This window comes from Lepidochelys kempii, chromosome 7, assembly GCF_965140285.1.
Source record: "Lepidochelys kempii isolate rLepKem1 chromosome 7, rLepKem1.hap1, whole genome shotgun sequence".
Lineage (NCBI taxonomy): Eukaryota > Metazoa > Chordata > Testudines > Cheloniidae > Lepidochelys > Lepidochelys kempii.
In genome coordinates, this window is record NC_136386.1 from 123,186,799 (window position 1) to 123,461,398 (window position 274,600).

The 274,600-nt window shown below is 48.4% G+C and overlaps 3 protein-coding genes, 1 long non-coding RNA gene and 1 pseudogene across 23 annotated transcripts; 3 read left to right on the forward strand and 2 right to left on the reverse strand.

Moving 5' to 3' along the window:
- The first annotated feature begins 8,476 nt into the window (after positions 1-8,476).
- BTRC (beta-transducin repeat containing E3 ubiquitin protein ligase) lies at positions 8,477-184,948 on the forward strand. 17 transcript variants are annotated; one of them, XM_073354542.2, is made up of 17 exons: positions 8,477-8,641; positions 22,433-22,486; positions 39,450-39,518; positions 63,402-63,509; positions 87,443-87,520; positions 99,267-99,356; positions 143,274-143,505; positions 154,732-154,918; positions 158,341-158,437; positions 159,270-159,407; positions 160,403-160,521; positions 166,757-167,006; positions 167,428-167,546; positions 170,246-170,356; positions 172,211-172,289; positions 177,330-177,521; positions 178,556-184,948. In XM_073354542.2, the coding sequence occupies exons 1-16, from the start codon at positions 8,594-8,596 to the stop codon at positions 177,489-177,491; spliced, it is 1,941 nt and encodes a 646-aa protein (XP_073210643.1). In that variant the 5' UTR covers positions 8,477-8,593; the 3' UTR covers positions 177,492-177,521; positions 178,556-184,948. The 17 variants fall into 17 exon arrangements, with proteins under 17 accessions (XP_073210643.1, XP_073210647.1, XP_073210648.1 ...); XM_073354546.2 differs by lacking the exon at positions 87,443-87,520; XM_073354547.2 differs by lacking the exon at positions 63,402-63,509.
- Positions 45,344-50,021, forward strand: LOC140915091 (uncharacterized). The gene is made up of 2 exons (XR_012160094.2): positions 45,344-46,436; positions 49,509-50,021. It is a non-coding gene; the product is annotated as an uncharacterized LOC140915091 (long non-coding RNA).
- Positions 70,686-71,282, reverse strand: LOC140915090 (small ribosomal subunit protein uS7 pseudogene; annotated as a pseudogene).
- Positions 184,949-203,009: 18,061 nt separating the features above from the next.
- LOC140915397 (solute carrier family 2, facilitated glucose transporter member 9) lies at positions 203,010-222,477 on the forward strand. 2 transcript variants are annotated; one of them, XM_073354984.2, is made up of 12 exons: positions 203,010-203,294; positions 207,941-208,039; positions 209,124-209,284; positions 209,706-209,830; positions 210,333-210,478; positions 211,963-212,095; positions 212,696-212,883; positions 213,371-213,481; positions 214,803-214,904; positions 215,464-215,539; positions 218,811-218,938; positions 221,391-222,477. In XM_073354984.2, the coding sequence occupies exons 1-12, from the start codon at positions 203,250-203,252 to the stop codon at positions 221,628-221,630; spliced, it is 1,554 nt and encodes a 517-aa protein (XP_073211085.1). In that variant the 5' UTR covers positions 203,010-203,249; the 3' UTR covers positions 221,631-222,477. The 2 variants fall into 2 exon arrangements, with proteins under 2 accessions (XP_073211085.1, XP_073211086.1); XM_073354985.1 differs by lacking the exon at positions 221,391-222,477 and having other exon boundaries at positions 218,668-218,824.
- Positions 222,478-258,652: 36,175 nt separating this feature from the next.
- On the reverse strand, positions 258,653-271,125 carry LOC140915092 (uncharacterized). 3 transcript variants are annotated; one of them, XM_073354560.2, is made up of 8 exons: positions 270,794-271,125; positions 269,860-269,951; positions 267,419-268,779; positions 264,349-264,501; positions 262,512-262,653; positions 261,756-261,892; positions 260,420-260,521; positions 258,653-260,176 (listed from the first exon to the last, which is right to left on the reverse strand). In XM_073354560.2, the coding sequence occupies exons 3-8, from the start codon at positions 268,709-268,711 to the stop codon at positions 260,060-260,062; spliced, it is 1,944 nt and encodes a 647-aa protein (XP_073210661.1). In that variant the 5' UTR covers positions 268,712-268,779; positions 269,860-269,951; positions 270,794-271,125; the 3' UTR covers positions 258,653-260,059. The 3 variants fall into 3 exon arrangements, with proteins under 3 accessions (XP_073210661.1, XP_073210663.1, XP_073210664.1); XM_073354562.2 differs by lacking the exon at positions 269,860-269,951; XM_073354563.1 differs by lacking the exons at positions 258,653-260,176; positions 261,756-261,892 and having other exon boundaries at positions 260,426-260,521.
- Positions 271,126-274,600: the final 3,475 nt, after the last annotated feature.

The following is a 274,600-nucleotide window of genomic DNA, read 5'->3' on the forward strand; positions in this document are numbered from 1 at the left end:
GTAAAGCAGCCATTAGTCATAGCTCCGTTCCCTCACACTGCCTGATGTACAATCACATTTTGCAGTGGATGAATCTTTCCACACAGCTGCTCTGCTATGAATAATCCGTCGCTGGGTCCATAAATCAGAAAAAAATCATGCCCCTTCTTCGCCTGATCCTTACACAAAGTCATATATTTTACATGAGGACAAGCTAAATATTTATGAGGCTTTACAAGGCCTTTCTGACTCCTAGGTACTGGTTGTTAGGGTTGTTTTGTTCTGTTGGGTTTTGGGGGGGTTCTTTCTCCTTTGCACTCATCTAAACTAGGGATGGTAACCCTGTGCCCTGCCCTTGTGACTTTCATTGAAGGATCTTGGATAATGCTTGAGCTAACCAGGGAAGTGGTGAAACTGACTCAGGGCTGAGGTATGTCAGCAGAACCACATGTGAAGGTGGCCTGGGACTGGAAAAGCGAAAGGTGCCGTAGATTGGGATGGAGGGGGCGTTTACAGAGCTGCGTTTGGGAGACTCAAGCCTGGAAGACCAGGAAGGTCCTCGAGTCAGGATTGAGGTGCATCAGCAAACCTGTGTGTGTGTTTGTGGCACCTAGGATCTGACTAGCAGAGGGCTGTGGGTCAGTACCGCAGCCCATTGGCCATGCTATGTGTGGGAAGCTTATAGCGCACCCAGCTCTCGCCAGCACTATGACCCGCGCCCTTTCAGGGGCATTAAATTCATTCTCAAATGTTAAAAATTACAGACAGTGCCAAGGAGAGGGAATTTTACACCCCTGTGGGATGGTCAAATTAATTCAGCCTGAAACAGTCCTGTGAGGTTGGTATTCTCAGCCTCCCTTTGTAAATGGGGAACGAGGAAGAGACATGCTCAAGGGCACGCAGCAAGGCAGTGGCAGAACTGGGACAAGAACGCAGACATCATCCCCAGAGTCCTGCCTGAATCCTCTGCTCCTTCCGTGGCTCTGCAGTCACATTCCCCAGGCTTTTTCCCTATCATTTCACACCCCAAGGAGCTAAATCTCCAAGGGGTTCAAGAGAGAGAGAGATCACAAGTAACTGGGAGACTGTCCGCCTGGCTCTCCCTAAAGATCTCAGCCAGCAAGTCTGCTGGCTGACTGCAAAGTAGGCAAAACCCCAAAGCAACCCTTTGTCACCTTCCTCCCTGCAGCATCCAATACAAATACATGGCTGCTACAGCGCTGTGCTGTGCATGCCAGCTTCCTGCTCGGACCCTGCATCTGCTGGGAGTTAGCAGGCGCAATCAACAGCCCTGACAATAAAATTTGGTGGTGAAGAGGGTTCTTGGGAGCCTCCCACCCGCAATGGAAGCACCACTAACCTTATGAGAAAGCTGATGCCTCTGCCAGCCCAGACAATTGTGCCAATCCTGCAGTCACAAGGCACCTCTAGGACAGGGGGACCGCAGAGCTCAAAGACTGGTGTGCCACGTGCTGATGATTCTGCAGAGGGCAGGATTCGCTGAAAGCTTTCTGCTGCTACCAGCTAAACCCCTGGTGAATCGGGACATTTCCCCTGTTATCACAGCCCTGCCTGAAGCATCTCACAGCTTCCCCCCTCTTTTCTTTAACTGCTACGAGTCTCCTGTAGACACGTGTGTTGTTCCGGACTTTCCCTTAGTGCCTCTCTGAGCCCAGCCCAGTGGGCAGACAGAGCTCTTTGGAGCAGATGTCAGGCGGAGGAGAAGTCTGCCCATGTAACACCCGCTCCTACTCAAGTCCGTGGGAGCTCTTCTGCTGAATGGACGCACACACTGGCCCTGAGTCTTGAAGCTCAGGGTAGGGGATGTGGCTCGACTGAATGGCTTTGCGGGAAGCCCCCCGACATATTTGAATTGCCCCGGGAGATTTCCAGCTCAGTCTCACCAGGCCCAGATCCTCCAAGCTCTGAGAACTGTGCTAGGCACAGAGCTGGAAGGGGGAGGCCAGAAGGGACCCAGGCCCCAGCACTAGAGAGGGCACCCTTCGTCCTTCATCCTGCTCTATCTTCCCCTGGCAGCCAACAGCCCTGTTCTGGCAGCTGGGGATCACTGTGGTGTAGGGATGCTTCGACTAATGCTCTTTTTCTCCTGGCAATGCACCCAGCAGCTGGTGGCAGGGGGCAGAGGGGCTACTATTGCAGGGCAATGACCCTGGAGGTTTCTACTATACAGGCAGCATCCAACTGGGATTACCGGTGCTTTGGGCAGCAGGGGCAGTGGAAAGCACCCATAGGTCCCTGCAGAAGCAGGCTGAAGAGGTTGAGCTGGAAGAGAGGGGACGTTTTGTTCACACTGCCCTTTTCAAGGGAGCGGGGGGCTGGACTTGATGACATCTCGAGGTTCCTTCCAGCCCTACATTTCTATGCTAATCCATTGAGGCTTCCCAGGCCCGGTTGTCCAAGTCTAACCTTGGCCTCTCCTCCACCAAGTGCTAGGGGGCAGAGCTGTATAATATGGAACATTGACAGTCCTTGCCCCAAAGATCTTGCACGCCAAAGGGAATAACAAGGCCTTCTCTTGCCAATTTTCTCCTTCCCTCTCAATTTCCTTTATTTTTATTTTACTATGGGAATAATTAAGGCCAGGGACTGCCAAATAAGTCCAAACACACACAGATGGCAAGCCCACAAATTTAATTTAAAATCATCCTTTATTATTCAAAATATGAAAATTCAGACACTAATGCCCAAAGGAACTGCTCTGATTAAAGCTCCCAATGTCTCATGGCTGGCTCCTGCTGCTTCCTCCGAGGGTCACTGGGACAAGAAATGAAAACCCTCTGGAATGCGGAGAGAGGTAGTGAAATACCTGCGGTAGATCGTTTAACCAAACGTTTATTTACTGACCCAATCATCTTCACTTAAAGCAAAGCACCAGCTGTTCCTTATCCAATTAATGATTGCCGCAGCAAATTAACATGGAGTTACACTGTGGATGTGGTCCACAGAGTCTGCAATGCACAGAGCAATGTGACAGCACAAAAATAATCCCAATGATAACTTTACAGTAAAGCAGCATCTTTCCTCTAGAATGATCCCAAACTCAGCACATGGCCATGTGGCCACCATAAAATGCAGCCACCCCTGCAGCGCTCAGGACAGAATATTTTATCCCCTTGAAAACTGAAGTTGTTAGAGTTTTGGCCAGGACAAACATGCTGTTGTAGAAAAAGCCATGGGCTCATTGATCACAAGTGGCGAGGACCTCACTAACGGTGATCCAAACAGTATGTTATAATGTACTTGTTTAAGATTTGCTGTGCTTTATCTTCTTGTGTAATGAGACAGGGTGAGAAAGGAGGGATGAATCCGTTTTCACTTCCCCTTCATAACTCTGGGTCCCTAAATCAGGTACTGAGATCACTGTCTATCATGTTGCCCAATATTAAGAAAATAAGAATGGCCATATGAGATCAGACCAAAGGTCCATCTAGCCCAGTATCCTGTCTTCTGACAGTGGCCAGTGCCAGGAAATGAACAGAACAGGGCAATTATCAAGTGATCCATCCCCTGTCATCCACTCCCAGCTTCTGGTTGCTAGAGGCTTAGGTCACCCAGAGCATCGGGTTGCATCCCTGATGGTTTTGGCTAATAGCCATTGATGGACCTATCCTCCAGGAACTTATCTAGTTCCTTTTTGAACCCAGGCCTTCACAACATCCTCCGGCAAGGAGTTCCACACGCTGACTGTGCGTTGGGTGAAGAAATACTTCCTTTTGTTTGTGCTGCCTGTTAATGTCATTGGGTGACCCTCTGGTGCTTGGGTTATGTGAAGGGGTAAATAACACGTCCCTGTTCACTGTCTCCACCCCAGCCGTGATTTCACAGACCCCTGTCAGACCCGCCCCGTAGTCATCTCTTTTTTTTTAAGCTGAACAGTCCCAGTCTTTTTAGTCTCTCCTCAGTGGAAGCTGCTCCATCCCCTAATCATAGGTGCCGACCCCATGGGGCTGGAGCACCCCCGGGGAAAAATTAGTGGGTGCTCTGCACCCACCAGCAGCCAAGCTCCGCTCCTCCGCCTCCTCCCCTGAGCATGTCGCATCCCGCTTCTCCACCTGCCTCACAGCAATTCCCGCCTGGCCACCGCCAAACAGCTGTTTGGATGTTCTGGGGGCGGGGAGAGGAGCGGGAACGTGGCACACTTGGGGAGGAGGCGGGGAAGAGGTGGGGCCAGAGCAGGGATTTGGGGAAGGAGTCAGAATAGGGACAGGGAGGGGGTGGGTTGGGGTGGGGACTTTGGGCAATGGGTTGGAATGGGGGTGGGGCAGGGGCGGGGCCTCATGGAAGGGGTGGGGGCGGGGCGGGGTTGGGGCAGAGGAAGGTCAAGCATGCACCGGTGGGAGCAGAAGTCGGCGTCTATGCCCCTAATCATTTTTGTTGCCCTTCTCTGAACTTTTTCCAATTCTAATATACCTTTTTTGAGATCTGCAGGCAGGATTCAAGGTGTGGGCCTACCATGGATTTATACAGTGCATTACGATATTGTCTCATTGTTTCCTTATATTCCCTCCTCTATCTGCATCCAGCTGTTGTCTCTTGTCTTATACTTAGATTGTAAACTCTTTAGGGCAGGGACTGTCTTTTTGTTCTGTGTTTGTACAGGGCCAGGCATAAAGGCATGTTGGGCCATGCTTGGTGCTTCTAGGTGCTACAGTAATACAAGTAATTAATAGTTTTAATAACTCACTTCTGCTGTCCAGGCTAAATGAAGTATCTGAACTCTGACTGTGTCTGGCATAAGCCCCATGTTAGACTCTAACTCTTTCTCCAGGTCTGTGCTTATGATGATCAAAAGAACTTGAGCTAGTGTAAATGACAGTGGCTACAATCCAGATAGATTAACCAGCCTTAAGGGCCTTGGGACAGTGGCATATGCTCCTGCAGTATTGCACTTTCCAATTTTCCTACAATTAGGCTTGCATCAAACAGCATTGTCACATAAACCACATGATCAAAATCATCGAGCCTTTCATGCTGTTGCAGAAAGGTTCTAGTTACAGTGGCCAACTGCATCCAAGTTTGCATCGCGGCTGGAGCACTGACCCAGAGCTTGGGGCACGAGGGCTCTAGGGCCTGATATAGTCGTGACCCCCTTGTATTACACCCTCATTCGTAATGACGATTGTTTGTATAATGCTGTAAGTGTCCACAGTGCTATACAGAGCCAGGAAAATACCCAGCCCCTACTTCAGCTGCTGAGTCTTCACCACTGACAAAGATTCCCAGGAGTGGGTTTAAGCAGTGCTTCATTTGTGTCGGGGCTTGCTGGGGCTGAGCTCCAGCCCCGCCAGGCTTGGTAGTTCATAGCTCTGGCACCTCTGGGCCCCCAGCCAGCAGCCACGGCTCTCTGGCCACCCAGTTCTGAAGGCAGCACCAGCACCAACACAGAAGGGTAGCAATACACCAGACCAGGCCACCCTCACTTCCGCGCTGCTGCTGGCTGCGGCGCTGCCTTCAGAGCTGGGCTCCCGGCCAGCAGCCACCGCTCAAGTGCTAAGCTAGTGCTTAATTTGTGCTGGGGCCTGTCGGGGCTAAGCCCCAGCGTCTCTTTCATTACAAATGAAGCACCGGTTTTGAGAAGGGGTTCAAAGAAGAGGGAAGTGACTGGCACACAGGTTGTTTGAGGCTGTTCAGCTCATAAGGGGAGGCATGAAGGAAAGCATGAAACTAAGAGGGGGAGAAGGAGGCAAAGGGCGTAGTTAGAAAAGATGATCTGGAGAAGTTATAGGATGAAGTGGCAGCAGAGAGCGATGAGGAGCAACCGAGCAGAGCAGTGCAGAGTTTTGAGAGCCAGCCAGCGTTGCACTGTGACGTTCGGGCTGCTTGTGTTCTTAGAGCTGTTGCTTTTAGGTCTTGTTCAGCCGACCAGACGTACCTACGATCAGCTGACAAGATGGTAAACGCCATTTGTCCCTGTCTACACCGACTGCAAAGTCATGTTTAACATCCTGTTACTTCTACTGTAAGTTCTTTGGAGCACAGACTGACTTGTTCTGTATTTGTACCGAGTCGAGCACAGTGGGGTCCTGGGCCATGACTGAGGTTCCCAGGTGCTACCTCAGTACAACTAGTAAGTCGTAGCTACCACAGCTCCTCAAAGTCGTGTTCTAACAGGATGTAGTTTTCCAGTGAAGACAAGTCCTTACACAAGTAGTTAACAACCCCTTCTTCTTCCTTTGTTTTTTTAACTGGGGCCAGGGCAAACTTGATATGCTACTCCAGGAAACTGACCTTCTGCATCCTGAAGTTCTGGAGCTCTACTTCTCCTCCTCCACCGTCTCCATAACAATCTGGTCTCACCATTCAGTGCGTGTTGGCTGCTGCTGCTCTGAGAATTGATCGAACAGGAATACCTGACTGGCATCAAAGCAGGGTTTCTCCTCTGGTGACTTCCTCTGCTTGCGATTGTTCTAGCTGGTGCCTTGGGGCCAGTCCAATATAGCAGAATCTGACCTCATAATGAACAGGAATGGTTATTCCTCTGGGCCTCATCCATACTGGTGGGGAACAGTCTGGAAATGACAGGGGCAACAGTTCAGTCCTAGGATACTGGGAAAGAACAGGGATGATGAGTGTGTGATGTCTGCTCCCCAAATTCCCTTGCAAGTCAGCAGGTATCCCACAATATGCCAAGAAAATTGCCCAAAATCCAGGGAGCCTGGAGGCAGTGCAAGGGACTCTGGGATACCTACCTGCACTGCACCCTGCTTACACTGATGCAGCGTGGCACTGTGTGGACGCAAGTGATGTTGCTTGCATGGATGCAAACACAATGGTGTGAAATACTGAAACGAGGGTTTCATCAGAGGTAAGTCACAGCAGGACAAGCACAGTTTTCCACCAGCGCAGTCTGCCTGCATTAGCTACGTTGACAGAACTGCTCACCTGTGTGTCATAGGCCCTATACTCTTCAGCGACCAATGGAGATTCCCTTTTAGCTCAGATGACAAGGCTCTGGTTCTAGCCATGCTGTTGCAGTGAAGTTCTCGGCAGCTGTGGGGTGCACCATACTGCCATTGAAATCCTCTGCGGCCTGGCACTAGGCTAAAGAACTCATCTGTAGGGCCTTAACCATCCCCCCCACAGGGGCATCATTTCAGAAAAAATCAGGTCAAGGGGGGTTAGCGGGCTGGTCCCATCTCAGAGGGGGGGCAGGGAGGAGGCAGCCTGGTCCTATCCCTGGGAGGTGGGGGGCATTCTGGGGAGTGTCTCACTCATGGCCAGCAAGGGGCAGAGGTCAGGGCTTAACTCACGCTGTGGTCAGCTCTGGCCCATGCTGCTGCTGCAGCTTCCTGCCTGCCCAGGGGGAAATGAGGGTGATGCTGACACAGTGGCACTGCAGCATGGGCTGGTGAGGAGCTATGAAAAAGCAACTGCCTCTCCCCACCCTCTAGCAAACGATGCTCCCAAGCACTCCACCCATTCAGCCATGGAGCAGGGAGGCCCTGGGCATGATGTCGTACCCCAGTGCCATGCTGGGTCACTTGCAGCCACATCCTCCTAGGCAGCGGCAGCTACTTGTTTTAGTTTGCAAGGCCCTTTGTGGTTGATCCCCACCCCACCTGTCAACTCCCACACGCGACTGAGAGATCAACTTCTGCCTCTGCTCTGCCAATGCCTTGAGCCTTCGCCACCCACTCGTTAATGTTTTCAGATGAACACCTTCACGTTGTCTCCTATACCACCTCTTGCAGTCGGGAGGAGCACGTCATAAACCTCTACCAACCTACTCACCGCCCTCCTTTAAAATCCTCTTTTGCTGCAACAACTCGCTACAAATCACAACACCTGCTGCCCTGCGAGACAGCTGCCCAGCACTCCGACCAGCATCGTCTCATTGTTTCCTTCTGCTCCCCCTCAGTCTGTCTGTAGCCACCCGTTGGCTGTCGATTGCAAGCGGTTTGGGGCAGAGACCAGTTCTTTGTTCTATGTCTGTACAGCGCCTAGCGTAACTGGGGGCTGGGCCCTGCCGAAGGTCCTAGGCTTTAGCACAGTGACGACAGTGAGGATAATGGGGAATTGCAAATTTGGGAGCATCAAAAATTCTCGAGTCAGACCTGGTAAAACCCAAAGACAAATGTTGGGCTGGCACATGAGCCACCAAGCTACACCTGGGCCCGCTTCCAACCTCCCTCTGCAACCACCAGAGCTAGAAACTTCCTTTAAAAAAAAAAAAGAAGCCAAGGGCCGCCCTCATCACATGACTCCAGGAGACGAGCCTGTAAGAGAAAGATCAGCAGACTAATGGGACTCCTCGCAGTGATACTGCACAGGCTTGCCCACCTACAGCCCAAATAGACTACAACTCCCATCAGCCACCGCTGCCCGCCGTCCGGCCTGGCATGCGCAGAGCGGCTGCGGGGCGCGGATGGGCGGTCGCCGCGCGGCATGCCGGGAGCTGTAGTGCCTCTATGCCTCCCAGGCACTTGCCTGTGCCGCCGCTGGGGACTACGTTTCCCGTGGGTCTGCGGGCGGCGCGTGCGCCCTGCCAGGGGAAGCGGCGGTTCCTGCTTGCGCTGGCTGCGGCCTGCCTGGCACTGAGGGAGGGGGCGGCCCAGGCCCCGGACCGGCGGCGGCGGAGCAGCGGGGCGGGGCTATGGACCCGGCGGAGGCCGTGCTGCAGGAGAAGGCCCTGAAGTTCATGGTGAGGGGCAAAGGGCCGGGGCCCCTGGCGGGCTGGAGGACGGGTGTGGGGCCGACTAGGGGGAGGGGCAAGTGGGGGGGCGTGCTGAGGTTGGGGGGCAAAGGGCTGGGGGAGGGGGGAGTTGGGGGGGCGGGCTGAGCTTGGGGCGGGGGGGCAAAGGGCGGGGGGAGTTGGGGGGGCGGGCTGAGCTTGGGGCGGGGGGGCAAAGGGCGGGGGGAGTTGGGGGGGCGGGCTGAGCTTGGGGCGGGGGGGCAAGGGGCGGGGGAGGGGTCAGTGTTTGGGGGAGCCAGGCGTTGGGGGGACAGGTGAGCGCTAAGCTGTGGGATTCCCAGAGGGTGGGGGAGGGTAAAGGGCTGGGGAACAGGGCATGGGGGGGTGCTGAGCGGCGGGAGGCAAAGGCCTGGGGAAGGTAGGCTTGGGGGAGGGGAAGGGATGGGTGGGCACCTGAGGGGGTAGGAGCAGGTGGTGATGGTGAAGGCAGTATTGGGAGTCTCAAAGGGTGAACACCAGAGTGTTGAAGCACGGGGGGCACTTGGGGCAGAACTGGGTGGGGAAATATGCCACGGTGCTGAGTCAGGAAGGGGGCAAGTTCTGGAATAAGCGAGGCAGGCACCTTGGAGGAAGAGTGAGTGCTGGTATGGGGGGAAGGCACCTGAACATTTGTAAAGTTGGCCAGTGTTGGCAGTACATAGTGAGACAAGTAGTAGAGCTTGGGGTATCTTTTGGCTGGGTTGGGGGATGCTAGTGATGGGAATGGGGCTTACCTATAGGAGGTGGGGTTAAATGTTGGGCTTTGGGTGCAAGAGCATGTGGACAAGAGACATTGCACTGGGGGACAGGGGTGCAGATGTGGCAGGAGGGCACCTGCAGTATGGTTGCAGTTCTCTGGTGGTCCTAGAGATTCTAAACAAGATTTCTAGCCTGACTTGGTGGTAAGAGGTGACCCATCAAGCACTGGTGCCTGAGAGAGGTGAAGATTTTGTTCTGCATGTAGTTTGTGGGGTGTATTAGTTTCATCTGCACATCTGCTCTCCATAGTGGGGTTTCTTTTTAATTTTTCTCTTATGCCCCTTTTTATCTTGGGTGCGGAATTGTATATAATGATGTTTTAATCGGTTATGTTTTCCTGCTACATATCCTTGTTAATAGAGTGGATGTAAATAGCCATTATACTGTCTTGGTTTATAAATGGGCCTGTGGCACAGAAAATAGCTTTGGGCATCAGTAGCCAAATCAGTTTTCAAATTTGACTGTTTAGATTTAAGATAATATACCAAATGAAGCAGTTATATTCCTTTTTTTACCATTGTTGATATTTCTAGATTTTGGTTGGAAAATAGCATCAAGAAACTGAAGCAAACAGTGATGCCAGCTTAATTAAATGCTAATTTTAGATGCTCTAAACTGTTCTGCTTCTAAGAATACATTTCAAGTGACTGGCAACATTTGCTGAAAGTTTATTTGTTGTGGATTAATGATTCAGTGGCACAGAATTAAATCTTTACTCATAAAGAGTCTAAAATACAGCTAACGTGGAAATATTGAAACACTAGATACAAATCTTGGCTTTCATTTGCACTTCAAAAGGTAGTAGAAAGTCTAAACTCTTAATTAGCTTCTATTTTTTGTCTTGTAGAATTGATATCGGTTTTTAAATCTCTTGTTTCTGTTCAGATCATTGAATTCTTTTGCCAGTTCCTTGTATTTTTGTCAGGTTTATGGAATCTCAGGTTGAAGAGGTGAAAAAGATATTGGATGTCAAAATATCTTTGGCAGCAAAAAATGCCCTCTCCATATGTGATTGACATGAGGAGTATGCCATATCCCGTTGGATATATATCTGGCCATAATAATCCACTCATTTGTGACCTACCTCTAGGCTTGATAATTACAACTTATTGTAACTAGGAGTCATGAAGTCTTGCACCTTGAAAAAATTCCAGCTGTCTACTTAGTAGTACAGAGCACCATGTTGATGCTCCTGATTCCACATCGGCTCCCAATTGAATAAAGAGTCCAGTTCAAGGTCTCTGACCTGATATTTGGAGCCCTCCATGGTATTGACCCTAGGTATCTGATGGAATACCTGACCTTCCATGACCACAGCCAGGCTATGTTCTGCTGGAACAATGAAACGTTAATGAATTGGGAGAGGCGAGTCAGTGTGGGAGAAATAACTTTCACAGGAACAGGCCATAGACTGTTGAACTCACTCTGAGTGTTGAGTGACCAAGGACTTCACTGAATTGAGGAATAAATGACAGAGTGCTTTGCTTTTTAGTTTTCCCTAAAAGAGTTCTTTACACACAGATATGCAAAACACACAAAGAAACAAAAGCAATCAAATAAGAAAAACGATAAACTAAGCATTTTATTTTATAAACTGGAAGGGAAGAGAGAGAGTCTTTTATCTGAAGATTTGTGAGTGCTGTGTAGCCTGTCGCTTAAATCAGCTTCTGTACCAGTTGACTGGAGGATCACTAATGTGATGCTAGTTTTTAAAAAAGGTTCCAGAGGTGTTCCTGGCAATTGTAGGACAGTAAACCTAACTTCAGAAGCAGGCAAATTGGTTGAAACTATAGTAAAGAACAGAATTATTAGCCACATAGATTAACATGATTTGTTTGGGGAAGTCAACACAGCTTTTGCAAATCATGCCTTGCCAATCTATTAGAATTCTTTGAGGGGGTCAACAAACATGTGGACAAGGGTGATCCAGTGGATATAGTGTACTTGGACATTCAGAAAGCCTTTCACAGGGTCCCTCACCAAAGGCTCTTAGGCAAAATAACCTGTCGTGGATAAGATGGAAGGTTCTCTCATGGATCAGTAATTGGTTAAAAGATAGGCAACAAAGGGTAAGAATAAATGGTCCATTTTCAGGGTGGGGAGAGGTAAATAACGGTGTCCCTCGGCGATCTGTACTGGGACCAGTGCTGTTCAACATATTCATAAATGATCTGGAAATAAGGGGTAAACAGGTGGCAAAATTTGCAGATGATACAAAATTACTTAAGATAGTTAAGTCCAAAGCTGACTGCGAAGAGTTGTGAGGGGACCTCACAAAACTGGGTGACAGGGTAACAAAATGGCAGATGAAATTCAATGCTGATAAATGCAAAGTAATGTGCATTGGAATACCTAATTCCAGCTATACATACAAAATGATGGGGTCTAAACTAGCTGTTGCCACTCAAGAAAGTGATCTTGGGGTCATCCTGGATAGTTCTCTGAAAACATCTGCTCAGTGTGCAGCGGTAGTCAAAAAAGCTAACAACGTTATGAACCATTAGGATTGGGATAGATGGTAAGGCAGAAAATATCATAATGCCACTGTATAAATCCATCGTATGCCCATACCTTGAATACTTCCTGCAGTTCTGGTCACCCCATCTCAAAAAAGATATATTAGAATTGAAAAGGTACAGAGAAGGGCAACAAAAAAGTGTATAGAACAACTTTGATATGATGGGATATTTAAAAGACTGGGACTTTTCAGCTTGGAAGAGACAAATAAGAGGGGATACGACAGAAGTCTATAAAATCATGAATGGTGTGGAGAAAGAATAAGGAAGTGTTTTATACCCCTTCCCATAAAAGAAGAATTGGAGGTCACCCAATTAAATTAATAGGCAGCAGGTTTAAAACAAACAAAAGGAAGTACTACTTCACACAACACAGTCAGTCTGTTGCCAGGGGATGTTGTGAAGGCCAAAAGTATACGTGGGTTCAAAAAAGAATGAGATAAGTTCATGGACGATAAGTCCATCAATGGCTATTAGCCAAGATCATCAGGGATGTGATCCTGTGCCCTGGGTGTCCTAAACTTCTAACTACCAAAAGCTGGGAGTGGATGATGGGATGGATCACTTGATAATTGTCCTATTCTGTTCAATCCCTCTGAAGCATCTGGCCCTTGCCACTGTCAGAAGATAGGATACTGTGCTAGATGGGCTGTTGGTCTGACCCAGTATGGCCATTCTTAAGTTCTTATCTTATTTATATCTGTTTTTGGGGGAGAGGGGGAGGATTTATATTGGCACCCTTCACTATAGTTTCTGAGCACTTCCCACTTTAATTAGATTGGCAAAGCAAGGTCCCTAATTGGATTTCTTGGGGTCTTCTGCTCTTCTCACATCCCTGATTATGGGGGCTCTGCATAGAGCAGATTTTTGGAGTAGGTACAAGGGGCAATTGTACATGCCAACCAGGTCATGTTGGAAAACTGGTTTGTTGATTTCTCTCTAAATGCTTGGGAGTTGCTTAGGTATCGTGGTGATGGCAGCCATATAAGTACCTACATAGATCTGGAAAGATGTATTGTAGTTCATCCAGTGGTGGATCATCCACAGTTTACTCTCCCATATGTCCACATGGATGATATGCTTGGTATACCATCACTCTGACTGACTAAGTGGGTCATAGATTGGGCCGAAGTGGGATATGCAATTAATTATTGATTTACATGGCATCTTTCACAAGAGCCAAAGTGTGCCTTTCCATATCAGATATTGAGAAACTCTTCATATCGACCAGACCCATTATCTATCTGGCTTCTGGTATTTTCGTTTTTACTACAGAGTCACATGTAATGACTGTTTGAAAACAGTTCAGTAGGTGGTGGTATCTCTGTCCCTGTCTGTAAGATTGTTTTTCATTTTTAAAATGTTTTGTGACTAATCATCAGTAATGACATTGGATCAATTGCTAAGCCACTAGATGTCAAGAAGAAATGCATGCTAATTTTGTTGTTGGTGTTTTCACACCTAGCCAGTGATGGAAAATGTTATATTGAAACCTCATCCAGTGACTTAATGGATGAAATGAAGCCTTGTGTAAAAACAGGAGCTTATTCTTTTTCTGTGTGTCAGAAATCAGTTTATAGATTTGACATTTTGAAAAACGAAGTGGGCTCATATTGGAGTTGTTTTTTGAGCAGATGAGGATAGCAGAGGAAAGGAAGCCCTTGTCCCTGCTAGTTGGTAGTAGCTTGATTACCTGTCAATGATATATTTATGATGCATCCAACCTGTATCTCTCATCGATTTATTAGATAAGTCTGATCATATGTAATACATATTATCTAATTAATTTTAGGTAATGACATTCTACCTACCCAAATTACTCCTACAGTTTCAAGTAGACATAATATTCACTTACAATCCTAAATTATTGTTGTACTGTTAAGCAGCTCATCCTCAGAGATATTTTAGTGGCGAGTTAAGTGATTCCCTCTGTGTAGTTTATGCATCAACCTTATCTTGTAAGGATTCTCTTGGATCCTTTTGGATGAAAACTACTGTATAAATGTAAGGTATAAGGCAGCATGAATTGTATAGGCCAGTGCTCTGTAGCAAGTGCAGGAGGGATTTTGTAGCACTGCAATCTACCTATGTTCCCATCATCCATTTTGTGGTGTTTCTTAAATACCCTGGATAAAACAGCAGTCATCAAAAGGTTTAAGTTATAAGAGATATGGTGCCCTATTAATGCATAAGCTTAGAGGAGAATTACATATGCTCCTTTAGTATTTGAAAAAACGTCTTGTTTTAAATAAAGCTCTGGGTTTTTTTTGTTTTGTTAAAGAATATGGAATTTTATTGTCATAACCATTTTCAAAAGTACTAAGAATGAGGAGTTCAATAAGTAACTTCCCTATTTGAATAAACTGTTTAAAAATGTAGATACAGTGCTTAAAGAATAAATGTAATAGGCTCAGCTGAGACTTTGATTAAATGTCATATAAACTAAACTATGTACGCCTGCATAGAATAGTAGATATTTTTTTCAAAGTAGCTTCAAATGGTTCTTTTAAGTGTATGAATGTTCTGATGATTATCTTTTTAATTAAAATGAGAAATCTTTGTTTAAAGTGGCATTCTTTTTTTTACAGCCTGTTACAGTCTCCGTAACAATCATTTCTTAAGTCTGAACGTTTTTAATTCCAGGAATCCATTTATATGAAACTATGTTGAGACTTAATTAAGGAATGATTCTTACAAAGCTTGTAAATAGCCAGGAAAAAAGGGACAGAAAATAAAACTGACAGTCACACTTAACAAAATGATTGTTACAAGGTATGTAATATGCTATAAAAATACAATAAAGGCCTTTTTATAAGAGTTCATATTTTTGATCCTCATTCTGAAAGGTATTTAAGAAAAATATCAAGGCTCTGTGAAGCAACATCTGTTTTCCTGAATGGACTAGTGACAACTTCAATTGTATTTAATTAGCAGTGCATGGAGCTGTACCTGATCAATTTAGGATCCTGTTTAAAATGCCTCTGCAGGCAGTATTTTAATATAGATTTAAGTTTTACCTTCTGTTTTTCACTATATGTGAATGAGGCAATCTCTGCCCACCGGCATTCCTGCCGTGGTTCATGGATGGGAAGATGTTGATACTGGCATTCTTCACTGATATAGTCTGTCTTCCACATACAAATTTACATTTCCCTTCCCTGGAATGGAGAGATATAAGGCCTGATCCTGGGAGGTGCTGAATACCCTTTAGTGCCATAAGAATGTCAGGCCATTAGCTTTTTCAACAGCTTCTGCCTTTGTGAATCTTCCAGTACTGTTTAATAAATATACACATTTGTTTCATCCCCCATTGACTGTATTGGCATTGATCCTCCAGGACTCTAAAGACTTTGAGATCTATGGATGAACAATGCTATATAAGAGCTAGGTATATTTGTTGTTGTTAAGGTGCTATGTAAATGCAAAGTGTGTTATATTCCCTTACCCATCGCGTATGGTTTACAGCAACTATGGGAACATGCTATCATTGCATTGCCAGAAAAACCCTGTGTTTCCTTAAATTTCATGATTACTAGATTTGTAGTGACTTTTGACCTCCTCCTAGTAAGCCAGCCAATAAGCTAAGCAGGATCCAACATGATTTGGATCTTAATTAACTCAGGATTCACTTTTCCTTTAACTGTTTTTCTCTGGCTGCTTTAGTAAAGGCATTTGCAGTGGAAACAGACATTCAAATTCTTAGCCTCTGTGGTGGTCCAGTTTGTATTGACTACTTCTAGCTTGGGTGTTGGTAAGAACGAACCTTTAATATCCCAGAACTTAATAATTGTTTTAATAGTTATTTTAGATAAATTGCTTTTTACAGGTAATAGTATGCTTGCATTGCTTTCATTTTGATAGAGAATACCAAGTATCCAAGACAAGGGAAACATAAGGAGACATGAGCTTTCCTGAGCTACAGCTCACTTTAGATAAGCTATTACCAGCAGGACAGTGGGGTGGGAGGGGGTATTGTTTCATATTCTCTGTGTATATATGAAGTTTGCTGCATTTTCCACGGTATGCATCCGATGAAGTGAGCTGTAGCTCACGAAAGCTCATGCTCAAATAAATTGGTTAGTCTCTAAGGTGCCACAAGTACTCCTTTTCTTTTTGCGAATACAGACTAACACGGCTGTTACTCTGAAACCTGTCATAAGGAGACATGTATCTAAGAAATAAAGGAGTTCAGGAGAGCTAGCAGTTTCTCAAAGAGACTGTATTAAAGGCACAACTGCAAACTGTGCTGATGAAAAGAAAAGATAGGAAGAATAGTAAGAGGCCAATATGAGCTCTTTAATGACCTGAAAAACAAAAAGGAATCCTACAGAAAGTGGAAACATGGAGAGATTAATAAGGGGGAATACAAAAAGAATAGCACAATTGCTTGGGGACAAAATCAGAAAGGTGTAACTTATTTTGTGCTTTAGCCTAGCAAGGGACATAGAAGACAATAAGAAGAGATTTTTAAAATACATTAGGACCAAGAGAAAGATGAAGGAAAGGCCTCTACTTAGTGCGGAAGGGGAGCTAATAACAAATGACATCAAGGAGACTGAGATGGTTAATGCCTGTTTTGCTTCAGTCTTCACTAAAAAGGCTTATGCATTGAATATTTGGTCACCAATCAATGTTAACTACAAGGGGGACGCAAACCAAAACTGGAAAATAACACATTAAAGAATATTTAGATAAGTTAGATTTATTCAAGTAGGCCAGGCCTCATGAAATACACCTGTGTTACTTAGGGAATTAACTGAAGCAATCTTGGAGCCATTAGCAGTTACCTTCGAGAACTCATGGAGGACAAGTGAGGTACCAGAAGAATTGGAGAAGGGCAAACATAATACCTATCTTCCAAATGGGGAAAAAAGTGCACCTGGGAATTTATAGACCAGTCAGCCTAACTTTGATACCTGCAAAGATACTGGAACAAATTATTAAACAATTTGTTTGTAAGCACTGGGAGGGTAATAGGGTTCTAAGGAATAGCCAACATGGATTTGTCAAGAAGAAATCTTGCCAAACCGACCTAATTGCCTTCTTTGACAGGGTTACTGGCCTGGTGGATGGGGGAAGCAGTAGACATGATAGATCTTGATTTTAGTAAGGCTTTTGTCACAGTCCCACTGAACATTCTCACCAGCAAACTAGGGAAATGTGGTCTAGATGAAATTACTATAATGTAGGCGCACAACTTGGTACCACATGTCATTTTGATTAAAAAACTAGAACAATATAAAATGAATGTGGAGCACACTAAATGAATTAAAAACTGATCGGTCTTAATATAACTGTAAATGGGGAATGATCACTGAGCAGATCTCTTTCCAAGAGTCTCAGTTCTTGGCCCCGTGCTATCTAACATCTTTATCAATGACCTGGAAGAAAACATAAAATCATCACTGATAAAGTTTGCAGATGACCCCAAAATTGGGGGAGTGGTAAATAATGAAGAAGATGGGTCACTGATTCGGAGCAATCTAGTTTGCTTGTTAAACTGGGCACGAGCAAACTATGTGGTTTAGTACGACTAAATGTAAATGTGTTCATCTGGGAGCAAAGAATATAGGACATACTTACAGGACGGGGGATGCTCCAGGATGGTGTGGATTGCACCCTCAGCAAGTTTGCAGATGACACTAAACTGGGAGCAGAGGTAGATACACTAGAGGGTAGGGATAGGATACAGAGGGACCTAGACAAATTAGAGGATTGGGCAAAAAGAAATCTGATGAGGTTCAACAAAGACAAGTGCAGAGTCCTGCACTTAGGACGGAAGAATCCCATGCATCGCTACAGACTAGGGACCGAATGGCTAGGCAGCAGTTCTGCAGAAAAGGACCTAGGGGTTACAGTGGACGAGAAGCTGAATATGAGTCAACAGTGCGCCCTTGTTGCCAAGAAGGCCAATGGCATTTTGGGCTGTATACGTAGGGGCATTGCCAGCAGATCGAGGGACGTGATTGTTCCACTCTATTCGACACTGGTGAGGCCTCATCTGGAGTCCTGTGTCCAGTTTTGGGCCCCACACTACAAAAAGGATGTGGAAAAATTGGAGAGAGTCCATCGGAGGGCAACAAAAATGATTAGGGGACTGGAACACATGAGTTATGAGGAGAGGCTGAGGGAACTGCGGATGTTTAGTCTGCGGAAGAGAAAAATGAGGGGGGATTTGATAGCTGTTTTCAACTACCTGAAAGGGGGTTCCAAAGAGGATGGCTCTAGACTGTTCTCAGTGGTGGCAGATGACAGAACAAGGAGTAATGGTCTCAAGTTGCAGTGGGGGAGGTTTAGGTTGGATATTAGGAAAATCTTTTCCACTAGGAGGGCAGTGAAACACTGGAATGCATTACCTAGGGAGGTGGTGGAATCTCCTTCCTTCGAAGTTTTTAAGGTCAGGCTTGACAAAGCTCTGGCTGGGATGATTTAATTGGGGATTGGTCCTGCTTTGAGCAGGGGGTTGGACTAGATGACCTCCTGAGGTCCCTTCCAACCCTGATATTCTATGGTTCTATGACACAGGGACTCTGAAAGATTTGGGGTCGTGGTGGAGCATCCCAGTGGGACACTGTAGCCAAAAGAGCTAATGAGATCCTGAGATGCATAAACAGGGGACTCTGGAGTAAGTTATTTTACCTCTGGATTTGGCATTGGTGAGATCACCGATGGAATGCTGTGTCCTGTTCTGGTGTCAACAATTAAATAGAGATGTTGATAAACTGGAGGGGATTCAGAGAATGATTAAAAAATTGGAAAACATGCCTTACAGTGATAGACTCAAGGAGCTCAATTTAGTTAGCGTAATAGAGAGAAGGCTAAGGGGTGGCTTGCTTACAATCTATAAATACCTACTTACAGTAAATCTACATTGCAGTGTAAGCCCGGGGTTAGTGGGACTTGAGTCAGCTGACCTGTGTTAGAGAACCCTGGGCTTGATCATCTACACTGATTCTTAACCCTATGCTAAGATTTTTCAAATCTGGGCTTGAACCTGGGGCTCTGGTGTCCACACTGCAGCTTGTTGACCGGAGTCAAACCAAACATATCCCAGAGCCTCTAGCACCTTCCTGAAATGTACCCACTCTAGCCCTTTGACCATGATGCACTGTGGGAAATCTTTACTGCCCACCCTGCATGTTACAGGAAGTGTGACCAGCCTGCCGAGCAGTCATTTTGGTCTGTGTTCTCCCAGATACTGGAGCCAGCCTTTTGAAGAACTTCTCTTGCTTGCACTTCACTCCTGTGTCAGGAAACAGGCAGAACTTCCATGAGATGCTGGTGGACATTTCCATGGCACTTTCTGACCCACCAAAGGTACCTGATCGATTTCATCATGGAGGAGGAGGCAGAGGAGGAACAGTACCCTGGCATGGCAGATTTGCACTGGCAGATGCTGCTCAGAACAACCAGTGCATCTGGTGCAGCACTACAAGACCTAGGATGACCAGCAGTGGGTCTAGAACTTTCGCGTGAAGAAAGCTACATTTCTGGAGCTTTGTGAGCAGCTTTCCCTGACTCTCTAGTGTAAAGACACACACATGAGGCACTCTTGCCTGTCCATAAGCGGGCTGCTATGACCGCCTGGAAGCTGGCTACCCCAGACTGCTACAAGTCTGATGTCTACCAGTTTGATGTTGGAGAGTTGACTGTGGTTGAAGTGGTTGCCTCAGAAACCTCTGCTATCAGGCATGTGGTGTACCCCAAGGTGGCGGGCGTTCAAGATATTCTGGAGGCAATTGCTGACTTTGAGATAATGGGGTTTCCAAACTGCACTAGGGCCATTGATGGGACTCATGTTCTTAGTTTGCCCTCCTTAAGGCGCATGTGAGGACATAGACCACAAAGGGCACTACATTGTCATGCAGGCCCTCATGGATCACAGAGGCTGATTTATGAATGGCAGTGTGGGCTGCACTGGAAAAGTTCACAGTGTCAGTTATTCGCCATTCGGGAGTCTACATTTATGGACAGGCTGGCATGCTAGTCCCACTAAATGATACTATAAATGGAGTTGCAGTCTCCACTGTTATTCTGGGGGACCGTGCCTACCTCTTTTTGCCTTGTTTTATGAAACTACACCCTGATTTCAGAGGCTCTGGCAAAAGGAGGTTTGTTTACACTCTCAGCAGGTGAAGAGTGGTTGTTGCATGTGCTTTTGGCAGATTAAAATCCTGGTAGAGGTGTCCACAGAGCCATTTGGATGCCAGTGTCATCAACGCTGTCTGCATTACTATGGCTTGCTGTGCTCCTCGCAACCTTTGTGAAGCCAGAGGTGAGTCATTTCCTCCTGAATGGACCTATGACCGTGAGGGGCCGCTGAATCGTTATGCTCAGCCAAACAGTGCATCTGTCTCGAGCTGGCACCCAGGAAGCAGAGGTCGGGGATGTTTTGAGTTCTTACAGTACGGACTTGTACAGCCCAGTGGAAGAGGGGAATAGTACCTGTATGAATGTGCTTGTTGGGGGGAAAGGGGCTAATGGATTTTGGGGAATGTTTGCTTGATTGCTGTGCAATATACTTATGCATGACATGTTGAATAACGAATTGGGGGGTGGCAGTGTAGGTTCATAGAAGGAAGGTATTGAAGGGTGAATTGCTGTACCTAACCGCATAGAGGAATAGTGTTGCTTAGTCATGTATAATTGCCCCGATCATAGAATCATAGAATCATAGAATATCAGGGTTGGAAGGGACCCCAGAAGGTCATCTAGTCCAACCCCCTGCTCAAAGCAGGACCAATTCCCAGTTAAATCATCCCAGCCAGGGCTTTGTCAAGCCTGACCTTAAAAACCTCTAAGGAAGGAGATTCTACCACCTCCCTAGGTAACGCATTCCAGTGTTTCACCACCCTCTTAGTGAAAAAGTTTTTCCTAATATCCAATCTAAACCTCCCCCACTGCAACTTGAGACCATTACTCCTCGTTCTGTCATCTGCTACCATTGAGAACAGTCTAGAGCCATCCTCTTTGGAACCCCCTTTCAGGTAGTTGAAAGCAGCTATCAAATCCCCCCTCATTCTTCTCTTCTGCAGGCTAAACAATCCCAGCTCCCTCAGCCTCTCCTCATAACTCATGTGTTCCAGTCCCCTAATCATTTTTGTTGCCCTTCGCTGGACTCTCTCCAATTTATCCACATCCTTCTTGAAGTGTGGGGCCCAAAACTGGACACAGTACTCCAGATGAGGCCTCACCAATGTCGAATAGAGGGGAACGATCACGTCCCTCGATCTGCTCGCTATGCCCCTACTTATACATCCCAAAATGCCATTGGCCTTCTTGGCAACAAGGGCACACTGCTGACTCATATCCAGCTTCTCGTCCACTGTCACCCCTAGGTCCTTTTCCGCAGAACTGCTGCCTAGCCATTCGGTCCCTAGTCTGTAGCTGTGCATTGGGTTCTTCCGTCCTAAGTGCAGGACCCTGCACTTATCCTTATTGAACCTCATCAGATTCCTTTTGGCCCAATCTTCCAATTGGTCTAGGTCATGTTTTTAGTTTTATCCCAGATCATGTTTTTAGTTTTATCCCAAATCATGATTGTATGAGGTGATGCACTGATAGCAATAAACTTTTAAAAAAGGCTTTATCTGTAGACGAGTTAAACCTGTACGACAGTCGCCTATTGCTACTCAGGCCAGCTGACATTACAACACCCAAAAACAACTACCAGAAGAACCTTTCCAAAACAAAAATATAAAAGAGCAGGAAACAGTGCAAACATGACATAAACCTTCTACCGCTACTTGTCTCTTGGCTCCATGTTCTCCATTCCCTTCTTTCCCCATTTTCTGCGTTCTTGGTGCCAGGCTGGGGGTGGAGGTATCCACAGGAGAGGGGTTCGAAACCCCCAGTAGCCTTCCTTCTTGTTGCTCTGCCCAGCCTTTTTTGGGCTTGAACGCGTGGGCTGCCCCAACATGGAGTTGTCCAAGGTATTTTTAGACTGAGGGTACGTTGCAGGGAGATCAGGTCATGGTGTGGGAAAGGCAGCAGGAGCCGGTGCTCCACCCGCCATGGTGGAGATGAGTCACTCAAACAGTTTTCTGGGCTCTGTCCTTCTCCCTTAGCCACCATTCCTGTTCTAGGAACTGTGTTGCAAGTGACTGCTCCACAGCTGAAACCCTGTCCTCCCCCCGAGCGGCAAGCCTTAGCTTTTCCACCTGCCTCTCAGCATGCTATTGTTCCAGTCTTTCATCTCTCTGCTGCTGGTATTGGACTCTCAAGAACTTTGACTGTAACTTCATCTCAGAAATGCTTCCGTCTGGAACGGTCCACAAAGGTTTATTGGGCCAAGCGTCAAATTCTGGATGTACAGCAACCAATGGAGATTAAGGGGCCTGAAATAGGACAAGAAATAGAGGGTTATTGTCTAAAGTAGCTCAGTGAAGGAGCATAGAGTTAATTCTTGTGGAATCTCAAGGACATAAAATGTTACATTTCAAAACTGAACCAAAATATATTGTGAAAGGGATGCTTCTGTCCACAGAATCTCTCTGGATACAGCCTGGTTAATCACAGTTCCAGAAGTGCAGAGACAATGGTAAGTTAAAATTTATAAGCTTTTTTGGTTTTATAAAAATTTCATAAGTAATTGGATTGTTGGGGGGTGGCAACAAGTGCACTGGCAACAAAGGCTTTTTCTATCATTTCCAGCTTTTCATGTTTTGGAGGACATAACTGTTGTTTGTGGTGCCCTCATCGAAAAAGGAGATGTTATTCCAAGCTATTGGTGGGAAATCTACACTATACGCAGCTGAAGTAGTCAAACGTATAGTCAAACGTCAAACGTCATCAATGAGTGTAGTGAGCTAGTCAGCTACCGAGGTGGCCCTGGAAAATATGCTTTTCCCGGCAATGTAACTACCTAGCTGGAGTTCCTGCTTCAAGAAGACTTTGCAGCTATCAGCAACCAGGCGTGTGTCAGAATCCATGAAGGAATTAACAGGATGCTGCCTTAGCTTACCCGTGGCTTACCCTGTTATGGCTTCATGCAAATACACAGAACTCCACAGCCTTCCTCCTTCCCGCTCATGGCACATTTCTGGACAAAAATTGACACCCCAGTCGTACTTGGAATATTTTGTTACCCACGGGCTGCATGGACAACCTCTAATTGAAATGGACTAGATTTGGAAATATAACAGTTTTACTTACACAAACACACACACACACACACACTTCACTGTTTCTGGGTTGCTCCATAGATCCCTGAGCAGTTACAGTGTGGCAGACTTTAGGACCTGTCAATGTAAGGTTATTAACTGTAAGAACTAGAAATGGCCCTAGCAAAAATTTGAGCTTTTCAATTAAAAATGCTCTTTAAATCTGTCCTTTATCGCAGTGATTCTCAACCTGTGGTCTAAGTCCATGGACTGTCTTAAGGGGTCTGCAAAAGACTTTGGCAATGTTTACACTAGAGAGATTACAGTGGTGCAGCTGTGCTGCTGTAGGATCTCTTGTGTAGCCGCTCTATGCCGATGGGGGAGAGAGCTCTCCCGTTGACATAATCCACCCCCAACGAGCACACTAGTGCTCATGCTGACATAATTTGTCACTCAGGGCGTGTGTGTGTGTGTGTAATATTCACACCCCTGAGTGACATAAGTTTTGCTGACAGGGGAGGGATAGCTCAGTGGTTTGAGCGTTGGCCTGGTTGTGAGTTCAATCCTTGAGGGGGCCATTTAGGGATCTGTCCATCCCCCTCACCCCCCCCCCAAAAAAAGGAATGGTATTTGATCTGGTCCTGCTTTGAGCAGGGGGTTGGACTAGATGACCTCCTGAGGTCCCTTCCATAGAATCATAGAATATCAGGGTTGGAAGGGACCCCAGAAGGTCATCTAGTCCAACCCCCTGCTCAAAGCAGGACCAATTCCCAGTTAAATCATCCCAGCCAGGGCTTTGTCAAGCCTGACCTTAAAAACCTCTAAGGAAGGAGATTCTACCACCTCCCTAGGTAACGCATTCCAGTGTTTCACCACCCTCTTAGTGAAAAAGTTTTTCCTAATATCCAATCTAAACCTCCCCCACTGCAACTTGAGACCATTACTCCTCGTTCTGTCATCTGCTACCATTGAGAACAGTCTAGAGCCATCCTCTTTGGAACCCCCTTTCAGGTAGTTGAAAGCAGCTATCAAATCCCCCCTCATTCTTCTCTTCTGCAGGCTAAACAATCCCAGCTCCCTCAGCCTCTCCTCATAACTCATGTGTTCCAGTCCCCTAATCATTTTTGTTGCCCTTCGCTGGACTCTCTCCAATTTATCCAACCCTGATCTTCTGTGATTCTATGACATAAGTGGTAGTGTAGACATAGCCTTAGCCTGAAAACTGACTGAACAGAATTCAGTTATATGCAGTACGCGCCCTCTCTATAACGAACCCCTTGGTTCGTTAATCTAATCTCAGAACTAATCTGAGACCTTCCTTTTCCTCTCTGTCTCATTCAGGCATCTCCCAGCAATGGAACCAACAGCCATTAGGTCTCACAACCACCCTAGGAGATACAATCTGTAAGAGAGATTTACTTTCCCCTCAATGGGATCCAAGCCATTTGTTTGTTATAGCCAGGGGTTCATCATAGCAAAAGAGACCTGCTGCACCTGCGGCGGGGGCTGACAGTTCCTCCAGTCTCGGGACTGGAGGTGGGATCCAGGGACCAGGTCCATTATATCTAAAGGTTTGTTATTATGAAGGATGTTACAGTGAGGGTGCACTGTACACAGACAACAGGTTTCCAAAGGGGTCCACAAATTAAAAAAAAAAAGGGGGCGAGAACCACTGCTTTACTGTTTGGAATTCCTGGTTGCTGGTTTGAGCTCAACATGGGTCAGGGAGAGGAGACACCAAGGTGCTATGTTACAATCTGCCATTTGCAGATACACACTGGTAGCCAGGGCGTTTCATAACTTTTGCATTAGTTCTTAGAGCTGAAATCCTTTCCATTACTGTAGTAATAAACTTTTCAATTGGAGTCAAACTTACTGGGCTCAGGGGCGGCTTCTGTCTCCTCTGGGTTTGCTCGGCCACGGGGTGGTCCTTGGTGGTTGCGGTGGGGAAGAGCCATCAAACAGCTGTTCCTGTTGATCCTGTCCCACAGCCTGATCTGGGACTGGTTTCAGAAACAGTCATTTCATGCTCCTCACTCGGAGCCTCTTGCTGACTCTCATTTACCAGCCTGGATTCAGGGAACAGCAGGGCACCAGCCTGGCTGACCAGGTTGTCATGCACTATGGTTGGCTCTGTGCTGGGCACAGTTCCCAGCACCAGGTCAAACCCCTCATAAAACGGGCATGTGGTTGGCAAGCTGTCAGGTACTGTTCTAGTCCCTGGTCTGCCCGTACCCGTCTTAAGCAACTTAATCCACTCCCTGCACTAGTCACCAGTCTGGAGAATTTACAGAGCTGCCAGCTTTTTAGCTATTTGCTGGTATGCATAGTCATTCCTGGCACTTCACTAAAGTCCACAGTTTTACTGGCCTCGCACCAGAGATTCACCAAAATCTGGCTGTGCTCCCGTGACCGTGAAGCAGCACGCTTTGCAGAAGGCTTGTTCTGTTCGGTTTCCATTGCAAACACAAAAGGATCTCTGAGGGGTGTTTGCAACTCAGTGATCAGAAGACAAATAGAAGGGTTAATGCTGACTCACTGAGCTGCAGCTGTACATCAGAGGTGGGTAGCTTCTGTTTTCAGCTGAATCAATTGGAGACTGTTGGGATAGATTTCAGAGTAACAGCAGTGTTAGTCTGTATTCGCAAAAAGAAAAGGAGTACTTGTGGCACCTTAGAGACTAACCAATTTATTTGAGCATGAGCTTTCGTGAGCTACAGCTCACTTCATCGAATGCATACTGTGGAAAATACAAAAGATGTTTTTATACACACAGATCAGATTTGTGCTGGAAATGGCCTACCTTGATTATCATACACATTGTAAGGAGAGTGATCACTTTAGATAAGCTATTACCAGCAGGAGAGTGGGGTGGGGGGAGAGAAAACCTTTTGTAGTGGTAAACACCCATTTTTTCATGGTCTCTGTGTATAAAAACATCTTCTGTATTTTCCACAGTATGCATCCGATGAAGTGAGCTGTAGCTCACGAAAGCTTATGCTCAAATTGGTTAGTCTCTAAGGTACCACAAGTCCTCCTTTTCTTGTTGGGATAGAGAGGACTAAGGAAGTTCGCTACTTCTGGCAGACTCCCAGGACACAAGTCTAGTGGTGTTGCACCAACATTGCAAAGCAACAGGGCTTGACCTTGGGTCCCAGCTTGACTCTGGCTCAGACCCTCTACTCACGCAGGGTCGCAGGTCCAAGCTGAGGGTTAGCATGGTTCATCTGTAGGTGTAAGGGGGGTTAGGCTTGAGCCTGAGTCTGAGCCCGAGTGCTTATTGCATTGTAGACATACCTTCAGGGAACAAATATTTAACAATGGGCTCTTCAGTCTAGCAGAGAAATGTCTAATATGATCCAATGGCTGGAAGCTAGACAAATATAGACTAGAAATAAGGCATACATTTAAAACAGCGTAATTAACCATTGGAACAATTTACGAAGGGCCATGGTGAATTCTCCATCACTAACAATTTTTAAATCAAGATTGGGGGTTTTTCTAACTGATCTGCTCTAAGAATTATTTTGGGGGAATTCTGTGGCCTGTGTTAGACAGGCAGTCAGAGCAGATAATCAGTGTCCCTTCTGGCCTTAGAATCTATGAAAGTGGTTGAAAGACTGTACTCGGAGTAGCTATCAATTGTTTGCTGTCAAACTGGGAGGGTGTATCTAGTACCAGATTCAGGACTGACCCCTCTGGGACCCCACTAGTCAGTATTTTTAATGACTTGGATCATGACTTGCACATTTGCGGGTGACACCAAGCGGGGAGGTGTTGCAAGCGCTTTGGAGAACAGTATTAGAATTCAAAATGACCTTGACAAATTGGAGAATTGATCTGAATTCAACAAGAATCAGGCAGCCCCTGGGCCAGCCGCATTGGCTGCTGCTGTGGGAGGGGGCTCAGAGGTAGGGAAGGGGGTTGGGGTGTGGGCTGCGGTTCCCAGCCAATGGGAGCTGCAGAGCTGGAGCTCTTGGTGGGGGCAGCGCATGGAGCCCCCCATGGCCTGCCTTTTCCCGAGGAGCTGCAGGGACACGAGGAGCCGGGTAGGAAGCCTGCCAGCCCTGCCAAGCCTCCCCCTTCCAGCACCAGCAGGATTCCCGGGCCACACACCACTGCCCGCCTTCCCCCACCCTGCTGTCCCTCATCAGGCATCCCGGGCCATGACCCCCAGCACCTGTGGAGCCCCCAGATGGCCGGCCCACCCACCCCCACCCCAGAGCACCCGCAGCCTCCCTGGCCCAAGTTTTAGTCAGGGCCATATAGTACAAGTCATGGACAGGTCACGGGCCGTGAATTTTTGTTTACTGCCCGTGACCTGTCCACGACTGTTACTAAAAATAACCATAACTAAAACATAGCCTTAAATATGAGTCAGCAGTGTGATGCGATTGCAAAAAAGTCTAATATCATTCTGGGGTGTATTAACAGGAGTATCGTATGTAAGACATGGAAGGTAATTGTCTTGCTCTCCTCAGAACTGGTGGGGTCTGACCTGGGGTAATGTGTCCAATTCTGGGTGCCCCACTTTTGGAAAGATGTGGACAAATTGGAGACAGTCAAAAAATGATGAAAGGTTAAGAAAACCTGACCTATGACAAAAGGTTAAAGAAAAACTGGGCATGTTTAATTTGAGAAATAAGACTGGGGGGGGGGGGGCGACTTGATAACTGTCTTCAAATCTGGTAAGGGCTGTTATAAAGAGGACTGTGATCAGTTGTTCTCTGAGTCCACTAAACGTAGGTCAAGAAGTAAGGGAGATTTAGGTTAATCTGCAGTAAGGGAGATTTAGGTTAGATATTAGGAAAATTGTTGTAATTATCAATAGGTTTCGAAGGATTAGATTATTGGTAAATGTCAATAAACGTCCATCCCCCCCCGTACGCACGCAAAAGGTGGAAGGAAATACTTCCATCAGTAATGGAAGTTTACAGGTAGGCAGTAAGAAAAACGGTGCCTGAGAGAGTTTTAGGGTTTGATTTAAGGGTATGTTCGTGGTGTATTTCAAAGCGATGCTGACAGTTTGTGTTTGAATGGTTAGCAGGTTTTAAGGTTTTGAATCTCAATGTCTGTCATTTAAATAATTGTCTGACTCCCTCCCCCGCCCCCCCTAATTTAGTGCAACTGTGAACATTTACTTAAAAATAGAAAATAATCTTAAAACCCATAATTTTGTGCAACTGCAAAAATTACATTGATAACAATCTTTTAAAAATGCCTAAAATAAACACTGATATCCTGCTGGGCCTAACAGAAAGGGTAGTTACATTCTGGTATAGGCTTGCAGGGGAGAATCCTCATCATTGGATGTTTTTAAGAACAGGCTAAGCAAACACCGATCAGAGATGGTCTGGAGTTACTTGGTCCTGCATCAGCCCAGGAAGCTGGACTAGATGATCTCTCCAGGTCCCTTCCAGCCCTACATTTGTATGATTCTGTGATAAGTATAATAGAAGCTGGTTGTTAAATACAGGGTTGCAGGGTTTTTTTGCATTTTAAATGACTACTTAGTGGTTTAAGTTAACTACACCGTAATCACTTTTTCCCTTCAGTTTGTGGGTTTTCTGGAATCAGTATATATGTGAATATAAACCTTGATTTCCTTTCTTCTACTCACACTGTCTGCTTTTGGCTGCAGTTTTTTCTATGGTATAGGCTTTAGGTACTTCACTAACTCACCCCTACACTTCTTTTAATTTTTCATTTTAGCCACTTTGCTCCATTAAATGTATGCAATTATAAAAGCAAATGGAATATTTGTTATTGCATCGCTGAAGTATTTTGTTTCACAGACTTAAAAGCAGAATTTGGTGCTCCATGCCTTCCCCCTTATTATATATACTATAAACATCAGAGAGAATAGACTGACCTTAATATTTGCCTCCCATATTAAATCACCGCCTTGCAGCAGTTATTTCCCACTGAATAAAAAGTTTAATTTCACGCCCTGATTAGTGCTAGAATGTGCAGGTGGATATTTGTTTTATGCAGATAAACTAATCTGCCTTGGCAAATGATTTGCCAGTCAGCAGAGCTATAATTCCTCATGAGTATTTGGTGCTAAATTATAGTTCTCTTTAGTAAGGTAAATCAAAGCATTCTAACCACAAAGCTTTGGTTAGGCCAGGGTGTTATATATAAGAGTGGGGATAAATTGAGTGACAAGGTCACAACATAGGGTCAGACTGGCATGGGATACAGAAGCGGGTAAGGAAGGTTTCTAGGAAGAATAAAAGGAGTGAGTGTTGTGTAGTATCTCTGTGTATATCCCAGTGAGACCATGCAGATAATGTAAACCACTCTTGGGTTGCCTAGTTCAGTAGTTCTCACTGAATAAAACAACTTAACTGTGGTCTGTGGCGGACTTATTAGTGAGCCTCAAAGAGCTGGCTGGTTGCATAGTGCTGACTCCTTGTTTCCAGATGCTATTTCACATTAAAAGAAAATAAAAATACCCTACTCAACTGTCTTATTATTCCTTTTCCATGTAAACAGCTGTCACAGGGATGTTACTTGATTTCAGTAATTGTGAATGGCAAGAGAGGTGTGAGCTGATATTTCTATTAAGATGTGGTCCACATTATCAAAGAGTTTGAAAAGGTGATCAGAAAACACTTCAGGTTGCAAATATCTGTTGGCAGTTGGATGGGTCCCAACAGCAAGCTCTTATTCCAAGATGTTCCCATGTTAGCAGTTTGGTTTATGTCATCATGCTTTTTATTGAAAAAATACCTATTTCTGATCACAGTGGAGCCCATTTATAGTTAACTTGGAAATGATGAAACTTTGGTTACAGTGATGTGAGTGGTGGAGGAATTCCACTTTCTTTTCATCTGACAAGTGGCATTGTTGACTATATTAATTGGTTCGTTAAAAATGTGTGTGTGTGTGTACAGCACATCTGTATTTGCAGTAAAATATCCATTTGGAAGGCCAGCAAAGTGTTCAGCAGCTTGATTTGGTAGTCTTAAAAATTTAATCCCAAATGAGAAGGGGAAAGGGGAGGGGGAAAAAAAAAAAAAAGCTGGAACCAGCTATTGCAATTTCCTTATTCACTTGTAATGGCTGCCATAATCTATGCCTGTGTGTGATGGTGGAATTTTACGTGTAAGGTGTATGTGGATAGCTGTATTCAACCAGTCTGGCTGCAACCCTCCTAGTATTTCCCCAACCCGACCTTTTTCTCTACAATAGTTTTTTCAGAGGCTGCTCAGCCAGGTCACTTATTTATACAGAATTTTAGGTGCTCATACAGACTTGCTGAATGTAGTATTTGTGTGTCTAGGGAAACAGAAGAGTTAAAGGAAAACTATAGAGTTTCTAAGTGCTTCATCTAAATATTAAGTGTTTAAAATATAATTAATAACAGTCAAACATGAAGTCGTTATCTTGACAGCCTCCTGTGGCAGATTAGGACTGAGAAAATTCTGGACCCCATAGAAACCACTGAAAATCAGACCTTTTCAGAGTTCGTGTTAAGATATGTTCTGTATCTTAAACAACAGTACTTTATAGTGCGTCTTTGAGGCTCTCAAAGCACTTTACAGGAGTGGGTATATATTATCTGTGATTTGCAGAAGGGGAAACTGGGTCTCAGAAAGGTGAAGTAATTTTCTTAAAGTCACAAAGTAAATTGATAATGGAGAAGAGTGGAGAATCCAGATCTCCTAACATCCAGTCGTCTGCTTCTAACCATGTTTGGGTTAATTTTACAATTCGCTAACAACCTGTTAAGGTAACACATTTTATCCTTAAATTAATTTTTAAAATGGTTTGAAACTGTCTGTTTCGAATGGGATCTGAATATTCTTAGTCCTAATCTGCCTCATGAAACTTGTCATTCTTCTAGGAAGTAGTGTTACATCATTAAAATATCACCGCCTCCCCCTCCACACACACTGAGACACATCAGTCCCATTCACTAAATGGGGATACTGAAACAATGACAGTACTTCTAAAACATGTATTACAAATTCCTTTATTCTTTCTTCCACAAGACCCACAGATCTGAGAGCCCACTGGTTAACAATCTCTCAGTCACTGATACAGGGGGATGTGGCCAGCTACACTGAAGAGCTTGCCAGTTTTTTGTTCTGCTGCCATAGCTTCAGGATGGTCTACCAGACTGCCTGCTGCAGAGCAAAGAACCATCATTTAAAAAAAGATTGGCTATAAATTTGCTTTCTGTAACTGTTTCTGGTCTTCCCTCTCATTGCAAATTTAAGGGTCTGGTTTCTCTTTACCCCTGAGACACTAGATATGCCCCCTATCACCACTCACTCCTGTGAGCGCAGCAGGGAGAAAGGCAAGAAGAAGGGGAAAGCAGGTATGTGTGTTCATGGAATCACTCTACTTGTGGAGATCCTGGATGCGGATCTCTGCAAATTTGTGGCAGGTGCAGGCAAAGGAATCCATTATCTGCATCTGTTTCACAGCTTTCTGATGCTGATTCTCCAGAGAGGGACAGGTCTAAGAGAATGAAGCACAAATCCAGATCTTGCAGGCCCAGGAGTCCTTAGCGTTCTCCTAGGAGGAGGGATAACTTTTTTAGATTTGGAACAGGAACCGCAGGAGGAGGAAAAGCAGGAAAAACGTTTCCAGTTAGACTTCTTCGAATCCAGGGCAGTTTCCAGTTTAGCTCTACCCCTTGAGAAAAGTCTGTGAAAGATGAAGAAGAGGAACCAGCTCAGAAAAGCAGTGACAAAACTCAAAAGTATTCTCTCAGGATCCAGAACCAAACCTTCTGGCCCTGATAGATGTGATTGAGGAAGAATAGGGATCGCCCGAGAAACCTGCGAGACTAAGCAAGGTGGCTAAGAACTGTCAGTTTTACAATGTTTAAATCAGATTTTGTTTCTGTTTCTAAGATTGGTGCCACCCTGACATACCTACTCAAGGAAACTGCAACACCTGCTGATTGAGAATTAGGATCTAAGGACCCCAAAAACAGGAGTTTGGGCACCACACTCAGGAGAAACACGAAGGCTGCCTTTGTATCCCAGGGAATATAAATCCTATATAGAATTCAAGTAATCCTTTTGAGGCTTCCAAACCATCAAGCTTAGCAGATGAGAGAATCCCAGCTATTTTGGAGAAAGTGATCTAGAACCGGAGTTGGCCAATCCAAGAATGATACATCCACAAGACCATCTGGTCCTTCCTACCAAAACTCATGATTCTCAGTCAAAGCAAACTGGGATGGAGTAGCACATAGTGCATGGTCTATTTCAGTTTGTGGATATTAAGCCTCAGATCATCTCTGGCAAGTGGGTTCTGGAATTTGTCCTAAGAGGTTATGCATTGGATATACTTAACTCCCCTCCTCCCATTCCCAGGAACCCTCAAGAGTGGGGAAATGCAGCCAGCAAACCTTCATTTCCTGCAGATTAGAGCAACAGAATGAGTTGCAGCCCAGAAAATGGACCAACCTTGTACTCCATTCTGTGCCTGGTCAAGAAGAAATCAGGGATCAGCAGGGCAGTGCTTGACCTGAAACACCTCAATAGGTTCTTGAAAAAGTCCAGATTCAAAATGGAAATGTTAGTCCATAACAGTGACAGTCTGTTTAGATGAAATCAATAGATTTGGAAAGATGCAAACCTCCACATCCCCATTCATCTGTCTCACTGCAAACGTATCCATTTTTCACCGTTGGAGTCCAACACTTCCAATATAGTTCATTACCACCTGGCCACACCACAGCACCCGAGGTATTTATGAAGGTATTAGTTGTCTTGGTAGCTGCTCTTATGTTGGAAGAGATTTACCTCTGTCCATTCCTTAATGACCTGTTGATAAGAGCTCCATCCAGAGACAAGTGGTAAAAAGCGCTGAAGGTAGTCCAAGCAGTAATGGGCTTAATCTGCAGCAAGGAAGATTTAAATTAGATATCAGGAAAAACTTTCCAACTGTAAGGGCAGTTAAGCTCTAGATTAGTCTTGCAAGAGAGGTTGTGGAATCCCCATCATTGGAAGTTGGACCAAGAGTGGTCCTGCCTCAGCACAGAGGGCTGGACTAGAGGACCTCTCAAGGTTCTTCCAGCCCTATGTTTCTATGATTCTGTAAAATAATCCTCTCTCTGAGTTACAAGATCCACAGATCCAACTCTCTCGTTTGGAGTATTTCTTTGGCCACTACAATAAGACGACCTGTTTGGGTCATTCAAATGGGGTCGTAATGTTATGCTTTACAGTAGGAGTTCACCTTATTACTGTAGTATATATAAACTCATTAAATCCCAGTCCACAGGGCTTATCGTTCTGTGCTATGGAAGTGGTCTCAGCTGGAGGGCTCTTCAGTGCACTTGGGCATGCCCTTTCCGATCAGTGATGGATCGGTCTAATTCTGCCATGCAGACTGAGAGTCTGTTGGTTAAGGGATATGTGGACCTTGAAATTCTGAGGAAATTTTCAGAAAGTCAGTTTTCCTGTTCACCAGATGAGATGGTACAACAAATTACTGCACAGAAATACTTAAGATACTATTTAAAAGGAATTAAAAGTATAACCAACCCAGCATTTGTTCTGTAGTGTCATGAAGGAGATGTGGGTTCAATTTCCAGCCTTCTTGATTTGAATTGCATGGAGTGAAGATGCTATAGAGGCTGCTGTCTCCTCTTTCTGTTACATGCTTTTAAAATATTATTTAATCAAACCCAGTAACTCATTCTGCGGTGTTAAATAATTAGCACATATAGATTCCATGCTGATACAAGGACGTTCTTTTTTTTCAATGCACTTCCCCTGCTTCTCATGTGATAAGATATACAGGTGTGGCAACAATCAGATTTTGTCTTTCATGTACCATTCATGTACCATTTCATTTTATAATGATCCCACTGTGGTATAGTTATCCTTTTTTTTTTAATCGAAGTGGAGGTGCAGATATTTAAGAACCCTTCTTGCACAAGGATCACTGTACCTGCTGGGTACTTAATTAGCACTTGTTTATGACACGGTGTCTGATTTGATTTTTAAAACAAATTGCACTGTGAAGTGGTGGATATTTAAACTGTGTCGTAACCACAGCTCCAGCTGTGACTCAAATATTGTAAGCCTTCGGGGGTTGTGGTAGGCTTAGAAAATAGGAACTCGGGCCCATAGTTTAATGTCCTCTAAAAACCAGCCTTTTGGAGGGTAAAGAAGCGGCTTCCATATGATTTTAAAGTCTTGACTCATTCTGAGAAGTCAGCCATTCCAGACCTCACAAGGGACTGTTAAATCTATTAGGTTAAACCTGGAAAAGAGGACGAGGTAACTAAAGAAGAATACAGTCAGCTAATGCTTGTAGGGAAAAGACAAGGGCAGCAAAAAACAAAATGAGTTATTCTGGTCCATTGGGTTATGGCGAATAACAAGAGTTTTAATATAGCTGGGGGTTGGGGCAGGAAGAAGTGCTAGAGAGAACGAGGGCCTACTAATAAATACAAGTGGAGATTAAATTTGACTCAGAAAAAGGCTGAGATAGTGTGAACTCCTTTTAAAAATCAGTCTTTGGTGATAATGATAAGCCGCTTTCAAAGCAAGGAAGGCGTTACAGGTAAGGTACTGATACAGGGCAGATAACAGGTTTGTGACACTGCCATTAATGGAGTTAGCAGTTTCTGTGCCACCGGCAGCTGTTTTTTAAAGTACTGTAAGATTAGAGGAAAAGAAAAAGTAGCACCAGTCATCAAAGGAAGAGAGAGAAATTATTTTGGCAGGTACCACCCCGGTAAGACTATCTTCTGTCACATGTACAATAATGGAGCAAATATTAAGATAACTCATTTAGTGGAGAATAATGAAACCATGAGAAATAAGTAGTATATATTTGTAAAAAAAAAAAATAGATCTTGCCAAGCGAATTGATTGCTTTTCTGATAGAATTGCAACGTTATTGAAAAATAATACATCTGAAAGGTTTGAGTGATGATTGGTTTAAAAGGTGATTTTAGTGAGTGGTGCAGCTGTGTCTTGTAGACAAGGCCTCAGCCCATACTTAAGCAACTAAATAAGCTGCTTTTTTCCAGAAGTGCTAACCGCACAGCTCCCACTTGAGTCATTTGGAGCTGTAGTTCTGTTATCGCTCATAGGTCTTTCAGAATTGCTGTTTTCCAGGCCTCTCTACTTAAACTGCTCATTTATGCTGAAAATGCTAAGTTTGGGGCCTCATTCTCATCTGTATTGTGACAACTCAAACACAAAATAGATAAACAAATAGCCCATCCTTTATTTTAGCACCCAACACCCCCTCCCAAATATATTAAATTTCCACAAGTCAGAGCTGAAATGCTTTGACCTAACTATACTCTTCCACCAGAGTTTGGACTTCGAAGTTAACAGGACTTGAGTGTAGACAAGCCCTTAGGAACACGAGTTGCACCAGTTTAGTTGAAGTGGTACAGAGCCCCTAGTGTGGATGCAGTTATACCACTATAAAGGTGTCTTTTACTGGCATAGCTTATTCCCATATAAGGTAGAGGAATAAGCCATATTGGTATGAGGCACCTTGATAAAACTATCCACAATAGGGGTTTTACCAGTATAACTACTCTGGTAGAAGATCACACCCTGCCAAATGAGTTACACTCTTACAAAAGCTGTGTACGCTAGGCCTAAGTCACTTAGATGCTCTTCTGCCAAATATGGGCTAGGAACTGAAGTTTAGGTTCCTATTTTTGTAAATTTAGCCTGTGTCCATAAAAAAGTTTACAGTAACTTTGTTAATCCTCTGGAAGTCTAAATAACTTTCTATTAACACCTGACGTGACTTTGTCACCTCAAAATAAAGATTTTATGCTACTAAGAGATGTTAACAAAAATAAAATTTTAGCTTGGTGCTGCAGACACTTGTGTGCATGCGTAGTTAAGCATGAGTAGTCCCACTGAACTCAGTAAGACTGCTCATGTAAATAAAGTTAAATGCCTGAGTAAGGGCTTGTCTTCATGTACAGTGGCACAGCTGCAGCGCTTTGGAGAAGATTCTCCTGTGTCTCCGGGAGAGCTTCTCCTGTCGGTGTAGTTAATTCGCCTCCGTGAGAGGCGGTACCTGTGTGACTGGGAGAAGCTGTCCCGCTGACATTGTGCTGTCTACAAGGCGCGGGGTTAGGTCAGTGGATTTTTTACATGCCTGAGCAATGTCGTTATACCGCTGTAGGTATGTAGTGTAGACCCAACCAGGCCTCCGTGTTTGCAGGATTAGGCCTTTAATTTTCAGGGGTTTATTTTTTTTTTTTTGCTTATAAGTTTTATAAAATTCCAATAAGACACTCTACCAGTAGCAGCATTTTGAGAACAGCATTTTTAATTTAGTTCATTTATATATTTTAATCAAAAGTTTCAATAGTGTGAATTTTCAAATTAGTTTTTACAAAGAGAGTCTTAGCCCGAGGTTTTTTTTTAATCCAAGTAGTTTAAATAATAAATTTATATTGGTTATTTCAATTGTCCCATCCTGATGTGCTTTATAAACATGAAGCAGCATGCCACTCCTAAGTGGTAGATTAGTATTATCCCCCTTCTACAGATGAGGTGACTGAAGTATAGAGAGAAGTGAAGCCATTTGCCCACGTTCTCACTGGTAGTGGTAAATCTGGACTGGTATCCAGGCCTGACTCCCAGCACTGTGCCTTAGGGCTTGTCTGCACTTACATTCTATAGCGCCCTAACTTGCTGGCTCAGGGGTTTGAAAAATCATCCTGCTGAGCGCAGCAAGTCTGAGCGCCTTGAAATGCTAGTGTAGACCGGTTCCGAGCGCTCTGAGCTAATTCCCTCGCAGAGGTGGATTATCCGGAGCGCTGGGAGACCTCTCTCCCAGCGCTCGTGCGCGACCACACTCGCACTTCAAATCGCTGCCGCAGGAGCTTTCCCACGACAGCACTTTGAAGTTTCCAGTGTATCATAGAATATCAGGGTTGGAAGGGACCTCAGGAGGTCATCTAGTCCAACCCCCTGCTCAAAACAGGACCAATCCCCAATTTTTGCCCCAGATCCCTAAATGGCCCCCTCAAGGATTGAACTCTTAACCCTGGGTTTAGCAGGTCAATGCTCAAACCATTGAGCTATGCCTCCCTCCCCCCCCGCCCCCCCGATGTAGCCATGCCTTTAGTCATAAGATCATTATTTTGGTTTAATTATGAGATTTTTTTGATTCTTTAAAGGAAAAAGTGACTACAGTACTTATATAAAACAAAATGTGGTCCTGTACAGCAGTGGTTCAACCAGGGGTCTGGGTCCCCCGGGGGGCCGCGAGCAGGTGTCAGGGAGTCCGTCAAGCAGGGCCAGCATCAGACTCACTGGGGCACAGGGCAGAAAGCTGAGGTCCCACTGCATGGGGCTGAAGCCTGAGGCCCTGAGCCCCACCACCTGGGGCTGAAGCTGACTCCTGAGTAGCTTAGCTGCATGGGGCTCCCTGTGGCATGGGGCCCCAGGCAGTTGCCTTATTTGCTACCCCCCTAACACCGGCCCTGGCTTTTATATGCAAAAAAATCAGTTGTTGTGACACAGGTGGGCCGTGGAGGTTTTATAGTATGCAGGGGGGGCCTCAGAAAGAAAAAGCTTGAGAACCCCTGCTGTACAGTGCTTTCGTCTTGATACTTAGCACTTACATTGAATAGGTCAATAGCTACGTGTATAGAAACATCAGCTAAATGTAACAGCCCTGTGAGATGGGTTAAATCGGTATTATCTTTGTTTTACAGAGACGAGCAAACCACCTGCCAAGCTGGTGGCAGAGCTAGAGTTAGGACTCAGGAGCACCCTGCTCCAAGCCATGCACTCAGTCCATTAAAGCAGGGAGTTCTCAAGCAGGGGTATGCGTACCCCTGGGAGTACGCAGAGGTCTTCCTGGGGGGACATCAACTCATCTGGATATTTGCCTACTTTTACAACAGGCTACATAAAAAGCACTAGCGAAGTCAATACAACTAAAATTCAGACAGACAATGATTTGTTTATACTGCTCTATATACTATACATTGAAATGTAAGTACAATATTTATATTCCAATTGATTTGGGTAAAAACGAGAAAGTCAGCAATTTGTCAGTAATCGTGTGCTGTGACACTTTTGTATTTTTATGTCTGATTTTGTAAGCAAGTTGTTTTTAAGTAAGGAGAAACTTGGCGTGCGTAAGACAAATCACACTCCTGAAAGGGGTACAATTGTCTGGAAAGGATAAGAGACGCTGCACTAAATCATGTTGTGTTTCTGCTATCCAATTAGTGCATTAAATATTGCTAATGCAGAGACTCAGCTGCCACGTTTGCCAGCGATCTATGCTTGGCAATAGCTCACCAGCACAGTTTCGGTTATTAAAACTTGTGCTTGACAGGGATTGTTGGCCAGGACACTGGGGTTAGTCTCTCTACTGCTTTTGAAAGGTGTTTAATTTCCACCAGAGGTGAGCAAAAGGAACTTAGTATTAATAAATCTCTTTTGAACTGCTAATGTTCAGGCTTCTGTTCAGCGGTAGAACTGGAGCTGAGTATGTCCTACTCCCTAGGGTCTGAAACAAAAACAGGGATAACCACCTCCTCCCCATTTCGTTAAAGGTTTATTGGTCCACTGTGACTTCATTTTCTGCTTCACCCATTCTGTGTATATAATATTCTACACTCAAGGCAGAAACAATTTATGTAAGATACAGTTTTGTCAATTTCTTTACATCTCCCACATTGGGGGGCACTGTTGAGTCCATTAGATGTAACGGTTCCTTTGGGTTGCAAAATAATGTGATGGCAGACTGTTTATAGCTGGCAAAAATACCAAAAAATTGCCATGTCCACCTGTAGTATATTGGGACCAACCTAATGACTTGTGTTTTCCTAGACTCGACAGGGGAGGAAACAATAGTTGTGTATAAAATGTGGTGGAGAGGGACTGTGGTCGTCTTTAACATATAAATGTAACTTGTTTGGTGCTAATATTTACCATCACCACCGCCAGCCAGGCTGAGGCTGTCTCTACACTGGTGTTTTTGAAATGTCTCACCATTGTGCTATGGCTGGAGCAGCTCCACTAGGGGGGTAGCAATGGTGGAAGCACTAGTGTAGATTAGCTGCTGGCATTTTACCACTGCCCAGTGGGAAACGTGCCACCAGCTGGTCTATACTAGTGCGCCTGCCATTAGAGCTGCGGTTGTAGTAATTTGGGGGGGATTTTAAGAGGAGTGCCAGTATGCACAAGGCCGTAATGTAAAATAGTGGAAAATGTTGGTTTTCTTTGCTAATGAGGAAAAGTATCAAGCCCTCAGGGAAGCTGAGGCTAGAATAGTGATTTTTAGCAGGAGCTTATCTGGGGACTGAAACTGCATGTGTGGCTAAAAACATTTACATTGCTTAAGATCATCCAGAAATTAGGTTAGGTTAGCCAGGTCCAAATGTAAAAGGAGGTCTCTCTTATGTTTATTCTCTCCTAGCCCCGAATACATATGCCCAAAGATGGATTCCAATTTACATCTTCTGGATACCAAGCATGGCTAAAGCAGGTTGGATTGTATTCCTGTTTCTCATCTCTTGTGAGGGATTGTGCCAGACACTTGTGCTTGTCTCCGTAGTAAAGTACATGTAAAGACCTTATTAAGTTACAGTGCTGTGTAAGCTAATATCTTGCATAGTCATATATTTGTGGGTTTTGTATATGTGCATGTTATGCATGCATCACCTTTTCTTCACAAATCTTAGGCATTTATACTTCTTATGAAGGAAAGTTCAAAACAGAATTGCCATAAGGGGGAATGGATTGGAGTCTGAAAAGAAATCTGCAGCAACAGCTCAAATTACAGAATTAAAATGAGTCTTCAAATGTAAGGGTGTATGGTGGTGGTAATAATGTGAAGGCCAGTGGGTTAATACACCTGAGACTCACAACATCTAGAGCCTAATTCAGATTTGATTGGGTGAAACAAGTGTGGACATTTGCTCACATCACATAACAATCCTGTAGTTTGACACAATCTGACACTATTGGGAGTCCCTGCTCAGAAGGCCTAATGCTATATTACTTGAGCTATTATTAAAGGCAAAGCTTTTGATGTCTCGGCAGCTGGGCTCTAGCGGTTGCTGTCAGCCTCTCACTTCGATGAGTGTAAAATTCCCTTCAAAAGAATCTTCTAATTTTAAAATTGTGTGTATAAAGCTAATCCTTGCCCATGTATTTTCATGGGAGAATCCAGTGTCCTTGAGAAGACGGAGTTAAAGTTGCTGTTTTTGTAGGAAGCCAGAATGATTGCGTTGTTATGGCAACGAAAACTGGAAAAATGAAAACAGCACAGATAAGCTGCATCCTGTTGTCGTGGCAACTAGAGTTGTGAAAATGATTGAGGGTGGTGTTGAAAGAATCTGTGGTACTGTGAGCCCAATAGAAACAGACAAAGAGACAAGTCACTTGTGGTGGATGGGAGAAAATAAAAACCAGAATAAACTTAATCTCACATGATCAATTTTATAACAGGTTTGAGTGGGGTTATTAATGGTCTTGGGTCTTTCAAGTCGTGTCTCACTATCTTATGAGTAATAACCGAGCACCTGATCCTTCAAAGTACATTGTACTCTTAACTCCTATTGATTTCAGTGGAGTTAAGATTGCTTGAATGCTTAAGAGGCAGTGGAGATTGGGTCCTATATTATTAATCCAAAGCAGTGGTCTTTAATATAACAAATGCATCTTTGTAAATTTCTAATATTCCGAAAGAGTTCTCTGGGGCTTGAACCCTGACTGTCTGAGAAACCATCTCTTTCTCCATAGTCCTTCACACTAGCGAAGGTCAGCTAGGACACTGACGCTAATGTTTTCTTAATTTAAACATAACTGGGGAGGAGGCAGGTTATTTCAGTAGAGGGACCTCAGCTTTGCAGTTAACGTCTGTCTCCCAGCCCAAATTTGTTGTCCTACAGGGCACAACATCCTTTTTGGTCCGAGGTGGTGGCCTGGGAGAGTGTGGTAGGGAAAGGATTGTCTAGATTGTGTCTGAGGTAGATTTTCATAAGTTTTACCAAGTGCTCAGGTACATATGGAAGGGTGCTTTTTATACATGCAAAATATAAATAAATGTATAAAAATTTACCATGTTCAGAAGTGAGCCTTTTATATGGAGTCTTTCACAGTGGAGCAAATTAAAAAAAAAAAAAAAGAATCTTTCAAAAAATCAATGTCTGTGGCTGGTATCTTTCTGATTTCACTGTGCCACTGTTGAGTATTAATAAACATCTTCCTCTGTTTTGCTTCTCCTTCTGCTTGATCCTTCAGTGAAATTACAGACCTATTCTTGTGCCCGCCCCCGTCCCCCCTCCCCTCGATGGAAATAGCTGTCACAAATTCAGTGCTATGATTTCACAGTAGGAATTACAGGAGTAAAGTGGCTCGTGCATGTGTGTGTGTGTGTGTGGTGGTGTTGGGCGGGGGAGAAGCCTTTTTTTAAACACATAGTTCGGGTAAGTAGCAGAGATGGTAAGAGATTGAAGTGAAATGGATTTAGTTTTAGGTGACTTGTTATAATGGCCTTTTTAAAAATAGGATTTGAGTCAAAAAGCTACTTTAAAAATATGCACAAACCTAAATATTTATTCAAATAGAATGGCGCTATGGTTATGCATCAAGTTTATTCCTCTAAGTGTGCTTTTAACAGGATTCCGCGGTAATGGTTCGTTTCCTCAGTGTAGCCGGGTATTGATCTGCTGCCTTGCTTATACAGAATGAGAAGTATTCCAGTAATACAATGTATTAATGTGGGATAAAAGCAGTTTATATTACAAATGAGATGGAGGAAGATGGAGTTCTGCAAGACTGGACACATACTATAAATATCCATAAAACTGACAATTTTATCTAAAAACCGTGCTGGCAACACTTGCATATTTTCAGCCTACTTGAAGTGGAGTTAATAGTTGATCACTACCTGAGCATGGGTCGCCCACACTAATGCCATTACCCTCTGCCCTTTAATAGCAAGTTTTTATATTTAATGTTGCTGTGGTGTAGCAGAGAGCTGTGTTATATACATATGTGGTCTAGAGGAAGTACAATACAGATGACCAGAAATACATTTTGATTTAAAGAACAGACTTTTAAGTAATCTGTAAAGCTCCATTTTCTGTCTGGGTTCCTATAAGTTCATCCTTTGGTAAAAGACAAACACCTGCAGTTCTTTTGTTCAGCCCTGTTCTTGATTTAATCTTCTTTCTTCAAATGGCAGCATTGTGTTTTCCAACAGTGTGGAACATCCCATCCCCTTAAAGCTGAGCCTTTTGAAAACTAACTAAAATTCCCTGTGGAAGCCAAAGGTTTTTTAGGTTTAATGTGTACATAAATAAGATCAATAGAAATATTTTGTTCCCATTCCTGTTTATATATAGAAATCCTATATGTTTTAAATTGAATTGTGAAGTCAGATAAATTAAAGCTGTTAATTAGCTTAAATGTCTTTGATTACATTAACAAGAAAACTAAATATTGTTTAGGTGACTGGTGAGAGCAAGGTAATTCAGAGTTAAAACTGACCCTTGCCCTTCATGTACCATTGTGCCTTAGTATTGTATCACATAAAGAGTTTAATATAATGAGCTCATCTGACCCTCCCTACCACCCACAGTATCCTGGAGTATAATTTTTAGAACCAAGTTATAAACCTGTACAAATATTTTATACTGGAAACTCCGGTGCTTACCTTAGCTAGATTGGCGCCAGGAAAGGCCACTATAATCAGAGAAGGCATTTGAGATACGAATCGGCTATACATCAGTCAAGTCAGCTGGAAAAATGGGTATAAAAATCGTGACCTCAGTGAAATCTGGATCCGTCCTTTTAAGCTGAGCTTTCCTAGAAGAAATGTCCAGAGAGATTGTTTCTGTCCCTGTTTTGTAATACCGTCACTGACATACCTTCCTTACCTTCTGAAAGATATATTCTGTATTTCCAGTGAGTACCTAGAGACTTCAGATAATTTGAATTTAAAAATGCATATACCGGTTTTTTGGGGAGGAAAGTTTAAAATAAGTAGCTCATTAATATGTGGCACTCATAAAGAATTTTGAAAATGTACAGTGCTGTGCACGTATTTAAGTAGTCCTCAAAACACTCCTGTGTGGTAGTTGCATAACATAACAATCTCTCAGCATATGCTCAGTGTGCCCAACTGATTGTATAAAATTATACAAATTGGAAATAGAAAAGACAAATTATCCAGTTCATCTCCCTATCAGTAGAGGTTTGTTCCCTGTAGTACATATTTTTGGAGCTATAGAACTAGGGTAGATAAAAGTCCCAAGTGTGGGGTTCCCCTTAGAGCCTTGATATGTCTTCATAGTAGTTTAGAATCCAATGTGGTTAGGCAGTTGATGTGTCAGGGCTTCTGCTGCTTATTCTAAATGTGATCATTTCACTGTTTTCTTCTTCTTCTTGGCCACTTGCATCTGTCTAGATTAGGTGCTTATCTGGCCCCCAGCACCATGGTATCTGAGCGCCTTACAATCCTGAATATATTTATCCTCAGTACACCCCGTGAAGTAGGGAAGTGCTGTTATCCCCATTTTGCAGAAGGGGGGACCGAGGCACAGAGAGACTTAAGTGACTGCTCAAGACCACAGAGGAAGTCTGACACAGAGCAGGGAATTGCATTTAGTTCTCCTGAGTCCCAGGATGACACCCTAACTGTTAGGCAATCCTTCCTTTCAATTCACTTACTGTCTCTTGTCATGTATTAAGATTTTAAGCTTCTTGAGGCAGGGACTGTTTTTTGTTTTTAAATTACATGTGTGTGTATAGCACCTAATGCAACAGGTCCCGGAGTGGGGCCGATAGGTGCTACTGCGGTACAAATAACAAAATGGAGAGTAGTTGCACAATACTTGATAACGAATGGCTGGTACTTTACACATTCAGTTACCTGTGTAAATATTAATCAACTTCCAAGGTTAGTATCCTGGGCATCAAGGCATGGAAGAAAGTGTAAAGGTGTTGGGGAGAAGTGGACAAATGGAGGCTGGTGGTGAGGAGGAGGCACAAGGAGGGGAGACAGTAAGATTTGAGAGTGCAAAAATAAGCAAGTTGTGAAGGGTCAGCAGTTAAAAACTGGGACTTAGTCATAATCATGTGTTCACTTTTTGAAAAGTTTAATATTTTTAGCCTACTTAATACAGAATGTTGATCTAGGAACTTCAAATACCTCCATGCTTCAGACCTTCGTGAGAAATCGTCCATAGGCCTGCTTTTCATGAGCTGGAGCACAGAAGCTTTTTATTCATGCAAAAGTCATTTTGAACGTCTAGGTCCAGTCTGAAAGTCTCTACTTCTTCCAGTCTCAGGGGGTAGCCATGTTAGTCTGTATCCACAAAAACAACAAAGAGTCCTGTGGCATCTTAAAGACTAACAGATTTATTTGAGCATAAGCTTTTGTGGGTAAAAAACCCACTTCTTCAGATGCATCACAATGTTTCTTCAGTACCTCTAAAGAAGGGTATGGCATCTGCAGTCGTAAGAGCCACAGATGCACTTCATGGTATTTATAAGCTCTGTGGAACAAAAAGCAACAATTCATGGAAACATCAGTATCCACTGGCACAGACAGTAAAGCTTGTAAATTCCAGGAGAGTTATTTACTCAGTTTCCAACAATTAAATTGTAATATTCCTTAAGTAAGGTGTAGTCTCTGCTAGGTGTTTGAAGGAATTTGTAACCATCACTGGAAAATCTTGTGCATGTTTCAGTTAGGACAAGCTAGCTCCTTTGGTTAAGAAACCTCTGCTCACCTTTAATCTCAGAGACTGAGGGCATGTCTACACTAGAAATGTAAGGTGACCTATGTTAGGTCGATTTAAAACCACTGCAAGTAATTACTGTAGTCACTCATGTCCACACTATCCTCCTCCTGTCGGTGGTGCACGTCCTCACCAGGAGCGCTTCCACTGACTTAAGAGGGGCAGTATAGGAGGCTGAGAGACTGGGCTCTCAGCTGCACATGCAGCTTCCTGCCGGGGGCCCGTTTGCTCTCTGGGCTCTTGGCTCCCGGCTCCCAGCTGCCAGGGACCCGGAGATGCCCACCAGGAGCCCTGCGCTGGGGAGCTGAGAGCCGTGGGGAGGGATGCAGCTAAGCTCCGGGCAATAGGGAGTAGGGAGCATCCGGGCGGCACCTGGGCTCCCCTCGGGGAGCAGGGAGCTAGGCAGGCAACAGCCCAGCTGGGAGCGGGAAGCCACCCACTTGTCTTGGTGACAACCCAGCTTTCTTGTCAGTTTCATGGCTGGAGCCGTGAAATTGACAAGAATGACAGCCAACAGCCTATGTAAGTAGTGCAGTGTCTACACAGACACTGCGTCGCCCTAACTACGCTGACATAAACCCAACACCTCTCATGGAGGTGGAGTTATGATGTTGCTGTAGTAAGGCACTTACATCAGCGGGAGGAAGGCTGTAGAGTGTACACTAACATAATTAGGTTGATCTAAACTGCCTTACATCAGCCTAACTGTAGCGTAGACCAAGCCTGAGAAAGTCTCATAATGACTCTGGGTGGGGAGACACTCCTCCGCCCCATCTAAAACTGACATTCTCCTTCTGGATCCCATACAGGTAAAGAAATACTTGTATAATCTAAACATATACAAATCAGTCCATTCAGATTGCTATCAGCTTTGGTTATTAAGAGTATTACCTAATAAACTTGCTATAGCGCTGGAAACTCTTGAAAATGTATGGTAAACTGGGAAGGTATCAGGGCATTAGGCCTCGTCTACACTACACAGTTTTGTCGACAAAACAGTGGAAGTGTCTGCAATGCTCCTCCCGCCGATTTAACTCTCCTGCTACGCAGACATAATAAAACCACCTCGATGACAGCATTGAGCATTTTGTGACAAAGGTAAAGCAACACAGTGTCAGTGTAGACACTGCATTTTCGTATGTCGCCCTAAGTCATCTCCAGGAGGTGTCACACACTGCCTCTCATGACTGCTCTGGTAAGCAGTTTCTACTCTGCTGCCCTGCACTCAGGTAGACAGGCATGTGCCCCTCCCCTTTAAAGCCCTGGGAATTTTTGAAATTCCACTTCCTGTGGAATGGACATGCAGCAGTGCCATGCTCAGATCAAGGAGCTGAGGTAGGCGTACCAGAAGAGAAGGGAGGCCAACTGTCAGTGTGGTGCCAAAAACATGCTGCTTCTACAAGGAGCTGCATGCCATCCTCCACAGCGACTCCACCTCCACTGTTAAGAGCTCCATGGATACGTCATGGCAGCAGTCAGCGGAGTCAACCCTGAGGATGAAGTGATGGACGAGGAGGTCGAGTTCAAGGAGAATGTGGGACAGGCTCCTCTGGCAGCATGGTGAGTCAGGACCCCTTTTTTGACTCCAGAGGGGTCTAGCCAGTCCCAGCAGTCTGGTTCTGGTGTGCCTGAAGCAGGAGAGAGGAGTTCCGGTAAGTACTAATTTTTCTTTCATACTGCAGGGTTATATGAGGAAGAGATGTCCTTATTTTGTTACATGGTGCACATGGGAGAAGGGATGGAGATTAACAACACTAGGTTCTGTTTCCATCTGCTTCTCTTTCCCCTGTGCAGCTACACAGTGGGGGCCCTGCAGAAAAGTTTGTTGATGAACACCAGGGTCTCCTGGGAACCGTCCATTGAGATCTCTAGCGAGCTTTTCTGCAGATACTTTGCAGTCCCTCTGCTGAAGGTTCCTTGGTAGAGCTCCTTTGTTTCTTAGAATCATAGAATCACAGAATATCAGGGTTGGAAGTGACCTCAGAAGGTCATCTAGTCCAACCCCCTGCTCAAAACAGGACCAATCCCCAATTAAATCATCCCAGCCAGAGCTTTGTCAAGCCTGACCTTAAAAACTTCTAAGGAAGGAGATTCTACCACCTCCCTAGGTAACGCATTCCAGTGTTTCACCACCCTCCTAGTGAAAAAGATTTTCCTAATATTCAACCTAAACCTCCCCCACTGCAACTTGAGACCATTACTCCTTGTCCTGTCCTCTTCTACCACTGAGAATAGTCTAGAACCATCCTCTCTGGAACCACCTCTCAGGTAGTTGAAAGCAGCTATCAAATCCCCCCTCATTCTTCTCTTCTGCAGACTAAACAATCCCAGTTCCCTCAGCCTCTCCTCATAACTCATGTGTTCCAGACTCCTAATCATTTTTGTTGCCCTTCGCTGGACTCTCTCCAATTTATCCACATCCTTCTTGTAGTGTGGGGCCCAAAACTGGACACAGTACTCCAGATGAGGCCTCACCAATGTCGAATAGAGGGGGACGATCACGTCCCTCGATCTGCTCACTATGCCCCTTCTTATACATCCCAAAATGCCATTGGCCGCCTTGGCAACAAGGGCACACTGCTGACTCATATCCAGCTTCTCGTCCACTGTCACCCCTAGGTCCTTTTCCACAGAACTGCTGCCTAGCCATTCGGTCCCTCGTCTGTAGCTGTGCATTGGGTTCTTCCGTCCTAAGTGCAGGACCCTGCACTTATCCTTATTGAACCTCATCAGATTTCTTTTGGCCCAATCCTCCAATTTGTCTAGGTCCCTCTGTATCCTATCCCTGCCCTCCAGCGTATCTACCACTCCTCCCAGTTTAGTATCATCCGCAAATTTGCTGAGAGTGCAATCCACACCATCCTCCAGATCATTTATGAAGATATTGAACAAAACCGGCCCCAGGACCGACCCCTGGGGCACTCCACTTGACACCGGCTGCCTACTAGACATGGAGCCATTGATCATTACCCGTTGAGCCCGACAATCTAGCCAACTTTCTACCCACCTTATAGGGCATTCATCCAGCCCATACTTCTTTAACTTGCTGACAAGAATACTGTGGGAGACCGTGTCAAAAGCTTTGCTAAAGTCAAGATACAATACATCCACTGCTTTCCCTTCATCCACAGAACCAGTAATCTCATCACAGAAGGCGATTAGATTAGTCAGGCATGACCTTCCCTTGGTGAATCCATACTGACTGTTCCTGATCACTTTCCTCTCATGTAAGTGCTTCAGGATTGATTCTTTGAGGACCTGCTCCATGATTTGTCTGGGGACTGAGGTGAGGCTGACTGGCCTGTAGTTCCCAGGATCATCCTCCTTCCCTTTTTTAAAGATGGGCACTACATTAGCCTTTTTCCAGTCATCCGGGACTTCCCCCGTTCGCCACGAGTTTTTCAAGATAATGGCCAATGGCTCTGCAATCACAGCCGCCAATTCCTTTAGCACTCTCGGATGCAACTCGTCCGGCCCCATGAACTTGTGCACGTCCAGCTTTTCTAAATAGTCCCTAACCACCTCTTTCTCCACAGAGGGCTGGCCATCTCTTCCCCATGTTGTGATGCCCAGCGCAGCAATCTTGGTGCTGACCTTGTTCGTGAAGACAGAGCCAAAAAAAGCATTGAGTATATTAGCTTTTTCCACATCCTCTGTCACTAGGTTGCCTCCCTCATTCATTAAGGGGCCCACACTTTCCTTGGCTTTCTTGTTGCCAGCATACCTGAAGAAACCCTTCTTGTTACTCTTGACATCTCTCGCTAGCTGCAGCTCCAGGTGCGATTTGGCCCTCCTGATTTCATTCCTACATGCCCGAGCAATATTTTTATACTCTTCCCTGGTCATATGTCCTACCTTCCACTTCTTGTAAGCTGCTTTTTTATGTTTAAGATCCACTAGGATTTCACCGTTAAGCCAAGCTGGTCGCCTGCCATATTTACTATTCTTTCGACACATCGGGATGGTTTGTCCCTGTAACCTCAACAGGGATTCCTTGAAATACAGCCAGCTCTCCTGGACTCCTTTCCCCTTCATGTTAGTCCCCCAGGGGATCCTACCCATCCGTTCCCTGAGGGAGTCGAAGTCTGCTTTCCTGAAGTCCAGGGTCCGTATCCTGCTGCTTACCTTTCTTCCCTGTGTCAGGATCCTGAACTCAACCAACTCATGGTCACTGCCTCCCAGATTCTCATCCACTTTTGCTTCCCCCACTAATTCTTCCCGGTTTGTGAGCAGCAGGTCAAGAAAAGCTCCCCCCCCCCCCCCCCCCAGTTGGCTCCTCTAGCACTTGCACCATAGCACTTTCTTCTCCCATTGTAGGAAACTTTGCTGTGCCAATTGGCAACTGGTTCTGGAGGAACCAAAGCAGCACAAAGATGAGCAACGTACAGACCCAGTCTGAAGCCACACTCATGTAGGAGATGCAGCTTTGCATGTTTGGTTACCCTCAGTAGTGTGATTTTAGCATCGATTGACCCCGCCTGTGGAAAACAGTGCCAGTATTCCGAATAGTGGCCTTAGGCACTTGTACGGATCCCCTTCTGAAACCACCCAGATCCTTTGTCCCATCTTTCACCACCCCCTCCTTGGGCTGATCTCACCACGTTTCGTGCTCTGGCTGTGCTGCGTTTGCCAAGGGAAAGTGAGAAAGAGGTGTATGTAACTTTTACGGTTTGGGACTGTGACAATACTGACTGTTTTTGTTTTGGTTTTTTTTCCTTCTGCAGATGTACTCTTGAGGGGCAGCTCCTACGCATTGGTGGAGCGCCTCCGTCTGATAAGGAGGCAAACAAGGAGGACGTGCTTCACAAAATGCTGCAATCATCAGATCTGGCTGATAGCGAGCACAGAGCATGGAGAGACACAATAAACGAGAAACTCGAAGTGGGTAGCCAGGAGAGGAGACAAGGTCAGGAGTGGCTAATAAAGCTCATGGAGGACCAAACAGAGACGCTAAGGTCCCGATTGCACTGTAGGTGGAATACGTGTGCTCGACTCGCCCTGTAGCCCATACAGAACTTCCTTCCTTGCCCTCCCCAAACTCCCCACACACATTCCTCTCATATTCCCAGTACATTGCAGTACCTGTTGCGCCCCGCCCCAGGGATATTTTCCATAATGACATTTGAACTTACGTGCAACCGAGAGATCCTCACTTCGGAGAGAGTTGCTCACTGTCACTGTCCCTTGTGAGAAATGTTAAGCTGTGTATTGCTGTTTAATAAAAATTCTGTCTTACAGAGACAGTGAGTCTTTATTTGTGACCTACACAGGGTGTTTGCCACTGTGTGTGAATTTCTATTGCAATCAGCCCATTTGCAGACTACAATTAACGCTCAGGCAGGAATCATTATGGGGGTCATTCAAGGTGGCAAGTAAACAACACCTGGCTCAATGCATTACAGAAAGACATGTTACTGGGGCTCATTGTCAAAATGCTGCTTCAAAGCCTCCCTTATTTGAATAGCGCCCCCTGCTTCATTGAACCCCTCAAATAGCCCTGGTGTCTGGCTTGAAATCAGCCACCAGGCGATCCACCTCAGTGCTTCATTCCTGTGGAAACTTTTCTCTCTTGGCTTCACAAATGTTATGCAGAGCACAGCAGACTGCTATGACCATGGGAATATCTTTCTCATTGAAGACTAACCTGTCAAAAAGGCAGTGCCAGTGACCCTTTAATCTGCCAAACGCACATTCTGCAGTCATTCTTCACCTGCCAAGCCTGTTGTTGAAGCATTCCTTGCTGCTGTTAAGGTTTCCGGTGGAAGGCTTCATGAGCCACGGGACTAAGGGGTAGGCTGGGTCTCCCAGGATCAGTTTGGGCATTTCCGCATTCCCTGTTGGAATCTTCTGGCCTGGAAAGAGTCCCTGCATGTAGCTTTTCTATACAGGCCAGTGTTCCTGAAGATGCGTGCGTCATGCACCATCCCTGACAATCCTGCGTTGATGTCAGTGAAATGACACTGGTGATCCACCAGCATCTGCAGTACCACAGAGAAGTATCCCTTTCTGTTGATGTACTCTGTCGCAAGGTGGTCTGGAACCAACATTGGGAAATGTATGCTACCTGTCGCAATTAGGGAATCCCATTGCTGCATAGCCATCCGCTATTTCCCACTCATTGCACAGAGTCACAGTCATTCTTAGCAGGAGGCGATTTATGGCCCTGCATACTTGCATCACTGCTACCCCTAGGGTGTAATTACAGTGGTTTCTGATCGTTCACGTAACTGAAGTTGACTTAACTTTGTAGTGTAGACATGGCCTTAGAGAATATTCAGTATAATACAGGAGAAGGGAGAGTTAAGAGCAACTACAGCAATGAATAGGAGACCGGGGGAAATCACTTTGATGGATTGAGGTTCATAGGTATAGCAGGGAATGTAAAATTTACCAAACACCTACTAGTCAGAGGACTAAACCTACTAGCTATAGGTTGATCTGAAAGATGAATGGGGGGAACCCACCACTGACATCAATGATATCAGGCTGCAGTTTGTCACAGAGGTCACAGATTCTGTGACTTCTGCAGTGCCCGGTGTGTCTGGCTCAGGGACAGCTAAGGCAGCCCCTGTGCCAGGCGCACCGGCTGCTGCTGGGGCAGTCTCGGGCCCCTGTACTGTGCCCCCCATCCCCCAGCAGCAGAGTTTGGGTGTGGGAGGGAGCAGGGGGTTTGGGAACAGGACAGGATGAGACCGGCTCAGGGTGGCGCTTATCTGGGGGGCTCCGCAGAAGCAGCAATATCCCCCTTGCTCAGCTGCTTGGCAGAGGCAAGGCCAGGCAGCTCTGTGCCTCATGCTGCCACCCGCATACCCTCTCCCAGCACCTGCGGTGTCCTGGGCAGCCCTCCCCCCAATTTTATTCACTGGTATTTTTAGTAAAAGTTATGGACAGGTCACAGGCTGTAAATTTTTGTTTACTGCCTGTGACTTTTACTAAAAATGCCCATGACGAAAACGTAGCCTTAATGATCAGTGCTGAGGTTGAGAAGTCCAGTACTCACTCCCAAGTTCTTGGAAGTGGGAAGGTCCTAATGAATGTACTGTTACTGAACGTTGCTAGAGGGCTTCACTCTCTGGTTAATGGGAGCCAATCATTCTGAACCCTTCCAGTCTCCTAGGATCTGGCTCAGTGCTTTCATAAGTGAAATATACTGTTATCCTTTTGGCTTGAAGACTGTTTGTTTTGTGTTTTTTGCCTGGTGAATTGTGTTATTGCTTAAATGCCCTTAATTGTGGTGGCCCAAAGGGTTTCACTATAGTTGGTCAGTGAAGTAGAAGCATGGAACCAACTCTTTTCTAATTCCCATAGATGTTTGTGGGATGGAGCTCGGGTATGGAGGGTTAGAGGGGTTCTGGGTGTATGGGGTGAGGGTTGGCGGGGATGTCTTGGTGTGCAAGGACCAGATGCATAGGAGTTTGGCAAATGGGGTAGCAGCTTCCTCTACAATGACCCCTCCCCCTGCAGCTGAGGAGTGATGGGGACAGGAAGCAGGGGAGGATGCTGAGCTTCCTGCAGCCAGGTGAGGTTTCTGGCCCCAGCCACTTCTTGCAGGGGAAAAGGAAGTTCTGTCCTCTCCTGTCTCCAGCCCAGCTGGGACTAGCAGCTGATTCCGGCTCAGGGCAGGAGCCACCTGCTGGGATGTCCCCAGCCCTGCGGTGATTTACCTCTCTGCCTGCTGCTCTGGGTGCCTGAAATGATGTATCTGCACAGCTACGGAATGGTGCATGACTGCTCTTGCAGCTTCCCTTTGCTTCCCTGTCAGAGAATCATTTTTCTGCAGGGAAGCAAAGAAATCTGCGGGGCACATGAATTCTGTGGACGTGCAGTAGTACAGAATTCCCCCAGGAGTAAAGGGCAGAGAAGTAGTACTATATTATCAGCCAGTGAGTTTGAGTACCTGTACTCGTGCACCACCACCACCCGCCTCTCCCCGGTTCCTGGTGGTGTCTGCCGCAAACAAGCGGGACAGATGGGGTAGTCGAGCATAACCCCCAAAAATAGAGGCTAAGAGATTGGACCTGTTCGGACACCATGTTTATTTAGTGGGTAGCCTCCAGTTACGTATCTCTAACCAGCATGGGTCATGGCTCCAGTGATTGGGCTTATCTCACAAAGTGCAGCAGTCCGTTCAGGACCTCCCCTTCAAGTGTGCATCCATGTTCTCTAAACAAACAGACTCCAAGCTTCATGGCCTCAAAGACTTGAGGGCCACGCTTCGCTCTCTGGGCCTTTACATGCCCCCAGCCTCCAGGAAGCACTTAGGCCCCAGCAGCCTCCCAGATTCCCGGTGCCTCCTTACAAAAGAAAGGAAAAGGACTGTACATGTCTTCAACCCCTACCTTCTGTCTCATCTTCCCAGTTGGGCTCACACAGATGCCCCGGCGGGGCCAGACAGGCCTTTTGAAGGTGTGCCCAAAGATGACATACCAGTCTCGACTCTGGATCCATCCATCCTTTTGTTTTTGGACCGCCTGTCACACTTCCACCCATCATGGTCTTACATAACATTGGACCGTTGGGTGCTCAGCACTATAACAGTCGGTTACACCCTCTAGTTTTCATCCACCCTGCCATCCCTACCCAGTCCCTTTTCAGGGACCCTTCTCACAAGCAGCTTCTTGTCCAGGAAGTGCAGGCCCTCCTAGGTGTGGTGGCTGTAGAGGAGCTTCCTCAAGACTTGAGAGGGAAGAGGTTTTAATTCCAGTGTTTCCTAATCATGAAGGCCAAAGGCGGGGTAGGGGGTCTATGGCCCATCCTGGACCTGCATCACAACAAATATCTAAAAAACCTGAGGTTCTGCATGGTTTCTCTGGCCTCCATCATTCTCTCCCTGGATCTAAGAGACTGGTACGCCACTCTCAATTTCCACATCTCCATCTGCCGCGAACACAGGAGATTCATCAGTTTGTGGTGGGTCAACACCACTTACCAATTCACAGCATTTCCCTTCAGCCTGTCTGCAGACCTATGGGTTTTCACAAAGTGTATGGTGGTGGTTGCAGCCTTCCTCAGATGTTGAGGCATACGAGTCTACCCATACCTGATGACTGGCTGATCAAAGGCTTCTTGCAGGCTCAAGTCCAGCACAGCATTGGCATAGTATGGGCCACCTTTCAGGCTCTGGATCTGTTAATAAATGAGCAAAAGTCAACTTTGGTTCCCTTCAGAGAATAAACTTCATTGAGGTGGTGCTCGATTCCACCCAGGCCAAGGCCTATTTACCGGAGACCAGATTCCGAACTATGCCAGACGTGATCTCCCCCAGGTCGCAGCCCACTCTCTTACAACCTCCTGGGTTTGCCTCAAACTGTTGGGTCACATGGGGGCATGTACCTATGTGGTGCAGTACATGTGGCTACACCTCCGAGCCCTATAGTTGTGGCTGGCATCAGTCTACTCCCCAGGCAGACATCACCTGGACTCAGTACTCACGATTCCATCGTCTGACATAGCTTCACTGACTTGGTGGAGAGACCCAGGTTCCAAATGAGAGGGATACCCTTTGCCGTGCTGTATCAGTTGGTAAGCTTGGTTTAGGACGCCTCAGACCTGGGGTGAGGAGCCCACCCTGACAATCTGCGGACTCGGGGCCTCTGGTCCCAGGAAGAACTCTCCCAGCATATAAATGTCAGGGAACTGAGGGCAGTATACTTGACTTGTCAGGTGTTCCTTCCCCAGATCTCAGGCAAAATGGTGCAGGTCTTGATGGACAACTCAGCCTTAGTGTTTTACATCAACAAGCAGGGAGGAACTCAATCTTCAGCCCTGTGCCAAGAGGCCCTCCAGCTATGGGACTTCTGTGTGAAACATGCCTTTCACCGCGAAGCGTCACATCTCCCAGGAGCCTGGAACACATTGGTGGATCACCTCAGCAGGTCCTTTTCCTCATCATGAGTGGTTTCTCTACCTGGAGGTTGCCAATGTCATCTTCCAGAAGTGGGGCATCCCCACGTGGACCTATTCGCCACCAAACAGAACAGGAAATGCCATCAGTTCTGTTTGCTGCCTGGGCTCAGCAGGGGTTCTGTCTTTGATGCCTTCCGGCTCTCATCGGCAGACCGCCTGCTGAACGCTTTCCCACCAATCCCCTGGGTTCACAAGATCTTGCAAAGATCAAGCAGGGCAAGGCGAGAGTTATTCTGATAACTCTGGCGTGGCCATGCCAGCATTGGTTCGGTACGCTTCTGGACCTCTCAGGGGCCATTCCACTCATGCTCCAATCCTGTCCGGACTTGATTTCACAAGACCATGGGCATTGGCCTTTGGCTTCACCCGTACCTCGTCTCCTTGCACTTGATGGGATGGTTGCTGCGTGGCTGAACCCTGAAGTCAAACCTGTTCCGAACAGGCCTGCTCAAGTCTTACTAGGTAGCAGAAAGCCTTCCACCAGGGCCACTTACTTGGCTAAGTGGAAACATTTCACGTGTTGGGCCTTTAAGCAGAATCTGTATCTATCCCGGTCTTCTCTGCTGTCTATCTTGGACTATTTGCTCCACCTTAAACATTAAGGTCTGACTCTCTCATCTATTAAGGTTCACTTGGCAGCCGTCTCAGCCTTCCACCCTCCAGTGCAGGGCCAAATCAGTGTTATCCCACGAGATGATGCTCCGGTTTCTCAAGGCCCTGGAAAGACACTCTACCCTCAGGTTTGTGACCTGATCCCCCCATGGGATTTAAACCTGGTCCTGTTGACGCTCACTGGGCCTCCCTTCAAGCCAGATGCTAGCATCTTGTTTCGTGCTACTTCTCTCTCAGAAGGTTGCCTTCCTTGTGGCGATCGCCTCAGCCAGAAGGGTCTCTGAGATCAAAGCCCTGACGATAGAACCCCATTATACAGTGTCTTCAAGGACTAGGTCCAGCTGTGCCCCCATCCGGCCTTCCTTCCAAAGGTGGTGTCGCAAGTCTAAAACAACCAGGATACTTTTCTTCTGGCCTTCTTTCCAAAACCTCAAAGACCACCAACAAGCGTTGGCTCCATACATTAGATGTTACGCAGGCCCTAGCCTTCTACACAGAGAGCACTAAGCCCTTCCTAAATCTATGCAACTCTGTGGCAGCAGCGGAAAGGATAAGAGAACTGCTTGTATCCAGGCCTGTTACATGTAGTTGAAGGTTCCACCTCCAGACATCGTGACCGTTCATTCCATGAGAGCTTAGGCTTCATAAGCAGCATTCCTCACACAAGTACCAATCCAGAACATCTGTGGAGCCACACCATGGTTGTCAGTCTGTATCTTCACGTCCCACTGTGCCATCACCCAGCAGGTCCATGATGATGCCAGTTTCGGAAGAGTGGTGTTGCAGTCAGCAGGTCCAAAAACCTTGATCCCACCTCCGAGGGTACTGCTTGAGAGTCACCTAGCATGGAATGGACATGAGCAAGCCATCAAAGAAGAAAAATGGTTACTAAACTTTCGTAACTGTTGTCTTTTGAGATGTGTTGTTGCTCATGTCCATTCCATGACCCTCCATCCTACCCCTCCATCAGAGTTATCAGCAAGAAGGAGCTGAGATGATGTGGAGCCAGCAGCGCCCCTTATACTGGCACATACATGCATGGCTCCAGGGGGTGCTAGAGCCAGTCCTACGGATACCACTAAGGGAAAAATCTCCGACAACTGTGCACAGAGCGTGCACATCTAGCCTGGAACAGACATGAGCAATACATCTCGAAGAAAACAGGTACGAAAGGGTTGAAACCTTGCTTTCTCCATAGTTCTGAGGCAGTATCCTCAGTTGAGAGTTGTCAGCGTGAAAGCCGATTGATATGCTCCTAATCATTACCTTTTGAGGAGGCGATTGTTCTCTTTTCATTTTAGAAGTTTGATCTTAAAATAATAAAAAAAAGCTCCTCAAAAAAGGCATCAGCTAATCAAGTCTGAATTATTTGATTGTTTGTTTGTTTGTTTTAAATAACTTCCAGGCACAGCATCCTGCAATAGCAAGCGAACATCGGCACTAAATGTGAATTTTCTGTGTTTTCCTGTTGGCTTAATTAAGACCTCCAGTTATTTCTTACATTTTTTCTTATTTCCAAACAAAAACAAACAAAAATTAAAATAAACAACTTTCTCTACAAGTTATAAAAGTATTAATTTGCTCTGGGCCCTTTTAGTCTCTCTGGTAAACTCATAATTAGGCAGGTTTTTGGTTTGTTTGTTTTTTTAAGTGTATTCTCATCTCTAGGGTATATATAACTGTTCCACAACTAGTAAATCTATATTTATATATTAAGGTTTTTAAAGGCATATTATTTACACAATTCACCGGAATGGCTCCTGTGGAAGTTGGAGGTGCACTCATGTAATTATGTATTTAGAATGCCTGGTATCCACTGTTTGTGTGTGTATAATATATATTTATATTTATATATTTCAAAATTTAATGGAGAAGAATTTACTGTTCATTAATTGTTTTGCAGATATTTAAAAAGGACTGTGTTGGTTTTCTTTTTCCAGTTGCTTGCCAAATGCAGTTAATTTTTAACAGGGCTATTTTTGGATTGTAACAGAGCAAAATATGCACTGGAAACTCCTTGTTTTTCTGTCTTCGAATGTTCAGATTTTTTTCTTTGATCCAAAGGTGCAGGGATGTGTGTGCTGTTGTATGGGTATGAGAAAGGTTGAGGGGATGAAAACTGTTCTTGGGCTTGGAATTGGTACATCCAGTTTGAGCCAAAGTGAATATCTATGGCTGTTATAAATCCATGGGAATAGCAGTTTATAATGTAAACGCTAGCTGACATGTAACTGATATGTTGCCTAAAATGAGCTAAGTTCCATGGTTACATGAAAGGCGCACATTGGGTGCAAGTGGCAAAGTGATGGAACTTGTACCGTTTTGACATTGTTGTGATGGCAAAAAGGCACAGTTGAGCAGGAGTGAAGGGATATGGATATGTGTGTTCTCATGCTTTTATTGTGTATGATCCATAAAACAATAATTGGCAATGGCAAAAAATGCTTCTCTCTGCTGGTAGATCACAAGCGGGGCCACATGACATGTTTAGTCTATTATGTCGTCACTGGAATCTGTCAACTGATGGCCTTGTGACTGTTAACCTCAATGTGTGTGCTTGATATAACCTTAAGAGACACAAAGTGGGGAAGATAATATCTTTTATTGGATCAGCTTCTGTTGGTGAAAGAGACAAGCTTTTCCAGCTTGCACAGAGCTCTTCAAATCCTGATCTTACATGGGTCAAGACTCCTAAGCCATGTTGCCTTCATTTTATTTTTAAAAAGGATACAAGCAGTAATACTCTAAAAAGAATATTATATTGGAAGAGCTTGCTTCCCTGCTGGCCAAAGGCCACAGTATTCTGTTTACAAAGTGACATCTTCTCATAGAATCAGAAACTGGAGGTGTTTGGTTATATCTAGTCCAATCCCAGCCATTGCATGCATGATTGTTCTCCTGCAGCCAAGTCTCCAGGGTCTTGTTTCCTTAGTTTTAAATGATGGAGCTTTCACCGCTTCCTTTGGGACACAAGTGCAGCATCTACTTTAGATAGAACTCATTGTTAGATTTTTTTTTTTTCCTGGTATTCTGCCTTAATTTCCCTCTGCTCAGTCTTATCTCATTCCCCTTACTTACTTTGCGCACTGGTCCAGTGGGAACAATTCCTTTCCTTAGTTAGCATTTACACTTTCCAGACCTTAGTAGGCTGTGATCATATTCTCTCTCCACACTTCCAGTATGTGTTTTGGGAGGTAGGAGGTAAGATTACACTTTCCCAAGAGAAGCAGAAGCCCTATTGCTTAATCATTTAAAACTGAACTGCACAAAGCACTGGACACTACTACGGGAGAACAATCCTGCTGTGGCTGCAGACGGAACTCGATGTGGAGAAGCAGCTCCTGTCCCAACCTAATATAAGATTATACTGACCAAAAATCAGGACTTGGAATAAGGCGATCTGGGTTCTATTTTTGGCTGTGCCACTGACTTGCTAAGTGATGTTGAACATGTCCTGTAAAATGTAAGGCATTGTAGCTATACTAAAGGGTCACACCTACTATAGCAAGAGATGCTGCACTGTGAACTTGAAGTGTAGATTGTTGCACATTAATTGTTGTCTCTTTTAGGTTGCATCAACCTTCTTCTTTACACAAAGGCCATAATATTTCTTCCCATTGCCTCTCTTAATAGCTTTAATTCCCCAAAACTTGCTTTTTCAAAAATCTAATCTTTGAACTACTATATCCTACGTTTTCTTACTATAGTGGATTCAGATTTCAGTTTTCACACACTTTGGGTGCGCACTATATTTGTAAAACACATTGTGTTTCTGAAAATTATCTGCTTTTTTCTCCAGGTAATAACCATTCGGTTTTGCAGGCAGGGATGCATTTCTGATCTCGAACAGAATTTAATAAAATAATATTTAGTAACCTCTGACATGACACACATGCTGAAAGGACCCAGAAGAGAACAAATCTGATAAAACAGGTAGGATAGCTTTGTCAAGGTAAAGCATTGTTGCCATGGTTTAGAACCTGGCTCAGAGACGACAAAGAGCAGGAATAAATCATCAATTTTCAACATGGCAAAAGTTAACAATGAGATTTGTATTAGAACTGGTTTTGTTTTAATATGTTACATGATTTAGGAAGGTGGAGGGTGAACCGATGACAAAAATCTAGGTCAGTCTTCGACTGAGGATCTTCAGAGGGACCTACCAAAGGTAGGTGAATGGACAACCCACTAGAAAATGAAATGCATTACCTAGTATTTATTCAGAGATAGAAGACCAAAAAAAAAAAGAAAGAAAGAAACCTAATGATTCCCTCTCTGAGGAGAAATTGAAAAGATTGTGACTGTTTCATTTAGACAGAAGATGAATAGGAAGGCACATGAGATGGGAGTATGTAAAATAATGAATGGCCTAGGGAAACTGTGTGCTCTTGTTTAACCTTTCATAGAATACAAGGTCAAGGGGCTGTCCAATGAAATTGAAAGGCAGCCAATTTAAAACAAAGGAAATAGTTTTCTACACAATTTCTAATTAGTCTGTGGCTACCTTTACCACAAAATATAATTGAATCTAAGGTTTAGCAAGATTAAAATAAGAAAAGAATTAGACATTTATATTTAAAGGACATTCAGAATTATAGTAGATGTGATATGTCAGATATAAAAAACCATCCTGCTTCTGCATTTAAGCCAACCACTAAAGGTATGTCTACTGCATTGTAAACCCAGATTTGTGGGACCTGTGCTTGTGGACTCGGTGTTTCCAAACTCTCCCTTCGGTGTCCACACTGCATTGTAACCCTGGTTTTACAGTTGCTTGACCCAGGTCCCACAACTGTGCTAATTCATCCTTACTGCACTCGCAGACCTTCTGACTCAGGCTGTGGCATGAGCTGCGTCCTCACTCCAAAATGACAGGGCTTAGACTGAAGTTTCAGCAGGACTTGGGCTCTGACCTTGACCCACCCTCTTAGGAGGAAGGGTCTAAGGACCCGGTCCTGAGTGTTTGCTGATCTGCGTCATACTGTTTTGTATGTAGACGGAAATGGGGCTTGGGGTCAAACCTTAGTCAGAGCCCGGGCTTAGTGTGCAGTGTAGATATACCCTCAGTGTTGGGAATGAGGAAGAAAATTCCCTTATGGGAAAGTTGGTTTGTAACTGTCCATTTTGGGATGACTTACACCTTCCTCTGAAGCAGTTGGTACTGACTGCTGTGAGAAAGAGGATTGTGCAGTAGATGGACCACTGGTCTGATCTGATACTGCATTTCCTACATTCTGGAGTAGTGGAGCATGTTCCTGTGTTTAAAGCAGAGGACTGGGAATGAGGACTTAATTTCTATTTGTCTGTGTTGCGGATGTGCTTTGTGACCTTCTGCAAGTCTCCTTCCCCCCACCTCAGTTTCCCCTTCTATGAAATTGATATAACTGTCATGTGTTGAGGCTTACTAATTTTTGTAAAGCACTCTTGGGTCCAACAGGTATGCAGAAATCCAAAATATTAGTATAATTAAATGTTAGATGTGCAGAGAAACTACTGTGGGTTAGGACCAGTACCTTGTGGCAATACCAAGGTTCCCATCTGGCTACAGTCAAAATTCAGTGCTGCTTGCGCCTTTTAAAAATAAATAAATATAGATGTAGATTGACATGGATTCAAGAGAGGGTTTTGTCAGTCAGCTTCAAATAGTAAATGCTGAGGCCAGCCCCTTGTTGGTGGAGCTGTCAATACAGAAGTGAGTATTTGACATCCAGCTTGGTTGGTGGCTGGGGATGGAGGATGTTGAGTTTTTCAGAGATCAGGCTGTAAATGAAGTTGTTCTATTGGGTCACTCATCTGATTTACACACAAGCTGTTTCTATTGAAACACCTGAGGCCTTTTGTTCAAGCTTGTGAATAAGCTTTTTTCAGTCCCCAATTGTAATTTAGAGGCTTCGTTTCTTTCAATGGGCAGAAAGCAAGTACAGGAATGACATTTCCCCCCAATATGTGAACCTTTGCTCTTTTAAAGACAAATGCTGATTTAAAAAAAAAAAAAGGAACAGAACTCCAGTGGTAATGTAAATCTTGTTACATACATGAGAAAAATCCTAGCTGACTGGCTCAAAAGTCACAAAAGGAGTTGGTTATTTTCTGTTGTGTACTTCCTCACAGATCAATAATAACTGAGGTCTGGACCAATATTAACGAACTAGTTTGCGTATGTAAATAAGTACATCCTGATTAGCTGCAAGGAGTTCTGTGACACTGATCTCTTAACTTTTCTGGACATAAGAGCTTTATAGATAATAAGAGTAGGTTTTGTTTTGTGTTTTTGTATTGGGATTTAGAATTCTTCCGTATGTTGGAATACTCAAGTATTGTCTGGTAGGTTAAAACAGCAGACTGAGAAATGTGACTTGGGTTTCTATTGTTTGCTGTGATACCTGGTCCATAATTCCTGCTCTCTCTCGACTTAAGTTTGCCTGACAATAAAATAGGTGACACTTTACTATCACACAGGGGGGTTGTGTTTTTAAAGTATACAGATTCTTGAATTCTAGATTCTTTATCAAGTGTAGAATTTATTTATAAAATTGAGGTGAGATTATATTAGGGTAACCAAAACTTTTAAAAAGCACTTTTTCCTAGGTTAAATTCTCCAGTGAATTTGAAAAATATGTGTATATTTGGAGCGGAAGCATAAATTGGAGCAAAATATCCCAAGTGACATGATGTAAACTGGTGATAGGGTTAATTCAAGTGTGGTTTACTATATGGTAACAAATTATGAATTTAGGAGGCTGTCCTCTTTCTGCCCATTTCTGGATTGGTCACATGGCTCCCACATATTAAATTTAGTGCAGGACTTTCCACTCCTCCCAGAGCAGTGAGAAATAGCAGCTCAAAAGGCACCTGCCATTTCACACCGTTACAGCTGTCCCTTCCACTCATATTTTCTCTCATCCCCCTGCTTCTTAAAAAAAAAAAAAAGGCTTAATATGGCATGGGGGTGTGGAGATGAAGAATATAATGGTGTGAGATTTCATGTAACTAATCTGTCATATCCTACTGTGTTTGTAACTAGCTGCCCATTTAAAATGCATTGGTATTATACCACCATGCCAGTGATACAATAAACAGCAAGTTCAGGCTCAAAAGTTCTGTAACTGATCAGAACAAGGTTGCTGTCAAAATGCCAGTAATATTTTTAACCTGCCGTGCTAAAGATTTAAAAACTATGGATATCAGAACAAAATAGTTTTAAATATCAGGTTTCAGAGTAGCAGCCGTGTTGATCTGTATTCGCAAAAAGAAAAGGAGGACTTGTGGACCTTAGAGACTAACAAATTTATTTGAGCATAAGCTTTCATGAGCTACAGCTCACATGCATCCGATGAAGTGAGCTGTAGCTCACGAAAGCTTATGCGCAAATAAATTTGTTAGTCTCTAAGGTGCCACAAGTCCTCCTTTTATTTTTTTAAATATCAGTGACTACTATTTTCCTTTTTTTGATGGGCTAACCCCCTCTTTTTTATTTTTGTTTTTGATCCATTTGGAAAGGTGAATTATCAGTTTGCTATGGTAACTGTAGTTTAGTTAATGAATAGCAGAGCAAGTAGAAACAGAAAACCTTTGCAAACAGTAACTGAGTTATTATTGTCCTTGGGCATAGGATCTTCCCCACCCTTTTCCCACTCACACTGGTGCAAGGGTGGGGTGGGAGTGCATGGAACAAAATCCACAAAATCTTTTCTGTTTCCCTGACACTATCCGATGGAATTTGTCGTTCATTTTTCTGCTTACCTTGTAGAATCTTCCTCTCTGTGGTATATTTGAGAGGTGACTATGCATGGAGGGAGAGAGAACTGATTAATTGGAAAGAAATAACTTTGTTTAGTGCAGTACCACGAAAACTGATGCAAAAAGTTGATTAAATAATTAATTTGTTGGACCATAACCTCTTTTTTTCACTTTTTGCTACTGTGTCGTCTAAGAGTTTCTGAGGAGACAAATCAATCCGTAGTGTTTCTTGAAGCTCTTTCAGTCTTAGAGGCCAGCTGCAACTGTGTTGATGCAATTCAGCTAAGCCGTCAAAGTTCCTGTAATCTGTGCCATCCTGTCTCATACAGTCCCATCTCATAGTTGTCCTTTCTCTGCAGTGCTCTATGCCCAGATCTCTGTGGCTGGGCTGCTCCAGCCTGGCGGACAGCATGCCCTCGCTGCGATGCCTGTATAACCCAGGGACTGGCGCACTCACAGCTTTCCAGGTACTTTCTTTCTCTCTCTCTCTTTCTCTCTCTCTCACTCTGTGTGCATGTCTGTTTCTTGCTTGCTTACATCCATTTATTCTGCTTCAAACTGTGTGCTTCCTTATGCCATTCAAAACTCCTACAGTCATAAACTCATCTCGTGTAGATTCTGAGTGTATCACTCTGAGGCATTTTCATTGCTTTGTTTTTAATATCATTTTGCCTGAAGTGGTCTGGTACCATCAACTTTTTGCCATTGTTTCTCAGGTCTATCAAAAGCATGCAGCTGAAGTTTAACAAGTGTAACTCGCACACAGTATTCATCACACAGTCTCTGATCTGGGCCTATGTATAGCCAATTGCCTTAATTTTGCTATCAACATTTTTCTTAAAACTATTAGAAGAATTTGCAATGGGCTGGTGCAGTGGCACTGATAACTGATGCCCTGTGTTCATATTTATTTTGTTAAATTTAATCATGGCAGCCCACGAGCTTCAGTTACAGAAAATTAGAACATAGAAAAGTTAATCAGATGCCACACAAAGCAAGTGGATTTTGCTTTGTACTCTGAAGTTTGGTAGATTTTGACTCTGAACTCTCAAGGGAAATAATTCCAAGGATGGGAAAGGGTCTACTGCTAGACATGGAGAATTCAAATCTTCAGTTCTGATAGCAAGCCTGTCCCACCCAATCTTAATTGTCAATTTGGAGTATAGAGTGAGAGGCAATTCTTGAATAACCACGTCCCAGACCATTCAGGGCTTCAAAATCATTGCCAACACCTTGAATTACAGCTAGACATGAACATGGAGGCAGTGCAGATTGAGCTACACGGGTGTTGTCTTTGTTCTGGGCACTACTGGAAGTTGATAACTGTTTCTGCACTAGGTGAGGCTTCTGCGGTACTTCAGGGGTAGAGCCTTGCAAATCAAGCCTTGGAGGCTCAATGGCATGAATAAAGAACAGGAGGACTTGTGGCACCTTAGAGACTAACCAATGTATTTGAGCATGAATGGGTTAGTCTCTAAGGTGCCACAAGTCCTCCTTTTCTTTTTGCGAATACAGACTGACACGGCTGTTACTCAGAAATGGCATGAATGATTGCTTCAGGGTGCATACTAGAGAGGAATAGCTGCAGTCTGTTATCCTAGGCAGATGTTGGCCACTGGGGCTTTTCCCCAGCAGCCTCTGGGAATCGAAGAGCAATCACTGATCCAGTATGCCCCTCAAGTTGTGAATCATTTTGACAAAAGTCAGTTACCTGCCTTCAAGAGATGGCGTGCAAGAAACCTGCATTTTCCTTTGGATCTGGTTTCCTGCTCCCAGGATTGGCAGGACGAGGGAGTGCTGTGGAGAGATGCTCTCAGTCCCAGGGGCCGCTTAAGTGTCTTACATCATTCTGCAGCAACCCTTCTAGCTGACCTAGCACTAGCATTGATGGACTCTGGAAGGTGTCTTGTCAGCCCTCCTTGGCTGAAACCAGCTTGTTGCAGAGCTTTCAGTGGGGGAGGGGAAGAGAGCTTTTATATCCTTCTAAGAGGACTCTGGAGACACGGGCAGTATTTAGATTCCTACTTCTAATCCTGATTTGCATAATTTGACTGAATCAGATGGGCCTCTTTTTGGATTTGTGTTGAGGAATAAATATCTGACATGTGTAAGCTCTGCTTTAAGGGCAAGCCCAGATAGTGTGTGCGGTGCAGTTTGCATACAGAAACCGGTACCCCTCTTTCTTCTTGATCTGTTTCCGATAGCACAATATATACTTCTGTTTTTAGAAAAATCATACATTTATATAGTACCTTTTATCTCAGGATACCCCAAAGCACTTTACAAACTACTGATATTCAAGAATCATTTCACCACTAACAAATTGTATCCCCATCTGAAGCTGAACAAATCAACTGTATAACAGGAACACGGCTGCTACTCTGAAAAGGAACACAACAGTTCAGGACTGGAAGTGATGATGAATACCGTATCCATTTGAAAGTACAGTGAGAATTTGGGATTTAGCTATACTCCTGTGAGAAATTTCTGAGGCTATTTAATGACCACAAGCGATGGGGAACTCTGCCTCACGTGCCATCCGAAACACCTCTCCAGCAGCACAGTATCCATGCTGGGGCATTGATTCTGTACTCACTGAGGGGAGAAACTTTGAACATCCAGCACCAGTTTCTGCAGCATTTGCATTTGTCTTTAACCCAATCAGTTTTTGAATAGACTTTGACCTTTATTAGCTTGCAAGGTCTGATGAGGTTTCTTCCTTAGGTTGCTGTCTATTTTGTTGCAGTAATCTGAGTGGGTGTGGGGTTGTAACACGTCAGTGACTAGGATATCGAGAGATATTTCCGCCTTTTTTGGTGCTATAAGAATTTTCAATGTAGCATTTTAAGATCTGTTTTTGTAGCCCAGCAAATTTTCTCATATTAAGCTACTTTTTTTTTCTTTTTTTTCTTTTTTTTTTTGTTTTAGCAAGCTTGAAGTAACTGGAGAAGAATATCAATTTTCTTTGCTTGTGGCAAGAAAGAAGATGCCATCTGGAATGCCACTTAGTCACTGCTGAATTTGTCTAGTTATTTACATGCTTTGCCATGAGATGCTCAGACAGAAATGGCAGAACAGGCACTTTCTGAATAGTTCAGCTAACAACCTGCTGACACCTCATGGGAAGCGTTGGCAAATATTCGAGGTAGAGAACTCTCTTGTTACGTCAGATGACATCCAAGTTTCTCTTCCTGTGTTTGTTTTACTATCAGAAACATTTGTTTGAGAACAGGCTCGTACAGGCCCTCGATTCAATTTGACAACGCTTTGTGACATCACAACAGGGAGCAGCAACGTCAAAACTGGAGTTCTGACTTTGCATGGGGGATTAAGCAGCAGGAGCGATATATTTCTCTAGTGCCTCTTATCTCAGAAGATCCCAATGTGCTCACAAACCATGATTGACCATATAAGTGAAAAGCAACCAGCTCTTGATGGAGAGCAACAGCAAACTGGTACATGACATGCTGCACAGCAGTGTGGGTAGGAGATGAAGACGAAATTTTAGCATAGGATGACAAAATGACTGATCCCCTACTCTTAAGAGCAAAACTACCATCAGGCCTTTAATGTTCATGAAGAACATGCCATTCCAAACTGATGGCAAATTTTAGCCCACTGTGACCCTCCTAAGCAACAGAAATCCTGTTTACATGTAGATGTTCTTCATAATAAAAATAGTCACATGCAGAGTTGTCTCTGAAACTGAATATTTTTAAGTTTCCAGGACACACACCAGAAGGTGTATTTATATTCTAGTGAAATTTTTCACTTTGAATAAAATTGTTTACTTCCCCTATCATAAAATACTTGCCGGAAAAGGAAGGATGCAAATTCAGAAATCAGCATATGTCATATTTAAGAGCCCTACCTGACTGTGAACCATGACTTACAGTTAAACTTGGTGTTAAAACACAAGAGTGCAGTGAAAATGGAATGTGTCTCAAGACATCCAAGGTTGCAAGGTCTGAATGTGTAAAAAGTTAAAGTAGTCTGGGTTTTCTGCCTTATTATTTGGGTAACAGACGTTTGGTGGTAATAGGATTTAGCACACATCTAGTGATGGTCATCTGTAGATCTCCAAGTGCTTCACAAAGGTGGGCAAGTGTGATTATTCCCACTGTACAGGTGAGGAAACTGAGCAGTGAGTTTAAATGACTTACCCAAGCTCACACAATAAGTCCGTGGCAGAAGATTTCCACACAAGTGCCACATCAGATATAGACTGTAAACTCTTTGGGGCAGGGACCATGTCTTTGTTGTAAGGTGCCTGGCAAAATTTTGGGTGCTCAAAAAGAAGACAAAACAAAATAAAGCCAGGAACAGCACTGTCAGTTGTAGGCTGCCAGTTCTGAGATCCAGTAGTATGGTGATGGGTAGCATAGAAAACAGAGAAGGGTTAGATTCCCCATGGTAGAGTCAGAAGCATCCTGTTGGGTGAAGGGGAAGATTGAGACACTGTAGTCTTTCTAGACTGCTTTACAGAGTATTTCATATAAATTCCCACAATCTGCTATAGTTGTGGCAGGTTGAATCGAGTACTTGAGCATGAAGCAGTACACACAGAACGTCACTTCCACAGGCTGTAGCTCCTTATTAAAGATGAAGGTGGTTGTGATCTGTGCAGTTTTGTGCAAATTAGTGTGGCCACCTTATTGATGACAGAGGGTGCTGTCTTTTGATTGGGCAAAGCCCTTAGAATGAAGTATACGCGAGAGTAATTTTAACGTTAGCAGATCGGACAGGGTTAAGTTGCTGATGGCATATGTGCACCTTGTCTTCTGATAGAGGTCATTTTTTGGAGAAGGGTGAGGGATAAAGATACGGGATGATTGAGATGCATGGGCCACAACCCAGTACACACAGGCAGCAAAGAGAAAGGGGCAGCTGTTTTTGTTTTGTTTTTTGTTTTGTTTTTTTGCTTGCTTGCCACTTTTCACCATGGCTGATATTGGTATATATGAAGTGATTTTTCTTAAGAGGGGCATTGTCAGTAATTTATATCCGATGTTCAGCTTTCTTTGTAAATTTCAAAGCAAGTTTCCTTCGGACTATTCACAGGTTTTGTTTAAAAAGTTGAGTTTTTCATTACTGAAAATTACTGTGTATATATAAATATGAGAGGGTATAATGACGATATTATTGATGGCCTTAAGGTAAGTAACCCCTACAAAGCAAGCTGTGCATGCTTTCCAGTCATTGTGTTGGGTGCAGATGTCTCTTACAATTTGTCTAAATGAATTATTCAGCCCTGAAAAGAGCAATTATTAGTATGATAGTTTTTGTGTCTAACTGGAGGTGAAATACACTGCGTGGTCAAGAGATTCCATCGGCACAGAGAAATAGCTGCACTTGACCGACTCCTGCTTTGCATTTCCTGCTCTGGTTCTGTTCCAGTGGCCCTGTGAAATGTGCCTGCAGGCTATTTACAGTGAGATTATACAAGTGAATCATAATTTTGGTGACTGAGATCCAGAGCATGTGGCTCCGGCACCCCCCAGCTGGTGGCAGGCTCACCCCTGTTTATGAATGTAGTTAGGTGGCCCCCAACTGTTTACAAGACAGCAGAGGTGAGATTTTTGATTGACAAGTCAGAAATGCATTAGATCATTCCCTCTGCCAGTCTCTGGTTCATGCTGTTAAAAATGTCAGCCTCTCCAAGTTTGAATGGCAGCCCGAGGGCCTCAGAAGCTTTTTGTTTTCTGAGATGGAAACACAAATTGGATGTGTGCCTGAGCGCTTCATCCTGGGCTGTAATTTCATCTTTTAGCTAAGAACCACAAGGTACATGAGCAAAGCACCCTGTAAACAATAATACTGGGGAAAAAAATAAACAAGGTCGTGTTTCTGGTACGTTGATCCACCGGTGTCCTGACCTCTATCACGTTGAACATCTCCACTCTGATTGCTGTTCCCTTTGGCATTACAATGAGAGGGAGAGAGACTGACAGAGGAGGCAAAGATTTAAAGTTGCAGTGTTGCAGTTCCTTGTATTGGCTATGAAATATTGAACTGCCACAATGTGACGCTTGGATTTTTAAGCAAAGTTTCTTATATGAGATGTTCAGAGTCCACTCCTCCTGCTTCCTTCACCCCGGCTCATTGATAAGCAGGGCCCTACCAAATTCATGGCCATGAAGAATGCTTCACGAACCGTGAAATCTGGTTTTCCCCTGTGAAATCTGGTCTTTTGTGTGCTTTTACTTTATACTATACAGATTTCACAGGGGGAGACCAGTGTTTCTCAAATTTGGGGTCCTGACCCAAAAAGGAGTTTCGGGGCGGGGATTCAGGTTATTTTAGGGGGGTTGGGGTATTGCCACTCTTACTTCTGCACTGCCTTCAGAACTGGGCATCTGGAGAGCGGCGGCTGCTGACCGAGGGCCCAGCTCTACAGGCCGCAGCGCAGAAGTAAGGGTCGCAATACCAGACCAGGTCATCCTTAGTTCTGTGCTGCTGCGAGTGGTGGCTCTGCCTTTAGAGCTGGGCTCCCAGCCAGCAGCCGTAGCTCTCCAGCTGCCTAGCTCTGAAGGCAGCAGCACATAAGTAAGGGTAGCAGTACCACAAACCCCCCTAAAATAACCTTGCGACCCCTGCCCCGACACTTTTTTGGGACAGGACCCTTACAATTACAACACTGTGAAATTTCAGATTTAAATAGCTGAAATCATGAAATTTACGATTTTTAAATCCTATGACCATGAAATTGACCAAAATGGACCCTGAATTTGGTAGGGCCCTGTTGATAAGATTGAAAGCAATAGCAATTAAATGCATGAAAGGGAATAAGAGAAATGACAGAACTGCAACCAAATTACCTGCTTGATATTTAGTGGTGTGACAGAGTTAGAGGTTCAGGAGTCCAAAGTCCAGTGGAGTGAGATGCGTGTGCACCCTAGTCTGTGATTTTTAAATGGAGGGATGCTGCAGAGCTAGTCTAGCTGTGTGTGTCTGTGTGTTGTTGAGCTTTGGTAAACAGATACAGTGCTATAGGGCAGTGCACACAACAAAAAATATGAGAGAACCTACTTATCACCCTGTTGCTTTAGTGACCTTGCCATCTAGCTGGTTCTTTAGATCCTCAGAACCAGTGCTCCATGGTCTCTGTCATTCCATGGCTGGGGAATCTACTACAGAATCCGCTCTCTGCTGCAGAATTGTGCTCTAGGATCTAAGCGTCCATTTAAAAAAAATTGTTTCCGGTCTGTGTGATTGCAAAGGAAGCGTTCCAAACATGGCAGTGGATGAGTAAGTGGTGTGGCTTTTCCTGTTAAAAATGCTATTACGAGAGTGAATTACAATTTAATAACTGGAAAGCTGTTTCTTTTCCACCTAAATGTCTAACGTTTGTAACTGTTGAAAATATAAATACCTGTTTCAGCTCTCCAGCTGAAGGCCTGGTCTCCACTAGGGGCTTGTCCACACTGGCCATTTACAGCACTGCAGCTTTCTCGCTCAGGGATGTGAAAGAACCACCCCCCCACCCCCCAGTGTCGACCAGCCCAAGGAAATCCGATCAGTAGAGCTACATCGCTCAGAGCTGTGAAAAATCCGTACCCATGAGTGATGCAGCTACACTGACCTAACCCCTGGTGTAGACAGTGAGTGGAATCACAGAGTTCACTGGGGCACTTCCCGTGGCTTTAACGGTTTGATTTGGCCACACGCTCCAGCTTGTCCTTGATAACGTAGGAGTTAGAGGAGCCCTTGGCAGCGTTGATGAGTTTGTCGGCCAGGCACTCGGCGACGGTCTTGGTGTTGCAGAAGGCGGCCTCGCAGGCCCCATGGCACAGCAGCCAGACGGCCTGGTTGACACGGCACAGCGGGGACACGTCCACGGCCTGTCTCCGAACAGTGCTGGCGCGGCCGATGCGGGTCAAGTCCATCCTGGGCCCACTGTTGATGATGTCGTTGACCGGGACCTGCAGGGGGTTCTCCCCGGTGAGCAGGTGGATGATCTCAAAGGCATGCTTGATGATGCGCACGGTCATGAGCTTCTTGCCGTTGTTGCGGCCATGCATCATCATGGAGTTGGTGAGGCACTCCACGATGGGGCACTGGGCCTTGCAGAAGCGCTTGGCTGCGTAGCTGTGGGGCAGGTACTTGGCCTACTTCTCCTTCACTGCTATGTAATCCTGAAGGGAGATGTCCTTGATCTGAATGTCATCCGTGCTCCATTTCCCAAAGAGCTTGATGTCAGGGGTCTCCGTCACAGCAGGCACAGTCTCCCATTCGGTCATTATGGCGGCAGCTCCAGTGGCATGCTGCCTCTTGGGGAGGTGGATTACCTATGCCTGTGGGCGAACCCTCCCGTCAGCGTAGGTAGTGTCTTCACTGAAGCGCTGAAGCTGCAGCCATTTATGTGTAGACAAGCCCTAAGTAGCAAAAAGAGTGGTACAACAGAGCCTACACCATTCAACTGTTCGCCCCAGCATACAACAATCAATGTGATCATTAGCATAAAAATGCATTGTCACCACTAAGCTGCCACTGCTTCAACTCTGTGTTAATGATCTCTGTTACTGTGTCAAACCCGGTGCTGTTCCCGGCAAGCAGAGTGGTGAGGTCTAGTGAGGCAGCATTGGTTTGTTGATCAATTTAAAAAAAACCCAAGAACTGTTCTGCCAGCCAAGCCTGGATTTTCTTCCCTCCCCTGTTAGAAGTCAGAAAGGTGTAGAAAGCTGTTTTGGCAAATGGCATACGTAGTGCCACACTGAAGGGATACAGGTATTTTTAAAGCTAGCTCCAGTTCTTGAGGATTGTGAACATCTGCTTAGAGGTAGTGTAGAGCTCCACAATGCACTAATTGAATTACTCTTTTCTGGAGTTGCAGACTGCACTAATTGAATTACAATCAGTGTGTGTGTGTGTGTGTGTGTTGAAATGAGCAGAGTTGAAGCCTTGGGGAGCAGGAAGGTAGTGGGAGACATGACAGATCATATGTACTGTGCTGCTATCTAATGGCTACTTGTGGTACTGCATGGTCTCAAGGGAAGAGACAGTATTTCAGTCCTTTGCATAACCTAAGGCTAAACTCATCCAATTTAATTCTGGTGGTCCCAGGACATTTTTTTAAAGCTTTAAATAATGGCAAGAAGGAAGGAAGTTTCATTCACTAGAATTTCTAGTTAACAATTTGTTTTTTAAAAAGCTTTAAAATAACTTAATTTTAATAGATACATAAGATTGAGGTTCCAAATATTTTTAACATAGGTCTTATTTAATATCAGTCTTTTTGCAGTGCCTCTAATGGCAACTTTAGTGTCCCGTATTGGGGGAAAGAGTGGATTAAGTATGCTGCATCAAAATCCCTCTCTTAAACTTTAATGCCTGCCTGCATCTATATATTCCTGGTGAAGTTAGTACCAGGATAGACTATTGTAAATCACAGGGCTTTACTATAATTTTGTGTTTTGAAGAACTCTATGGGAAGGGCTTAAAATGTAGCCAGTTCCACAAGATCAGGTTCTATAAATCTCTGCTGAACTGGCAAAGAGTTAAATAATATAATTTTACCACAAACCTGGGAAAGTTTTGAAACAGTGAAAAGTGCAATAAACCTTTCTCATCCAGTCTTGTAAGTCTCTGGTCACAATTCAGTGATTCATGTAAAACAAATATCATGCATTCATAATCCCAAGGAAGAGGAACTTTAATGCAAACACATGTCGGAGAACAGAACAAGGGCTGTCCTTTTATAAAGCAGGAATTTAACTAGGCACATACCAGTTTGAAAAAAAGCCCTAAAGAGAAATGTGCTTGCAGAATCCTAAAATACAGAGGTAGAAGGGAGACTTAAGTCACATTTTTGTCAATTTCTCTTCTATTGAAAAGTTGTTCCCCGCAGCATATGAAAACTTCCTGGTTTATGTACAAAAACAATCAAATGTTCTATTCTTCATGCTCTTTACTATTATGAGAACCCAGCAGCTAGATACAATACCTCACTAATAGATACCTGACTAATTTCCACTATTCTGTTTCCGCCTGTTCTCACAAAATAATTTCTCACGAGAGATCTAATAGCAGAGATAGCACTGTAGTGAGGTCTCGTTAGTAAGACTTCATTACTTTTCGAAAGATGCTAATGTAACTTGCTAGAATGCTATTTAGTGTAACTAAAACTAAACGACACTTGTCAGAATAAACAAACACCATATACAGCGATATGTGAGATCCTTTTCTATTGCATTTGTTCACTTACTTGCGATCTCTTAATATCTGGTCACCTAATGTGAATCAGCAGGGTTCCACTGTATGTGCAACTACTGTGATGTCCCCGGTTTCATTGAGATCTGCAAAAAGACAAAAGAATTCTGCAGACTAATATTTTGTATTAAATGCCACTTTTTGAGGAGGTGTTAACCAAATCAGTCTGCAGAATTTATTTTGGTTTATAGTTGCTTCTCTTTAACATGGTATCAGATTGTCTACCTTCTTGGGTTCCTTTTGTGAAATAGTCAAGGAAACTGTTTCCAGGAGACATTGCCAATCAAAAGTTCAAATAATTAATTGCAGTCCTAATGTTCTTGTCCAAATGTTACATTGGGTGGGGGTTATTTTTAAATGATTGTCAGTGTAATTTGGCACCATTGTCAAACGTTCTTTGACTCTGTCTGTGAACACCGCAGTCATCAAGCCAGCCACATACATGCAGCTTTGTAGAATAGAACTTGAGATCTAGGTCTCCTGAAACACAGCTATATATCCAGTAACCAAAAGGAGGATATCTCTTAGTCCAGCCAATGAAAGGAACCAATAAACGTAGGAACATGTCTGGTATCTCACAAGTGTATGCTTTGCACTCCGATAGCACTTTAGAAGTGATGAATTAAGTCTACAGTGACCCCATGAAGTAGGCGATACATGTTTGTCCGTGCCATACTCTCACAATACCTTTCCTTGTCAAGTTTTAGAAAAATAACGCATTGCTGTTTTGGATTGTTCATAATAAAAATCCTTATGCTCAGCGAACCCCTTCTTACAGTGCCTCCTGCTGGGAGAGCCTGGAATTGGAGGCTTTTTTACAGAGTGTGAGTCACCTTCACGTGGCGTAAGAGTGAGCTCAGTGCTGCTTTAGGAAGCTGTAAGTGGGAATGAATCCATTCCATACAGTGTGTAAAGTGCTTTTTTAAAACAATCTATTTCTAGAACCTAAATTGTCCTGGGACCAGCTCTTGATATAAAAATTCATAGAAACCTGTTTTTCAGAGTGTGGTAACTTCTTGCCATAGTGCTGTAGTGTTAGAATTCACATTGGCCAGGTTGTTCTGTAAATTAAACACTGACAGCTCCCCTCAGGGGAACAGCCAATGTATTTATGATGATGTGCTGATTACACAAAATACACTGCAAGCAGAAAACAGCTGCAGAGAACAAACCTCTTAAAAGAATACAATTACAAATAGCACCCTCAGTATTTCTAGTGGTGAGAGTAAAATACAGCATGCTAATGGAGGTTTTCTAGTCTGCTTCAAAAGAAGAAAAGGGCTATATGAAGGAAAGAAGCTACATGCAGTGCCTATATAGAATGGTATATAATCCTGTTCCTGAAAGCGAGGGTCAAGAAAATACCGCAGGGCCTTGTCTACTGTAGACCTCTCTTCTTAAAACGTCTTTCTATTGTAGCTCCACCAGCATTGGCAACAGTGGGAGCACTAGTGTAGGCCAGCTGCCAGCATTTTAACCACCACCACAACCCTGTTCCGAATGGCTCTAAGCAATGTGGTGGTTAAAACGCCCTCAGATGGTCCACACTAGCACTCTGACCATGGCTAACACCAGAAGAGCTGCGACTGTGGGAAACTTCATGGAAAAGAAAGTCTTAGTTCAAAAATAACTGACCCTGATTTTATGGCTAATTGTTTTTTATATGTTTTGGGAGACTCAGTGGGAATGAAAGAGGTGTGTTCTCTTCTGTCTCTACGTTGCAGATTTAAATTGTTCTGTTCTAGATGGCTGGGGAGTTTGTGTTTTATTTTTTCACCACTCAGAGATCTGGTAGGCACCTCCCCTGTAGGCAAGGCCTTTGGGCGGAGAGCTTACCATCCAATTTAGATATGACAGAATCAAGGCTGCAACAAAACCATGTGGGGAGGATGGTAGAGGAAGAACTTGGCATTATTCTGCTTAGAAAGCTGATGGGAGTTAGAAGAGGTTACTCTGAAGCGACTGTGGTGCATCGGCAGAGTTGTGTAGGGGGAACAAAGGATGAAGATAGCGGGGGTGCTGTGTCAGTACCTATGTGCAATAGAGAAGTTGTGGAACGGCTGATGCAGCCAGATTGTGTTAGGGTTTGTCCAAGTTAACAGAACATGGCTGTAGAATATATTTAGGACCTGCATCTATGAAACATGTTTCAAACACCAGGCACATGGTCTTCTGTTTACAGCCCTAGAAAATGTGTTGAACTTTCAGTGTATAAATCTGTTTTTACATCTAGCTAAGGAAACAACATTGGGATTCTGTGATGAGGAGCACTTCAGTTCACTTGCCTAAAACAAAGAATCAGTTCTTCCATCTGCAGATCCCTAGCATGTACTAATCAACTCTTATACATCTGTCCATCTCTTTTAACTCAGTTTTGAGCCTTCCTGCATTGTGCTGCTCTGCTGACATCTATCCCATGTGGCAAAAGGGAGTTTTGTATAATCACCCCACTTTAATCAATAGAATAATTGATAAACCAGATAAGATTTAAACTGATTACCTCCCGAGTAGAACTCCCCAGGGGCCTTGGACTCTCTTAATTTTGACATGTGTGTTGTGTACCCTGCGGATGAAGTGCAGTTTGAATTATCTGTTTTTATTTGCTTAATGATGGGGAGGGTGTTAAAGTCAAATGTTTAATTAACCCAGCAATGGGCTGCCCTGTCACTTACACACACATCCAGCTGATTGAGATATCTCACCAAGAATACTGAATAGGAATGATAATGTGGCACTGAGACGGAAGATTGCTTTTTCAATCCATTTGCTGGGTCACTGCTTTGAATGTCTTATTGGATGAAAGGCATTCAGCCTGGAAAAAAATCAGCATTTAAGTACATTTTGTTTCCTGGCCCCCTCCCCACCAAGAAGTTAACTAAAACAGATATGTTGTAGGTTTAATAAGCCATTCATGTCCTAGCAAAAGGCTGGGAAGAGTGGATCTCAATAGCCAGTGGCTTAGAGCTGTATAATTTCCTTTAAAAACTAGCCCCAAGGTATCTAAATATGAGCTATTATATACACACACCCTTACCCTTCATTCTTTGGTTGCTCGATTACTCACCTCATTTTATAGTTACTGCAGCAGTGGCATCTCTTCGTCCCCAGTCAGCGTATCTTTGAACGCCCCCTCCAGAGAGAGCTGTTTCAATGTTGGATTTTTTTATGGCCTAACCCAGTAGTAGGGTTTTAAATTTAAAAGTGTTCTATAGGGGTGTTTCATTATTTTGTGCATATTTTGTTACATCAAAGCATCAGAATAGCCCATGGGCCTTGCTCCTTGTGTTGCAGCCATTGTTCCAGCACAATAATACGGGCCAGCCAGATTTATACAAACGATCTCTAGTCCCGCACCCTCATTTTCCATTGTTTCATTAGAAGGGGTACTTTAGTTGCTTGCTATTGCTCCGAAGACTGAGGCACATTTAGACACATGCATTCTTACAATGAGTTTGTCCTTGGTAGTGTGTAGAAATGAATACATAATAATGTACTAGAAGTTAGCTGAGTTTGACCTGTAGTCCAAAGTTAGATGGACCTCTTATGTCCATCTTAGCAAATATAACTTGGTTACTCTTGGTTATCACTGGGAAGGAAGTACATTTAGAGTAGAGAACCACTTTTACTTAATCAAATATTTCCAGGAAGGGATGTGGTCTAAGGGAGCAGAGCCAGGGAGTCAGGTGTTCGGGGCTTTGTACCTTTCCCACCACTAGGTTGCATTTCAGCCTTGAGCAAGTCACTTCTCTCTTTCAAGGGACAACATGAATGAAGGTGTGAAGTTGAGCATAGGGGGGGAAAATCAGAGCAGAGACTAAAAAAGGGGTAAGATTATAGAGGGGTGTAAGGTGAGGGTGAGGAGCTTGAAGCTCCTGCTTTTGGATTTAAGGAGCCAGTCAAAGGGTTTGAGGAGAAGAGATGACTAGTAGCATTTTTGGTCTCTATTTTGGGGAGAGCTGGGAGTGGGGAGACTAAAATAAAAATAAAAAAGGCCGGAGACAGTCATGGTGTGACAGGACTTTTAGTATTGGGACAAGTGAGGCTGTATTTTTTCCTTGCTGAGGGCTTTTGCTGTAAGAAATTAGGGCTGGTCTACATTTGAAAAATAGATCAGCCTAGCTACATCGCTCAAGGATGTGAAAAATCCACACCTCTGAGCAACGTCCTTAAGCCGACCTAAGTCCCCATTTAGACAGCACTAGGTGAATGGAAACTCCCGCCCCTCGTGGAGGTGGATTTACTACCGCAATGGGAGAACCCCTCCTATTGCTGTAGTAAGTGTCTACATGAAGCACTGCTGTCGTGTTTTAAGTGTAGAGTCGTTGTAATGTAGAGTTGCTGTCATGTTTTAAGTGTAGACATACCCTTAGAAAGCAGTGCTTCAGCAAAGGACACAGAATCTACCGTGAAACTAGCCAACCTTACAGCCCATTTATCAAAGCACTTGCAGTTCCCATGTAGATGAAGCCATAATAAATATTGAGCGAAGAAAGTTAACCTGTGTCTAGAGAATTTTAATAAATAAAAAGTTCAAAAAAAAAACCCTCTCCCCAGACCTGTTGGCTCCTGCTAACTCTTGTTAGTACTAGAAATATGTTTTTGACACCTCTTTGGGATGTTAGCTTATGTGCACAATCTTTAACGTCTGACTGTGATATTTTTCCCCCCATGTGGGGAAAATCAAGAAAGCAGCTGGTTCAAGAATAGATAAGCACCAGTAAAAGCTTTGATTCATATAAAAAAAAAAAACACCCAACAGAATGAAAGTGACTAATCCTAAAATTTGGTGTTTCACATGCTGAAATTCAGTGTTAAAAATGCATTTTTGTGTTCATCAAATGAAGGAATGCAGTAAAGCAAACCAGTGAGGAACAGGGCCAAATCATTTGATTCCCCCTCCCCTTTTGAAGTGCATCTGTTTCTTGATAAATCTGCCTCCATGAATCGTGCGTGGCAATATTTTCCAATCTTAAAGACAGATTAACTAAAGCTGAAATCGATGGTGGGAGATATTAACAGAAATTTGAAAGATCAGGGAAATCGTTACGGTTGTCTTAGAGAGTGGGGACAAAGCCGATTTGTTGGGGGGTGGGAAGGGGAGGCAAGTGCACATAAGACACTGGAGTGAGACTGACCAAAGCAGAGGGTGACTGCATCGTACAAAAATACTCTCAAGGCCAGTCCTTGATAAGTTCACTTGTGTGGTCTTCAGAAGTTCACCCTATATTATTGCTAGCATGAGTTGAATTGGTGTGCGTGCGTGTGTGTGTATACACACACACATATGCACGTGCACTTTGGAAACATGGGCTTTTGGATCCTAAAAAGATGTAGATTGTCTTGATATACCATAAAAAACTTGAAATATGAAATGCAAACTGTAAATACCACACTTACACCTGCCAAGGTGCTAATTGATTTTATCATTCAGGAAAGAGATTCTAAAGCAGACCCTGGCTGAGCAGGGGGTGTCAACATGAACCCTTAAGGTTTCTTTTGCTCTAACTTTGTTATGAAGAATGGGGAAGTAGCGCTGCCTAATGCAGATGTCTGGGAGTTACAAAAATAACCAGATGTCCTGATTAGCAGAAGCAAATGTTCTTTCCTTAATCCCTTAAAATTATATTCAAAGGCTGTCCGGATGTAATGCTTGTTTAAATAAGGCACCAACAAAAATTGGAATATAAAGGGCCTTTGGCCAACTGGCTTGAAGGCTTGAATATTAAAAACAAATTTACCACTGTTGACTCTCTTAAATTCATACAACAGAAATGTGAAGCTGCTTCCCAGGGAACATGGAAAGAGTGTTCTCATTAGCCATATTTTCACTCTCTGTTTTGAGAAATTTCTGGTTAAGCAGAGCTAGCTATTTAAATTCCCATGAATGGTGTGTTCCCACCACCTGGATCCCTGTTTATGTTAAAACAAACTTAATATTGTTGAAACTATTTCATTGTTTCATAATATCTTTGAATAATATTTGCACCGGCTTTTAAAGATCTATGTGTTACATCAAATTCTCTATTCTGCTGGTAGTGTTAAGACATCCCACAACTTTACCTTCATCTTTCTAATAAATTAATAACTGATTTAATTAAAATAATAACTTGGTCTGAAAATTCTCCTTCATTTCTCGAAGTTTTGATATGTCATGTTGCTGTGGGAAGACATTCATTCCAATCTGGCATTTATTGGGTTGAATACAAAGCAAGGAAAACCATATATAGAGTCCACTTCTGTGTATTTGAAGGGTAGAATTGTATCAAATTTTTCAACAATTTTTTGGGTAATTTTGTATGTGGAATGTATTCTAAGTGCAGGCTGAACTTTGTTTATACTTTCCTACCTTTAATTGCAAAATTGCTCAAACCTTTGATTGAAAAATTGTTTGTATTATGATAGCATCTAAGGGACCCTCCCCAGTCATGGATCAGGGCCCTGTTGTGCAAGGTGCTGTACAAATACACAAACTGTCCCTTCTTCTGAAGAGTTTACAGTCTAAGAAATCAAACACCTCACTCTGAGCCCGCTTGTGTGGGGGGGGGTGGAGGGTGAGAAAACCTGGATTTGTGCTGGAAATGGCCCAACTTGATGATCACTTTAGATAAGCTATTACCTGCAGGACAGTGAGGTGGGAGGAGGTATTGTTTTATGATCTCTGTGTGTATATAAAGTCTGCTGCAGTTTCCACGGTATGCATCCGATGAAGTGAGCTGTAGCTCACGAAAGCTCATGCTCAAATAAATTGGTTAGTCTCTAAGGTGCCACAAGTACTCCTTTTCTTTTTTCTTTTCGCTTAACTTGTGTCTTTCTCTCTGACATTAATGGCTGCAAAAGAGGGGAATGAAAGCATCAATTTGCCCCCACATCCTACTTCTCCTCCCTGTATCTCCTTCCTTCTAATAATTAAACCTAAGCCCCTTTCAAAAATACCACTTAACTTTAAACTTTCAAGAGCAAGGAAACTTAGTTCAGTCATTCCATGCTTAAGTCACCCCCTTGTGCCTACATACTGCAATACTGTGTTTTCAAAGAGGATCTCATAGCAATGAATGTTCAGAGCTGCAAGTGCCAAAGACGGCTGAGGTATAATCCGTACCTCTGCATTTTCATTGTTGTAGATCTCCCTGTGTGTTGCAGTTGTCATTTCTGTTTTATTTACTGACCATGTAGAGGGTATGACTTTCAAACTTGCCCTTTTCATACTTGTTTTCCTCACAGTAACTTAGTTCACTTTAAGGACTTGCTTTATGTTGGGTAGTGACTAGTCAAATAAGTGTGAATCTGAGCATGTGTGCCACTCAGGAACAGCTCAAAATGTGTTAACTGGGTGTTCAGGCTATAATTTTAAAATGAAAATATTGCTTGAAGTCTGAGGATGCCTGTGCCAGGTTTCATCCTAGCACTGTTTGAAATGGCTGAGATGTTTATAAACTGACACACAGCATTTATAAAATCAGGATGCTGACAGTCCCTTCACAATAACCATGCTCTTGAACTCATCTATCACTTACAAAGGTTATTGGAAAGGGAATGTAGGGCCTTTGCTATCACTTATTCCTCTTCCTCCCTCTTTTTAAATCCATATTCTGGCTGGCAGAGGCACAAAATAATTCAGGCCAGTTTTTCCATCTCTTCCATCACTTCACCTATTCCCACAGGCTGATGCAAACTAGGAAAAATCCTATTTTCTGGCATCATGGGACAACCAAAAATCCAGATTGAACAAGTGAAACTTCCTTTCTGCCAGGCGAGCTGCTGGCCTGAATTTGAACAGAAAACAATATGCACTGACTGGCAAATATAACCTGGGGCTGGATGGGAAAATGGGTCGTCATCTTCATTTTCCTTGTAAATTACACCAATCAGCAGACAGAATGCTGATGTATTCACCTTGTTAAAGTGTTCCCTCTTGATTAACCCAAGTGCAGTGTGGGGTGATTGGATAAGAGTACTCATAGCTAAGTATGCACATTCCCCAAAGTGCATTATTGGGCTCAACTACTGTTTGATGACCTTTACAAGGAACCAGAAACAGGTGGTCAGCTTTCACTTTCAGTCTCTGGTCACTCAATTTAACTATGAGTAAGGATATGTTTTAATCATGGGTATTTTCAGTAAAAGTCATGGACAGGTCACGGACAGTAAACAAAAATTCACGGCCCTTGACCTGTCCATGATTTGTACTATATATCCCTGACTAGAACTTGGGCCGGGGGGGGGGGGGTGAGGCCCGGGACCCCCGCAGGTGCTGGGGTGGGAGCCTGGGACCCCCGCGGCTGCTGGGGGTGGGTCGGGGCAGGCAGGCAGGCTCTCTACCCAGCTCCGCATGTCCCTGGAGCTCCTAAGGAGAGGGAAGGCCAGGGGGGCTGCGTGCGCTGCCCCTGCCAGGAGCTCCAGCTCCGCAGCTCCCATTGGCCAGGAACCATAGCCCATGGGAGCCGGGGGGGGGCGGTGCCTGCAAGCAGGGACAACACACAGAGCCCCCAGCCCCGCCTAGGTCAGGAGCTGCAGGGTCATGCTAGCTGCTTCCAGAGAGCTCCGTCCCAAGTGTTCGGGCAGCCCCTGAGCCAGCCGCACCGGCCACTTCAAAAGTCATGGAAAGTCATGGAATCCGTTACTTCCATGACAGACATGCAGCCTTACCTATGACTTCAAAGTGGAGCCTCCTCTGAGGAGCTTGTTCTGGAGGGAGAGAAAATAAAACATCTCACTGCTTAATGTTAAAAATGTATAAAAATGGCTACAAAAATATCTGGACAGCTAAATTTGACATCCAGGTTGTTCTTGAACTGGCAACTAATCTCATCTCAAGTTGGACACAATTCGATTCTTTACTAATGGAACTGATGTGCCCAGGAAGACTCAGGCCTTGTCTACACTACCGCTTCAGTCGACGTAAGTTATGTTACTCAGGAGTGTAAAAAACCATCCCACTGAGCGACGTAACTTACATTGACTTACACGGCGTATAGCTCCCACCTCTCGTTGAGGCGGATTAATTATGTCGATGTGAGAGCGCTCTCCCATCGACTCATCTCGTCTTCACCAGACCCACTAAATTGATGCCGCGGCACCGATCACAATGGCACCAATTTAGCACAGTGGTGAAGACAAGCCCTCACTCCCTTGCAGTGGATATGCTTATGTCACTAACAACCCACGCAGCTTTAGCTTTCCACTTCAACAAATATGTGTACACTCACATTGGCTGGAACAAGTGTTAATTGATTGGAAGGGATCTATTTGTCTGAGAGCTCTATTAAAATATAGACTGGCACATAGCAATGCATTTATAATATTTTTTTGCAAAGCAAGCAAGTGCTTTCTGTATTGGATGCAGATGTTAAAGCAATAGTTTCTTTAAGGGCCAGTGCTGCACAAATTCTGGCCTTTGGGATAATGACAAGTGTTTTGCCTGCATAAACAATACATTTTTTCCCCCCTGAGGTCCACGCACACCTAGTTTCCCTCAAGCACATCATCTCTGTCAGGTTAATCAATAGGCACCGTATGGCAGAGGGTCAGTAATCAGTGTCATCGTGCCTTTAAATCGTGTTGAAAATTTGCTTAAAGCCTGGGCCAATTAACATCGAGATGATGAATGGATGGGTAGATGGGAAGAGCCTGGCGCTCAGGGGCTTGTGAGAAGTAGATGCTCAGCTGTTGAGCAGCAGACACCAGCGAATAAAATCAGCCATTCATGTTAGCTCAGTCCACCCACTCTTAATGATAATGTCAATCTAGCAAAATATATACACATTGGAGTTGTCATGAGTTCATAAATCAAAGGAGTTTGTCAAAGGCATTCAGATTAACGAGGCAGCAGCAATAACAAGTCAAATTTGCATAGAGAATTGCCCGAATCTCAGTAAATTATGATCCTGTTTTTCATTTGATTATTTGCTAATGTCTCAAGAGGGAGAATGATTACATTAGCATGCAAAATCTACTCTAGAAGTAGAAATCTGAGGTATAGCAGACCAGCACACGATGACAATTAATCAGTTTCTGCATACTAGCATAAACGTGCAAGGCCCAGAAATGAACTCCGTTTTTTATTATTATTTCTCCTTGCTACTGATCCAAATGGTTCAGCTTGACAGAGACTTTATATTGCTTTAACAGTGTTCTGAATTGTGCCTGCAGGCAAGACATAGTTATGCAGCTATAACCAACCTATCCATCTGCCAACCAGATTGGAATTCTCCTATCCAAGGCTTCCATTAACCCCCACTGACAGCTCCAAACAGGATTAAGAATTTGAAAGCATAAAAAATAGTTGTACACAGTTCTCCCCCACCTCCTCACACGTGGAAGAAGACTGCATCTGTACTGTTTTATAATTAGTGTTGGGCAACCCATCATCAAAACAACTGCCCAGTTGGCAGGTTTCTGATCTCCACCATGAGGAGTAAGGCCGTGCTAAAGGTAGCCCTGTGCAGTTGGTAGCCTGAGTACATTCATCCATCTGAATCCCAGTATTGCTTTCATGTGTTATATACAGAAAATACTGCATGTCATCACACTTCAGATGCTTTAGCCTACAGACTCTGTGTGCTGTGTAACACAGGGCGTGTTTGAGATAGTGGGGACTTCATGTGGAGAGTCAAATAATGAAACAAGTTTGTGGTGGTTACTGGGATGATAACACGCTATGGAATTCTATCCTGTTAGTTACAGGCTGAAGTTTTAAATCCAAATTGTATTTGGAAAGAGTCTCTTGTAAAAGACAGTTACCATTTTAGGGCAGATAAACTATGAAAGGCAAATGCCCTCCATGTGGGCCTCAGAGGGGAAGGCTAGAGAGGAGGGCTAAAGCAGAGATTTGGGAATCAGGATTCCCAGTTTCCATTCCCAGCATTGCCACTGACGTTCTGTGTGACCTTGTGTAAAACCTGTGATCTCTAGTTTATCAATCTAGGCAAATAGAGGTGATAATCTCAGGGGTGGGGGGATGGGAAACTTAACCACTTAATGCTTTGTGGGGCTTGAATGAAAGATGCAAAAGGCAGGCTAGTCCTAGTTTGTAGAAGATGCTCCGTGCACTCCAGCACAAGCACTCTCTTGCCCTATCTGGTTTTGGTAAGGATGGTGGCCAAGAAAGGCACTGCCACTTAGAGGAAATGGGATTTCAGAATTTGCCCCAATTCAAGAAGTTGTTTGGGATTTCAGCCTTATGGTTGCTGATTCTGTCCCCACCCCTTCGTCCTAGCAGATTCCATCTTGTCTTTGCTACACATCAGTTGCAGTTCCTGCAAACCTTTGACATTTCTAATGCACCATCTTAATATATGAGCATTAAATGCCGCATTCTAGAGCTATGATTGCAAAACACCTTTTTGATAGCCTTTTGTCATCCTCCCTCATGGCTGGAAGCCATGCTGAAGCAAACTTAAAATTCTGCCCTCAAATAGGGGAGCAGACCTCCCTTGCATTGGTTCAGCAATGAGACACACGTACAGATGTTGTTTTCTGGTCACTGTTATAACAGACTAACTTTAACACTGGAAAGCTGAGTGGTGACTAATACTGGGCATTGTTCTATTAAGTGGAATTCACTTTAATGCAGGTCTGACTATTTCTGAACTATTTGGAGGCTTGTACACCTGGAATGGTGATTTTTCCTATTCCTGAGAAATAAGCGGGAGTTGGAAACATCTGGGCTTTGTTTCTTAAGTGTAATGCTTTCCAGTCATTCTGTCTTCACCAAGCGTAACTTACTTGCCAACAAAAGTGCATGAGCAGCGCTCCTGTTTAATAGTCTGCTATTGGAGCTGCTGTGTGGGTACTGTAGAATGGTGAGACACCAAGCTGTGAACCACCATATGCACTTGGCAGTCTTTGTCTGGTCTTTGTTCAGCCAACCTCGTAGCCTTGCCACCTATAAAGATAATGAATGCAAAAAGGTCTTCTGCTCGCTTTTAAAATTAGATCTTTAGTTTAAAGAAAAAGAAACTGGAAAACTTGTGACAGGTTGCGATAACAAGGAATTTCAGAATAAAGGCTGTTTTTTCACCTCAGCACTGAATTTCTTGGCTTTTGACATTGGTGTAACTGCAATGACATTGAAAGGCAGTTTGAGAGGCAAGGGGAAGATGAGATTTCACTTTTAAAAACTGTTTTCTAAAACACACAACTTGAGGAAAAATAGGATTTTTGATCCTATTATGGGAGGGGGGATTGAATATTCAAAATGCATCTTTAAAATAGATAAAAGCAGTTCCTGGAATTACTTTGAAATTCTGTATCTCTAGCAATTAATCTGTTTTCAGAAGTATCAAAATTGAAATCCCTACTTGATTATTAAAGTGTGCAGATGAGTACAGAGCAGTTTGTGCAAAGATGCATCTTAATTTCCTTTTCACACTCATACAGTTTAGCTCTCTCTAAACCAGACTTAGCAAATAACTTTCTCCTAGTTGAGGCCCTGTGTGAAAACTTCTCAAAGATTTGGGTTGTTTTACTGAGTTATCAGGCCTGTTTAGGATTGATTCACATTATAAAACCCTCGCTACAGCTGCTCAGACCTCACTGTGCCTCCTGAGTTCTGTGTCTTGTAAAGCTCACTAGCTGGTCTGCAGATCTTGATTTACTTAGAATCCTCAGGACCAGTTTACCTTGAGGGTTTTTTTCCTTCTCTTCCATCTCTCAGCAAACTTTGCTCATGTCCTTGCCATCTTCCCACTCTCTTCTTTTCCTTCAATGAAACTAGAAGCTGTAACCTACCTAGACCCTTGCTGATCACACAGCACCTGCTGCAGGCACCCAAATACACTGCTCCACTGACGGCTTATTGCAGTCTGCTTCCTCTCTCCAGTCCCCACTCGGCCACGCTGCTTGCAGTGTACCAGCCCTTCCTAGACTGACAGATGCTCCAGCCAGTGACTGAAATTTGGGGTTGGGAGCTAGCTCTAAGGGGGATCTGGATATGTTAGGAGCGCTGATGGGTGAGGAGGATTCTGGGAGGTGATGATCATAAAGGGGATGCAACTTCCACCTTAAAATCCTATCCTGATCCCATCTGCTGTAGCCAGAAACTCTTCCTGTTACTGGCCTAGCACTCCCTAATGCCTCTCCCTTATGCCTTTATAAACTGAGTAGTCTTCCAGGTATTGAATGCATGGGTTTGTGACTTAAAGGCTATTACTACTATGGTGTTCAACACTGACTTTACATGTGTGTACAGAATTCCTCCAAACCTTTTTAAGCAACGCAGTCTATCCTTAGCCTATCAACATGGTTGTTGAAAGTGTGATAGCAACCACCATGTTTTAGTATTGCTTCCCTGGCCAGTGTGGACAGGATTTTTTTTTTTTTCAGATAATTGTTTGCTGAATGTGTCCCAAAGAAAGCCTCTGTCCTTAGATAAACAATCGCACGATTCCCAGACAAGTAATCCGTAGCTTAGGAGGACTGAAGAGGACAGAAGTCTCCTGCCTAGTTTTCTGAGCCTGTCATCAGCTGAGGAGCATTTCTGGAGCAGCCTCTAATGGCTCATCCTTCCTCCTCAACACCCTATATTCCCAATATAAGATGTGGTATTAGTAGTGCAGGATACTAGTCCGCTTTTCTGGGGAGAGAGAGCACACACCAAAACCAGCCAGCCACACAAACAGGCATTGGAAGACACAGCAGGAATGGTGCTGTCACTGATATCACAGAATCTGATGACGTGGTTCACCACAACTTAAAGGTGGGCCAGACAAATCTGAATGTTGGTAGTCCACTAAACTCCTGTGCAATCAGTCAGTAATCCTGTTAATATAAAGATACTGGAATATAGGGGGACAGTTGAATTTTATTAGCTACATTTACTCTTTATAAAATGGAATCTTTTGAAAACAAGTCACTGTAGGGAGTTCAGGGACATAAGCAGTGGTATATTAAATCAGGCTATCAAGTCACCTGCTTGGCATCCTACCTCCAACAGCGTCAGTACTGGCTGTTTTAGAGGAAAGTCCTAAACAAACACAACTTCTCCACTATACCTATTGAATGGTGCATTATTTATTAAGAATGAGAAAAATTCTGTCTTAGTCCTAACAAGCCAGTTGGCTTACACCTGAGGCTAGCTTTTTCATGTATGTATAAAATCTAGCTTGTGTAGCTTGCAAATATTCAGTTTCCTTTCCTCCCACAGAATAACATTGGGGATAAGAACTGAATTAAAGCTTACTTTCTTTCGCAGAATTCCTCAGAGCGAGAAGACTGTAATAATGACGAGCCCCCTAGGAAGATCATTCCAGAGAAGAATTCACTTAGACAGGTATGCAACTAGTCTCTTAAAAATACAATAAAACTTCCTAACAGCTTGAATCTTAAAGCACTTCAGGAAACTAGAGTTAGGTTCCTGACTTTTATCTGGAGCACTTGTCATGCTTGAGCCTGAAAGTTCTTTCTTACTCTCCTTAGTGGGAGAAGACAAGTAGCATTGTACCTGGGAAAATCAGATGAGTTGGGCTTTTGTGAATATGAACAGGGATATCCATTTCTGAGCAAGTATAGCGCCATCAGCTGGGACTTTGTATCTGAGTTTTGTTTACTTGCTAATCATTGGGAACTCTCCAGCCTTGCTCTGTAGTACTCCCTCTGTCTCATTTATGCCTTTCTACAATACCTAGAATCTCAAGGTGCTTTACAAAGAACTACTATACTTAGAAGGCAGGCTTTCTTAGAGCCATTGTCCAGACTGATAACCTAAAAGTAGAGCTACTTTAATTTCCCTCAAAAAGTTTAAGATGGGTCCTTATAGATCTGCTCTGCCCCTGAACCCCGCAAAAGTTTTAACGTCTCTTTGATCCCTTCTCTATATTAAAACAAATTCCTTACCATCTTAATTTAAATTAAGCTCTATGCAGCAGGGAGTAGATCTTCCTGTATGTATTGTACATCACTGAGCACCCTGGTGTTCAACAAATAAATGTGTCAATATCCTTTAAAGAGAGCAGATTTTTCCTCCCGCCACACCACCCCACCCAAAAAAGTTAACTTGCCTAGCACCATCAAAAGGCCCATTTCAGCAGTTCCTCCATCCTGGCTGAGAAAAGAGGACAGAGATTTGTAAACTGGCTATGTGCGCCTGTGGTCAATTTTATAATATGTGTTAGGTACTTCAATACAACAGTAGTAGATACAGCATAGATAACTAGGCATCAATCCCTTCAATAATACTGTCGAAGGAAAAATAAGATTTTATTGAAAAAGTACTTCTTTCCTCCCCCCCCCAACCCCCCCCCCAGTTCAGGGGAAAGGGATGCTTGTCTTATACCTCAAGATCCAGCCATACAGAGTGTTAATGATGTATTCTGTGGTGTACATGATGCACAGTCCTGCTGTGAGAAGCCTGTGATCTAAAAGATAGAGATAATACAAGGTATAGTGGGATCCCCAGAAGGGATGTTAGATTACACTGGTGCATGCCCCCTCCTCCCGCTTTCCTATCTTTCTCGTTCCCTAACCTGCTGTCCTTACATAATGTTAGACTACATATTTTCTATGAGGGAGAGCCACAGATCCTAGCAATTGATCTTCAGCCAGCTTGCAGCTTTGGGATCAGAGCCAGAACTGTCTGTTGTAGACAGAGTTGTGGGGCTTCACCAGAGAGCCTCCTGGTTTAATTCTGCTTCTTCAGCTGAGGATGGGCTTTTCTAGGCCTTCCTACTGCTTCCGCAAGGTGCACAAGCATGCTGAGCAAGCCCAGAAAGAAGAGAGAGGAAAAGATTCACTCATCTGGCAAATGTCCTATCGTTAAATATGTTAACGGGGTCTTCTACATATTTTGTATCCTGCTGACTCATCAGAAAAGGGGAAGAAAACTGCAACCAAGCAATAATGATTGCAAAGCTTCCTACAAAGAATGTCACTCTCCTTGTGGTTCCTTGTCTTCTACATACAGCCGACAAGTCACTGGATACAACAGCAGAACATGGAATAACAGCATGGGGGGGGGATGAATGCAATGATGATTTCTCTGCCTGGGCGTATGCCAAGAAATCGGCATGATTCCAACTCAGACCAATCCAGCATGAAAGCAAGATTAGCTGTAAGCTTCTCCAGTTAGCACAGAACTGTCTTTCCTCCTTAAGACAAATGGGCCCTTGACTTTGTTTAGGAAGAATGGTTGTTAGAACTGATCAAGTGTCTCAAACACACACTGACGGTTCTCCTAACCTCCAGCAACACCAACAGGAGCCAGCATAAGAGCAGCCATCAAATACCTCCTGTAGATAAGGTCAGTAGAATAAGTCCCTCCATCAGAGAGAGGACTGGCTCTGACTCCATTGTTCTAGTTCCCAAAAGGATCAAGAAGGGATAAGGCTATTCGGAATCTAAAATTCCTGAAAAAATGCATCAGCAAACCAAAATTGCAAGTTGAGACATTGATATCTACCAAGAAGTCTGTCTCCAAAGGGGGCTTCTTATTGTCTCTGTCTCAAGGCAGTGTGTCCACATATACTAATATGATTATCCAATTGCAGAGCCCTTCACTTCACTTTTGGAAGCCAGTATTTCCAAACTTCTTCCTTACTTCTTGGCCTGGCGGCAGCTTTTGCACCTGTTAGAAAAGTGCTGTAACGCCCTAGATGTGTGTAGGACTCTGTCATCCTGCAAGTTTGGGGAATTGAAATTCTCTGATCTTTCTCCTCGGTTAGAGAAGGGCAAGAAACTGTCAGAGATTTCCAAATCTAGGTGCAGCATGTCAGAGGCATGCACAGCCATATGTTTTATTCTGTCCTCCAGTATTAGGGCACACTGAATAAGGGCAATGATGGTTTGGTTTTGTGGGTGGAAACATCTTATGCCTTGCACAAGGAGAGAAGCAAGGTGGCCAGTTGGTCTTTCATCCCCCTTCATCTTCGCAAAACACTACAGATTGGGTCTGTAAATTAGCTAAAGCAACAATTAGCAAAAAGTGTGGCATACAGTAGTAGTACCCCAGTGAAAAGAAATTAACTCTGTCATTATTGTTTGTATATAGTTTTATTTTTTCTTTCCCTCCTTGGAGACACTGCTGATAAAATTCCGTTGTTGGGAACTGTGGACCTTCCTACATAGAAGACTAGGAAAAATTATCCAAGCTTGAGAATTTCATGTCTTCTGATAGGAATGTCTGCAAATCTAACCCGCTCAGGATGACTTAGTTTTAGATCATGGCTCAGATTCACTGGTCAGTTTCAGTGGCGGTGTAGTCTTTACATGCCCTGCAGTAAATAAGTTTAAGTGAGTTGCTCCATTGCTTTACACTTGACTGCTCTGATTTTTTTTGTTGTACCGAAGCACAGCCTTTGCTTTGAAAGGTATCTCAGGCTGGCGGGCTCTTTTGGGGCTGGGGGCCTGTGATGGTTAGATTCATAGACTCCAATTCCAAAAGAGACCCTTGTGATCACCTCATCTGACACAGGCCAGAGAACTTCCCCAAAGTAATTCCTAGAGGAGGTCTTCCAGAAAAACATCCAATCTTGATTTGTCAAAATTTGTCACTGATAGGGAATCGACCATGACCCTTGGTAAATTGTTCCAATGCCTAACTACTCTCACTGCTAAAAATTTACCCCTTATTTCCAGTCTGAATTTATCTGGCTTCATCTTCCAGCCACTGGAACGTCTTAGACCTTTCTCTGCTAGATTGGAGAGCCCATTAGTAAATATTTGTTCCCCATCTAGGTACTTATAGACTGTGATCAAGTCACGCCTTTGTTAAAATAAATAGATTAAGCTCTGTGAGTATCTCAGGATAAGGCAGGTTTTCCAATCCTTTAATCATTCTCGTGGCTCTTCTCTGAACCCACTCCAATTGATCAACTTCCTTCTTGAATTGTGGGCACCAGAACTTAGGACACTAATCCAGCATTGGTCTGACCAGGGCCAAATGTAGAGGCAAAAATAACCTCTCTGCTCCTACTCGAGATTCCCTTGTTTATGCAGCCCAGCATCTCATTAGCCCTTTTGGCCACAGCATGGCACTGGGAGCTCATGTTCTCTAACTATCCACCATGACACCCAAATCTTTTTCAGAGTCCTTGCTTCCCAGAATAGTCCCCTGCCCTATAAGCATGGCCTATATTCCTTGTTCCTAGACGTATATATTTACATTTAGCCATATTAAAACAAATATTGTTTGTGCCCAGTTTACTGAGCGATTCAGATCCCTTGGAATCCGGGACCTATCCTCTTCATTATTTAGCACTTCCTGAAATTTTGTGTCATGTACAAACTTTATCAAGGATGATTTTATGTTTTCTTCCAGACCAGACAGAAAAATGTTAAAGATCTTGTTCTGCTTCCAGAGCTGTACGTAGGCTAAAGACCATTTGATTCAGTCCTGTGGACTTTCCTACTAGAAGAAATGACATTTTCCGGTTGACTGAAATGAACTTTGTGAGAAGTTAGGGAGTTGAATGAGTGTAGCTTGGACGCCTAACATATTGGGGCTGGGAGGGCTTTCCACCCATGGTGAGCACCATGGAAGAAGTTGTGGGGTTTGGAACAGAGGAGAAAACAAAGTTGGGGATCGAAGCTATTTTTGTTGGCAAGAACATGACCAAAAAAATGAGAGCTGTGCAGAGCTCTGAAGCAAGGATTTGAAGGTTCTATTCTTGACAGCTGTTTGATATGATCAAATAAAATTTTGAGATGTAAAGTGAAAGTCATGGTAGAAAAACAGCCCTCAGAAAAACAATGACAAGTGGCAAAAGTTTTTGGCAACTTTATTTACGCTAACAAACGAATTTGCACACTGCAAAGTTATAAATTAATTTTAATAGGCTGATCCAGATGGTCCATTTGGAAAATGGATAGCTTGAGCTGTTGAAAATTAAACTAAATTTATCTCTCTCATACTTCAAACTGAAGCAAGCGTGAGAGGAGTGCCCAATAAGTCCAGCACATACAGATGGACCGGCAGGTCACACATGGGACTAATCTGATTCATTTTAAAAATAAATGCATGAGTTATTGAATCAGGTTCCTGTTTCAAGCCGTGTGCGTTTGTATGTGTGCGCGCGTGCAGCCTTTTCAAAAAGACTCACAAATGCTTCAGTGCCTTTTTAACCTGTGTGTTTCAATTTTAATTCAACCTCCTTGCCAAAAAACATAATTAGTTTTCGGGGCCTATCATTTAGTGTTAGACCCAAATGCTAGATTGATTAGGTCAGGCATTTGTTATTTTAAGGGCTACATCTCCATTCTTAATTTATGAAGAACATGAGCTCAATAGTCTTGGGGAGAGAACTGGCCTTTAGAAACTGTGAAGCTCTCTGGGGGCCCCTCAAGCCTTTTAGCTTCTGGGTGTTTTAAACAGAGCCATGAATGCAGATTTGTAAATTTATTGCAGTGCCATCTGGTTTTTTTGCAGGAACCGTATTATTGTTGGCTTGTATCTGTCTATTGTGGTGGTCACTCCCCAGGAGCTTGCCCTCATAGTCCTAAGGAAAGTGATGAATAGTGGGGGTCAACATGAGTAGGTCACAGGGCAGCTGTCCAGGGCTGCCCTGAACTTGATTACCCCACTGTTCTTTAAAAAAGACAGGCACAGTGCAGGTTGTTTAAAAAACCTCCCCTCCCTCTCTTGAATGGAGTAATAATGAAGTGTCTTTTGCTGCCTTGATTCCTTCTGTGGGCGGGCTGCGTGCAGGGAAAGCTGTGTCAAAGGTGCCTTGTGGGGAAGTGCTGATGGCAGCGGGATTGCTGTCATGCTGCAAACCAGACTCCATCATCTTCCAGATGGAAGTCAAAGGAAAAAAAAAACCCTTGCCTGCCAGCCCACTCCCCAAGTCCCTCCGCAGTTTCAAAAACTGCCCCCTTCGGCTTTGCAGCATAGAATATTACTGCAGTTCGGTCTCATGGATTTGAGATGATTTTTTTTTGTAAAGGGGTGAAGCACCCCCTGAAGCATATTGTAGGCACTATTCAGAAGGTAAAACAGGAATGGTCCCTGACCTGAAGAGCTTGAAGTCGAAGTGTAGACAAAGCACAACAAGGGAAGACAAACAAAAGAAGAGCAAGGGAATGGGAAGACAGGGGACAGCAACAATCGGACACCTTTCTTTTTAGTCTGTAGCTTTCCTTTTTGGGACTTCTCGCCAAATGAATCTCTGATGTGCAATTCTTAGTCCCATGTCTCATCTACTTACTGACTGTTATAAAGGGAAGCATACAGGTGCTACTCACGATGCAACTTCCTCTCTTAATCTAGATCAGCTATGCTGTAGTTCAAATTTTCGTTTTTCTAGAGAGTGGATGGGGCAGGGGGAGGAGTGATGTTCATTTTATAGTATCATATTGAACTTCTCTCTCACTATTGCGAATGTTCGCTAGGAAAAGGTCGTGGGGTGAAAAGCTTTGTCAGAGTAATAGAAATACTTCATAGTCTATAAAACTGCTTTTTTTATCCTGTAACTGTTGCAAAACTAAAATGACTTCTTGCCTTTAATTCGGATTAAGCATTATAAAGTGTTAGTGAAGACCATGTTTGTGCTGAAGTCCAAGTTAAAATGAAAAGGTTGCCTTATGGCATCAAAGCCACTTGGTTCTTCCAACATTAGTGCTAATAGGAGCTGTCAGCCTTGCTGCATTTCTGCATTCCTCTGTAATTGAGTAAATTGCAAGTGTTGTCTACTCCCCCTGCCCTTTGTGTTTGTGTCCACTTACCATCTGAAGAACGTGGGCAGTGATAAATAAAGCACTGAACAGGGCTCTCTCAGCTCTTTGAAAGCAGCATGTTGCCAGCCCCCTAGTTGTATTTCTTTAAGTGTTTACGTTTTTCTGTATTCTCTCTCTTGTGTGGCTGGAACCCTGGGGATCCAAAGCCATGAGAGAGGCCAAGGAGCTAACAAAGTAGCTGTCCCCTTGTTAGCTTGTTCCTTTCTTCTTTAAAAAACAAGATGAAAACCATCTGGCTCAGGGCATTACATTTTCCTCCCCCATGCACCTCTATAGATGAAGAGTTTCACCTGCAGCGAGGGTTTACATTGATTAGGGAGGGAACCGTAATTCAAGCCTCCATCCACTTCAGTGATACTTTGCAGTCTTTAAAGGTGCTGACCCATTGAGTTAAACTGTCATGGGAGGATAAAAAAGGAGCTTCGTCCCAGGAGGTAACAGCTGCCAGGTTTTCAACACCTTGCGCGCTGCTGTAGAAATGTCACAAATTGTCAATGGAAAGAAAAATCACTTGGCTGCCATCTTCTCTTAATGATGAGCCTGATAAAATGAAGGATTTAAACCTTTTAAGATCAGCAAGGAGTTGTCAGAATAATCACTATATAAATCCAGAGGGATTTTGAACAATGGCACGGAAAAACCTTACCCCGAGAGGCAGCAAATGAGCTATCTGAGTTAGAATAACCTGATGTGGTTGGGGGTGGGCATGTGGTTATCTTTGCACAGTTGGACAAGAGGGAATGAAAGCAGCAGCGCAGAAGTCCAACATTAGTTTGTCTATATTAAAAAAAAAAAAAAAAGCCTGATTCATAACCCAGTGAGCTGAGAGAAGATGTGCTGTATCTGTGCTCTTTTGAGGACAGTTTGTTTTCAAACAGCTACCAGATGGCTAAATAGCACGACATTTCTTTTTCTTTTTTTTTTCCACAAGACATCCCGTTTTCCTTGCTCTTTTGTTTTGTTTTTGTTTTTTGTTTAAATGCTTTTACTCCGTTGAATAGCCCTGTGGTGCTTGGACATTGTGACGTATCCTTTTCTCCTACTTTGATAGATGAGGAAACCAGTGTAAGATTTAATGAAGATTCTGAGAACAGGCAGGGTGGGGTTTATTTATTTATGTGCTGTTTGTTATGGGTTAGTCATTTTAATTGTAGTGAGTAATTAGGAGGTACATGCAACCACAGGAGCTTTGTTATGGTAATTGCTCAAGAAAACCCTTTCCCTGTCTACCATGTGTTGAGATACTTCTTCCCTCTAGTGGCAATATTAAGGACTCTGGCTTTGCAGTAGGCAAGGTGTAATTGCAATATGACAAACTATGCTTTAGGGACAGTCTTGCAAATGTTCTAGTTTTTTGTTTGGCTATCCTATGTTTTGTCTTATCACTTCCCACAGAGACCCCCTCCCCCAGCACAGTGGGCTTTTGGTAGCAAAAATGTAGTCTTAAATGTGCTTTAAAAAAAACCAAACACCTCCACAATGGATTCTGGGTAATGTTTTGCAGCTTGACTTAATTTTAGTCTTCTGTTTCTTTAATTACCTATTTATAAAAATGCATTTAAATTTGTAGACATTATTTAATACTTTCAGGAGGAGCACCTCATTTGAAATAAATAAATAAATTTGTGTTTATTTTAGATAGTCCATGTGAAAGACCTTAAGGATAATTAATGCAGGTCTCCGAAGACCCTGTAAGTGAGATGAAACTGATCTTTCCAAATCTTCTGGAGTGATTTGTTTACATAACTTCCCACTTCTGCTGAATCCTTCAGAGTCTAATAACCTTTTTTTTAACTGTTTGGCAATTTGTGCTTAGCTACAAAGCCCTTGTTTGAAAAGAAGCAGTTTAATAATCTGCGCTCTGAAAATGATTTGGAGGAAGGCTATGGGTTTTGTCTTTTTGTTGTGTTTTTATTAGTGTTAGCTTTCTCTGATAAATCATGTAATTATTAACTAGTGAAAAAAATCTTATTGAACTTCTGGGTTGTAGTGTCTATTAAAAAGTGGAGTTTCATTCAGAGACTGGGGATTCTCTGGATAAATGGCCAAAGAAATGACTTTTCTACTGGTTGAGATCCTTATGAACACAATTCCACTTTGCGTTCAGTACTTCAGTCTGGCATTCCTTGCTCATCCAAAGCTCCATTGACATCTGCACTCCTTTACACTGGGGTCATGCTCTCTTTTTAAAAAGGCAGAAGTCTATCAGACCCAGTCATATAAGCATTAGAAAAATCTAATCTAAGATACTCATGGAGTGAGATTAGATATGTTTAGTGAACTATGGTCTAGCATCTGTGTGGCATTTTAAGCCCTTGGCTAAGAATGAATGCAGCTTTGTGGTTCCCGTTTTCTGCACCACATTCCTGCTCCTGACATGATTTGATGCTGCCATATATTTGTAGACTTTTTTTTTTTTTATTAGAGCTGTTTTGCTATAGGGCTGCTTAACGTTCTTCTTGAACGGCTTTTGCAAGGTTAAGGGAATGCAGCTTGGTAACAAGTTTGTGTCATTTTAAATATATACCTCCTAGTAAATAAGGAGGAGTCTGGCAATCAATCCCTTTTAGTGTGTTATATGTTTCACCTGACAACTAAACCCTCTATTGATTAGCCATTACTTTGTTAGATAATCCCATGTCAGTGAAGCCACTGTAAAAATTAAACTCTTTAAAATGTTTTACCCTAGCAGCAGTGTGAAAATTGAAAACTTGTTCAGAATTACAGCCGGCTTTCGCAAAGAGGGTAGCTTTCAGCAAACTGGTTTATGTTTGCATGCTTTATATGCAATATAAAAACATATTAAAGCACTCCAACGCAAAGCTATATGCCTCTGGCATAGAACCAGGCTACCGTTTCCAAGTGCTCACTGTGCAAAGAACCCTCTTCTAATGACTCAAAGTGTGGGGAGACTGGAACAGGGTGGGTTCAAACTAGAAAAGATTCTTACTAGGGTCCAATTTTAAAGGTGAACTGAAAAGGTTTTTATCTTTCAAGACCTGGGTTCAGGGTTTTGTTTCTCCTGGAACAGTAGCTGATCGCCAAAGCACCTCAAACAGTGAAGGGAGCTGTAATACTAGAGTCCCTCAAATTCAGATGTCATGGAATCATAGAAGATTAGGGTTGGAAGAGACCTCAGGAGGTCATCTAGTCCAACCCTCTGCTCAAAGCAGGACCAACCCCAACTAAGTCATCCCAGCCAGGGCTTTGGCAAGCCGGGCCTTAAAAATGTCTAATGATGGAGATTCCACCACCTCCCTAGGTAACCCATTCTTAGGTTTACATGTGTTTCAGTTGAAACATAGCGCTCTGAACTTGGGCATGGGTAAATAAGTGAAGGAAGAATGAATGTCATACGGTGTCATAAACTGTCAACATAAGTGCATGCATTGCTAGTGATTTAGTGTCTTAAACTCTTTGTATTGATTTAAAAGAATACATAGATCACTCCTAAAGTTTAGCCTGAGACCTTTTTGAACGTGCTGCTGGCATGTATATACCTTCTCCAGGTTGCAGTATATTTGTTCATTGCACAAGATGAATGCATTTCCACATCCTTAACAAAGAAGTTATATACTCCTTGAAGTTTCATTTTCTTTCTCATCTTTTGTGGAAAGGTGAGGAATTATATGGCTGTTTTATAATTTAGCACTTACATAGTGCTTTATGCTGTCAAAGTGCCATGAAAACGGCCATTTGAGATACGTAGTACTATCCCTATTTTATAGATGAGGAAGCTGAGATTCAGAGAAATTGGATGACTTGTTGTCCAAGGCCACAGGGAGTCATTGGGACTAGAAACTTTTGAGTGTCCCTGTCCCTTGTGTGTGAATAAAAATAACGGGAGTTGTGCAATGCTTTGGAATAAGTGTTCTTCATTTATACACTGCCTTGCTCACTAGTGGTTCTGTGTGGTTATGATAGAGGTCACCCTTCCTACTGAGCCAGTTCTAGTTTTTAGATTCTGCTTCATGGACTCAAAATGGAATGTTGCTGGTTTTGTATTCAAACAATCAGTTCTTTCCCATCCCTATAATTATTAATGTGGTTATTGGGTAGAATATTATTCTAAGGCTGACTTCTGAAAAGTAGGCTCGTTCAGCAGGCTTGTATACTTTGCCTGGAAGAGAGATGATTGGACCAGGACTCAAGAGCAGGGTTCAAATCCTAGTTCTGCTACAGACTTCCTTTGCATCCTCGGCAAATTACTTAATCTCTCTCTTTCTTCTTTCCGATCTGTAAATGGGGAATAATGCTTTTTTTGTTTGTTGTCTGTTTAGATTGGGCCAGGGACTGTCTTTTAATATGTACCTAGCACTTAATCTATGCAGTGCCTAGTAATACATTCTATCATGTATTCCTATACATAATCATGGATTTATAAATTTGGGGGGAAGTCAGAATGGAGGAGATGTAAGTATAAAACGCTGCAAATGCAAGATGCAACAGAAAATAGTGAAAAATCAGGAGGATAAAAAAAATGCTCAATTATGAATGATGAGGAAACAAAGCATCTCTCTTCCTCTCTCAAGTTTTGGATTGAATTTAGTGAATGTTGATGCTTGTAAAATGAGGTTCAGATAACAGTGGCTGGAGCAATACATAGAGCAAGAAGGTGCTGTGCAAATTTCCTCATGACAGTTAGGTCAGTGCATCTGAATCATGATTTATAATGTTTTTATTCATTCTGATCTCTCTCCTGAGTAGGAAGTGCTAAACATGCCAAAGTGGTGGTTTTATGATGTGGGCAAATGTCTGCAAGGAATAGTTTGAGGCCATCAAATGCCTGTTTGCTTGTGACTTTGTCCCAGTTTGAATCTAGACATCCCACTCACTGCTGAAAGACCTAGTGCATTAGTCCACATAGCAGAGAGCCATTTGGAAGGATTTGTGTGTTTTGTTTTGTTTTTCAATTTCTCCTTCTTTTGGATCAAGTATCAGAAATTGCTGAATTCTATCTATATGCTAACCCCAGCCACTCTCAACAGATATTGGTGTTATGACTTGTGAGGAGAGCGGGGTGAACCAGGCCATTCTGTATTCCTTTACTTTAAGCTTCTACTTAAAAATAAAAATATATCCAGGCAGGATGGGGGGGAGGGATGTTTTATGTCACCCCCCCCCCCCCCACACACACACACACATAGTGCATAGATTTATTTTATAGACTAGTTTGAGTGGGTTTCGAAACTTCATTTCACCCTGTTTTCCTCTTTTGTTCAGGAAAGACAAGTGATTCCAAAATGTAGTAGAATGGTTTCACAGAGTTGTTAGAGTATCTTGCACCAAAAATCTGATGCCTTACAGCAAATTGTGTGCCTCCATTCAGAATTTTTTTAATCTTTCCACAGACCTACAACAGCTGTGCCAGACTGTGCTTAAACCAAGAAACAGTATGTCTAGCGAGCACTGCTATGAAGACTGAAAATTGTGTGGCCAAAGTAAGTAATGTTGTAGTTCTGTTATCTTTGTGTCAGTTTTGTGAGCAGTACCTGTTTTTTTCAAAAACTAATTTTTAACATACTTTAAACAGAAAACAAGTAGTTTGCTCAGGCCTTCTGTCTTTCACAATTGTACCATAGGCTGACCTGGCAGTGTGCCGCATTCCTAAGACTGTGATAAATGGGAGTATGGGTCCCCAGCCACCCAGATCAACGGGCTGGATGTCCTGTAGAAGCAGTAACTGTTCCCATTGTGCCGTTGTCTCCAGTACCCTCTGCTGGTCAATACCCAGAGTTACATGAACATATGTGGATGGAGGCTCTTCGCAACATGGGGCCTTTTGTTGGTTGGTGAAGAGGAAATACAGAAAGAACATTGAAGGAAAACCTTGTAATTAAAAGAACAAACATAACACGATATTTGGAGGGAAGGGGAAAAGAGAATTGGAAGAAAAAATGAATATGTTCATTTTCACATCACTATATCAGATAAGATACTTTTGTAGGGCAATATAATAACTGGGTGGGGGAAATGTCAGTAACCACCCAGCTCTCGGTTTGCTTTTCCTAAAACTAAGTGTAACTAGCATAAAATAAGATGTATACATGCGGGATTGTCAGTGAGCAGAAAACATCCTAGCCATGACACTGTATGTATAAAAAGGGCTGCATAAAGGATCTGTTCAGCCTTGCATAAGCTCCATGTTTCCGCTGGAAAGAAGTTCGGTGGGCATGCAAGACAGATCAGAGCATGCAGCCACCTGTTACTGAAACCAGCTGGCATTTTGTTGCTCTTCTGTCACTATCAAGCGACCAGTAGAAATCTTGCTCCCTCTTCTGACTTATTCCTTGGATCTTCCTGAGATTCCCTTTTCTTGGAGTTAATTTTGAATGGCTGTTAAATCTGCCCTGTCTGTTCAGGACTCACATTTCTGCTGGCCTTTGAAGGTGCTCCTGTCGCTCCATCTGTGAACTGTTCCATTGCACAAATGTTGGCTTCATGTTGCACACAAGTGATCCAAAGGGCAGCTTGCAGTGATCCAAAGGGCAGCTTGCAGTCACCCTCTGTTAGAGAGGGGCAGCCTTGTGCAAGCTACAGATCCTTGCTTGCCCCTTGCTGCCCAATGACCCTCTTTGATCAAGAGGTACAGTATTGCATTCTGCCACCTGCAGTCATGCCCGTTGTTATACAACAGGGGTCAGCAACCTTTCAGAAGTGGTGTACCTAGTCTTCATTTATTCACTCCAGTTTAAGATTTCGCGTGCCAGTCATACATTTTAACGTTTTTAGAAGGTCTCTTTCTGTAAGTCTATAGTATATAACTAAACTATTGTCGTATGTAAAGTCAATAAGGTTTTTAAAATGTTTAAGAAGCTTCATTTAAAATTAAATTAAAATGCAGAGCCCCTGGACCGGTGGCCAGGACCTGGGCAGTGTGAGTGCCACTGAAAATCAGCTCGTGTGCCATAGGTTGCCTACCCCTGTTCTACAAAATGGGTGAAACGCTCCTGACAAGATACCAAAGTACACGATTTGTAGCCCTCAGCAAAATGCCCTTGGTATTTAGCATTTTTCATCCTGGGGTCATGATGCCGATCACAAGCATCCTACAAATGAGCCAGTGTCCAACTACTACCAAGATAGTCTAAGGCTTCCATTCAGGGCCCACCTACTATGCGACAGCTCCTTTTGACCTGATCAGCTGGTTTTGAGGAGGGGGTGTGGTAGAATCACAACCATTAACTTCATTTGAGCCCCTCTGAATTGAAATTGCCCCTTCAAAATGGTAGGGACAAAAATGAAATCACTCCTTACAAAAATATGTTTAGCGGGCTACTGACAAGCCACGAAGCGAGAGTGCCAGAGATTGCAAGACTCATTTTATGTTGTAGAGATGGAGCTGAATTCTGGCCCCAGACATGGAAAAGCACATGTTCTTAATACTGCATCTCCAGGATATATGTACCCTGGAGATGGAGTATTTATATATATTTTGCATTGGTTTTGCATCAGCTTAACAGGGGCTTCTTTGAGCACGTTTCCCTACTACGTAGGGATAATTGCTTTCCCTTAGTAGTGGTTTCTGTCACTGACAGATTACTGATGCTGTTGTTTTGTGGTTACAAAACAAAGTGAACTTGGCTTTCTCAGGACCGCTTATGCTCCAGGTGTAGCAAAGGACTTTATAAATTCTCTGTTATAAATTCCCTGACCAAAAAAACCAAAAAACTTCATTAATGCAGAATTAAGGTTGTCTGGTGGTATCTTGCAGCTTTCCAGAATGTCAAGTTCAGTAAAACTCAAAACTATGGAAATTGGGTAATAATACAGAGATAAGGTACACACCAATGCAATCTTAACTCTGCCCTCCTGGAGCTGACAGAGGCCACTGGGAACTATCTGCGTGCACTCTAGCTGCATTTTCTGTGTTAGGTGTAGTTGTACTGAATGGAGGAGGCATTAGTTGGAGCAGATTGGCAGAGCTGTGATTGTGATATGAGGGGATCTGGTCTGAGACCCCATGTGTGATGAAAGGAAGGAGGCACTTGTGTACCTTGAAGGATCCAGTATCCATCATTGCATTGCTGTTGTGTTGGTTGTCAGTAGCAGGACATAGAGGCCTTCTAACCATAGGTATTGTCAGCAGTGAGGTGGGATATGAGAGCTGTGTGTTTGTTGGAATCCTGTGTGTAAAGGCTAAAGGATTGTAAAAGGAGTGAAGAAGTTGTAAAGTTTAACACATGCCGGTTTGTTTCTGGGGAGGAGACTCAGTGTTTGAGTGTAGAACAAGTGTAGGTAGCTCTTGTTCTATGCAGCTCACCTAAAAACAAGTTTTGCTTGGCAAAGAGAAGGTGTTTAACTGTGCTACAGTTCTCATGTGCCCTGTTTCCTGCATGAGATGCACTATCTGCAAAGGCAGAATGGGAGTGTGTGTGCTATGGGTGTACTGTGTCATCACTCGGGGGCAGAGTTAAGGCTGCATTGACCTGTACCTTACCTCTGTATTTCTTTGTTTTCAGAGGTTTAAGTTTTGCTGAACTTGACCCTCTGGAAGGGCACAAAATACCATCAGGCAGCCTTAGCTCTGGGTTAACAAAGGTTTTTCTCAATTAATTTGCTAGTTTTTTTAAGAGAAAGAGAAATGTATGTTAGAGTTAGTGGTCATTTAGGCAATTATAGTTCTCATTTAGAGTTCCATTGGACACATACTGTAGCTAGGTAATAACAGAAAAAGCTAGCATTTACATAGCACTTTTCATCAGTAGATCCCCATTTTAGAGGTGAGAAACTTAGGCACAGAAAGCTGAAGTGACTTGCCCAAGGCCACTCAGGAGGCCAGTGGCAGAGCCAATAATAATCCTGGTGGTTTCTCCATTAGGCCCTATAGTTGCTATGGGATTCCTGAGTGCTCTTCCACACTCCTGTACATTTTGTTCGACTGGAATGGAGATAATGGTCGTGCTTTGAAATATTTGCACTGTGTGGTGGCTAACAGGGCCAGAGAAAGAAATCTCCCACATGGTCTGTGTCACAAAATCTTGACCGTTTTATTACAGGATTGCTACAGTAACTTTAGGCAGGAGAGAGAAGACAAGTGTGTCTCTCTCCTTTTCCGCCCCCTGCCCCACCATCTTCTGCAACATGTAGCGACCCCACCAACATTTGCAGCTCCTGCTCGCTTTCCTGTCCCATTAAGCCATTAGTTAGCACTGTAGAAGCCATGCTGAGCAGTTGTTCCTTGCTGTCTCCTGCCTGGTGCTGCTGCGTACACACATCACAGGCAGCAGCTTACTTGAGGGCTGTGCATTTCCTTGATTATGTCACCGAGTCCATGTTGCACATCAGGCCGGGCCCCTCACCCACACTATGCAACCCCAACTGGGCTTCCTGCCCCTGCTTCAGCCAGGTTTCGTGGGCCATGCCTTAGCTCCACCCAGTTCACCCCCTTCCAAACTGGTCCACTCACACTCTGGCCAGCCACCCCACTGACACACTCCACAAAGAAGTGATATGTACCTTAATGATTCATTTCCTGGTTTTCAGTTGTTTACATTTATATTACCTTTCCCCCCCAGCTCCCATGGAGAGGGGCTCAGACACTTCAAGAGGAGCAGGGTCCCCCAAATCCCAGCACATACAGAAGGGAAGATTCAGGACTGACAGGCTCCCACCTCTAAGCCCCCAACTTCCCCTGCCACCCTTCCCATTGTCCAGTCCCTCCTGTTCCCCCAATCCCCACCCCTTCCCCCTTGCCTGAGGCCCCAACCACTTTTCCTTCCCCTACCACTTTATTGCATTTATCTCCCTCCCCATAATACCCCCAACCCTCAATGCAGACCCTACCCCTATTCTCACCTACTCTTCCACCCCTAATCACCCTGCTCCACCCAGTGAACATTCACGTGTATAACATATTTTCTTTTCAGAATAGGTTGAGCACTTTCTGAATTAGTTATTCTACTCAGGTTACGTTTCTCACAAAAACAAACCTTGACAGAGGCTTGTTTTTCCCAAACATTAACAGTTCATTCTCAGCTTTCTGCTCAGGGTGGGTTTCAGAGGTCAAAGTTGCTAGAATCTGCAAACATTATGAAATGCTGTGGTGTTGTTTTTTTTCCTAGAAGTATCTCGGCAACCTCTTGGTCAGCTGGGTCCAAAGTTGGGTCACTCACCCTACCCTCATTCCCATGAGACACACACAATTTCAAGACAATCCAGGCATGTGGATTTTAGAGCACTTGGAAGAGTCACCCTTTAAACAGAAAAGTCTTCTCAAACTTAGTAGTAGAGCTGGCACTCAATAATATTGTATGAAATTAGTCATCTGCTGTATCCAGATCACCCACACCGGATAATACTGAAAGGATAGGAGGCTCTGCGAGGTGTGATGGTCTCAACCCCATGGAGAAAAATAAAGCCTGAAACAAATCACTCTGAGGTGTGTACTGCTCTGTTCTTGTCCGTGGGTGTTCCCCATCCTCCCTCCCCAGTGCTTGAGAAATCTGTGATGTGCATCAAGCATGCCCGTTCTTAGCTCCTCACTGCAGTCTCAGCAGTGTGTGGTGCATGCTTCCAGCTTGCCTGTTCTTGGCTTCCCCAGATGCTGACTCACATGCAGGGCTCAGGCCCCTTCAGAGGGAAGCAGCAGCCCCCCAGATCCTGGCTCACAAGGAGAAGGGCTTTGACCCCCTTTAGCATGACAGGGCTCCCCAAATCCCCTGATGCGGGGCAGGCAGGGGGCTCAGACACCCCCAGGGGGACAGGGCCCCATAGATCCCAGCTCATATGAAGAAGGGGGGGGGAAGGGGGCATACTACCATATAGGGGCAGGGCCTACTCCCTGATCCCAGCACACACACATGGGAGATCAAGGAAAGAGGCAATGCTCCTGTCTTGTAGTTCATATGTAGAGGCAAGGAGGGACGATCAGACCCTCCTAGAGGGACAGGTGGCCCCCACCAAATGCCAGCACACACCCGAAAGTGGAGAGAGACACTCGAACTCCACAAGAGAGGAAGGCCCCCTCCAGATCCTGGCGCACACAGGAGGGGAGAATGTGGGGCTGACAGGCACCCTGCTCCTATTCTCCCCCAGTGCCCAGGCCATTCACATCCATGTCCACCTTCCCAGTCTCCCAACCCCTCTCCCCTCCCCACCCCATTCTCATTTAACCCCCACTCTTCCACCCCCCAAACTCCCTTCCCTTCCAGCTAGCATTCACATGCCTGTTTCTTCCAAAAATAGTTTAATTACGTTCCCCCAAATTTAAAAAAGAAAAAAAAATAAGGCCGACAGAATGTAGCATTATGCCTTCAGACCTTTTCCAGATTTCTGTCCTAAGTGAGACTTGACGTGCCACTGGCTGAGCTCCTTGAGCTATCCAGCTGCGGCGAGACACTTCTAGATGCAACCTATAGGCTCTATAGGCTCCTCTGTCTGCATGCTCAGTGTAAGCCATTCACTCGTGAGCATTAGCTATGTGCCTACAAGGAGAGCTGAACTCTGGCTAGCGGGTGGCATGCTCTCTTTGCGGGTAACTTTCGAGCAATTGAGACCCTGGTGTGTTGATCCCTGTCTGCGAACAAAAATATTTTGGTAAAATCCAGGGAAACCATTGAGGTATGGGGTGGGGGGGGGACCATGTCTCAGGAACCCCTGGGTCAAATTACCCAGGTACACCAAATTTCAAGACAATATGAGTAACTGCAGATTTCAGAGCACTTTGAGTCAAGCTTGAAACAGAAAGCTGATCTAAGCCTTAACTCTAGTAGACGTGTTGGTCCACTATAATCCAGTTAGCACTATACCAATAGCTTAGTAACTGCATGGCAGTGGTGCGACTGTTAAGTGCACTCAGGGTGAAGGACTTAAGTGGGACTTAAGGAGTTCATAGGCCATGTGCTAGCTCTCAGCACGGGAGTGGATTTCATCCTCCATGATTGATATGTCTCATAGCCTGGGGTGTTACAATGTGTTTTATGGAAAGGGGAATGTTGGCAAGGTTGAGTGGGGTTCCTGCATGTCAGCACTCTGTGCTTAAAGTCCCACAGGATTTTCAACTTCCGTTTAGCCATCCAGTGGTGAAAGACAGAAGGGATTAACATCTGATTCCGAGGACTGCACCTTTAACTGTCTGATTACCCTTTCTAGTACTGCACTGTAATGTCAGCACTGGGTAAGAATCAAGTCCTAGGCTCCACGTCAGCATCATAATTCAGTCTCTCATAAGCTTTGTCATTCATTTTTTATCTTGCTTCTGCGCTATTCAACAGGAAAGTGGTCTGTGCACCACTGCTGCTGAACTTGACCTTGTTTGCTGGGTTTGCACTTGATGTTTATCTGATCTGTGCGGTGGCTGATGTGCAGTTTCATCTAAGATTGCAGGTAGAGTGACTTCCACCTCCCAGAGAAGCTTTTGTTTGCCATTCTCCAGCAAAATCTGTCTCTAACTGGTATCTTCTGTGCAGCCTTTCCGCTGTAATTGACCTAGTCAGTGCTCTTCTTCCTAATTCAGAGAAAAACACAGGAATTTTTTTAAAAAGCTTTAGATCTTCTTTTTTTTTTTTTTTTTTTTTTTGGATGTGAGGCGCTGCGGCATGGGGATACCACCTCCAGGCTCACCCAGTGGGCTGTCTGGATCTATTTTAAGATGTTGGGTACTCAGTGTTCTGTATAGTGCAGAAGGTCTCAAACTTCATTGCACTGTGACCCCCTTCTGACAACAAAAATGACTACACGACCCCAGGAGGTGGAACCGAAGCCCAAGCCCACCCAATCCCTGCCGCCGTGGATGGGGAGTGGGGCAAAATCGAAGCCCAGGTCAGGGGGCTAAAGCTGAAGCCTAGGGGCTTTAGCCCCATGTGGGCGGCATGTAACCTGAGTCCCGCCATCCAGGGCTGAAGCCAAAGTCTGAGCCCCACCACCCAGGGTAGTGGGGCTCTGGCTTCGACTTTGGCCCTGGGCCCCAGCCAGTCTAACACCAGCTCAGGCAATCACATTAAAACGGGGTTGCGACCCACTTAGTGGTCCCCACCCACAGTTTCAGAACTGCTGGTATAGTGCTTTTCTCACTGTCTGTACTCAAATAATCCATAGGCTGATAAGGAGCAACGATTGTTTTTGACAATGAAATGCTCTGAATCTTATCTTGCATATGGGAGTTCATTCTACTCTTCAAACAAACAAGCCCTGGTGATTTTACTGCTGCTGAGATTCTGCTCCTGGCCTCTGTCCTGCTCTTTTGCTATGAATTTGTTTTGAAACTCCACCATGTAGGAATTTGGCCATATTTGGATGCAGTGAATTAAATAAAGAGCAGACGTGGTCTTTTTTTAGACGCATTTGAAATTGAAGCACTACATTTCAAGTTGCAGTGGGGGAGGTTTAGGTGGGATATTAGGAAAAACTTTTTCACTAGGAGGGTGGTGAAACACTGGAATGCGTTACCTAGGGAGGTGGTGGAATCTCCTTCCTTAGAAGTTTTTAAGGTCAGGCTTGACAAAGCCCTGGCTAGGATGATTTAATTGGGGATTGGTCCTGCTTTGAGCAGGGGGTTGGACTAGATGACCTCCTGAGGTCCCTTACAACCCTGATATTCTATGATTCTAGTGGAGTAAATCACAGTTTACTGTAAGGTGTTTTCAGTTTGTAGCTGTTACCTACAGTCCACTATTTGTTACTTTGGTTCTCAGGAGTAACTCCCATTGATCTTTGCCATCTAATCCTCTTCCATTGGGTACATTACACAAAGGTGGTGTTGATTTAGATACGTTTTTTGCAAAGGATATTTGTGTTAAAAATTATATGTGACACTTGCTTAGAGTTTAGTCCCCACACAGACCATAACATGATTGGGAAACAATTCCTCACCCCCAAACCTCTCACGCTGCTGCTACTGGTGTGCAGCTACAAGTGGACAACCTCCCCAGGAGTTGCTGATATATGGTTAAATAAGGTAAAGACCTAGCATGAGCTGCAGCTCCAAAGACAAGGTGTTGATTTATAATGAGGTTTATTGAAAGTTGACCAAATGAGCATCTGTTCCTATTGTTCGTTCCATATTTTGTAAGCCAGCATCTCTGAGCCAGATAGCGATGCTGATGTGCGCTTCACCCTCTACTAGAGTGGTGCATGTTAAAAATTCCCTGGCATCTGGTATGCCACCGTGTTTTCTGTAATGCATTTGGATGTGCAAATAAGGTTTCTCATCGCTGTTCAGCATCCTTTCTCACTTGCTTTCTGCTGCTGACCTTCACCTCTTATTCACTACCTTTGTCCATTTTATTCTCCCTCTGCCCCAGAGGTGATCTGGTTTAGTTTGGCTCTTCAGGCTTTTACCAACTGCTGGCTAACTCGGAAGGGTCCACAATCTCCCTGGCTGCACCTTTACTGTAGATGGCGCATTTCCCTTACTCAACAGGAAGGTCTTGTCTTTCTGCCTTCTCATAAACTGGATTGCACTAGACCCAGCTCTCAACCCCTTCCCTCCCCCGCTCTGGTAGCTTCCCTTCTCATTTGAAGGGTTCTTTTAATAAAGGGTTTGCTTGTAAGTTGATACCACAAGGTCCCAATTCCACCATTAACCCATTTTTCTGTGTTCAGTTGGCAATTCCTGGGCTTTAAATGATCGGCAGCTAGTTCAGCCTCGTACATGTGCTGTACCAAGTGTTCACTCTATTTCATATTCCATGGTACTTCTTCCTTCCTAGCTTTCTAGAACATTCTTTGCTACCCACATGGTATCACTCGTTCTTTTCAAGGTCACTTTTCCAGCCCCATTCTGGCACAAAACAAGCTTGTATTTGCACTCTGGGTTTGGCCTGCTTATGATGGGGAAAACTCCAGTTTAGACAGTGCAGTAGAAGGAATATGCTTTCTTTCCACCTTCCTGATGTCCAGAGTTCTGCTGTACTACATTGATTATGGGTTCTTGATTTCATATACAGCCTATTAGGTTGTAGTCAGTGGTTTTATCCCAAAGCATGTTATCTGTTCTGGGCATTGTCCTTACAGGCTGACGGTCATTACTTTTTTCAGAACCTGAGTGAGTATAGTGGTTGATCAAGGGACTAGGTGTGAGGATTCCTGCATTCTGTGTCCAGCTCTGCCATTGTTTCTCTGAGACCTGGGGCAAATCACTTCACCACAATGTCTCAGTTTATCTCCCTCTAAAATGGGGCTAACTGCCTCATAGGAGTGATATGAGGTTTATTAATAAGATGCTTTTGAGATCCTTGGATGAAGACACCTACCTATGCACAGAGTAGTATTTGCCAGCTCAGCCAGCCCGTTTTCTGCATACGGAGACCTAGTTATCTTTTCTGGCTCTGGAATAATACAAGGCCGCTGGATGTTTTTATATGACAGTTTTCTTTTGGGAAGGCTTAGTTTTAACTAGTTAGTTTCACCTCCTGTGTTCTGAAATGACCCAAGAGGTGAATAAACAAAAGAAGCGAGGAATGGGGATAGACTCGCAAACCGCCATCTTTTTCAGGCTCTGTGTACCACCACCTATTTAGAAACCTTAAGCAAATAAGTGTTCTCCACTGCAATCTCCTAATGGTCAACTCTTAGGCCTGGTCTGCTCTAGAAAATTAGGACATTTAACTATGTCAGTCAGGGGTGTGAAAAATCCACACCTCGAGAAGTTGGAGTAACCACGCCGAAGTCTCCGGGCATTGCTACGCTTCCAGATGTGGAGCGCTTTGAGTTAAACCAGCCTTCGTAGCGCGCAGTAGGGAAAGCGCTGCAGTCTGTCCACACTGACAGCTTCAAGCGCACTGGCGTGGCCACATTTGCGGCACTTGCAGCAGCATTGGGAGGGATGCATTATGGGCAGCTATCCCAGCATGCAGGTGGCTGCAACGCGCTTTTCAAATGGCCGGGGGGGGTGGAGTGTTACAGGGAGTGTGTTGTGTGTATGTGGGGGGAGAGAGAGTGGGCTTTTTGGGGGGCTGAGACCATGTCAGCATGCTGTCTTGTAAGTTCAGACAGCAGCAGACCCTCCTCCTTCCCCCCGACCTCTCTCTCTCTCTCACACAGCATTCCACAATAATGGTTGCTTTGTCTCGGAGGAGCTAAGCAGCTGGCTGTCAGAAATGGAGCTTTCAACGCAGCAGCCGTGTTAGTCTGTATCCGCAAAAAGAACAGGAGTACTTGTGGCACATTAGACTTTGTGTCTCTAAGGTGCCCCAAGTACTCCTGTTCTTTTTGGAGCTTTCAACGGGCGTTTCCACATTCCTACAGCCGATTCCAAACAATGACAAGAGTGGCCACTTGACTTAAGGGGATTATGGGAGGTTTCCGGAGGCTGATCAGAGCGCAGTAAAGCAACGCCTCGTTCATGCTGGTGCCGCAGCAAACGTTATTCCACTCACCGAGGTGGAGTACCAGCAGCGCTGTGGCCACGGAGTCAGAGCGCTCTACGTGCCTTGCCTCTGTGTACGGGTAGTGAGCTAGTGCGCCCGGGGCTCCTTTCCTGCGCTGTAACTCACAAGCGTCGCCAAGCCCTCTGTGTAGACAGCACTAGGTCAACGGAAGAATTCTCCCATCAGCATAGCTACCGTCTCTTGGGAATGGATTATCTACGCCGATGGGAGAACGCCTCCCATCTGCATAAGTAGTGTTTACACTGAAGCACTACAGCAGTGCAACTGTGCCACGGTAATTTTTTAAGTGTAGATAGGCCCTTAGGCCTGACCTACACTACAAGGTTAGGTCAACGTGAGCTGCCTTGTGTCGACCTAGCCGGGGAAGCGTCCTCACTCAAATTTGGCTCCCGCTGATGTAAGTGCCTCTCTACACCGATAGTAACACCTCCTCAAGTGGTACAGAGTCATGGTCAATGTAGTTAGGTTAACACAGTGTCCGTGTGGACACCGAGTTGCTTACGTCAACTGTTACTGGCTTTCAGGAGCCATTCCACAATGCCCCACACTAACAATACAGTCAATATAAGCGCTCCTGGTGAGAGCACGCAGTGCCAACCCAAGGAGCCAAGTGTGCACACGCCCGCGATTTAATCACGGCAGCGGCTGCGTGCCGACATAAGTTAGGTCAGCATCATTTTGTAGCGTAGACAGGGCTTGAGGCACAGACGTTTTTCTTGCATTCCAAGTTGAGCTGCAGGTACTCTTTAAAATGGAACATTTAGGGTTCCATGCTGAATGCCCCAGATAATGGCAGAAGGGCTTGACCTTGTATATGTGAAATTGCCCTTTTGTATTGTTTCTGGTCCCTTTAAGTCACAGATGGATAACTCCTGTTCTTTGAGACTGTCCGAGCATTCATTATACTTGAGACATCACAACAACCACCACAGAATTCTGCTTCGCCGTTCAGGGAGGTCTTCTGTTTTTCTTAAACAATGCAGTTTTGCAGTATTGTTAAATCTTAAAATACGTAAGAATCAGAGTAGAGAAGGTTATTCCTGGATGAATTCAACTTGAATAATTACATTTTTTCCCTAATATTCTCTTAGCAGTTTGAATCAGAAAGTATATTCTTCAGCTTCTTAAATTTCTGTCCTAAACCTCTCTGTAGTGTTGGGTGCTCAGCCCTGACTGTGGCTGTATTTACATGGTGATTAGTATTTCCTGTTTATAGTTTGGATACAATGTGTTTTGGGATGAAAGATGATAAAATCATCACGTGAAAGAATGAGGATAGGGTTAGGAGTTGGGAACTGAGTTAATTCCACCTCTGCCATTGACTTATGTGATCCTGACCAAGTCACTTTGCCTCTCGGTGCTAGACTCCCCATCTGTAATGTGTATCAGAGTGGTAGCCGTGTTAGTCTGTATCAGCAAAAATAACGAGGCGTTCTTCTGGCAACCATGGGGATGACATGTGCTGCCTACTTTACAAGTATGTTGCTGAAGATTGATTAATGTTCAAACAGTGCTTTGAACACATAAAGAGCAACATAAAAATCTCAGTATTTTAGATCTTTGAATAGCAAAGAAATTCAGAGGTGCTTATAAAAGCTCTGATGTGATAGTGATCTTCCTTTCATGACCATGTGTCTGCCTGGGATTTTTACCTTAATTTGGACTTTCCTACCCTTTGTGAGGTCAAGGCAAGTTTTTTCCTTCAGCTTCCCCCCAGTCTAATAATCTCTTTGCAAACGACTGACAGAAATGTGTGATATTCTCCCTCCCACCACATACCCATTCTCCAGTTTTTGATAGACTTGTTTTATTTATTTCCAAAATTATATCCGCAGGAAACAAGCTGTTTAAATTCAGATTATGCTGAAGCAAAATGGTCCTAGTATGAGAAGCGACGTGCTGTTTTATGAGCGCAGAGTCCCTTTTCTCATAACTGATTGATAGTAAATATTTTCCTGAAGAATTATTGCCAGCTATGAACAGTGCAACTGTTTCACTTTTTTTGCCCTGCTACTTGCTGTACCAGCCATTGTCTGTAATTAAGATCTACAATTCACAATGCAGACGTTTGCACTTCCTCTGGGTCTGAGCTATTTATAAGGCATTTCAGCTGTTCAGAGTTTCTTTTGAGTGTTAAACTACATGTTAACAGGCTTCTTTAGTCTCCAGTGATGCAAACACTGTCAGGCAGTTTCCTCTTCCCCCTCTCCCCCCCTCCCCCCGCCATTTTAGGTCAGCAAAGTTATATATCAAATAAGAGTTAGAAGTGCCTTTTTGAATAGTCTTTGAGAAACATTGAAGCAATATACTAATATAATACTTCGCACTCAAAAATCGTCTCTCAGCCAAGGATCTCTGAATGCCTTACAATTATGAATCCTCCTAAACTCTTCTGTGAGGGGGAACTAACTGTATCTTTTGGGGGGAGGTTAATCTTGATATAATGCGTTCAGTCATCTCTTCGGGGATGGCTTACTGGTTTTAGCATCAAGTTTGAAACCTCTAGAACTAGAAGTTCAAATGCATTACCATCAGCTCAACCCATCTTTCCATTGCTCAGATGGAGGAAAAACTGAGTGTTCTGCTATAAACTATTGAGTCTTCCTCTTGAGGTCTTAGAAATTGAGCTTCTGTCTTCTCTGCCTGGGCACCAAAGATGCAATGGCAATTTTGTGAGAATAAGAATTTAACCCTGGTATCCTTGGCCATAATCTCTGTGTGTGCATATGGCTATGCAATATGATGTGCACTGGTGGTTTGAACCACTCCACCCCAGAAGTGACTGCATTAGACATGTAGTCACATTGAACTAGATAGGGCTACTCACCTGAATAAGAGCTGCAATCTTGGGCCTGTAGTTTTAAAGTGCTTTGGGATCCTTCAGGATAGAAATGTAAAATATTATGAGTACATTACCGAGCATTTTAAACCCTAGGTGGCTGTAGAAGCAGACAATACATGTCAGTTCAGGGGACCCGAGAAGCAGTGCCATTTCTGAAGTTCACTACAGGGGCCGTGCCAAGACAGGGATTGCCACCACAGATGGCAGTCAGGGTCTGTGCCAAGATGGCAGCATCGACCAGACTTTTCTTACTATGTTACCCAATTTAAGGCTACAGAGTAAAACGTGTTTGGAAAACATGAGAACTCCTTATGAATGTTTTCAGCATGAACGTGTGACTGACCTGCTCTGATTGTAACCCAGTGCGGGGACACCACTAGATACATTTGAATGAGGTGCTTCAGAAGCTAAAATTACTTCTGATTTTAATCTAAACAAAGGAGCTAATCTATTTGAGCCAGTCTTTGTAGACTGGTCTAGTTTAGTGTGGAGGAGGCTTTAGTGTCGTCTTTGCTGGGAGGGGACAGGGAGGAGAAATAGTCTAAAGCAAATTCATCATCAAGCATGTACTGCAGCATTGCCCACTGATGCATGCCGGATCACCCGCACACCGAGATCACATGGCTCCTCCAAAAGTCAAACGATCAATTCGCCTCGTTTTGGCTCTGTACTTAATGCACAAACAGTGCGATCTGCAGGGCTGTAATTGCATTGTTAGGGCCAAGGAACAAGCCTGTGCCTTTTCAGCAGACAGCTGGCAGGGAAAGAGGCATGTTGTTAGGAAAGAGAGAGGCAAGGCAAATAAAATTACTGCTAACGCTCAGAGATCGGCAGGAGTCCTACTTGCCTAATCTTACCGGTGGGAGCAAGCGGCTGTTGTAATCCAATTATAGCAGCATAAGCAATTTGTTAGACACTCCGCATAATGTAACAATTTCCCAATAAACTCTGACTTGTAATAACGTCGGCAAGAGCCCACATAAATCTGCCCGAATGGTGGGGGCTGGAGTGTTCGGCTGGGGGCTTGTAATTTGTGCCATCAGCACGTTTTGCAGAGAGTAGTATGGTGCAGGCTTTCAGTGCAGGAATTTTAAGGAGAAAAGCATGGCACGCCCCTCAAAGAGAGATCCATTAGAAGGGGGCCAATAAAAAAAAAAAAAAAGCCAAGCAAAGCAGGGACTTAGCTCATAGAAAGGAGGAAAAATTAACCCAACAAGCTAAACTCTGTAGCAATTCTAAAGAGTTTTTAAATATATATTAAAAAACATTAATGAAAATTATCATGTAAATTACAGTAAGAGAAGTGAGGAGAAGCCAGATTTCCATCACTTTTGGAGGGGGAAATAATCCTTTTTTATATAAAATCTGCTTAATGATTGACAGGGGTCTTAGCACTGTGCAAGACACACAGGAGTTCAGTTCCTGACCAGAGCAATTCATAATTGTCAGAGGCAAACAATTAAACCTTACCTGGTAGCCAGTTACCTTTTTGTCCCCTTTCTTGCGATTTCTAGCTCGCCTCATGTATACTGGCACAGCATCTTGGCAATAAGCCTGAGGGATAAAATGTAGGTCTAGAACTAGTCACTTTGAATTTACCCCAGTGGATCTAATTTAGATATTTATTTAAATGTAGAAATCAGTCATGTGAGCTCTGCCCATCACTCCGAGGGCATAGTGAGAGTTGCAGGATAGCAAGCACCAGTTTGGAGGTTATATTTAGCAGGGTTTAAGCTATCATATACTTGTTAATCCCCCATTTAGCATTTCCCTATACTAAGATACAATAAGCAGCAGCCAGAACAATACGAATCCTTTGCAAGCGTGAAGGCACTCTATATATACAATCTAGACGTCAAATGTTCTGAACTTGAGACCCCTCGGTATAAAAATAATGCCTGACTTACCACCACTAAAATACTTCATTTATTCATTTAGCTGTAGAGTCCTTGGAGGCTCAGTGTGAAATAACATTTTCTGCACTGACTGACTCATTCCCAAATTGTAGCAGCACGATACTTTTCTGTAGGAAAAGTAGTTCCTGGCTACTTTTGAGACCATGTCTCTGTAGCATATCATCTGGAAATCCCACTAGCAGACCCTATGTTTTGACTCTGTTGACCTTCAGGGAACTGTTTAGGCTCCTCTGTTTACTGAAAGCCAAATCTTTGACCTTGTGTACTGCCCATATAATCATGGACCCACCAGCCTTGCCTCTGTGCACCCCTTTGAACTGGTAAATAGGATTTAAGTTGTATTTGCGTATGTGTTCATAGTCTTAGTGATGGGCTTGTTTCTGTGTCAATTGTAGAGTAGCAGCTGAGATATTCAGACACCCTTGTGTACAGATACACTGTATGTTCTGCCCTTCCTAATGTGTAACCTAGACTTCCATTGTTTCTTGTCTGCATTGCACACCAAGGTCCCAAGATAACTGCAACAGGACAGCAAGCATCCTATTGCAAAGAGTAGTATTCCAGTACATATTTCCTTTCTACATAAACGTTAAAAAAGCATGGTTAGAAAAGGACGATATTATCTTAGTTTCCAGAAGCTGCATCAATAAACTGCAGTATTCCTAATAAAGCCACTCAGTGTCTAGGTTTAACTAATGGCTGATTTTCATGGCTTTGACAGTGAGCTGTGTGAGTTATTTTCTCCTGATATTGTAAAAATAATGAGAGCAAATTAGAACAATCAGTTTACCCAGATAGCTCCTGATTGGAGGTGATGGGCAATATGGCAGCGGGTAATCCATCTTCGGGCTCCTGTCACATTAACTTCAGCAGTGTGGAAAAGATCAGGCGGAGCAAACCGGAATCCTGCCCAATCAGAACACTGAAATTAATGAGAAGAGCATTGTTCTGTGATCAACCTTTTAATTAGCAAGACTGGCGACGAAGGGAGTGATGAAGCTGGCAGCACAGCTGCACAATGGCAGGCATGTTTTCTGTGAGGGGGGAGGAAAAACATGGGTTTTAAATTATCCCTTCTGTGCTCCCTGTACACCAGCAGTGTGTCTCCATTCAAACCCCTTTACAGATCTTAACAGACAAACAGCCGCATCCAGGGTAATATTGCAAAGCATGGCTGTTACTAATGAGTGGTTCAGTACCAGGTCCTAACTGGGGTCAGTCAGGAAAATGTTGATCACTGTTTTAAAAAAAAAATAATTAAATTCAGTAGGTTACATGAGAGATTTCAAATTTCACTCTGTTTCTAATGAGGAGGGGTAGAGTAGATAAAGCACTAGCAAGGGTCTCCCTATTTTATCCCCTTCCTCTTCAGTTTCCCTTTAAAATTCGATTCCCCAGCCAAGAGTATTACTCTGATTCTGTCCCTTTCGGTAATCAAAAAGAGAGTGGGAATCAGATACTGCATTAATTTCTTAATGCTCTCTTGTTCTCTCTTGCACCTGCATGGTTTTGTTCAGCTGTTTTCACTTTTCAGTGTGAAATTATTATTAAAGGGTTTTGACTTCACTTCATATGTAAGCTGAGAAGATCAATTTGATATTTTATGTAGAGGGAAGAGAGAGAAACTCAAAATGGTTCTGAAGTGCACACTAAAAATCAAAACTAAAATTAATGATTGTTCCAACTGCAGGACCCACCTTTAGGATTGACTTTTCTAAAAAGGGGGAGAGTAGAATCTTGGTGAGAGAGTGAATTCAGAGAGGGGTATATTTCTGAGGAGGAAGATAGCAGGAAAGTATTGGAAAATTGTATTCGCGTTGGCACCAAGGTGTGAAAACTGTGGCATGAAGCTGTAGATCTCGAGTACTGTGCCTGTCTTTCCCTAATATCTGCAAGATGTTTTCAGACACTGTTTTACTCCTTACACCTCACCTCTGAAGAAGGCCGAATGATGGAAAAAGCAATGCTAAAGGTTTGTTTTCAGTGTCTGTGCTAATTCTCTTTTGATTTGCAATCCTTCTGTTATTTTGCCACATTTTAAAGTAACTGAAATTATTTTTAAAGCAAGTGGAAGTTTGGATATTCTGTCACGGTATTGTCCATGATGTCGTTTCCTGTTACATACTATATTATAACTTCACAACACAGCGCAAAAAGAAAATATTAAAGGCACCTGTGGTGTCAGGTTATTTGGGGCAATGATGCTGTATTTGCAATTTAATTATAGAGGGGTTCGGAATGACACCTGTTGTTAAGGTTTCCTGACACTTCCCTTTGTCTTCAGTTGCTTATAATTTTGCCAAATTTTCATATTTGGGCTGAAATGTTCCTTCTCATGCTGATTTTTTTTTTCCAGCCTGAGACAGAGGTAAAATTCAGTGCACAGGATGAAAGATGCTCACTTAATAAGCAGCTATTCAATATTTTGTTTCATCATCATTGTTTAGTATGTGGCCCCATGCTTTATTTACTGCACATTATTTCAAACCCTGCTCTGAAGACAGGATTATTAATTTCCTCATGGGTATTCTGCAAGGTTTATCACTTTAGTATTTGAATGCTTCACAAACATCAATTAAAATTATCTTCACAGCACCACTCTGAGATGAGGGAGTGAATTATCCCCATTTTACAGATGGGAATTGAGGCACAGAGAAATTAAAGTAAAAAGTTTCTACTGATTTTGGGTCCCCAATTTGAGACACCTAGAACCTGAGTTTTCAAATGACTTAGCATTATATGGCATTACATATACTCAAAATACATCTCCCATTGACTTCAGTTACAGCTGTGAGTGCTCAGCACTTCTGCAAATCAGACCCAAGGGTTTTCAATCAGGTACTCAAAGTGGAGCACACCATAGGTGATCATCTGTGAGAAGTTTGATTTAAGTGACTTGCCCAATATCCCTTAGGAACTCTGTTGCAGAGGCAGGGATAGAATTCATTTCTCCAGGGCAGCATTCAAATGCCTTAACTATGAGACTGTCCTTTCTCTTCTTGCAGTTTTCTGCTTTTTCACTACACACCTTCCAACTTCTGCAACAAATGAGGCAAGGGTCCTATCAACAAAATCCTCAATCATTACACAAACCTAAGGCCATCCTATATGCTGAATGAGATGGGGTCCTGTGGATAAAATTGTATGTTATCATGTAATTAAAGACTGAAACATAATACACACAAAGGGACTGAATTAAGGTTGCACAGGCAACCTTAATGCTGGTATTTCCTAACTTTGGAGTACTTGACTTTGCAACCTTAATAATAATCTTTTAACATAGTTTTGTGTGTATGTAATTTATAGATTCTGTGAAATTGAAGTTTAGAGTAAAAAATCATTGGCCCATAGGTTGAAAACTGACCTGTGGTCAGTTACAATTCTTGAAGTTATACAATAATAGGTTCAAAAGATTACCTGTACTGATCAACAAGTAAGTCAAAAGACGTTCATTTACTATTATGATGGACACTACAGACGTTCGTGTAAGTACAGTAATTGTTCCTCCTTTGCATGTAAAAATTCAACGTCCTTAACATAAAAAGGTGTGTTGCCCTACACATATTACAGCTTCAGTTGCTCACAGAATCATGTGACCATGTTGGCCAATTGCAAAACTGCAGTGATAGTGGCCAGCATGTTGGATCCATATTTGGTCATTGTTCTCAAATTTTACATTCCTCTGTCCTTTCATATTCACACTGAAATTTCCTTTACACTAGCTTTGCTGGGTGCACACCATTTACTATTCCAGGAATGTTTAAAAGGCTGTATGTTTTATTTTTGTAGCCTGTTTTCACTTTTTCCCATCAGGACTTTTTATCCTACATGGTGTCTGAGAAGCCTAAAAAACAGCATGAGGGAGAAAGTATGCCCAATTGTTGCATTGAGTGCAGAATAAGTGTAAATATCTTTGTTCTCGATTACTGTCTAGAGCATCTGCTTTAAAACAATCGTGTGACCCTGTGTCGGCCAATTACTGATTGGTTTGGCTTAGATTTGGATGCCAAAAACAGTTGACCAATTTAGGAAGGCAGCAATACAAAACTATTCTGGTGGACATGTCTCTCTCAATTAAAACCCAAGGATGTAATAGCGTATTTCTAATGAGAGGCAGTGTAGTCCATGGGCACTGAACTGCGAATTAGGGGACCAAGGTTCCATCCCCAGCCCTGCCCAGTTTGATGCCTGTTGTGTCCTTGGCTAGTTGTTTCACTTCTCTGCCTCACTCATTTGTAAAATGGGGATAATGATTCTCAACATTTCTTTATAAAGTCTTTGGAGATCTAGGGGAAAAAAAATCTTACATAAGAAATAAGAAGTAATAGTATACTCTAGCATGGTCGTTGGTAGCGCAAACCTAAAGCGGCTTTCCACACACACCCCTTATGGAGAGTTATATGAAAAATGTGTAACTGAGAAACGAGTCCACCTGAAAAGGCTAAAGAATTTTGTTTGTTTCTTAACCTTACATGGCAGGCTAAGTCCAAGAAAAATTAGAATTTTTCAAAGCCTGCCATTTTTTTTAGCTGAAAGCACAAAATGGTGGGGAATTTTTTTTATAAAACACACAGCCTAGTAAATTGGCCCTTTAATTCAATTTAGAGAGTGACAAAGTGATTCAATTGTGGGCTAGAACTAAATGAGAGATTTTCTGCCCAAAAGTAATTTTTATTCAGAGAAGATGCTAACAGGCGGGGAGGAGATATGTCCTAGAATGTACTGGCTCCTGACACCATAAATGTGGAGTCACTACCGTGACTCCAGAATGGAATATGCTGGCATGGGGTATAATAATGTAAATAGCATGAATATATCACATGTGAATTAATAGGCAGCCTAAGGAGTGTTAATATTTACATATATGTGAAACTGCACATTTGCAATTCTTGCTCTTCTTTCTCTTATGGATCAAGTTTTCCTGTCTGACTTCTGTTTAGCTTTAGCATCTGGCTGATCGGTCACTGTTCGATATTTTTGGTGGTTTTTTTGAAACCGGGTTTTCTATAATTTGTCTGAGATTGTGATATGTTTTGCATGTTTAATCTAGTTGGAACACTGGCTGTACTTCCAAGATAACTTTTTTTGGTGCTGTTTTCCCCCCAGGGTTTGAATGTTGCTTTGAGACTTGTATATTTCTGCAGTGTTCCGTCAGGCTGAGGCAGGATGTTTCTCTGTACTGTTTTGTGTTCTTTTCCTGGATAGTTCTGAAGTTTTTCTCTGCTTTACTTTCCCTTTTCTTAACTTCATTAATTTATTTTAAGGTATGTGGAGTTTTATAAACTAATGTCTTTCATCCCAGGATCATGCTTGCTTAACAACATGCTTAACAACAAAACCCTCATGAGGTAGGTATGTAGAATTCCAAGAGGGGAATGGTGACTTGACCAAGGTCACACATAAAAGTCTGTAGCATAATAATAATAACAACAGCCTGTAGGTCTACAGATACCCCAGTCTTTTGCTTTAACACCTTCTTTTCCTTCTGGGTACATGTCAGCTTTCATTAGTACTATGCACCTCAGGTATCTGTAACTATTATCTAACTGATACAAGTCATTTTGCATAATATAAACAGTGTGGATATGGCCAAACTGGCTATTAAGCTACAAAAGGCCTGCCAAGATTTGACAGTGTTCTTGAGATTTTCCTGGTAAGATTGTTTTAGCAGTTGTGCTGGTTCTGGTTGATGCAATTAAGGTTTCAAAGCAGTGTTCATCATAAGCCTTTTCTTCACAAATTTTTAATACCTTTTTGAACAAGTCACTTGGTTAAATTTAATTTTTCCAGCATCTTTTGGAAGATGGAACAAAACACAGTCTAATTTTTTTCAAGATGAGAAAGGGGAAAAAATATAAACCTACAGTTAAACTGTCAGTCAGGAAATTCAAGAGTTACTGCTGAACATGCAAATCTTAACTCTGTCCCAGTACATAAACATTATAATAGTCTTTATACTTAAGCACTGTCTTAGATGATATATGTATTTAAGATTGCCAAAAAAATTAATTTGAGAAATAGCAAGGGATTACATAATTAGCCTATCAAAATGTGTATATTCAACCTTAACTTTCAGATTTTCTGACTTTTGAGGCTTAACTTGTGCAACTGTGATATTGAATAACATAGCTTTTTGCACTTCAAATATGTTGCATGTTATTTGAACATGTGCTTGTTTTGACATTATTTGAATTTCCCCTTCAGTTGAAAGATTGCAACATTATTTTAAAACATAAAAACAAAAGTAAATTTAGAGTATGATTCTAAAAAATGCTCCTTTGACTCTAACATAGAAGACTAGAAGATCACCACAAAAGCTGCTTTTCTCACCAGCCTTATAATGACAGGTTTCAGAGAAAAAAGAAAAGGAGTACTTGTGGCACCTTAGAGACTAACCAATTTATTTGAGCATAAGCTTTCGTGAGCTACAGCTCACTTCATCGGATGCATACTGTGGAAAGCACGGAAGATCTTTTTATACACACAAACCATGAAAAAATGGGTGTTTACCACTACAAAAGGTTATAATGTCATGCATAGATGTTGCAATTGATAAGCTTTTCAAAGGGTTGACAATCACAGTAGTGGGGGAATCTTGTATCTCTTATTCATTTGAGCGTAAGCTTTCGTGAGCTGCAGCTCACTTCATCGGATGCATGAAGTGAGCTGTAGCTCACGAAAGCTTATGCTCAAATAAATTGGTTAGTCTCGAAGGTGCCACAGGTGGTACTCCTTTTCTTTTTGCAAATACAGACTAACACAGCTGTTACTCTGAAACTTTGCAAAAAGAAAAGGAGTACTTGTGGCACCTTAGAGACTAACCAATTTATTTGAGCATGAGCTTTCGTGAGCTACAGCTCACTTCATCGGATGCATACCGTGGAAACTGCAGTAGACATTATATACACACAGAGACCATGAAACAATACCCCCTCCCACCCCACTGTCCTGCTGGTAATAGCTTATCTAAAGTGATCATCAAGTTGGGCCATTTCCAGCACAAATCCAGGTTTTCTCACCCTCCGCCCCCACCCCCACAAACTCACTCTCCTGCTGGTAATAGCCCATCCAAAGTGACCACTCTCTTCACAATGTGTATGATAATCAAGGTGGGCCATTTCCAGCACAAATCCAGGTTTTCTCACCCCCCCCCACCCCCATACACACACAAACTCACTCTCCTGCTGGTAATAGCTTATCTAAAGTGATCATTAAGTTGGGCCATTTCCAGCACAAATCCAGGTTTTCTCTCCCCCCCCCCCCCCCCAAACTCACTCTCCTGCTGGTAATAGCCCATCCATTACCAGCAGGAGAGTGAGTTTGTGTGGGGGGTTATTTGAGCTCATGCTCAAATGAATTGGTTAGTCTCTAAGGTGCCACAAGTACTCCTTTTCTTTTTGCGAATACAGACTAACACGGCTGTTACTCTGAAACCAGCAAGAGAGTGAGTTTGTGTGTGTGGTTTTTGGAGGGGGGTGAGGGAGTGAGAGAACCTGGATTTGTGCTGGAAATGACCCACGTTGATTATCATACACATTGTGAAGAGAGTGGTCACTTTGGATGGGCTATTACCAGCAGGAGAGTGAGTTTGTGTGGGGGGTGGGGGCGGAGGGTGAGAGAACCTGGATTTGTGCTGGAAATGGCCCAACTTGATGATCACTTTAGATAAGCTATAACCAGCAGGACAGTGGGGTGGGAGGGGGTATTGTTTCATGGTCTCTGTGTGTATATAATGTCTGTTGCAGCTTCCACGGTATGCATCCGATGAAGTGAGCTGTAGCTCACGAAAGCTCATGCTCAAATAAATTGGTTAGTCGCTAAGGTGCCACAAGTACTCCTTTTCTTTTTGCAAAGACATACTAACACGGCTGTTACTCTGTACTCTGAAACTTGTGTCTCTTGAGAGCTTCAACACCATAAGATGGGTATAGCAGCTTCATTTCTTAAGTTCTTGCTTGTTGTAGATTTGAGTGAGACCCATAATACATTAATGTTAAGAAGGGAAGAAGCTGTCCAATTTATATTGGTCCTTAAGGATCCCATGATGCCTATCGCAAGAGTTAGGGTTATTAACCCTGATGATGTGGCCAGAATCAATTCCGGTGATTTCAATCAGCCAACCTAAATTACATATTTCACATGTTTCAGCAGGAGAAATTCACCTTCTCCGAACGCCAGTGTAGCTCCCGCTGCAGGTGCACACGTGTGAAACCGGAGCTGTTCTGTGTGGTAATGGCATCGGGGCTGCACGTGCACCCTATGCCACTTCACGTTTCCATGCGAAGGCGAAAAGAGTAGCCACACCATCTGATTTTCTTGTAAAACTATTTCCCCATGTTTATTGCCCCCCCCCCCCCACCCCTGTTCCTCAGAAGTTCTTGTCAACTGCTGGAAGTGGCCCACCTTGATTATCACTACAAAAGGTTCCCCCCCCCCCTTACCTGATCACTCTCTTGTTACAGTGTGTATGGTAATACCCATTGTTTCCTGTTCTCTGTGTATATACATCTCCCCACTGTATTTTCCACTGCATACATCCGATGAAGTGAGCTGTAGCTCACGAAAGCTTCTGCTCAAATAAATTTGTTAGTCTCTAAGGTGCCACAAGTCCTCCTTTTCTTTTTGTGGATACAGACTAACACGGCTGCTACTCTGAAACCTTTGATTACCTTCGTCTTCAACTATTGTGCTCATGTTGATCCATCTTGACCAAGTCTTGATGGCTAGACTCCTCCTATGTAGGCCTCATTAATATGGCAGACTCAAACCTGTAGGCTTCAAGCCCTGTCCATGGACGGATTAGTTCTCTCAAAGAGGGACGCAGTAGGTGCCTCTTTCTGTTTAGGGGAATCTTACACAGCTAGCAGACACTTACAGTGTCAAAGTCTAGCACTGACAGGGACCATTGTAAGCACAGAGGCAGAGACTCCAGGCAAACCTGGGTGTCCTCCCATAAAGACAGGCAGTGCAGAGCCTCCTGAAAGAAATCCATCAGGCCCTGTACAGAGTCAAGCGATGGGGAGAACATGCAGCCTACAGCATTCGACACTCCACCTGGCTGGCTCTGGGACTGCCCCTTTCAGCATCAGTGATGACTATGGAAGACTAGGAGAAAATGGGATCATCCACCAGTGCCAAAATATCTGCTGATACAGACCCTGGAACCAAGAGTGCCAGTCACATCAGCAGCACCTTTACAAGACATCTCCTCATCATCACCACCGGAGCATGGGTTCTCCCCATCTTCAAGCTCTGGAGTCCTCTGCTACCCCTGGTTTCGAATTGCAAGGGACCTGAGGGAGGGTTGTGGCTACTCTGCCCTTTAAGCCCTCATATGGGATCACAAGGAGGCCCAGGGCACATGTGCAGCCCAGATGGATACAGCTAGAGAAGCATGGGATCTAAACAAACTAAATCATCTTGAAGAGCCATTGTTACTGGCATTATGATCTAGTGGGCAGAATACTGGACTGAGGCTCCGGCGGCTTACGTTCTATTCCCAGCCCTGCCACCTGCCTGCTGGGTGACCTTGGGTGAGTCTCTTCACTGCTCTGTGCCTCTGTTTCCCCCCTGTAAAATGGGAATAGTGATACTGCTCCCCTTTGAAAAGCACATTGAGATCTAGTGATGAAAACCACTATCTAAGAACTGGTTGGTATTACTATTATTATTTATTAACCAGTCATTCTTCATCATGCTGTGGTCCGCAGATCAGCTACAGTGGGTACTTCAGCCTGCTTGCAGGTGGGGCAGAACCAGACCTTGCTGCTGCTCCCCCAGCCCTTGCTGCTGCAAAGCTTTTCTGAGGGAAATTCTGCACTAGATTTCCAATTACTGAGCCAAAAAGAAGTGTCTGATTCCCAGCCATACCCCAGGGCTGCCTTTGCCTTTAGGTGGTTATGTCTCCTCTGCTCCTCTTCCCCTTCTGAGGTGTTTGTAGCAGCTGGTGCGCCTAGAGGCTTCAGAGAGGGAGTTAGGCCAAGAAAAGCCAGAGGTAAAAGAATGGATCTGTGTCCCCTGCTCCCCCACATAGAGTGCCTCACTGGGGAGCTTGGATGACTCTGTGAATTGAGCTCAGTTCTCCCTATCCCCCGTCCATATGGGGCCAGCTCAGCCATGCATAATCTCATACAGAATTCATGAGTTCAGAAAGATTCCCCAAATTGTCATAGTGGGCACTGGACACTGGCATTGGCAGCATCCCCGCTGAGAGTACAGTAAGTTGCCTTTAGGCCCAGCTCTCTTTCACCGTTGCTACCTTTATAGCAGACTTCCCGGGGGATTCTGCCAAATGATATAGGGAAATGCAAATCCATCTCTGGTCCTTGTGAATCCCATGCAATAGAAAGGGGTAGAGTGGGGAGTTCCTTCCATGGATAACAGACTTGTTCTGGTTGTGATGGTCAACCTGTCTGTTGGGTTTTCATTTAGGAGAAAATAAAAATGAAAAATACCTCAATTAGCAGCAACGCCACAAAAAGTTAAATTGTTAATTGAGTGGGGCTTGTAATTTCTTAGCAGAGCTGTCTGATAAGCTTTCCTTGTAAGGCTTTGGTTGCAGGTAATAAAACTGTTGTTTAATTAATGCCAGTGTATTTTTCTAAACCTCTGCATTTTGCAAAATTGAGTGGTGGAATGTGTGAACCGAAAAATGGAATCAGATTGCTCTTTTATCATGTTAATTTAGGTCTGTCACTCCCATTCTAGATCATGATTTACTGTCCCAACAGTTATTAAGTGGGTTGCAAGAGAAGCACTTTACTACCATCTGAATTCTGACTTAGGAGAAACCAAACATGATTAGTTTCAGAGTAGCAGCCGTGTTAGTCTGTATCCGCAAAAAGAAAAGGAGGACTTGTGGCACCTTAGAGACTAACAAATTTATTTGAGCATAAGCTTTCGTGAGCTACAGCAAAGCTTATGCTCAGATAAATTTGTTAGTCTCTAAGGTGCCACGAGTACTCCTTTTCTTTTTGCAAACATGATTAGGCTCCACAGTAAGTTAATGTATCATTGTTTGAGATCTGGATTTCAAAATTGGCTTATCATAGAATATCAGGGTTGGAAGGGACCCCTGAAGGTCATCTAGTCCAACCCCCTGCTCGAAGCAGGACCAATTCCCAGTTAAATCATCCCAGCCAGGGCTTTGTCAAGCCTGACCTTAAAAACCTCTAAAGAAGGAGATTCTACCACCTCCCTAGGTAACGCATTCCAGTGTTTCACCACCCTCTTAGTGAAAAAGTTGTTCCTAATATCCAATCTAAACCTCCCCCACTGCAACTTGAGACTATTACTCCTCGTTCTGTCATCTGCTACCACTGAGAACATCCTAGAGCCATCCTCTTTGGAACCCCCTTTCAGGTAGTTGAAAGCAGCTATCAAATCCCCCCTCATTCTTCTCTTCTGCAGGCTAAACAATCCCAGCTCCCTCAGCCTCTCCTCATAAGTCATGTGTTCTAGACCCCTAATCATTTTTGTTGCCCTTCGCTGGACTCTCTCCAATTTATCCACATCCTTCTTGTAGTGTGGGGCCCAAAACTGGACACAGTACTCCAGATGAGGCCTCACCAATGTCGAATAGAGGGGAACGATCACGTCCCTCGATCTGCTCGCTATGCCCCTACTTATACATCCCAAAATGCCATTAGCCTTCTTGGCAACAAGGGCACACTGCTGACTCATATCCAGCTTCTCGTCCACTGTCACCCCTAGGTCCTTTTCTGCAGAACTGCTGCCTAGCCATTCGGTCCCTAGTCTGTAGCAGTGCATTGGATTCTTCCATCCTAAGTGCAGGACCCTGCACTTATTCTTATTGAACCTCATCAGATTTCTTTTGGCCCAATCCTCCAATTTGTCTAGGTCCTTCTGTATCCTATCCCTCCCCTCCAGCGTATCTACCACTCCTCCCAGTTTAGTATCATCCGCAAATTTGCTGAGAGTGCAATCCACACCATCCTCCAGATCATTTATGAAGATATTGAACAAAACCGGCCCCAGGACCGACCCTTGGGGCACTCCACTTGATACCGGCTGCCAACTAGACATGGAGCCATTGATCACTACCCGTTGAGCCCGACAATCTAGCCAGCTTTCTACCCACCTTATAGTGCATTCATCCAGCCCATATTTCCTTAACTTGCTGACAAGAATACTGTGGGAGACCGTGTCAAAAGCTTTGCTAAAGTCAAGAAACAATACATCCGCTGCTTTCCCTTCATCCACAGAACCAGTAATCTCATCATAAAAGGCGATTAGATTAGTCAGGCATGACCTTCCCTTGGTGAATCCATGCTGGCTGTTCCTGATCACTTTCCTCTCATGCAAGTGCTTCAGGATTGATTCTTTGAGGACCTGCTCCATGATTTTTCCAGGGACTGAGGTGAGGCTGACTGGCCTGTAGTTCCCTGGATCCTCCTTCTTCCCTTTTTTAAAGATTGGCACTACATTAGCCTTTTTCCAGTCATCCGGGACTTCCCCCATTCGCCACGAGTTTTCAAAGATAATGGCCAATGGCTCTGCAATCACAGCCGCCAATTCCTTCAGCACTCTCGGATGCAACTCGTCCGGCCCCATGGACTTGTGCACGTCCAGCTTTTCTAAATAGTCCCTAACCACCTCTATCTCCACAGAGGGCTGGCCATCTCTTCCCCATTTTGTGATGCCCAGCGCAGCAGTCTGGGAGCTGACCTTGTTAGTGAAAACAGAGGCAAAAAAAGCATTGAGTACATTAGCTTTTTCCACATCCTCTGTCACTAGGTTGCCTCCCTCATTCAGTAAGGGGCCCACACTTTCCTTGGCTTTCTTCTTGTTGCCAACATACCTGAAGAAACCCTTCTTGTTACTCTTGACATCTCTTGCTAGCTGCAGCTCCAGGTGCGATTTGGCCCTCCTGATATCATTCCTACATGCCCGAGCAATATTTGTATAATCTTCCCTGGTCATATGTCCAACCTTCCACTTCTTGTAAGCTTCTTTTTTATGTTTAAGATCCGCTAGGATTTCACAATTAAGCCAAGCTGGTCGCCTGCCATATTTACTATTCTTTCTTCTCATCAGGATGGTTTGTGCCTGTAACCTCAACAGGGATTCCTTGAAATACAGCCAGCTCTCCTGGACTCCTTTCCCCTTCAAGTTAGTCCCCCAGGGGATCCTGGCCATCTGTTCCCTGAGGGAGTCGAAGTCTGCTTTCCTGAAGTCCAGGGTCCGTATTCTGCTGCTTACCTTTCTTCCCTGCGTCAGGATCCTGAACTCAACCAACTCATGGTCACTGCCTCCCAGATTCCCATCCACTTTTGCTTCCCCCACTAATTCTACCCGGTTTGTGAGCAGCAGGTCAAGAAAAGCGCCCCCCGTAGTTGGCTCCTCTAGCACTTGCGCCAGGAAATTGTCCCCTACGCTTTCCAAAAACTTCCTGGATTGTCTATGCACCGCTGTATTGCTCTCCCAGCAGATATCAGGAAAATTAAAGTCACCCATGAGAATCAGGGCATGCGATCTAGTAGCTTCCGTGAGCTGCCGGAAGAAAGCCTCATCTACCTCATCCCCCTGGTCCGGTGGTCTATAGCAGACTCCCACCACTACATCACTCTTGTTGCACACACTTCTAAACTTAATCCAGAGACACTCAGGTTTTTCTACAGTTTCATACCGGAGCTCTGAGCAGTCATACTGCTCCCTTACATACAGTGCTACTCCCCCACCTTTTCTGCCCTGCCTGTCCTTCCTGAACAGTTTATAACCATCCATGACAGTACTCCAGTCATGTGAGTTATCCCACCAAGTCTCTGTTATTCTGGCTTAGATCACAGATGGAGATGAGTTTGGAGTTTAATGTTTCATAGAAGACATTAGTCACAATACTGAATCCTCACATATAATTCAACACAATTAACAGATCTGAAGACTTGAATAGGAGGGGATGTTATAAGTCAAGACCCATTCATAGAGCTGCCTGGAGGTCCAGGTATGGGTCAGGAGAGGGTGTTTCTGGACAGGCCTGAAGTTCATTAGCAGAACAGGTTTCAGAGCAGCAGCCGTGTTTGTCTGTATTCGCAAAAAGAAAAGGAGTACTTCTGGCACCTTAGAGACTAACCAATTGATAAATTTGTTAGTCTTTAAGGTGCCACAAGTACTCCTTTTCTTTTTATTAGCAGAACAGTTTGGAGTCGAATATAGGAATAGCAGGGCTGCTGCAAGGAAGGGTTGAGATGCATTGGTGGAGCTTTGTTCGGCCCAAATTGGAGTAGCCCAGTATCTTTTTTTCATGTATTATATAACACACCTTTCAAACACAAACCTCCAAATTCACTTATTATGAATAAAATAAAAACATCATCATACAGCTGATAAGCCAGTTTCAGTCAAACAACCTAAATAACTTTTTGCAGCACTGTTGGTCCCAGGATATGAGAGAGACAAGGTAGGAGAGATAATATCTTTCGTTGGACCAACTTCCCTTGGCAGAAGGTACAAGCTAACAGAGTTTTTCAGGTCTGAAGAAAGGCTCTGTGTAGCTCGAAATCTTTGTACCTTCCAACAAAGGAAGTTGATCATAAAAGACATTACCTCCCCTACCTTGTCTCTCTCAACCTAAATAACAGTAAGGAGTCCCCCTTCCCTAAAACTTGGGTAAGCAGATGATCTTTGACCTTCAGGGCATGCTGCAACTAACTTGGGCTCTCTAGGGCCAAGAGAATAGTAAATTCCAGAGTTGAGTCCTTCATTGAGAATGATTTGTCCCTCCCAAACCAAGCACATCTTAGGAACTGTCAGCTCCCAGCTGACCTCAACTGCTAGGGGGAAAAAACACAGACAAACAGGTTTCTATATCACCTGCAGCTTTCAATTAATCTCTCCCTGTGTAGCCCCCAGCAAAGCACATTGCAGTAACTCAGTCCAGAGGCAACAAAAAGTGGGGATAACTGTGTCAAAAGCCACATCCAGAAAGAAAGGCTATAACTTCCTTGCCAGGTATGGATGGGGAAATGCACTGTTGCTGTCCAGATATATAGAAGCAGTCAAGGATCCAACAAGATCCCACGTGAACATGAGTAATGAGAAAGGAATTCAGCCCTCCCAAGATAAAGACTATGCCACATCCTGCAGTTGTGCCTATCAGTATTATAAGTGCAGTGGCAGGACTGTATGAGGGGAGCCTGGATCTCGAATATCGGAGAACTCTCCGTCAGGCCTGAGGGGCACTGATTGACAGGGTAGTGTGAGAAAGTTTTAATGGTTTCTGTGCAGCACCCCATAGCACAGAGGTTCTCAACCTTTTTCTTTTGGAAGCACCTCCCCCCACCCCCCGATGCTATAAAACAAACTCCACGGCCCACCTGTGCCGCAATAACTGGTTTTCTGCATATAAAAGCCAGGGCCTGCATTAGGGCGTAGCAAGCAGGGCAATTGCCTGGGGCCCCATGCCACAGGATCCCCTCTCAAAGCAGTATTGCTCAGGCTTCAGCTTCAGCCCCAGGGCTCAGGGACCTGGGCTTCAGTCCCATGCGGTGGGGCTTTGGCTTTCTGCCCTGGGCTCCAGCGTGTGTAGTGCTGGCCCTGCTTGGAGGCTCCCCTGAAACCTGCTCGAGTCCCGCTACGGGGCCCTGGACCCCTGGTTGAGAACTGCTGGCATAGTATACTTGGCTTTAGTTATTATTTTCAATCAGTCTTTCTCACTCCATCAAATTCTTAGAAAAAAGAAAAGAAAAATGTAATTGTGGTTATCGTAATGCATCCTGTTATATTTATCACCTTTGCTATCTCTCTGAATGGCAGTAATATTAATCACTAACTTCCAAAATTCAGCAAGTCCCCTTGTGGTTAAATATTGAACTTACTATGATAAGTAAGGTGACTTTACTGAAGTGAACCCTCTCGAGGGCACTTCTTTGGATTCAAGGAGAATTTGTTAGCTGGCTTTGTATTTGTATTGATTTTAAGGCGGTTGTCAGGATACAATGTGTCTTTCAGAAAAAGTCAGGAAACTTCAGCAGCAACAGTGTTGGGTTTTTTTACTTTGCGGTTTTGGTCCAAGCTTTAAAGGCTGCTTAAATGGTTGGCATGATTCAGCAGATTGACTGCAAAGTATAGTGGTAATTTAAATAAAATATTCAGATAGTCTAGGCCATGCCACTGGTTAGAGTTTGGAAGCCTTCATAGATGGTTCTTGGCGACAAAAATATCAATGTACCAGTTGGTTTATAGTGCTTGAGGGGAAGATGCACACTTAGGGGTATGTGTGAAATGCTGTTTGGTGATGCATGCCCTTCTGGTGGGAGCACCTTTCACCTGAGTACTACTTATCTGCCTGTGAGATAAATGGTTTTATGTCATGGCTGTTTAACAAACGGACAGCTGAAGCAAGGAGAGGTGAAGTGATTGTCCCAGGCCATGCAGCGAGTCAGTGTAGTATAACTCGGGAGACCTGACTCCCAAGTCCCTGCTCCGGATTGCTACACCATATCATGAGCATGGAGCTTATCCGTGATCAATAAATAATAGCCTCTTACTAGAAAGATCTGCTTTTGTTTGTCGTTAGCTATCTCCGTGTACAGAATTAAACGTAATATGGTTGTACCTTTCTAGTCTCACTTACCCGAGGCTACTTAAAGCTCAGTGTTGAAACAGAAGCACCTAATTTGGAAACCATTCCTGGACTGTAGGTGACCTGCCATCCATCTGTGGAGGACGATTGATAACCCGTGAGAGGAGAGTCGGTGATGACAACAAGTATGCTTTCCCAGTCGTGAAAATTAAAGTTTTTAATTGTCTGATATTTTTTAAAGTAACTAGATCTGCATGACGCACATGGCTGACGTGATCAAAACAGATCGTTGAGCAGCCCCTGAATCATGGGATTTGAAAATGCGCTCCTGTACCTCTAATAGCAAGCTGAGTATTTTTAAGCTCTTTTACTTTTAGAAAGAATTCTCATCTGTCATTGGGTTTGCCTGAACTTCAGAGAAACTAGTGGGGCAGCTTATTAATTATTCATGTGCCAGCAACACTTAAAGCCAATTAAAATTAAAAACAGCAACATTGCAGCTAGCTGTAGGCATCACCAAATTGTCACAGCTGTGGCTGTGACTTTTCTATAGTGAGAGTGCTAGAGGGAGCTCTAACCTTGTTCAGAGGAACAGTATAGGAACCGTGCCTTCTATTTATCTAGCTGGCTCACTGTCAGCAAAAGCTGGATTCTCTTAATGTTTAATTTTGTTTTGTACCAGAAAGTTGTGTGCATCTTTCCCAAGACTGATCATTTAATGCTGGAGCCCTACCAAATTCACGGACCATGAAATCTGGTCTCCCCCCGTGAAATTTGGTCTTTTGTGAGCACAGGAGGCTGGACTAGATGATCTCTCCAGGTCCCTTCCAGCCCTACATTTGTGTGATTGTGTGTGCTTTTTCCCTGTACTATAGAGATTTCATGGGGGAGACCAGCATTTCTCAAATTGGAGGTCCTGACCCAAAAGGGGTCGCAAGGTTATTTTAGGGGGGTCACGGTATTGCCACCCTTACTTCTGCACTGCTGCCTTAAGAGCTGGCTGGCCAGAGAGTAGCGGCTGCTGTCTGAGGCCTCAGCTCTGCAGGCAGCAGTGGAGAAGTAAGGGTGGCAATGCCAGACCAGGCCATCCTTACTTCTGTGATGATGATGCTGGCGGCGGCGCTGCCTTCAGGGCTGGGCTCCTGGCCAGCAGCCACTGCTCTCCGGCTGCCCAGCTCTGAAGTCATCGCCACAACAGAAGTAAGGGTAGCAGTACCGCAACACACACCCCCAACTTCTTTTGGGTCAAGATCCTTACGGTTACAACACTGTGAAGTTTCAGATTTAAATAGCGGAAATCATGAGATTTACGATGTTTAAAATCCTGTGACCATGAAATTGACCAAAATGGACTGTGAATTTGGTAGGGCCATGCATATGCTCTTCCTAGCAAAGGAGAGTCAAACTGTGTGTTCTCCAATATGATGGTGCCAGGCGTAATGCATTAACTGCCACAAGACAGAGAAGAAACAAGGGAAAGATGATAGGATAGAGGAGGTATTTAAATGAATAGTGCAGAGAAGGTAAATTGAATGGTTCTGTTTACTCATTCTCACAATGCAAGAACAAGAGCACACCCAATGAAATTAAAAGGCAACAAATTTCATATTGATAAAAGGAAATGCTACCTTACTCAATACATAATGAATCTTTGGAATACGCTACCTTAAGATGTTTAGCCAAATACCATGATAGATTTTGAAAAAAAAGGATTAATAATTCTTATGAATAACAACAAGTGGAGTTGCACGAGACAGGATAAAAATGCATGAGCGATACCAGCCCTCTTGTTTTAGGGCATAAGGCACCACTTTACTGTCTGGGATGGATGAAACTTCTCATATGGATTTGATGAGCTGCATGACTTAATTTAATCTCATTACTCTTGGTACAAGAGAGTATAGCTAGGAGGAATGGGGTGAAATCAAGAAAAGAAAAGTGTAGGCTGAGTTAGAGACGACAAACTTCCAGACTGGAGACCATTGCACAGTCTAACAGATCTCCTGATCTAGGCTGAACGTAATCCTAGACAATAGAGTATGGTGAATAATCCTGCTCTGACTACCAGGGGAGGGACTGAGTGGGAGCTGAGAGGTCCCTCCCTGTCCAATTTGATTCTGTTACAGGCAGTTGCACTAAAGCTATCTCAGTTTGACTGACTCTCTTGAGGTGGGTATAATTCTGGAAGGGTGACTACCTCCTCTGCTTCGGAGTGTCTTGATTTATTTGCAGTGAAAAGATAGGAGTCAAGGAATATAGGGAAACGTGTGATTCTCTGGGCCAGAGATAGGAGAGATCTGTAAGATTTTCTGGTTGCGAGCAGAGGTTGCTTATTGTTTTAGCTATGTGAGGGGGACCCCAAAGACCCACTGGCTTCATCGCTTAAATTGTAAACTCTCTGAGGTAGGGGCCATCTTTTTGTTCTGTTGTACAGCACTTAGCACAATGGGTTCCTGGTCTGGGACCATGACCCTTAGGCCTACAGCAGTGCAAATAATGAATAAGGATGGTGATGGAGGGAGCCCTCTTTGGTCATGACGTTTGGTTATGTTTTAGGGAAGGAGTACTCTGGAAAGAGATGCTTGCTGATGACTGGAAGCAATTCATCCCCAGCCTTTCTCAACCTCTACGCTTCTTCCTTGCTTACTGTAGAGCTACAGTCTACATGCTCTTCTTGTCTAGTCTTTAATTCTTTTGTGATCTGGCATATCCTGGACCAACGTATTCCTCTCTAAAGATATAGGGGAAATGGGAGAATTTCCTTTTGCCCACCCATTTGGAGGCCAGAACTCAGGCCATCTTCTATCAAGGAAAGGATGTGTCTAGTCCTAGGTAATCCTGAGAAATGAGTGGTAAAGCCAGCAGAATGACTGAACAAGCAAGATACCGTGTATGCTGGTGGATAGCAGGTAGGTGGCCTCATCTGGTGGATGAGCAAAGGCTGAGAGATGAACCCCTGCAGATTTTTGTCCATAGCCCGTTGACCAGCTTTAACCTGAAACAATACAATGGTTTGGTAGATGAGCAACCCAGCTCCATGCTCCCCGTGCAGTTGCCCCAGCACTGTTCACACCATCCCTCCTTTTCATCCCCGTTTCTCAGTTGTTCCTTTGCTTCTTCCCTCCCTGTTTGTCCAGCTCAAACAAGTGCTACATGCTGCTCACGGCAAGGTGGAGACATCACATGATGCCACCTATGACTAAACAAAGTGGAAATAACATGAACAGAGAAGAGGTACTTAAGCTGGCTAAGGTGCAAAGTGAATGTGAGCTGTTCCTGCAGCTAACTGAATTAACTGGCCATTTCAGGAGCAGGGAAGGTGATGAATTTCACTGAGCAACTTGTAGGAGCGTGTTCGCAGTGGGAGGAAGTGTGGATCAGGAGTCGTGCAGTTTTCTCCTAACCCCACTGCTGTTTTTGTTTGTTCTATGAAAGGAGGAAACCCTGGGATTATCTGGTGTTTAAAAGGCCTTGGAGTGTCGTGGCCTCTAATCCGAGATGGGGCACTAACTCTCATTGTGACCTTGGGCAAGTCACTTACATTCTTTTGGCCCCATCATTGCAAAAAGTGTTCAAAAGCAGGAAAGTCAGTGAAAAGTAATGCCACATCTGAGCTGTGCTCTCCTGAGTAAACTATGGGGAGAAATACCCAAGTATCTCAGAGAAGGCTGCAGTCTCTTAATGCTAAAAGTGTATTAAAGCTTTCCATTGACAAGACCAAGATGTTCCATGTATCTTGATCCTTTTATCCGGTGCACCCAGCCATGGACATTAGACCTATTAGGTCACCCCCTCTTTGAATGTGTTGTCTCGTCTCATTTAAAATTATTTATGTTGGCCTGCCCCCCAGTACACTGTTTCCTGGTGGCTTTCTGTCTGGGTTAAGGGAGTACACGAGGGAAAAAGGAAACTCTTCGGTAACACCCATAAAGGGAACTGCCACTCAGTCAGTAGTGTATGTGTTTACAAGTGGCTGTTTTAGAAAACTAGAAACCTGCTGCCTGGAGCATAGCCTACTCCTTGCCATCCCATTAATGAGCCCTTTGCTGCTACTGGTAAAGGCTGACTTCAGTAGATTGTTCTCCAAGTAATAATGTGCATTTTGCTGCTTTCCCTTAACAGTAGTAATGTGTAGTAGTCCCAGCTGTCCAAAGCTGGGTCAGGTAACATATGCGAAAGGGGAAGTGTTTCTGTTTAACTAATTTAAGAGTCACTCTTTACCTGTCTAAGAGTGCCTCTAAAGTATGTGTAGGGTTTGGTTATTTCTAACATACCCCTCACCATGGATTCTCAGTGTTTATAGGGAAGAGAGGAGGGTTATTAATGCTAGTGATTTGTTTTGCTCTCAGTAACTTGGTTTCTTTAACCTGGGGAAAGTGTGGCATATGCCAGCATTGTCCAGGTGCTGCCATCACAAGATGATTCCTCACCAGTCCCAGTTATTTTCAAAGGAATCCTACAGAGACTGATCAAACTTACAGTTAAGGTAGGGGGGAAACTCCCCCTTCGCTTCCATTTCTCCCAGCACAGAAATTTTATTTTGGTGGTTTTACCAACATTTAAAATCCAGATGTGAGACCTATATCAAAGGAAAGGTATACAGTATATACAGATTCCAGACAATTAAACTTTATCAGTCTGTCTGACACATTAAGTATTAGCTTAAAAGAACAGTTTTTCATCTGCTCTCCCTGTTGTGGTTTACTTTTTAGCAGTGTGGGAGAGGAGCTTCTTCTCTATCCAGCATTATTATTGCTGTTCTTTGTGTAGCAGGTGTGCAAGCATGCATGGCTCAGTCTTGCCCTCCCCAGTCCCTGGAGAGATTCAGCACATTACATCGGTGGTGCCTGCAGCTTTCTCTGGTCCCAGAAGAACACAACCTTTTCTCTAAATGTCACTCCTCTGATTTGGAGGTGAAGTCCTTAGCCAGGCACCCCTTAGCCCAACAAAGTATCGTATGTAGTTAGATGGTACCTCTGGGAACTTTTTTCAGAGAAACAGCCGTGTTAGTCTGTATTCGCAAAAAGAAAAGGAGTACTTGTGGCACCTTAGAGACTAACCAATTTATTTGAGCATAAGCTTTCGTGAGCTACAGCTCACTTCATCGGATGCATCCGATGAAGTGAGCTGTAGCTCACGAAAGCTTATGCTCAAATAAATTGGTTAGTCCCTAAGGTGCCACAAGTACTCCTTTTCTTTTTGCCCTCTGGGAACTGTTGCCCACACCGGACCTCAAGAAGCACAGCAGCCTGAGCTTCTCATTCCACTGACTTTCCATCTAAATGTATCTTTTTTTCCTACCGAATTTGCCGCTGTGAAATTAGAAGCCGGATGTGAGCAAGCAGCTAACAACCAAGTACAGGCAAAATTGTTACTACTTTGGATATCCAGGGGGCTGTTCATTTCAGTTGGTGTTTTTTTTAATTTCCTTCTGGAACTAAAATCCTGGCTCCTTTGTGTGGGGCTTTCTTTTGACTCAGATGTGGTTGGTGGCGATCTGCTCCCGGGTTGTGTTGGGTTTTGAAAATGTTCCAGCGAGCTTTGCAGTGGAGAAACTGTAGTCCAGTACATGGCAAGTAAGCCCATGTATGTGCTAAACTAATGGTTAACTTTCCTGGAATCTGTTGTGCGAGATGGAGGCAGACGAAATGGGTAGCTTCTAAACTGAGCTTTTAAAATAAAAGTAAATGGACTGAGGTGTTTAATGACCTAGTGTTGTAGCTTTGAGTTCTATCAAGTCAAATATAGGAAAAACAAGTTCCAGCAAAAGAGGGCATCATGACAAATGGACTGCCCTTCTGGTGTAATTTCAATTCTGTGGCTCATTGGCCCTTGGTTCTTTGTGCTAATCCCTCTTATGTGGGGATGGTCTTACAGTGTGGACGTTCATCCACTGGGAGCTGGACGGAGCCCTGCCTCTTCCAACCCCGCCCTTCAGAAAACCCCATTTTTTGTTTGAAGAAGTAGATTGTTAATTTCTGTCTGAGCCTTACAGGTCCCCATGGGGGGAGAATAGCTCAGTGGTTTGAGCATTGGCCTGCTAAACCCAAGTTGTGAGTTCAGCCCTTGAGGGGGCCATTTGGAATCTGGGGCAAAAATTGAGGATTGAATCATAGAATCATAGAATATCAGGGTTGGAAGGGACCCCTGAAGGTCATCTAGTCCAACCCCCTGCTCGAAGCAGGACCAATTCCCAGTTAAATCATCCCAGCCATGGCTTTGTCAAGCCTGACCTTAAAAACCTCTAAGGAAGGAGATTCTACCACCTCCCTAGGTAGGAGGTCCTGCTTTGAGCAGGGGGTTAGACTAGATGACCTCCTGAGGTCCCTTCCAACCCTGGTATTCTATGATTATATGTTACACCCATGCTCCCAGGTCGATCTTGGGCATCCTCCTTCCAGCTTCTCAAAACAATGTAGTTAAAGAGATTACTGGTAAGTGACTTCAGAACATGTCCATCCTCTGTCCCAGCCCACTAGGGCTAAGCAAGCTACCTCTGCAGCCCTTGGTAATTACAGGCCCAAGGAGGAAGACACAAGCCATGGGACTTGGGCCTCGGTGTCCTGCCGCCTCTGCTGTGTGCTGCTGTTAGGTCACCCAAGCAAACCCTTCCCAACTTGACTTTAAAGTACTAGTTCTTATTAGTTTAGGGGTCACATGAGGGGCATCGGGGCACATTCAGATGCTCCAGTACATCAGCATGCACTGAGTGGTATGTGGTTATGGGCAAATGATTTTGCGGCCACAAGGTGGCTTGAAAACCCAACAGTGCTGGAATTGTTCAGCTGACAGTGACTTCTCCAGATATAGAACTGTGAAGAGAGACACATCTCGCTGCTGTAGCTGCACCATTTAATTCCTCTGCCTTTGCCACCCAGCTTCTAAAGTGCACCAGAATATTTGAGCATGACTTGTACTGCTGTTTAATTCAGTTATTTGTCTGGATTCATTAGATTTTTTGTAATTGCTTAAACATGCACATTGGCCATGACTTTCCTTTCAATGTTGTTTGCTACCCTCTCTCTGTTTCCCCCCATCTGCCCCTCAACCTCCCATGTGGTAACACTGCTTTGACTTTCCCCAGTGTCTTTTATCTTATGAGCAAAGTTTGAGCAGTACGCAGAAAGTTAACTGCCTGGAGTCTTTTAAATATAAGTAACACGCACCCAGTAATAAGCTGTCGGTTGTTTTTTTGCTGCCTGCAAAGAAACATAAACACAGCGCTCGTTTCTGGCAGGTTTTTACTGTCAGAGTTTCTCCTATTATATTTATCTTACAATTTGCCAGGGGGTGAAGTTATTAAGTTTTAGCAGCAGCCATCGATCAAGTTCACAAGTTAACACGATAAAGGCTTTGAGCCGCTCCGATCCAGGAAAATGATGATCCTCACTCGGTAATTAACTAAATGAGAAAGTTAAATCTTACTTGAGAGCTGGGAGAGATGGAAGAGAGGTGTTTGTCAGTTTCTCAGTGGAAATTAGAAGCAGTTTTCTGCAATTCCCTAAGCTGCTGCTCTGTCATATTTTACATAAGCACTGGGAAAACGTCTTGTAATTAGTGCTGTCAAGGAGGATTTTTTTTGCTGAAGGATGTTGGAATAATTCATTAGATTATCAAGAAAGGCTTGTGTCCTGAAATGATTAGCACAGTGAAATTTAAACCATTAACGATAACAAGTTTAGAGCTTGCTGCAGTGCAGAGGCACCCGGGGTATGTCTGTGCCTATTTCAATCATTTCTTATAATTAAACATTATGTCCTTTTTTTCCCACTCCCCTTCAGTAGGACCCATCCAAAAATGCTGTTAAGGTGGATCAGCGAGTTTACCAGCACTGGTGGTGCACATAGTTAGTAGTGAAAAGATGCAACTGCAAATAAGCAAGACAAAGTATTTGAGTTTGAGAACCAAAGAACACATGACCCCTGATGCTCTTTCGTGCCCACGTAAGTGACTAAGACACATTAGCGCTGGAATATCATGGAATGCCTTTCCCTCCCCTTTGGCTGTAGAGAAACTCAAGTGAGAAACTTGCAGCATTGTTTTATTTTCTCTGAACCATTTTAGAGCTTCACAGACATGTAGGTGCATTTCTTGTGGCACTAGCTGGGGTTTTTGAGCATCCATGCTTTGCAAGAGACAGGACAGTTCCTACCACAAGAAGCTTATGGTCAGAGTCAATATGTACACAAAAAGAGCTCTAACATGGTTTTCTACAGTGAGTAGGGGACATCTGTGTTACAACCCTTTTCCCAAAAAATAAATAAATTAAAGATTGCTGGTGTGGCTGAAAAAATGGATTCTTGTAATAGTAGCGGAGAGCTGTGCCGGCATTTGGCTTTTCCCATACTGAAGAAGGACCCATAAGCCCCATCTATACAACAAAACAACCTCTGTTACTAAGTTGGTGGGCCAACCATGTTATACCATGGTTATTTTTGTTTTGTTCACACAAATTTAGACTGATCCAACCTTTGTTTATCCATACTAAAATGTTGCCCCTTCTTGTAGACGTAGGCTATTCTTTAGACTCAGGTCCTTCATTATGTTAGTTCTCTCCTACCTCCTCGTGCATACAAATAGGCTCTGTTAATTGTAGCCACTCAGAAAAATGGCCTTGTAATTGTTGTTTGCAGTGTTACTGTCGCTGTGTTTGTCGCAGAATACGAGAGAGACAAGGTGGGTGCGGTAGTATCTTTTATTGGACCAACTTCTGTTGGTAAAAGAGACAAGCTTTCAAGCTCCACCAAGCTCTTCTTTGGGCTTGACTGTCTGACAGCTTCTTCAGGCCTGAAGAAAAGCTTGTAATTACGGACAGCTTACTAAACCAGTCTGTTCAGTGCCAGGATGTCTGACTAGAATTGATGGAATGCCTTCACTATCTTGGGTATTGTGTTCAGTGCTGGTCACCCCATCTCAAAAATGGTATCACTGAAATAGAATCACAGAATATCAGGGTTGGAAGGGACCTCAGGAGGAAATAGACCTCTGCAAGTATAAAGGTGCCACTCACAGAAGCTACAGGTCCCAGCATGTCACGCTGCTCAGATCAAAATGAAGCACTGAATGGTGGCCCCTATCGTCTGCAGGGTCATGCCTCCACATTCAAACCTGGGAGGGAAGAAGAAAAAGGTGGCGGACTGTGATCTGCTACATTTGGGCGCTTTCCCATGCCGTACACAGATGCATCTTCTTTGGGTAACATGCAGTGATTGTTTGCGGTTCCTGTTGTCTGTGGTTATTTTTGATAGTGAGGCAGGTAATACATCTTCATCCCAACAAACAGTAGAAAGCTCTGGGCTGAAAACCTTTTGGGTGGTACATTTGTATGAATATTTAACTTCATTTTATTATCCATATGTCTGATAGCACTGTCTCTTCTGGAGGGGCTTCTTGATTGCAACAGATAAGAGGGCATTTAATGCTCTAGCAAATAGTGACTGTTCTCACTGAAAGGAGGACACAAAAGGCAGAGGGTACAGGTTTAAAAACCATGCTCTATTGAGATAGCCTGCTGTAAGATTGGCTGTGCAGCAAATGAAATGAGAAATGAAATGAGGTCAGGCTTGTAAAATACACCATTTGTCAACTATCTCCAGCATTTCATGGGTTTTTCTATTTTGCAAACAGCTAAACTGCAGTAAAAACAGCCAGAGTCCCTCAAGGCTGATGTTCAATACAGCCCATCCTTAATCTTTGTATGCCATGCCATTGCCAGGAAAAATCCAACCTTTCACGCCATGGAGTTCATTCCCACAGTTGCCTCAGAGATGTCAGCATTCTCTCTATATAAAGAGAGTGTCCAGAAGAAGAGTGTGTGTTTCTCCTCCCTCCAAATATCCCATTTATGGGACACTATTATCCACATGATGAGAGAATATAAAACCATTGTACAAGGATTTTATACTTTGCTGTTAGTTTGCAACTCTGCCACCAGCTATTAGCTATCTTTGATGATCCTTACTGAATGCTCCCAGAAACATTCCCCAGTGTTTGAGGACTCTCAGCTCCATTTTGAGGGGAATGAGAAAGGAAACAAAACAAGTGTTGCAGACCAGTTTGCTCGTGATGCAAAGTTGAACAATGATACAATCTGTTATCCTTGTACCGTACTATGGTCTCAGAAAGTCAGAGTTAATTCAAACCATAATACAAAGCCAGAATATACTTTTTGTTAAAATGGCTGCCACTTACCAGGGCAGTTTTGTAAGAAAATCTATCCAGCCATCTCTGTTAAATGAAAAATTAAGTAGATTTTAAAGCATTCTGTCACTTTTGGTAATCCAAGGTGTGGGTAACACAGGTAAGGATTTTAGGTGGACAGGGAGGTGTAATCTGGGGTACAAGCCTGGGAGCTAGAAATTCCTGAGTTCTTGTCCCTGCTTTGGCAGGCACTTTCTATAGCCTTTTAACAAATCACTTAACATCTTTCCATTGATCCTTCCTCCCAGTAAATAGATTCTATGTATATTCCTCTTAGGTACAAATTACATGTAGAGCGTGTACAGTCTGGTTATTTTCTTTTAGATTGACTAAAATATCATTAATTTTGTTAATACACATTGTGGTATAGCAAGTCAGTGAAACTGAAATACTACATCACAAAATATAACTTATATTTATCATGATAGGTGCAATTTGGTTTTAATTGATAATTCATAATGCAGTAGCAAATGTAGACTAGAGTGTTTTTGTAAAAGAAATGATCTAATAATGTGAACTGTCATTACAGTGCCGTCTGTTATTAAAGCTTTGCTGTGACGTAGGGCTAGACACCACCTTTTAGTAAGACTTACCAGGTTTGCAGATTACTAAAATGAGACTTATCAAGGTTCCATGGTACATGGATATATCTTGACAATGTCCCTTTAAAACTTGTCTTGGTTAAATGTAAGACCATTGTACTTGGTTTTATTTTTTATTTTTTATTTTTTTTAAGTTGGGGCAGTAGAATCCTAAAAATAAACAGACATTCCCTTAGTTTAGTATTTAATAAAAGCTATTTAGTAACCAGCATGGGAAAACATAATTTCCCAGTTGACAGCTAATTTGGCTTGGGATGTGCTCATGGTACAATACGTGTGCTTTTCTTTCAGTTAAATCATTAAAAACAAAACTTCCGTGCATCTTGCTTTTAGGCGATAGAGTGAAGAGTCTGTTTTCTCCTGTCCCTGAGATCCCTTCTTCAAAATCAGACTATGTTGAGACCTTCTGGCAAAATATTAACAGTGACTATAAAGTTTAGTATTTGATTCTTTGCATGAAGTACAGATGAGCACCAGATGTTGGGGTGTTGATTTAACAGATTTTACTGTATACTATGTGTGTTATTAAAATGATCGTTGTGCAGTTTCTTATCCATCTCATGTATTTTCTATTAATTTTAGCAGCAGTCCATTGTAGCCCTGAAGCAAATACTTTAGAAGAGAAACAAAATACAAATGCAGTCTTCTGTGGTGCACTGAAGTAGCTGATAATGGCAAATTAGGAATCTGTCAGCATTTTACTGTGTGTAAAATGTAACTAAAATGTGTTTGTATTAAGCTGCCACTCTTGTTCTCCATCTAACCACAGTCCTTTGTGTACAGCTCCAGCATGAACTGTACTGTCCTCCAAGGTTACCAGTTTCTGGGGCCACTTGCGGACTGACAGCAGCAAGATATGGGATATGCAGACTCAGAATGTTAGCATCCCAAGCTTTATTTCATGTTTTCTTCTTTCCTTTCAAGACAAAACTTGCCAATGGCACTTCCAGCATGATTGTGCCCAAACAAAGGAAGCTGTCTGCAAGCTATGAGAAAGAGAAGGAGCTGTGCGTCAAGTATTTTGAACAGTGGTCCGAGTCCGACCAAGTGGAGTTTGTGGAACATCTCATCTCCCAGATGTGTCATTACCAGCACGGACATATAAACTCGTACCTCAAACCCATGTTACAGAGGGACTTCATCACTGCACTGCCAGGTATTTCCACCCGGTTGGGGGAAGGATCTTCCAGGTTGTCCTTGAAAGAGCTATGGTATTTGGCTTCCTCTGACAGTGGGCGTTCCCTGTGGGAGAGTGTTCTTCAGGGAGAAGTTTTGCGAAGTAGGTAGCAGCAGATTGTGAATGAAAGGCTTTATAGAAGTGCACAGTAGTAGTAACATTTCACTCAATATCACTACCCTTTTGATTGAAATAAATGGATGATTTTACCAAATGTCTAGGGCATGTGACACAGAAAACAGAGCATCTGATTGTCATTAAGACAGTAACAGTGTCTGAATAACAGAATTTTAAAAAATTGTAACTACCTTTTATCGTCTCTGGTTTTCCCTTGGGATTTTTTCATTCAGAATTTTGACCCCTTTTTATTAATAAAATATTTTCCTGTAGCCACGGATTTGAATATTAATTACCTACAGTGAACAACATGTCAGGATAAAGAGTGGACGTGATAACATATTCATATTTTGTACTTCTATAGTGCTTTTCATCTGAGGACATTGGCCCCAGGTAAATGTTTGGCTATTGTGATGAATGGGGGTCACAGAACTACCTAAGTAGAGGAAAGCACTGAGCAAACAATTCTGTCAGTACCCCTGTGAGGGAGGTACCATTATTTTCCCTGTTTTACAGATGGGGAAACTGAGGCACGGGATAGTAAGTGACTTGCCCAAGGTTGTGCAGCAAGACAGTATCAGAACCAGCTTTAGAATTCTGGCTCTCAGTCCCATTCTCAAACCATTTGATCATACCTCCATAGACGATATTATAATTCAGATGGCTTGGTTCCTGAGTCTCTGATGGAATTAAGTAAAATGTGTTGCCATCTTTGCTGAAGACTCTGAACACTTAGTTGAAGAGAAAATTGCTTGGAAGAATTTCTCACACATATTGTTTATCCTGTGCAGACCTTTGAAGAGCTGCTCAATTCCTACGTGCTCCTTCTTTCCAAACATTTGACTTCTAATGGGATTGTTCCACATGATACTTAAATTCTAGGGCTGAAGAAGGAGAAAACATGTTTGTTTTTTAATTGTGGATCTTATAAAGAATAACACCATCATGGGAGTGTTGCTAGGAAATTAAATACACAGATTCCTGGGATTTTATAAATTATAACTGCCTCATAATCAAATGGCGCTGGTAGACCTTGAAAAAAATCTTTGTTGTGCTAAGTGTGTTATTGTGGTAGTTTTTAGAGGTCTAATGGCAATAATCTCATGTACCAGAGCAGCATTATAACGTGTGGAACTCTTCTGTTACACAGACATAGGGAGCAATTTGAAGAGGCATTTGCCTTTCCATAGTTAAGACTGGTTTCAGAGGAACAGCCGTGTTAGTCTGTATTCGCAAAAAGAAAAGGAGTACTTGTGGCACCTTAGAGACTAACCAATTTATTTGAGCATGAGCTTTCGTGAGCTACAGCTCACTGAAGCACGCTCACTTTCTGTTATAAACCCAATTTTTTTCAGTCCTTTTTCTGCCCAACTTCATCAAAGACAAACGAATCCACCTCATATTTCACCCCTTAATTTCACCCTTGGGGCCTTTTTCTGGAAAGTTTCGGCAAGTAGCAGAAGTCGTTTCAGAAGGGATTTAAAAAATTTTCTTTGGGTGGTTGCAGACATATTTTCCATTCAGGTGTGCGTGTGGCTGCTGCACCCAAGCCAGAGAACTTTGCCTAGTAGTGCCCTGAGGGGCAGCACCCATGCCCTGTGTCTCTTAGCCCCTCCCCAGGCTATTTAAAGGTAGTGTTCCTCCGAACCCCCTCAGTTCCTTCTTGCCACTCCTGAGTAGACTCAGAGCACTTGATGTGGTATTTTCTTCACACTGTTCCATCTCGGTCTCTCTTGGATTTTGTTGTCCATATAGTAAGTTAGTTTAACAGTATTTATGTTTTTAGTTTATAGGAGTTAGAATAAATATTCACTCACCAGGGTTTAACTGTTGTCCATTGTTTGGGGTGGCTGTTCCCAGCAGTGACCCCCCATATATGGTACTTGTTGCTCCTGGGAGAAGGACACATTAAGGAAAGGAGCTTCATCTGCAAATCATTCAAGAACAGAGGTGGTGAGGGACTTGCACCTCAAGCAGCACCTTGTGGAGCTGGCCATGAGGCCCGCTTGGCACTGGAGACCTGTGTGGATCGTTCATCCTCTCAGACAACTTTCAGAGTATCAGCTGTGTTAGTCTGTATTCGCAAAAAGAAAAGGAGGACTTGTGGCACCTTAGAGACTAACGGTGCCACAAGTCTTCCTTTTCTTTTTTCAGACAACTTTGGAACTAGAGCGAGCCAGTGTTCTGTGACCAGACTCTCATGCCTCCCCCAGGAGGTAGAGAGATCATTCTCCTTCTTCAGGTCCTCCGGACTGCAGAACCACTCCAGAGGTTGGGGAGATTCCACCTTCTCTTCCAGGTGGAGCGAAGACAATCACCATGATTCTTCTGATATGTGGGATGGAGCTGGGCCATCCACTCGCTCTCCGGTACCGAGGCGGCATCCGTTGAGCACTTTACCATTCATGCGATGCCCATTGAGTACATTACCAACAACATTGGCACCAGCTATTTCCATGCCATTGGTATACCAGGCAGCATCAGACTTGCTTTGCCCCTCTGTTCTTGCTCCCCAGTTATTCAGGAGCATTCTGCTGCCAGGAGTACTTCTGTGTGGTCCTCTGTGCCACCTGAATTGACTGCAGACTTGTCTCAGTCAACAGCACTGTCTTCAGTACTGCCAAGACTCAGAGTAGGCACTCGAGGTCAACCTCCTTATGGGTACCGTGAGGCGTGTTACCACAGCTGCTATCTTCGGCACTGATGATGATTGCAGTGCAGACCACATCTATGGCATCGATACCAACCCTGACTGCAGCGCCATCTTGTTTTGCTGCCAAGTGGGAGTACAGTGCCCTTGCCTGTCCTTCAAGGCATCAGCTTCTCTCTCTGCTTTGGTAACGATGCAGCCAGCATATTGGGCTTCGGACAATGCTGGATGTTTGCTTGCTGCACCTGGGGTGGATCCCCCATTGTCTTCAGATGACTTGGGGGTGGGGGGTCATCGAGAGCAAGTTCGGAGGCACCATCTCCCTCATTACCAAGACCTCATTCTCAAAGATTGTTGAGACCTCCTATGGATCACAATCAGTACCAAGATCAGCACTGCTCCTGCAATAGGGACCGCGGGTCTTGGCCCAGTGCCTACTGCCCACCTATGCCATATCCCTATATTCAGTGTCTGCCTTGGAATCTCTGGACTGTTTCTCAGTCTGTGAAGTCCCAATCGTCAGCCCACTCCAGGGCAAGGTCTCCTGGCCATCCCCGGTATTCTCTCTTCAGTCACCTACATTGCTGACTCAGAGGTGGCTTCCTCAACCCAGGTTCAGCCTGAGACACTCATACAGGCTGCCACAGAAGGTTCCACAGGCTCCACTTCCTTCATCTTTATCACCAGCTGGTTCTGCAATACTAGACTCTTCCTCTCCAATGGCTGAGGATTTTAAATCACATCAGGATCTCTTGCAATGAATGGCTTCAGCCTTGGGTATTCAGGCTGAGTTTGTGCAGGAAAATATACACAAGTTGGTGGAAATTCTTCAGTCCTCGGACCCAAGGAGAGTGGCTCTCCCTATAACTTGAAGCGTTGTTAGAACCTGATAAGACTTTGTGGTGTACCCCAGCTTCCTTGCCTCCTATGGCAAAGTGTACTGACAAACGATATTGCATTCCTATGCAGGATTTTGAGTGCTTCTATCCTCATATGGTCCCTAGCTCTCTTGTAACAGCAGCTCATGAGAGATGATGTCAAGGGCGGTACAAGTCCATGCCCAAGGACACAGAGTACTAAGAGATTGGCTCTCTGAATTTATTCGACCTCATCCTTATAAGTGGGCATTGCAAATCGGCAGGCACTGTTATTGAAATATGATTTTGGGAATTGGGAGTCTATAGCCAAACTCACAGACAAGTTGCCCGAACCCTCCACGGAAGAGTTCAGAATGTTTATTGCATAAGGTTGTCTGGCTGCCAAGACATCTTTGCAGTCGGCACCAGACATAACAGATGCAGCTTCCAGAGTTATGGCTTCAGCAATCACGCTGAGAAGGGCCTCATGCGTGCAGCACTCTGGCATAGCTTTGGAGGTCCAGCTGGAGTTGCCAACACTCCAGGATTGTCCTGGAGTCTCCAGGAATTAAAAGATTAACCATTAATTAAAGATTATATCATGTGATGAAACTTCCAGGAATATGTCCTGCCAAAATTAGCAACCCTAGGTCCAGCAGAGAACAGAAGACCTAGTTTTCAATGATTGATTTTTTTCTTCTCTGACAAAATGGATGAGACTTTACATTCATTTAAGAACTCAGGAGCAACTCTGCATTCATTGGGGGGCTTTACCCCAGCCATAGAAAGGTGCCAATTTCTGGGTCAGCCATGGCAGCCACAGTACTGTCCGCAGTGGTCCTTCCAGCAGACATCTTACCTATCAAGGCAGCAGGACTACTCCAGGAAGGGGCACAAGTCGCACAGAGGAAGACCTCCTGGGTCTAACTTTAATGAGCCAGCCTGTCCTCCCCCAGCTTTGGGCAAGCAGCCATTTTGACTCGTTGATCGACACCAGTTGTGAACTTCCCACCATTCGGGGACAGGCTTCCTCACTTTCACAGTGCTTGGGAAGTGATAATCTCAGACAAATGGTCCTAAGCATGTGGGATCAAGTTATGCCATCCAATTTCCACTCCCCCACACTCTGTCCGTTTTCAAGGACCCCCCTCACGAGTCACTGCTCCTACAGCAGGTCCAGACTAAGTGAGCTTTGGGGGCATTAGAGGAAGACCCCCTGCAGCATTGGTGGGCTGGGGTGGGAGGAGAAGGATTCCACTCACAGTATTTCCTGATTCCCAAGTCCAAGGGGGACATGAGACCTGTTCTCAAACTCCAGGGTCTCAACAGGCACATCAAGCACATGAGATTCTGCATAGTTACCTTAGCTGCCATCCTCCCAGATTTGAATCACAACCACCGGTTTGCTGCCCTTGTTCTTCAAAACTCCTATTTCCATGTGGCAATTTTTCCCAAGCCATGTCTTTCCTTACCTGGATGATTGGTTAGTGAGGGGAAAGTCACCAGATCAATTCCTCAACCATGTCCGGTTCAGACTGGGTCTCCTCGATGGGCTGGGTCTGATAGAAAACAAAGCAAAATCAACTTGAGTACCACCGCAAAAAAATCGAGAGTATTGGGGTTCTACCAGATTCTGTGAATTTGAGGGCATTTCTGCTGAACTGTGATTTCAGACAGTTCATTGTCTGGGACTATCCCTCCAGTCACTCACTTCCATTTGGATTCATGTGTGTCCGAAGTCGCTAAGTCATATGACCGCACGTACTTGCGTAGTTCAGCATGTGAGGTTGCACCTTTGTCTCTTCAAACCTGGCTCAAGTTGGTATATTGCTCAGATGGTCAGTTGTTGGAGAGCCTAGTGCGAGTGCTGCCCCCTGCCCTGTGGTGAATAGATTGAATCAGTTTTTGTAAAGGTATTCCCTTCACCCGTCCTCTGCTTTTCATAACAGTTATGACGGATGCCTCCACAAATGGGTTGGGGAAGCACATCTGGGGACTTTGAAAATTCGGGGACTGCGAACAGATCAGGAAGCCTCTCTTCGTGTGAAGGTCATAGAGCTTTGAGCCATTTACAGTGTGTACTGGAGATTTCTGGTGCACATCAAAGGCATAGTGGTTCGTATACTCACCAGCACAGTGTATTATGTGAACAAACAGGGTGCAGCCCACTCCAACCAGCTTTGTCACAAGGCAGTAAAAAGTTTTGGCAATTTGGCTAAGCTATTTCACATCCCCAGTAGGTGAATGGCCATGTGAATGATGTTCTCCCGATGCAAATCACCTCAGCAGGGGTGTCTTTCAGCATCATGAATGGTCCCTGAAGAATAGGTTGTTGAGGCCCATCTTGAAAAATGGGGCATTTCAGCTGTCGACGTGCTTGCAACGAAAGACAAGAAGTGTAGTCAATTTTGTTCCTGAATGGGCCTCAGTCCAGGCTCCTTCCACCTGAGTGAGGATTGGTGTTCTCGTAGGCCTTCCACCTGATCCCACTCATCCCGCAGGTCATTCTCAAACTGAAGTTGGATCTTGCCAGACTGATTTTCATTGCACTAGTGTGGTCAAGACAGTGTTGGTTTTCCAGTCTCCTCAATCTGTCGGTTTGACTGCCCATCTCTCTCCCTCTTCATCGTGACTTACTGAACCAGCCCCACAGTCAGATTTGGCATCCGGCGCTGAACAACCTGCACCTCACAGCATGGATTCTTCATGGCAAAATTAAGAGGAGGACTGGCGTTCAGAAGCTGTTTGACAAGTGTTACGTCATGGGAAACCCTCTGCTACAGCTTCTTATTTGACAAGTGGCAGCGCTTTTCAGTTTGGTGGCTAGCATGGGGAATTCAGCTCGTGCTGGCCTGCATTCAGGACATCTTGTAGTGCCTGTTATAACTTCAGTCTTCTGGTCTGTCGCTCAGTTCATTGAAGGTTCTCTTATGGCGATCTCAGAGTTTCATCTGCTCATCCAAGGGAGGTCAAGTTTCTCAAACTCCATGGTGGTGAGATTTCTAAGAGGAGTCATTTGTCTCTACCCACCTGTTAAAGAGCCAGTTCCCTTGTGGGACCTCATTATTGTCGAACCCCTGGCAACCTGTTCTCTGTCCCTCCTGTGCCAAAAGACAGCCTTCCTTGTAGCTATAACATCTGCAAGGAGAGTAAGCAAGCTGCAATCCTTAATGGCAGAGCCCCCACACACTCAGTTTGTCAGAGACTAAGTGACCCTATGGCCACATCAAAATTTTTTGTCTAAAGTGGTTTCACTGTTTGCCCTTAACCTCATGATTTACTTACTGGTGTTCTCTCCTAACAATGCACACTCCAACGTGGATGAGCAGAGACCTCACACATTGGATGTGAGACAGTGCTTGGCATTTTACCTAGAGAGAACTTAGCTTTTTGGGCCCTTTTTGGGTCATCTTTTCATCTCCTATGCGGATCCAATGAAGGGTCAGGCGGTCTCTGTGCAGACGATTTCCAGGTGGATAACTTCCTGCATTACAAATGCATGTGAAGTAGCTCAGATGGTGCCTCTTCTGAGATTACAGGGTCATACAACGACGATAGCATTCCCCAGAGATGTTTCAATATTGGACACCTGCAGGGCCAATGCCTGGTCTTCTGTACGTACTTTTACAAAGCACTGCGCAATTACCACTGTGTCTAGGTCAGATGCAACCTCGGGGAAGGCAGTCCCGCAGTCGTTTTAGTAGACTCCAAGCTCCATCTCATGTAAGTACTGCTTGTGAGTCACCTGATTGGAATACACATCTGCAACCACTCGAAGAAAAAGCAGTTACTTACCTGTACTGTAGATGTGAGTGCAGATTTATATTTCGTGACCCATCCTCCATCCGCTCTGCATCGGAGTCTGTACTCTTGGTGTGAAGGATCTAAGGGGGTTGGGATGGCACTGATTTTGAGTAGCCAGAGGAGGGGAAGGGCCACAGGGCGTGAGCACCACTCCTATAAGTTGGTGAGCTGGACACACGCACACCTGAGTGGAATGCTTGTCTGCGCTCACATCTCAAAGAACAACAGTTACAGTACAGGTAAATAACTGTTTCTACCTTGTCATTCACTGCTTGTATCCATGAAATAGAGCTACCTTCAAACTTCACTTTTTGTGTGGTACTGAACGGATGGGAGGGGCCTTTCTCTAGTTTGCCGCATGTAGACAGCAGTTATTCCGTGATTTAAATAAGCGCACAGTGGTAAGTGGCATGTGTGTGCATCAATTTGCATGTTTCCAAAGTGTGTATATCCCAACACATGTGGCCTTAATGACAAGGAATCTCAGAGGGGCATGTAGTTGCAGGCTGTACAGTGCACATGCAGAAATGTCACATGCAGGGCAAGGATTCCAGTAAGGAGAATAGGAGGTGAGAAGCCATATGAGTAGGCAGAAGGTTGTCTGGAATGGAATTGTGTTAATCTGTGGGCAGCTTGCAAGGACTGCGGTGACTCCTGATCAGACAATTGTTAAACATTTTTTAAAGCCTAAGGAAATTTTCAGAAAAAAATGTGACTCACCTGGAATTATGAATATGTCACCTCAACTAAAAAGAACCCACAGGAGAGCTTTGTAGCTTTCTCACAAAAGCACATGTTAAAAAGCCTGGAAGTTAAGTTCAAGCTCTACTTTATCGCTCTCATCCCCTTGCCCCCACCACACACACACAAAATACACCCTAAAACCCTGAAAGTTGGCAAATTCTCATTCTGGTTCTCCAGACCACCTACTCTGCCCACATAGTACTGCCTCTTATCCATCAATCAGGCACATTTATTAAACTTGGAGTAAAATTGTTTGATTTTTATCCTGGTGCTGTGGAGGTCAGAGTTAAGGTTGTTTGAGTAACTTTAACTGTGTATTTATTTGTGTACTTTGTTCAGATTTTGAAAAGCGAAGCCTCAACTTTGAACTTCCAGACTGTTTAGAATATGTGTGTGTGGTGTTTTGGGGAGGGAAAATGCATTTTTTGCATCAGATTTTTGTGTGTGAAGTAAGTGAAAGATTCTTTCAACTTCAGGAAGACAAAGCTTTTCTGCCTAGGACTATGTTGTAAAACCAGTACTGTCCTGAAAGATAATTTGATATGGAAGAATAGACAGCTAATCACATTTCAAGTTAATTTACCATAATTTTTGGTGAAGGAAAATGTCCATTTTAAAGTGGCTTCTCTAAATAAGAAATTCCTTAAAATTTATACTATAAATTAATTGTACCGTTTCTTGGGAACAAATGATAACATTGGATTGTAACCATGCCACTTGTTAAAATAGGTTCTGCCTCTTCTCCTCCTCCCCAGCGCCCCCCCCCCCCATTAGTACTAGAGGCAAGGCAGGGGGGTTGTATGATGGTAGTTTTCTCTGACAATGGTCCGTTATCTCTCTATAAAAATGGTCTAAGATCAGTGATCTGAGTCAACTACTGTGATTGAAATACACCTATCACAGCAATGAAAATAAAAACTAACTAAAGATGGCTCCATTTGGAGACTGAGAGTCAGGGGGAGGTGGACAACTAGAGGGATGATCGGTGAGGATTGATTAGGAATCGGCAAGCAGAACTTCTACAGTGTGGGCCCATTTCTTGCCATCCTTTCTCCTTCCTTCCTCTTTTCCTCATACAGAATTCCTATGGAGCTCAGTATATTCACCTGAAACTACTGGTATCAACTCTAGGGGTGGGCGCACAGTGTCTAAGGTGTCAGTGAAAGCTTCAGGCCGTGGGAAAGCAAACTGACATCACCTTTCCCCACTAGATGAAGTTTGTGACACATAAATAAGGGGTGGCTAGAGGAAACACTCCCCATCCTGCACCTGCTCAACTGATAAACAGAGGACTTCAGCCTTCAGAACTATCAATCCAGCTTCTTTCACAGAGTTCGTAAAGCTATATGTGTAATATCTATGTGTATAAACTGAAACTGTACAATTGGGAACCCTGGTGGGTTAATACTGCAATATAGCACCCAAACTCTGCATCGGTGTAGACACGTTTGGGTCTCTTTCTCCACCACCTGGTACCTTGTGTCGTCATCTGCATGCTCTTTTTTGCACAGTTGTAAATGATACAAGGCGTTGGGCGGTGGAGGATTGGGCCCAAAGCATCATAAAATTGTTTCTCTGCATGTGGCTACGTTTTAAACTGTTGCATTAGGAATAAGGGAAGGAATCAGGAGCCATGCTGTGTTATATCATTTTCATGCATGAGGAGCCAATTTTGAGATCTCTTTTAATTTATCAGTCTGACACAAAAGCTAGAACAGATAGTGTCCTGTGAACTCTGATAAGAATCAGCTGATACATGCTTCACTTTCCATCTGCTTAAGTATGGACATGTGACTCAACCAGTCACAATTCATTTACTGCTTCCTACTTCTGTGCTGCTGACAAATGGGGCTCAGTCTTTGAGGCTGTTGTAATAAGAGTAAGAAAAGAGGTATTTAATCCCACTCCGGATGTTTAGTGGGTTTCGTTAGGGAGAGGAGGGAAGTTGCATGTAATACCAATCTGGCATGCTTGCTCTTTGTTGGGCAGAACTTTGTGCTTGGGGGAGGGCAGACTCCTCCTAACTACAGCTTCTGTGAAGCCTCTGAAATGTGATCTGTGAAGAGCAATAACCCCCTCACTATTGCTGTCTCACTTGTGAATTAGAACAGCAGCCAAGAGAAGCTTTATTAGTGCAACCATGTTATTTTATAGGCATCTTATTCCTCTGAGGCCTCTGTGCAGATTAGGTTTGAGGGGGTGGTAGAGAATTGTAATGGATAAACCCATTCACTTTAAACAACACAGGGTGAACCCCCCACTGTAGTCCAACATTTTATCCTATTATATATCCACTGGGGTGTTAACCAGGCTATTGGTCGAGTGCCCTTTTATTTTTTTGAGTCAATTGTCTTCCATTTGACTGCAGCACTATTGAAACACAAAGCAACCCTTCTGGTATTCACACTGGAAAATGTTTGCAAATGACAGTGTCAGCATACGCTTTCTTCCACCTACTGAAATAAATGATACCAGCAAACCTGCTTCACTCTCTCCTTAGACTGTCTCTCCTCCATGCATCTGCATATACTTCCCCCCTCCCATGTCTAAAGGTACCACTACCCTTCAGGGTACACACTGGGAATATATATTTTTTTCTTCATTACGTTCAAAAGCTACTACTTTAGCAAAAACAGCTTTTGAGACGTTGGAACATGAGAACAGCTGTAGCAGCAAGATGAGAAATGGTCCTAATATAGAGATATTTTGGGGGCTGCATCGCTGCGTTGGAAATGCCATCCATAGACTATCCCCCTAGTGCTAAAACCCATAGAAATAGATTGGAATGACTTCCTGGATTCTTTATTATTTTTAATGCCTTGTTGTGTTTGATCCAAAACAAGTTGGGAAAACACTGTTTGTTCCTGAACTTAGCAGCAAATACTCTTCTGTGAACTTGGTCCAGCTCTGCATACAGGGGAATGGATGAGCAGTGATAGGAAAGAGACTGCATCTCCATAATAGACAAGGGGAGTTGTTTAAACTGTCTTACGATCTCCCCAATGACTAATGCTCTTTTTTTTTTTTTCCCAGCTCGGGGTTTGGATCACATTGCCGAGAACATACTGTCGTACCTGGATGCCAAATCATTATGTGCTGCTGAGCTGGTGTGTAAGGAATGGTACCGGGTGACATCTGATGGCATGCTGTGGAAGAAACTTATTGAGAGAATGGTCAGGACAGACTCGTTGTGGAGAGGGTTGGCAGAGAGGAGAGGATGGTGAGGGAATTGCAAATTCAGCTTTCTTAGCCATCTAGGCCAGTGGATGGTGTGTGTGTAATGCTACATTTGTAGTCAGCCCCTGTTGTTTCTAGTTTGACATTTGTTTACAGCAAAATTCAGGGATTGGGGAGGTTGGTCGTTTTTGGTTCTACCGCCAATTTTTCGCGTGTTTTTCCCTGCCCCTCTCACAGGTGCTCCAGTATCTCAGTAATGAGTGAGAGATAAAACGGCAGAATCTGTTCAGCCTCTCATTCAGTTTCATAGTAAGAAGCTGCATATGCCTAAGAAGGGCAATAAGCTCACCAGCAGTTCAGAGCAGAAAAACATTTTTAGGATTAGGAGCTGGGGCGTGTGGTATGAATTAGTGTTTCCTCAGCAAACTTTCACTCTACGCTGTATCTGTGCACTCCTCAAACTGGAATCCGAGGGTAGGTACCGTGGAGAGTAGGGGACTCTAGAAATGCAGATAGATTAGTTAATAATCAGCTGGAATAGCCTTCCGAGGGTCTCCCTTGAGTTTGAAGCTGCTCTGTTAACACTTCATTAGAACTTTCCCTCTCTAGGGTAAGCCCTTTAATACATAATTTTCTTTTCCAAGGGTGTCCCCAGGATGTTAGCGGCAAAAAAGCTGGGTATGAATATTTCATAAACAAGATAAAAGTGACAGCTTAGGCATTTTAGTTGCTATTAAAAAGAAAAAAAAGATACAAAGTTGCAAACAAAAATTCTGTTGTGTGTTGAAGTTCATTTTGTTACACTGTTTGTCACAGATTACAAAGACAAGTAAATCATGATTATGAACTGTCCTTAATACTATGCAAATCTGCTTCCAGGAGCATAGTGATTATCAGAAGTGTTCAGTACTCCTTTCCATGACAGTATTAGCTGCGGACACAAGGGGAAATGTTAGAGAAGCCCCATGATTATCTTTCAGAGTAGCAGCCGTGTTAGTCCGATGAAGTGAGCTGTAGCTCACGAAAGCTTATGCTCAAATAAATTTGTTAGTCTCTAAGGTGCCACAAGTACTCCTTTTCTTTTTCCCATGATTATCTGTATTTCATTCTATATTTAGAGAAATCCCAGTCCTGTATTTCATTCTATATTCAGAATTTTACATTGATGCCCATTGCTGATCGTATGGGTATTTGAAGGTCAGCAGTATACTCCTCCACCCCCATCATTATGCTGCTCCCTCAGGATTGCACTGTGTCCTGTTTAAGTTGGTTGCAGGATGGAATTCCCCAAGCATGTATTCCCAGGGAGAATATCCTCTGATAGGGAGGAGGGGGTTAACCCTAGGAACAGTTGGGTGGGGAAAAGAGGCAGGCAATATCTAATTTAACTTGGGGACCTGCCATATAGCATTTTGTAGCTTGGAATCAGTGCTTTGGATGGCACAGGGAAGTGAATAGATGGACAGTTCAGAATGATAGATGACTGGTGTCATTCGCTTAAAGCTCTTCACTTAGCTCGGTGCATGGACCACTTGATTTCATCACTTGCTTCCTGGTACCTTACAACAGGAGAGCCCAAACTCTGCAGCACAAAGGACCACACTGACAACTTGCCAGGAATGAGTGGGGTCATATGGATTGGCACAAGTATTTATAGAAAATTTACTATAAAAAAACAAACATACCTGGGCACTGTTTGTGTCTGTCTCGATAGTGACCAAAAGACATTCGGTTTTCTAGACATCAAAACCTGCAGCTGATTGAGTTCCTTTTACCCTACAGTCATATATATATAGAGAGAGAAAGTACATGGGTACATGTCCCTCAGGCTCTGTCCTTGGGGCACCCCTGCAGTGTCCGATTGTCCTCAGCTGGGGAGGGGACATGAAATAGTTACTTCTATATCATTCCAAGCACTTCTTTAGCTAAAACGCAACTGGTTCTATTTGAAGACCAACCCAGATGTAACCTAAATGTTCCAGGGTCTGGGTCAAGCATTGTCCACACCTCCAAAGCATGTGCAGTTTCCAAGAGCCTCCAGGACTCCCCAGGAAGTCTTCAGAACATTGCCCCTGTGATTAACCTTCACTCTTCTAAAAGCACTCCACATGTGCAAATACTGTATCAACTTCTCTCTGCAATGATTAGGACCTGGACCACAATTGCCTGCTTGCATGCATGTGCCTATCTGGTCATGTGCACACATCCTGGAGAGTGAGACCGGAAACACAAACCTTTATTCCAGTGCTGTTAATGGCTGATACTTCTTGTAGTCTGAAAATCTGCAGGCTTCTAAGTATGGAGCTGAAAACTGCTCTGCCCCAAAACATGTGTTTAAACTAATTTCTTAGGGAATTTAAATATATGCCGTTCCCCTTGTGTGTCTTTCAGATGCTTGTTCAGCACTCTATTTTGTTGTCCTTATAAACTAAAAACTTCAGATCATTTTTGTAGCTTCTCTGATGCAGGTTTCATGCTATGTATAGCTGAGGCCTGAGCTGTCAAGGTGTACTGTAGTTTCAAGGTGTACTGTGAGGAAGGGACAGACAAGAAAGGCACATGGGGATCTGGAACAATTAATCATGCTGTAATGGAGTAGTGGAGGGGAGGAGCAGAGAGCTGGCCCAGTGTAAACGCCATGCCTCTGATGCCAGGATTACACTCCGAGGCATTTGTGCCTATCTCCACTTCGCAAGGCATGTTGCCAGGCAAAACAGCAGTTAGTACGCCCATGGTAGGGTTTACTAGCTTCCACACCGTGTTTGGTGACTTCTTAACTTCAGGATGAGGAATTAAAGTTCTTTACACAGCAGGAAGTGATTGCCGTTTACTGAATTTTTTTTGAAGCAAAAATCTAGCTTGGGATATGAGTATTCCAAATCTGTGTTGAAATGAGGAAGGAGCCACTAATGAAATGTTGCTTACCAGAATCTAGCAGCAGCCGTAAAATGTCCATGTGCCAAAGCAGATGTCACTCCTGCTAATGCAGCTTTCAAGCCTTGGGCACGTAACATTTTTGGGGGGCCTGCCTTCCTTAGTTTTCTCCCATTGCTGGCCTTCCCTGCAGACCCTCCCCCACTTCACTGGCAGTTATGAAGGTTTGATCCCCTTCTTTTAAAAGTGACACACATAGTAGCTACAGAAGCCAGGGGACGTATGAACCACTATTTCTCACATACTGGGCAATAGTGGCTCATGACCTATATGCATTACACATTTGAAATTCCCTAGGTGTCTGCTAATACCTGTTTTGAATTTGTCACATATCCGAATTTGTCACGTATCCAAATACAACCCAGTCACAGAGCAGATCAAACAGTGCTTACTGAGCCCACCATGCCTGAATGCTAATCAGTCCCCTGCCCCTACGGTCAGCAATGCATCTAGTAAAGTGCCTTAGAAACCTTTGCCCAACACTGCTGAAAAGTGGACTGTGTTGAATGGGAAATGTTTCTTGTGTTCCAGGGGACAGTATCTATTTAAAAATAAGCCACCTGATGGGACTGCCCCACCCAACTCCTTCTATAGAGCACTTTATCCAAAAATTATACAGGACATAGAGGTAAGAAACAAACGTTTCATTTTGTATGGTTTTTAACTTTCTGATTTGTTAAAATGTCAGCAAAACCCTCACACTGGTTTTGATAAATGTTGCTCATGGCATACATATGTTTTGCCCCAAATTCACGTGTTTTGGAGTTGTCAAATAAAGATCATAGGGCTTAGCAACTCCCTTCCCTGAATGTAATTGCATGAGCTGTCAGATGTATTTAAAGTAGCAGATTCTGGTGAATCTGCACAGCATACACGGTGTCATAGCAGCAGCTGGACAGCATTCAGGCATCTCATGGCTCTTTCTATGAAAAAATAGTGAGGCCTAGTGAGAGGTTGTGGTGAGGTGCCAGAGCTGAGCCAGGGAGACCTGTGCATTGCCGGAGAGGACAGTCCGTGAAATTCAAAGAGAAGGGCATCAAACATGTGGCACCAGTTCTGTGCAAGGTACCAACTCTTGTCTATGCTTGAACTCTTAATTGCAGGAGAGGTGCTCAGCTGCTCTGATCACTGAGGCCATATAACCACCGGCTAGATCTAGATCTTTTTGCTTTTCTTTAGTCACTGAGCGTCCTCTTGTTGAACGCTCCACAGAGTCACAGAAGTTAGAGATGGAAAAAACCTTTTAGGTCAGCTTGTGGATCCCCAACATGGCCCATGCAACAACATTCACCATGCTATACTCTCCAGCACTTTGTCATTATAAATCACTCTAGCCTTAGTTCCCCCACCACCACTTCCCTTGGGAGCACGCTGTATCATCTAATGGGCTGCCTTGTTGGGAAATGTAACAGGACTTTCTCTAATTTGCTTCTCTTTCTTCTCTGCTCCCCGTCCCCAAGACAATAGAATCAAACTGGCGGTGTGGAAGGCACAGTTTACAGAGAATCCACTGCCGGAGTGAAACTAGCAAAGGGGTTTATTGTTTACAGTATGACGATCAGAAGATAGTAAGTGGCCTGCGAGACAACACTATCAAGGTGAGAACTCCCCAAGGTGGCCAAGCTAGGGTGTGTAAAGCAGGCTTCATGAGCAATATTAGATGGGGTGGGATCTGAGTTATCCAGGAAAGAATTTTCTGTAGTATCTGTCTGGTGAATCTTGCCCATATGTTCAGGGTTTAGCTGATCGCCATATTTGGGGTCGGGAAGGAATTTTCCTCCAGGGCAGATTGGAAGAGGTCCTGGAGGTTTTTCGCCTTCCTCTGTAGCATGGGGCACAGGTCACTTGCTGGAGGATTCTCTGCTCCTTGAAGTCTTTAAACCACGATTTGAGGACTTCAATAGCTCAGACATAGGTGAGAGGTTTATTGCAGGAGTGGGTGGGTGAGATTCTGTGGCCTGCATTGTGCAGGAGGTCGGACTGAATGATCATAATGGTCTCTTCTGATCTAAATATCTATGAATCTATGAATATTGTGTCCTAATTTCAGTGTGGGAGGAAGCAGTTGGTAAGAAACTTTTTAGAAGGTGCCCTAGCCCAGCAGTTCTAAACAACGGGTCCGTGGACCAGCGCCAGTCCCTGCAATCTCCCTGACACCGTTCAGGAAGGCAGCAAGCTGGTCCCTGGTGTCACAAAGGTTGAGAAACACTGGACTAGCCCAGGCGAGTTTTTCTTTGGCGCACACAAGGTAGCCTTCCCCCGGAAACGTCTGTAAATCTGTCTCACCTGGCAAGAAATGCTCCGCTTCCTTATAGAACGGACTTTGCTAGCAGTGTTGTTGGTCCTCCCGTCATGACAGGCGACCCTGTTCCCTGATGAGAAGCGTAGAGCCTGTATTTATATTAAAACCAGAGATATTAAGAATGTTTGATATTGCACCAAAGCTCCCGTGGAATAACAAAGTGCATTCTGTGCTACTAAGGAAGCTCGATCCGCAAACAGTATGTAATAAACACCGAAACAGCCAGCCCAGCAACAGACACCGTTTATACAGTGATGAACGTCTTACTTACCAGGCTGTTTGCCACCCTAGATCTGGGATAAGAATACATTGGAATGCAAGCGAATTCTGACTGGACACACAGGTTCCGTCTTATGCCTGCAGTATGACGAGCGGGTGATCACTACTGGATCTTCTGATTCAACCGTCAGGTATGTACTTCTGAAACTGAGCTTTGTGCCCTCAGACGGTACGGCAAAGATTTTTTTTTAATTGTTCTCTGTTCAGCCTTTTCCACGGAGTCGTCCCAGTGAGCTCCTTTCTAGCAAGAAGCCCTACTTGTTTAAAAATCAATTTGCCACTCAAGTGTTGCTGCCTATTACAGGGAAATGGAAAATAAGCAAAGACTGGAGATTTCCAAGCTGGGTTAAGGAGACTTTTGTGAATTTTTACTAAGAATTTACTAAGAATCTGCCCTGGGGTAGAGATTTTTAAAGACCTTGGTTAGGTTTTCAAAGCCATGCAGGGGTTTTAGCCACACCTCTTCCATTAGATTTAACACAAGATGCCTGGCTAGATTCCCTGTGTGTCTTTATTAAATTTCAACTAAATGGTTTTTTACCACTCTATGACCTTGTTCTCTTCGCTCATCGCCAAACCCATGCTGCAAGGCTGGACAGTTCAAGTTAGAATCTACTCTCCAGATGGGAAGGTCACGGGGCCTGGTTCAGGAGACTAGAGTGGGCAAAATTGTAATGAGATCACTTCACGAAATGAAAATATCTGGAAATACATGTTCAATTGTTGAACTAGAGACTCACCAGCTCACTATTGTGTATAGCAGGAAGGGGGGAGGGACATTTCTCCCTTGGCTGGGGAAGAAGGATAGAGCTTGGCCAGAAGAATAGGTCTCCCTGTGCCAGTGTGAGTAGGAGGTCCCCTCTTTCTGCTTGAGTATGAACTATGCAGCTCCAAGCAGCACTGTTGAAAGCAGGCCAAAAGTTATGTCAGTTGCCTTTTCTGCAGCATTTGCACTCATGCTCCTGTTCCCGTGGCTGCCGGCTCCTCCTCTCTGTTGTTGCCGAAACTCATTTTGAAGCCACCAGTCATAAGCAGGTGACCCTAAAATTCAACCCCTGCGTATTGCACACACAAGCTTGTGGCGCTGGGAGTTCTGTTGGTTCCTACTATTTGCATAAATCCAGAATTCATGCCACATCTCTTACTGGGACATTTAACCAGCGCTGAGATCGGATGGGGCAGCATTATGTTTAACTCTGAGTACAAAAGAAAAGGCTGACCGATGTGAAAGACTCTCTTGTTTCCCAGTCCATGGTGGGAAGGTCAAACTGCAGACTGGGTACTGCCTAGAATACTTCATTTCCCGCTGTATCTATAAATATGTGCACTGACCCCAGAGGCTGAACGATGGAACACTTTTAGCCCTTGAGAAGGAGGGCTTCATCCAGTTGGCTGTACAGATGGACTTTAACATTTCTCCAATACAAAATCTCAGGGACCCACCTGACCAGGTAAGTCATTAGATCACTAGCTCCTGCTCAGTTTGACAGCCCTTTCTCTATACTGCTGATTTTCTAATGGCACATTTCTGTAGTCCACAGCCTTCGTTCCTTCACATACTGGAGGCAGCCGTCTTTGTGCTTTCCACCATAAACGGGTGTCTGTCTACACAGCCTGGGGCTCCATGGTTTTCACTGAATTGGTTACTCAGAACTACTTACCAATCTCTCTGTCTGTGCAGGGCTTTGGGATAGTGATTCTTGACCACCAGATGATATGCTAGTAGGTGAACTTCAGGCTGAGTTCTTCAGATTCACCTGAGCCCTAGTGCGTAGCTGCGACCCCCTACCATTCAGCTGTGTGCCTCCTGCCGTGCAATAAAGTGTGGGCTGTTTGTGGATGGATATAAAGGTGTACATATGCACACACATGCACAGTGCAGTATGCCTGGCTCCCCACGAGTGCAAGAGAGAGGCCTCCCCTGAAGAATATACTTACTGCCTAGCTCTTCCTGGCATTTTTTGGATGTCTGCTGGATGGAGTGAGATTCTTATGTTGTTCTGCAATGTGAGGGTGTGATTTTCCCAGGAGGGTTTTGTAATGCCAATGCCTGGTGCTCAGATAACTCAGCGATGAGCACTGTAGACATGCCTTTAAATAAATGCAGTGGGAAGGCGTGTGGTTTCCGTAACTTTGTGCGGAGATGGGAATGTTGTAAGTTGTGCTTTCAGACTGAAAAGAGTGGGCACAATGAATGTGAGACTCCAGCTGTGATGTGCGTTTTCACCAAATCGCATTTCCTTTGAGGTGCAGTGACTCAAAAGAAGGTGGGAGTGAGTTCATCCCCTCTTTCTTTCTTACTGTTAAATTTTCCAAGCCAGCAATAACTCTTATCCTGGGCTCATGCAGAGCAAATTTTGCCTTTGGTAGGCACCAAAGGTATTCTGCCACAGCAGCTAGTATACTTCATGGCATGGCCACAGCGGTACAGTCAGCGCTTCAAACTACAAATATGTACCCTGGGAGTTGGGGGAGTTTGTACTCAGGTGGCTAGCCCAAGCTGCTGCCGAGGCCATTGTGGCCTCCCTCCTATTTTCAGTGTGCGACCTCAAGGAGAGCTCGCGTGTCTGCCTGCCTACACTAGGAAGCACCCTCCCAGAGCTGTGTGGACATATCCCAAATGACAGGTGTAACGCTGCCTGAAGTGGCTCAAGAGCATGGGTACCAACCTCCGGGTACCCTGTCAGGAAGCAGGGCACAAGCCCCAAATTGGCTGTGCGTCCTATACTTAGAATTCACCAACTAAATATCAGAGAGAAACTCTTCAGGTGCTATAACAGCCTAAACATGGAGTCACAGACAGTCCTCTTGGGTGCTCTGATCCAGCTCCCCACCCAATTGAGCCTGCCTTTGTTTTACACAACGGATCACAGCAATATTCAGATTACTCCATCCCAAAGGACCAGTCACTTACCCGAGGTCAGTCGCACCTTAGATCTCACTGACTATGCTAGTAGCCAATCCTACAATAAACTACCTACACATTTATTAAGTAGGAAAAGGAAACGAGTTATTTACATGGTTAAAGCAGGTAAATATAGATGCATAAATGTGTTACAAGCTTAAGTGTCAAAAAGTAATAGAAGCTTCTATAGTCAACAAGCTCTGTATGACCATTAGGGCTAACCCAGGCTGGGCACTGGGGACCTCTTGCTTATGCCTAAAAACCTTGCCACCAGAGTCCAAGTAGCACAGAGATCCAGTTCCTTCTTGTTGGGGGAGGGAATAATAAACCCCTACCGTGTGTTCTGAGCTGCAAGCTCAGCTGATGGGAGGAGTCCACTTGCATGGCTCATCTTCATGTAGGGTGGGGGGGATGGGATGGACAACAAACATCTTTTGTACTCTTTATAATCCCACAGAAGTCTGTCAGGTGTTGATGGACCTCCTAACACCTTCCTTGGAGATCAGCACTTCACACTAGTTAATGTCTCTCTCCTGTCTGGGATTTACAGAGTGTCAGAGCCTCACAATACAACCACTCAAATATTACCTTACAATAAGGGATACAGATGCTATAAGTAAGATTAATTTCACTCACAAGCATTCAGTAAAGTCTAAATACATTCTTACAATTCTAATGCCTATTTGAAAAATACTAACACACAGGTGAGCCAGACTGATTCCAGGTATATGTTTCAGAGTAACAGCCGTGTTAGTCTGTATCCGCAAAAAGAACAGGAGGACTTGTGGCACCTTAGAGACTAACCAATTTATTTGAGCATAAGTTTCGTGCGCTAAAGCCCACTTCATTGGATGCACGCAGTGGAAAATACAGTAGGAAGATTTTATATACACAGAGAATATGAAACAATGGGTATTACCATACACACTACAACGAGAGTGATCAGTTAAGGTGAGCTATTACCAGCAGAGGAGAGGGGGAAAAAAAAAAAAACCTTTTGTAGTGATAATCAAGATGGGCCATTTCCAGCAGTTGACAAGAACGTGTGAGGAACAGTGGGGGGGGGGGGAATAAACATGGGGAAATAATTTACTTTAAGTAATGACAGATCCACTCCCAGTCTATTCAAGCCTAATGTAATGGTGTCCAGTTTGCAAATTAATTCCAATTCAGCAGTCTCTCGTTGGAGTCTGTTTTTGAAGTTTTTTTGTTGTAATATTGCGACTTTTAGGTCTGTAATGGTGTTTATTCGTTCACCTGCACATCTACCAAACACCATCATAGGGCCTAATCACATCAGCCACACTATCAGAGGCTTGTTCACCTGCACATCCACCAATGTGATCTATGCCATCATGTGCCAGCAATGCCCCTCTGCCATGTACATTGACCAAACCGGACAGTCTCTACGTAAAAGAATAAATGGACACAAATCAGACGTCAGGAATTATAGCATTCAAAAACCATTCGGAGAACACTTCAATCTCTCTGGTCACTCGATTACAGACCTAAAAGTTGCAATTCTTCAACAAAAAAAACTTCAAAAACAGACTCCAATGAGAGACTGCTGAATTGGAATTAATTTGCAAACTGGACGCCATTACGTTAGGCTTGAATAAAGACTGGGAGTGGATGTGTCATTACACAAAGTAAAACAATTTCCCCATGTTTGTTTTCCCCCCTTACTGTTCCTCACACGTTCTTGTCAACTGCTGGAAATGGCCTATCTTGATTATCATTACAAAAGGTTTTTTGTTTTGTTTTTCTCTCCTCTGCTGGTAATAGCTCACCTTAACTGATCACTCTTGCTGTAGTGTGTATGGTAACACCCATTGTTTCATGTTCTCTGTGTATATAAAATCTTCCTACTGCATTTTCCACTGCATGCATCCGATGAAGTGAGCTGTAGCTCACGAAAGCTTATGCTCTAATAAATTTGTTAGTCTCTAAGGTGCCACAAGTCCTCCTGTTTTTTTAGGTATATGTTTGTCAGTGTTCAGTTCACACATGGGGACCTTCACGTGAGCTGGCACCTGCTCTCCCAGCATCACAGTACGTATCACTTTGCATTTTCAAATAAGCTTGCCCTGTGACAGGAGGGAGGCATCCAGAGCCTACTCGAAAAGCTGTCTCTTTGAGAGGGGTTAATGGGAGGTGGCATGCACTCTTCAGAAACCCCTGGTTTTTAGGACTGAGAGTTGCTGCAGCCCAAGTTTCATGATGGGTTAGAGCACACACAACAGGATTCAGAGTAGCAGCCGTGTTAGTCTGTATCCACAAAAAGAACAGGAGGACTTGTGGCGCCTTAGAGACTCACAAATTTATTTGAGCATAAGCTTTCGTGAGCTACAGCTCACTTCATCGGATTCATAGAATGGAACGTGGGCATTGTTACTGTAGCATATGGAATCAACCATTTGTATTTCATAACCATGAGTGACATTTTTCCTCTCCTTCACATCCCTGCCGTGTTTAATTGCAAGCTTCGTTAAGGGAGGAGGGATTCAATTTCCACAGCCTTTTGCTATTTGATAATACAGCCATTATGCTGCTGGAGTTTAGTGTAGCTGGGGTTCAGGGGATGATAGGGCTGCAGGAAGCTGCTGAACGGAATTTTGCCTTGAGGTAAAGACCTTCACAAACAATGCACCAAAAGGAACTGTGTCGCTTTTTAAACTTTAATATCCCCGACGCCTGTCCTAGAAGCTCTTTAAATTGAGCACGTTCCTGATTCTTTTAACCACAAGTTATCCTTTGTGTGTAATAGACTATACCTATTAATGGTCAATTGACATAAAAACTCTGTATTAATTTCTGCCTTGTCAACAAATTCCTGAAACGTAGTAGTGTTCCTTTGTGTGTGTTCAGGATAAATAATTTGCTGCTGTTAGAACCCCATCTAACCCAATAGTGTAATTTTTTTAATGATTCTTTTAGATTTGCTAACAAAGAAAAAGCACACTCTGGTCTTCTGCTACTACAGAAAATTGTCCCCTTTGTTGGCAGTCCCAGCAGCAAGGGTGAAGTTTGAATGGACCATTGGGGGTGAACTTGCCTCTAGCACTGGGTCTCCCCAGGTCAGGGTAGATAGGCATAACTTTGGGGGTGGAGAGAGCAGCCGGCAGAGCTAACAGGGGACTTCAATCTCCAGGGCTGTCAGTTTGGTACCTTTCATCAGCACTACACAGTCACTTCATTACAAAACGCTTTGCTGTGTTGTTGTTATGGGGCTAATTGCATTGCAGGTTTTTTGGTTGCTGGACTCCTTTAATATTTTCGTAATCAGCTCGTTTATGTGATATATCTTGTCGTGAACTATTCAGCAGATTCTAGGTTTAGTATGTGATGTTTGCTTGTAATAAAACCAACGACTTGATTTTTCTTTTCCTGCAGAAAAATCAAACGTAATTTTTTTCACCCTCTTTCCCTTCCATTGGTTTGAAATATTGTGTGGATTTCAGGGTGTGGGATGTAAATACCGGCGAGATGCTAAACACGCTGATTCACCACTGCGAAGCAGTGCTTCACCTGCGCTTTAACAATGGCATGATGGTGACTTGTTCCAAAGACCGTTCCATTGCCGTCTGGGACATGGCTTCCCCGACAGACATTACCCTGCGGAGGGTCCTGGTAGGACACAGAGCTGCTGTCAACGTAGTGGACTTTGATGACAAGTACATTGTGTCAGCATCAGGTGACAGGACTATAAAGGTAAGAAATTTCAGAGGTTGCTTACTTACAGCACTTGTCATTGTTAACCAGAAAGAATGACCAGATTCCTGAGAACATAAGAGTTGGCGATGTTAAAACTCAGAAAAAAGCCAATTCATACATAAACTATTAATCGGTTTTGAAAGTGCTATGGTTTAGTTTGGGAACAAGTCCTAATATAATACAATAAAAGCTCTGTGTATGAAGAGTCAGTCTGTTAACTATAGAAGTCTGTAGCCATGTGTCACTGGTAAGGTAGTGTTCCCTACGTCAGCAACAATGTCTTGAATTTGACTTGTGACCTCGAGGTTGTGATGACTTTTTGAACATTCCGGACACACCTGTTTCTCCCACAGGTCCCTCCCCTCCGTTAGTTACCTCTTAATAATTAGGCCCCGTGTGTTTTCTCTCCCCATCTCAGGTCTGGAACACTAGTACCTGCGAGTTTGTGCGCACCTTAAATGGCCACAAACGAGGCATCGCATGTCTGCAGTACAGAGATCGGCTAGTAGTGAGTGGCTCTTCAGATAACACTATCAGGTGAGAGGCAAGTTCCCATCAGGGAGTTTTGCGCACGGTGTTCTCGTTTCCTGCAAGGCCGTTGTCTCCGGTTCACTTGGGACATGCCGAAGTTAGATAACCGAAATGATCTGTGCCCATTTTCCCTGGAACTGGGCAGCCTTTGCTGTAGAATGCTGTGAACTACTGAAGGGGGGTATAGAAAGCCATTTTTCTGCATTGCTTTGTAGCCTCCCTATCTCACAAGTGCCATACTAATCAGCAAGTCAGGCTGGTTAGACAGTTTTGGTGAGTGAAATAGCTGGCAAGCTGGGTCAGACATGCAATACGAAGCATTTAATCCTCTGCAGAAATCTCCTGGGCTCACACCAAACTCCTCTTGTAGTGCTTGGCATCTGGTATAGTTTGGAATAGCTGGTTGAGAGCATGAAGTTCAGTTTTCTCCCTCTTGCACTTTCCTGGCTGCCCTAATGGCAGCCTGAGATGTAACCCATTTCATGCCGGGAGTCAGGATTTCTTGGTACATCATGCAGCTGCAACTAGAGGGATGTACCATTATCTCCTTAACTAGCGTTGTTCAGTAAACTTGAATCGACGTGAAACTGACTGTGGTAAGTGCCTGGATCATACAAATGAGTGGTTGGGTTGCCTCCCTTTTACCTGTCACCTGCTGGTTTAGAGGAGAACTTTTCCCTGCAGCTGAAACTTGGGAATGGACTGTCTCCTTTCTTGTTTTACCAGTCCTCTGTTGTCAGTGGTGAATACAGAGGCTCTTGTTTGCTGGGCGCCCTTCCCCACAAGCAGCCACCTTTTCCTCCTCTGAATTCCACAGGAAGCTGACACTCCTGTCTGTGACACCACAAGGTGATTGAACCAATTGTGCTGTGCCAAATTTTGCATGCTGTCTGCTTGATGACATGACCTAGTAAAAGGACCAGCCAGATTGAGAGAGCACTGACTCCTGCTTCCTTTTACACAGTGAAATGGGGGGTGATTACATTGTGCTGTTTTTCTAAAACACCCTTAAGTGTGGCAAGAAGATTGTGCACTTGAATTTGAATAAATCCTTTTTTGTACTGTACTTTGAAACTCAGAGCCAAAAGAAATGGGAGTAGAAAATAGTTAAATATCACAGCATTTAGAAAATCAGCAAAATACCACTTGTAATAACCAACAAAAATTTCAGTACAGTAATCAACCTAAAGAGGAATACAGTTACTCTTATTCTTACACTGAATAAAATTCCTAGTTGATAGATAAATTGTGCTATAATTTCATGAAAGTTGGCAGTGAATCTTAGCTGAACCCAAGTCCAGTGGCCCTCAAGTCATGGTGAAAGGTTTACCTGCTCACTTACTCTGCCAGCCTTCCACAAGCATTGGTTGAGCGTGGGTATCTGTGGGAAGGTGATAAGAGTGCAGCTTACTAAGTAATCTATGTGGATGTCTTGATGTATGTTTGATTTTAATTTACATGAGATACAAGATGTTGGCCTTCAATTGGGTGAAGTATGATGTGAAATCTGAAGTTTGTAACTTCTGAAATTTGATGTCCTAGAGGCTGAAAACCTTTAGACTCCCTAAGAATTTTTTTTCAGAAGGGAGTGTTTTAAAAGATTTTCCAATTCTGTAAATATAGAGTGTACAAAAGAGTAGGAAATTAAAGTTTGTCTTCCTTAGAGATATAGTCTATCTGAAAATTATTTGGGTGGGATTTCAGGTCAGTTCTTCAACTGATGCAAGTCAAATTTTCCAGCTGAGGAATGGGCCCATCATGTTTCAAGGCATTTAAACCCAAAAACTCGATACAGGGAGCCATTGAGGCCAGGATGTTTCATTGTTCCAAATATAAACTATCAGTAGAGAAAAGAGAAGAAAGATCAAGTGGTGACTTGATCATGGTGTAGGAGTCCCTTCATAGGGAGAAAATAATGGATATTAAAGGACTCTTTCTTTAGTACTGAAAGGCATAACCAGAACCAATTGCTGGAAGTTCAAGCCTGAAAAATTCCAATTAAAAATAAGACACCAGTGTTTAACCATGATTAACCATTGGGACAAGCTTCCAAAGGAAGCTGTGGATTCTCCATCTCTTGATGGCTTCAAATGCAGACTTGGATGCCTTTTTGGAACTTGCTTTAGTCAAAAACAAGTTATTATCCTCAATACAGGGTAACTGGGTGAAATTCTCTGGCCTGTGTTATACAGGAGTTCAGGCTTGATGATCTGTTGGCCTCTCTGGCCTTAAAACGTGAATCATTCCCCCAGCGCCCCTATGCACTAAGGCTACACCTCTGCCTCTGTGTAAAACATCCCACCAAGCTGAGCCCTTCTCAGGCGGCAGCTGCTTCCGGGGCAGGGAGGCGCTTTGCAGCAGTGCTGCTGTACGTCCTCCACCAGAACTGCAATGAGATTGCACAGGTTAGGAGCCAGGGCCGACTATTCAGAGTCACTGGTTTGCCATGTGTCAAGTCACTTGACCTCGTACCCACTAGAACCTGAATGTAACGTAACAGGGTTTTCTTTGAAAAATATGCTCCAGCTGAGCTGCAGGAAAAAAGTGGTGAGGTTGTGGGTGATGAATTCAATACCTTCCACATTTGCGCCATCAGGATCTTTATTTCCAGAGAACCCGTTGACCAATTATAATCTGAAACCAAATATTTCATTGCAGTAATGGATTTTCAGACTTTCTCTCCTCTTCTTCCTAATCTCTTCCAGGTTGTGGGATATCGAGTGTGGAGCGTGTTTACGAGTACTGGAAGGCCATGAGGAGTTGGTGAGATGCATACGCTTCGATAACAAGAGGATAGTCAGTGGGGCGTATGATGGGTGAGATGGTTAACGAGGTTCAGACACCTAGTATCCCTCTTCCTCCCCCTCCCCCTCAAAAAAATTAGACCTGTTGTCAGTTGTGCTATTCTCACATTTATGGCCAATATATGAGAAGTGTGTTACGTTCACCTGGCCTTTCCCTTTTCTGGATCGGGTCTTCTGTGGTGTGTGTTCTCCAGCAGTTTCACATGGCAGATCCATGCAGAACTCCTCATGCTTAAATCACTGACAACCAGATCAGCTAGTTCTCTGCCCAGGAATGTAGTAGATCAGAGCACTGAGTCCATAAGGTCAGTGTCTCTTGTCTAGCAGTGGCCAGACCTGAAGCTGCTTTTCCTACAGCTCCCACAATTCCTGCTGTTAGTTTTGTTCCACATAAGTGTGCGTGCACATCTACCTACTCCCTTCCCCCACATAACTGAGTAGTATAGAGAAGTGAACGAGCAGACACACAGCCAGTCAGAGAAGGCAACAAAGTACAACAGGCGGACTGAAAAGCACACAGTGAGTGTCTTGGTCTGGAAACTCCTGTCGATAATCTAGGGCAATGTGCTTAACCAAGCATTGCTGCTTGCACTGTGAAAGGGACTCCAAAGAGCAGGGTCCTTTTCCAGCACTCTCCACTGCAGCTAGCCAGATTTCCGTGGCACGAGGAAGAGGCTTACTTCACTCCGGAGGTTGTATATGCTATGGTGGGCTAGCTTCCTGGTACATTGCTGGTGTCCAGGCTCCCTTGGGGAAGAGCTGACTTTCCTTTTCCAGGCTTGAATAACTCTGAGCTACACTGGGGTCTTGTGTAACTAATTTGGATAGCATGTCCCCTGTGCTACCAAGTCAGCTTCTTGCTCCTGGGCAGGGAGTCCCTCTACTAGTGTATAGAATCCCACTCTCTTCCAGCCTTACACCTGCAGACTGATTTAAATGAGGGTGCATGGGTTCCCACACTTCATTCTCCCCCATCCTGTTGTTAGCACCCTTCATACTACAAGATAGTCACTACATTATACAAGGGAGGAGGGCATGTGACTGAACTCTAGGGGTGACCGTATGGCTTAAGGGTGAGGGAAATCTCCAGCCCAGCCCTGTTTGATTTTCTGTAATAAATCTGACATTACGATCTGGTGCAGTCTAATGCTAAGACATGGGTGTCATCACCCCAGCTTTATAGCTAAACTCCAAACCTCTAGCAAGCTGGATACCAGTGCAGTGGCATGCCTGGGCTGTGGAGCAATGGAGATGCACCTTTTCCTCCCCACTGAATGTGTCCTGTTTTCTGAAATGCTTGAGCTCTCGTGGTTCTTGTGGAACCTGCCTGTGGCTGCCCATAGCAGTAGTTTGCCCTGGTAGAGCAATCCTAGCCTGCCTGCCTGCCTACATTCTAGGAGGAAGGGACGCGCTTGTACCAGTTGAAGGAGGGGATGAATCCACACTGTGGAGACTTAGACACGCTTTTCTTCTTGTCCAGCAAGAGGCTTTATATAATGTGTCACATTATCTGTGTATAAACCCAAATGCATTCTCACAGCTGTGATCACTCCGTTTCATTGCCTTTGGCCTGTTTGCCATTAAGGAGGAAGTGTCTACATTAACCTTCACCCAGGTTTCTACATTAGTTACTGTCACCTGCTTTTTTATGTAATTCATTTGTATGGTAACCATATACTTTCACCTGTAAGATCAGCAGGCTTTACCCAAGAGAGCATGTGAGAGCCAAGTGTCAAGAGCAAAAAGGTTTCTGTATGTTTCCATGAGCCGGATGTATTATCTAAGCTGTTAACTTTAATTGCTGATGAACCATTTAAACTTTTCTCTGTAACAAAGCTTTCGTGCTTGTCCCTCTTTCCTCTCCAGGAAAATTAAAGTGTGGGATCTTGTGGCTGCTCTGGACCCACGTGCTCCAGCTGGGACCCTCTGTCTGCGAACCCTCGTGGTAAGAGCTTTTGGTTGGGGGGGGGGTTTTCAAGGTGGGGGCGGACAGCCTTTGTCAAAGCTGTATTACGCCATGAAAGCTTGAGCTGTTGTAGACAAAGTTCAGATGAAGTAGATGATGATAGGCCCCAAAGGGCAGGCTTGTAGATGTGTCTGAATGTAAGGTATTATGGGATCTTTCACCCAGAAAGACTTTCAAACCAGAGCCTTGCAAAAAGTGCCATGGGACCTTTAACACAGTCAAGGAATCCGTTTTACAGCCTCTTCGGCAGTCCCTAACGATACACCAGGGCATCAGCTCAGTGCCAGTCCCAAGGGAGAATGTTCCGCTCCTGAACACCCCTGTCACCACTTCAAACATTGGAAGTCAGTGGAGCTGTGATACTTTGCACCAGCTGAGGGTCTGACCTCAAGGGCATGATACCCTCCGCTGAGCATACCTATGGAGTCTGCATAATCTATTAGAGACTAACAGATTTATTTGAGCATAAGCTTTGCTGTAGCTCACGAAAGCTTATGCTCAAATAAATTTGTTAGTCTCTAAGGTGCCACAAGTCCTCCTTTTCTTTTTGTGGATACAGACTAACACGGCTGCTAGTCTGAAACCTGCATAATCTATGTGCTGCTGAGTGACCAGGACTTTTCCTGGACCTCTTTCTTCTCTCTGGCAGTTTTTTAATGTTGCCAGACTATTGTTGTTAAAGGGGGTAGTTAAAAGAAGTGCTTTCATCCCTTTTTAAAATTGATGTTAAGTTCATAACTAAAATCTATTTGTGACATTTTCTCTTTAGCACCCACATGCTGGGTTGTGTTTATTGTAGGGTTGCTTGTGAGGCCGAGTTGCTGGCATCGATTATTAGACACAGGACCAAAAACATCACAACTGGCACTAATTGGCTCCCTTCTTGGAAATCTAAGCAGAGGTGCCTCGGATAGAGTGGGCCGCAGACGCTGAACCCGTCAGCCTTCAGCCTTGTCTACACTAGCATTTTTCTTCTCTCCCACTGGTGCTCAGTGTGGGTCTAAATGATGATGGTAAAAGTGCCATTGGCTATTGCTTTCAGCAGAGTCACACTAGTTGTAGAGCAATAGGGGAAGGTTTTCAAGAAAAATGCCAGTGCAGACAAGGTCTTAGGGGTGATCCCTCTAGGTCAGAGTTGAGATATATTAGCAAGAGGCCAGAAGAAGCTTGGCCTACTGCTGTGCTTTTTCTGTGGCATTCAGCATCCAGTTCACTTTGAAAAGTCAGAGAAGAGGACATTAAAGCACTGGCTTTGGGGAGAGAAACACTCAGGCTTCAGTGGCGTTAGTGTATGTCAAACCTGGTCATATTTCTGGGGTTCTATGGCCATTTCCTTGGCTGTAAACCTTCCACGTATTGAAGCTCGCCAGTTCTCGAAGTTAGTGTTCAGAGGAATCTCCCGTGTGTTGCTGAATGGCATGTCTTCAAGCAATACATTGGAAGCCCCACTTGTTAGCACAGCAGAACTGCAAATAGTGCAATGGCTCGTACCCAAAAAACCCCTTTGTCATGTATCAGCTGCAAACCATGGAGCGGCCCTGTGCCTGTGAATATACAGACCCAGAGAGTCTGAGACTTCCATACATTAACAGTAAAAAGAAAAGGAGGACTTGTGGCACCTTAGAGACTAACAAATTTATTTGAGCATAAGCTTTCGTGAGCTGCAGCTCACTTCATAGGATGCATTCAGTGGAAAATACAGTATGCATCCGATGAAGTGAGCTGTAGCTCACAAAAGCTTATGCTCAAATAAAATTGTTAGTCTCTAAGGTGCCACAAGTACTCGTTTTCTTTTTGCGAATACAGACTAACATGGCTGCTACTCTGAAACCATACATTGACAGTGTTGATCCAATCTTAGACCCTGCTTGGGCACTGTGGTTTTTCTGCTAACCTGGGAGGCTTAATTTAACTAGTGCAATTCCATTTGCATTTTCCGGCAGTGAAAAATACAGGTATCCTGAATAATTGCATTATAAATCAGAAATTGTGGGATGAAAACATTGTAGGAATCTGTGAATGGATGCCTAGAAATCCCCGTTTGTAGGAGTGAGCGAGCTAAGGGGAGAAGATAGGGCATGGAGCATTACTTTTAGGGTCTTTCATGCCTGTAACTGCAGAGCATCCTAGTATCTGATTATTCATGCTCTTTTTTCTTCCCTCGTCCTCCAAAATGAAACCTCTCAATAAACGTTGCAAGCCTCCTGCTGTTTGTGTTCAATTTTCAAGCAGTAGGAGAAAAGTCTGCAGATAACAAATGCTCGCTGTGTGCCAGTTCCTTTCATTTTTCCCTCCTTTGGATGGAGCAACAGCCTCATAAGCTTGACAGCAGCTTCCCAAGCTGAGAAATAAGTATGGCGCAGCTTTACATTTCAAGCTAAGGAGGCCAGGTTCTTTTGGCTTTAACTTACAATGGGAAGCGTGCATCACACCAGCTGCCCCTGTGATTTTAAAGGGCAAGTAGAGTGATCAGTGCATAGGATCTTTAGGTAGAGGGATTTCATTTAGTAAACACTGATTGAAAAGTTCATTTTCAAAGCAGTCTTTCAAAGTACCTGTCTCTTTCAGTCTCCTTGTGGCACCTGCTATTGTCGTGACTTTCCCCAGCAGGAGCTCTAGTCTGTTGGGCACACGAAACACCATTCCTATTTGAATACATGCCAAGCCAGACTCCTGGAGTATCTGTCTGTTTAATTAACTAGAATTTTAAAACTAAGGATGCTACTTGTAAGACAAACCTTATTTAAAACAAAACAGAACTTGCCTTACAACTATGAAACGGTCCTTTTTCCTTGCATTCAAAAAGAAGCTGCATTTCAGAGTCCTGCTCTGTCAAAACAGTAGCTTCTTGTTCGGTGGGCAACTGTTCTGTTGATGAGTATATTTGAGAGACCTTTCATTTTTTGTGATTTACCCATCTTAAAACTAGCTGTCGTGGTTAGAATATCTTATCACATTTGGTTTTCTTTACACCATGTCTGGCAGCGTGGAAGGCATAACAAGGAGCCACGTACTGATACTAAAGTCAGGAGGCATTGCGCTGGTTTTGATTGCAATCCCTTTTGACCAGGGAAGCTGCTGCCCACGCCTGCAGCAGGGAGCACCAATAACAGCTAGCCAGCACATGTAGGAAAGTGTAGTGAGTTGTGCTTTACAATGTGCAGGATCTGGCGTAGATTGCCATACTCTTTCCACTCAGCCTCCTAGAAGAATACAAACTGCCTCTAAAGAAGGGCCTTTCCTGCGGCTACGTTTAGAACTGCTTAGGAGGAATTATTACAATGTCATTTTGACTTTATAATGGTCCCCTTTGTCTCTTCCATTTTAAGCTGTTTCCTCCTTCAGCAGTAGCAACAGTGCCAAGCAGGAGACTCAGGATCAATTCATAGATAGAATCATAGAAGATTAGGGTTGGAAGAGACCTCAGGAGGTCATCTAGTCCAACCCCCTGCTCAGAGCAGAACCAGCACCCACTAAACCATCCCAGCCAGGGCTTTGTCAAGCCAGGCCTTAAAAACCTTTAAGGATGGAGATTCCACCACCTCCCTAGGTAACCCATTCCAGTGCTTCACTACCCTCCTAGTGAAATAGTTTTTCCTAATATCCAACCTAGACCTCCCCCTCTGCAACTTGAGACCATTGCTTCTTGTTCTGTCGTCTGCCACCACTGAGAACAGCCTAGATCTATCCTCTTTGGGACCCCCCCTTCAGGTAGTTGAAGGCTGTTATCAAATCCCCCCTCACTCTTCTCTTCTGCAGACTAAATAAGCCCAGTTCCTTCAGCCTCTCCTCATAAGTCATGTGCCCCAGCACCCTAATCATTTTCGTTGCCCTCTGCTGGACTCTTTCCAATTTGTCCACATCCCTTCTGTAGTGGGGGGCCCAAAACTGGACAGAATACTCCCGATGTGACCTCACCAGTGCTGAATAGAGGGGAATAATCACTTCCCTCGATCGGCTGGCAATGCTCCTACTAATGCAGCCCAATATGCTGTTAGCCTTTTTGGCAACAAGGGCACACTGCTGACTCATATCCAGCTTCTCATCCACTGTAATCCCCAGGTCCTTTTCTGCAGAACTGCTGCCTAGCCACTCAGTCCCTAGTCTGTAGCAGTGCATGGGATTCTTCTGTCCTACGTGCAGGACTCTGCGCTTGTCCCTGTTGGACCTCATCAAGTTTCTTTTGGCCCAATCCTCCAATTTGTCTAGGTCACCCCGGAACCTATCCCTACCCTCCAGTGTACCTACCTCTCCCACAGCTTAGTGTCATCCACGAACTTGCTGAGGGTGCAATCCATCCCATCATCCAGATCATTAATGAAGAAGTTGAACAAAACCGTCCCCAGGACTGATCCCTGGGGCACTCTGCTTGATCCTGGCTACCAACTAGACATCGAGCCGTTGATCACTACCCATTGAACCCTGATCTAGCCAGCTTTCTATCCACGTTGTAGTCCATTCATCCAATCCATACTTCAACTTGCTGGCAAGAATACTGTGGGAGACTATATCAAAAGCTTTGCTAAAGTCAAGATATATCACATCTACCGCTTTCCCCATATCCACAGAGCTAGCTATCTCATCATAGAAGGCAATCAGGTTGGTCAATTGCCAAACTGTCCCTGTTCCCCTATAACCCACTGCTGGTGGAAATGCTATGGAGGCAGTGCTGAGCTGCATAGTAGGAGGTATGAGGCTATCGCTCTGTCAGCCACACCTAGCCACTCTGGAGAAGAGCTGTCCTATGAGGAGTGCTCGGTTTAAGGGCATGGGGCTCAGGGAGCAATGTCTCCATGCAGGTGTCTGCTCTGGTGTGTGTTCCCTGCTGAAGGGCCAGGTTCCAAATATGGCAGATGTACTTTTATGCAACTAGCTTGTACCACAGAGATAATGGCACACAGTAGCCATATAGGGTTTACTGACCAAAAACTGAATCAATTATTAATGTTCACCATGCATTCCCAGCAGCCAGGCAGTCTGTAAAGTAATCCCTGCTGTCTCTCTGACCCTCCCGGTTAGGAGCATTCTGGGAGAGTCTTTCGACTCCAGTTCGACGAATTCCAGATCATCAGCAGCTCGCACGATGACACAATCCTCATGTGGGACTTCCTGAATGACCCAGCTGCCCAAGCAGAATCGACCCGCTCCCCATCCAGAACATACACCTACATCTCCAGATAAATAACACTACACTGTACCTCACGCGCACAGGTAAAAACGGGGCACAAGGGCATGTGGGCACTGGGGAGAAGAGGCAAACGTTGAGCTGGAATGATTTGTTTGGGTGGTCAGTATCTCCCATCTTGGCTGGTGGTAGTTATCCCTCCAGGAGGCAGAGAACCTTTTGGTACCTTCGAGCAGGAGTTGTTGAAGGGTTCCTGGCATGTGGCACCTGCAGTCCTTATACCCAGTTCCCCTTTTGGCCCAGCTTCCCCTCAACAATTAAATCAGCAGTTGTTGCCACCCAGCCAGGAAGAGGGGGGCGGGGGGAGGTTCTTCAGAGTGAATGGAGGAGCTGCTGCTTAACATGGGGGTGCAGGTGGTTTGATACTGGGCAGTTGTCACCAAGCTAGAAGGTTCTGCCAAATCATGGCAATTGCACTTCCTCCTAGGTAGTGACGGCTCCGTTCTCCCAAAGTTGGGGAATGCAGGATAATGGATTTGGCCAGTGGAGGAGGTGCAGACGAGCGAGTCCAGCCTGATTAAATGGAAATTTGCTGATGTATAGTATTATCTATTCATAAGGCCCAACGCCCTAGCCGCATGAGTTGTAGGCTGCTAAGATCAAGCTTTGCCTGTGTGCGTGTGTAGTGTTAACCCTCTAGCTTTTATCCCAGCAAGGAGAGTTACCACTTCAAGGCTGTTATGGGGGATCTTAATGGATGACCAGATTAATCATCGAGCTGGATTTGACTTGGAGGTGTGTGGGGTATTATGGAGGGTGCTGCTTAGGATGGGCTTGGGTTGTACCCTGTGGTTAGCGTATCTGCCACCCTTGCCTTTGCGGCCCTGGGTGGCAGTTTAGTTTCACTGGCGGGGGTGAGGCAGGTTCTCTGTCACAGGGCGTGGGAGCAGCACCACCTGCACTGTGCGCCCCCTGTTCAGTGTGTAAATACACCTGGACTCTCCAGAGCTCTCAACCCAGCACCAGCCACCTCCTCAGAATACACGGGAAATGAGAGAGGTGTTCCTTAAAAGGATGAGTTTGGTGCAAAAAAGGGCTCTTCTTGTTCCTTTTTTTTCAGAACTCGTTTAAGCTGCAGTATTTAAATTATCTGCCAATGCCGGGACAAAAGAACTATCCACGTAACCAATCCTTGCGGAAGAGAGAGGCGCTCAGATTCATTTCTAGAACAAAGTTGGCCTGCGGTTGATCTCCGACAGGGTCTGCTCAGCGCAGCCGACTGCTGAAGTGCTGCTATATCAGAAGATGTCTTTGGTCTTTCATGAACGATTAACGTTTTTAAACCAGCCCTCTTCCTTTTCCCCTCTGCCTAGCCACTCCCGTCCTCACTCCCCTGTTTTTCCCTCTTGCCCCAGTCACAGATGTCCTATAAATATATTTAACGTGTTGCCAGAATTTGTTGCTTTGGTGTTAAACAGAAGACTCATTGCCACTGTGCATCCTGCTGAGAGTCACTTCCGAGGGGGGGGAAGGGGCTGCTGCTTAGAATATTAAACAACATCATTGCTGGGCTTTTGTAAGACCATGTAACTGCTGACTCTGAAAAGCAACAAACACCGTGTTGGAGAGGAGGTGAGAGCCCCTGCTGCCTTGGGCGTTCTGTCCGGAAAGTGGGCCGTGTGGAGCTATTCGGCATCTGAAGCTGACAGTTTGGAGCCAAATCCGCCTCTTGCTTTCATCTCTTGCTTGTCCCTCTAACTCTTTAGAGGCTGGATGTGTATTGCAATTTCCCTCCACAGTCATTGGGCTGCCAGTCTGGGCAGTGCCAGTCCACAAAAGGCTAAACTGGCTTCTGCCCAAGTCCCATATTGCCTAGGGGTGGGAATCAGTTCCAGGAGGGCAGGGGGCAGTATTTCACTGTCAAAGACATTCTCTGTACCCAGGGCAGGGGTCTGTTTCTCCTGCTACTGGCCCCAAGGGCCGTGCGGATTTTGTTAATGGTTTACGATTTCTACTTCTGATCAGATAGAAACGTGAGGCTGGGGTGAGGAGAAGACTCTGGCTCCCTCTTTCCTCCTCCCCCAGGAGATGCCACCGCCAGAGGGTGGAAGAGGGAGCCGCAGAGGACCTTGTTAGCCCAGCTTTGGGGGGCTTTTGTGGCTGACCACATCCCTAAATAAGAATATAAGAGCTGCTGTAGTGAGTCAGATGAGTGGCCCAAGTAGCCCAACATCCTGTCTCTGGCAGTGGCCAGCATGGTGCACCGTGACCCAGGAGGGCATGGCTGGGTTGGGTCCTGTGGCTGATGGGGCAGATACAGCCAATTGGCTGGGACAGGCATGCGTGTTTTCTCATTGGTTTAACCAGTGGGATTGTCTATCTTGGCCAGCTGGCTGTACCTCTAGGCCAGCTCTGCAGTAATTCTGGGGGCTGGCGCTGCCAGTCCCCACTGCGGGCGAGGGAGATGAGCCTTGTGACCTTCCTGAGCCCCAGCCTTCTCTGCACTACAGTTTAGGAACAGGACGATAATTAACCCATGTCTGATAATCACCCTGACTCTTCACACGCTAGCTGAGACCTTTGAGAACTACTGTGGCTTAGAATGGAGAGCATCCCGCTGGCAGGCAGAACACGAGGAGCAACTCTCCACGTCTCAGCCAGTCAGCTAGACCAGAAGGGCCAGTGGGGGACCCCGCAGGCGCTGGCTTCCCCACTGCAGCAGGAACAGCCATCCGAAAGGCCTTGCTTTTGGAAGAGGAAGGGTTAAATGAAATAATCTCCAGTCATTCCAACCTCAGTTGAGGGTCTGTCGAAATTTCTGGTACAAACCTTAGGCCCAGTTCTCCCACTGCAGGTCTTGAACGACACCCATTGCCTTCACTGGGAGTTTGTCCTGTCCTGCACTGGGAAACTAGAACCCTTTATCTCCTCAGCTCTAAGGTTGGAACTTGGCAGATGGGAGATTTGACTGGTACATTCTCGCCAGCCTTGTTCTGCCGGGGGTCACGATTGCATCACTCTAACTAGCTTTGCTGTCCTTTTTCCACCAGCGACGTTTTTGCAAGTGACTAGCCCAATATACGAGACTCGCTCTCGGTGACTTGAGGAGCTAGCAGATGGGAAGGCAGTGGAGACGTTGGAAGAGCTGGTAGAGCTCAGAGTACTCAGAACAGCTCCAAAGGAGCGTGAGAATCAGTGCAAAAAGAAACACCCAGCTCTCATATGTCTTCAGGAGGGCCTAGGACCCAGAGCGACTCTAAAGAGCCTCTTAGTCAGAGCTGGTCATTGACATGCCTCTGACTTTCTATTTGTTTAAATTACTATTGTAAAAAGAGCAAAATAAACGAACTCCGTTCAGATAACATTCATGGTCTGACTCAGACGGGCAGAGGCAAAGAAATGCTGAGTCAAGACCAAAAGCTTATCCTTAATACTAGGCTGAACTATTGCCGAGGTCACTGGGTGATCAGACATGCTGGATCCCCAAAGCATGGGCAGAGACAGGTGGATCATTTTTTTCGCTCTGAATTGCTCCGGCTGAAGTGGAGTTCCAAGTCTCATCCTTAATGTTGTTTGAACACAGCTCCTTTTGGTGCAGTTGTTACAAAACAGCAGTGTGGCTGTGTGAGAGTGGACATATATATGGAGCTGGCTGCAGACTCAACAGCTTTTCTTTCCTCCATTTGTCTTGTCGCTTTTCGGCTACAGGCTGTGCTAGACGATCATGACTCTTCGCCTTGGATACTACAGAGGTTCTCACTGTTTTATCACTGTCCTTGGGGGCGGTGCCTGCTAGTGTGGAGTTTGTTTTGCTAGTTATGAGGACTTGGGGAGATGCAGAATGCTTAATGGCCAAACATGGAGACAACACTGTTGCAAATCATCATTGGTTGTCCTAGCCCTGCTGTTCCATGCTGCTATTTTGAAACTTCTAAGCACTGTTGGGTTTTTTTTATTTTTATTTTTTTATTTTTTTTTTTTGTATGGTGTATAGTAGAGTGGTGGTTGACTCTTCAGGAGGGACTGTGTCTGGGTACTTAAATACAGAATAGCTCGATGGAGAATCCTACCCCAATCCCAAGTTCCTTCTGATGTCTAAGAAGGAAACTGATCTAAGAAACTCAAATCTGCCACAGCTCCCAGCCTTGGGGTCATCTGCTGTTCAGCATAGGAGGAATAATGTGGTTATTAGACCTTCATGTCAAGACCAAGGTGGCTTTCTACCTTCTCCACTAAGGATCTGTGTGTGAAGATTTCAATGTGAATTGGCTGCGTAATCCCCAACAGGGCTGGAGTAAATGCAGCATTTAAAAAGAAAAGAAAAATGAAATTAGCCTGCTGAAAGGAGCTAGAAGCAAGGGCTAGAGGTGTCCATGGACTTCATGTGTTGCACATCCATTTGAAATGAGATACATCTGCTGCATCGAGACTGTCACTTCTCCCACGAGAGTCTTGCCTTTTGGACTTGGGGACTGGAAACGAGGTGGGACGTAAGAGCAAGACAATCCATTACAGTGTCACCAACGCCAGTTTGCAACTCCAAGGCAGCTAGAGGCCAGGAGGGAGTCTTGCTGCAAACCCGCGTGTTTCTGATCCCAGGAGGAAAGCTGCTCATGTCAACCTATGCAAACCCCGAGAACCTTTGCAGCTGTTCCTCTGCTCCCTGTTAATTTCCAGGGATGGACACATGCTGTTGGAACTGAGGGTTTCAGGTGGTGAGAGTTGAGGTCTGATCATTGTGAACATCAAAATACTTTAAACTTGTTTCTGAACTGGAAGACGATGTGGCCCGCCGTGCTTCCCCTTCCCATCCACCTGTTCCTGCATTGAAAGGATCCTTCAGTCTGTATTTTAATCCCTGTACACTCAAAAGCTGGAGAGTATGGTGCATATTTTTCCTCTTTCTCCTCCCCGCACTGTCTGAACAGAACATTGGGCCTGATGCTGAGACTCTCATCACCCCGAAGTCCGGTTGGGAGTTGTGGGTGTTCAGCACCTGTCAGGATTGGGCCTGTCACTCAAGTGTCCATCGATTTCCTTCAGCTCCCTTTTAGGTCTGCTTTTGTGACCCGGGATTCCTGAACTGGTCCATGGAGCATTTGGGGGGATGATGCTTAGCTGCCCCTCCTCCTCAGCAGCTGATAATGGAGCAGAGGAGCCAGCTTGGCTGCTGCAGGGATATGGCTCTTTTGCAAATGAGCTCTCCCCTGCAGGAGGGGAGGGGAGGGGAGGGGAAGGGAAGCAGCCCAGGGGATTGGAAAGGGGAGAGGAGAGAGGCCCCTCTGCGAAGGTGGGGACTACACTGAACAGATGTCATGGCCCTGGTCTAGATTGTGCACCGCCCTACAGTGTGCAGCTGGTTTAGAAGGCAGGAGATTCTTCTGTGTAGGAGAGGGTAAAAAAGCCTTGTCAGAAACAACGGCTTCCTAGAATTGCCGGGTTAGTTGACTCCCCTTTTTTTGTACCCTTTCGGGGTCGGGAGGACAATCTGAAATACAGTCCTTGGGAATACCAGCGGCCAAAGAGAACTTTACCAGGGGCCTCTTGCGGCATGCAGGATGCGTTTATCTTGCTGAGCTTTGCCTTGTTGTTACTCCCACCTCACCACAAGCAACAAGATTTGCAGAGAGAGGGTAACTTCAGGTGACCCCAGCTGCACCTTCAGAGGCAGGGCCTGCGTGTGAAATCTCTCCTGTGACTGCCTGCTGGTTTTCGTCCATGTGGTCCACGGTCACCCTACCTTCACTATGGAGGAGTGCTGCTCAGGGAGACTACAGGTCCCAGCATGCAATGCTCCGTCTTGAGCCAAGCCTCCAGCACTTGGGTTGAGATGGAAGATGGCCTGCTGGGACTTGTAAGCTCTGACAGCTGCACCTCTGTGCTGAAGATACTGCCAGCTGCATTCTGAGGCTTTTTTCACGTAAGGTTTGGTCTTTCGGCTGCTGCTGGCAGGTTCCCAACTCAGCCCTCAGTTGGTCCGAGGTTGGGCACCCTGCACCCTGTCATAACGTGTAATACCTAATCTGGCTCAGGAATCTACCCACTTGCTACCTTTTAAATCATCCTCTAGGTGCCCTGCCAAACAGCCTGGTGGCTAGCTCCTCTGTCTGCCTAGGACCAGGAGCACCCTTCCACGCAACTAGATTTCAGTCCCCATTTGCTCGTGCTGTTACAGTTCTGTTCAACGCACGTCCATAACATTAGTGACACTTGGTCTGCCCTACCAGCTTACACTGGTGTAACAACGTCACTCAGGAGTGTGGGAAACCCACCCCCCAAGCGACGACATTATACCCACCTCACTATGTCGGTGGGAGGGCGTCTCCCATTGCCCTAGCTGCTGTCTCTTGGGGGGTGGAGTCCCTACGCTGGTGGGGGCTGCCTAGTAGCTGCACCGCTCCAAGTGTAGACAAGCCCCGTGTGTGTGCACACCCGCTGACCGGTTTAATTCTCAGCTTGAGGGGGACACACGCACTCCAGCCATGCCTGAGCAGACCCCCCTGGGTACGGTCCCGCACAGCTAGCCCGAGCCACCTCCCATGCTGCTGCAGCCAGGCTGCCACTTTTAGGTACAAACTCGAGCAGAGCTAGTGTATCCATCTACCCAAGCTGGGAATTAGAACTCCCAGCGGCTCCGTGGATGTAAGCTTAGGGATGCATTGCTCACCGCAGGCCCCTTACAATACTGCCCCTGGCTACTGGTTACATTTTAGCAATGGGCCACCCTGAGAAGTTTCCAAGTGACTCCTAAATGATTATGGCCAGAAGAGTGACTTGGTAAAATTTGGTCCTCCTTACTCAACATGACTGCTGCCTGCATGTCTTTGAATCCTAGTTGCTGACTTCACTGGTAAAATGTGTTGATCCTGTTAGCAGTGCAGAGCTAATTATTAGTAAAGTTCTACTTGCTGAATCATTACTCCTGGAAGAGGGTGACCCACCTCTGTTGTCAGGTCCCAAGTTGATGTCCGTGCTAGTGAGCTGGCTGGTAAAAAGGATTTGTCCTGCTGTGAAACTAATTGAGACAACCAATGTGGAACTCTATGTTGTCACCTCTGAGTGTAACCCCACTTTCAGCTCCTTTCCTTGGTGTTCCGACATGAGACGCTGGGGTGCTAATTCCATCCATAGTCATGATGCAAAAGTCACTGGTAACCGACAAAAGGTAATTGATCCAGTAACTTGTAATTACTTTTACAGTGTAGCTGTTTAATACCCCTGAGCACCCAATCGTCCAGCCTGTGCTGCATCACTTTTAAACAGCTCAGATGGAGGTGGGTGTGAAAGTGGAAGGGGTAGAAAGAACATGGTCTCTTCAGAGTTTTCTGTTTGTTACTCTGCTATATTTGTTCTCTAGATTCTTAAGTAATGAGTGCTTTGAATTTTGTGATTATGTTACCGTGACGTGTAGGTAATGTACTAATGTTCACTTGAACTAGGATCATGGTAACCGTGTGGGTTTTTTATTATTTTAACTGTTCAGAAAATAAGTTAAATACAAGTGTAATATTAAGCTGTGAATCTGTTGTTTTATTTCTGGTATGGAGGATGTAACCCTAAATACAAAAAGTCTCAATTCTTCTTTGAATCTTTGTCCATGTGAGTCCCTCTTATGTTCTGCTGATGAACAAAACATCTCAAACCACAGTTACTGTAAGGTAAGTAACTGTCCTTTCCCGTGTTGCCCTGCAGTCAGGATAAATGTGGCCTTTATGTAGCACACACAACCTGTGGTTAGCTAGTTACTCAGCAGCCAGTTGTCATTCATTGATGAATGAAGCTTAAAAGTCTGCTCTGCCAGTCAGAAAACTGCATATTTGTAAAACCACAGCATACTTTTTAATTAACAAACTTGCCCATTCATGGGTGATGGCCCCTGGCTGGGCACACCAGTCCATCCTGCAAGTCAGAGAATGAATGCATGAGAGCTGACACCCATCCTATCCATTTAAAAGAGGGAACCAGAGTGGGGGCGAACTATAAAAAATTTGTGCTTTTCTAGATAATCTTGCAAGATCCTGCTTGGAAAAGCACAAATTTCTTTTATAAGCTAATCAGAATCCAGCTGTTCAATAACGAGTGAGTAATTGACACATCGCAGCACCAAGGTAGGACACAGTGGTTAGGATGCTGTTGTCATTATAACTGGCCTAAAATTTGACTTTCACACCCTCCCCCTGAAAATACCTTTCTTTTTTACATGTCCCTTTGATAGTGGCCTTGTATCTCTGTTTTATGTAGCAGCCCCTTTTAAAACAAAGGCTACATGGGTTTTAAGACCCTAGCTCCTAGGGTGGTGAGAAAAGAAAAACACACTGCACTCCTTGATATCCATCTCCCGCCCGCCTCTATTCTTGGGAGCCAGCAGGGGATTTGAAATTGCTAAGACTCCTGCTTTCTGAAGTGCTGGGAGCAGGAATCCTGTCAATTTCAACCCCCTTCTGTCTTTGTGACAGAATTCCCAGTGGTTCTTTTATTTTATTTTATTTATTTTGGGGGGTGGGGAGGGTAGACTTACACCATTTTAACCCTTCATATTTTTTCTGATCTTTCACTTACAATATGAGGTTTGGAAGAGGAAACTACTGTCGCCTGTTTAAACGACTTCCAATCACTCTGCCACTCTGAATGTGGGTTGGCAGTGTACCTGCCACCCTGGCATGCAAAGAATCAATGCTCTCCTAGTTACTACACTACCCCTTCTTTCTTTCAAAGGTTCTATAGGGGTCCAGCACATTTTCCCACTGATTGCCAGCCCTGCATGTTTCACATCTGTGTCAGGTTTCAGAGTAGCAGCCGTGTTAGTCTGTATCCGCAAAAGGAAAAGGAGGACTTGTGGCACCTTAGAGACTAACCAATTTATTTGAGCATAAGCTTTCGTGAGCTACAGCTCACTTCATGAGATGCATTCAGAAGTGGGCTGTAGCTCACAAAAGCTTATGCTCAAATAAATTGGTTAGTCTCTAAGGTGCCACAAGTCCTCCTTTTCTTTTCACATCTGTGTGCATACTATGACCCAGCACCAACCACCAAATATCAAGCCAGGCCAAATTGCAACAAGTTCTCACTCTGGAGCAAACTCCTAGCAATTCCAGAGTTAAGATCCTATATTACAAGCTGTGTTTTCATCCCTTCTTCTCATCTGTATAATTTTAATAAATCTTTTTGGCTTGAAAATGGGTAGACCGGAGTAGTTTTGTTCTGTTTTGGAGGAAAATGATCAAACTGGGGGGTTTTGATTTTTTCTTTTTTCTTTTTCTTTTTTTTTTTTTAAGGCCAGCAGGCACCATTGTTACCATGTGGTCTGACCACCTACATAACACAGGACAGAAAATTTCACCAGAAATTCCTGCATCAAGCCTGGAAACTTGTGCTAGATCAGGTCTTCTAGAAAGAAAATCTCAATTTTAAAGATTTCTAGTGATGTAGAGTCCACCACAACCTGTGGTACGTTCCAGTGGTTAATGACCCTCACTGCTAAAAATGTGTCTTATTTCCAGTTCAAAAGAATAAGAATAAAGTAAAATTTACCCTGGCTTCAAATTAACATAATTTGGTGTCCTTATCACTAAAAATTATTTCAAATTTGCATGTTAATTGTCTCTGAAAACCAGCATGTGGGGTAGTTCTTGGGGAAGGGGAAATTGGGCAGATTCAGACCTGCTATATAAATAAGTGTGACTCCCACAAGAAAGTTTGTTAGAAATAAATTGATCAGTGATGTGAATGGTGCTGTAATTCATGTCAGTTTGAAGTGGGTTGGGGAAACAGCTGTTTGTTGAAAAAGCAGTGTGATGTCTAGGAATCCTAGGTTCTGTTTTCTGCTCTGCTTTGTAACCATGGGCTAGTCCCGCCCCCCCATGCCTCAGTTTCCCCTCTCAACTTTTGGCTGTTTTGTGTATTTAGACTGTAAAGTTCATGCTGTGGTTATGTGCAATGCCCAGAGCAATGGGCCCCCAGTCTTGGTTGGGGCTTCTAACTGCTACCGTGACACAAATAATACATGCAACAATAAACACTTCAGTGGCAAAATGGTGAGACTTGTGTTGACTTGGCTGTCAGGGGTGTGAAATTACAACCCTGGGAAAGGACTTAAGTAGCACAAGGCCTGGAGGTGTGTCCATGGGAGATGTCAGTGGGGTTGGTGTGACCGTGGTGGGGTAATGCCTTCAACTTGCTCTTTGGTTGGAGGAAAGAATCGGCCCAGCAGATAACTACAAGGTCAGGTGAACACAAGTGGCTTCCAGGGATCTTGAGACTAATTCATTTTCTGCCACATAGGGCCAGCCGGATGTGGATCTCTGCAAAGCATCCACAATTCTGCTCCGGCGTCCCCGTGTGGTGCCAAACAAGTGGTTACACTGGGGCAGAGAATGCATGTCTCTCGTCCCCACTGAGGAGGATTCAGCGAGAAAGGCCGAGTGATTCTGGCTGTCCCTGCATGGGCTCTGAGGTGTGACTCTCAGTTCTGTTAGTCCTATCCAAGGGCAAGCCCTGGGTTTTTTCCTCCTGAGCCTGGATTTCTCACCGCAGCCGTAAGGTCAGGGCCTTCAGCCAGCCCCAAATACTCGTCGTCTGACAGCCTGGTCTCTGGGTTGCTCAAAGGTCCCATCTGCTCAGTCAGTAAGGTTTTCATAGCCCTTTTTGCAAAAGATTGCCAGCTTAGGTACCTGCAGCAGAATCCCATTGCCATCTCAGTTGGGTAGAATGTTCCCCGTTTCTTCCCGAACTGGTTGTGCAGTGTTTGGGTCCACTGTTGAACCAGGTTCCTTATTCCACCCTAGAGGTGGCTACACTTCAGTTTTGAATGAAACTATCCCTATGTAGAGAGAACTTAAGTGCTTCAGGGTCCTTCTGGATGGAAGATGCAGACGAGTTTCATGGGAATGCTGCCTTTATGGGTTAATAACTGCAAAAGCATCGCCAGGAGCCGATTCCTGGGGAAGTGTCTTTTTAATAGAAAGACTCAAACAGCATCTCTTGCTTCCAGGATCCGCAAATCTAAGTGTTCCTGGCCCCCTGTCACACCAGCAACACCGCATGCCCTAGGAGAGTCCCTGAGTTGGTGGAGGGGTGAGATGGTTTGAAGAAAATAGCCCTCTGCTTGTGTAACTTCTCTCTGCCCATCAAAGTAACCAGCGAGCAGGCTGCTCTTCTCCCCTCTCTGCTTGGCAAGAGCAGCTGCGGGGCTTTGGAGCAGAGATCCTACACTGAGAGCACCAGCCGCATGTCTGCAATCACGAACCTCCCTGACAAATGAGTGAAGGACAGGCTCCGGGATAGTGTAATCTAATACGCAAGTGGCGTTCCAAGCATGCAAGCAGGGATTGTGTTGAAGCAGATACCGGTGGCAGATGAGTGTTTTTCTGCCCTTACAACACCTGACTCCCTTTAAGGAGAACGGAAACACTTTGACGTCTTAGCAATCCAGAGAATTTAAGGTGGTTATAGGAGAACAGCCAATAAATCTGTGGTGCTTTAAAAGGGCCAGTTGCATAAGGTTGGGAACAATTACCAGCCTTGCTGGGAGGGAGAATGTAATCAGAGAAATGGGAATGATAATTGGGAATTGCTTAAGAACACTTTTGCTAGATGCCCAAAAATCCGTAATCAAGGAGGAAGATTATACTGGTTAAAAAACTTACCTGGTTTTAGAGGGAAGTGAAAGCAGCTGTAAAAAGAAATTATGTATAACAAATGGAAGAAAGGGGAAGTTGATTGTAATGAACATAAAACAGAAGCTAGGAACTGTAGAAAATTGATAAGGGAAGCAAAAGGACACAAGGAGACATATATGGCCAGCAGAGTTAAGGACAATGAGAAGTTTTTAAAGTATATTAGGAACAAAAAGTATCATAATCATGGTACTGGTCCATTACTAGATGAAAATGGTAGAATTATCAATAATGCAGAAAAGGCAGAAGTGTTCAATAAATATTTCTGTTCAGTGTTTGGGCGGGAGGAAACAGAAAATGTAGTCATTGTATGATAACACTTTACATTCTACGGATATCTCAGGATGATGTTAAACAGCAGTATTAAAAACAGACATTTTTAAATCAGTGTGTCCACATAACTTGCATCCAAGGGTTTTAGAAGAGCTGGCTGAGGAGATCTCTAGACCATTAATGTTGATTTTCAATAAGTCTTGGAACACCAGGGAAATTCCAGAAGACTGGAAGAAAGCTAGTGTTATGTGACTATTTAAAAAGAGTTTATTTAAAAAGAGTAAACAGGATGATCTGGGTAATTACAGGTCTGTCAGTCTGACATTGATCCTGGACAAGATAGTGAAGCAATTGATTCAGGACTCTATTAATAAAGGAAAAGTAATAAAATGTTGCCAATCAACATGGGCTTATAGAGACTAGATCCTGTCAAATTAACTTGATTTTTTTTTATGAGATTAGAAATTTGTTTGATAAAGGTGGTCATGTTGATGTAAGACACTTACACTTCTGTAAGGCATTTGACTTGGTACCACATGACATATTGATTAAAAAAATAAAAAGATATAAAATAAACATAGCACACGTTAAATAGATTAAATGCCAATGTAATTGTAAATGGGTATATTTCTAGTAGGGTCCCGCAGGGATCGGTTCTTGGCCCTACGCTTTTTAACATTTTTATTAATGACCTAGAAGAAAACAAATCAATGACAAAATGTGCATATGACACAAAAATTGGGGGAGTGGTAAATAGTGGAGAGGACAGGTCACCGATGCATCAATCTGGATCGCTTAGTAAACTAAGCGCAACCAAGCAAAGTGTGCTTTAATATGGCCAAATGTAAATGTATGCATCTAAGGCCAAAGAATGTAGGCTATACATACAGGATGAGGGACTCTACCATGTGACTCTGAAAAAGATTTGGGCGTCATGGTGGATAATCAGCGGAATATGAGCTCCCCATGCAACACTGTGGCCAAAGAGTACTTGGATACAGAAATGCGGATCTCAAGTAGGAGCAGAGAGGCTATTTTATCTCCACATTTGATGTTGATGCGACTGCTGCTGGAATCCTGGGTTCAGGTCTTATCGTCACAATTCCAGAAGAATGTTGATAAATCGGAGACGGTTCAGAGAAGAGCCATGAAAACGATTCATGCCTCACAGTGAGACTCGAGCTCAATCTGTTTAGCTTGACACAGGGAAGGTTGAGGGGCGACTATCACAGTCTATAAGTACCTACATGGGAACAGACATTTAATAATGTGCTCTTCAGTCCAGCAGAGAAAGGTCTAACATGGTCCAAGGCTGGAAGTTGAAGCCAGACAAATTCAGACTGGAAATAAGGCATGGAATTGGAATACTGAGAGTGGTTCTCCACTGGAACAACTTACCAAGGGTCATGGTGGATTCTCCATCACTGGCTGTTTTTAAATCCAGATGGGATGTTTTTTCTGAAAGCTCTGCTGTTGGGATTATGTGGGGCTGGTCTCTGGCCTGTGTTCTACAGGAGGTCAGACGAGATGATCACAATGGGCCCTTCTGGCCTCGGCATCTCTGAATAGAAGATGGAAATGACATCCCCTTCCCAAGCAGCATGCTCACGGGGTATGTAACACCCCTCAATAGGGTTTGAACCTGAGACCTTTGGAGCCATGCCACAGACCCAGCTACCTCTTGAGCTAAAGCAGTAGCTCCGTTAGCTGGTGGCAGTAGTAGGCTGTGATTCTCTAGTGGACCAGCTAGACACATGCTAGGCTTTGTCAGGCTCTTACAGACGCACAATCAGTATATCACCCACCATTATCTGTTCTGCGGGACCTCAAGCAGACAATGTCCACCTCAGTCCCCCAGCTCCCCTGTGGCTGGGCCATGCAAATACGCTCCATGCTGGTGAGGCAGGAAATGATGTCAGCTCTCCCAGCTGTCAAAGAAGTTGGCTGGCCTCTGGGGGGCTGGGTAAGGGACTCAGAGCAGAGAGGTGCTGAGCAAATAGGTCTGGGGTGAAAAGGACTCCCCTGTGCAGGTAAGTGGCACTCCTCCTCAGGGCCAGGAAGTGGAGCTGGAGGGAGGGCACTGTGGGACAGCCAGTTACTGCTGTTCCAAACCATTGCGTGGCATTGCTGGATACTGTTAACAGCCACCACGTCCCACCCTAGAGGTGGCTGCATTCAGCTGAAGGACAAGTTTCCTGGATAGTTTGCACAGGGGGCTTGGGAGCCTTCTAGCTGCACGGTGCTGTGAGAATGGGGAACAACATCCACCGTGCGTGCAATATTTCTCAGGGAGCACAGCTGAGTTCTCACTGGAGCCCAGCATTTCTGAGGCAAGCCATGGGCCCTAGGTAGTTCATGCAGCTGATGTGGTCCAAGACCCCATGCCATTCTCAGGGCATCCTGCCATGCCTTGCAAAGAAAAATCAAAGGGCTCCTAATTGCATTTAGCACAGTGTGGATGATGCTTGACGATTCGTCACTTTCTGGGCCTCTATTAAAAAAGGCAGCTTTGGCAAACTCCAGGCTGACCTTTTCACGCTGCTCGAACTTGTCCGTCGTCAGCTCTGCTTGAAGATCAGAGGCATCTGACGCTCAGCACGTCCTCCGCTGCTTCACAGCAGAAAGCAGAAGCCCCTTTCTCTTCCAAAGGGGCCTAGGTTTCCTAGGGGAGTGTAGCAAAGTGACAACTCACTGGTGCGGCACCTCCTGCTGATCAACTGGGAATTAGCTCTTGTCCAGGTCCGGAGCGCCTCCTTCTTGCCAGTGTCTTGCCTGCCTTAGGCCCCGGTGCCCTTTACCTCGGGGTTCTGCCCTGCAGTACACCCACGCTCTAGGTCTCCCCTCCCAGGGGAACCCCCAACCCTCTATCCCCACCTCGCCTCAGTGGCTACTGCCAGTCGTCATCTAGCCCCCTCTCACTGGGGCAGACTGCAGTCTGTACTGGCCACTCATCATTGGCAAGGGGGTCAGACCAGCTGCCTCTGCCTATCCCCGGGCTGCCCCTCTGCAGCCCCGGCACCTGCATAGGCCTTTACCACGGCCTCAGCCTGGGGAGTAGCCTGGCTGGAGCTCCCCAGCACTGCTCCACTTCAGGTACCCTGCTCCCAGGCAGCCAGGCCCTTCTCACTCCTCGGCTGGAGTGAGACTCCTCCGTCTCCTGGCCCTACAGCCCTTTTATCCAGGCCAGCTGTGGCCTGATTCAGCCAGCCACACCTGGGGCCCACTACCTCCCCAGCCTCTTAATCCCTTTTGCCTTGGAGTGGGGCAGCCGCCTACTACATGGCGAAAGTGACTGAGTGGGGTCTCCAAGTCACAGCCGACACTGCTCAGTGTATTTGAACCCGCCAGGTTTGCTCTGACCATACACCACCTTTCGGCTAAGGGCCAGGGTAGTAACAGTCTAGCGTGTCCTCCATCGGTGGTTGTGCCCCATCCTAGCAGGGCGATGGACTCTGTCTCTACTGGGTCTCTTCCCCCTAATGCCACTGACCCTTGCAGGAAGCCCTCCTGGTCGCCAGAGCGCCTTCGCTGGCCATTTACATTTCTTGGCAGCTGTTTTAGCTCTTCGCCAAGGGGAGCCCGAGCCTCAGGTTCATAGTCTGGCCATGCTGAGTCTTGGAGGGGCAGCCTGGGCTGGGAGCCAGGACCTGGGTTCTATTCCCAGCTGTGCTACTGATCTGGTCATCGTCCGTGGGCTGCTCGCTCTGCTTCTGCACCTCCCGTTTACTCGTGCCCTGTGTCGGTCTTGCCTATGCAGGCTGAGCTCTTCAGGGCAGGGCTGTCTCTCCTGCTGGCTGGGCAGTGCTCACGCTGCGGGCCCTGAGCTCTGCGGGGGCCCCGACTTGCTCCTATAATACAAACCTATTACGCTGTTGACATAGGTCGGGGAAGCGGGACCGTGGCCGGGTCTAGAACCGGCAGGGTCCCGTGTCCATGCAGCGACCCACTTATTCATGGGGCCCTGTGGCCTGGAAAATGCCACAGCTCAGGCCGTGAAATTGGCAAACTGGGAGGGGAGCGGGATTCTAGCGGAGCAGGCAGGCTGAGGACACTGCCGCCTCCGAGGCAAGGCTGAGAACCTGGAGCCTACCGAGCAGCCCCGCTCTGAGGTCTCTGTGGCTTTGCCCTGCTTTCTTCAGCAGCGCCCCCTACCCGGGCCGCGGCGGGGACTGGCTCAGGTGTGATGTGCTTTTGCCCAGAGCCAGGCTCCGGAGGAGCCGTGACACCTGTAAATTATCCAGATGAGCCCCCGTTCAGCAGGAAATGGCAGGCGTTTGCCACAGGCGCTCGTCAGCCTCCTGCCAGGCACTGGTGTCGGAGGGTCAGGTCGCAGGAGTGTCTCCAATTATCCACATTCCCTTATGGCCCCGAATTGTCACCCCGGGCCTTTCCGTGCTCCGTGTCCCTCACCTGAACATCTGCTCATTACGGCTCCTGCTGGGCACAGACACTGATAACCCAGATTCAGCCTCTCCGCCACCCCTTCTGCGTGCTGGCAGGCGGCTGCCTTGCAAGGCCTGGTGGCCCCCTCCTCTCTGGTGCTGTCTGTGGGGGGGCTGCCTCGCGGGGCTGGTCTGGTTCTGCTTTCTGGCACTCGCCCTCAGCCCCTGCCCCATCAGGGACTCCCCGAGCAGGCTGGCAGGAGTTCAGAGACAAGCGAGGAGCATGGAGGAGCGGGTCTTCAGTGAGGAAGCCACAGGCCCCGCTCTTGGGTCAGGTTCTCCTTCGTGTCCACCTGGCCCGAGGGGAAATACTCCACCCCCCTGCAGGCGCCAAGCAGGGGGACACCTCACGCCGCACACATGCCGCTGTCTTTACACCAGCCCTTCTCCAAGCGTGAGCCAACAGCGAAGGTCGGAGGACGCTCTTCGGGTGGCAAAGACGAGCCCTTCCGGAGTGAGGAAGCCCCAGAGAAGGTCGCCTTTGCCACCTAGATCCGGCCCCCTCGTGCGCGTGCCTTCTCATATGGTCTGCGATGCCCTGAGCGCAGGCGATTTCTCCACAGGCCCCGTGCCCAGGATGGCCGGTGCTCACTCAATGAGCCAGTCCGTGTTTCGGTTTCTCCTCGTTCTTACCAGCGCGGGGCCCCAGGCCTGATTCACGGTGCGCTATTCGCACCCGGCTCTGCAGGCAGTATTCCCTGCCCCAGGCTTTCCTGTGGGGCTCATCCCTACAGTACCTGAGGGGCTATGAACAATGAATATTCATACCCCTCCCCCTGCCCGCGCGTGGGGCTAGAGTCTCCATTGGGCCGATGGGCAACTGAGGCACAGAGAGCATAAGGTCAAAAATTTCCACTAATTTGGGGGGCCCAATTTGAGGCTCCTACATACGCGACATGTGAGTCTTCCATTTGGGGAGGCCGGATGTTCCCTAGAAATGGAGGGGCCACCGGTTCTTGGTCCATGGCCCCACCCCCACTCTGCCTTTTCCCCCAAGACCCTGCCCCCGTTCTGCCTCTTCCTGCCCCTGCCTGCCCCATCCCCTGAGCCCCCCACAGCCCCTCCCACCTTCCCCTCTCCGCCTCCTCCCCCAAGGTCCCCCCCCCACACTCACCCCTCTCCACCTCTTTCCCCGAGGCAGGCCTGCCTCCCGCTCGCTCCTCTCCGTGGTGGGAGGGGGCAGGGCCTCTGGGGTAGAGGCGGAGTGGGGGCGGGGTCAGGGTCCCGGCACCAGTGGCCACTTCCGGCGCTCCAAAGGTGGCAGGCCGGCACACCTCCAAAGGGAGGTAGCCCATGCCACATCCATGGCATTTGCCCCCCCTGCATGGCCAATCCTTGGCATCCTATAGCTCTGTGTATGTTCAAAGCACAGCTCCCGTTGACTTCAGCTGCAGCTGTGAGCGCTCAGCACTTCAGCAAATCCGACCCCAGGGTCTCCAGTCGGGCACTCAGTGTGGAGCACGCTGGGGGCGATCACCTGGGAGAAGCTGGGTTTAAGTGACTTGCCCGGGATCCCATGGGAACTCTGTGGCAGAGGCCAGGACAGAATTCAGTTCCCCAGCACAGCATTCGCCTGCCTTGGCTGTCCTTTCTCTTCCTGCTTCGCTCATTACAAGCCAGCGGCAAACAAAGCTGGAGATCTACAGAGAACAGCCTCCTTCACTGCACCACCTGAATTCATCCCCAGAGCAGGTCCCGCCCATGTGCTGAAGGAGGCAGGAGAAACTCGCATGTGGTCCTGTCATTCCAGACTGCGTCGTAATCCACACACACGATGCACCAGAAGTCTTAATTCTGGCATTTCCTGACTTGAGTGCTTGACTTTGCCTCCTTAATAATGTTCTTTTAACCGATTTTTTGTATGAGATTTCCCTAGGTTTTTAACAAAGCCAACGGAGAAAACAGCAATTCCGCCCTGAGACACTGTATTCCCTGCCCCGGGGTCGGCACACACCGATTGACCTGGGCCACTTGAGCGAACGGAGGGCCTGTCAGCGGTGGGGAGTTGTCACCCTCGGTGCGGAGCAGTGCTCGATGGGGATGGGACGCTTTGCCAGTGGGGTTCGTGGATATTTGCTGCCAGGCGAGGAAGTGTGCGACTCAGGAACTCCGTTCCAGGACTCCTGTCCGTTCCCCACCATGCCCGACTCTTCTGCCCTATTCCCTCCAGCCAGTCCTGGCTCTGCCCCATACCTGGCTCTTTGTCCCATTCTCCTACTCCGTCCCAATCTCCCCTCCTCAGGCTTCTCTCTCCTTGCAGCCAGGCCTAGTCTCCCCCCCCACCCCACAGGGTCTCAGGTCCAGATCTCCCCCTGCTTGCCTCAGGCTCTCTCCCTGCCCCACTCCCAGTTTGTTTCCTCGCCCAGCCACACCCAATTCTCCCCCATAGCCCTCCCCCCACTGCTTCCTAGTCCCAGTCTCCTCCCCTTCCCCGAAGCTGCTCATCTGATCTCAGTGTTTCCTTCCCCCCAATCTCTTTGTCCTCCCAGCCCCACCCGGGTGGCAGATACATTCCGATCGTTCTGCCTCTCTAACTTCCTCCAGCACTTTTAGATGGCACCAATATGTGTCTTAACTTCCTGCGTCGCGCTGTCTAGGGGGGTGCGTGGCACCGGGGGGTGAGCGCTGGGGCACCGCTGCTTCCCTCGGGGAGGCTGTTCCACGGCCGGGCGCATCGCACCGTCGGGCTCCTCCTCCCAGGAGTCAGCCTGTCTAATTTCACCCCATTCCCCCCAACTCGGTCCCCTTCTCTTTGCTAAGAACCCCCCACACACACACACACTTGATAGTCACACCCGTCAGCTATTTGCATTGCCCCTCGCTCGAAGCGTATTGTATTCGATTCATGCCCTCAGGCTTTGCCCCCATCCCCTCCCTCTGGGCCCGGGTCGTGCTCACGGCTCGTCTCTGAACTCCGGTCGGTTTGTCTGTACCTGGGCGTTGCATTCTGGGCCCCTCGCTCCCCTCTTCACAGCAGAGCTGGGCAGAGAGGGGCGGTTTCTGACGCCAGTGCAGAGCCGCTAGCCCGAAGCAGAGGGATCCATGACCTGACCATCCGTGTCCTCCTGCCCAGCGCTCTCTAAGCTGTATGGTGCCCAGGAAGACGGTTGATAGTCGGGTCTTTGCCCTGCTATGCTCGGTAATGAAGCATTACCTAGGGTCCAGCTTCCTGCCTGCATCTCAGCTCTGTGTATTCCTCAACCCTCCCTAAGGCCACAGCCTGAATCCTGCTCTCTCTGGGCCCTGCACCTCCCCTGGTATAATGTGGCCTGTCCAGTAGAGAAAGGGTTAATTAGATTTCGCACCTAGGTTGTCCCCTTCAGCTGAGGATCTCAAAACACTTGACCAGGATTACTGATAGCTGTCAACATGCCTGTCGCAGGAGGAGGGGGTACTGTCCCCATTTAACAGATGAGGAAACTGAGGCATAACATGGTTAACTGGTATTCGTGCACATCAGAGGTGCCCACCTGTCCTCAGAAGGGGCTGCCAGGGTGTATGAGCAGAGTGTAGTGCAGGGCTCGGGATCGGACGGGATTTGGAGCAGCAGGAGGTACTGCAGGGCTGGAGTGAGAAGACAAGAAAAGCAGGGGCTGGGGGCTGCACGGCTGGGAGTGGGACCCAGGAGTCCGTCCGCCCCGTCCGCTGGCTTTAGGCAATAATCCCGTGGCTGGGCTCAGGAAAGGCCCTACCCTGCCCAGCAGCAGGCGGAGACAGGAGGGTCCCAGCCCTGGCTTCGCGTGCAGCACCTTGTTTACACGGGGAATCGGCCACTTTGGAATTGAAAAGGCTCCGAGTTGCAGGGTGGGTGTATCTGTCACAGGAGGTCAGAGGCTGGAACTTATTTGGATGGCTCTGGGGCCTGAACCCTTTTACACCCTTCAATCCCAGCCCCCTTGCCCCCCACTGGTGCCCCTCAATCCCAATGCCTAGCCCCCTGCCTCCCACCCTCTCTCTGCTGGTGCCCCTCAATCCTGACCCGCAGCCCCCTTCTAGCCCTGCCCTACTCCCCACCCCCCAGCTCTGATGATGCCCCTCCAGACTAGACAGAGCCCTGGAGCTGGTGTGTAGGGTATGGGGGGGTCCGTCCCAGGTGGCTGGAAACCCCCATAGGCAGGCATGGAACTGGGACACTGTCTGCCCTGCATGTCCCCCCGTCCCAGCACTCCCCAAACACCCCTCCCAGCATGCACTGGGCTGGCTTCTCTAGGGCCGTGTCCTCCGGCCGGTGACTGCACCCGCCTGGGCTAGAAGGCAGAGGCAGAGAAGAGGGTTGGACCCCGGCTGCCTGGGGCAGGGGACAGGCCTGGGCCCGGCAGGGCTTTCGCCCTCTCACTCCCAGGGAGCGAAGGCGGTGGGCCAGCCCGGCTGGGGCCTGTCCCTTTTAAGCCTGCGGAGCTGCGGCTGACGCTGGCTTGGTGGGGTCCCCGTCCTTTGGAGGGGCTGGTTGGAAATGAAGCGATTTTGATGAGGCTGCTAATTAAAGACACTTCATTAGCAGCAGGGGAGGCGGCTCCTGGCTGCGGCTGCTGCTGCCACCAGGAAATTGGATTCCTCTGAGCCCCACGCGCCTCCTCTCCCCTCCCTGGGCGGCGGGGAGCGTCTGTGCAGTACCCCAGCGGGAGCGGGCCCGGGTCTGGCTCTGCCTGGGGCCCTTCTGAGCTCGATTCCTGGTGGTCCCAGCCCCAGGCCACGTCCTGGGGGCATCTCCTCGGCCTGCCGTCCCCGCTGATCAGGACAAAACGCCCCCAAGGAAGACCCGAGACACAAGGACACAAAATCCTGCCCCCCCCTCCAGGCCTGGCTACCGCCGGTCCCGGCCCCTCTGCCTGCCAGCAGCCCCCTTCATGCTCCCCTGCCAGGCCCAAGCAGGGGACCCAGCTTCTCCTCTGTATTTCCTGTTGTTCGTTGGTTGGCGATGGAGGTGCTGGGGGGCAGGAGATGCCGGAACCGCATTTCCCCCACGTTTCCATCGCATTTCTGAAATGCTTGTAAATTGTTGTCTGCATTAATCCCACTGCTACTATCTTCATCACCTGCTACACGGGAAGAGTCCAGGTTTTGCTTTGTGACTGTAAAAAACAGTTTGCCCTGAAACTGTGAACCCCACCCGGAGGGATCGTCTCCCACCCATCAAGCAGGCCGATCAAAACTCAACAGGCCATGGTGGGACATCACAATATGATGACTTTGTTAATTGCCCCGTTACACCCATGAAGAGGCTACGTGCGAAAGGCCTCGTCCCATCAGCTTGAATTCTGGAGGGAAGGAAGGAAGTGGACAAGAAAATTGTCCATCTACTGCTGTTAGGACTCTCCCGGGGCTGGAGCTATGAAATAGAAGCAGAGATCCCCAGGTCAGCCTGGGTTAGCCCTGAAAGACGTTCGGTGCTGATCGATTGCTACAACTGTCACCTTTTGAAACCATAAACCATAACTCATTTGTGTGTATACGTTGCCTGCTTTAACCTGTAAATAACTCACATTTCTTTTTCCTAGTTAATAAACCCTTAGTTCGTTACTATCGGACTGGCTACAAGCACTGTCTTTGGTGTGAGATCTGAGGCACAAACTGACCTGGGGTAAGTGACTGCTCTCTTGGGACTGGAAGCAACCTGAATCTTTTGTGATCATAGAATCATAGAATATCCGGGTTGGAAGGGACCTTAGGAGGTCATCTAGTCCAACCCCCTGCTCGAAGCAGGACCAATCCCCAATTAAATCATCCCAGCCAAGGCTTTGTCAAGCCTGACCTTAAAAACTTCTAAGGAAGGAGATTCTACCACCTCCCTAAGTAATGCATTCCAGTGTTTCACTTTGATCTTTGGTGTAAGTGACCATGTATCACTTAGTCCAGCTTGCCTGGGTGGCAAGATAGACTGGAGTGCCCAAGGGGACTCCCTGGGACTCCAGGGTGAGTCTCCGAGTGCTTCTGGAGTTCATCTTTGTTACTGGGTTGGTGAAATCTAACTACAGACCATATCACCAGTTTGGGGTCTCAGCCCTGCATCCTGACAGTCTCCCCTGAGGTTGGCACCCCCAGTGGTGAGCCCCTCATGACGGGGTGAAGCTGTGCTTTAACCCACACCTCCTTGTGTGGTTTCAGTGGAAAACCTGCCACACGCCCCACCCGAGCTCTGCAGCGAAAGGCGCGAGCTGTCGGGGGAGAGCATTGAGCAGTGTGTTGCTTGCAGCCCCAAGATGTGAAGCCGAGTTGGGGGGATTCAGGCACTGTGGAACGGGCATTGCTTGGGGCAGAACAGAGAACCGGGGTGTGATGTTATGAGTGTAATATATCTCATTGAAAGGTGACAGGACCAGAAAGAGTTAACGAACTCCCAGACTGGCCTGACCCCCGGCCGAACTTTAAAGCCTGGTTAGGAAGAGATGGAAATGGAGAGAGCTGTGAAATGCAGCCGGCATGGTGAGAGAGAGAAGGGGAGCTGTGTGCTCAGGGCTTGTGATGTCAGCAAACGAGGCTTGGCTATGGCTATGGCTTTGATTCAAAGATCGAAAAAGGAGGATTAACATTTAGGAAGACACTTGAGTGACATAGTATTGTTGTCTATGTGCCTCTTTGAAGGTTGTGGTAACCTGTGTCTGAACGGTTAATGGATAAATGACCCTGTGCTAATTGCCAGGGTGTTTGGGAGAAGGAAAGTAAAGCCGATTGTCTTCTCGGGCCAAGAGGCTGCTGGAAATGTATAAAAACCTTGGGACACGATCCTTCTTCATCTCAGATCTGCTTTGGGTTTCAAGAGGGGGAAACCTTAAGCCATGAGGATTGAGATCCCCAGTCACTGACTGGAGTCACCCTGAATATGGACATTGGACTGTAACCTGTAGACTATTTCTAAAAGGACTTTTGGCAAATACAAGCTCATCTTTGCTCTGTATCTGAACCTCAAGAATTGAATTCAAGTCTGTCTGTATACTGATCTTTCAACCAACTCTCTTTTCCTTTTTAATAAATTTTAGCTTAGATAACAAGAATTGACTATAAGCGTGTATTTTGGGTAAGATCTAAGTTATCATTTGACCTGCGTGTGTGGCTGACCCTTTGGGATTGGAAGAACCTTTTCTTTTATAGGATGAAATAAGATTTTCAGAATTTATTATCGTATGGTTGACAGGTGTGTCTGGACGGAGGCCTGAGGCTGGGCACTTTAAGGGAAGTGCGTTATTTGGACGTCTGAGTAACCAGTGAGGTGCTATAGAAGCTGGTTTGGGCTGGCTGGGTAAATCTAACTATTGGAATATCCACCAGCGTGTGGGGTTTCTCTGCCCCGTTCTATTTGCAGTGCACCCTGATTGAGCGAGCTCAGCCGGCTCCCACGGGCAGCACCGTCACACGGGGCTAGGGCGAGGAGCAGCCCGGACCTGCGAAGAGACGGGCTGAGCAAATGACAAACTTTGCTTCCCCCATGGGAGCGTTAAAGGGCAGGGACAGAGGAAACTGCAGCGGATTACAAATGAGCCACAGCTGGGTAAACACTGGAGCCCAGCTTGGGAAAGGAAGGATGGCTCAGGCCTGAGCCTGGGGTCTGAGAGACCCATGTTCAATTCCTTGCTCTGTCACCAACTCCCCGTGTGACCCAATCCAATTTGGGCTTGTCTCCATGGGAAAACTTAGCAGCAGAATTATACTGCCTTAAATGACAGCGCTGTCGGTACCGCCCCGGGTCCGGCCTCTGGGGCGAGCCTGGCTTTTCCCGGTGTGGCTCAAACAGACCTGAGTGAATCTGGAAATCTCCACTCGTACCTAGATCTGCCCAGGGAGTGACAGCCGCATAACGACTACCCCAGTCTAATTCTGCTGGTAAATTTCCCCATGTAGACCAGCCCTCTGAATCTCTGTGCCTCAGTCCCCCAGCTGTACCGCAGGGATAAGAGCCCTGCTTGGTGGTGGGAGATGAGAAGACGGGAGGTGGGGGCTGCTCGGATCCTGTGGGGATGAGGCCAGAGTAGCACCTGAGAGACATCCGTTAGTAACAAGCACGGGGGCAATTGCAACACAATACCCAGGTGCCCCGCACAGCAGATGGCTCCGCGCCTGCCATTGACCATGTCGCAATCGTGCGGGACTCTTAGTGGAAATGGCAAAGCCACCTGGTAACAAACCACATCCGGGAGCGTACGGCAGATGCCCCCAGCTGCAGTGATGAAGCTGGAGGGGGGGCATTTGCGCGAGTGCCCCGGTTTGCAAGGGGCCGCAGTGGGTTGGTTTGGGAGGCAGGAAGTCAACGGAGCAGCTAGTTCGAGCAGAACCGGTGGGGGGACGTCTACACGAGCTGGGAGGTGTGACTCCCAATGTGACTCTAGTGTAGACGTGCCCTATAAGGACAGCTCCCATTCCATGGATGTCCCGCGTGAGCTTGGCTTGACAAGCAATGTACACATGCAGATGACCCAACAGGTAACTTCTCTCCTGATCCGGATGCTGACGATACTTGTCAACGGTTTGATGCCGCCTTTTGTGGCCTGGTGATACGGATGCCAGCAGCCACGCGCCGCCAGCAGCCACACGCCACCATCCGCCCACCCCCTTGCTAAGCAGTGAAGGAAAAGCTGGCCGTGACCCGATGGCAGGATGGGGTGTTGCTGAGTGCACAGAGCTACCCGCTGAGGGGGTGCCAGGTTTGGATAGCCCCCGCCCAGCGTGGCAGGGGAGGCCATCGGGTTTGGGCTGAGAAAGGCCGCCATGATTTCCTGGTCTGGGTGCAGGCCAGCGGGGCAGGTGGGTCTCGCTCGACACGTGGCACCGCTGAGCCCGAACCCAAGCACCTCCCGCTGTGGAGACACGTGGCTCTGCGGGCTCCTCTGTAATTGAACCGGGCCCCTGGTAGCCTGTGACCCTGCTCCTCCCGCTGCTTGCAGTCCAGGGCACAATCCACAGGCAGCTCCTTCAGCCCGGTGCCTTTGACAGGACCTCAGCCGGGGGCACCAAACGAGCTGCTGAAGAAGCCCGGTGGCGGCCGGCCACGTTCTCCAGGGCAGATCTCCCCAGGGCTGCCCCGGTGCCCGGAGGGTTAAACGTGGAAAGGTCCAGCCCCTCCGACTAATGGGCTGCAACATCTCCCTCCTCCCGAAAGGCAAAGCAAATCACGTTAGCCGCCATGTGATTCCCTTCTGCCCTGCAGGGCTGAACCAAGGGCACCGTGCCACACCTCGCCCCGTTGGGTCGGCTGCCGCCGTGCAAGGCCTCTCGCCTCTTCTGCCCATCAATCAAGCGGAGAGGCCCCAGGGCCCACCTCTCCCTGGCCAGGAATCCTCCAATGGCCTCGCGGGCATCGAGCGATTCCCCCCCTCTCCCTCTGATTTTTCCTCCCTGCTTTAAAAAAAAGTCAAAGTAAGTGCTGAAATGAGCGAGAGGGCTGCAGTCAGGCGGCCCCATCCTCTGCCTCTCTAGGGCCTGCATCGACCCGATGGAGGGGAGACCTGCCCTGCACGCCCACCGACGGATCACCGGGGTGAGTGACCTGGCTGGGGGAAGGGGAGCTCCTGGGCTTACCTCCCTGGCCCCAGCCCGCCCACTGCCTCCCTGCCAGGCTCTCTGCGCCGGCCGGCTGCCCCGGCTGGCGTTCCGGGTGGGATTAGGAGGATTAGACCTGCACGCGACTTGGGCAACCTGGAGCCGGCTGCAGCTCCCAGCTACCGTTCCTGGGGCCGGGCAGCGCAGGGATGTCGGCCACTGGGCTGGCATAACCCCCCTGCTTTGAGGGTTTGGGGGGGATATCTCAATTTGTCAGGACTGTGGGTTCTGTCCCACCTCTGGGAGGGGAGTGGGGTGTAGTGGTTAGGGGGAGGGGCTGGGAGCCAGGACTCCTGGGTTCTATCCCGGCTCTGGGTGGGGTGTAGTGGTTAGAGTGGGGGCACTGGGAGCCAGGACTCCTGGGTTCTCTCCCAGCTCTGGGAGGGGAGTGGGGTCTAGTGGTTAGGGGGAGGGGCTGGGAGCCAGGACTCCTGGGTTCTATCCCGGCTCTGGGAGGGGTGTAGTGGTTACAGTGGGGGTACTGGGAGCCAGGAGTCCTGAGTTCTATCCCAGCTCTGGGAGGGAAGTGGGGTCTAGTGGTTAGGGGGAGGGGCTGGGAGCCAGGACTCCTGGGTTCTATCCCGGCTCTGGGAGGGGTGTAGTGGTTACAGTGGGGGTACTGGGAGCCAGGAGTCCTGAGTTCTATCCCAGCTCTGGGAGGGGAGTGGGGTCTAGTGGTTAGAGCAAGGGGGGGCTCCTGGGTTCTAGTCCCGTCTTTGCTGTGGACTCACTGCACAATGCTGAGGCAGACCCAGCACTCCTCGGTCCTGTGACATCCCTGGCTACGAGCCAGGACCAATACTGGGCTGTGTCCCAGGCGGGTGCGAGGGTTCGCTCGCTCTCAGGAAGCAGTTGCACTAAGGAGAAGCTGCTGCCCCGGGGAGCAATAGGCAGCTTCGTGGGGGAGCCTCCAAGGCAGGCGAGGCCCGTGTCAGGCCCGGCATGGGCTGGGCTGGGGCACTGCAGGCCCATGGCGGGAGGGTCCCCAGAAAAATGAGGTGCAGCCGGTGGGGTCTTTCAGGGACCCCCAGTCTCACCCAACTTGGGAACAAACCCTGTTGTACTGCCCCCCGCTCCCTCGTTCTGCATGGCCTCACTGGGGAGCAGTGAGCAAACCCCCCATTCCTGCGCAGTGACCAGCTGGTTCCAAAGGGACCCCCCCCTTCCTAGAGCCGCCGACTGAAGCGGGGCACTGCCCAGGGTCGGCCCGGTCCCCGTTCACACCCGCTAGCTGCTGGGACTTGGGGATGGGCCTGGCTAGAACTGGGGCGAGGGGATTAAAAGTGACGGCTGAAGGAACTTGCTTCCCCTCCCCCAGCCCCATTGGCATCTCCCACCCCTTTCGCCAGGCCGAGTTAAACAAGGGACCCCCCTCCCCCACTCCCCAACTTTTGGGCTTCTCCAGAAAGGGCCAGAGGGAGGCGCTGCTGAGCCAGGCCCAGTTCTCCCCGCAGGGTGGCTGCAGAGTTAGGGAGTTTTATAACCGAGGCAGAGAGACAAAAACGGGGCAGGAGAAAGCGATGGAGAAACACTAGGGGGGTGGCAGGGGACGAGGGGCCTGGAAAATGCCCAGCGAGAGAGAGACTGGGAGAAAGGAGGCGTTTTCAGGCAGAAAGGCCAGTGGGCGCCGCCCGCTCCCCAACTGTCTAGGTCAGTGGTTCTCAACCTGCGGCCCGTGGGCCGTTTGCGGCCCATATGACATCCTCAGGGCCATACAGCCGGTCCTGGATGCGGCCCACAATGGTAAATAGGTTGAGAGCCGCTGGTCTAGGTGAAAGGTGGAGAAGCTGAGAGATGGGCAGAGGCCGTAGGGCGCACGCTGCGATTATCCAGCCGCGCGTCCCAAACAAAGCCCGTCGGTGCCAGTTTTCCAGGGCGAGTCCGGCCGTGCGCTCGCTGGTGAGATTTGTCTGCAAAGCCGCTCAGAAGGCAAACGGGCGCCTGCAGAAACAGCCCAACTTCGAGGCGCCGGAGGCTCTGAAGCGCCAGGGTTTGGAAGCTGGATTCCAAGGGCTGCCCGGCTCCCACCGCAGAAGAGAACCGACATGTGGGGGGGCGGGACTGAAGCTGCGCTCCCCTGGCAGGGGGGCATGGAAGGGCCAGCATGGGGGGAGCGGTGGGATGGCACTGAGCGGCTGAGGGTCAGGGGAGCGCCGGTGGAGTGAACACGATCCAGTGGCTGGAAGTTGAAGCTGGGGCTGGAAACAAGAAGTCCATTTTGAACAGTGAGCGTGGCTGCGGGGGCAGCCTGGGGTGGTGATGGTGCTGGGCCATTGCAGGGCTATGTAGTGACAGGACGCCTTCCCAGGGGGGTGGGGACCATGCCACCCTGCCCTCTATTGCTTTTTGATCCTGGGCGGGAGAGATACTCAGCTGGCCACCCCCTTTCTCCATTCTGCCCGCTGGGGCGGGTTCCTTTCCTGCCTCACTGCCCTAGCTGCACCAGGCGGGCACAACTGGGCAGGTATGGTTGATGCTGCTGCTCTGAAGCCTCTGCTGGGCCGTGGCCTGTTGCTACGTGACATCTCCTCGTGGGTGTCTGGCATCATCTTCAATCTGGACCAGTCCCTAGGTCCTCAGACCCAGGCTTTGGCTAGGCCTCGCTGATTCTTTCTGCAGAATATCCCCAAGCTATGGCCCTGCCCAGCCGCCCACACAGCGAAACGCTTGGCCGGGTTCTCCTCCTCTCGCAGCTCGACTATTGCCACTGTGCTAGGTGCTGTACATACAACAGTCCCCACCCCCCAGGAGATTATAATCACCGTTGACCAGACAGACAAAAGATAGGTGAACCCCATTTTACAGAAAGCGGAACGAGGCCCAGAGACATTGACTTGCCCCTGGTCACCCCAGGATGTCTTTGCACCTTGCGGGGAGGGACCCCAGTTCTTGTCTGACCTGTAACAGGTTACACAGAGCTGGGCTTAGCGCTCAGATCTGCTGAGTTCCAGCCCGGTACCTGAACCCCCAGCTCAGCCTGTCCGCTCCCTCCTGCCCTTTCTCCAGTGCCTGATGTTCCTTGGCCAGCGGAGCTGAGCCCTGCGGCTTTCAACAAAGTTATCGGCAGGCCCAGCGCCCCCCCACCTCCCCCAAAACTCAGCCCCTGGTGTCTAGGCCTCAGACTCAGCTCTGTCCCCAGGTGTCCGGTGATGCCCCCCCTCCCCGCGAGGGACGGAGGGTCACTGTCTAATGCACATCCCTCACTGGGGAAAGGTTTTGCCGCACACGCTGGTCTTGCCCGCTTGGGCTGGGCTCAGGCCGTCTTCTGCAGCGAGCTCCGTAATCGGTGTCGTCCTCAGCACCTTCCTTCAAGGCCCGTAAACTCTGCTAACAGCTGCCCTGGTTGCTGAATTCTCCAGCCAAAACGCCCTTTCGGGCACCACGGTTCTCTGAGGTACAAAGTGCGCGCCAAACCCCGCCGGAGCCCTTCCACTGTCTTCGGAAAAGGGGAAAGGTTAAAAGACCGGCTCTGCCTGCTCCCCGCAGCGCAGGCTAACGAGTGAACAGGGATGGCTTCGGTTTCCTGCTGGAGTTCAGCTGCAGGGTGATTTCTTGCAGGGTGCAGGTCCAGTCTGCCCACTCGGCCGTGCGGCTCTCTGGGGCCTGGAAGGAGTGGCTCTTTAGGGGGATCCATCTGCCTTCAGGACTCCCCCCCTGCCATTTGCAGCCTTTGCTGCTACTTTCCTTCTCTTTCCGTTCTCCGCCTGCGAGGCGGCCTTTACTTCTGACGCCATGTCATGAGTCCGATATGGGCTGATGACTGGGCTTCCAGCCCAGAGAGAGACCCCAGGTTCCTTCATGCAGTGCAGGGCAAGCTGTTGCATGCTCAGAGAAGCTATGAGAGAGGCAGGGTGCGGGGAAGGAGCATCTTTATCGTACCAACGCCTGTGGGTGAGAGAGACGCGCTTGTCTCTCTAATAGCCTGGGCCCGACACGGCTCTGCCACCACGTACAGCGCACACGGCGCCAGCCCGTGGCCGACCAGTGTAGCACCGCTGAGCACTCGGTTACTAGAGTCCCTGAGAGAGCCCAGCCCACGACAGACCAAGCCCAGAGCCTTGCATGGGACCCGGGAGTGAGCCTATGGGGCAGGGGAGCTTGCTGGGCCTCGGGGGCGCTCCAGCTGGGCTGCCAGGCATTGCTTTGGCTGCAGCCAGGTCAGGCGGCCACAGTGAAAGCTGGGAGAAGCTGGAGCCGCGTTGGGTGCATGGGAGCATCCGGTTTTCACCGCTGGGGCCAGCTGCGTGTCCCACCCGGGTGACCTGTGGCCAGAGACGCTCGACTGGCGGTGGGATTGGAGCTGCAGCCGCTCCTCCTCACTGCCCTTTCCCCTGGGCCCAGCGGGAGCCAGGTGCCCCCCATCCTGCAGGCAGGAGCTCCTGTGCTGGGCGCACAAGGATGGAGAGATGAGACACACTCCCCCCCGCAGCAGCTCATCTCACTTGTGACCTCGCAGAGAGGGGCTGGGTGCGGGGTGGGGGGGAGCAGCTCGCGGCTCTGCCGTCTTCCCCCTCCTGCTGGGGCCGCATCAGACCCCTGGCCATAGCTGCACTGACGCCTGCTCGTGTCTCTCCTCTCTCCTAGCACCTCACCTTTCCACTGCTCGCCACCACCCTGCTGGCTTCCTTCGGCTCCTCCCTGCTTTACGGCTACAACCTGGCAGTGGTGAACTCGCCGGCTGTGGTAAGAACTGGGTCCGTCTGTCTGTCTTTGCGGGGGAAAGTCGCTCCCTCCCCGGACTGGGAAATCCTAAGCCAGGCAGATACCTTGACCCAGTGGGTCTCCAGCAGGCAGATTAATTATACTGACCGCGGTGCGGCCACCTCTGGGGTGTTGAGCAGCAGGCCTAGGAGCAGGAAAAGAGAGGCAGCATCCAGGTGACGCTGCAGGGAGAAATGAGGGGATCAGGATGGGATCACCTGAGCCGGGAGGATGCCCTGCTCATACCCCGACTCTGACGAAACGCCCCATGGGAACTTTACTGACCATGACCGGGCAGGACCAACATTTACCCACCCCCACAGCGCCCCTTAGCACCATGGCTTAGTGCTGACGTGGAAGGAAGAGCCTCCCCTTACTAATTACCTTTGGGAAGTTCTCGCACTGATGCTAACAGGTTGGATCACAAAGCATCGTGGGGTCAGATCAGGGGCTTGGTAACCCAGCCCCCCCGGCACAGGGAGAAGCAGAGCGGGTTGAAGATTTCCCAGTAGAACGGTTTTGCCATTTTGTCGAAATCTAAACTTCCCAGGGAAACATGTCCTTTTTGCCAACGTTTCACCGGGAAAACACTGTGAAGCCACGCATCGGCCCCAGTCGGACTGTTCGCTTTGACCTTGCCAGAATGGCCCGTTTCCGTTGGTCATCTGGAACCAATGGTTTGAAATCCGAGGTGGTTGTGGACAATATCAGATAACTTGGAAGGGAAGCTCACGGCGTTGCTAAAATGGGAGGTTTCGACGGACCCGAAACGATGTATTTCCCGGAATTCCCTGGTGCAGGACATTTTGAAATTGGCTGTTTTCGTTCCTGGTTTGGAATGGAAGTGAAGTTTGAAATGTTGGGATTTCCCGCCCCCCAAATCCTGCATTTCAAGCCGCTCTGGTGCGAGGGGAAGCGGGACCAGCTCTCTGAGGTGCTGAGAGAGGAAGCCCTGAAATGATCAGAAGCTGGGAGTGTTACAGACACATTCAAAGACCCCGTAGGGCCGGCAATCCAAGCGCCGTGGGCACCCCGGTCTGCTAGCCCCCGTCTCTCTGCCTTGCAGCACATAAAGGCCTTCTACAATGCCACCTGGTCCCGGCGCTACGGGCAGAGCCTGAGCCAGGAGCTGCTCACTGTCATGTACTCGCTGACCGTCTCGGTCTTCGCCCTGGGGGGGCTGGTGGGCTCGTTTCCAGTCGGGATGCTCGTCACTCGATACGGGAGGTAAGATGGGTGCAGGAGGGGGGCAGGACAGGGGGCCCATAGGGGGTGCACCCGTAGCCTGGCTAGAGGAAATAGAGGGGAGGATGGTGGCTTGTCTGCCCCGGTGCCAGCCATGGGGTGCCCGCCTCTAGCCCAGATGGAGCAGGGGGATGCCCAGCATGGAGTCAGCAGCATTAAGCTCTGCCAGGGGTAGCGGAGAGGAGAAGCCAGCCTGACACATGCCCCACTCTTATGGGTGCAGGGAGAGCTGCCAGGAATGCCCCCCCCCAAGCTCCCCATGGGACTGGGATGGAGAGGAGCGGGGAACGGCTGTTGGATGGAGGAAGAGAGAGCACGGAGCATCCTGCGGGGGGCGTCATGCCCTGCAGAAGGGGAGCCCATGCCAGGTGGAAGGCTGATGTCCTGCCTGCCCCCCTGCTAGGAAGGGCACCCTTGTGCGGAGCACGCTGCTCGTCTTCCTGGCCGGCTTTCTGATGGGCTTCAGCCGCTACCTGGGGTCGCCCGAGATGGTCATGGCTGGCCGCTTCGTCATGGGGCTGCATTCAGGTAACGCCCTGCGTGGGCTGCCCCACCGCCTCCCAGGGGCTCTGCCTGGCTCCGGCACCCAGCCAGGCCTGCCTCGGCGCTGGCCCTGCTCCGCCCCTTGCTAACCCAGCGCCGGGCGGGTTTGCATCTCCCTCTGCAGCAGGAACGGGACCCGCCGGTGCCAGCCCAGACGCGCACGTGGCCGCGGCTCCGTCCGGCATGGGGTTGGGCTGCTGCATGGGCGGGAGGAGGGGGGCAGGACGGACCCGCTGGGGCTGTGCCCTCCTGGGGGTCAAAGTGGCTCATGACCAAGAGGGGTGTCCCGGGATTGAACAGCCAGGCCCAGGGCATTCTGGGAGGAGAGGAGCTTGGCTGGAGCCTGCCCGGGGAGCTGCCCCTCCGTCCCAGTTGGGGTATTGGGTCTAGGGGGGATCCAGAGGGTGCCCTGCCTGGTGCCCTCCCCCGCCGCCTCCACATCTCACGTGGCTGCTCCTTGCCCTGCCCGTCTCCTTCTCCGCCCCAGGTATCTGTCTCAGCGTGGTGCCCATGTACCTGGGAGAAATCGCCCCCAAGACCCTGCGTGGCTTCCTGGGCCTGGTGCCCAGCATCTTCATCTGCCTGGGGGTCTTCTCCGCTCAAGTCCTGGGCCTGCCGGAGCTGCTGGGGGAGGTCAGTGCTGCTGATATGCCCCTGAACCGCTGCTGCTTCCTCCCAGCCCCCGTGAGCTCCGGCCCCGCGGGAGGGTGGCCAGGGATGGGGGCGTCTCCTGGGGGTCTCCAGGGTCCCGTGTCTGCTGTGCAAAGTGCTACGCTTGGGGAGGAAAAATCACATGCACAGCTGTGCACGGGGCCCGCCTGGATCTGCAGCTGGGCTGCTCTGACAAGGATCTCAGGGTTCCAGGGGCTCTGCCAAAGAGGCTGAGATCAGGCCGGGGAGTATTAACTGGGTGGCCGCACGTCCTACCCGGGAGGTGATCATCTCGCTCGGCTGGAGTCCTGTGTCCAGTTCCGGGTGCCGCACTTTAGGAAAGCGGGGGAGTCCAGCAGAGAGCAGCAGAAAGGATCAAAGGTTTGGAAAGGCTGATCTCTGAGGAAAGGTTAAAACCCTGGGCATGTGTAGTCATAGAATCATAGAATATCAGGGTTGGAAGGGACCAACCTCTAAGGAAGGAGATTTTACCACCTCCCTAGGTAACGCATTCCAGTGTTTCACCACCCTCTTAGTGAAAAAGTTTTTCCTAATATTCAACCTAAACCTCCCCCACTGCAACTTGAGACCATTACTCCTCGTTCTGTCATCTGCTACCACTGAGAACAGTCGAGATCCATCCTCTTTGGAACCCCCTTTCAGGTAGTTGAAAGCAGCTATCAAATCCCCCCTCATTCTTCTCTTCTGCAGACTAAATAAGCCCGGTTCCCTCAGCTTCTCCTTGTAATCATTTTTGTTGCCCTCTGCTGGACTCTCTCCAATTTGTCCACATCCCTTCTGTAGTGGGGGGCCCAAAACTGGACACAACACTCCAGATGTGGCCTCCCCAGAGCTGAATAGAGGGGAATAATCACTTCCCTCGATCGGCTGGCAATGATCCTACTAATGCAGCCCAATATGCCGTTAGCCTTCTTGGCAACAAGGGCACACTGCTGACTCATATCCAGCTTCTTGTCCACTGTCACCCCTAGGTCCTTTTCCGCAGAACTGCTGCTTAGCCAGTCGGTCCCTAGTCTGTAGCGGTATATGGGATTCTTCCTTCCTAGGTGCAGGACTCTGCACTTGTCCTTGTTGAGCCTCATCAGATTTCTTTTGGCCCCATCCTCCAATTTGTCTAGGTCCCTCTGGACCTTATCGCTACCCTCCAGCATATCTACCTCTCCCCCCAGCTTGGTGTCATCCATGAACTTGCTGAGGGTGCAGTCCACCCCATCCTTCAGATCATTAATGAGGAAAGGTTAAAACCCTGGGCACATGTAGTCTGGAGACAGGAGGGAAACGTTTCTAACTCTACAGTGCTTAAGATCTGGAATAGGCGCCCGAGGGAGGTTGTGAAATCCCATCACTGGAGGCCTCCAGGAAGGAGGTTGGACAAACACCCCTCAGGGGTGGTCTGGGTTGATTTGGTCCTGCCTGAGCGCATCTCCCTGCCTGGCTCGTTGCAGGATGGATACTGGCCGCTCTTCCTGTCCCTGGTGGTCATTCCCGCCCTCCTGCAGCTCATGCTGCTGCACTGGTTCCCCGAGAGCCCCCGCTACCTTCTGATTGAGAAGAACAACATCTGGGGGGCCACGGATGGTGAGTGGAGCCCTCCTGGCAGGGGGGGTGGCTGATGTATCCCCTAGGGTCAGGCTGCTCCCAGAACCGGGTGAGGGGGGATTAGGTCTTACTGTGTCCTACCCCGTCCCAAATCCCAAAGAGACACATGATCCTGGAACTGCAGGCCCAAGAGCCCCCGGACCAGATTCTGTGCTGGTGCAAATCAGCTACGGCTCTGCTGACCATCCAGAGCACTGCCTCCCCCTCCCGGCCCAGCCAGCTGCGGGAAGGCTCCTGCCTGCTCACCTCTCCAGGGTCCCGGGTTCAAGCCGCAGTCCGTTGTGCTGCAGAGGTGGCTGCATCCTCCCCCAGCCCTGACCCAGCAGAGGGGCGTCCTCTGTGCTGGGGCTGCTGACAGGGGAAGCCGGGGAGGGCCAGGTGCGGAGGGGCATTTCCCTCTTCGTTGCACCATAAAGTGTCTGGGTGCCTCCAACCCTCCTGACTTCAGCCGCACACCCCGATGGGGCAGGGCAGGGCCTGTACAGATGGGAACTGAGGCACAGGGGCGCACAGCTGGGAATTGAGCCCAGCTCGCCTGCGTCCCAGCCCAGTGCCTTAGCTTTGCACCGCTCTCCCCAGCGCTGCGCTGGTTCCTGGGGAAGGACGACGTGCGGGACATGCTGGAGGAGATGCAAGAGGAGCAGCACTCGCTCTCCTCCGTGGAGACCATCTCCGCCTGGCAGCTCCTGCGGGACGGCTCCGTGCGCTGGCAGACCCTCTCTGTGGCGGTGATCAACATGGGCATGCAGCTCTCTGGGATCGATGCGGTAAGTGCTGCCAGGCCCACGCCCCATGCCCTGGAGGGGAGCTGCCCTCGGCCCCCCACGTCCCCTGCCCCAGAGAGGGGCTCCCCCAGGTCTCCCTGCACCTTCGCCCTGGTTGGGAGCTCACCCCGTGCCCTGGAGGGGCTTCTGTCTCCCAAGAGCCTCCTGGCCCATTGACTCCTTGGCTTAGCAGGGAAATAGTCGTGCTGATCATGCAGCAGGTCCCTGCAATGGGGACCCTGGCCCAGGAGGAGCTAGGCTGAGCCCCCCAAGCTCGTCTCACCCAGAGCCAGCGAGCATCCCTGGGTCGGAACAGCCTCCAGTCCCATCCCAAGGCAGGCTTTGAACCAGCGACCGGGGGGCTCCTGCAGTGCCATGGCCAGAGCCCCCGGAGTGCCCCCACCCCTGCTTGTGGTTCCTGAGTCCCGGGGGGGCCTCTCTCCCCCCAGCCCCACCACTGACCCCCTGCTGTCTCCCCTCCCCTCGGCAGATCTGGTTCTACACCAACACCATCTTCCAGCATGCCGGCATCCCGGGACCCGAGATCCCCTACACCACCGTGGGCACGGGTGCCATCGAGGTGCTGGCCGGCCTGCTCGGCGTAAGTGTCGCCGTGGCACTGGCAACACGGGGGGGGGGGGTGCGTGACCCCCACTGAGCAGTATTAACCGGGGTCGGGGAGGGGTCACAGTGGGGGGCTGGGAGGGGATGCCGGTGGGGGAGAGGGCACCGGGGAGGGGTCACAGTAGGTGAGTTGGGGGACAGGAGGCAGTGCAGGTGGGGGGAGGGGTCACACTGGGGGAGATGGAGGTGGCAGGGGTGCAGGTGGGGGGAGGGGTCACAGTGGGCAAGGTTGGGGGGTGCTGGGGAAAGGGGTCCCAAGGGCTCATTCTGGCTCTACTAACTTCAGTGGAACAGCCCATAATAACCCCTGTGAGCTGAGGCCGTCGCTGGGCGGGGGGGCTGGTTTACGGCTTTCCCCCTCAGTGCCCAGCCGGCTGAGCTAGGAGCCCCCTTGCCCCCGGCTCCACCCCAGCCCGGCTTAGCCGGAGAGTTGGTGCCGCGCTGGGCGGATTTACAGCCCTCGGCCCGTGGGCGCCCAGCCAGCCGCTGGAGCTCAATTCGCAGGGCGGGCGGCCCCCAAGTGGCCTGGCCTGGGTGAGCAGCAACCCTGGGCAGGGACCCCAGCCCCTCAGCCCCCGGCCTCCCAGCAGCAAGCGGCCCCAGCCGGCGGGCAGGAGCTCAGCAGGCTGGCAGCGCCAGTGGGCTGATTGATCCGTGGCACGGACACCAACGGCCCCCGATGGACACGCCAAGATTGGGTCTAAAATTACAAGCATTTGTTCTGCTGCCAATATCCCCCCTGCTGCTGCGGCTGCTCTGGCTCCCCACGCCCGCCCCACGCCCCAAAGCAGCTGCCTGCCTCCACTGGGCACTCGGGGCAGCTCAGGCCTGGCTGGGGCCAGCTTGGCCCCGCTGCTCCGGGTCACTTCTGCCCTGGGCCCTGGGATTCCAGCCCATGAGTGAAGGGGACAGGCGGCTGCTTCTCTGTCCCCTTTCAACATGCAAGGCCCTAGAATGCCGGTGGCCCCTGCTCTAACCACTAGCCTGCCCTCCCTCCAGGGCTGGGAAAAGAACCCAGGAGTCCTGACTCCGACAGTGCCCCCCCCCACTCTAACCACTAGCCTGCCCCCCCTTCCAGGGCTGGGGAAAGAACCCAGGAGTCTGAGAGGTTACCGGGTAAGTGTCCCACCCTCACCCTCAAGCTCCTGAGTCAGCCAATGAGAACTGGGTCTGGTGACGTCATATATTGGTGCTGTGCGTTATTGACTGAGCGTGTTGTCGGTCTGTGCCCTGTGGGGCGGGTGGGTCTCATGCCCTCTCCTGCTAACACGCCCCATGCCGCTGGCCTTTCCCTGCAGTGCTTCACCGTCGAGAAGCTGGGCCGGCGGCCGCTCATCGTCATCGGCTTCTCCTTCATGGGCGTCTGCTGCGCCAGCATCACCTTGGCCCTGTTGCTGCAGGTAGGAGCGTCCCACCGGGAGGCGCCTCGCCCTGGCACCTCCCTCCCAGACCAGCAGGGCCAGCGCGCTAATCCCGGGTACCGCCCCCGCCCCCGCGAGCGCTGCTGGGCTCCTGTAGCCGGCTGTTTCGGGACACGCCGATGAGTTACATTGGAGTGAGGCTGGAGCAACCCACTGGCACCATTGCAGGGCAGCCAGGGGCCGGATCCTGCTCTGGGGCTCGAACCGTGAGAGAAGCTTCCTTAGCCAAAGCCACTTTGTGTCTGGTGCAGGCCGGGAGAGAGCTGGGTGCGAAGGGGGGCTGCGGGTCAGGAGTGAGGGGCACCGGCACAGCTGGGCGGGCAGGACTGGGAAAGCATGGGGCTGTGGGTCGGGACTGAGGGGCACTGGCCGAGCTGTGTGAGGACTTTGCCTGGCATGTTGCAGCTGGTTTTCTCTCCCTCAGCCCTTCGGTTTCCCACAGAGCAGCTCCCCAGATTTGCTTTGCAAGGAGGCGGTAACTGGGCTGTTAGTCCAGCAGCATACAGCCACCCCCAGCTTCTGCACCTTCCCTCCCCAGGCTACGGTGCCCTGGATGCGCTACCTCAGCGTAGCCTGCGTCATCGGGATCATCGCTGGCTTCTGTATGGGACCAGGTGGGTGCCAGGGCCTCCCTTCTCTAAAACAAACAACGGAATGGCTGGGGGCTGCGTGTCGGGGCACCTGGGTGGAAGGAGGGAGCCTTAGACTGGACTAACAAGCTGGGGGGCTGCAGGAATCCAGTGAATTGGCAGAACTGGGTGGAAGGAACTTCCCAGATTCAGCAATGGCCCAAGTACATGAAGGGTCAGGATTTTCCTTCCTCTGAAACATCAGGTGACAGCACTGATGGGGACCGGGCCATTGAACTGACCCACCAGCGCTGGATACAGCGTGGTCGGATGCACCATGCTGGACTTGGTAGCCCAGTGGTTTGATCTGGTAGGGTAGGACTTGGCAGACTTGTCTGGACCAATGGTGGGACCAAGGATGCAAGGTCCTGGGATGAGACCCTCACACACCCAGATCCAGGGAGGGCTGCGATGAGATTGCTCCCCTCCATATCCCCCCCTACATTTAGCAAACTCCTCAAGACCCTTCTGCACATGCTAATAAACTTCTCTTACTTACTTAGTAGGCGAATGGTTTTCCACCTTTAAATAAGCGTGGAAGTGAGAGCTCCCTAAAAATGATGAACGAGGCCTGGAATGGTTTACCCAACTGATGTATGAGTGGGGCTGCCAACAGATCTATAATTCATTCTCAGCCCAGAATTTATTTGCTGTAATTACATCTTTAATTAGGGTTTTAATGGCTCATTGTTCACAAACAATGATGAATCGGACTTAAAAATACATATATATATATATTTATTCCTGGCGAGCTGTGAGTAACGGTCCATCAGGGGCTGCTTTTCCCCATGTGAAATTTTTTTTTGCATTAAGTATCTTCATTAAAGCAAAAAGAAAAGGAGGACTTGTGGCACCTTAGAGACTAACCAATTTATTTGAGCATCAGCTTTCATGAGCTACAGCTCACTTCATCGGGCTCACGAAAGCTGATGCTCAAATAAATTGGTTAGTCTCTAAGGTGCCACAAGTCCTCCTTTTCTTTTTGGAAATACAAACTAACACGGCTGCTACTCTGAAACCTTTATTAAAGCAGTGCATATGATTGCTTTCCTACTCTGGGAGGTTCTGGTCAAACCATCATAGTTAATATCATAACTGTACATATTGCAACAAACTCAAAGTCCCCTAGCTACTCAGGGCTTCAGGGCAACCCTGGGGATAGAACTGGCCTCTCGTGCTCCAAAAGCACAGGCCCCAACGCTTGAGTGAAAGGAGAATCTCCCTCAATTATTATCAGTATAGGGCAGATGAGACACAGTGGAACAGTTATGAGTTCACACACTAGATGGCAGTGGTGCATAAAGCCCCATCTTTTCTCTATGGTATTTTTAAATTCTTTTGAAATACTGTTTGAATTAATATCTTGTGGTATCTGGAGGTCTCAAATTGCTTTCCCCATGGGGTTGGATACAGGGTCAGTAATAGGATGCAGTCTTTCACCTTTAAGTAGCCAGTTCAAATCCAGCCACAGGTAAGCAGTGTCCAGCCGCCCTCACCTGGAATGAACAAGTGGTCTCAGCCCAGTTCTTGGTGGACAAATTGGGCCAATGAAAAATTTCCCATCAAAGCTATTTTTCAACAGCAATTCGTAGAGCTGATCAGAAAATGGTATTTCCATCCCACAGGAAATTCCAACCTCTGATAAAATTTGTTTTTGTTCTGAATTGGGCTAAAAAGTTGGACTGTTTCACCAAATGAACCATTCCAAAATGTTGTATTTGAAAACACCGAAAACACCTTATCAAAATGTTTCACTTGAATAATGTTAGGTTTCAGAGTAGCAGCCATGTTAGTGAGCTGTAGCTCACGAAAGCTTATGCTCAAATAAATTGGTTAGTCTCTAAGGTGCCACAAGTCCTCCTTTTCTTTTTTTTAATAATGTTGTTAATAATTTTATATATATGTAAGTCTAAACAAAAGTTGGAATGAAACAGAGTCGAAAGAACACACTCCTTTGGATTTTGAATAGTTTCTAAACTTTTTCTGCAGTAAATTGGTCCATCAAAAAAAAAATTTCAACCAGATCTAAAAATTGCATTTTCTACAACAAAACTTCATGAAAAGCGTCTGCTTTCTGCAGAAAACTTAGATTTTTCATCAGCAAATGGAATAGCTGAAACCCAAACTATTTCAGCTGTGAAATCCTGCCCCGGTGTCTCATGGGAGTTACAGTTCAGTTGCCCCATGGCCACTTTCTCCTCTGTGGGCTCAACTCCTCAGCTGGACTACATCTCCCATGGTGCACTATGGCCAGGGACTCCCAAGATGCACCACCTGCCCTCCAAAAGGTGAGTCCATGGTGCATTATGGGAGATGGAGTCCGACAAGGGAACCTGGCTTATAGAGGAGAATGGGCGCATGAGAGACCTGTACTTCAACTCCCATAAGGCAACGCGGTGGAATTTCCAAATTGAATTATTTCAGTTTTCGAACTTTGGCCAAAAATCAAAATTTTAAGTGGAAAAGTTTGATTAAAAGGATTTTTCATTTTCGTCAAATTTTTCTGCGGAAGAACAAACCTGTTGTGACCGGCTCTCTGGACCAGCCCCCCCACAGCCCAATCCCCCGCCACATTAGCAGCCTCAGCAGAGAGGCCCAGCCCCGGGGCTGAGCTGGGTGCATTGGTGGGGGATGGGGAAGCTTGCCCTGCAGTAGCCCAGGCTGTACCTGCTGAATCGCTGGAGCCCGTTAGTCTCCAGGGCACCTTCGCCAGGGACCAGCCTGGCGCTTGGGGGCAGCGGCTGTGTGATGCGTGAGCTGTGTCTGGTTCTGGGAGGGGCAGGGCGCTGTGCTGGGGATTGCAGAGTCGCTGGAGAAACCCGTGCTTTCTCACCAAGGGCCGCTCCCCTATGGGCCCCGGAAAGGCACTTGCACAGCAGCTAGAGACTTGACCAGCCAGTTCGGCAGGCTGCTGGACCCCCGGTGGGGCAGGCCCTGGGGGCGGGGAGGGAGAGAGAGGGTCCCGATTCTGAGATCACTCACACACCTTTCAGTCCGGAGTCACTCCTGGTTCACGCCCCAGACCCCGGGTTTCACCTTGGCCTTTTCCTGGGAGGCTCCAGGCTGGCACCTGGCTACTGACGCTCTTTACCCTCTTCCCCCACCGGATGCAGCCCAGAGGCGTCTGTGGGACTCGAGCCCCCTGGCACGTGGTCTCCTCATGGGCACCCGCCGCAGAGACCGCTAACCCTCTCGTTGCTGGATTGCGATCCCATGCCAGCATACAAGGCATTTAACCCACCTCTCACCTGCCCAGCTGGTGTGCCCTTCCTGATGACCGCGGAGCTCTTCAAGCAGTCGCACCGCCCAGCTGCCTACATTGTGGGGGGGTCCCTGAACTGGCTCTCCAACTTCACTGTGGGCTTCGTCTTCCCCTTCCTACAGGTAATGACCAGCCATGGGTGTGGCCTGGGGTAGCATCCAGCAGCCCCAGTCAGGGATCAGGGTGCTAGGTGCTGTCCACGCACACTGGAAGATGGTCCCTGCCTCAGATAGCTAACAGCCCACCCATAGACGAGAGGTGGATACAGACAGATGGAGGAGCATGAGGGAATAATAGGACGAAACCAGAGGGCAGCAAGTTTTTAACAAGCCCAGTGAAACACGGACTCATGCCACATGTTGTTAACCTGAGGAACTCACTGCAGCAGGAGATGAAGTCCAGATAGATCACTTCTGCTGCACCCCACTGCCCCATACACTAGGCCTGTTACCCTTCACAGAAGGAAACTAGGTTGGTTGGGCATGATTTTTCCTTGACTGTAAAGTGCGACATTCCCCAGAGTACAATCGGGATCAAAGAATAGCTGTGTCCCCTCAGTCCTCCAACCTGGGGGGTCCTTTACGCTGCTTTGCTCTCAGAGCTACCACTCCTGGTCTGCTCACATACAGCCTCCAGCATGCAAATCACTCCCAAGTCCCAGGTATACTGTCTGAGTGTTGTAGCCAGCCACTCATGAATTACACTGGAGAGCGGCACCAGCAAATTCCCAGTACCAAACACTCCCCAGAAATGTCTGGCTGGTACTGCCCGGCATCCTCCTGGACAATACAAGCTCATATAAAGTCTGTCATTTATTAATAGAAAATCATACACACCCTTCTTGCTACCTCAAATAGAGTTTCCCAAACACTTCAATTCAAACATGTTGCTTTAGATCAAACAAAACAACAAGTTTATTAACTACAGAAAGCTAGATTCTAAGTGATCACAAGTAATGAGGCATAAAAGTCAGAATTAGTTACAAGAAAATTAAAAGTAAAATGCAACTAATGCCAAACTTAACAAAACTAAATGAATCCAAAGCAAAGGTCACTCTCACTTGTCTCTTCAGTCCTACTGGCTGAACTCTTTTCAGGCAGGATCTCTCCCCCAGTCCAATGCTTCCTTGTTCTTCAGCTGTTGCTGATGCCAGGGGTAGAGAGAAAGGTAGAGGCGATGTAGTACACTTTTACTCCTTTGCTATAGTTCCTTCCCTTCTTTGGGAGTCATCTCCAGCCAAGGTTCAGGAGACTGAAAGTCTGTGTGGGTGGGAACGGCAAGCTGTTCCTTTGTCAAGATGTAGATTTTTTTTCACCCACACCCTCTTTCCTGCCAAAGAATGGCCATTTAACCAGGTGATGGCCCATTTAATCTTGTGGACACCTGGCCAAGGCATCAGCCAGCCTTTTGTCTGTGAGGAACTGGTTTGTGGCTGTTCCCCAGACTTAGAGCATGTCTTAGCAATACCATATGGTAGAATCTTATAACTATACATACAATGTTGCCACACACATTTTACCAGAACAATAATGATCAGCAAATTATGAGTTTTCAGATGATACCTTGCAAGCCATACTTTGTACAAGATTTATCATAGGGGTTCAGACTGTCACAAAGTCCATGCTGGCAATTCCTCATAATCCTACTATCCTCCAGGGGCTTAAAACTGATTGTTTAATAATCTGTTCAGTATCTTTCTAGGTCTTGAAGTTAGGCTGCCTGGGTCCTCTTTATTCCTCTTTTTGAAGATAGGTTCTGGGTTTGCCCTTCTTCAGTCCTCTGGGACTTCCCCCATCCTCCCTCAGTTCTCTCAAAAATAACAGCTAATGGGGCAGAGATTGCTTCAGCTAGCTCCTTAAGTACCCTGAAGTGAACATCATCAGGCCCTGCTGACTTGAATACCTCTAACTTTTACCTCTTTAACCTGTTCCTTCCCAGTTCTGGCTCAAGATCCTTCCCATGTTGTTAATAATAAGCGTGTTAAGCAGCTGGTCACCATTAACCTTCTGCGTGAAGAAAAATATCCTCTGGGGGGGTGTTCTCATGCTACAGGGGTCTCTCCAAGGGGCAGAATTAAACCACTGGCCAGGGACATCATGGGGGAGGCTCCACCTTCCTCTCTATCGGGTTTGCCCTACCTGGCCTCCTCACTTTGGGGCAAGGGCCCCACCCGTGGGAATGGATTTCTCCTGGCAGCCAGTCCCGTCCAGCAGGTCAGTGCCAGCACCCCATTGCGCACATGAGGGATGGAGGCACAGAGCGGCTAAGTGACTAGCCCATGGTCACGCATGGAAACTGTGGCGGAGCAGGGCCTTGAACCCAGGTCTCCTGAATCCTGGCCCAGCATCTTACCCACAAGCCCAGCCTCCCCCTGGAATTGTAAGGCACCAGCCCCTGCTGAAGGGGAGGTGCCCGAGGCTCAGTGGGGCGGTGGAACAGCCCCGTGGGGTGGGAGGCAGAGAACAGGACTAGGGGCACAAGTGGGCTGGGCCCCTCCAAGGTGGGATGCAGTGCTAGGTGGGCCCAGGGCCAGCTGGGAATCCCTTCTGAGGCCGCGTTCTCTCGTTGCTCCAGATGTCAGCTGGCGCCTTCTGCTACCTGGTGTTCTGCGGGGTCTGTGTGCTGGTGGCCCTTTACGTCTACATCGTCATCCCCGAGACCAAGAACAAAACTTTCATGGAGATCAACCAGATCTTCGCCACCCGCCACCCCTTCCTCGCTGCCCCGGCCGGCGCCGTCAAGATGGTCCCGCTCGGCGGTTACGGGGCCCTGGAGAACAGCTCCCTGGAGCTCTCGGGATCCAGCCGGGAGTGACCCACTCTTCTTCCCCCTGTTGTAGCACCCCAGCCCTGGCGGGTCAGGCCAGGAGGAGGGCTGGGCTCAGATGCGGGTGGGGGGTGGTTGCTGAGGCTGCAGATTAATTCCCTTCCTTTAACCTCTTCCTGCCTGGCTCGGTCCCAAAAGCCATGAGCGGTCGGTGGGGTTGGAGGCGTCGGGATTGAGGGGAACTGGCAGTGCTGTGGGGGGCGGGGAAGGAGGCCAGGGCTGCGACAGGAGATGGGCTGCGGGTCGGGTGTGAGGGTCGCTGGGCCCAGGCTCTGTCCCTCCCCATCCCACCAGTTGCCTTCTCCTCCAGGAGTCCCAGGGCAGCTGCTCCAGGTCGCTGCTCTCCAGCCCTGCAGGGCATCGGGCCTGGATCACCCTGCACCTGCCCTGCATGGCGGAGTTGGTGCCAGCCTGGGGCAAAGAGCCAGCAGGCTCAGCGGCTGCCCACTGTCCCCGTGGTCAGGGGAGAACCCCTGCTCCCCCCAGGGCCTCGGCTGTCCCTGGCTGGGAGCCGAGTGGGGGCTCATCCCTGGGCTCCATCCAGCCTGGGCGTTGGAGTCTTTCCTCTCCCCACCATGAGCTCTCTGGGTTTTCCCCTTGGCACGGTGAGCCAGTGCCGTGGGTGAAGCAGCCGCAGCCGGCCCCACCTCTGGAAGCGGTGACATCACCGCGGTGGGCAGGTGTTGATTGGCTGGTGCTGCCGGGGTGTCATTCCTGGAAGGACCACCCTTGAAGAAGCGGGATCTTCTTGGAAGGCCCCGGGGCGGGGGGCAGGCGGATCCTGCCCGGGTCCTGGGTGTGACGCCCAGGGGGAGGGAGGTCCCGGGGAATTGAATAAAGGAAATTGCCTGTTCTCAGGCTGCAGTCGTGTGCGGTGCTGGGGGCGGGTCATTCCCTGGACCTGATTTGGGCTCCACAGTCCCCAGAGCGGTTGTCTCATTAAACACGGAGATACGTCAGCAGACCTATGGAACGGGGCTGCGGGTCGGGAGTGAGGGGCACCGGCAGTGCTGGGGGGGCGGGGAGGAGGCCAGGGCTGCGATAGCAGATGGGCTGCGGGTCGGGAGTGAGGGGCACCGGCAGTGCTGGGGGGCGGGGAAGGAGGCCAGGGCTGCGACAGGAGATGGGCTGCGGGTCGGGAGTGAGGGGCACCGGCAGTGCTGGGGGGGGCGGAGAAGGAGGCCAGGGCTGCGACAGGAGATGGGCTGCGGGTCGGGAGTGAGGGGCACCGGCAGTGCTGGGGGGCGGGGAAGGAGGCCAGGGCTGCGACAGGAGATGGGCTGCGGGTCGGGAGTGAGGGGCACCGGCAGTGCTGGGGGGGCGGAGAAGGAGGCCAGGGCTGCGACAGGAGATGGGCTGCGGGTCGGGAGTGAGGGGCACCGGCAGTGCTGGGGGGCGGGGAAGGAGGCCAGGGCTGCGACAGGAGATGGGCTGCGGGTCAGGAGTGAGGGGCACCGGCAGTGCGGGGGGGGCGAGGAAGGAGGCCAGGGCTGCGACAGCAGATGGGCTGCGGGTCGGGAGTGAGGGGAACCGGCAGTGCTGGGCGGGCGGAGAAGGAGGCCAGGGCTGCGACAGGAGATGGGCTGCGGGTCGGGATTGAGGGGAACCAGCAGTGCTGGGCGGGCGGGGAAGGAAGTCAGGGCTGCGATATCAGGGGGAGTTTGGCAGGACTAAGGAATCGGGGTGGGGGAGGGGGGTTGTGAGGCTGCAAATCAGTTTTGTGGATTCGCCCCTTGCTCAGACCTGATGTGGCGGCCTCTGTCCTGGGCAAGGGGAGGCCGAGGCTTGGTCAGCGGGAGCCGCCTGGCGGTGCCACCCGGGCGAATGACAGATCCCCACTCGCTGAGCCGACTCCTGCAGGGGTTGGATGGGGATGGGAGAGGAGCCCGGCTCAGCCTCCTGGCCGCTCTCTGGGGACAGCCTGCCCGGGCAGTGGGGGGCCGCATGTTGCATTGGCCGGGCCCTCGGTCGGGGGTCCCTGTGCTCCAGGCTAGACACTCTCCCAGAGGGGATGTGCCATGTGGCACTTTGTCTGGTTGCTGGGATGGCACAAGCTCTGCGTCCCGGCGCCTCTTACCTGCCTGGGAGGAGGGAGGAGAATAGCAGCTCCATCTAGCGCAGGAGGAATCTCCAAGAGCCCCAGGCCGTCACTGCAGAGAAGCAGCCACACATTCAGCTCCAGGTCCCAACCTCGCTGGGGATCTCAGCGGACGGAGCGGGATTCCCAGTCCCCATCTCTCCAGGCTCCACTCCCAACCCAAAGCCAGATCTGCAGCCAGGTCCCGCGCAGGCTGGGGCGGGGCAAAGGGAGAGACTCCCAACTCTCTCCCCACTCCGGCGTGCTGATTTGAGCCTGGCCCCCTGTAACGAGGCTGGTTCTGGCGGGACCCTACTGAGAGTGCCAATTCAGGACAAATTGTTTCAAGTATGGCAGTTACAGCCCAAGGCTGGGGTTTCTGTGCACACCGAGGCAAACCAAACCAGCCAAGCAGAGAAGACTTTGGTTTTACCCCACTGGCTAACCACCGGTCACACAAGCAATTCCCTTAGACACCCCAGTTTCCCAGTATCCCCACCAGTGCCACTCGTTATGGAGATGAATGGTTATGAAAACCAATACCCCTGTAAAAGAAAATAGGTTCTCTCCATCCCAAAGGACCAAGCCCCAGACCCAGGTCAATATACAAATCAGATCTTACCCACAAATCACGCTGTTACCAATCCTTTAGAATCTAAAATCTAAAGGTTTATTCATAAAAGGAAAAGCTATAGATGAGAGCTAGGATTGGTTAAATGGAATCAATGACACACAGTGACGGCAAAGTTCTTGGTTCAGGCTTGCAGCAGTGATGGAATAAACTGCAGGTTCAAATCAAGTCTCTGGAGAACATCCCCAGCTGGGGTGGGTCATTCAGTCCTTGGTTCAAAGCTTCAGTGCAGCAAAGTCCCTCCAGAGGTCAGAAGCAGGACTGAAGACAAGATGGAGGAGCTGCAGCAGGTTTTTATAGTCTCTTGCCATGTGGTCTCTGCTTTCTTTGTCCCAAGGACAAGCTGTCCCTCACACGGCCTGGAAACACCTCAGAGTTCTGTCCATAGGCAGGTCCCCACCTTGCTGAGTCCCAAGGCGTGTCTGCCTTCTCTCAGGGGGTCAGTTGTGTAGCTGATGGTCCTTAATGGGCCATCCAGCAGGCGAGGCAGAGCTGACACCAACCTGTCTGGAGTGTTCCCCAGAAGCAGAGCACAGGTTTGAACTACGGACAGTACAGAGCCAATATTCATAACTTCAACTACAAAAATGATACCCACATATAGGCAGCATAATTATAACCAGGAAACCTTAACCTTGTCTTAGACACCTCATTTGACCCCCTTTATAGAAGATCTGGTGCCACTACAGGACCTTGGTTGCAACGATGATCTATACGGTCCCAGCTTATGTCAATAATGTCACAACCCCCTAGAAACCAAAAGGTCAAAGGTTTTTTTCAAACCACACACCAAATTCTGATTGGCGTTCTGGGGCTGGGTCAGGCCCGTTCTTACCCTGCCAGCCCTGTTCTCCCACCTAGTTACACCCTCAGCTTGAGCTGGGCCCTGGAGTTTACAACCTCGGCTGCCTTGTAGTCATTGGTTTTGCAGGCCACAGATACCGGCGATGACCACTAGGTGTCCCCATCCATCAGCGCTAGGGGTAAGTGGACCGCAGGAGGGTAGGGGCTCAGGGCACGTGGTACCCGAGGGGCAGAGCATAAGGGGGAGGGGGCCCCAGCCTGCTTGCTCAGGGTCAGGGTTGGTGCATGGCAGCAGACAGAGCCGAGGGCACCAGATCTCCTGCTGTTTCTCCCCCACATCCTGCCCCTTGGAGGCGCTGTGGGGAGCCCGGAGAGAAGCTGGGCGCCCTGGCAACCCTGGTGCACGGTCTTGTCAGTGCCAGGGATTTGCAAACAGCCCCTCTGCCTGTCCTATGTTCACTGGTACAAGCGTTCATCAGGGGACAGTGCATCAGGACTCCTGGGTTCTATTTCCAGGCCCATCCCTCACTTTCCTGGGAGAAGGGAGAGGTGGTGCATCCCCAGTGAGTGCTGCTATTCCCTGCCTAGGAAATGGGGATGGTGAGTGACCCACCTCCCCGGGGCTTTGTTAGTGCCCGCAAGGCACTTGGAGATCCGCAGCTGGCGGGCGCTTGAGTTGGCTTGCAATATCCTGGCCAGCCTGAGGTGGAAGCGTGCAGCTGGCTGGCTGGCGTGACCCAGCTAATACGGTGACGCGTCAGCTAAGGCGCCAAGACCCTGCAGGCTGCAGCAGGCGGCTGTCCTTATTGACGCACAGACTCACCGCTCCTATCCTGGCTCCGCGTCGCCCTCGCCCCGCTGCGTCTAGCGCTGTTACGCTGGTGCTAGGAAAATGAGATTCAACGGCGAGTCTTTTCTCCCACGATACGGCCTCGATCAAAGTCTGGAGCCGGTGAGTGTAATTCGCGTGAGTCACCACCTGGTCCCTCTCTTCCTGGCTCGGGGCAGCCCAGCCAGACACAGCGGCCTGCCCTTGGCCCATGCCCTCTAGCGCCATTAGACTGTCTTTGCATCAGAAGCATGGGATCTTTGCTAAGGTAGGGGGTTTGCTGCTGGGCACCTGTGATGGGTTGCCCCCCTTCAAGGTGCTACCTGATGTGCTGAGATACCACTGACCTCGCCTGTTCTGGCAGCCTGGACCCCCTTTAACCTGTCTTGCTGAACCAGGCTCTTAAGCTTTCTCTAGCACACACACAGGCAGGGCTACACACAGCTGCAGAAAGACACAGACACTCAGATCAGCTCTGGTAAGACTCAGCTTAAGGGACTTGCCCCAGCACTCAGGTGCCTACCTCCCTTGGAGTACAGACCCAAAGGTATAGTGTCTTGCACTGTATAGAAAAATCTGCACAGCGCAAGCTCATAAAAATTCGCCCTCTCCCTCAATGTGAAGAGAAATGTGCACAGCTTCTTGCCCCCCTCCTCCCACCGCATTAGAAATTGCACAAACTGGGTTTAATAATAAACAAAACAAATGTTAGTTATAAAAGGCAGATTTTAAGTGATTATAAGGGATAGCAAACAGAACAAAGCAGATTACTAAGCAAACAAAACAAAACACACAAACTAAGCTTGATTCACTAAAGAAATTGGCTACAAATAGTAATTTCTCACTGTAAAAGTTGTTTCATGCAGATTACAGAGATTCTTGAAAGCCAGCTGCACTGGCCTTCATCTTGAAACTTCAGGTATTGTTATTCACAGACTAGACACCCTTCTAGCCTGGGCTCAGCTCTTCTTCCCCCAGTTCAGTTCTTGTTTCCAGGTGTGTCCCAGTGTCTTTTTGGGCGGGGAGGCAGAGGAGAACCGCGATGATGTCACTCCCCTGCCTATAGCTTTTGTGTATGGCGGGAACTCTTTGTCTTCCAGGGGAAAAACACTGGCATTCCAAGGTGGGTCCAGTACCAGGTGACTCAGACCCGTGTCTCTGCAGGGTTGTAGCAGCCATTACTTGCAGGCTGTCTGGAGCATCCACAGGCAGACTAAGCTCTTTCACAGTCCACTGTCTTTGTAATGGGCTATCAGCCCCCTCTGGCTTTTCATTGTTATACCTGAAGGGCTAGTTGTGGGTGTCACCCTAAGTAGCACATTTAAAATACAGATACATGGTCAATATTCCTAACTTCAGATACAGAAATGACCCATGCATAAAAATGGGATAATCATGTTCAGTAAATCATAACTGTTCCAATTATATCTCACATGAGCCATCTTGCATAAAGTATATCTCAGTTATGTCATATTCATCTCATAAGCATATTTCCATAAAGAATATGGAGTGTAACATCACAGCACCATATAGAGCCTTTTGCACTGAGGACATCGGTGCAAATCCTGAACAGGGAGGGCCTGGCTGCATTGGGCCACAGATGGGTTGGTTGTCCAGAACAGCCCGGGGTCTATGCCACAAAACCTGAAAGGGGGTTCCAAAGAGGATGGAGCTTGGCTGTTCTCAGTGGTAGCAGATGACAGAACGAGGAGTAATGGTCTCAAGTTGCAGTGGGGGAGGTCTAGGTTGGATATTAGGAAAAACTTTTTCACAAGGAGGGTGGTGAAGCACTGGAATGGGTTACCTAGGGAGGTGGTGGAATCTCCTTCCTTAGAGGTTTTTAAGGCCCAGCTTGACAAAGCCCTGGCTGGGATGATTTCGTTGGGGTTGGTCCTGCTTTGAGCAGGTGATTGGACTAGGTGACTTCCTGAGATCTCTTCCAACCCTGATATTCTATGGTTCTATGAAACCCCTCCGGCACTAACTGGAGAGTCAGATGAGTGAGTGGTTCCGGATCTTTCAGCCATCTCCCGTCTCCCTGGGGCAGGGAGGAGGCGGGGTCAGGGTGCTGCAGCCTCTCTTCCGGCCCCCACACCTCCATGCTCGGCCTCCCGGCCCAGCCACAGCCCACAGCAGCCGGGACACCCGTTAGGTTCACCAGCAGCAGCACAGGTTGTGGCCCCAGCTGGATGAATTAGCTTGGCCTCAGCAGAGAGGCCAAGGACCGAATGGGCTGTCGAGTCTGCTCTCTGCTCCCAGTGGGGTCTTGGACAAGCCGTGGCAGGATAGGGCTAGCGCTGATGCTGCCCTTGTTTTGGGGCACGGAGCGGCCCCTGGGGCCTTGTCTACTAGCACCGAGATCACTTGTATTTAGGGCTGCTGCTTTTTTCCTTTCAAAAGGTATTTCTGGCAACCTCAGGCACCGATGCCCTGGCTGGCTGAGTCACGGGGGGACACGGGGAGTGAGGCTGGCACTCAGTGGCTAGAGGTCACCCCAGCACCTGCCTTGCCCCTGTCGTGCCTTCTGCTGCCCTAGAGAGCGTCACGGCAAAACCCCTCCTGGGTGCTCCAAAGGCATTGCAGTGCACAGCAATGTGACTCCGGCACTCGAGAGCAGATGCTGGCGAAGCTGATTACTGGTGCTGGGTGACGCCCAGAGCAGGGCACATACACCCAGCCCTGGCGAGCTGCGGGCAGGGGACCAGGACATGGATTCAATCCCCCTGTTTCAACAGCGAGGCTGCTGGCAATCAAAGTGGCTACGGAAAAGACCATGCAGTGTCAGGCTGCCCTGTGAGCGGTAGTAGCAGGGAGGGCAGAAGACAACAGCCTGGCACCGGTGGGAGCAGAACCGGATTTTCCAAGGACGGAGGAGCTGCGCGTGCAGGAGGGAATGACGCTTCGAGGCCAGACAGCCGCACGGCGTTCCAGAGCGATGGAAGTGCACAAAATACCTGCCTCACTCCTGGGTATTGACAGCTATCTCAGACGGGTGCAAGAGCGTTTCCTGGCCAGGAACCAATGCGCAGCTCTGCTCCTTGATAGACAGGCTTGACACAGGAGCGGCAAAAGCTCCCGAAAAATGGGGGGGCCACCGGCATCTGAACCGTGGCCCCGCCCCTTCCCCGAAGGCCCTGCCCTTGCACGGCCTCTTGCCCTGAGGCCCCGCCCCCCGCCCCGCCTCTTCCTCCCGAAACCCCATCCCCTGCTCGCTTCTCTCTGCCCCCACCCCCATTGCTGGCCCTTACAGCTCCTAAAAGGGACATAGCCCTCCCACTTTTAAAAGTGATGGCGCCATGGTCCCCTGGTTCCCCCTATTCTGGTGCCCCTGGTTTGATACCCGCCTGCCATGTGATTACCGCCAGAAGAAGGAGACTCTGGTACCACATAAGCTGCCCACCTGATCGTGGGAAAAGGTGGGAGTGGACTCCCTGAGAGCCTTCAAGGAAAACAGGACTTGATTGCTCCGGACCATGCCTCAAACTCTGAGGAGGTCGCTGTGCTGCCTGAGACAAGCAGGCCGATGGCTGGCAGACCCAAGGCCCACGCTGCGAGATACAGCATTACAGACGGTGGATTTGCCCCCGACGGATCCCAGTTTGCCTTGGAAGATTTAAAGGAATTTGTGCGCAAACAGGGGGTTGACCACCACACCTCCACCCAGCAAACCCCCAGAGCAATGGGAAGGCGGAACCAGCTGTGACAACGGCTAAGAGACTGGGACGCAAGGCTGTGCCTTGTGGCTCATTCCTGGCACACAGGGTTCATCCATGGCAGGTCTGCCAAATGATGCAGGACAGGCCCTGAGGGGACGAAGGACCAAAAGCCTGCTACATGTGAGGGGAGACCTGTTGCTGCCAGAAGGATGGAGATCCTGCTGAGAGACAGAGAAAGCAGGCCCTGGAGACAACCGGGCAGCCCAGGATGCCCCGGCTCTGGAGACAGGCCCCGCTGTGAGACTCCAGCTATTAGAGAGTCCCCAGAAGGAGTGGACTAAAAAGGTCGAGCAGGGTGCAGCATCCTGCGAGGCGGCCAGAGGGCCCATGGTCCCTGGAGGGGCTGGTGTTGACGGGACACCAGGAAATCTGGGAACGTGGGGACTTGGGCTGGAAGCAACTCAAACACAGGGGCAGAGCGGTACACAGGGTGGAATAAAGTTCCGCTTGTTCAATTTAACCCGCAGCCAGAGCCGCTCTGTGCTAACAAAACAGGGAGGGTTACGACGTTTGTAGTGAAATTGCAGCGTTTTGCCTGTGATCGTTGGGTGGGGTTTTTTTCCCTGATTGTGAAAAGTGTGAAGGGCAGCACAGCAAATGGTTCACTGCTCTCCTGTGTGTCATAGGCCCTGTACTGGTGAGAGAGAAACCAGCTGAATTGTTTTTTGCAACTAATGTAGCCCTATTTTTAGAGCGTGTTTGTTTAATGATCTGAGAATGGGTTGTAATTTTCAGGCATCAGTTGGGTATTCACAATTTAGCCTCTAGATTATTCATTCATTAGTCACTAGGAATTATTCACTGCTCTCACTATGTGATTGGCTGCCTAACTCTTCTCTATGCTTAAAACAGTGGTCCCCAAACTGTGGGGTGTGTCCCCCTAGAGGGGTGCGGAGGAACGTTCGTGGGGTGCAGTGTGGCCTGGGCCAGCCCTCACGGGGGGCAGGGAGGGAGCCCTACCCCACCCTGTTCTGCCCCGGCCCCTGCCACAGTTCCCAGCTCCGGCTCCTGACCATGGCTCTGGCCCCATACCCAGCTCCCGCTTCCGACTGCAGCTCCCTGGGGGGCGCGGACCAGGTAAGCAGGGGGCACAAGTAAAAAAGTTTGGGGACCGCTGGCTTAAAGCATATACTGGGATAGCTATGTGGGTCAGAGGTATGAAAAACGCAGGGACCGCTTGTGACATCGACACCAGTGTAGAAGCAGCTATGCCAACAGAAGAGCCCTTCCATCAGCCGAGCTGATCTCGTTCGGGGAGGTGATGTTCCTACACCACGAGAAAACCCCCTTCTTCTAGCATTCACTGCGTCACACAAGGACTCACGCCGTCAGAGGCTCTGTAGTATAGACATAGCCTAAAGTTTTAGAAACAGGACGTTGCTCACGAGCTGGGAGCTTTGTAATTGTCCAGTGAATCTGTGGTGCAAACAATTGCAAATCTTTTCCAAAGGGCCGGGACAGCTCTTCCCATGCAAATACCCTTGTGCATGTTTCTTTGCACAAGTGCTCACTCTCTAGGAATGTCCATGTGCGTTAAAACACAATCACCCACTGCGCGAGAGTAGGCCACAGAGCGCACTGAGAAGTGCACCGGTGGGTTTGATGAGCTAGAATATTTGCACGTCCTTTGCCCTGCGTCCGCTCAGCCCTAGGAGTGAATCCTCGTGCGCGCCAGCTGGCAGGAGCGCCAGACCATCGGAGCAGCTGGGATCCGCGTCTGCCCAGCATCAGAATGTGTGGCATAGCGACACCTACTGGCCGTTGCTTTATCACGCTGTTCTTATTGCGCTGGATGTGAATGCTGGGGTCCCAAGGGCCCGGCATCAGCCCTCTTTCACACTGGTGTGAATCTAGAATAACTCCATTAACGTCAGTGGTGACTTGGGATTGATGCTGGTGTCATGGGGATCGGGATCAGGCTGATGGGCAGCAGAAGAGGTGTGCTGGGATCTCTTGGTCCATGCTGACGGTTGCATCCTGCTCCCGCATCCCATGTGGCGACTCTCCCATCGCGTCCCAGGTCAGACGTCAGGTCAGGAGCCCTTGCCCCTGATTTCCCTGCAGCTCAAAGCATGCCAGCTTCCATCTGTAAACGCCCTCAGTCAAAGAGGGGGCGTGCAGGGGGACGGGGGGCAAACCAGAGCCGTCCCAGCCGCATCTCCCTCCGACTCAGCTCTGCTTCACCGCAGATCAGAGCGGTAAATATGTGCAACATTACATATGTATAATGGAGTGTAAATAACCCAAAAAAGTGCATTGTAAATAGACTCCAAGTTTATCCTTTATTAATGAGCCACCGAGTGCCCTGCTGTTTTAGAGCAGCGAGACTTTCATAATATCAAAACCTAAATTACACTTGTGTCTCTCATTCCCGGCAAACGACAGTATCATTTCAGGCCTCTTTGCCGCTTGTATTTATTTATTCTTTTATTTATTTTTGCCGGCGCGTGTCTGACTCGGTGCACTGCAGTTTAGGGCAACGGCAGGGCCTCTGCAGGCTGGAATTAGCCCCCTGGGAAGGCCTGCGTCACAAGGTCCCGGGCAATGGGTGGCAGATGCAAGCTAGCTGCCGTTCGTGGGCCTGATCTACGTTTTCCAAGCGAAGTAGCATAAGACCAGCTCCTGCTGTGGATGGGAGATCCTTGGGGTGGAGACGCAGTGGAGACCGTGCCCTGGGGAGCTACTGGAGTGTTGGCTCTCGGATGAGATTGAAAGTCACTTCGGGTCATGAAAAATCCCAGGGCGCTTCTTGTATGACCCAACACAAAATAGCTGCAAAAAAGGCTCATGATTTTGGGGGCCAAGCTTGTGATTTTGAGGGGTTTGGCTCAGAATTTTTGAGCTTTGGGGGTTGGTGATGCCAGGGCGATGAGCAATGGATCTACAATCTGTCTCTCTCTCCTCCCCTTACCAAGCCTTGAGCTGTCCCTGCCCTGCCAGGGGTTAGGACCTGTTCTTCTGGGGACTTCTTTCCCCAGTGGTGCTCAGGATCTGCGTCCACTCCAAACCCTGCCCCTTGAGAGGAAAACTGGTTAGAGGGGCGACCCACAGGGTTTCCTGGTTTCCCTCTCCCTTGGGGGCAATGGGGGATTGAGCTGGACAGACACAATTGGTCCCTCTTTGCCAGGAGAGCCCCTAGCAAGCTCAGAAGCAGGCCTGGCAGGGATGGGCCTGATGATGCGGCTTGGAGTCGTGCAGAACGCGGGCAGGGCTTCGGCCGCCTTGCAGCCAAGATCGTCAAGTGACTCCTGATGCTGGGCCCTGATTCCCAGAAGGTGCTGAGCCTTCGCCCTGTGAAAATCAGGCCCCTTGAGGGGTCTTAAGTTGAGCCCCCCACCAAATCACTAATCATGTTGGAAAACCTTGACTTGTTCACACACGAGCAGGGTGCTACACTCCGTTAAAATGGCATTAAGGGGCGACTCATTTAGCTGCCATGCTAGAGCAGAAGACCACGGTAAAGGGCCCTAGGAATGGCATCTGGGACCTGCTCTCACCTGTAAAGGCCTGGGAATCCACCGGGCATGCTGTTTACACAGACGGTGTGAGCCACTTCTCCAGCGTTCAGGGGCAATGAAACGCATCACGTTGAGTCTGCTTTCTGGCTGAGGAGGAGGAACTGGAGTGCTCTGAGAAGTGAGCAAATGGCAGACAAATTATTTCCAACTAGTCACTGGATTGAAAAGTGGATCAGATTCAGTTGCCCTTTGCTTCTCATGAGCATTCAGCCTCTGGGGTATCACAAACAAACTGCCGATTTCAAGCTCCAATGATCAAGTATTCGTCAGGTTCTAATTTCCCATTGCACAATCAGCTGGATCATTTTGACGGGGAATATATCTGAGAAGCATGTCGACAATTGGAAGGAAAGGCCACATTTTCTTTAGAGCCAGAAACTGGACTCCTGTGTCCAGTTCTGGTGTCCGCAACATTAGAAGGATGTGGAAAAATTGGAGACAGTGCAGGGAAGAGCCACAAAAATTATTCGAAGGCTAGAAGAATTCCTTACAGGGAGAGACTTAAAGAGTTCAATCTTTTTATCAAAAAGAAGATCAAGAGGTGACTTGGTTACAGTGTATAAGTATCTTGATGAGGTGAAAATACCAGGTACTAAAGGATTCTTTAACTTAGTGGTGAAAGATAGAATATGAACCAACAGCCAGAAGTTAAAGCAAAATTAATTCAATTTAGAAATAAGGCAGAAATGTTGAATGGTGAGGGTAATTCCCAAGGGAAGGGGTGGCTTGGATGCCTCTCTGGAAGGTTTGCTTTGGTCATAATGAAATTCTCCGGCTAGTGCTACTCAGGCAGTCAGGCGAGGTCATCTTGTGGCCCCTTCTGGCCTTTACATCAATTAATCATACATCAGATAACTTATTGTGAACTATTAGCCCCATTCAAGTTCTGCAGCATTCAGTGCGACGTGTCGCCAATCCAGAGATGAGATACGCAACTCGGTATCTGCATGCAGGCTATGGAAACGACTTCTGTTACTCAGTGCATGGCAGGCGCGACAGTTAATGTACGTATGTCTTCTTATTACGGGAACATCTCTGTTCTAAGTGGGCATCTCAAGCCAAGTGCTCCAAGGGGGCTCAGTTATTTAATGCAGAGTGGCTAAGTTGTCTAGGTTAGACCCTCTGCTCATTGACTTCAATGGAATTAAGCCCATTGACGCCCGCTGAGTTATCCGGTCCTGTGTGAGAATGGCCCAGACTGACCAGTGTGTAAATTCCTCTTCTTTATACATTTTTCCATCTACCCTATTATCTGTCCTAGAACTATGACACCAGCTTTGGGGTCAATTCCGTATGCAATACTAAGGAGCACAGTCTCTGCTGTGTGTGTCTAGCAGGCCAGGATACTACATAATATGCCAGAGCAGTCGAGAAATTGGGGGGTGACTGTCTGCTGTACGTGTTGAATTCAAGAGGAGCGGGGGGGTGCGGAGCACCCTTGAAAATCAGGAGAGTGCATAGAAACAGGCACTGGGAAAAATTTATGCCGCCCACCTTGGTAGCCAGTGCAAGATTGTTCCCCACTGCCTGTCTCGCTTTAAAATTCCCATTTCCTGAGGTTTCCACTAGAGGGTTTTAAGGCCCGGCTTGCCAAAGCCCTGGGGGGGATGATTTAGTTGGGGATTGGTCCTGCTTTGAGCAAGGGGTGGGACTAGACACCTCCTGAGTTCCCTTCCAACCGTGAGATTCTAGGATTCTCTGATATATTTTACACGTGAGAATTGTTTTTTGCAAGGACAGAGAGAAACCTGGTAAACTGCTCACACTCCCCCGGTTTTATTTTTCGCTCTCTGACAATATTTCCGCTTAGGGTTTCTGCAGGGTCTTATTAAACAGGTGAGTCCCTGAGCTAAGTAGTACTGTAATTAGACACACCACAAGATGGCGAACAAACCACTATGTAAGCACATGCCTACTTGCCATGAACCACTTCTCTTGTGGGATGCTGGATTTACACCATGGAGTGAAGGGCTTGGCCAGCTAAACCAGGAGATGCCAGCAAGTGTGTGTCTACACTGGAGATTTACGTGGCATGGGTGGTAATATACAACCTTTCCCTGTTGCTGGAGAGAGCTGGTTTGACAGTCTTTTAGATGTGGTGTTGTAGCCATGTTGGTCCCAGGTTATGAGACAGGGTGGGTGAGGTAACATTGTTTACTGGGCCAGCTGTTGCTGGCAAAAGGGACCGCCGAAAGCTCTCCTTCGAAACCCTTGTCTCTTTCCCCAACAGATGTCGGTCCAATCAAAGATATCAGCTCACCCACCTCTCCTCGGTCCGTCAGGCAACACGAAAGCTAGCATTAGCTGTCCTTCGTGGAGTGGAAGAAGAGAAATGAGTTGTGCTAGACCGGAGCTGCTGCTGGATCCTGGTTTCTTTCAAACAAAACCAAGACACAGGGGGAGCGAAACGAACAGCACAGGGAGAAAACACCGCTTCCGGCTCTCGTGCTGACTCTCACCCGGAGCCTCAGTGCTGGAGCAACGCAGGCCTAGCACCTTATCTGATCCCCTGGCAAATGTGTGGCCTCCTGGGGCTGTTTAGGGCTTAGCTTTTGACTGCCTCTCTGGTCCCGGGCTCACGGCAGTGTTGCAAAAGATGGAGCAGGCTTGGCTGGCTCAACCAGACTCTCAGCTGGCAGGAGGCAAAAGGGGAGAGAGAGGAAAGAGGAGAAATGAGCTGGGGAAGGAAAATGCCGTGCCAGGGAGGGGGTGACAGCAGAGCCCCAAGCTCACATCCCGGGTGGAGTTCAGGGTTTAGCCAAAGCCAGTGGAGGTGGTGATGGCTCCTGGGTCACCATCTCTGGCCCTGTCTGGTTGGGATCAGGATGATGAAGACCCAGTGGTGTCATGATGGGTCCCAGCATCCCAGGAGATGGTGAGGGGTGACAGCAGTCCCCTTATTGACTCCTGGTAAGCAACGGCCAGGAAGGGACGGCAACCTCATCCCGGTACCATTAATCAATCGAATCACATTTAGGTGATTTCAGCTATAAAAATTTCCTCCTGTTGCTAGACTCTTTCCGCTCATTGTCATGCCAATCCGTGCTTGTTGCAGGCTTTTCAGACCCCTTCACCCAGTTCTTTTAACTTAGACTGGTGCAAACTGGATTGTTGATTTGTCTCCAACTTTTGCTGACTCTTATAAACAGCTTGATGTGACAGACAGAGCTGGACTCTTGTTACTTTGCACAGCGCAGCGTACAGGCTGCTGCACAGTAACTGTCACTAGACATCTCTGCGTGCTGGATGCAGTTCCAGGCAGGAGGTGGTCATTCCTGGTAAACAAGTGGGACAAAGCTGGGACAGAAGCAGGGTGGAAGCCTGTTTATTCAAGAAAAGAATTACAGATCCAAACACACACCTGATTTTTTAAGAAGGTCTGTGATTCCATATGTACCAGGATCTGTCTGTGTCCAGCAGTATCAATCCCAATCTCTTTAATATACACGGCAGCTAAACTGTCTCCTCTGTGATGACACTATGGGAGGGGGCATTTTCTCCCAGTTCCCTAGCTGCGATGACTAGGATAGGTTGACATATTTTGCAAGACATTTTTTTAACAAAACAAAACAAAAGGCTTTTTGACCAAAATGAAAACTTTTGTGCAAAATGTTCATTTTTGTTAAAATTTTTGGTTCATGGGCAAAAAGCCTGAAATCTCCAATTTTCAGTAAAAAAAAAACCCCAAAACCATGTTTTGATCTTTGAAAACCAACTATTTTCCCCCCCACAATGGATTTTGAAAACTGACTTTTATTTACTTATTTTGGCTTTTCGATAAAAATCTGAACATTTTTCAAGGAAACCATTTTAAATTCCCTATGAGAAATAATTGCCTTTTGCCATCCGGCTCTAGTGTCTATGCTCCCCCGACACAAGCCAGGGGGTCAGCTCAGAGAAGGGGCTTAGCTGCCCTGAAATAGACATGAAATAGATCCGCTCTGGGAATTATTTTGGGCAAGTTCTCTGGCCTGTGTCCTACAGGAGGTCAGACGAGACGATCACAACGGTCCCTTCTGGCCTTGGTATCTCTGAATTCCTTGTGTGGTGGAGGGTGTTTACATGGTGGAGTCTAGCTGCCCGCCCAAGGTTGTGTACCAGCAGAAGGCACTAAAAGAATTTATTGCTACAGCAAGCTGCCTCTTGGAGCTCAGTCATGTAGGAGATGTCCTATTATATGGGCAGTTGACTTTAATAGTCATTGTGTGCTTAAAGCACAGCAAAACAACAGTGGGGGAAAAAAATCCCTTCTCTGCTTAGATGGCCCTTTTCCCCCCAGCCCAGATAGTCTATTTGTACAGTAAATTAAAAATATGAATCACTTCTCCCTATTGCCTCCCCAAACACTCATCCTGTCAGGCGCTGTGTTGTCTTCATTTGTATTACCTTAATTTAATGTTAATTATGTTCTTCATTTACAAAGAACAAGCATTTACACTCCCCGTCTGGGGATTTTCTGCACTCACTGTCTCCACAGACTCGGCAGAGAGGGGAGAGGCAGAAACTGGTGTGTGTGTGTGTGTGGTGGGGCTCGTTAGCACGCCACTCAGAAAGCAGGGCAGGGGAGCTGCAAATGGCAATCTCTCCCCGCCCCCACCCCATAACGAACTGACTTTCCTGATCATGCCAAGCGCGATTGCCTTTCAATTTATGAATATCGGTATTGCTCTGGCTTCTAGAGCCCCTTATCAATCATTTCAAAAGTGCTCAGCCGCTGGGAAGAAATGACTTCTTGTTAGGGGGCGTGTTACAGCGGAATTCCTGTGTTTTAATGGCAGCGCCCAGTTTGGACATGGGGCGAGCTCCCCGAACGGGACTGCCAGACACCACTGATGATGGAAACTTGTGCCATGGCTTTCCACAGACGAACTGTACAAGGGTCTCTATCCAGGCTCTTCCACCAGAAACACCACGGATCAAGGCTAGGCCATCAGGTTGTGGGGCAGCCAGAGGGCACAGCTTGCCTCTGTATATTTTAAACTTAAAAACACCTTGGCTGCTGTTGAGACCCGAAGTACTTCGATGGCTTGTTTCCTTTCTGCGCTTTCACTGCCCTTGACCTGGGATGCTAATCTGGTCTGTTTCAGTTTGTTGCTGCTGTTTCACAGCTCTGCTCCCCTGTTACTCCTGGGGGAATTCTGCGCCAAAACATTAAAAATCCTGCGCACAATATTTTAACATTCTGCGTATTTTATTTTTCAAAATAATACAATATAATCACGCCAGTTTCAATTATTTTGGTAATTTATTTCAAAATATCTGTCAGCAAGTCTGTCTGTGACAATACCGACCCCCCCCCCAAAAAAAAGATTCAGGAAATGTGTTTTGACAAATAGATTCCTTACTAGGCATATTAATACAGAACTTTGAATAATAATTCATTTAAACTACAATACAGAAACGTATTTCCCGCACCCCTCAGAAACAGTGCAAAGGCTTGGGGGAGCCAGGGGTAACAGAGGAGCTGTGGGAGAGGGAAGGAGCCTGGGAGTGAACCTGGAGGGTTGTTGGATGTGGGTGGGAAAAGTATGGAAGAGGTTTTTTTGCGGGGGGTGGAGAGGGGAGGGATTGTTAGGGAGTTGGGGAGCCTCCCCCATTCAGACCCTGGCTGACCCCGAGCCTCTCCCATTCAGTCAGCTGCATCTTCCCCTGTCCCCATGTGTCCCTGCACTGCCCCATGCCCATGTGTCCCTGCACACTCCTACCCCCTGTGGTCCTACAGCCCCCCCTCCAGCTTAATGCTATCACCCCACTATCTCCTGAGCCCATGCCCCTGTCTGTCCCCCCGCCACTAGCCCTTCTGAACCCCAGTCTGGGACCCCCCCCAGCAGCCCTGTGTACCCCACTCTTGCCTAATCTGGCTCTGCAGGCAGGGTGCAGTGATGCACAGAGCTGGCTGTTCTGGCCCCACAGCGGCCTCTGGTGGGTGAAAGCAGAACTGCAGCACTTCTCAGGCAAAATGTATTTTCTGCAGAAAAAAAAAATTCTGTGCCAGACATGAATTCTGCACCTGCACAGTGGCGCAGAATTCCCGCCAGGAGTACCCTGTTTTGGAACCCTGCTATTCCGGTTTAAAATCCAGACACATCCCAGACACTTTTCCCAACGGTGGGAGTTTGTCTGTTTTGTTTCAACCTTCCACTTCAGGGTTTTAAAGAGGCGTATTTCATAACAGGCCAAACCCATCCCCTGGGGTGGGGGGGGCGCCCTGCAAACTGTTTTGTTGCCTCATTGTTTCATTGTTAACCCCTTCCTCCCCAACTGTCTGTAGCCAACTGTTGTCTCTTGGCTTATATTTAGATTGTGAGTGGTTTGGGGCAGGGACCATTGGTTTGTTCTGTGTTTGTACAGTGCCTTGTGCAGTGAGGTTCTGGGTCATGTCTGCGGCTCCCAGGTAATGATTAATAATAATAATTTACTATGTGTGATGGTTTCAAAAGTGACTTAGGAGTCCAAATCTCACTAACATTCAATGGGGCATGGCTTGGGGCCGGATTTCTAAAGGTATTTCCATTGGGAACTAGGTGCCCTCATGGCCCTTAGGCGCTTTTGCAAGGGCTGCTCTGTATGTTTGTACTGCATAACCCGGTGCCCTGTGGCTCTGACCTTATTTGGCCTCCAGGTTCTGCATGCCATGCATGTTAAATGACCCTTGCAACCTGGATTCACTGGAGTTTCCTGGGGGAATTTTGGTGTACAATCATATTATTTTTTAAAATCACTAACTCTGGGGCTGGAGCCCTGCAGGTTGAGTTCCTTTGGTCTGGGCCATGTGACAAAGCATGGGCCCTTTTGGCCGTGTGTGGGTGTGTGGTGGAGAGGTGGGCAGCAGGGAACAGGCCTGATTCTGGGCTCCCTGGCAGAGCTTTCACACCATCAGCTTTGCTCCCGATATACTCGGGTGGGAACGAGAGCTGATCAGACCACTTTGATCTCTTCAGCGCTTATGGGTCCCCACCCAGCCCCAAGGCTTACAGCAGAGGATGGTCTCATCCCCCACTTGCTGGGGCAGGAGAGAGCCGCTTAACCCTGCCAGGGAGGAGATGGGGGCGGGGTGGGGGGGCTCTTTTTGCGATAGCAGGGGTGGGTCTGTGCTCTGCTGCTTTCAGTAGAGCATGAGAAAGCCAGGGCCCAAGCCCAGAGACAGCAGCGCCAGCTGGGAATGGGGAAGCCCTCTGAGAATATAGCAGAGACTCGGGGCTCACCCACCGCTGGGGACCCCAACAGCCAAAGCAACACATGGTCTCGGAGTCTGACTGGAGTCGCTGCTGCTTCTGGGGGCTCATGCAGCAGCCGTGGCCAGAGCAGCCTCCTTACACGGCCGGAGCCTTTTCCTCCCTAGGCCCCCATCCTCGCTGGTCTCTTGCAATGCACTCGGCCTAGCGGGGCAGCATGGACATTCTGACTCCCTGCCCGCTTTCCCTTCCACCCTTCGCCCAGGGCCATGGCCTGGTTCCCCCGGAGACCTTCCCCGCTCGCCTCCCCCTGCACCAGCTGAGATCGGGGGGAGGTCGAAGCTGGAGAACCTCTGAGCAAGCCTGGTTCGGCCTCGGCAGTGCGCCCTGGGCTGTGGACGTCAGCCCTGGGAATCCAGCCAGGCCCACACCTCACTACCGAGTGGGTCTGCACCAAGGTTTGCTTGTTTCCCTGTAGAGGCTGGTGGAAAAGGTCCTGACTGGCCCAGCCTGGGCTTGCTGAGCCTGTGACATGGATCTCAATGGAGCCAAATCATCCTCTGGGACTTTCTCCAGAAACATGCCCAACAGGCAGGTTATTCCCTTATTCTCTTGCGCCCTCCTCCGATGCCAGCCCTGGCTGCAGAGAGGACACTGGGGCAGGGGGACGCTGGTCAGTGGATTCTTCTGGGAGTGGGTTCCGGGCTGAGTCTGCGCCCTCTGGACTGACCCGCCCGGCTCCCCCAGCCCAGGGGTGCTGTGTGGCTGCCAAGGCCAGGCTGTGGTGGCGAACAACTGGTGGATTGCTGTCTTACCATTAAGTGGCAGAAAGGGTTACCCAGGCAGCATGCAGGGGCTGTAATCAAATGGGGGGTGGGAGGGCTGTGGCAAGCCCTGCCCTACGGAGGCAGTAACTAAGGAAAGGGATTTGGGGCAGGGGAAGGGACGCCGGGAGCTCTCGCTTGTTCTCTGGCCCTTTGACTTTACCACAGGCCCTGAGGACTGTGTGATCAGCCACACCAGGGCACCCAGGGCTGTAGCCTCCAGCCCTGCAAGCAGGATCCATGCCCCGCTAGCCAGTTCCCAAATACCCCCTCCCGCATCCACATGGGGGGAGCTGCTGCCTCTGTCCCTAACCTCGCGCCACGCGGCTCATGCCGGCAGCGCCCACAGGAGCCTCAGCCCTGGGCACGGGCTTAGGCAGGAGGCAGCTGCTAGCGAGTTTTGTCCTTAACATGTGTTTATAACCTGGCTCCCAGGTGGGGGGGCCTGAGCCAAGGGGGGGAGCCGCTCTGCTGCCAGCAATGGGTCTGCTCCCAGAGCAAAGCTGACTGCATTTCTCAGCACGGCCCGACTCGGGTGTCAGGCCCGGCTAAGGTGGCCAACTTTCGAATGTCTGAAAACTGGACCCCCGCTCGTCCCCCTGAGGTCCCGCCCCCTCCCCCAAGGCCCTGCCCCTGCTCCGCCTCTTTTCCCAAGGCCCCCCCCTTGACCCACCTCTTCTCCTGAGGCCCTGCCTCTTCCCTGAGGCCCCACCCCGCTCCACCTCTCCCCCTGAGGCCCTGCCCTTGACCCCCCCCTTCTCCCAGGGCCCTGCTCCCCACTCACTCCCCCCATCGCTCTCTGCTCTTCCACCCCAACTGTAGCTTGAGGAGCCCGCGGGACTTGCAAACCCCAGCTCCAGCAGGCCGCCGGGCAGTGCAGGTCAGAAGAGCGCTGCAGCCCACGGGAGCAGCCAGGCAGCCCCGCACCTGAGCAAGGACGCAGCCCTCCTGCCCGGCAGCCCCCTTCCCTGCCTACTCCTCTTCCTTCCCTTCTGGGCATGTCCCCTGCCCGCTGTTAGCCCCTTACCCCGCTCGCCATGGGCCCCCGCACTCTGCCCTGCGCTGCACCCCGCCAACCCTGCTGCTCAAAGGGGTGTCCTAAGGCCCGAGCTGGTGCACAGGCTGCTGCTTCCCACCCCCTGCGCCAGCCCGCAGTAACCGGCCTTTGAGCGTCCGGGCAGTAGATCTGACCGGACATTACCAGATTCCCTTTTCGAGCAGCAAGTCCAGGCGAAAACCAGACACTGGGCAACCCGAGGCCGGGCCCTTTGCGATCTGAGCTTTGAAAGGGTCCCTGGCAGAGAGCCGGGCCGCCAGGCATTTGAAAAACAGACTCCATCAGTGTGGCTCAGGGGCCGATCCCCAAACCCCGCCACCCCCTGCCCCTGCAGACAGCTCGTTCACGGAGGAGCCCTTCGACCAGGGGGTGGGTTTCGTTCTCTGCCTCCTGGTGAGGAGGGGCCTAGCAGCGGGGAGGGCCCTGTGGAAGTGGGCGGGGGGGGGGGGGGTGCGGGCAGGGGGCATTACAGTTTTGCTCCCCCACAAGGCTGTACCCCCAGCACTGGCCTCTCAGTGAGCAAAGGGCGACAAAGGATCACTACTCCCCAAAACGGGGTAGGTCTGCCTGTCCTGCAACCCCCTGCTCATCCACCCCTGGGCTTGCTTCCCCCTGCCCCGCCCATGCCCCTCAATCACATCCTGCAGCCCCCCCACCCGCCCCCCACTATCACAGCCTTGGCTTCCCCTCCCATGCCTCTCGCGCCCGACGCGCAGCCCCTCCTAGCCCGGCCCTGTGCGCCCCACCACCCCTGCTCACTTGTACACACAGCCTCAGGCACAACCTCCAGGCATGCCCGCCTCGCCCCCCAGCAATGCTGGTGCCCCTCACTCCTGACCCGCAGCTCCCTGCTATCCCAGCCCTGCATTCCCCGTGCCCCCAGCTCTGCCCCTCAAGTCCGACCCACCGCCCCCTGCTCTTCCGGTTTTAGCATGAGACGCTGCTGAGCCGAGCCTGCCGACAGCTGTGAGCTGCTGACATCATGACACCAGCATGTCCCGTGCGGTTTAGCCAGAGCCTGACCCTAACCCTGCGGGGGGGCAGACACGCCACGCGCCTCACCCACTGTGCCAGGGCTGGGGGGTTGCATTAGCAACGGCGCCTGGAGCTGAGGTTGGCAAAGGTGGGCCCCCTCAGGGTTCCTGAGCCCTGGCACAGACCGTGATTTCCAGCTCCGTGTGGGTCTGAAGAGGAGCAAATGGCCCCCTCGGCGCCATGGGGCCAGGACAGATCTTCGTCCCCAGCCTTGGGGCTGCCACACGCCCGCTCGCCCCTTATTACCAGTGACCCGCCTACTGCATTTGCTGCGGCGTCCCCAGCCCCACTTCGCTTTTAAATGTGTTTCAGGAACGGCTCCGTTCCCTGTTAAAAGGCCAGACGCGCCCAGGCCAGGGGGAGACACGCCGGGGGGCCAGACAGACCCGCCCACAACGACTCCGCCCATGCGAACGGTTTAATTAATGACACCGGCGGGGTTTTTTTTTCCCCCGCCTCTCCCCCTCCGAAGCGCGGGACTGCGTGTGCGCGGCCCACCCGGGCCCCACAGCCATGGAAATATTAGGTTGACGGATGTGCTCTGTCGCAGGGGCTCCCTCGCCGGGCCCAGCTGTCAGCGCGCCGCTGATGACATTAATGCGGGCAGAAAGTGATGACAAATGCCCGTTATCAGGGAACGAGGCCTGTGACAAATCGAACGGAGCCTCCCAAGCAGCCCCATTACGCTGTAATAAAAAAAGATGGATGGCTCCCCGCGCCGGGGCCCGGCGCTAATGCGATTTCGCCTGGTCTCGCCGGGTTCCAATTAAGGCAGAGAACAGAGAGCGACCGGGAGATCTGAAGGCCCAGCCCTGTGCCCCCCCCCGCGTCTCCCCCCCACCCGAGGGCCCTTCCCCGGCCACCAGCTGCCCGAATGGAGGCTGAAGGGAAAGGGAGCAGCGAGCGCCCAAAAGCCTGATTACCTGGCTCAGCTGAGCCGCAGGCCCAGTGCCCGAAGGGCCACGGGGGCTCCAGTGCTGGGTGGGAGCCGAGCCATGGCTTGGGCCGGGGGCGGGCAGAGTGTGGACAGATGCGCTGCACAGATGGGGCTGGGCCAAGGCGAAAGGATGGCGTGCCCCCAACACGTGCACCCTTGAAGGTGGGGAATTCCCTGCTCAGCTGCTTCCAGCTCCGGCTCTTCCAGGTGAACTGCTTAATCGACTTCACAGCTGCATTAGTGTGCAGCAGGGTGGGTGCACGCCTCGCACCTGGGCGGGGAGGGGGGAGTTCCCATGGCCGAGGACGGGGCGATCAGGCCCCCCCAGGTCCCAGAGGAAGGCCTAGGGTGGGGTGGAAGGGAAGGCAGCAGTGGGAGGAGGAGCGGGCGCCCAGGATCGGGGCCTTGTGTGGGGCTCAGGGACTGGGCAGGGCAGTCAGAGAGGGACCCAGAACCCTGCAGCCCTGTGGGGGAGCAATGTGACCATCTTTGAAATGCAAAAAAAAAAAACCAACCCGGTACCCACCCCCCACCACAACAGCCAGTGTTGGATCTAGCGTGAGAATGCCGCTCGATACGATTGAGACCATCATCGGCTTACCACACACTGCAGCAGCTGGCGCTGGGCACAGACGCTTTCCCCATGTGCTACCCCGGGGTGCTGGGAGAACAAGGCAACGCTTTAGACCCCCCCTTAAAAAAAATGCAAATTAAATTATTTTGCTGGCAAACCCATTAAAAACAAAAAAACCCCGACCAGGCTGGTCAAATACGAGCCAGATGCTAGCCCTACCGGGAAGGGGCCCAAGACAACCTGCCCTTCAGCATTGCTCTTGACCCACAACTTGGGGGGGTGTGCGGGGGGGGGTGGCAAGCGGCCCTTGTGGGGAGGTGGGGCGGTGCATCCAGGTGACGAGCCCCTTGGAGCATCGGGGGAGGGAGGGTGGCTGCAAAACCCTGGGAGGTTGGCAGAGGCATGGCTTTTTCTTTTTCCCTGGTGGGTGCTCTGCCCTGAGGCCCTGCCCTCACCCCACCCCCTCCCCCAAGACCCCCCCGCCACCTACCTGCCCACTCCTTGGTCTTCTCCATTCCTCCATCCCTGAGCACCGCCCGCCCTATGCTTCCTGAGCTGTGGCCAGCTCCAAGGGTCACCACAGCTGATGGACAGCCAGCCCCGGGGCCCCTGGAACAGCTGATGGGCGGCCAGCCCCGGGGCCCCTGGAACAGCTGATAGGCGGCCAGCCCCGGGGCCCCTGGAATAGCTGATAGGAAGCCCACCCCGGGCCCCTGGAATAGCTGATGGGCAGCCAGCCCCAGGGCCCCTGGAACAGCTGATGGGCGGCCAGCCCTGGGGCCCCTGGAATAGCTGATGGGCAGCCAGCCCCAGGGCCCCCGGAACAGCTGATGGGCGGCCAGCCCCAGGGCCCCCGGAACAGCTGATGGGCGGCCAGCCCTGGGGCCCCTGGAATAGCTGATAGGAAGCCCACCCCGGGCCCCAGGAATAGCTGATGGGCGGCCAGCCCCAGGGCCCCCGGAACAGCTGATGGGCGGCCCGACCCTGAGGCGGAACCACTGTGGCTGGTAGGTGTTGAGCCGCCCGTATTTTTTTAGTGTGGGTGCTTGAATCTTGGAGCACCCATGACATTGGTACTTGGGGGGGCAGAGGGGAGTGCTGTGTTGTGGTAGCCCTGGCCCCTACCCTGTGTGGGTGAGACCAATGCAAGAGGGGCTGGGCTGCAGCCCCCTGTGACCCTTGGGGAGGTGCCCAGTAGGGCACACCAGATGCAGGGGGAGGGGGGTCTGTCTGTCTGTCTGGAGCCCTGTCCTGCTGGGGAAGTGGGGGGGTTCATTCAGAAAGGGGGGCGTTGGGGCAGGCCCGGAACTGTACAGCCTGAGGGTATCACAGGAGCCCCGGAACCAGCGCAGCCCCCCCGGGATTTTTTCCCTCACTCCGTGCAGGTACCTCCCCAAACACACCCACCCAAGTGTCCAAGAAGCAGCCAAGAGTCAGCTGTCATCAGCGAAATCGCCCCCTTTTATGAAACACAGGCAGGCTTCTCACAATACAGCGTAACTTGTCTCCCTCGCCCCAGCTCCCCAAGGCCCTTTCCTAGCAGTTGCAACAAATTGAGAAATTTTTAATTGGAAACTAAAGAAACAATTTTTACAAGACGGAACCATTTTTCTTCGGTTCATTTTGTAGAAAAATGCCATAAAATTTTCCAACCTTCTTCAAATTCCCCACAAATTGTTTCATTTGATATTTTTCATGGAGAATACCTACCATTCAAACCAGCCCCTTTCTGAATGGTTCGTTTGGCATAGTTAGATTGGAATGAAGTTTGCCAAATTGTTTATCGTCCTCCGGAATCTCTGTAATTCTGCTTTGCAGAGTTATTGCAGTTGTTGTCTCTGGATCAGTGACTGATCCATCTTTCTGCAATTTATGTGCAATGCTGATACTATCTGCTCTACCAGTTTTTTACTTTTTAAAGCTGAGCATTACTACTTGAGGATTCCCTGTTCTGTTCATTCCCTCTGGGGCACCTGGCATTGGCCACTTGTGGTAGACAGGATACTGGGCTAGATGGACCTTTGGTCTGATCCAGTATGGCATTCTTATGTTATGTTCGTTATGTTTCCTTCTTTCTCATGCTACAAAGCTTGTCTAAGTCTTTTTTAAAGTTCAGCTTTTTATTCAGTCTATCTTCTGCACCTTGTAACCTTGCAGAGATGTATTTGACAACCCTTTGAAATACCGCAGGAGCAGAATTAATCCCAAATGGCAGTCATTTACATTCAAAATACTTAAATTGTGTATTAAAAGTTACTAGTTTGGAGTCTTACTGACCTAACTTTATTTGTCAAGTTGCATATCCTACATCTAATACAGCGATTACTTATGCTTCTGAGAGCTTATCTGAACCTCCTTCAGTTGTTTCCATTGGCTAATGGTTGCATCATATGACTATATTTAAGTGGCACTGATTTCCCACATAATTGGCCCAGTCTGTTGGGCGTTTTACCTCTTCAGTAAGTCTCAGCTTCTCAAGTCCAGTTTTTATTTCATCTGTGAGACCAAATGCCATTTTTCTTGCTGGATGGAGCACAGACATTATTACTCCATCTGTAGGATTCACCTTCCAGGCGTACGACAAGAATTCTCTCAGTGTGTCATCCATGCTCCATGCCTGACCTTCCATGGCATTTACACCAATCACCTTTGCAACTAACCTGCCCATAGCTAGGCAGGTTTTCATCCCTAATGAAGGAAATGCAATATATGCATTTCGTTATTAATTGATTGTGTTTCTTTCAAGCAAACTGAAACAGTTATTTGCCCTTGTAGCAAAAATAAATAATGAGTGAATCAATAAAAAAAATGCCTAATTCTTATGTAGCACTTTTCCCCAGTAGATCTCAAAGTGATCAGCAATCTTTAATGTATTTAGCCTAACAACACCACTGGGAGGCAGCGAAGCATTATCATCCCCATTTTACAGATGGGGAACTGAGTCACAGAGAGGCTGAGTGATTCACCCAAGGTCACACAGGAAGTCCATGATGGAGCTGGGTGTGACATTCCCCTCTGGTGTTATCGGGACTGGTGATCAGCTAGGTCACTCCAATCCAGCCTTACCCTGCTCTGCTGTGAGAACCTCCACTCCTGGGCTGTTCACGCACAGCCTCTGGCATGGAAGCTGCTCCCGGCTACTTGCAACTGAATAACACTAGCCAATATCTCCGGTCCCAGACACAACCCTAGGGACCTCCGTCTTGCAGCGTCCAGTTATGCCCGCTGGATGCTGCAAGCTTATATAAGTTCGTCAATTTAACAGAGAAATTGATATGTACCAGGCTTGTTATCCCAAGGGGAGCCTCTGACACACTTGAAACCAAACGCACTGCTTCAGGTAGAATAAACAGACAGATTTATTAACTGTAAAGATAGATTTTAAGTGATTATGAGTCAAAGCATAACAAGTCAGAGTGGTTACCAAAATAAAATAAAATAAAATAGAAGCATGGAGTCTAAACTCTCAACCCTATTAGACTGGGCAGCAACTAGATTAAGCAGTTTTTCTAACCCCACTGGATATTGCAGTCCTTTATATACAGGTTTGTTCCTTAAACCTGGGCCAATGTCCTGTGTTGGAGTCTTGTCTTCTTCTCAGTGTCCTGGTTGTTCACGGGGAAGGTGGGGGCAGGAGAAGGCCCTGTATGTGTCCACTCTGTCTGTTTTATACCCTCAGCCCATGTGCTCGGGGAGCACAGTCCAGGCATGGCTGGGGGGCACTGCTGAGTCTCTCCAGGCAAGGTTGAGCAATTCCCGTTGTGGGGCTTCATGCAAGCGAGTCATCGTGGTGTAGCTCCCTTTCTGGACAATGGCTGTGGATGGTTGTTTGATACCCTGCCCGGGGGTTGGTGACTTTCCTTGCTGTTGCCTCTGGGGAGCTAACATCTGGCGGATTCCCCAACTTCCAGCATGATTTAGTGACCACCATACTACACAATCTCATAACTCCATCTGCATCAACGATACACATCTATGGACAGAGAAATGACTCTCAGCAGATCACAACCTTTCCCCGGATACCTTACAAGGCCTGCTTTATATGTGAGATCACCATTATATGAAAATGAGAACTATGGGGGTTACAGCACGCTCCCCCAAGGTATAGAATGTCACTATGGGAATTGAGCCCAGGTCTCCCACATCCTACACAAGGGCCCCAACCACTGAACCACCCTTCCTCTTAGCCAGCTGACTGCTAGTTTACATCCTGAACATGAAGCAAGCTTTGCATTTGATTCTCCACGGGCTGCATACTGACTGTGGTATAGATTTGCCTGGGAAAAACACCGAGCTGTGTTCCCACATCTGGTTTAAAGGCTACAACTCTGCCACTAGCGGTTAGCTCGATTTGTCCAAATGGAGTACTTTGATTTGCACTCTCTGTAGCTATCTAAGAGGTCGGCATGATTGCTTTCCCCATGCCGAAGAACACAGATGCTCTTGGCTTTAATTGTGCAGCGGACCTATGACAAAAACATTTTTCTCTTACTTACATAAGTGGCATTTTTGACCAAATCTCAGCAATTTCCTGACTCGGGTGGTCTCACCCAAGTGCAGAGGAAATTTTTGCCTATTAGCAACCCTGTTATTCTGGTTTTGATTCCCTTCTTTTCTATCTTTAGGTCTCTGACCTGATACAACATCGATTAAGTGCAGAATGAGCATCTAGAGCCCACATCACCTCTAACAACTCTCTATGGCTTGGGATAAGGGCATTTAGCATAGTGGAAATGGATTATAGCCCTTTAAATAGTTTCGGAGACCGCTCCTGTTTCAGAGGTCACCAGAACCCTGCCAGAGGAGCAGTACGTCACTGGGCCTGGCACGTTGTGGGTCATTAATAACTGTGGGCCTTTGGATCCCGCTGTGCAATAGGTATTATTCCGTAAAGATCCACAGATGTGGCAATCAGTGACATGGGTGGGATCCTAATCCAGGGAGAGTGACCACGGAGACCTCAAAATGACCCTGCAGCTGCTGAGACCGAGTGACCGGTTCATTTTGGGGGGCGTCCCTGGGTTCACTTGCTGCTCGAGGCACCTCCGGCTGGCCATCTTGGGAATCAGCTCTGCCAGCTGGCGCTCTCCCTCCGGTGGTGTCTTCTCCTGTCTCGTCTCGCTCCGTGGCCCTGCTTGCTCCCAGATCTGCAGCCTCCTCTTCGTGGCTTGGCCCTCCGGCCAGGTCACTAAGGTCCTCCCCTTCCGGTGAATTCACAGCCTTTCCAGACCCGCTGGCATCTCCAGCACCCCTATGCCATTACCCAGTGGCTGGCAGGGGAACACAGGCCTGCCCTCTACAGGGGGTTCCAGCCCAGGGACCCTATAACAAGCAGCCAAGGTCTCTGCAGGGTCCTACCCCAGCTGCTGTTTCCCTGGGTTTCTTCCTGCCTATCTGACTTCCCCTCTCTCTGGGTTTGCCAGCCTCCCAACTCCCCACACTCAGGGAGTGACTGCAGCCTGCTTCCCAGGAGCAGCCCCCCTGTCTGTAGCCAGCTAGCTGGCTTTATACAGCCCCGCCTGTTCTGGTGCAGGTGAGCCTGTTCCTCTAATCAGGGCTTTCTTCTCCGGGTTCAAGCTGCTAGGTTAATTGGTCCATCTGGCCTCCATTAACCGGTTCCACTCCTGTGTGAGGTGGACACCCCATCACGGGGGTTGGGGAAGGGTTTTAAATGTCTGGCAGTTTGGGAGAAATGGACTTGTTTTATAGCTCAGTAGGGGACTGGCCCACCTCTATTGCAAGACTGGAAGCTACACAATAGCTACTGGTATCACTGATGAGGAAAAGGTGGCGGTTTTGCTCACAGTAAGAGGGGCTAAAACTTCCAACCTGCTGCATGCCCTGATGCTGCTTACTAAGCTGATAAGCTAAATATTTGCAGAGATTGTGGAATTTCTACAAAAATCCCCTGCCCCTAAAGAGACTGGGGCATGCAGACGGCGTCCACTGTTATAAATGGAATCCAAAGGAACCAGGTTCCAAATACGGGGCTGGATTGTGGTAATGAACAGCGAGTTGCCAATTCAGAAAGATCACGTTCAGTGGATGCATTAAGGGACCAGTTAGCACGTGGTATGGGTGACGAAGCAATCCAAAAACCAGCTATCGTCCCGGTTTGATTTTGCCCTCGAACGTGGAGTGTAAATTGCTGTATCGATGTAGACAGCTAGAAGAGATGCCAGGGACCTGCAACAGCATCCTGGTATCTGTGCAACAAATAACCTGGGGGTCATGCAGAAAGGCCAGCCCTCCAAGACTGTGAGCTTCCATTGTGGAAAACCGCCTCACAGTGCAAATGAGTGTTGGTTCAAGGACAAACCCTATTGAAACGGCAAGAAAATGCACAGGTCAGTGGAAAAAGCACAACCTCTCCCTGCCCACAAGGGCAATACCAGAGAATTTCAGATTCATCCCTTCCCAAGTGACAACCCTGAGAATGTTACAGCATCCCTACAATTGGTTAATTAAGATGATGCTAAAGACACAAGCTGAAGTGTCAAAATGACTGTTTTCAAGGCCAGGAGTTCCTGAGCAGATTGCAAGGGACATCGGAACTCAGTTCCCACCGGAAGTTTCAACGGCTTGTCAAAAGAAACGGGACCAGGGACGCCACATCAGCTCCTCGCCTCCCTGCCACACATGGGTTTGTGTCTCGCACCACAGAAAGTTCGTAAGAGCTCAGGGGGCTGGAGCATTAGCGAGATGGCAAAGCGCTTTCCAGAATTCGGGCGCGCAGCCCCCCCCAAGTGCACTCGGGCACCTGGAGGCATCTAAGGTGCACAGAGCGCTCTCAGAGGCGTTACACAGGCATTAGCAGAGTCCATAGTCATCCCCATTGACTCATTTCCTGACCTGGTTGTGTGTAACCACATCTCCTGAACAGAGCTTTGGGAAGAGAGCTGCTCTGTACCACCCCAGAGCTGGGTGCATTTCAGCAAAGCAATTCCTGGCTAGAGTTTGCCCAGGGCTTTGGGCTTCTGAAGAACACATGGGCTGGACTTTAATTCCCACTTGGCCAGATCCCCCCAGACGCGGGGCAGAGGGAAGCTTGGAAGTTAGGGGAGGGAAAAGCCTAGTGGGGCTCACCTGGGCCGTATCCCGGCCATGCAGGCCTGGTCCCCATTGTAATCAGCAGCCTCAAGTGTTCTGTCCAGTCTGGTTTTCACTGTCGCAGACAGTGAGTTTTCCACCGCTGCCACCGGAAATCTCAGAGGATGATTGAGGGACAAGTCTGGGGGCCAGGCCAGGACTAGACTAGCCGGGGTGGGGGGAGGATGGCAGAGCTGCGGGGTTGGGTCTCACATCCACATTGCCAGAGCACGAGTCATTTAGGTGGCCGCCCCTTGATCTCCCGAGCCTGTCGGAAAAGACTGGAGGAGTCACAGCACAGGGTGGCCAGGCTGACAGCCTCCTGGAGGTAGCGGGCGTGGAACCTGGAGGAATGGCGTGGAGTTAAGGGAGGGGAGATGCAGCCTGAGTACCAGGGGGGACACCCAGATGGTGAGAGTGAGGGCAGCAACCAGGGACTCCGGGGAAGCAGCCCCCTCCCGGGGCATTGGAAGCAAGGCTGCCCAGCACGCAGGGTGAGGTGGTGTTGGGCCCAGCATGAACAGAAGCAGCTGCCTGGCCTGGCCAGACCGAACGGCCTCCCAGCTGTTCCTGTCCCAGTGCCCACCAGGTGCCCGCTGGTAGAGCAGGGCAGGGCAGCTCCAGTTCCTGGGCTCATTCCCCTGCTCTGCCACTCCCCCTGCGGGACCTTGGGCCAGTCACTTCAACGCTCTGGGCCGCAAACTCCCCCCGCCACCCCTGACCACACAGCTGTAAACTGGGGTGGCTGATCCTGTTTTGCTCCCTTCGTCTCCCGTGTCTAGACAGACCATGAGCTCTTCCGGGTGTGTCCGTGACACACCTGGTCCACTGGGGCGCTCACCTCAGCTGGGGCCACACGGCCCGTCCAGCTATGAATAATGCAGAACAATAAATAAAATCACACACGCGGAGCTATTGGTCAGAGCGCCCAAGGGGGAGGGCGCAGGATTCCTGGGTCCCATTCCAGGCTTCTTGTGTGACCTGCACAAATCTCTAACTCGCTCTGTACCTCAGTTTCCCCACCTAAGGGGGCTGATGATACTGACCCAGCTCCCCAACAGGGCGTGTGACACTGACAGCACCTTGGGGGGAACAGAAGAGGGGGGGGAACCCCTGGAACCCAGCACTGGAGCCCCAGGAACAACTGCCCAGAGACACTTTTGTCTCCTAGCACGAGGGCTCCTGATCCAGTGTCCGAGACCTGCCGGGCCCCAGAGCCGGGCACGTGAGCAGGGGGGGAAGCCCCCCCACCAGCCAGGTCACTTTCCCGGTACCACTAGTGACCTGCCATTAGTTACAATGCCCGAGTCCAAGGGCACTGCCGGCCAGCCAGGCCAGGAGCCAGCTCCAGCCTGGCGTGGGAGGATGGCGGAGGGGGCTGGCAGGAGCCTGTGTGATGCCGATGCTGGGAATTCTCTGCTGCAGACCCCAGCGGCTCAGTGTGTGCCCTGGGATCAGGGCACTGGGACGCTCCCCAGGGCAGGGGCCTGTTCTCACCCCCACACCGCCCCCAGCGGTGACCCCGTTGGCTTCACATTGGCATGGGGCAGCTGCAGTCCCATGGGACGTGCTGCTCACTGACCCCAACCACCCCTGGAGTGCAAGGGTGGGAAAGGGATCCCCTGCTTTGTTCTCCTCACCTGCTGCATCTGACCCCTTGCCCCGTACTGCTTGGGCCCCTGAATCCCAACCCGCAGCCCCCTGCTAGCCCAGCCCTGGGCTCCCCACACAACTCTGTGTCCTTCCTTACTTCATCATTCAACTGATCCATCTAGTTTGGGCCCCGGCAGCCAGAAGCGGCCGCTACCTGGTGAGTCGCAGGTAGGTGTGATCCGTCGTCCCCTGCCACAGAGCACCCGGGCCACCCCAGCGCTGCTTAGCTGAGCCCCTCCTCCCCGCCGCCGGCATGACCACAACGAACAGGGGCCCAGACCCAGAGGCTGCTGCGGGCACCAGCACCCTGTAGGCTCCTGGGCTTTTCCATTGCCTTGTCCTCCAGCTCCCTCTGCTGCCAGCAACCAGCTGCTGCTGCCGAAGTCCTGGAACCGGCTGTGCCAGCTGTCATAGAATATATCAGGGCTGGAAGGGACCTCAGGAGGTCATCTAGTCCAACCCCCTGCTCAAAGCAGGACCCATCCCCAATTTTTGCCCCAGATCCCAAATGGCCCCCTCAAGGATTGAACTCACAACCCTGGGTTTAGCAGGCCAATGCTCAAACCACTGAGCTATCCCTCCCCCTCCTGCAGTGGGGTCCCTCGTACCCCGGGGCAGGTGGGTAACGACGGGCCCTGGCGGGGTGGGTCGAGTGACCTCGGGTGTCACCTGCTGAGCTGCCCAGGACAGGGGGGTGCCGTGCGGCTGTGCGGCGGGGACCCTCATTCTCTGCTGCCCTGCACCCTGGGCGCTCACGGATGCCAGGACAAAGCGGGTAGGCCATGCCAGCTAGCCAGAACGGCTGCAGCTCACGGTCCCTTCACACGAGTGACTCCGCAAAGTGCAGGACGATGGAGAATCGGGCCCTGGGCTTTTAAAGACCGGCTGGAAATTTGCACACGTGTTTCTCACCGAATCCTTGGGCCAGGCTCCCAGGGAGGGTGTGGGGGTGTTAACCGTCCCATGCCAGACCATTACGCTACAGGGAGGGGGTGGGAGAAGGGTCCAGCGCTCAATCGCCAGCGACTCCCCCTGCACAACGGGGTCCCAGCTACCTCCCAGGTGAGCCGACGTTCACAGCAGCTGGCCAGCGTGCCGCAGCCGACAATGACCCCAGAGCATCAGGTGGGACAGGGGCTTTTAAAAACATCTTTTATCCATCAAACTCAATGAGGACAATAGAAGGAAAACTGAGCCGTCCCCTTTTTCCCCTACCCCAGAAGAGCAGATCAAAGGGGTATTTGAAATTAAAAGGCAGGAAACTGAGCATCAGAACCATGGACATGTTCCGGTATCTGGCTCGCCCTGGCCCTGTGGACCTGCAGAAAGCCGATGGGCTGAATTCTGCAGTGGAATAACACACGTTTTGTTTTAGGAACATAGGACTCACCGGAAGGCATCAGACCTGCCACCCCCCATGCCAGGTATCCTGTCTCCAACGGCGGCTGGCACCGGATGCTTCAGACGACGGTGCAAGAACCTCCATAATGGACAGACCTGAAATAACCATCCCATATAAACGTGACAGCCTGACCCCAAGCACTATGCACTTGGCCAAGTGGGGAGGGTTTATCACCACTCAGCTAAGTTCTGATCCTCTTTCACGTCATCTCTTATTACCCAGCCAAGTGCCCAGTTCGGGTCTGAATCCCACTCGGTTCTTGCTGAGAGCTGGTGGCAATGAGTTCCACAGGTTAATGACCCATTGTAGAGCTAAAAAAGCATTTCCTTTCCCATGTTGTCTTTCCATTTCCTGGGCTGCTCCCCCTTGGATGCATATGATGAGGCTGGTGACGGGGAGTTGCCTCTTTCCCTCCTGTGAGTATTTTATAAGCCTCCTCTCTCGTGCCCCCTCTTGGCTAAGCTGAGCTGGTAAATGCCTCGGGGCGGGGCCTGCGTGTGGGGGCTGGAAAGCACCGTGCCCAGCGGTGGTGTTAAAGCCACATGTTAATAAGGCAGTAAAAGAAAAAAGTCAGTAATTCTGGGCAGCATATGAAAAGGCAGCACTGCTGTGCCCACGCTGGGAGCAGGTCGTACAGCTCCAAGCACCTCCGGGCAGGAGCCAGAAAAAAGCAACTGAGCACAAGGAAGGGGCAAAGAGGGGACCGAGTGAAATTTACAGCCCCGGCCCTGCAAAGACCCACATACAGGCAGCTGCCTGGCGCCCACCCAGGGCTCCACCAAGGACCAGCCTTGAACCAGATCTCAGCCAAAGCGGGGGACTGGCTGTAAGCTTGTTTTCTAGCCTGGCTGGTGCCTACACCAAGGCGGGAGGTGGAGCCTTTAAGGTGCTCCAGAGGGGTCACGGGGGTGGGATGAAGAACAGGGCGATCTGCTCTTGGGAAACACCTGGTGAGGCCTGATAGGCTGTGGCCTCAGCTCCCAAGGGAACCACCATTGCCTGCATCATGACGAGTGGGTGGATGAAGCCCCAGGCTGCGTCCTTTGTAGGGAGCAACCCCGGAGCTTGCAAGGATGGTGCTAGAAGCATAGGGTCCAACACCAGATGGGCCACCGGCCATGGGACTGCCCCCAAAATCCCTGGAGCAGATCTTAGAAAACAGCCAATCGGGATTGAAAACTTGCCCGTGATGGCGAACCCACCATGCCCCTGGGTAGATTGTGCCGTGGTTGATCACCCTCACACTCACTGCTCAGAAACGATGCCTTGTTTCCAGCCCAGATCTCATGACAAAGGCGCTACACCAGCACCTCACCCGCCGGGCGTGGCTGCCTGGCCTCCCCAGCGCTCCCTGCTTTGCACACTAGACAGTCCCACTGCAGCTTGGGCAGCGGGGCTCAGCGAGGCAGGCGGGTGTCACGCCTCAGAGGGCCAGGTGCGGGAGCGGGTTGGGGGCACATGCGCTGGAGACCCAGTGCACAGCGTGAACTCGGCCACCCCATGGCCACGGCTGACCGCCAGCCCAGTGCCGAAAACAACAGCTCCGGCCAGCCTGACCTCTTCGTGGCTCAGCGACCGCCCCCATGGGACCCATTAACCTTTTAGGAACAGGGCCATCGGGGCAGACGGGGGCCCGGACTCTCCTCTCCTTTGGTTTTAATACACACACTGCGTGGGATCATATGGCCGTCACTGGTAGGAAGCCAGACAGGGCTGTGGGATTTGCAGCAGTTGCTCTAAATATGTTGCAATAACCGGCCAGTCCCAGCCATAGAAATACAGGCGATGGAAAGAAACAGGTTAACCTCCTGCTTCCGGGGTTACGATTAGAGACCAGGACGAGACCCAGAGGGGGCAGAATCGTGCACAGCCGTTGCTGTGGTGTTCCTACACCTTCCTCTAGCAGCTGGGACCAGCCATCTGGGCCTGGATTTTAGGGGGGTGGCGACATGCGGGTACAGATACAGACTCCAGACACTCAGCCATGCACACATGAGCAATTTATAGACGCCGGTCTATTTCTTTTCAAAACTTGGCGTGGGCAGGGAAATTATCCCCAAGTAACACATTTACCAGGAGCCGGAAATGCTGCTGCTGCAGCGGCCGGTCTCCATTTCCCGGGCTGGCTGAGGCCTGAGTTATGGCCCTGTTGGAAAGACAGCGGGTTTGTAAATGCTTCTGTTTGTGCCGCTTGCCAGCGAAATGAGAAACCATTGATCACCGGGGCCGAGTTCGAGCCGGGAAAGAAAAGCAAAATTGGGAAATGCCGCGAGAGACAGACAGCTGATGAATGGGTCTGGGAACCTCCCCCGGCGGCTAACTGGACCTGGAGAATTAGGTGCCAAAACCCATGGGAAGACGGGCAGCTTTGAAAGCCCCAGCCAGTGCCCTATGCCCTGCCTGCCGTACCACTTCACTGGGCTTTGGATCAGGTACGTAGAAACAGGCATCCCGAGACCAGCAGTTCCCCTCTACCCAGGGCCTGTGCTCTGTGTGTCCCTGAGGGGTGAGTGTACGCGGACCAGATGTCCCGATTTTATAGGGACAGTCCTGATTTTTGGGTCTTTTTCTTATATAGGCTCCTATTACCCCCGTCCCGATTTTTCACATTTGCTGTCTGGTCACCCTAGGTGAGCGACCAAGCACAGAGGGAAGCCAAGGGCTCATGCAGGCCGCCGGGGGAGCTGGCTGAGCCCACGAGCTCTCATCCGGTCAGCGTGCCGCTGTGGAAGGGGTCAGCGGGTAGAGGGGTGGGGCTAACGGCCAGGTACTAAAACCCCAAGGGCTGCCGGACTGGGTCAGACCATCTCGTCCAGTAACCTGCCTCTGACAGGGGATGCAGCTTCACAGTGAGCAGAACAGGGAAATTAGGATGAGATCCGCTCCCCCCACATCGTCCCCTTCCAGTGGCCAGAGGCCAGGGACAGCCGGAGCACGGGGCTGCGTCCCTGCCCATCCTGGCTAATAGCCGTCGATGGACCCGTCCTCCAGGACCTTGGCTAATTCTTCTTTGAGCCCTTTACACTTCTGGCAGGCTCTGAACCCAGCACTTCCCATGGCGGTTTGTTCAGCGGCGGAGCGGCCCCTGTTAGAAACGTGGGCCTTCTTTCCCATTTGAAGGGTCTGACTTCGGCTCCCAGCCCCTGGTTCTTGAAGCTCTGCCTTTGTCTGTGAGATCAGAGAGCCCTTCGGGAGCTGGGATTTCCTCCCATGAAGGGTGTCTACACCGGCGTCAGCTCGCTGGGGCGACGTGAGCGACAGCTAATCCCAGCCCCGGCCAGCGGGCTGGAAACCAACCCCACATGCTGCCCGGAAACAGCCCAGCGGGCTGGTCAGGCCCCCGCTCGCTCTAGATCAGGTCCCAAGCCCGGGCCCCTTCCCCAGTTCCCCACTGCTCGCCCTTAGCTAGGGAGAGCTCGTTTTTGTATTTGTGAGAGGCTCCCAGAGGGCTCAAGGTCCAATTGTGACAGGCGCTGCCCAGCCCCCTAGAGAGATACAGGCCCTGGCCCTCCCCGTCTAAACAGACAAGACAAGGGGCGGGAAGGGAAACTGAGGCACAGAGCAGCGTCATGACTTCCCCAAAGCAGCAGCAGTGCCAGGAACGGAACTGACGTTTCCTGCAGCTGGTTCAGGCCCCACATCACCGGACCAGATTCTGCTGCCCTCCCACCTCCCACGTAGCACCACTGAAAGCGAGAGGCTGACGTGGGTCTTCGCTGGCATACCAGGCTTGTGCCAGGCCCTGGCACTGGGGTGAATTTCACCCACAAGCTCTGGGCGGAGAAAACCTCGCCCATGCCCCGCCCGCTAACCCCGCTAGGAACCCGCAGCCCGTGTCTTGTCCTGGTCGATTCTACCAAGCCTGCTCTCCCCTCCCCGAGGGCTGGTCCAGACACTGAGTCAGGCTGGCCCAACGCCATCGCTCAGGGCTGTGAAAATCATCCCTCTCCGAGCGCTGCAGTTAACCGAGCTAAGCCCCGGCGGAGACACCCCGGGGTTGATAGAAGAATTCCTCCATGGGCATAGCTCGCGCCTCCCGCCCTGGTCTATTTACCACAGCGAGGGGCGAGCCCATCCCAGCGCCGTGCGACGTGCCCAGGCTGCCGGGGCACCAGTGGACGCTGCCAGTGTAGACGCAGCCCCGACCTCAGCCCCTCCCTTTAAATAACAAGTGCCGGCAAAACGCACGTCTCGGAGAACGGCCGCCGCGGCACCAACCCCAGCGCAGAGGGCACCGCCGTGCAACGCGCCCACGGGAAGAACGGTGAAGTCCCCGTTCACGGGACGGGCCACTCCTCAAAAAGGGAAGCTATCAGAGGGTTCAGCCAAAATATATGTATGTCCAAGGACTATTTTTTGTTGCAGAAGGATACACTTATTACAGAGGTTGGGATGCATGATTATAAAAGTGGGTCCTTGAAGCACCTGCCCATTGCCCTAAGTCCCCGGCCGGCCAGCCTGCGAGCCTGTCCGTTTCCCCTGATCTTACACTGAGCCTCGTTACCTTGTGCTAATTACTGGGGCCACCCAAGGGGCTCTGCATCCTGAAGGCACTTGGCAGGGGGGACCTCAGCCCCCCCTCACAACCCTTCGGCTCCTCGCAGGTAGGAAAGCAGCATTCTCCACAGGGCGGGGATGGGGAAACTGAGGCACAACCGAGGTGACGAGAAAGGTGAAGGCCACAGGTGGAGCCAGGCGCTCTCGGGTCCCAGGCCTGCCTTCTTTGGGAACAGGGATGCTGGAGCGTTCCGCGGGTCCTTGGCCAGGGCTGGGGGGTTTGCCGATGAGCCGGGGGAGTTGGGGCCCATCTGCAGGGTTTGTGGGGCTCCTGCAGCCAAGGGGCCAGCACAGATCCCCTCGGCGCCCCACTGCAATCCGTGTCATTCCTCTCACCTCGCTGAATTCATCGATGGCCCAGCCCAGAGCAGGGCTACCGGTGCCAACCCCCACACCCAGCGCCCGCCCCCCCGGTGCACCCACCCACCCTGGGATGCCCCTGCCAGCAGCGTCCACAGCTGGATCCCAGCGCTCTGCCTCCAGGCATCCCAGGGACGTGCTCATCTCCGGAGGGGGGCAGCTGCGGGGCCTGGGCTCGCTCACTTGGGGCTGGCCCCAGGGGCGTTGCTGCTCGGCGTGTCGCTGGGCTCCGGACTCTCCTCCTCCTCCAGGTGCTGGCACATGCTGTCCACCAGGGAGTCCAGGCCCGCGAGCCCCTGCGGAGACCCAGACGGGGGGTGAGTTACCAGCACGGAGGGCCCTGCTCTGCCCTGTCAGGGCGGGGGGGGGGCGGGTGTTCACTGAGCTCAGCCACCCCCACCGCCTGCTCCTGTCCCCTGCCCTTCCCGAGGCCCCCCCCCAGTCCCTTCGGGAGACCGTCCCCCAGCCTGAGCCATCCCACCAGCCCCCCGGCCGCCCAGTCCTAGCCCTGGCAGCCGCCCCCCCCGTGCCCGGCTTACCTGGTGCTGGGCCAGCAGCGGGCGCAGGCAGGTTTTCATGCTCTTCCGGAAGGCGTAGGGGTCCTCGCTGCTGGACAGGCTGCTGGGGTCAAAGCAGATGCCCTGGAGGCAAGACAGGAGTGTGGGGAGGAGGTGAAACCCCACGCGAACCTGCCCCCCTCTCCCAGTCACCCCGGCTCCACCACCATGGCCCTGGGCAACAGATCATAGCTCTGAGCCCCCCGCGCTATTCCCTGCGGCACAGCACCCCTCAGGGAGTCCCCTGCCTGCCCCCCCAGCACAGCACCCCTAGAGAGCCCCCCGCCTGCCCCCTGCAGCACAGAGCCCCCTAGAGAGCCCCACCCCCCAGAGCACAGTGCCCCCTAGAGAGCCCCCGCCACCTGCCCCCTGGCAGCACAGTGCCCCCTAGAGAGCCTCCTGCCTGCCTCCCGCAGCACAATGCCCCCTAGAGAGCCCCCTGCCTGCCCTCCACAGCACAGCGCCCCCTAGAGAGCCCCCCCACCTGCCCCCGGCAGCACAGGACCCCCCAGGGAGCCCCCCGCCTGCCCCCCACAGCACAGCGCCCCCTAGAGAGCCCCACCCCCCAGAGCGCAGTGCCCCCTAGAGAGTCCCCCCCACCTGCCCCCTGCAGCACAGTGCCCCCTAGAGAGCCCCCCGCCTGCCCCCCGCAGCACAGCGCCCCTAGAGAGCCCCCCGCCTGCCCCCTGCAGCACAGAGCCTCCTAGAGAGCCCCCTGCCTGCCTCCTGCAGCACAGCGCCCCCTAGAGAGTCCCCCTCACCTGCCCTCTGCAGCACAGTGCCCCCTAGAGAGCCCCCCGCCTGCCCCCCGCAGCACAGCGCCCCTAGAGAGCCCCACCCCCCAGAGCACAGTGCCCCCTAGAGAGCCCCCCCTCCTGCCCCCTGGCAGCACAGCACCCCTCAGGGAGCCCCCACCCACCACCCTGCAGCACAGCGACCCCTAGGGAGCCCCCCGCCCCCAGAGCACAGTGCCCCCTAGAGAGCCCCCCCACCTGCCCCCCACAGCACAGCACACCCTAGGGAGCCCCCCGCCCCCAGAGCACAGTGCCCCCTAGAGAGCCCCCCCACCTGCCCCCCACAGTACAGTGTGCCCCAGAGAGCCCCCCCTGCAGACCAGCGCCCCCAAGGCAGCCCATCCACCCATCTCCAGCAGCACGGCGCCCCCTGGGGAGCCCTCCTGCAGCACAGCGCCCCCTAGAGAGCCCCCTCGCAGCACAGCGCCCCCTGCTGCAGGGGAAGGAGCCGGGGGATGGGCTGTGGCAAGCCCCCTGCACAGAGAGCAGCGGGTGTGACGGCCCCGGCAGAGAGTGGGCCCCACCTGGGCCGTGTAGATCGAGGCCGCGCCGACGTCCCCGGGGTGGAAGTGGTGGCGTTTGCAGAAGCTCAGGAAGCTCAGCACCTGCTGCAGGGCTCGAGCTCCCTGCAGGCTGGGCCCCTCGGGCGGCCGCCCCACAGCTGAGGAGGGCAGAGGAGACAGATCAGCGACCGGGACCCTGCAGCCCCAGGGCGACCGTCCCAGAGAACGACCCTCCCTCTCCTGGGACCAGGCAGCTGCCAGCGGCCACCAGAGAACGTGCCCGGCCAGCACCCACGGGTCAGACTCGGGGACCAGAAATGCCGCAGGTGACCCAGCAGGACCAACCAGCCCCAGCTCCCAGCCCCAGGGCCCTCTAGGGAGCCGCTGGCACCAGGCAACCTGCAGGAGGAAAGGGGCTGCCCAGAGACGCGCCACCCGGCTGGGATCCTGCCCCGCACGCCTGGGAGCCCAGGGGGGCCCACTAGCCCATATCCCGCCTCTGGGAGCCACTAGGCACTCAGGCCCTCGCTTGCCTCTCCGGCGTTTCAGGCTTTTCCAGAGCCAGACCCTGGCCGGGCTGGGGGGCAGACGGGCCAGGGCCTCCCCAAGGCTATTCCAGCCTGACCTGGGCCAGGGGCTGGGGATCTCGGCGCTCGCCTGCCTCCCGCCCCTCTATTAACGGGACGCCGGCGGGAACCTCTCCGCTGCAGCCTGGTGCCCCGCGGGCGCCCACGGGCTGCCCCCAGCTAACCCCTCCGTGCCCAGCCGGGCGCTCACCGTGCACGTCCCTGTCCTCCATGAGGTAGAGGATGGAGCCGTTGCGGTCGTACAGGACAGCGTAGGGCACCAGCAGCCTGGGGTGAGGGGGCAGGAACAGGAAATTGTGTAACATCTTCCTCCAGTCGGAGACCACGGGCACCTGGCAAACAGAGGAGAAGCTGAGGCTGTGTCCTGGGCCCCAACCAGCATCAGCTGGGGCCCCTCAGTCCCGGGCTCCCCCCCCCCCAGCTCTGCCGGGGCCCCTCACTCCCGACCCGCAGCCCCTGCCAGCCCAGCCCTGGCCTTCCCCCACCACAGCTCTGATGGGGCCCCTCACTCCCAACCCGCAGCCCTGGGCTCCCCCCATCACAACCCCTGACTGCCGACCTCCAGGATACACAGAGGTGTGTGGTTTGCAGGCTCCTCGGGGCAGGGAGCCCGTCTCTGTCTGCATTCCCTACAGCCCTGAGAACAGGGGTGCAAATGCCCATTCCTGGCCTTTCCCTCCCCAAACACGCCTCGGCTCTGGACCGAGGACACCCCACTCCGACCCCCTCGTTTGGGCCAGGCCCTGGGGTCAGCTGCCAGGTCTGGCTGAGCCGTTGCGAGCCCGGAAAAGCCGAAGCTGGCTCTTCCCCGGAGCTAAATCTGGTGCCGGTTTCCAGAGGCCGCTGTCGACGGCCATCAATAGAGCTCGGTTAATTAATTTGATGGGAACAGCAGGGACCACACTTTGCATTTAGTGAAGTTCCGAGAACTTCCAACCTCATCTTCATAATTGGCTTCATAAATTTGAGGAAAGAGAGAAATCAGCAAAGCAGGAGGAGGGAGAGGAGGAGAGAGGAACCGCTGCGCGCTGCAGATAAGAGAAGTGGCTCCATTTGGCTTCCTTATTTAATTTTATTGCACAGATCCATCTTCCCCCTCCCTCCGCCAGCCCCCACGCTCCCTGCTGGATTGACCTAATCATGATAAATTCAGATTCATTTCCCCGCCTGCACCGGCGGGGGGAGCACGCTCGTTACGCCCGCCCGGCCGCCACCCCATTAGCTCCTGCAAATATTTACTCATGAATATTAAGCTCTGCTATTAACATGCAAAACCCGCTGACGCCCCCTCTCCCCCCCACACAGCTCCTGGTGTCCTCCCAGGTCTCCTGTGCTGTGCCGGGAGCCAGGCAGGTGTGATTAACCAATGAAATGGTTGGAGGAGCCGGTGATTAAAGCTCAGCGCTCCCTGGGGATGGGGAGCAGAGACGGCGCGGGGGTCCGTGTGCCTCAGGCCCTGGGAGGTGCTGAGGAGAGGCTCAGACACTCTGTGTCGCCCTGACCCACGATCAACCCAATGGCCTAATGGTTAGTGCTGGGCTGGATGGGCCCCACTGCTATTCCTGCCCCTGGCTCCCTCTCACAGCCCCGGGGGCTGAGGGTCAGGAGTGAGGGGCACCGGCAGAGCTGGGGGGAGCCCAGAGCTGGGCTAGAAGGGGGCTGTGGGTCAGGAGTGAGGGGCACCGGCAGAGCTGGGGGACGTTCCCAGCTCCAGGACCTTCCACTCCATTTTCAGCTGCTGCAACATTTGGTTCATTTTTAATTTTCAGGACCATCAGATTCACAGCCAGTGAAGGGGGGACCCCTTCCCGGGAAGCAGGAGCCAGGAGGTTGTCGAATGACAGTGCATTAGAGCCATGTAATGTCCTCATCGCTCACCGTGGGCCGCTCTCCCAGTTCTCCTCCCACCACGCAGCCCCGCAGAGGCCAACGTGGGACTGTCCCCGGCTGGCCAGAGCGGGCCCAGCCCAGGCCCCCTCTCCAGGGCTCTCTGGGGCTCCGGACAGGGCAGTTCCTTGGCCACGTACCTTTTTCATCAGCATGCTTTCCCCGGTGACCCGGTCCCGCGCTCGGAACCAGCGATCTGCCAGCTTCTCCGTGACGTAGAACTGGCGGCCCAGAGCATAGTACAGGAAGAGGCTGGAGTTGGGCAGGGTCGTGGCCAGCTTCCGCCCATCCCGCTGGAAAGGAGAAGGCATTTTAATTAACATAAGAACGGCCAGACTGGGTCAGACCAAAGGTCCATCTAGCCCAGTATCCTGTCTGCCGACAGTGGCCAGTGGCAGGTGCCCCAGAGGGAATGAACAGAATACGGAATCATCCAGTGATCCATCCCCTGTCGCCCATTCCCAGCTTCTGGCAAACAGAGGCTAGGGACACCATCCCTGACCATCCTGGCTAATAGCCATTGATGGACCTATCCTCCATGAACTTATCTAGTTGTTTTTTAAACCCTGTTATAGTCTTGGCCTTCACAACATCCTCTGGCAAGGAGTTCCACAGATTGACTGTGCATTGTATGAAGAAATACTTCCTTTTATTTGTTTTAAACCTGCTGCCTGTTAATTTCATTGGGTGACCCCTAGTTCTTGTGTTATGAGAAGGAGTAAATAACACTTCCTTATTTACTTTCTCTACACCAGTCATGATTTTATAGCCCTCTATCATATCCCCCCTTAGTCGTCTTTTTTCCAAATTGAACAATCCCAGTCTTATTAATCTCTCCTCATACGGCAGCCATTCCAGACCCCTCACCATTTTTGTTGCCCTTTTCTGAACCTTTTCAAAATAATTTTTTTGAGATGGGGTGACCACATTTGCCTGCAGTATTCAAGCTGTGGGCGTACCAGGGATTTATACAGAGGCAATATGATAGTCTCTGTCTGATTATCTATCCCTTTCCTAACGATTCCCAACATTCTGGTTGCTTTTTTGATGCCGCTGCACACTGAGTGGATGTTTTCAGAGAACTATCCACAAGGACTCCAAGGTCTCTTTCTTGAGTGGTAACACCTAATTTAGACCCCATCATTTTACATGTATAATTGGGATGATGTTTTCCGATGTGCATCACTTTGCATTTATCAACATTGAATTTCATCTGCCATTTTGTTGCCTAGTCACCCAGGTTTGAGATAGCCTTTTGTAGCTCTTCGCAGTCTGCCTGGGACTTAACTACCTTGAGTAGTTTTGTACCATCTGCAAATTTTGCCACCTCGCTGTTTACCCCTTTTTCCAGATCATTTATGAATATGCTGAATAGGACTGGGCGCAGGACAGACCCTGGGGGACACCACTATTTACCTCTCTCCAGTTTGAAAACTGACCATTTATTCCTACCCTTTGTTTCCTATCTTTTAACCAGTCACTGAGCGATGAGAGGGTCTTCCATCTTAGCCCACGACAGTTTACTTTGCTTAAGAGCCTTGTTAAAAGCTTTCTGAAAGAGCAAGTCCACCATATAGACTGGATGGCATTTGCCAGGATAGCGACCCCCACCCCCAACCCCTACAGCTGGCTGCATTCTCCGTTCCTAGATGTCGACATTTAGCCACATTCAAATACATATTGTTTGCTTATACCCAGCTCGCCCTGTGTCAGGGATCTGTCCTCTCCATTACTTCCCACTCTCCCAGTTCGTGTGTGTTGTCTGCAAACGTTACCAGGGAAGATTTTCGGTTTCCTTCCAGGTGACTGATCAGAATGGTAAGAGGTGTAGGGCCAAGAACCGACCGTGGCGGGATTCCTCCAGAAACACCCCTGCTCAATGATGATTCCCCGTTTACATTTTGAGACCCATCAGCCAGTGATTAATCCATGTCCTGTGGCCATGTTAATTTGATACCGTGCTAGTTTTTTCTGCAAAATATCATGCGGTACCAAGTCAAGCGCCTGACATGGCCTTTGGGGGTGAAAGGAAACACAAGGTAGCCGGGAACCACCAGGGAGGGCCTTGCATCAAGCCGCCTAGAGGTACGTGAACCTCACGGAGAGATCAGGCTTCAGGGCATAAACCTGCAGGGTCAGGAAGGAATTTTGACAGCAGCTGTACAGTTAACCAGGTGCATTATGGGGATTTGGCCTGACTGTGGGTCATAGGTGTAATGCTGGCAGACCAGGCCCGAGCTCACCTGGGCACTGGCAAATACACAGCCAGAGTCCGGCTCACCTGTGGGTTAATCCTGCTAACACAGGTATTCCATTGATCAGCAGCTGTGGTGTGAGTCTCTGTGGAAAGGGGCATTAACCAGAGTGAAGAACTGCGGAGGGCCCAGGAGCTCTGGGGCTGGAGAGCGTCTCAGAGGGTGGGTTACCGCCCTGCCTGTCCACACCCAGAGTGCTATGTGCAAACGCTGGCTCAAGCTCAAGGGGAAACAACGGGGGTAAGGACATAGGAGCTGCCAGGCTGGGTCAGACCAACGGTCCATCTAGCCCAGTGTCCTGTCCTCAGTACCCTGACCGCGGCCAGCGCCAGCTGCTCCAGAGGGAATGGCGAGAACAGGGCAGTGATCGAGTGGAGGGAGCTGGCTAGCTGCTCTTCGGGACCATCAGGGAAACCGGTTGGAGGCTTGGCGTGAGCAGCAGGCTGCCTTTAAAAAAGTGCAGGACTAGAATTGCCGGGGGCTGTGGGTTGGGATGGGGGCACCGGTGAGGAGGGGGAGAGGGAGGCTGTGGGTCGGGATCAAAGGGTATCGCAGAGCTGTGGAGCGGGGGGAGTATAGGGCTGAGATAGCCGGATGGGGGGTGGGGGCTTCAAACCAATAATCTCACTGAATCAAGGACTGTCCTTGCCTAGCTGTGTACCGCACCTGGCACATTTGGGACACTCCTGTAATCCTGGGGTTCTCAACTTTTTCCATAACAGGACCCCTCCCATCTAGCCAAGACCCCCACCCCCCATAGCAGTAGGGGATGCCCTGGCAAAGAACCCTGCTGGGGGTCACAGTTACTAGCAGGTTCGGGGACACAGGGCAGCAGCCGGCTGTGGGCACGTGGGAGAGGGGCTGAACCTGAGACAGGTTCCTCGCTCGCTCAGCTCCCTGCCAGGCAGCAGTGACTCCCGAGACGGGCACCTGCCGGCGAGCTGTCGGCACTCACCATGGGCAGCACGGCCAGCCCCAGCGCCGGGTGCTCCTCCACTCGCCCCAAGACCAGGCCGGAATCCAGGAGCGAGAAGCAGCCGCCCTCAACGTCCAGGAACGTCCGTCTCAGCTTCTCCAGGAGGGACAGGCCACACGCCTTGGTGAGCCTCCCGTAGGCGTCCTCCACGGACATCTTAGTGGGAGCACTCGCACCCGCGGGCCCCAGGTCCCCGATTCTCTGGGCCTGGCTGGCCGGCTCCTGGGAGACGGGCTTGCTGCTCTGACGGTCCGGGCTGACCGAGCAAACAGAACTGCCGGTGCCCGGCCGCCTCCCCAGCTCGGTGCCCCGGGGCCGTCTCGTAACCGCGCCCTCCTCTGTCCCGCCAGGACGTTCCGGCAGCAGCTCCTCTCCCGGTGGGTGTGCTGAGAGGGGGTCTGGCTCAGGGGGGGCGCCCGGGGCCAGCCTGCTCCCCACAGGATGGGGGATGTCCCGTGCCCCTTCCCGGCTGATCACCGGCTCCCTCGCACCCTCGCTCAGCGCGATGCTGCCGTCCCACCGCGGCTTGGCTGCCGGTTCCGATGCCATGGGGTCAAGCCCACGGCCTGTGCCCTCGGCCCGGCGTGCGCCCGCCCTGCCCGCCGAGAGGCCGAGAGCTGCGCTGGGAGGGACGCCTGTACAGCCCTGCTCTTCCTGGAGAACACGGTGACTCTCGGGCAGAGACACATCCCGTCCCAGCTGCACGGAGCAGAGCCGAGCTTCAGCCCAGGGGGAGCAGTCTTCTGGGATGGGGGGCTTCTCCAAGGCCAAGGGGGGAGCCGTCCCGTCCTCCAGCCCTGGCTTGGTCTCTGGGCCTTCCCAGAGCTCTAGATCCAGGACTTTGAGGCCCCTGCACCTCCCTGGCTCTCCCCCAGGCCCGCTGCCCAGCCTGGCCGTCCCGGCGGGCAGCTTGCCGTGCTGCAGGGTCAGGTCTCGGTGAGGGGGCGCAGAGTTGGTCCCGAAGCTGAACGGCAGGGTGGACTGGCCAAAGCCCTTTCCTGGGCAGGTCCCCGGGGGCAGCTTGGGGTAGGGGGTGTTCCAGAGCCGGCAGCCGGCGCCGGGCTGGGCTCCCGTCTGCAGCATAGCGAGGCCACAGCAGCGGCAGCCGGTGGGAGGGGGGGGACCCTCGTAGCCCGGCGCGGGCAGCGCCCCCGTCTCGCTGACGGCCGTCTTGATGGCGTGCTGATGGCTCCGCGTCCCCCCCGAAGGCAGCAGCGCGGCGGTGAGGTCGATGTCGGTCTCCGTGGTGATGGGGGACCCGGTGCGCTGCATGGTGACCCCGCACAGATGATGGCTCCCCGGCAGGAACAGCTGCTGGGCCCCTGCCCTCGGGTCCGGCCCTGGGAGGAGACAAAGGACAGCGGTATCAGGCGCAGGCCTCTGGGCCAGCTAGTCGCTGGGCCTGTGGGTGCAACGCGCTCCCTGGCTCGGATCCAGCCCCAGGACCCGTCACTGACCCGTTCCCTGAGCAGATCTCCCCAGCCTGGGGCCGAGGAGAGACAAGGGGAAGTTCAGGGTCTGTTCCCACCCCAGGCAGGCTCCCAGCCCACCCTGGATCCAGGTCTGGGCACGCTGTGGATTCTCAGTCGCGTAGCAGGGGCTTTCCACTGCTCCCTGGGTGTCCCGCGTGGGCGGGTGCTGGGTGGGCCACCTACCCCGGCCGGCCCTGCAGCGACGCCTCTAGGGCGAGGGGGGTTGGGGCCCCAGCCCCATTCAGTCCTCGGGCCCCTCTTGGGTCGCCAGTAAGGGGTCTGGTTAGTGCCCAGCGTGGGGGCTGTTTGTACGTGGACATCCATCCCCCCGGAACCGGGCTGAGCCCGACCCGCTTGGCACAGGTCACCGCTGGCGGTCCCCCTATCCGGTAACCCGCAGAATGTGATTCTATCTCCTGGCTGGCCTGGAGGCTGGAGGGGGCTGATCGGCGGGGAGCTGGCAGGCGATCAGGCCTCTAGAACTGGCTGCAAAGAGCCAGTAGCCTCGGGGGCTTTGACTCTGGTGCGTTTCCAAGCCCTGCTTCAATGAGGGAATTCCACAAGCCTCGTCCGCACACGGGCTTGGCAGAGCGGCCACAAGAGGGTGCTGTTCTCACGCCGATGCTCACGGGCTGGAGGAGCTGCCATGGCCCCTATACGGGGAGTCAATGGGACAGCACCATAGCCAAGGCTGGAAGCCCAAGGGGCCAGGCAGGGCCTGGGGGCCCCCGCTGCCTGCCTCAGCCCTGTCCTAACGCTTTCAAGAACGGGTGAGCTTCTGCGCCGCAGGGCCCCGCTGCCACGCCGGCTGCGAGCTTCCTCCCCGCAGTGCCCTGCCAGTAGCAGGGTCAGTCCCCTCCCAGGGGCTGAGTCTCCGTTACCTGTGACCTGTCCCTGCCTCTCCATCGCTCACTCTGTTCTCAGAGTTTTCCCCACTCAGGAACTTACTGGATTCTCCCCGACCTCAATGGCGCCCGGGATCTGCCCCACGAGCCCCGCACGGACACACGCTCACGGCTTGGCACCAATCCGGGGATCAGCTGCAGAGAAAGGGGAGTGTCTGTGTGGGAGACGGATCCTGAGGGGCGGGCGCTCTGCACCCTGTACGCTCCCTCAGCCAGCACAGGTGGGGCTCTAGGCCTGGCATGAGCAAGGCCTCAATCCTGCCCACCAGAGCAGGGCCCAAGCCAGATCCAACCACCCGCTGTGAGCTCCCTGGCAGCAGTGCCCTGTCAATGCCCCACCACTCCCCAGCTCAGGCCCCTTTTCCAGAAGGCCTAGATGGGACCCTGCCTAAGGCTCCTCTGGCTCTGGTTCCAGCCTGATGGGATGTGCCCGAGAATGCCCCCCCCCCCGCCCTCCGCACACACACGGTGCCTATCCTCACAACCAAGTGTTCAGCGAAGCATCCGAATCCAAGCCCCACGCCCCAGACCGGCTGCACCAGAGCCTCACTGCCCCTTCCCCTGCACGGTTACCCAGGATCACTATCAGCCCCTGAACACCCCATCAGTGCCAATGTGACCACCCCAGTACCCCAGGCTGCCGAGCAGAGCCCCATCAGAACTCTGATCCCCTCCTGCACAGGCCCCGACCCCAAAGAGAATCCCCATCAGCTGTTGGCAGTACATGGCCAATGACACACAGCACAGTGGCTCCAGCTCCATCCAGCAGAGGGCAGTGGCTGCACAGCACCCTGGGTGGCTTATTGCCACATTCTCCCCCACACCTAGAGACAGCACTTTGCTGTTTTCCCACCCAAGCGCACAGCCCCAGATCCAACCCCCCCTACCCCACCCTCCACCCCCAAACTCTGGTGCCGGAGCCTGCCGCACAGATCCAAGGGCCTGCATGAAACCCCCACCCGGGCAAGGCCCGTTACCTTGGCCTCAGATCCTCCGGCCTACGTTCCGCAGCCCAAGCCCGAGCGCACCGACTCTGCGACAGCCACCCCAGCTTCCTTCCTCTCCACCCTGCCACGGAACAGCCACAGCGAGACGGAGAGGGGAGGAAGCGCAGCTGCCAGACCCTAGACGAGCAGCCCTGGCTGGACGCCGCCCCACGGAGCCTGACCCGCAGTGGCCTGTCCAACCCACAACGAACTCCAAGCTGGGGAAGCCGCCCGTCCCAGGGGATCTAACCAGCTGTGGGACATCGGTGCCAACCAAGGCCAGCCAGAGCAAGCCCCAGTCAGATGGAAAGCGAAAGCAGCTCCCTCCCATACGCATGTGCAGCCAACTCCGGAGGCTGGGCTTTGCCAGCTGCCCTGGCTGTGTGCCCAGCACCAGCCCACGGCTTGTTAAGGGCCCAGGGCGGCTGCGTGGGCAGTGTCAGGTGGACGGGGTCGGTTTGCCGATAGCTCCACCGGTAGTGGGATGGGGTCCTCATGGGTTAGTGCCCCCCTGGGGTTGGCAGAGGCCGGGACTGGTGCTCCGGTGGTTTTCGGCACCAAACCCACAGCGACGTGAGCATCACGTCTGCTGCCCAACCGTGATCCTGACTCCAGAAGGGGCTTCCCGGAGGATCTCACCTCTCCCGGCCCCTCGCACAACCTCGGCCCAGAACACTCCTTTCCACCAGAGACCGGCACCAGCCACCGAACCGGGGGTGGGTTCAGAACACCCGGAACCGCAGGGTCATTGTCCGGGGGCGTCTGGGAAAGGGGGATCCAGACCTCTCGACCTCTATGAAGCAACGACACAGACGAGTTTTGAGCTCAGCTTCTGCGGCAGCAGCCCAGAGAGCAAGGTGACGGACCCTTTAGCAATGCCTCAGCAGGGTTGGGAGCCCAGGCCTGTTTCTGCCCAGACCGCCCCCGTGGCACGACAGGGGCCCAGAAAGGCTGTGAGCATCGCCTCTCTAGCAGGTTGGTGTCTTCTCCCAGAGGGGTCCGGCCCAGAAAGTGAACTCAGGCGACGTTGCCTGGCTCTTCTGGTCCCAGGGGGTGGACGGGCTGAAATCCTCCTCCCTGCACGCCGCACAGCCGCCCCGGGGGTGAAGCTGGGAGTCGACGAGGAGCGAGGTGTGAGATTGGCCCAGGGCGGGACAGGCTCATTAGCGAGGTTACAGCAAACTCGGAACGGGCCCCGGCGCCAGCATCGCATGGAGTGGCCCAAAGCGCTGGGCACACAGCGCCGGCTGTCCTCGTGCCCGGAGTCACCCCAATGACTGGGGACTAGTCCCCCGCAGGGAACCAGGAGGACCTGCCGGGTCAGCACCCCTCACCCGATCACAGCCCCAGGCAGACGGCTGGGCTGGGCAGCTTGGATCAGATCCTGCTGCTGGGGGAGAAAGGAGCGGAACGAAGACGGACAAAGCTGCTGCAGTCGCTACGCTGGGCGTACGGCCCCCTCGAGCCAGCCCCAGGGGCTCCCACCGTCCCGGGAAACATTCAACGGAGACAAGACCGAAGCGGGGTGGGAGGAACGGCAGGGAGGTTTGCAAAGCCCAAGGAGAGGCAGCTTGGCTCAGCCCTCCTGGCCTGGGGGACCCTGCCACTGGGGGGCTCCCTCCTGGGCAGCCGAACCCCCCACATGAGTGCCGCGGAGCCAGCTGCTTTCTGGACTGTACCTCGGCCAGCTGCGTGCCCCAACCACTCCCTCTCTGGGTGCCGGGAGCCAGGGGGCTCAGATCTGCCCATCCAAAGCTCTGGCAGGTCCCTGTGCTGGGCCAGGGGGCCCTGGGCCTCCCCCACCAGCAATGGGAAGAGGGCGCAGCCGTGCAGCTTACCCACTCCCAGCCATCGATCGCCGCCCTGGCTTCCTGCTCCTGCCCCCGCTCACAAGCCGAGCCGGAGCCGAGCAGCCAGCATGCGCTCGGCCTACGTGTCGCAACTCGCAGCCTCGCCGAGAGCCGAGCAGCCCCACGCGGGGAGGGGAAGGGCTAACGGGCCAGCTCCGACACTGCGGGGGCTTCTGGCCTCATCTCAGACTCAGTTCAGCTCCTTGAGGGGAGTCTTGGGAGAGGCTGGGCTTGCGGATGATACTAAACTGGGAGGAGTGGTAGATACGCTGGAGGGGAGGGATAGGATACAGAAGTACCTAGACAAATTGGAGGATTGGGCCAAAAGGAATCTGATGAGGTTCAATAAGGATAAGTGCAGGGTCCTGCACTTAGGACGGAAGAACCCAATGCACAGCTACAGACTAGGGACCGAATGGCTCGGCAGCAGTTCTGCGGAAAAGGACCTAGGGGTGACAGTGGACGAGAAGCTGGATATGAGTCAGCAGTGTGCCCTTGTTGCCAAGAAGGCCAATGGCATTTTGGGATGTATAAGTAGGGGCATAGCGAGCAGATCGAGGGACGTGATCGTTCCCCTCTATTCGACATTGGTGAGGCCTCATCTGGAGTACTGTGTCCAGTTTTGGGCCCCACACTTCAAGAAGGATGTGGATAAATTGGAGAGAGTCCAGCGAAGGGCAACAAAAATGATTAGGGGACTGGAACACATGAGTTATGAGGAGAGGCTGAGGGAGCTGGGATTGTTTAGCCTGCAGAAGAGAAGAATGAGGGGAGATTTGATAGCTGCTTTCAACTACCTGAAAGGGGGTTCCAAAGAGGATGGCTCTAGACTGTTCTCAATGGTAGCAGATGACAGAACGAGGAGTAATGGTCTCAAGTTGCAGTGGGGGAGGTTTAGGTTGGATATTAGGAAAAACTTTTTCACTAAGAGGGTGGTGAAACACTGGAATGCATTACCTAGGGAGGTGGTAGAATCTCCTTCCTTAGAGGTTTTTAAGGTCAGGCTTGACAAAGCCCTGGCTGGGATGATTTAACTGGGAATTGGTCCTGCTTTGAGCAGGGGGTTGGACTAGATGACCTTCTGGGGTCCCTTCCAACCCTGATATTCTATGATTCCCGATGGGTGTGAACGAACACCCGGGAGCGTGAAGAGCTGATGGGGCAGCTCTGCCGGTGCCCCTCAATCCCGACCCGCAGCCCCCTGCTTCTCCGGCCCAGGACACCTCGCTCAGGTTCCTTGTACATCCCCCGTAGCCGTGCCACTCCCTTGCGCTGGATCCTGCCTCTCAGCAAGGAGAGCGGCTGGCGCTTCCCCGGCTGCGGGGCAGTCGCAGGGGTGAAGGTGGTGCTCAGCAGGGTGACTCGCAGCCCAGGGAGCTGTGGCAGCTTCTCCCCCACCCCGAAGGGGCAGAGCGAATCTGTCCCACCCAGAATGGGCAACCGAGTCCTCCCAGGCCTAGCTGGGTACAGCTCGGAGCGCCCAGAGCCTTCCAGGCCCACCCCACCACGGCTCCCGTGGGGCTGGCTTCCCAGGAGCCCAGGGGTGTGGTGCTGCGAATCTGGCCCTGGCAGGAGAGCGCCCAGGGACAGCGTGGGCTGGGAGCTGCGCCAGGCGGGGCTGGGCTCGCTGTGCACGCCACCAAATGGGACGCGCCGTCTCTGCTCTGAGGGGAGAGCAGGCACCTTCCCCGGGCCCATCTCGGCTGATACATGCACCCATTGCCCAGGTCCCCTGCCCACCTCCCAGTTACAGACACAGGGGCGGGGGGGCCTCCACCGCTAACACCTGGGGCTCCGGGGGGGTTCGGCGGCTACATCCACACAAGGAGCTGGGGGGCGGTTCCAGCATTCGCACACCGAGCTCCGCGGGTACCAGTGGCAGCGTAGCCGGGGTGGCAGCAGGGGAGGCTCGGCTGAGCCGTGGGCACGTCCCTTGACACGGTTCGGT

Bases quoted from the DNA above. Each gene is read 5' to 3' on its own strand.
- LOC140915397 (XM_073354984.2), top strand. From the start codon at position 203,250: ATGGAGGGGAGACCTGCCCTGCACGCCCACCGACGGATCACCGGG. The intron at 212,096-212,695 runs GTGAGTGGAGCC...CGCTCTCCCCAG, and splicing joins CATCTGGGGGGCCACGGATG to CGCTGCGCTGGTTCCTGGGG. The intron at 218,939-221,390 runs GTAATGACCAGC...TCGTTGCTCCAG, and splicing joins TCGTCTTCCCCTTCCTACAG to ATGTCAGCTGGCGCCTTCTG.
- LOC140915092 (XM_073354562.2), bottom strand. From the start codon at position 268,711: ATGCAGCGCACCGGGTCCCCCATCACCACGGAGACCGACATCGACCTC. The intron at 264,502-267,418 runs GTGAGTGCCGAC...TCTCCTTTCCAG, and splicing joins GGCTGGCCGTGCTGCCCATG to CGGGATGGGCGGAAGCTGGC. The intron at 260,177-260,419 runs GTAAGCCGGGCA...GGGTCTCCGCAG, and splicing joins CGCTGCTGGCCCAGCACCAG to GGGCTCGCGGGCCTGGACTC.
- BTRC (XM_073354542.2), top strand. From the start codon at position 8,594: ATGGACCCGGCGGAGGCCGTGCTGCAGGAGAAGGCCCTGAAGTTCATG. The intron at 87,521-99,266 runs GTATGCAACTAG...ATCTTTCCACAG, and splicing joins AGAAGAATTCACTTAGACAG to ACCTACAACAGCTGTGCCAG. The intron at 143,506-154,731 runs GTATTTCCACCC...TTTTTTTCCCAG, and splicing joins CTTCATCACTGCACTGCCAG to CTCGGGGTTTGGATCACATT.